Here is a 286,442-nt window from a genome sequence, read left to right on the forward strand (position 1 = left end):
GTGTTTGAGAATGATCTTGAGATTGTTGGAATCACTTTTTTCTTAAACGATGATGTTTTAATTGAAAAAAAAATGATTTTGAAAAGATATACAATTATTTCAAATTAATTTTGAAGAAATTAAGTAACATGTGATTTTTTGTTAAGTCACTCCCAAAATAGTTATTTAATTCAACTTTTGTGTAAAATATATTATTGGTAAACCATTTGTGATTTTTTTTTTTTTTATCAATTCTAAATATTAGAACACATTGAATTATTGTAACTAAACAAACAATAAAATGATATAAAAAAATTCATCAACTTTTTATAACTCATTTAAAGTTTTCGGTATATTTTATAAATAGTCCTTTTATCATCCATCAAAAAATTTTATCACTGCATGCTAACCTTAAATTAACTTTTAAAACCAAACATAGCGATAAAAATAAATTCTAAATACTTAACCATCACTCTTAACAATTCAGTAGTATGAAACATAAATTTAATTCTTTAAAAAAAATTTATAAATTCAATAACTAAACCCATGTAAGTGACTGACAAAATAGTTTTAATTATTTAAAATTAATGTTAATATTATTTGTGAGAAAGTCTAATATTTTAATTGACATTTTTTTTTATCACATTTTTCTAATAAGAGAATATATAAAATGCAAAAGGAGAGAGAGAAGTAATGAAGGAAACCATAATAATATTAATAATGTAATCACTATATAACCTCAAAGGATTATTCTCCCACCCTAAAATTTATTCTTCTTCATTATCCATATCCCTACTTCCCTTTTTGGAACAAAGATGATATGTATCTCTATCTATCCTCCTCACGCGCCTACTTTATCTTCCCTACTTCACGCCCCACCATCTCCGGTCATCCCTTCGCCGTTAATCTTCTTCTTCTTTTTTCTTTTCTTTTCTTTTAAATCTTTATCTTGTCCTGAATTTTGTTATAGTTTGATCTATAAATTTATGAAAATGTCTGCTTTAGTCTATAAACTTTGAAGAATGCTTACTTTAGTTTCTATTATGTAGGTTTTGATAACTTTTTTACACCAACATAGTGGATGGCTAATCCTCGTGTAAAACGTAAGCAAATTAAATAAGATAGAAAATCTCCAAGCAAACAAGATGAAATAGAACTAGAACTAAAACATACGTTTTTATAAGTTTATACTTTAGTTTCTACCACTCTATTTTTCTTTTTCTAAATTGAAATCTCCACTTAAAATAGAGTAAATCAAATGATTACAACTCATATAGAAAACAAATTAAGAAAAAAAAACATTGACTCCACGTATGGAAAAATTGGATTTAATTATTAAAAAAATTAAGAGGAAGAGAAAAAAAAAAGTGTCTTCACGAATCATAAAAGAAAAAATGAAAGTGTCCATATTGACGAAATTGCTTTCGACATGTCTTGATCAGAAATTGAAACCCTAGATTTTTGTAGGTGGATAAGACATCTATTCATTAGGAAATTAAACCATTCCGTTTAAAAATTAACAAAATTCTAACTTTAGAAACCAAAATGAAAATTTTTTAAAAGCTCGAGAACTAAATCAAAAAAATTTAAAAATTTAGGAACCAAAATAAGTGAACTATCAAAATTTAGGATAAAATAGAATTTAAACCAATCTCTTACCCTAAAAGTTAAAACTTGTTAGGATATCAATTTTCATTTTAAACTAAAGCGAACTGTGCTAATTCAATAAAATAATATGAAAAAGCTCAAATATAGGTTCAATTAAAATCATTGATTTGATATCTAGCTCATTTTAAGTTGAATAATTAATTAGCTAAATCTTAAATAATTTTATATATTTAAGTTATCATTTTTAAAATCTAGAAGGAATACATAATATTTAATGCTTTCATAAAAAACTTAAACTTATATATGCTATTAAAATTGTCGAGTAATAATCCTCAATCGATGCCATTGACATACATCAAATTAAATGAAAGATCAAGACATGGGATAATACAAACTATTATTGTTATGTCAATTTGATTGCACTTTTTGTGCATATCAAAAATCAAACCTACTTAGGTTGTTGCATGCAATAAGATCTATATATATATATATATATATATATATATATATATATATATATATATTAACCACTTGATCTTCATAAAACTCTATAAAATTAAGCTTTTCCAAAAGTACTACAAGAAACATTATGATTACTGAATTAATTTTCTCTCTATATTACTTAACTCTACCCTATAACTATAACAACCAACCCCCTTTGCTCCAATTATTTGCATGTAAATGTTTCTTTTTTACTGCCACCCCCAAGTAAAAAAGAAAAAACTCAAAACCCTTAAAATGGGGTTTGATGTAACTATTATGTAAGAAGAGAAGATGGGATGGAAATGGAAGGAGATGGTCCCATATATATGAAAATGCTAAGTTATTTAATTGATTTTATTTATTTTCAATGGGGTAAGCTAAGAATGAGCTTTCATATAGTGTGGTTTTGGCCATACACAACAGTAAATTCTATTATTTCTTATATTGTAATTTTTGGTAGGCTAAAGAATAACAACAATGACACAAAACCATCATGATTATGACATCTTACCCACTTCCACCCCCCAGCTCTCATTTTAGGAAAGAAGAAGAAGAAGAAGAAATTTAAATTATTTTGATCATTTACCATTTTCCACTCTTTTTAATTTTCTAAATAGGGTAATTAATGCTCAAGTTTTAATAATTTTTCATCATTTTTCTTTCTCTAGCTATGATGTGTTGTTATTTAATCTTAATGACACTTTTATCTAAAACACACCATATTCAATGTTAGAGTTTAAATTGTTTAATTAATTAAACTCGTCATCTTATGGGCTATATAGTTTTGTTTTTTTTCTTTCTTTTTTTTTGTAATAATCTTAATTAATGTTTTAGTTCATATCAATTGCATTATTAAACAAAGCTTCAAAATGGCATGACATCATTATCCCAACAAGTAGATAAGTTAAATATTGTCACTTGCATGGTCATTAATTCATTTAAAAATTAAAAGTAACAACTTTTACACACACTTCATAGAAAAAAATACTCAATATATTAGATTGAAACTTTCATTTTAAATCTTATGCATGCTTTTGGAACCCTTTATGTCAATTTGTTTTCTCTATTAGTATTTTAAACGTCAAATTATAAAAGTTGTGTCCTGACATTTAAACATCTCAAAAAATACCTATAAACTCTAGAAAATTGTTAAAAAAATATTTGTCCTTAGTTTTAGAATAGAAACCGTTAAAGTTTTGTTTTAAAATAATACATTTGAACAATCAAAAGTTTGATAAATATCCTTAAGTTTAAGAAAAAAAAAATTTAATACTCTTGATCCAAATTTTTATAACAATTTTCTTCTTAACCAAAATTTTAAGTTAAAAATATAAAATCATACTAAATTTCACAAAATTTTAAAATAAAATTTTCTCTCAAAACATATTAAAACAATAACTACTAAAATATAAAAGTATACATATTGAACTATTAACGCATGTTGTAATTTTGAAAATTCTCTTAAACTTAAAAAAGTACTCTCGTATATAAAAAAGAAAAAAAAAAGTTAAATTACATCCATTTTTTTCTCCCCTCTCTTTCTTAATACAAATAAATAAATAAATAAAACTACACACTTTAGTAAGATATATGAACTCTAATAAGAATAAAGAGAATAATAAAAACAACGAGAAATTTTAAAACTTAAGGTAGCGTCTGAGGTTTTAGAACTTTGTAAATTAGGATTTTAAGGCTTCAACACCCATACTTTAGTAAGATGAAAATTTTATTTTAGAATTTCACGAGATTTTGTGAAATTCTATGTTTTTACTTAAAATTTTGAATTTGATTTAAGATGTAAGAGAAATTTGCCGCAAAAATTGAATAAATTATTATTTTAACTATTTTAAATTTAAGATATTTATGAAACTTTTCAACAGTATAAAACTAGTTTGAAACAAAATAATTTTAACCATTTTTATCCAAAACTAATAGGTTTGAAAGTTCACAAATATTTTTATGTCATAAAATTATAATTTAGCCTTAAATTTGACTTTATTCTAATTGTTTGTTCCTATACATTCTTTTTAATAAAAAATTTGTATGTTTAAGTGACATTTTGGAATTGTTAGTGTTTGTTTTAGTTGAAAGCGATAAATTTAGAGTTCATTTTGATGGAAAAGAAAAGTGTTCAAATTTTTTATATTGATTTTGAAACTCATAATAATTGAAAATTCCTACTACTTTTTAAGCACAAAACAAATAGCTCATGAACAATTGGATGAATAATGTTGTTAATAACTTAAATTCTCACAAATTAATAATATTGTATGTTTGATAATAGAAAACTTTAGAAAAAATACAAAATAAAAAACTAAAATTAATTATATTATGGGGAGGGTGAAATTGGGGGAGGGGTCCTTGAAATAGTTCCCTTTTTCCATTTTCAAATAACTCTTAAATGCTTTTGGTATACCCAAAAGGGACATTTGGCCTTTGATATGTAGGGCAAGTCATGTGCCCACTGAGCATATACATAAATGTTTTTGAAGAAGGATGTGAGAATTTTGAACCCAACGTTTTGTTGCTTTCCCTAGCTTGGAATATTCAACCACCACTATCTTTAAAGTTTAAACCACACATCAAAAAGAAAGGAAAAAAAAATGAATTCAGTACATATCCTCCTCTTCGATTCTTTTAATAAATGAACTTTTAACCTTAACTAAAACAAGAAATTTCAATTACTTTGTTTACACTCAGACCCATTTTGATGTTTTTTCTCAAAACTCAATCACTTTGGATGTTTTAGTCTTAATATCTACCTAAACTCATATGTCATAGTAAGAAGAACAAAAAGTTCATTTTGAACAAGAAAACATCTTTTACCTTATCTACTGTTGAACTTGCAATGTAGAAATTAAAATCTCAAACGATAAATTTGAACTCTCGAACATATATATATTTGTAACAATTTCTATAATTACATAACTTTGTTAGTCCAATTTTGAATTAGGTACAAGTTTGATAACTCAATTAAAGGTATAAATGGTCGCTACAACTATAATTTATGAGTAGTATTTGCAATTTATCATCTTTTATTAATGGGGCAAGGAATAATGTATTTAGTAGCTTTAAAAAAAATCAAAATTTTTAGTAGTTAAAAATAAAAACTATATCATATTTGGTAAAAATGATATGATGATGTATAATATATTTAACCTAAAATTAGTGTATATATACCCCCTACATACACAAATGTACTATACTTGTTTGATAATATATCTTAATTTGTCAAACCAAATCTAATTCAATATTAATTGTTATATATACTGGTTTCTTTCAAAGTTTACTTTATCTAATTTAAATTTCAACTAGTCAATCTAGAAATATGAAGATTTTCCCTTTATTGAAAAGTTAAAATTCCAAGATTTCAACTTTATCCAAATGGATGTAATTAAAAGAAAAAAAAAAATTGAATTGATGTGTGTTTGAAAAATCTCGAAAAGGAAGATTTGGACATTTTTCACTTTTTAAAGAATGATTCGACGTTATCGAGATTTGAGAATCCATTGATGGCTATAAAATATTTTTTTTATTCTATATTATTCAAAGGGAAACTATTTACATTACAACGTTAATTAATCACATCATGTGTTGTTCATCATCACCACCATGCATTAATTAACCACATATTATATAAGTATTATATTTTCCACGTGTGAAATCCCATGCATGTACATATAACGGTGGACACATGCATGTCCATGTCATCATGATAATTTAAAGGAAAGAATGGGTCATTTTGGTGTTATGGCAATGGAGATTCAATCGTATCTCTTTAATTACAAAACAGAAAATATCACCATATAGTACACTTAGAAAATGAATGAAATCTATAGTACAAGAAAATAATATTTACAAAAAATATTTGACCGTTGAATTTGCTAAAAATTTTAAAATTCCAATTCTGTCCTCGATGGGCTTTTCTTCTCCCTCCCTCCCCGACAATTACCCTTCTCTTCTCCATCCCTAACTTTCCTTTCTCTGTCTCTGTTTTTCCTTTCCTTTTTTTCTTTTCTCTTTTATTCTTCCTCCATCTGATATGACCTTCTTCCAAGTCTTTTTTTTTTTCTTCTCTCTTTTGCATTTGTGTGTTTCTTTTCGATTTCTTCACAGGAGTTTCTTGTGCGTTGGGAATGTGGGGTTTATGGACCTTTTTTAACGCCATTCTCTCTTTCTGTTGTTATGTTGAGGTTTGATCGATATTAGTTAAAGAAAACGTTTTCTGACCTCAAAGAGAATATCTATAAATTCACAGTTTGATATTTTGGAATTTTAGGGTCTAGAAGCTATATATTATCATTGATGGAACATATAAGTGATGGCCATGTATTGATTATCATTGTTGGTGGCTATCATTGTTGTATATGAGAACCTATTATTGTTATTCACGAGCCTATTTCATTAATTACAGAACCGACTCTCCACGAACATCGCCACCTTGGGCTGAAAAAACTGTTTTCTTAAGAAAAACTTACGTGTTTTTTGTGTTCGATATAAATTTACTATTAGTTTTTGTGTGATATTTGGTTAAAAGTAAAAGATAAGATTTTTATTTTATTTTATTATATTTGCACTTTTAATTTATATTTTCTATTTTCTAACTAAGTTTATTTTTATTTTAAATTTTTAAAATTAAAGTTAATTAGAATTAATTCTTTTCTAAAAAGGTTTTAGATTTGATTTCTTTTAACCTAATCTGTTTTCAATCCTTTTTTTTTTTTCAATTTCAATTTGGAATTAGGAAATTTTTTAAATTAAATGAATTTTTCTTATGTTTTTAATGTTTAGTTGATTGTTTTTTTTAATCTTTTATGTGTTAATATGTTTGTGTAGAAGGTAAGCTACACTTTTAGTCCTTATAATTTGAAATTAATGTCCATTTGATCCCTAAGATTTCAAGACTGATTTTGGCTATCTTTTTATGAAGTTTTGAATTGATATTGCCCAACAAAACTTTTGCTCAATTGACACTCAAGAGTAATAATAACAATGAGATATCTAGTTCGAATTTTTATACTCCCAATATTTGTACTAAAAATGGTTTGTCAAAACTTTTTTATTTTATTTTTTAAATTTTTATTTGGTATCTTTGTTATCTTCTGAATTTTGTGTTGATCATTAATATTGACCAACAAGAAAATGATGTTCTTTCAATTTAATTATTGACACCGTTTAGAAATATATTCTAAACTTCAGCTATTAATCAATTCTAAACTTCAAAAACCAAAATTCTACGAAGCATGTTCAACACTTAAAAGTTAAAAAATAATCAAACAAGAAAAAGTAGTTGAATTTAAGAGACAAAAGTATTATCCTAATTCAAAATTCACAAAGAAAAAAAAAAGTTAAGGATTGAATAAAAGATTGCGTTTGAAAAAACCAAATATAAAAAGATTTTAAGAAAAGTATTAATTCTATATTTAAATATAAAAGTTCAAATAGAATTTTGGAAAATTATCATAAATATAAAAAAATTGAAACTATTTATAAAATATAGAAAAAAAAAACTCAAACAATCTATACAAAATTTGATGATTTTTGCTAAATTTTATAAATAGTTCAATATTTTTCTATATTTAAAGATATCCCTAAAAATTAATAAAAAAAACAAATTTGATAAAGAAAAATAAGAAATAACAGAAAAAAAAAGAAAGAAAATTCTTATGCTAGAAAAATTTTGAAACTATCTACGAAGTATATAAAAAATCTAAAATGTGTTAAAAATAATTTGATAAAATTGGCTACATTTTATATATAATTTCTTTTTTCTGTTATATTTAAAAATGTCAAAAAAACAAATAATTAAAAAAAATTACTTAAATCTGTCATTAAAACTAGAATAAAAATTAATAAAAATATTTTTATTAATTTTTACTTAAATGAAGAGACATTCTTAGAAATAACAAAATATCGTAATTAGTTTATTCATAGCAAATCCTCTTTTAAGTTTATATAATTCAATGTAGAAAATCGTAACCGCCGTAGAGAAAGCAAATAAAGGGTTCAATAAAAAGATGAGAATACGTATATGTTGAAGAGACAGTACTCAGATAAGGACAAGAAAAATTAGCCTCATCTCATCTACCTAAATTCTTTTGAAACACTCATTTTAATTCCTAATTCTTTTTCTTTTTTTTTTTTTTCAAAAGGGTACCCATCCCTTCCAATTAACCCTGAAAAAGGGAAGTCTGAAGTTTCATTATATTATTATAAGTTTAATAAATAAACAAAGCTGTACCTGTACGTGCGACATTAATAATATTATTGGAAACACACACACACACCATCCCGAAAGTTTTATGTTTTTAAGACAACTCCACATCATCATCATCATCAACAAAACCTGCTCTCACGTGTCCTATGATAAGATTCCCACCAACAGTTGAGAATTACGTATCTTGAACACTAGTTCGGACTCTATTTCTGATTTAAATTAGATTACTCTTTTCAATATCGATTAATTTTTGAATGGAACTCAATACTATCAAACGTAATATCAAAGTCTACAAAGTATGAATAGATATTCGGTTCAAACTTAATCCTTTGTCTTCCTTTCAAAGTAGTTGGTTTTTCATTTTTTTTTAACTTTTAGGTTAACTAGTTAAAAGACATGCACTTGGTTTAACCTTTTGTGGTAGAATTTGAATGTTGAGTATATATATATATATATATATATATATATATATATATATATATATATATATCATTTAGTAAACTTACCATAAAGAAAATTTAACATAGGTGAAATTTTTTTGGATATAAATTTTATGGTGAACAAAGGAGTTTAAAAAAAAAGTAGAAAAAATTGACGAAGAACTATTTACGTTCTATAGAACAATACTACTAAAAGACATAATTCATTACACTTAATTTTTTATGAAGTGTAAATATTTTGTCAAATGTTCTTTTTTTTTTTTTTACAATTTCTCGTGAAAAATCAAATACATGCCTTTTGTTAGTTGAAATTATAAATATATTTGACTTTTAATTATAAATTTGAAAATAATAAAATGATTGGAATAGAAAATAAACTTTGATGGATATAAAAAAAAATCAAAAGATGTAATAGAAAGAACAATTTTAAACTAAAATTTATAAAGAGGTAGCATAGCAAAATATTACCCACATGGTTTCTCTGAATTATTTTATTAATTTCATTCTTTTTGTGGTTTTAATTTGGAGGGGAAAAAAATAAAATGACTTAATATTAAATTAAAGAATTTTAGAATAAAAAAGTAGTAATATAAATTATCTAAATTTGTACTAGCTAAATATATGTACTTTGCTTCTTTAATATTTATTGAGGGCAATTCAAAATAGAACAATTTTGTACTTTTGTTTTTTTTTTTTTTAAAAAAAAAAGAACTACTTATTATAATTAATTTATTTTATGAATTTTTAATTTGTTTTTTTAACTTCATAGAATATATTATGTGTTACCAATAAGTAATTAATATAATAATTATATGTTTTGAAAGTTTACAAAATAAAACAAAAAGGAATGCAGAAATAAAAAAATTAATCGATAAACCATAACATAACACTGATTTTAGGTGGAAAAAACCAAATAGTTTTTTTCTTCTTCTTATATTTAACTTCGTTTTTAAATAAGTTATCCACAAACAATGGTATCTTTTACTATAAAGAAATAATAATCTATATTTGATTATAACTTTTTCATTGTTAAAAAATCTCTTTAGAAAATCTTATTTATCAAAGAAACACATGCATGCATAAAGATACACAGGAACTACCATCATTATATATTATATATGTGTTGGTGCAAAAAAAACAATATAGATAGCACACATTTTTCCATGTTTCATAAATGATACGTTCAAAGTGAAATTCGTTATGTTTTCTATATTATTGTTTGATGAAAAGATATGTGTTCTGTTGAAGAAGATATTGTTAATAATATTTATTAAATTTTATCGTTTGATTTTTAAAATAATTATATCCTTTTAAAAGTTGTGTTAGATCAAATTCGATTCAACGGGATATATATATATTTTTTGAACAGGAAACGGTGGATCAGCAGGTGCACCCGGGCATCTCCACTAGGTAGACACCCCTTTAGCACCCTCATCATTTACGCAATTCAACGGGATATATTAATTAACAAATAAAAGACAATCTAACATAAAATATCAATAAACTAAGTTTCCAAACAATAAGTCCTCTAACACTTAATATATATGTATGAGATATATAATTATCAAATGATAAATATTAGAGATCGATTATTGTTTTAACCCACGTTACAAATCAATAAAGTCCAAGTTCAACTATACAAAAACACGTTTTTCTACATAAACCAATTAGCTCGTGTGCAAATAGATCTTACTTGTATCTAAATTTTTTTCTACTTTGGCCGATTATCCCACTTAGAGCTTCTCCCAACTCCCGAGTATTATGTCCACAATTCAACCTAACGTTTATTTTAGAGAAACATTACTTTTAATAGGAAAACAAATTGGTGCGAAAAGAATCGCAACAAGGAGTTAGAGAAAAATCTTTAGATTTAAAGTGATTAGAATAAGATCCATTATATCTACAAAATAGCTTTTGATTTTTTGACACCATAAAATAGTAGTGGGTTGGTGATAGATTCTCATAGATGATTGTGGGGATTTATCTTGATCATCTTCGTGAACCATAAATTAACTTTGATCTCCAACAAAAATGAACATAAACCCAACATTGATATATAAGAATTCAATATCATAGAAAAATATCGATCCAATACGTATCGTACTAATAAATCATTTTTCTTTGCGTATATGACACTATGACTTTTATGGAAAATAAACTCTAATCGACATCCGTTGCATTCCCTGTACAACAATGTACATATTGTCTAACTTTGAGTTTAAGCATTCTAATCAGTAAAGATGTCATTCTCTCTCAATCATATACTCATGACAGAACCCTTTTTTTTTTTTTTTTAATCTTTTTAAACCAAATGTTAAACTTTGACACAACACACGATGTGTGTAATCAAACATTCAGTAGTGTGGATGTGTGTATCGATGAAGAGGGAGAAAAAAGGAAGAGGTATAGGGCGCAGGGAGACAACCATTTTACATGGCTGTGGGTACAAACCCCACACACCATTACTACTCCACTCTCAAACAACAAGCACACAATTCCTTCAAATTTTTTATCATAACAACCCTCTCTTTTCCTTTTTCTTTTTTACCCTATAAATTCCTTTCTTTTCTTTTTCTATGTATGTTATGTCCAAACTATATATATTATAATCTTTATTCCAAATTTGATTTTTAATAGAAACGTTTTCTATAAAGTTATGAATATATTAACTTTTCAAGAACAATTTAATTTGAAGCACATGGTCTAGAAACCTTAATTGTAAACTCATTATATGCTTTTTATGATCTTGAGCCTAGCGTTAGAGGTATCATATGCATATAAACTATCTAATTCTATCGAGGTTTATGCATTTCTATTATATTATATTTTCGTTAATAATAAACTAGCTCTTGATTTCTCTCTGTTCGTAGACATATATCTAACACACTGTTCGGTACGATGAACTACGTAAAATTATGTGTTTGTTGTTTATATATAGCTCATATTTTTTGCATGTTGTTTTCATTTCTAAATAACATAATTCTACGTGAAAACCCAAAAACTTGAGTGATTAGATTTAGTCACTCTGAAACTAAACCTTTCATAAAGTTTTTTTTAGACTTACCCCAAAAAGTTCACAAAAGACCATTATGCTCATCATTTACCTTAGACACAATCTACGTGAGATTATACATTTTTCATATTGTCAATATAAATTATGTTGAATTAAATATTTTTCAAAATATAGTAACGACAATATTACATTTACTTTGGTATGTTAAATAATTTTTTACTTTTGATCAATGTTGTAAAACTACGCATGATACTAAAGATATAACACTTTCTAAGATTCAAACTAATACGAATACAAATAATAATGTAGATAATAAACGAGAAAAATTAGGTTTTTGCTTCACACAAACAATGAAACATAAGAAATTGGAGGGTTTGGGATTTGAAAAATTTATGATCTCAAAGTTCAAATTCAAGAAACTTCCTCATACGTTGGGTGTGGGTTTTGCATGTGCTTATGTCCCTCTCAAACTCCCATACCAATTCTTTTCTAAAACAAAACGCTTTACCACAATATGTCAAATAATTCTTTTCCAATTTTCCTCACATTCTTTTCATATATATATATATATATATATATATTATTTTTCCTCTTCTTTGACTCTTTTTTATTATATTGTTATTATTATTTTTGTACAATGTCCTTTCTGTCTGAAACGACAAAATATCTATATGTGTGTGTATATTAATTAACTCTCTCAAGACAGTCACTTTTTTCTCTTTTATCATATAGGGTAAAATTATGTTTTATTGCTTTTACCCTACTTCTCAAATGACAAAGTCTTTGAACTTTGAATCCCACGTGTTGGTTAAAACTTTCAATCGGTAAAAAAAATGAAAACTTCAAGGGTATTGAAATATAGAATATTACAAATCCAATACAAACAAAACTTGAAAAAAAAGAGGAGAGAATTATAGTTGTAATAATTAGATGCAACTGACGAATAATATATACTTTATGAGTATATATATATAAAAAATTTCTCTCATTTAATTTTCACACCAAAACCAATCTATAAAATTTAGCATATATATATATATATATATTCAACTAAGAGGTGAAATGTTCAAATTCTACCATTGTTTAATCAAGTAGAACAAAAAATTGACCCTTTTACCAAAAAATAAAATGTTTAAACTGTCTAGGGTTTTTGGATTTCTTGAGATGGTAACGTAGGATTTGTATGCGTTAATTAAAGATATTAGAATGGGCTGTGTGTTGACCATTAAAATTGAGACTGGATTTCAAATTGGGCTGCACATCTGTTGGGCTCCGTAAATCCAATGGGCCGATGCCAAAGCCCAGATTGGTCATTGGCGTGCTGGAACTCAACCCCTCTCAAACTGCATTTTAGTATTTTGTCATTGCTTTTTAGTATAGTTTGGCTAACATACCACATGTGTTAGGTAACCAACATATTCGTAGTTTGAATTTTTCGTGCTCATTGTATCAAGAAAACCAATTGATTAGTAATTTAAGATAGTTATAACAAAAAAAAAATAATAATAATCAAGTATATAACATTATTTTTAAAAAAATTACAAATATAACAGAGTCTATTACCATTAATAATATTGTCTAATCTTAATGTACCATGAAGATCTATTAATGATATTTGAAAATGTTACCAAATATTTTTAATAAAAGTTCAATAAAAAGAATTACAAATATAACCAATTATATTAAAAAAATTTGAATTGGAATTGGTTTTTCATTTTGATCAAAACATCTTATTAAATAGGCTATTTATGTTTGATTGTTTTCCTTCCCTCTATTTTTAGAAAATTACTTTTTTTTTTTAGTCTATGTACCTTGAAAGTTGAAAGAATGTGGACTTTTTAGTTTTTCAATTTTTAAAAGGTAACCTTTTTAAGATCAACTATTTGGTCCTTTTTTTTTCCTTTTTTTAAACTTAAATATTATTCTCTTTTAACATTTTTTTTTTACTTATGGAGTGAAATTCTAAACTAAACTCTATTTTTTTTTAAATCACACTTTTAAATAGAAAAATGGTTAAAAATAGAAGACTTGATGGAATATTTAAAAAATCAAATGTAATAAATTTTATTTTTTATATACAAATCAACTGTACTACATTTTGTTTTTAGGTAATTCTTTTCTATGAAAGTAGTTTATTTTTTTTGAAAATTGTTTCCTATTTTAATAAAATATATTTACATTTATAAAAAATTAATTATAATGAATTTTGTTTTTTTTATTGATTTTGTTTTATAAAAGTATAAATAGTTTGTTAATTTTTTATATTTTTGAAAAAAATTATTGTTTTTTTTAAACACTATTAAATATTTAAATTTTGACTTTATTTTTTCTTTTTTTATCGTTTATATACTTAATTTTTACAATAAAAAATAAAAAATAAAAACTCAAATGATTAGGAAAGGGATTTAGAGTTTTCGATTATTATTAAGACTCATTAAGCGAACAAATAATTTAAGACTAAGAAAAGGATGTTCCCTTTTAAAATATTTGTATAGCGTATTATAGATATATACAATATTTGTGTAATTTTTGGTTTCTAGATTTTTCCACACAACTTGGGTTGTTGCCAAAGTTGCCAACACAACACATACGTCCTAAGCTCTCTCAACTGCGCCTCAATTCAACATCAAATATTCAAAAATATTAATCTCTTCCATATAAAAATCATCACCGCTATCAAATTAGGGCTGTCTCAAGCTCAGGCTCCCTATTTTCCTCCTCTTCTTCTTCTTCTTCTTCTTCTTCATCATTTTCATCATCTTCATCACTTCACTCTTCACTTCACTCTTCACTTACTTCTCCCTAATTCCCAAACTCTCTTTTCCCTGTCGCTGGATCGACCATTTCTTCTCAGGTATTCAACTCTTTCTATTTCTTTTCTTACTTCGCTTTCATGTATGTTTGATTCCCTGGAAAACGAATAAAGTTTGTTATTAATAGCCAATCAGTCAATAGTCTAGCTATTTCCTACGCTGCATATATATTAGTTGTCATGGTATCTGATTAAGAATCTTGGATTCAATTTCTGTGGTACAATACAATCAATAGTGTCTCATGTTTTGAGTTTATTACTGGTTGAATCCAAAGCGTTTTTTCTGGTTTGTGGGGTTCTCGATTCCCTTACTTACGCCTTTCTGTTTTTAGTTTAATGGGGATTCTCTTATCATGGAAGGTTCCTTCGTGAGAAATGGATTCTTTACCATGGCTTGGTTTGCCCCACGAGCTAAGTTTTCTAAATGTACTAACAGTGGTGTGATTCTTTTCCTTTTTTTTACGTGATTGTTGGTTGGTTGAGCAATTTTATTTGACTTAATATTTCCCGACATTATTTTTCTTGAAAAATTAATTATGTGATATCGTTGCTGATAAGTATTTTGAATATTTATCAGCTTTATCTTTTTTGTCGGTTGTCAGAAGGGTCTGAACACTCTATATATCTTGAATGCCAGACTCACTTTCTAGTTTTACGTATTTTTGGCTTGCTTTAGAATAGATAAACCAATGATTGCTTTTGCTTGTGTTTTTCTTTTTCCATCCCAGAGATAACTACATTCTGTTGCCTGGAGCCTTTTTTTTTCTTATGAAGCATTTTTTTTTTTTTTTTAATTTACGGTTTTAGTGTTTTATGGAGCAGATGGACCACGTTGACGGAGATAAATGTTAGGGATGGTAAAGTTAATTCTTAGCCAGCAATCATAGTGCCTTTCTCTAGCTTATAAAGGTTATGCCGGTTATGGAAGCCGATAAAACTGACCCCATTCGTGCTGAAGAACTCAAATCCCAAGCAAATGAAGCATTTAAAGGTAACTGTCTGTACGTGTTATGTGTTTCTTGTTATTGGTTCTTCAAGATGGATATAAAAACTAAAAAAGTGAAGGTAACTGAACTTAAATAATTTTTTGTGGTTTCCCTCTAGTGAATATGTCGAGATTCCTGCAGCAAGAACGCACGAAATGCTGCAGGCAATATAGTTCATAAGTTCTCTCTGATCAAGAGGATGTTTCTTTGGAAGTATTTTACGTAGTGCTGTTATGTTAAAGAAAAGCCTGCGACATTTACGCAGTTGGTGGTTATGTACTGAACTATTTTTTCTTGGTTTTAGCCCACAAGTATGCGCAAGCAATTGATCTTTATACACAAGCAATCGAGTTAAATGGTCAGAATGCTGTATACTGGGCAAACCGTGCGTTTGCACATACTAAATTGGAGGAATATGGTAGCGCAATCCAGGATGCATCAAAGGCCATAGAAATAGACCCTAAATATTCAAAAGTAAGGTCAACCAGTATGTTTGATACTCTTTTATATATTCTTTTCCGATCCTTTTTTATCACTTTCTGGAAATTATCTTGCATGACAGGGTTATTACCGGAGAGGTGCTGCTTTTCTTGCTATGGGGAAACTCAAAGAGGCACTTAAAGATTTTCAACAGGTATGTCGACCTTTACCATGAAATTTTGACATACATCATTACTGGAAGCTATGATTAACTCTTATTGGCCTTCAACAGATGATTGTTCATTATATTGCACTGCTATACTCATTTGTATATGTTTTACCTTTTATCAGAAGAAATTTCAGTTGAGAGTTTTACTGTTGTCTGACTTTTAAGTCATTATTTGGATAAGTTATTTGTTGATTTCTCTTTCTCAATATGGTACTAATGGCAGTTTGGATATCAAGGAAGGGAGTGTTAAACTGTTTTTGTTGCTTTTACTTTGGCATCCCTAAGGTGATCTCAATTTATATAGTATAATGAAGTTCATTTTGTTGCAATCTAGCTCAAAAAGATCTGTCCCAATGATCCTGATGCTGCTAAGAAATTGAAGGAATGTGAAAAGGCAGTCATGAAGCTTAAGTTTGAAGAAGCAATTTCTGTACCTGAATCTGAGAGGCGTTCAGTAGCAGATTCCATTGATTTCCATCTGATAGGTAATTTTTCTTACTTGAGATGCTCATGGCACCATCACACCTTGAAGCTAGTGCATGTTCAACTAGACCCCTCTCCTCTTGAGAGAATATAACCACATAGTGCTGTTGAAGACTAATAATTGAATCTCCTGTCTATTCTCTTGCATTTTATAATATTTAGTACCAATTAGGCTAGTCAAGATATTTATGCATGTGCCTGACCTTTCTTCTGTAAAAGAAAGAAAGGGAGAAAAATTTGTCTCTGAGAAGAATAGACTTGAATAAGCAAGTGAAGAATCTCCTGGATAGTTGAGATAGTTACAAACTTTTCCTTATTATTATTATTAAGCTGAAGGGGGCAGTTATGTGGCACCATGTGATGCCACATCAGATTTTCCATCACTATTTGAGGAAGAAGTTGTATGGAGGTAGTCAATGAGTCATTTTTAAAAGCTCGATGCTTATCTTTACCAATAGCTCCATCTTCTTAAGTGCCGGTTTATTGTTTTCTTTTTATCCATTTATTATTTGGTTTCGGAATAGATTGATTATGTCAAATTCCATTCAACTTAAGAGTCAACGCATTAGCCAAGAGTTGTCATATGTGATAAAGATACCTTTTTAGTCAGACACGAGGCAAGAGATCATGTGATCAAGGTCCAGTGGGGAGGTTACACATTATAGATTAAGGGATCATTGATTACAATTTTAGTTTCCTTCTTCATTTCCTTTTTCTTTGTTGATAGTTTCTGCTTACTGAGTAAAGATTACTTTATTAAATCATCAGTCCCTTGTTCTATTATCAGTGTTGTTGTTATTATTATTATTATTATTATTATTATTATTATTTGTTTTAGTTGCTTTATGAAATGGTAAAGCTTGTTTATACTTTTATTGTAGATGTTGAGCCCCAGTATACTGGTGCTAAGATAGAAGGAGACGTTGTCACACTTGATTTTGTGAAGAAGATGATTGACGATTTTAAAAATCAGAAAAGCCTGCACAAACGGTAGGTGTGAAGATTGACATTGTTAATCTCTGCTATGCCATATTAGAGATTAACTTTTGATGTTGCTATGGATTTTCTAGATATGCATTCCAAATTGTTTTGCAAGTGAGAGAAATCATGCGTGCCCTTCCATCTCTTGTTGATATTAATATTCCAGAGGGCAGACATTTAACCGTTTGTGGAGATGTGCATGGCCAGGTAAGGTTTCTTTCAGTTCAAACATGTTCTTGTGATATCATCTTAGGGTGTGTTTATGGGTGATAGTTGGGATAGTGATTTCAGAAAAAAAAATATTCATCTACAATTGATCTTGTAAAACTGATTTCTAAACAATCAAATTTTGGTTTGGTATCAAACTCTTATGTTTAGAATTGATTTTCAATTATTATGTTTGATTCTAAAAGTTAATTTACAGTTATCCAAGTAGTACTTTGTATTTCCTTTTTGAGAAATAATAATGGTGATGATCTATTTCTATTTATTTTATAGTTAAATTCTTATATGCATGGTTGACATATGTTTATATATTGATGTGGAAAGAAAATTCAAAACATATATAATTATTTGTTTTGTTAACAATTTAACAACATGCAATGCCTGTCATCTTTTGGTTCGATATTTAGAATTAAGAAAAATTTACAAATGGCTAACCAACAATGTTTTACTCAAAAACTGATGATAACCATATTTGGGAGTGATTTTTGATCAATCACTAAACAAAAATCACCTATCATCTAGTTCCTCTAAAATCAATTCGTAATGATTTTATATTTTTCTAAAATCGATTTTAGTTCATGTCAAACGCCATCATTTGAAGGAAAAGTGATTTTGGCAAGAGAAATAGTGATTTTGACCATCTCAAAATCACTGCCAAGTACACCCTTAGTGGGGGATGATGTGTGGAGTACGTCTGTTTTTTAAAAAGAAGTTAAGTGAGAAAAGGATTAGATTTTTGGCACTCTTGCTTGCCTTTTCCAGCTTAACTTCTGCATCAATTATGTTGTGTGTATTTCCAAAAAGTAATAATAATTGTTGTGGAATCTATTGTTTTTCATAATACATCTTCCTTGTGTTTTTTCATCTTGTGAAATTTGAATTTTCAACATTTAAATTTATTGCTTTCACAAAAAAAAAAAAAACATTTAAATATATTGTATTTATTGCTTATGTTCTATTTCTGATGGTAGACATACTTACATAAACACTTCTATGATCTCTGCAGTTCTATGATCTCTTAAATATCTTTGAGCTTAACGGGCTTCCATCAGACGAAAATCCATACCTCTTTAATGGAGACTTTGTGGATAGGGGTTCATTTTCTGTGGAGGTCATTCTCACCTTGTTTGCATTCAAGTGCATGTCTCCATCAGGTAAATTTCCTTTGTTACATTGTACATCTTAGATGGACGTTCTTCCAGCAAAGAAAACTTTTACAAGCCTACGACCCTGGGTCAGCTTCTAGCAAGTTTAAAACTTGTGCTTTATATGCCAGATAGCCTAAAATCTTGAATGGCTACGAACTTGAGCTATGAGCTCTGATTGCCTGTAATTTTTAAATACTTTAATGTAGTGGTAACTTTAGTTTAAACTTAATTTCAAAAAATCCAAATGGCTGGCTGAGAAATGGTAAAAACGATTTCATTTGTGAATTCTTCTCATCTTAACCAGATTGTCAACTTATTTATTTAAGATTATCTCCTCTTCTCCAGACTAGTAATTCCTAGTCTCTACCATGCTCTATACTGTTTTACTATCACAATTTTTATCTCATTTGTGGTTTTATTTACTCATCAACTTCTCTCTTGTTACCTGTGAATTTTCTTTCATATGATGACATTTTGGTTCATTTGTCGATTTTCAGCGATGCATTTGTCCAGGGGAAATCATGAGAGCAAGAGCATGAATAAGATTTATGGCTTTGAGGGTGAAGTTCGGTCTAAGTTAAACGAAACATTTGTGGAACTATTTGCAGAAGTATTTTGCTCCTTACCTCTTGCTTATGTTCTTAATGAGAAGGTTTTTGTTGCTCACGGAGGTCTTTTTAGTGTCGATGGGGTAAAACTCTCTGATATTAGAGCGATAGATCGGTTTTGCGAACCTCCTGAAGAAGGTAAAATGCACAATTTATCCTCTTTAGTTAATCTTTCACTGCCTGGTTATCTCAAATTTAATGCATACAAAACTGTACTTGAAGCTGTAGTGTCTTGGGAATGTCTTGGTGGCGTAGCCTTTCTCTTTTTGTTGTTCATTGGGTTTTTCTGTGTGTGATTTTATCTATGCATGTCATGTCTTGGACAAAAAAATTCAATCCCTGTATATTCATAAACGTGAACAATATTGAGTTCTCCCGCACCTTATCTGTAACAGGATTGATGTGCGAAATCCTGTGGAGTGATCCACAACCCAATCCTGGAAGAGGACCTAGTAAACGAGGTGTAGGTCTTGCCTTTGGTGCAGATGTCACAAAAAGATTTTTGCAGGAGAATAACTTGGGTAACTGTTTTTTCAGTCACATACCGATACCCCTACTGTTTGGTTGTTTATGATGACTGTTTGATGACATAAGGTACCACTAAATTACAGATTTAATTGTGCGATCCCATGAAGTCAAGGATGAAGGGTATGAGATCGAGCATGATGGTAAACTCATTACAGTATTTTCTGCTCCCAATTATTGTGACCAGGTACTTTCTTTTATCCATCTCTGGTGGTTTGCTATTCATAGCTTACCAATGGTTTTAGGAAAGAATAGCTTATATGTTGATTCTCCTTTCTCTTTTCAAAATCAAGTTCTTTCATGTATTTTCCTTTTAAAATTGTACCAATGATCTAACATAATGATATTTCAGATGGGAAATAAAGGAGCTTTTATTCGCTTTGAAGCACCAGATATGAAGCCCAACATTGTAACCTTCTCAGCGGTGGTGAGTGTTCATTTTTCCAATCACTATTATATGGTCTTTTAAATGGATTGCCTTTTCATCGAGGTCTTTACATTTTGTCATGCATTGATTTTGCAGCCACATCCTGATGTGAAACCAATGGCATATGCTAACAATTTCCTTCGGATGTTCCAATAGCTGCACAAAAGATATCCATGTTGAACCAGTTTCAGCTTGCTTAACATGATGAAGTTCGATTTGGCTTCATGTTTTGCCATAATGAAGCTTCCGTTGTAATTGTTTGTGGATGGTGCTTCTTTCCAACGTTTTCAAACAGTTTAGTTGGATATTGTCCGCAAGTGTTCCAAATCAAGTATTGATGCATAGTTTTCTCAGTTTACATTTGTTTGATACGCCACTCCATATTGTTTACAAAGTAGGAAAAGAAAACCTTTTTTACCATGAAGTACCCACCCTATGTTCTTCACTGTCCTTTTTTCCCTCAGTTGGAGCAACATTCACAATTCCCCAAGGGTTTGAACTTTCCTTATTGTTGGAGCAACAAAATTCTATTTGTACTTATTGTTGATATTGGCTTCCTTTTTGCGGAGCCTGAAATCATGTCAAGTAGGTTGGAAGAATTTTGTTTGGCAATGTGTTGAAAGAGTGCTATAAATTAATTGTTCACATACAAAAGATGGATCTTGAATTTGTCTCAAAGTAACCGTTGATTTGAGAAAGGAAAAGTACCATTTAGAAAAACAGATTCGAGAAGCAACAATCATGGAATGGATGAGATTGATATTAAATTTGTATCTTGTAAATAAAGCCAGGATAAAGTGAGATTTTATATGATTGATATCCAAGATGTGCTTAAAATGTTCATGCACTTTAGTAATGGATGTGCTTAGGGGGGTGTTTTTATTTTTTTTATTAAATTTAAACGTTCGTGTAATTTTGTTGTCCACTACCTGTATTAGTTACTATAATAAATCTTTTTCATCTCTAGATTCCTTCTCGGAGAAGGAAGATTGTGTTATCTATTGTGACTTGCAAAAGCCAAAAATAAAATTTGACCAACTAATTTATTCTTAATTTTTATTTTTATTAGTTTGGGAAATTTATAATTTTTATTATGAGGAAGAGCGCGTGTAAAAGGAAAGTTCAAAGAGAGGAACCAAGTAAAGGTAAAAGGAGATGAAGTAAAAAGACTATAAAACGTTTGGATAAGGGTACAAAACTTTATTCCACAAGCTGACTGCTAGTAAGTACACTTAAAGGACGTCCTCCATTACTGATCAGCATCCAAGAACAGTGCCTCAAGGTGAATGGATCAAGTAAAGCAATCACATTCATTAGTTTAGTGCAAATTACAAGAGGACCAAAATTTCCCAAATTAAAAGCAACTTTAGGAGGCAAGCATATCAAATCCTCGAGACATATTGGGGATATTTTAATAGAGAAGGTATGCCTATGGTTGTGAATGTTACTCTTAAGATCATGAGAAACAAATTGTTTATCATGGCGACTTTCAATCAGAGCAACTTTTCCAATAAATTTCACAAACTTAACACCGTAACTCCTATTACAGAAAAAGAAGCGAATACCTTGACTCATCTGTTTGATTCTTGTGGAACGAGCAGCAGCACCATGCTTGAGTATCAACTGCTCCATGAAGAAAGAAGTACATCGGCATGAGACGTTGCCTGAGTAGAACACAAGCCACCTTTCGGCCTTCGGTCAGGGTTAACCTAGACCCTTGAGCAGGACTCACACAAGTGAACCGGTGTAATATACTCAACAATGTAAGATTGTTCCAAAAATATTTCCATGACGAACTTCTTTAAACCTTCAATTTGACCTCGATCCTGTTGGAATGGGTTTGGTGCAAACAAATTCAGCAGGTACCAGCTTTAACTTATTCAGATGCTTTAACCTTTTGATACAGTGTTAATAGTTCTTTTGATTCTAATCGTGCTTTAATCCAAGTTCGAGGTGGCTGCGAGTAACTCTTACAATGTGGAAAATGCATAATAGCTATTCATAATTGTTTCTGCAAACCTTCTGTGATATCAACTTCAGAACACAAGTACTTGACACACATATTGGCAGCATTTGGTGCAATGGGAATTCCACATTTGCAACATAAGACACTGCCAATAGTCTGCTGAATCATAAACAATCCTGCTCCTCCAGCCATAGTTTATACTAAAGATGAACAAACCAACACTAGAAGTTGAATTCTAAAGCTTTCCAGAAAAAGTGAAAAAAAGAAAATCTAGGCAAAAATTTAAACTTTGGGCTGTAAGCTCGCCACAAGGAGGCAGTTTCGAATTTTTGAAATCTCAGCTCAGATAAAATAATTTTCATTGATTTAATCTGGTTTCCATTTTTCCTAATTTGTGAGGTCTATATGATTAGTTTTATGTCTTCATTAAGAAGACTAGTTGAACCTTGGTTGAAGAAGAAATCAACAAGAAAAAACTATTGGTTTTCTACCAGTGCAGATAATGAACAAACACAACCCAACGAAACAGAATGAAGAATAAAACCTTGGGAGCTGAAAAATGAGCAGCGGCAGCGACGAGTTAGGGGATGAACGAATGTGTTCTTCAGAATAAAAATCAGAGATAAGTACCTCTGATTGCTCGGAGAGAGTGTGAGAGGGAGGTGCGGATATCTCGTCGGAAGGCTGGGATTGCGGCAGCCGCCGAAACGGCCCAGGGCGGTAACGGGGTGCGGTGGCCGGTAAAGGGAGGGGTGGGTGAACGTGAAAGCTGGGGTGAAAAAAAAACGGAAAAGTGATACCAAATCACTTAATTACTTTTGGAGATAATATTACTTTTTTACCGCTGGGCCAATTCATGGTTGACCAACCTCTTCTAAATATTTATTTATTATTGGGCCTTTTGGCATATGAAATGTCATTTTTATCCTCAAAATCTGATCTCATGTGTTGCTTATGTTAATCTTGTTCTTCTCCTCCAATGACATTTTGCTTATTTTGTTGTATGGTTGAAATGAATGTGAAAAATTTCATGAAACGAGTGATCATTTAGCTAAAATGGAGCTGTATTTGACAAAAATATGAAAAAAGAAAAACAAAATTTTTTATTTGCTCAGAAGAATTGTATGGTCGTTGACATTAGCTCGAGCGATTCCTTAATATTTGTTGAACAATCCCTTAACATTTACTAGACAATCAATTAGGGTGTGTTTGGGAAAGGGAAAGAGTTATGAGGGAAAATGATTATTAATTCCAGGATTATGATAATATGTGTTTGAAGAAAGGTTATTATTGGTAGTGTTATGGTAATATGTATTTGGGGAAATGTTATTATTGGTAGTGTTATGGTAAAATGTGTTTCGAAGAAGGAATATGAAATGTATTGTTATGATAACATGTGTTTGGGAGAGGAATTATGATAGTAGTAATTTAAAAAACAATAATAGAATTTGGATTGAGTTATTTGGTAGGATAATGTAGGGTTGTAAGAAAGGAAAAGAAACGAGAACATAGGTTATTTGGGGATTAGGCACCCTTTATTGGATGATCTATTAGTAGGATTTAGGAGATCAATTATAAATAATGGACAATATTTTAACAAAACGTTGAAAAATCATTTTTTCAAAACTTAATCAAAGGTTGTTTCTCTTTTAATAAAATATAGGTGACCTTTTAATAAAAGTTGGATAATCATTAACAAAAAGAAAAAAATATACATAAGGAAATACACCCGTTATATTCATGAGATAGTCTCCTAAGATACCACTATTTCTCTCGTGGGAATAAATTACCACCACTTCTCTTATGGTAATAATGGGTAAATCATCTTATGGACACAAATGGGGGTATTTTCTTATGTATAGTTTTTTAGACGTTGCATTTCAGGACACGAGAACGATAAAAAATGTGTATAAATGGCCAACTGAAAACTTGGAAGAAGATCGAAGAAGAAAGACAACAAGAGAATAAGAGAGTAACCACTCGATGAGAAAAAGATAACGTGAAGGAGGATTCCTTCTAAAAATTAGTAGTTCATCTTATTTCAATAGTTTTTTCTTTAATTATTTAGATTACCATTTAATATTATTTGTTTGCTTTTTCTATTTTACTATTGTGAAAGTTCAGGAACTAAAAATGTTTTTTTTTTTCTAACTTGAGAACAATGCCATTACTAAATCAATTTTATTAATGCTGTTTTGATAGCAATATATCAATCTCATGGACCAAAATTTTATTAATAAAACAAACTAACATAAACTTATGACTTATAACCTATTGACCAAAAAGGTAAAAGTTCAAATCACACAGCTTACATAGAAAAAGAAAACATGCACATATACATCTATGCATCTATAATATTCATAATTATTCTCGAAATCCCTATTGATTGATGATACACCCAAATACTCGGACATCAATATTGACATTTTCATATTTAGTTTAGTTGCATAGGATAGTCGGGCACAATTCATTATAGAGGCCACCTTTACGTGAATAAACAACAAAATAAGGCAGAAATCAAACTTCCTTTTCATGCAGGGAGATTTCCACATGAAACAGTTCCCATAGGAGCAAAAAGAGGTGTCGGGATGGTGATGGATGAAGTTTAATACATGTTTGAGAATGACTTTAAAATGATTAAAATCAATTCGAGACACACCAATCATCACTCAAAATCTGATTTTATTGTACACTTCTAAATACAATTAAATTTTTAATGATTAAAAGTATTTTTTAAATAAAGTGATTTTGACCCTTCTAAATCACTTGTGCCATTACTTATCTTACTCTTCCTCACAATCCATGAAGGTCAAATCTATGATTCATAGGTTTACTCATCTCAAGCTTAGGTGTTCCTAATCCAACAAGCAATAAAAGCCTACATTTTCTAATATTAGTTTCTTACGTGTCACAAAAAGAAATACCAATGGAGTGAACTTAGATTTCTATACCCATAACTTAATAATCCAATTGCAGGGCCAGCGCTGCATAAATCGAGACTCACTAAGCCTTGAGTCGAACATCTTCTTAGAGAATCAAACCAATCAAATCAACAAGCATTAGTCTCTTCTTTCCAAGAGGGAGGCTGGGGGCAGGTAGATAACAAGGATTTTAGCAAAGTTATAGCTTCCGAAGAAAAATATTACACTAAATTATAAAAGACACCCCTACCATTACCATTTACTTCATGCAAGGACTTCCTTACTCTTGTTCTTTCAAAAGTTACGATATTACATTTATACACTTTCGTAAACATTTAAAAACTAATCTTGGGTAAATAAAAATCTTTTAGAATGTTGGATGGAAATTAAAATCTGAAACCGTGTGGTATTGATCTAGAATGACATGACGGTCCAATTTGTTGTTCTAGATCACCATCACACCATTTCAAGACTCAATTTTCATTCAAAATTATAAAAAAACTTCTACTTTGAAATGTTTATGAGAGGTTAAAAGGTAATATCACAACTTTTAACTTTTGAAAGAAAGAATTGGAAAATTTTGAGACAAAAAGCAAACACGGAAGTAATTTTTTATATAAAACAAAAATATATCAATAGAAATCTCTAGATTCAAGCAAGGATCCTGCTCTGCTATTGGACAGGAAATCATCTATTTGATATCCTCCGGTAGCTCCCTCCTTTCACCCTTCCTACCACCGGTAGGAAAGCAAGATGATACTGGACTACTCTGATAAATATTACAGGACATTTTCCCCACTATAATTTCCAAATTACGATAAGAATAACCACACATAAATTCAGAATGATACAACAAAATATTTTTTATCTCAAAAAAGTGAAGACTGTCAAGTGAAGAAGTGTTTACAAGACATGAAAGCCTTGAAAGTGACGGAGGAATCAAATAAATACATTATGGCTAGAGCTTATAATTTTTATTGAGATTACTCCTTGAGCCACCTAAGTCACCAAATAAATTTTTGACAATAGATAAGCAAACGAAAGCCACGCATTTTGAAAAACAAACTAACCTTACAATCAAAAAATAATATCCTCGTCCTTCTCAGCGGCTGCAGACAATAAATTGTGAGCTGAACTTATGGAGACACCCTTTTGCAAAGATACCTTCTCAGCAAGTTGTTCCTCAGCAAATAGCTTGGCGTTGGCTCGTTGTCTCTCAATTTCCCTTCTCTTATAACCCTGTATCTTTTTCAGTCTAAAGAAATCTTCCCTTTCCAGCTCGTCCAATTCTCCCTTAATGTAACTTATAGTATTCTCGATCCTTGGCTTCACAACATTCTCAAGAGCATTGACCCTGCGATTTGTGGTTTTAATTGCCTCATCAAGGGTCAAAAATGATGTCTGGAGTGAAGCAAGCTCAACAAGAACCTCAATTGCTTTAACATAGGCGCCCCGACACAACTGGATCTGTTGACCACCTCTGGCTAACCCTGTGAGATCATTTTTGGTCTCACCATCAGAATAATGTTCAAATTTCGGGAGTTTCACACCAGCAATATTCTCCTGTCGAGATCGAATCTTGATAGCTGCAGTTTGGACATTCTCCAGGACAATATGCTTGATGTTGTCACCAGCAACATATTTTGCTTCGGTGAGAGAAAATGCAGATGTCTTCATGACATCTCCCATTGATTCCTTGGCTGAAACAATCTTCTTAAGTATCTGACGGAACTGAACAGTCAAAGCATCACTCTTCTTCTTGAGGAGAGCATGACCTCTTGTTGCACCAACAAGACGAGCTTTCATAGCTCCAAGCATTGTAACTGTCGGAACCACATTCAAACGCTGGGTTTGGCCCGACATCTTTTTCGATATCTAATCACAGGAAGAAGGAGCAAGGTTGAATTCAGGGAAATATAACAGAATCACTCAAAATATATAGCTGCACGTAAGTAAAACTCAGGAAGCTTAATCTTATACTTCAACATATCGGTCCCAGCTCAAGAGAGAAAAAGAGAACATTATTCTGTCATGTACTTTCTACTTGAATTGCACGCAAAATCATGATTACGACTTAACTGTCACAAATTTTGGATTCCTGTTCCTAATCGAGAACTAACAACTTTGACCTTATCATTTATCGTAGTTCCAAACCACAATTGAAAAATAACATAAAAAGTAAAACAACTAAATCAAAGCAAACTATGCTTTTTCCTCTTCTCTTTCACAGTCAATCCGATAATTATCAAACGCCACAGTTGAAGCTAGTTTTGGAAGTGGATCGTTGAATCGTAAACATAAACCGAGATTCAAAAGATAAATGAAAGAAATTGAAACAAAAGCTGTTCCGGAGAGGGTGAGAGGAGAACCTGCTGTCGGAGAAGTAGGGAATGACCGGAGATTCGTCGGCAAACAAATGGAATAGATCGGAACAATGAATCGACCGAGATTCCAAAATGGACAGCGATTTTGTAGACTCTGCTCAACTCTCCAGAGGGATCCGATCCGAAGCCGAAGGAAATTTCGCCAATAATCAGACAAGCGGTTAAAAAGTTCAGAATCTATTTATTTATCCTTTTTGATATATAGCGCTTTTTTAATTTGAAAAGTCCTTTTTGCCCTTTTAAGAAAGGGCATTCTAATTTTCATACAAGTTTAAATAAATTTATATATTTTTATCGATAAGTTCCAAATTTGATTAATAAATTTGGTTCCATAATTAACCTTTGAAAATTCTTCAATTATCACAAAATTAGTATATACAACAACTCTTACATTTTAGTCGTTTTTTGCTTGCAAAATTGCTGAAACTTGGTATGAAACTAATATAACTTAAAAAGAAAAGAAAAAATGTTAAATTTAAGTTCTTTTGTTTAAGTTTTGACATAGCTATTTAATGATATTTGTGCAAACCATTCATATAAGAAATAAAATCTCTCCAAGTCTTATTAGTCCAACAATTGCGAAGACAGATAATCGAACCTACGATTTTTAAGAAGTGTCATGTGCACTTTAGCTCATAAATTTCACACTATAGTTTACATAAATAAAAGAAAGAAATTGTCAAACAGGGGTCAAAGAAAGAAAGATATGAGAGCCAAACTAATTAAGACTAAGTTTAACTCCCAATAGCAAACAAAATTTCGATATCTTTATTGTCATATAAATAATGGAAAACACAATCCATTTGTTCTTATAGATAAGAGAATACAAAAGAATGATAATTCCTCCAGCTAGTAATGCTCACCTAATAATAATCAATAATACAATAGCAACTAATTGTAGCTCCCGAACATCCAATTTTGCCTGCTTTCACTACACAACTGATTTGGAGCTAACCTACAATGTCGTCAGCTAGCAAGGGTGGAACAAATCTGCAGTCCGCAAGAGTTTGTTCGAAGATGTGTCCAACTTTAAGAAGTTTGCCCTGTAAGCATTTGGAAATTGTCAATGATTCAGAGTTCTAAAGTTCTGGTTACCCACAATCTACTCTGCACTACTGTGGCATCATCGAGCAATCATCAAGCAAACAAACATGCTACTCATCTAACGACCAAGAGGTCCATAGTTCAAACCCCTACTTTCAATTTGTACTAAAAAAAAATCAAACAAACAAACAAATATGAACTAATTTGCTCATCTTAATCTTCTTAATAATCATCGGCGTTGCAGTATCCTTTCATTTGTTTCCAATTAAGTTTTTGGGTTCCATTGCTGGTCCATTTGAATTGACTTAAGAAAAAAGTATTTTTTCCTTGTTTGTATTTACTCTTTTCCAGAAAACTGTTTATATACAATTCAAAAGCAATCGGTTGTCAAACACTCCAATGTTTTCCTTAAAAACTTATTTTTTAAATTAAACACTTAGAGAAGTATTCTAAACACACCTTACGTTAAGAATCACTTCAAAGACACATGAATTAACCAGGCAAAGGGCATGTTTGAGAGTGATTGTTTACGTCATGTTTAAAATCAATTTAGAATGTGTGTTTTATCATTCAGAATCAATTTTAATTGGATTGAGTTAATAAAAGGCATGTTTTGGAGCATTTTTAAACATGACAAAGTGATTTTAACCAAAGATGTACAGAAGAAGTACAATCAATCTCAGCATTCAGCAGTAATTAAAAGCAACATGCTGTGCAATAGGGTAAACAGTACCTCATCAAAAGCTGCACCAATCATTTGAAGGCCAACAGGAAGGTTAGAAGACCCATCTTGAACAAATCCACAAGGCAATACCAATGCAGGTAGTCCAGCTAAGTTAACATTGACCTGTTGAGGATGTAACATATAAAGGAGGAAAATAAAAGTGAACTTCTAGAATCGGTGCTTATAGCCAACCAAATCGTGGGATGATTAATTGCATTGTTTTGAAGAAAAAAGATATCAATTTCAAGATGACCCACAATAAACTTGAAATTTTCTAAAGGAAGTTGTTTACAAGAAAGTTTTTCTACAGCAGGCGCACAATGTGAAGAGTGTGGACTTGTGGATGTAGTTTCGACTTCCGATACATGATTCTCTTTTCTTAATTATAATAGTAAACCAAGAAGCGTCCTTAAAAGCTTCAAAAGGTCCAAGGCAAAGAGATCCATTATCACATTTCTTTTGTTTTAGTGACAGACGTATCAAGCAGTCTAATGGATGAGGCAATATGGACGGGGGATTTAGATGGACTCCTTGGAACAAGAATAATCTAGCATCATGTTAATCATCTCAAACATAAAAGGTTCATCAGAACAGTGAAGCTTTTGGAGCACATTTCTCGCCTCACGATTAATTTGTGAAAATCCTTAACAGTGGGTATTTATGTCGATGTTGAAAAGTTGAGAACCAAGAACAATTGAGGGGCTGTGCATAGTGCAAATGACCAATTAGTTACTGGGAGAATGTCACTGAACGTAAATCTATAAACGTTGATAGTTGATTTCTCTGTTATATAAACAAAAACTCTACTAACAGTAGAAATATTAGGACTAACCAGGTTTCTTTAATGTGGGAGCTCTAATTAAAGATTCGGATCCCTTACCACCAATAATTTCTCTATATATACAAGCCTATCCTATTATATCGGAAAGTACTCAAACAAAAGGGAGTAGAAATGCTTACAGTCATGATGTCACCTGCATACATTGCCAATGGGTCATCCACCTTTTCACCTGTTGACAAGCAATGATCAATAAGTAATGTACACCAAATTGAAAGACACAAAATTTTGGAAGGTAAGGCATACCAATTTTATAAGCGGCGGATGGTGCAGCAGGTGATATTAAGATGTCATTTTCATCTAGTGCTGCTCTGAAGCTTTTCTGAATTATTGTTCTCACCTAAAAACACCGTTGGAATCATAAAGAGCCCTTATAATTATTATTTTATTTTAATAAGAAATCACAAAAAACCGTTAAGCTTTTATCCAACTCTTTTTTATTGATATCTACAAGAGTTCAGGCTAGCTTATACGTATCTTGACTAATCTCATAGGACAGCCTACCTGATCCTACAACGTTTGGGTGTCAAGGAAGCTAGTAAGAAATTAATTCCTAAGTAGGTACTTACCATGGAGTGAATTCATAATCTCTTAATTAGTTATTAAGACTATCTCATTTTTAAATGCTAGGTCAATCCACGATGGTTAGCTTTTATCCAACATTTCAAGTAAGGTTCCATAACAAATGTTACTGACATATGAGTTTCCTGGAAACAGACGTCATGTTCAGTAATTACAGTTCTAAAACACTAATCAATGTTCACTATTTTGCTTTTTATTATTAGTATCTTATTATTCGTGAGGGGAGGGGGGGATCCAAGAATAAGCATGGCACCTGCTGAGCACGCTTGTAGTAAGCATCATAATAACCAGCTGAGAGAGCATATGTTCCCATCAAAATTCTCATTTTAACCTGCAATGAGAAAATGTAAATGTCGCTCATTTGCAGTCAATTTCCCAGAAGGAAAGAGGATAAGGTTATAATTCTAGTATACATATATCACAACTCAACCAAATAAAGGAATTTAACCTTTACAAAGTGAATAAGAAAGTAAACTGTCCAATTCCAATGCAAGACAAATTTTAACATTTTCCAACTAGTACCTCTGAACCAAATCCTGTTGCTCGGGAATTTTCATATAGACCAGTTAGCTCATCGGCAGTAGCTTGATTTCCATATCTATATGTAGGTTACAGTGGCCAAATTGAATCAGAATAAGTTATCACAATACAGTAACAAACAAAAGCACCTGAAAAATTATTTAGGTAATTAAATGGTTTCTTCAACATAAGAGGACCAAATAACAATTCAGAGGATTCAATATCATGAGCTGAGAAAGTTTGCTAAGGAAAATTCTAGAACCTGAACGTCAATAAAATTGAAGAAAGATTTAGAATTTTTTCCTTTCAAGAAAACACTAAAATATTTTTTATAAGAATGCCGACTTCAGCAAGATACCTGACACCATCATATCGTGCTAAGTTTGAAGATGATTCAGATGATGCAAGAATATAATACGCTGGCAGCCCAAGAGAAAATGATGGTAGTGATACCTACAAGAGAATAAGTTTTTCTAAGAAGGGAATTAATGGAGAAACAAGAATCAAGACAACTAGAAAGTAAAGCACAAAAAGCAATGAAAAATAAAAGAAAATATAAACCTCATTGATGGAACATCCTAGTTCTTCTAGATGTGAAGCAGCAGCACGTATAGCAGAATTTACTTGACCATCGACACCCTTATCAAGGGTTTCACGAATCAGGCCAATCCTCAATCCTTTCAAGGGTTTAGATTCGAATGAATCAACAGCAGAAATTTGTGATGTGAAATCAGAAACCTCCTGAAAGGTGCACAAAAACAAATAAGAAAATGCTAAAACAATGCATCATATATTGAAATTACTCCAGAAGATATAAAAATAATTCATCATCTGATTCTACATTTTCTACATTCAAGCAGCTTGCTTACCTGAGCACTAGAGAAAAAAATCCTCATGAACAATAAAAAACAGCGACGTGGGACTACCAAAGTTACTTAACAACCTTAAATTTCCCAAGAAACAGGCATAAACCAACTTTTCTTTCTCAAACTCAAGTGTGTAAAACGATACAAATCTTAAAGCAAAGGAGTTGAAAAAAAAAATAATGGAATAAAGCAAGAAAGTCCTTACTCGTTTACTGCTAGTGGCATCAAGGGTATCATGACCAGAAATTGCATGTAGAAGAATCCCAGCATCAGCAACTGTTGTACTCAAGCAGCCAATAACATCAAGGGAAGAAGCATAGGCCATAAGTCCAAATCTAGAGACACGACCATAGGTTGGTTTCAACCCAACAACACCACAGAAAGATGCTGGCTGCCGCACACTTCCACCTGTATCACTTCCCAATGACACCACACACTGCCTAGCAGAAACAGCTGAAGCAGATCCTCCTGATGATCCTCCCGGGACCCTACTCAAATCCCACGGATTTGCAGTCACCTATTGAATGAACAGACGCACCACCTGAGTAAACCAACCCCTGTTACCAGTGGGAAGTAACACCACACAGCCACACTTTTACCAAATAAGTACACAACATGCTCAAACCCCATTAAAGTTTCTACTGTAACCTCATTTTCATGCCAAAAAGTAATACTGAGAAAAACAAAAACCCTCACTCACACACTTCCAGCCCCTAATTTCCGAGAATCCCATATGATAATAAGCAGAGGACAGTTATATATATTAAAGAGTACGAAAACCTGGAAAGCAGAGGCTTCAGTAGAGCTACCCATGCCAAATTCATCCAAATTAGTCTTCCCAATCACAATCCCACCCAACTCCTTGATTTTCTTCACAGCAGTAGCATCAAATGGTGGGCGATATCCATCAAGAATCCGAGACCCAGCGGTGGAAGGCATACCCGCTGTACAAATATTATCCTTAACGGCCACAAGCACCCCAGCCAAAGGACCCAGTTCCTCATTTCTGAGAATTTTGTCATCAATCTCACGGGCATCAGAGCGGACAGTTTCAGAGACGTGGAGAAACGACTTGAGGTGATGCTCCAATGCACGAAGGCGATTGAGATAGGAGTCGGCGAGTTGGGTGGCAGTGATTTGGCGGGAAAGAAGTGAATGGCGGATGGAGAGAATTTGGGATTGAAGGGGTTGGGAAGAATTGGAAGTGGGAAGTTGGTCTGTAAGAGTGGAATGTGGAGTTGAAAGTGGGGTTTGTTTGGAGTGAAAGAAGGATGGTTTGGAGGGAAGATGGAGAGTGAATCGAGAGAGAGAGCAGCGAGGGGGCTGCAGTGTGGATAGCATATTCGCCGTTGAATGCAGAGCGTAGAGAAGACGGAGGAAGAAGCCTACATAATATATAATATATATGGTGCCTTAGGATAATTTTAAAATAAAATTTACCAAATATTTATTTTTATGGTCACACGAATCGCTTCACAAAGGCCCATTAAATTTACCTTCCATTATACTAAATTTAGAAACATTAGAACTACCAGATTCTAACATAACGATAGTAGATTATTATTGATATTTTTATATCAATGATAGTAATAGACTTTTATAATTAATAATCTTTTGTTAGTGGAGATTTATTAGCTTGATTCAATATTTTTCTTAGTTTATATAATTAGTAAAAGTTTATCACTAAGGATTCTATCATTAGTAGAAACGTACTGGTAATAAATTTTATCATTTATATAAGTCGAACGATATTAAGATTCACGTCTTTTTATCTAACTTCTTTCTTGTTGCTAATATTTCTATCATCGGAGGTCTTGTAAAGATAAAATTATTATGGATAAACTTTTATAACATATATGTGTATGTAAAATAAATAAATAAATAAATTATATATATATATATATATATATATAACAGATAGCTAGAAATGAAACTCTTGTTTTATGGGCATCTAAAACTCTCTAAATGCCTTCCGTCTAGGTACCTATGGTACTCGACAATCTCTAGATGTTAGGGTACCTTATAATACTACTAATCAATCATGATGATCTATATTTACACTCCATGAGGATCTAGGATGTCTGTGAAACAAAACCGTCCCTAAGAATGATTGTTGTACCATAAGGTAATTATATAATTCAATATATAACAATTTAATAGAATTATAAACATTGCAAAATACATTCGTAACTATTAGCAACATAATCTATCACTATAAAGAGCCGAATCTAAATTTTGTTGCATCCAAACAAAAAATTTATTATGCTTCACGTTCTAATAATTTAAACTTAATTATTATACAACTCATTCCACTTATACCCATTATCGAAATATTATCAAAATGTGTATCTATAAATGGAAGAATGGATCTTTTTTTTAAATAATGAACTTTAAAAAACAAATGTCAAAAATAGGATGGAAGCCAAACTATTGACAAAAATATGGTAGTTTTGTGGAAGTCGTGTACCCCGTACATGACTTTGCTTAATATTTAATACGTGGGTCCCACAGTTTTTTTAATATTATATACGTGGGTCCCGCCCTACCCCATCATCTTTCTCCACCCTCTTCTCCCCGCCGTCCTCTGCTCATCCCTCTCCATTTTCCCATAGCGGTCGACGCACGATAGGGTGGAGGACGGCGGCGATTGAGGCGAGGAGAAATCGAAAAGATAAAATGGAGGACGGCGGCGAGCGACGGGATTCATTTTTCGCCAGGAGTCAATGAATCTTCTTTTCGATTTCTCCTCGCCTCAATCGCCGCCGTCCTCCACCCTATCGTGCATCGACCGCTGTGGGAAAATGGAGAGGGATGAGAAGAAGATGGTGGAGGACAAGATGGTGGATGACGGCGAATGGAGAGGGATGAGAAGAAGATGGTGGAGGACGGCGTGGAGAAGATGATGGGGTAGGGCGGGGCCACGTATATAATATATTTAAATTTAAAAATTAAAAACCTGTGGGACCCACGTATTGAATATTAAATAAATAAAAAAGAATATATTTTCAATATCTTTAAATTTTACGAGCAAAGTCGTGTACTGCGACTTCCACGAACACTATTTTTATCAATAGTGTGGCTTCCACCCTATTTTTTATATTTATTTTTTAAAATACATTATTTAAAAAAAAGATTCTCGAAGTATCTTACATCTATTTGTGATGTATTTATATATGATATTTAAAAAAGAGAAATACGTAAACAATGCTAATTATTAAGAATAGTAAAGAACAACTTATTTATTAATTTATTAGTTTTATAAATTTTATATTTATACACATCACCAATACATCTGTAAGATTGAAATCTCAATAATTCTATTTTAATTGTTGCCTATGGTCTAGTTTTTAAATCCACTCCTCTACGTCAAACTTCTTTCAATTTAGTATATCACTATCTGTAAATACTGAAATTTAATGAGAAACTTAACAATAGATTGTCGTAGGCAAACATTATGAGAGAGAGAAAAAATGTCATTTAAGAAAAGAAAAATTAAAAATTTCTTACCAAATAGAAATTGTTGGAAGAGAAAATGAGGTAGAACATTATACAAGACAGTAAACCAATAGCCTGAACATAAATTGAGACCTAAATTTGCTGCAATAAGACCCTAAATGGGAGAGATTGAATTCCAATCACGTGTATAAAAGTTTGCTGAAAATACTACATAAACAAAATCAAACTCACTTGTGTGCTACAAGTAGAAATGCAATCAGTTCATAACAGCTGCTATAATATACAAGACATGTGCCGAAGTGCCAAAAAGCCAAGAGCAAGATTCTTTACATGTGAGAAAGTTAATGAATCAAGGTTCATAAGTACTGAGATAGATCATCCTGGCCCTCCAAGTCCCAAATAACCACTTTTCCGTCCAAACCTGTAAGGTCAGGGCAAGTAGGTTTGAGTAAAAAGCAGTCTTCTCATAAGTTGCAACTTGCAATCATTTTCCAGACATAAACATGAAGATGAATAAGAAGTTGAATAATCTCTTCCTTTTAACAAACCTGAAGTGCTGAACCGCTTTATAGTGGAGACACCTGGCTCTTTAAGAGGCACAATACAACTACAGTTAAAAAAAAAAAAAGTCATTATGATACAAAAACCCTAATGTCACATCATAATTCACAGTAAAAAGATAAAGATACCTTAATTAAATCACCATAAAAATGATAAATAGGAAAATGCTAAAACTACGTCAAATTTGTTAAATAAATTATAAATAATAATTTGATGCCTTAAATGATTCATATCAACATTATGTCATGTACATCTTAAAAGGTGAGGCCACCATTGGCACTTTTTGCTAATTCAATTTCCTCTCAGAAAAAGGCTCTTTGGATAAGCAATAGTGGAAATTGGGGCACACTTCCTCCAAATCATAGTGATTCACAAGAATTAACCAAGTAGAAGCAACAGAAAAGATGTTAAAAATCTACGTACTTTATGCAATTCTCATGGACGCATCCGCGCAATCTTGAAGATTCAACTGAATCATTGCCAACGCCTTGCCTCGGTTGACCATATAACTTTCCAAATGCTTCTGAGAACTGATAAACAAAAAAGGCATATCACAAATTCACCATGCTTATAAGACCAGCTAGCTAAATATATTAGATAGTAAAATAGTGGACAACAGCCATGGAAAACACTTAAAGGCAAATCATCGTCAAACACCTACTTAGCTTCGAACAACTGCTTATAACAAACCTAAAACTTCCACGTTCATTTCCTAGTTGTACCTGCAGCTGGAAAATTAACTTCCAGCAATCGAATTTAACATAAATTCATTTTACCAAATCATTCTTTTTTGAAGTCTTCTTTATTTTTTGAAGTCATCACCAAATCATTGTTAAAACCATTTGACTAAAGTGAGAAAAACCATTTTCAATAACGTTTCAATTCTTATCCCTCTCTTGTCCAGATTCCAAAATTTATAGTTTTTTAAATTTCTTTGCTGAGTGGCGGATCAAAATATAACTACCTAACTAAATCTCAATACAGTTTAATTCACTATTTTCATTTGATACTCTATATGAAATTCATATGACAGATTGAAATTTACAAATGTACATTATTTAAAATGACTGGAAAAACCAACATGAAATAGTCAAGATGAGTCCATTCACTCTGAGCCCCGAGTGACCCGGAAGGGGGTAGTGGGATCTGAGCATTCAGCCAGGGTGGCATAATTGAACAAGCAAAGACCCAATTAGATCAGGTCATCTGTAAGCCTAACTAAAGGATGCATAAAGTATATAATCATTAAGTGATGCATAAATTTACAAATGCATAAACTTAGCACAATATAACCCTAACTTTAAGTGATGCAATACCTGGGATCCATATTTTGAACCTGAAGCCGTTTTCCTCTCTCCAAGAAATCTTACAAAGCTCCTAGTTGTGGTGGGGTGGAGGGGAAGCAGATAAATCACTTTAAACGTTCCTCAAAATATTACAATATCTAAAGATAAGACGATTTATTTAAGGCTTAGCTAACCATATCCCTCTTTCATCAGCAGCAAAAGCCATTGGATGGCAATCAAATCCTACACCTATAACCATTCTCTCAGAAACAAATAGTATCTGAAAGAGTGTTATATTGATCCAAAAAAATTCAAGATTAGAAAGCGAAATAGTATATTGCATCTAAATAATGATAAGAAATACTCAAAGAGTAAAGAAAAATGGATGCTGACCCACATCACGAAGAGGCAAATCTCGGAATGCAACATTCTGGGCTAGAGGAGAAGGACCAACTTCATCTACGAAGTAAATCATGGAATTGTGACCTGCGACATTTAAATAAAAAGGCACATCAGTAGAAAACAAACAAATTACCATCTAAAATGGATCATATCCAATAAGGCTCCCGTTGAATCCTATAAATTGTTTTCAACGCCAAAATAAAAGGTAAGTAAAAAATTGAGAGAAGTTTCATAATTACAATTCTTAACTAACAAGTTATAGCCTATAGTAAGTTAACCAATGAACTTTTCCAGTTAAAGTTGGGGGCAGAAAAAAAATGAATTAAATGTACGAGTGAAGTTCAAACTTGTGCTATTTCACATGCTATGGTTATAACTTATAAGGCCGTTTATGAAAATAATTTGCAGAAAGGAGGTCTTTCTGACCTGCATAAGCTAAGGTATTCCCACTTGGAGACCACTTCACGCCAAATGCCCAAGAGAATGAGAGATCAAGCTGAACGATTAACTAACTCACCAAAAGAAATTATTCATAAATAATATGCACTATGCTTGTCAAAAGAGAGAGAGAAGTAGCAAACCATTTATTTTTCAACGGGAAATTTCAAAGCATTTAAATTTAAATTAAAGGATAACAATCAGAAAGCATAATGTGAAGGAAATAGTTAAACCAGGGGGTCATAAGTTCGTTTTCAATTTTGATTGATGGCAACCATAGCTCAGAAAAATACAATTATTTTTTAACAAATTAGAGAATTCTACCCTTTCAAGCACAAGAAAAATCATTCACAGCCAAATAAAAGATTAGATATCAAACCTCTCCAAATTTTGAATCCGAAAATGTGCCTGCTCTTGAATCCCTGTGAAATTTCAGTTTAGCATCAGCAACTTACAAATCAATCCTATAATTTTTCATGAGATGACTGCAGTCTAAACTATTCTCTACATACTTTGTGTCAACGCCTTTAATGAATGTGGAAAAGATTCGACATTTTCCATCCGTTGAGGTTGTTGCAAGAAGCAGCTGTGAATAAAATTTAAACAAAAAGTCATAGCAAAGAACACAACCATAATTTGGCTCAGCAAAAAGAAAATACAAGCAAGCACTAGAAATGTTTAATTGGAGATCATCTAACAAGCCTGAACATTATGTTATACCCGTATTAATTCATAATTATAGAGAATTGAAGGATAAAACTAACATTATTGGGATGCCAAGCGACATTTGTCACAGAAGAATCATGTCGTTTCCTGATAAGTTTACTGACCCACCTGTGGAAGGAAACCACAAACATGCCAATTCAAAGCTAATGCATAAGCATAATAGGTGAACCAATAAGAAAAGGGAAAAATAGATATATAGACATAAACGAATACAATCAACACAAAGAGCAGTTCACCAAATAGGCACCCCCGCCTGCCTAGGTCAAAGGAAAAAAATGATACAGTAAAAATAGAAATCATCAACTGTATCAACTGAAAACTGAATATTGCTGTCGTTCCTCCATATATGTATGCATATTGATATAGACTAATAGTTCAATCTATTAAGATTTGATCGAGCATGGAATACAGTTAAATGTTGATCGAGCATGAAACAAGCCACTGGTCACAAATATGTTGCATAAATAAAACTTTTAGCAGCAAGTTTCAGAAAGAAAATAACACCAAAATTTGAGAGAGCTAATAGCAAAGCACTTTGGTTTTTTCCTGCCATATAGAACCATCAAAAGAAAACTAAGGAATAGATCACACTCAATGATAGCTTAACCAAAATCCAAATTTTACAAGCATAGGACTAGTGATTGGAATGACACTTCTAGCTAGGTCAAAGCTCTTCAAAAAAAAAAATTAAAAAAAAAAAACTTGCATATTATAAGACCTAATAGCAATAACATCATTTTATAGTGGAGTTTCCATCTTCATGCAAAATAAAAATAAAAAATAAAAAATAAACAATTGCCACAATAGCTTAAACAAAAAGAAAGAAAGAGCCATACCAATTGTTCTCTTGTTCATAATAGCATATGCAAACAGTTTTTGCCCCACTTCCAACAGCGAACTTGTTTTCTTGGGAAAAATAAAAAATCAAGCATTTGAGTGTGAAAAAGGTGAAACTCAAATTTGATTAAAATAGTTTTTTTTTTTTTGGCATATTATGATTTATGAATGACTTATACAAAAAGTTGTGATTTATGGGTGACAATAAATTATGTAAGAACTTAAAAGTTGTTCACAAATCCTCAGTGCAAGAAAATAAGTAATAGACAAAGGACTTTCATGATCCAAGTTATTCACAAGAAATAGGTAAACTTTGAGCTTCAGTTCATGTTCATCAATGTCAGGTCTACCGATTTTGCATTCATAATTAAGAAAAATCATTTAAATTGGTAAATGTTGAATCACTAATTGTCCCAAAAATTTAAGCTAATGGGTGGAGGTAAATTTAATATTCTATTCACTCTAACATTCCCCCCTCACTTGTAGGCTTGAAATATGTAGAAGACCCAACAAGTGGAAACCAATATTAATTGAGGATGAAATAACATTGCAAGGGTTCAAATACAAGACTTCTCAGACCTCCTTTAGTATTATGTAAAATCAGTGATTGTCAAAAGCTTAAGTTGATGGGTGAAGGTAAATTTAATATATATCCACTCTCACATAAAACTTTAATGACTGAATTCAAATATTCCCAAATCCTGTGAGGAAAAAATTAACGGGGGCATTGGCCAAAAATTAGAGTTGACAATACAGATGACTAAGCTGATCACGAAATTGAAGGATGATCCCTTCTTTCTTTTATGATAGGAAATGGTGTTCAAGGACATGTAACGGTTAAGATGAATCTTACAAAATGTGAAAACTTTAGGATAACATGAACATCATAGGTGATGAGTAAGAGCAGGACAGGAAATCCTGCACTACCTTTTGGACTCCACTGAACGCAGAGTGCGGCACGGTTCAATCTAAGAATGACAAGAGTTGGTACCCATTCCGATCCTTCGAGGTTCCAAACATATCTAGGAGGAAAAAAGAATAGTAGGCCAACATAGTACAATTAAACCAGTAAAATTTTCAAAATACTATGTGATATAGACTTAATGGGGATGGGGGAAGGGATAACTGGAGGGGAGAAATGCTAAAAGAAAATAAAACTGAAGAACATACAAAAAAAAAATTAGACCAAAAAACATGAATATGAGATCAAACTTACGAATTCCGATCATGAGATGCAGTCACAATTCTGTTTGACCTAACACTCCAGTCTATTCCAGAGATAAGCTGATCATGCTGACACAGAAAAGATGCATAAATTGCTAAACATTAACAAATTAGAAAACTTTCACTACAAACGACTGAAGTGAAAACAGAAAAGCGTCGCCCGTGAACAGATATATGCAGTGACCATAGGTTCATATTTTATTTTTCTCATAAACTATATATGAACAGTAAATTTAAATGGTACCTTCTGAAGAACATGTACTCTCTCCCAGTTGTCTTGTAATGATTTATAAATGTGAACTTCATTATTGTTAGGACAAAATGCAACCACTATAAAGCATATAAAAAAAGCATTAGCACAAGCGGAGTAAGATGAAGAACCTAAACATAGATTGGATATCATCCTCTTTTGCATTATTAGACAATTAGACGATACAGAGTATTGTTTAGTTGTCGGTACAGCCTATATTGGAGAAAATTATCTTCTCCTTTTTGCACTTACAGCTTAAGTATCCTCGTGTCACAATGGAGAAATCTATTTCATCAATCAATGAAATGGTTTCTGTTTCCTATTAAACAAAACGAGGAGGTTTGGCCAAACTTAGCAGCCGATCTGTTGATAACCAGATCTGATGAAGCTAATGAACACCATAATCTACCTCAAAAGACATATTGGTTATTGTATTTTAAACTGGGTGGAGGTTGAGGCCAAGTAACCTAACCCAGTGTTCTTCCCGTCATTTTTCAATAAAGCAAGCTAAATCTAGATCGATGAAAATGAATTGATATCATTACAATCTCCTTGATTGCTCAGAAAACATAACAGAAAGATATAAGGGCAAATGAAATACAGAAAAGTCGACATTTCCATTCACTTTCTTTCGACAAAACAGAAAGATGAAATTACAGAAGCAAGTAAAAGTAAAAGGGTTGATTACTAGAGTGGTCGGGGCTCCAAGCATGGCAAGTGATGCACTGAGCGAACTGATGAACTGCAATTGCTGTCATTATTTCCCAGCTCCCGTAGAGTATCGGAAATGCTAAGGAATTAAACGACGGCTCGAAATTCAAGGTTCTCGGTGGTTATGTATTGCAATTGCTATGGGTTTTGAAGGTGAAAGTGGAAAAAGTGATTGAGAATTACAATCGAGACAGAGATCTCAAAAACACGAATGCGATCCAAATGGGAAGGCGACCATGGCGAAAACTAGCAGGCGTGTGTGTTAAGAAATATTCTCTCTGCACCCACATAAATTTGTTAAGTTAAAACTTCTTTTTAAAATTATTATTAATTTTACAAAATATTCTTTTATATGAAATTATTGCACTCTCAAGACTCAAGCTAAGAAAAAAAAAACATATATCTATGTAATAATAAAACATATTATTGGGTAGATGTTCATTATATGTTTAGCATAATGTCACATGTCACTACTTCCACATTCCATCTACATGACATTTCATGGGTTTTATAAGGTAAAAATTAATTTTAGAAAATTACTTATTTCTTTGTTTATTTTAGCTTATTTATGTATTTTATTTTACTTACTTTAATATTATATTTATATATATATGTGTGTGTCTCTTTTGTCTTATTTTTATGATAAATTCACAATTTTAATCATAAGGACTCATTCTCCACTTTTTAAAGCTAACATGCAGTTAATAGGATATTCCATGGATGCTTTAGGAATCGATTCATAAACTCATATGTTAATTGTATAAACAATTCTTTGGCGGTGCACGAGTTTACTAATCATGTTCGAAGACATTGGCTTACATCAATTTAGCTTAATGATCATCTACATGAATGAATTCCTTTCTAAATATCGATAGATGTTTTTATTTATGTTGTTCCTATGTTGCGTTCTTGTTGGTCTAAAATAAAATATTAATTGTTGAATATAAGATTTTGGTCAATTAATCATAACGTTGAAGATGTGCTATCTAGCTCCGCCTAATTTGAAAATTTTAGGTTCTTATTTGACTATTCTATAGATATTTGAACAACTCGATGTAGTATTTAATGTTAACTCAATTCAACTTAAGAAGATTTTGTTTATATATATAATTGACATACGCATACATAATATATACATACATTCCAATGGTAGCAAGAGTGTCTGAATTAAAGTATTATTGTAGCTTTTGTCACCCATGTAAAATGGAACTAGACTCTTTTAACATGTTGATGTGATAAGAATAGAAGTTAATCGGTTAATTCCCATTTCATCTAAGTTTTTTCCTCTTGTATCAAACACATTATCATTCTATTAAAAGATCTACGATCTTAATTATGAGAAGATTGTTTCTTAAGATTACTTTAGACTACATGCATGTTATCATTTAAGTTAGATAACAATCTAAACATTAACATAGTTTAAGTGCTCAGATAATTAAGGTATATACAATCATGGTTAAATATTGAATTCCCCTCACCTTCCCCTGCACCTTTGGTGTAGAACTCGAATGAAATCATTCTCCAAAAAATGATTTCAATAACAGTTAACACCTCTACTTATACTATTGTAAGAAAAAAGAAAAGGGCAACAATGATGATATTATAGTTTATAAACAAGCCCTCTATTTTAAGATTTTATTCTCCATGAAAGTAGAAATTTACATCATGGAAATTCATAACCTTAAACAAGAGCCACGCGAAGCTGTGGTCTGTGGGCTTAAAAAGGAATGCCGTAAGACTTTGCCTTACACATTCAGCAGCCCAGATATAGAGACCATATTTTTTACGTTGATTTTGGCAAAACTTAGTATTGTGGGGTTGTACAAATTTATAATTATATACTTACATTCATTTACTAATTTTCTATTCCAGTCCTTTTAACAGAATGGGATCTTACTAGATTGTAATTCTCCTCTGCCTCCAGATCCACAATCGAACTCAATGAATCACTAGGGAAATCGTCCAATGATAAACTGTGTGTAGGGCTCAATTGTTGCCAAAAGTGATTTCTGAGAGCTTTCAATTTGGAATTGATGGCTGAAAACCCAGGATCAGAAAGAAGTGCTTGAACTGGAGTTCGTCCTTCGAGCATGCTGACCACTTGAGACATTAGAGGCCGAAGAGTTGGGGATGCGTTGGTGCAGAGGAGAGCCACATTCAGCATCACCATTGCTTCTTCTGATGAATAATCTGACCCCAAGGCTGGATCCACCAACTCCAATAGACTTCCTTTTTCTTGCAGAACAGATGCCTGGAAGATGGCTTAAACATTAGGATAGACTCATCTCCATACATTCACAAAGTGAAAAAAACATTGAAAATTATCTTGTCGCATTGAAAATTGTGATAGGGATGCACAAAAGTGAGTATAGTTTAGGAATACATTTGCTGTGTTTTATGGGATTGGAGACTGGCGAATGGAGACTCTTGATTTGGAGGCAACTATTTATTTGTGAAATAGAAAACTACAAGGCACCATAGTCAGTTGATTATAAAAAGCATTTAAAATTTATGTGAAATAAAACATTAAAAACAAAATATTAAGGCAAGAAACGACTCAGCATGATCAGGTGACCATTGAAAACTAATATTTTTAGAACCATACACCATGCACCATGCAGTTGAGGCCTCATATTTGTTATATTTTCTAAATGAAAACTTCAAAACAAGGGAAGCAAGAAAGAGGCTAAATGAAATTGGAAAGAATTGTAAGGTAGTTGATTTTACCCAATCAAGAAGGTAAACAAAATCCTCTTTGGGTCTGTAGTTGGTATTGCTTTTGCCACTGACAATTTCCAAGGCAACAACTCCAAAACTATAAACATCAGCTTTGCTGGTCAAGCATCCACGCATTGCATATTCAGGTGCCATATAACCACTGCAAAACAATGGTCCCAGAGACCTATATACTCAGCACCCAAAATTGAACTACAATGTCTACAAATCAAATCTCCTAATAAAGAGTGGCCAAAAATTTATAGTGATTAGGTGTAAAATGAAGTAACAAAACCTTTTTTAAAAAACAAACAGTAGAGAGAGAGAAAGAGCAAATGAAAAATTTTAGTCTTAGTTATGCTTCAGTTGTAAAAAAAATAATCTACCGTTGGTTCCATACTCAAGTTTGCAGCCATGATTTAGACCATAGTAGAATTTCACACAAGACTTACATGGTTCCGGCAACTCTAGTACTGATGTGGGTATTGTCATCTTCATGAAGCTTAGCCAAGCCAAAATCAGAAATTTTAGCATTGAAATCCTTATCAAGCAACACATTACTTGTCTTGATATCCCGATGTACGATTTTTAGTCTTGACTCCTCGTGCAGATAGGCCAAACCTCTAGCTATTCCCAGACAAATTTTCTGCCTGGTGGGCCAGTCCAACTTCAATTTAAAACCTGGGTCATTTCCTGTATACACACAATCAAAAAGATGATAAGTTTTTTCTTTTTGATACTGATCAAACTTTCTTTGAATTAACAGACTTAAAAATGGCAGAGTGCAAATTCTACTCACTGAAAAGGGCACGTGATAAGCAATTATTTTCCATGTATTCATAAATCAACATTAGTTGGTTCCCATCAACACAACATCCATAAAGCTTCACAAGATTTGGATGTTGCAGTGCAGATATCATGCCTATTTCATTAACAAATTCTCGATTTCCTTGCTTTGATTTTGACGACAGCTGCTTGACTGCAATTATAGTACCATCTGACAAGAGGCCCTGAATCAAAATGAAGAGTCCCAAAATCCCCATTAAATTTTGTATTCCAACCCTGACTTCCTCCAGCAGTTAATGCCATAGTTTTATTGCAAAATCAGTGTATGTTTGACAGACCTAAAGGGACAAACGTCCGTACCCTGGTCTTGAAAATTTATGAAAATTAGAAGTGAAACATCATATACTTCCGGGAAGTGTAACAAACAAAGTTAAGGAGCTTTAGAGACCATGAAAAGGTAAAGGACTGTCACCTTAAGTAGTACCTTTCAATATGATATGATTTTTTTTGTCAATAAGGACTATCATTAAAAACATATGATTTAGACAATCGAGATCTATAAGCAAAGCCTCCATTTACCTTGTAAACCGCACCAAAACCACCTTCCCCAACTTTGTTTGCAGCATCAAAATTTTTAGTGGCTGCTTTAATCTGTCTTATTGTAAATAATCCTGTTTGCAGATCTATACCTCTAAGTTCTGCATGAAACAAACTTAAGGTGTCTGAGAAAAGTGGCAATGCACAGAAGTTAAACAAGAAAACCATGTCTAAAAGGAAATTTCATTGAAATATAACACATAAAATCATATGCAAAAGCCAAACTTGAGGATGTATTTACGTGATGATATGAACTCTATGGGATGAATGAGTCAAAAGTTAAAAGACATAGAAGTTGGCATTTTGTCTATTTATTCAAATAGTCACATAACTCAGAATTAAACAGCAAACTAGTAAAGAGATAGGTATCTTTGAAGGAGAAAAATTAAAAAATTCAACAATTCAAAAGTTTTTAGCATCACAAGATCAGTTCTAGAAATGACATGACTAACTACAAAGCACAAAATGTTCCGAAGAAGTAGATAAAAGAGATGAAATTACAGAGCATAGACTATTTCAGTAACTTAGATCATGTTCTCTCTCTCTCTTGTGTAGAAAACTAAGAGAATTCTAGTAAAAATAATGTTTTCTTTTTCTTGTATAAATAAGGAAAAGAAACAACAAATAGTCAGGCAACATATATCTTTAGTTCTGATGAGAGCCAGGAACAATTTAAGTTCATATCGAATGAAAACTATATGCTGCTTCAGTTTTCCATTGAAGCAATAAATACGGTCAGTTTAATGAAGATTTTACCTTTATATACGGATGCCTTGCCTCCCAGCCACCCTATTCTCCTCATAATACATAACACCAGAAGAAGGAGAACAAAAGCTGCTGCTGTTGTCCCAATAATTATGATGGTGTAATGCTTCTTCCCATGGTTTTTAGGAGGTGTAAAATCTGTGAAGAGAAAAATTTTCCTGATTCAGAATAAAAGATATGTTTAAACATAACCTTATACTCTACAGTTTCTGCATGCTGAGTATTGAAATATAAGAAGAACTAGATGATAAAGCATATAGATCACTCCAGCCTTCCCAGATTCCAGACTAACCTTGAAACCTCCCTCTTAAGGTTTTTGTAACCATCTCAATTTATTTGCCTACTTATTATGATTAAAAATTCTGTATTAATCAAGAAAAGTACTAATATCTGGGGTCCATGCAGAAGAACAAGAGTGCAACCTGAATAGGCTATAGAAAATAAGATATTATCGCCAAGGGTGATAGAAGGCAATAGAGAACAACCAACTGAATTTCCCTACCGCGTATATGAATCAAGGCAATCCCTATGGAAGTATTATAATCTCTATCAAAATAGAACTGAAGAAGTTGCAATCCTATAAGTTATGTCTACTTTTTAAGCACCCACTGTCACTGCTATCAATCATGGCTCAAGGTTTGTGTGTATTGATGCCACTCAATGTACGAAAATGACAAACTTAATTGTTAGAAGAAAAAGGAAAAGTAGAAGGGTGTCTATAATTTTTCCATTCACCTAGAAATAAAAGGGAACAGTTAATGATTCCAATTTTTGTTTCATGACTTGGGAAAACTTACTGGGATCTACAGAAATAGCTGATATCAGAGGACCATAGTTTCCTCTAAGTGGAATTCCTGTTGTTCCTCTTCCAGCCCAGTAGAAATGGATCTTCAATGTATGACTTGTGACAGCTACAGTAAATGTTTTTATAATGGGCTTACCTGTACCCCCTGCTTCATGTTCAATATCAAAATCTTTCAGGACTAGCTTTTCCTGCAATCGAGCAAACAAAGTAGTTTTCAATATCCAACACTACGATGAACTGACATTCTCATTCAGTCATAAATTTTCATTCACCAATACCTGAATATACACATCAAAAACTCGCCTTCCCAGGCTGTTGAACGAACTGTCATTTATAAATACAATCTCTGCAAAGTGAAGTTTAACAGTATAATTCTCATTTATGAGACATAGCCCATAGTATGTAAGAGATTGAGGAGAGTTTCTCGCTTTTGTATACAGTTCAGAATCACTCGCAGAGACATTAGAAAGAGCAGATGTATTCGTCACGATGTAGTTATCAGCATCAACATCATTGTCCATAAAGCTTCCGGTGCTGCTAAAAGCCCAATTCTGACCAGTATAAAACATTGAAGCACCTTCTCTATCTGCTTCATACCTTTCACCCCTTATAAATGTTTCTTTACCGCCACAGTTAATGTGCAAGGAGTAGTGATCTGATAAAGTTTTGACAACTTAAAACAGTGAGAAATCATTGAATTCATGTTACTGTAATAAAAGAACGGGTTTCTTCAAAACTACCAATAAAACATAGGCTTTGAGTTTTTTTATGTCAGATTTTATACAATCACTCATTGATATTTTTCGACAGGTTGTATTCTTCAAGCAAAAAGCTTTGATGAGTTGCCAAATTCGAGGCCAGAGTTTTAGACTCACGCTGTTCCCTTGATGCAGAACATGGAAAGTTCCTTTTTAGGCAGGGATGGATTCTAGTTCTGTGAGCATTCAAGAAAACTGAGCATATCATTTCAAAAATAAAAAGAATGGTAAATTTTCTTCCTCGTACAGAATCCTTACAATTTTTCTGCAGACGGTGAGTATGTCTCAACTAAATTTCTGTGAAAATAAGAATTTTTTTTCTTTTAGTTACTATGCAAGATAGTCCTCTGTACATAGACAGTTAATGATAACTTCATAATACTCACACACTACCACGAGGACACTCAGCTGGGCTCGAGTTTTCCCAGGTGAAATTGTTGTTAGAGAGATCTCTGCATAAGAAAGATAAGAAAACGAAAGCAGTTAGCTAAGGCTTAGGTACATCAAATGCTTTCACAGCGGACATTTAAGTGAGGATTAAGTACGAAAAACTATTGTAAAGGAAAAGGCATACACATTCTTGTTGCTCCCTAAAATCCAACCAGGAATAATTCCATTGAGCTTGTTTCCTGTCAACAATCTTGAGAAAGACTATATATATTATAACTACAATAATACACAAGGGGGAAAAAAGAAACTCATACTGAAGAAAGATAATTTTTCAAAAAAAAAGCGTCGTATAATTATATTATTGTTATTGTTATTATTTGGGGTGGGGTGGGTGGGGGGGCAATTGGGAAGGATAAGTCCACTTACATGTAATCTATTTTATCCAGTCGTTCAAAAGATGCAGGAACTTCGCCAGTCAAGTCATTGTAGCTGAGGTCTCTACATATGAATAAAGCAGGGTTTCATTCAACTTCTTAAAACTAAGAATTAAACCAGCAGAGAAATGGAAATATTACTGAGCAGTTGGCGAAACGAAAATAGAAACTTAACATCTTACAGAGTTTTTAATCATCATCAAAGCAAATCTATCCTTACTACTTACAAGTTTTTTAATTTTTTCATGTCCCCAATGTATTTCGGGATTTCTCCAAAAATGAAGCACTTCCTCAGGATCCTGCAACCCAGCATCGAAGTCAAGTCCCTGAACAACTAAGTTGGAGAGTGGTAGAAGAACAAAAGCAGAATATTCAACTAACAGCGTCTTCATGGATTTTATATTGCTCAACGGTGGAAAAGGAGACCTTCCACCTTTTAAGTCAGATATTCTCCTGAAATTTCAATCAATTTAGAAATTACTAGTGGAACTCAACATGCTAAACGAATTACATTGTCAAAAGTGCATACAGATCAGTTAAACTTGTCATTGTGGAGATACTTAAGGGTATGGGACCTTCGAGGGAGCAGCCTTGTATATGCCTGCAAGGTGAAATAGATTTTCCTAATCACCAATTATAAATAATAAATATCAGATGAAGCAGTCAAAAACTTAAAAGCCACATTCATGGAGCTTACAGTTTTTCAATCTGTGCCCAATTACTAATGAACTCAGGTATCTTTCCAGAGAAGTTGTTGTCACTTATTCTCCTTAATGATATGAGAAAAACAACGATTAGTCGAAAAATGGGATGTAATAAAACTTGAAGCAACTTGGATGACTTGACTGATCGAGAATGCCAAAACTGCTGAAGCAGTTGAGTACTTCTGGAGATGCTTAAATATATTGTCTATGTTGCATTAAAGAAGCTGAAGATCTCATGCGAAGGATGATCAAGCTAATGCCAGAAAAAATTTTAAGCTTAAAGAGTGTAGTACAAATTCAATTAATCCTGAAATGGATAGCTCGTGATGAAGTTGCAATTGCAACATTAATCTAAAATGGATCGTGGATTTGTTATCCGGAGAGTAAATCCATTTTTTCAGAAGACAAATAATAGAAGATGGTTGCTTACATATCAGTTAAGTTCGACAATTTTGCTAGCCCTTTAGGCAATTCTCCGGTGAGGCCATTTGATGACAGAACTCTGAAGAGAGAACATCACAACGTTATGTGTGAGTTAAACATTTTGATGAATGTGCGACTTAGCAGTCAGTATGTTTGTCCAACAGACTTACAATTTTTCCAAATTAACTAGTTTACCAATCTCTGGTGGAATTCGGCCAGAAAATTGATTTCCTTCAATGCTCCTGTAACATTTTAGAACAAGAAAGTACCATGAATGTGTTGTCAGAGTTCCTCAGCGTCAACAGTTAATGACCTTTGCCATTATTGGTTTGATGACACAAGTTATATGTATTTATATCATGCCAACTGAACCAGAGACAACTAAAACTAATATCATATACGCTTACAGAAGATTCTAAAAGTTAAAAATTTGACATACAAGTTTCTGAGAGTGGTGATATTAGTAAGAACTTTCGGGAATGGCCCGGACAATTTATTTCCCATGAAAGAGCTGCATGTTCAATCAAAGAAAGCATAAAATCAAACCGCAGATTAGGTCTAGAGAATCTTCAAAAACTGACAGGAAGAAGTAACTGAAGATGCTTACAGTTCTACCAATCGCATGGTAGCCCATTGTGAAGGAACAGAACCAGTGAGGCAGTTTCGACTGAGATCTCTGACAAAAGAGAACCAAACAAGGAATTACGAGGCTTTCAACACAAGTTTAACAGATTATCAGGTCCTATATAATGTATCAGGATACTGGTTTCACACTTTTACTTACAGCTGTTTGAGGAACCGAAGCTTGGAAAACTCTGGTGGCACAATGCCTGATAGATTCTGGGACTTCAAAGCTCTGAGGAAGCGATAAAACCAAATTAGATCACAAATTTACAAACTAGGCCAAGGAAGTGATTGAAAAGTCTACAGCCAGCAACAACAGAACGACAATGCAATCACGATGCATATTTAATTATCAAATAGACGAGTAAGAGGAGAAAAAGTAAACTACAGGTGCAAGGTGAAAATGCAGACATTAACATTCAGCAAGGAAATTTCAATGTCAAGAAAGGTAGTGGAATTTATTTCACTGGAAAGACTCTGAAAGAGAATTGATAATCAGAAGCTACAACAGGAAACCTACAGTATCTACACCGAAATCCAACCACACGATACAAGAAGATGAAGAGACGGAGTGATTACAGCATAACAGAATAATGATTCAACGTTCACTTAAAATCAGTTCAAACGTCAAGAGCCGAAAACGCGATACACTAATCGCAAAACTTATTTGTTAATAATGTAGCCCAAAACTGGATGAACGTGAACACCGAATTTGGTCTTAATAAACATAAAGGATGAACTCAATCTCACGGGAAGCAGAATTTGAGATGTCAATAAGAGAGGATCTAAATGGAACTCCGACGGTGTCACTATCAACAGAGGCATCCGAGAAGCTCCGCCATTGCAATGCTCCATTTGGAGCGTGGATAAATCTCGTAAACAATTGACCTGTGTAAATCCATAAAAACTCCATTGATCCACATTCTAAAATTGGTTTCTTCTCGCTCTCGCGCGCGCTAATGCACACTTCTCAATCATTAGGCCAAGCGGCTCAAATGTCGGGTCACTTCTTTCGTATCGCTGTCATGCAGCAACCAAACTTTTCCCGGGAAATTTAGTCGGGCCATTAACCTTCGTAACTGGAAACTTTGAAAAATAACACATTTGTTGTTTTATATTTCAAAAATAGCACAACTTTCAAAAAATCGTAAGTTTATTTTTCTCGAGTTTTTTACTAACTTTAAAAATTTAATTGAAAGACATAATTGATTGGACCAACTTTAGCTTGGGATCATTGGCATAACTGCTTATGTTTTTTCAATTCAGTACACCCGGGTCCACAATGGCTCGGGAACAATTAACCTAAATACTTTTGTTTTCAACTCGAAAACCCTCGTGATAAATTTAGTCCTAAGAGTGTTCAAAAATTTCAAATAAAATAGTATTATCTCGATGATGCACTTGATCCTAAGAAAAACAATATTAAGAATTTTTTTTAAAATTATGTTAATTTTAAAATATAAAATAAAAAAGATGTTAGTTTTATCGACTTCCCTTCTATAATTCCAAAATACATGCAGGTCTAGTTGAATTCACCATAGAGTATTATATTTATGCAACTTTTGAACCATAAAACACTATTCATAAGAGTTTTAACCAATGATAGACTTTAGGATAAATTTTAATTTAGTCCTATTGTTGTTTTGAAATGGACAGCTGATAATTAATCAAACACGGCAAAATAAAAACTATGGCCCTACTTCTCAATTTATAATTAAAATGATAATCTTTTTCTACAAAAAGGAAGGTACAACTTTTTTTTTATTTGTTTTGTAGATAGGCAAAAGTATTTTTATTGAGAGCAACAAAAATATATTTATGTATATAAGAGAAGTATGGGTTGGTTACATTATATAAATATGCATTATGTTTGTTTTAAAAAATGTACCACTATAGTAAAAAGGAAAGATGATTATGTTATATATATATATATAATATGAAACTTAATCTAAACAAAAAAATCACCGACTACTCACGTGCCTAAACTATATTAAATTATTGCATAACAAAACAGCGTCAGTGGACAGTGGTAGGTCGTAGGTCAATGCACCAATTTAATTAAGCTAAGAAATTAAACTTTAAAGAATAGTTAGAGAGTGAAGAAGAAGAAGAAGAAGAAGAAGAAGAAGAAGAAGATTAGAGATGGAGATGGAGATGGTACGACATACATGGCGACGATGTGGCAAGTGGAGTTACGGTTGAAAGAGCAATCACAAGTGACGGAGCTTTCGAAGCCTTTTCTTCCATTAACAACGAGCCATTTTCCTTCTCCACTGCAAGGATCTATGTTAAAATTCCAATCCTTTTTCCCTAATTTCTTCTCGATCTCTTTCAACGCTTTCACTGCAACCAACCAACACTTTTCAATCATCAATTAATTATTCACACACCCACATATTTTTCAGTTCCAAACCCAATAATATATATCCTTTTCCGTACCTTCTTCTCGATGAAGCTTGGCTGCGGCTGCTAATCCGAAGGCAGCAAGAAGAATTGCATAGAAGAAATGAAGTTTGGCTCTGATTCGATTTTGAGATTTGACGGCCATTGAAGCAGCTGTGAATTGCAGTACGTCTCTTCAAGTATATAGAGAGAGAGAGAAAAGGCTAAGAGAGTAGTGCTGTGGGATAAGATATATATATACAGAGAAGAAAAACAGAGTACTGCTTTGTGGGACCTTGAAGGTGATTCTATATTATATTATCTCTGATTGTATTAAATAATGACAAAACATAGGAAAGTGGGAACTCTTGGATCGTAACACATAAGAAGTCAATTAAAAAACATGATTCAAAAGAAATAATCATTACAACCCACTTCCGAAAAGAAGCTAAGCTGAGGAATGAGTAAAGTTAGCACTAATTTGTTTAATTTGTTTGTATGCAACAAGTGCATATGGGACGATGGGGATGAATTAGATAAATGTCATATCTAAATATTAATTCAAATACATACGAGCTTCAGTCACTTTTTGCCTGATTTGAAATGAGTTAAAAAAAAATGTACAAAAAAAAATTATATTTAAATATTTTTTATTAAAAAAATTGTTGAAAGATAAATACATGTGTTTTGGTAACTTTTTTTCAAAAATAATTTTAGGTAAAAACTTGTTTGATTTATAATAGAGTAAAATATATATATAGAGAGAGAGAGAATTTGTCCGTGGAGATTTTGACAGAAGTTCGAAAAGGATCATCGAGGATGGTGGTTTGAGGCGGTTGGGGACAGTCACTGTAAAATGATAAAGGTTGACGACAGTGGTCATTGGAAGTCAAACGCAATCACAAAAAAAATAGGTCGTTAGCAGTTGGCCGATAACAGATATAGAAAAATGATTGACAAAAATTGATCGATAACGATTCCCATAAAACAATTAACAAAAATAAGCTAACAACGGTCACATAAAAAATGACCAACAAAAGTTGATAGGCAACGGCCACGAAAAAATGGTGAAAGAAAGTTGGTCGATAACAATCGAAAGAGATGGTTTTCAAACTACGGCGGATCTAGCATAGGCCCAAGGGGCTCGAGCCCCCCTCAACTTTATTGTTATTATATAATATATATATATATATATAAAGAAAGCTTCTTAATTTCAATATTTACTATTAGCTTAGTGGTTACTGTAGTTGTCAACCCCTTCCACCCAAGTTCAAATCTTACTTTCAAATGTTGGTTGGTGAGAATATTTGAAGCTATGTTGGCCGGATTGTTTCATACCAAAATAAATAAACAAAATTTATTTTTCTATAAACAGATTTTAGGTATTTATTCTAAATCACATTATTTTATAAATTCATTTTTTCAAAATTCATTTTAAGTAGTCATCAAATACATAATATATTTTTCAAAACAACTTATTTTTAAATTTAGACACTTAAAAATACAATTAAAACCTATCGAAATTCGTGTTTTTGAGTAAATGGTGAAAATTATAAAGGTATAGTATGAGTTACTTACAACCTTAAATATTGGAGGGAATTAAAACACAAGTGATAAAAATAAATAAATAAATAATAGGACGGAAGATTTCCACTTTCATATTGTGTGATTATGAAGAGCTTGTGGGAGCTTTAGGCACATTGACGGAGACACAATCCACCACCTGTCTTTTTATATTTGTATATTAATGTAATACTCAAATGCCTTAGTCCTACCCACTGACGATGCCAACCTATTTGTGGGAACCAATTATTGAATCTCTCACACCCATACAAAAAAAACACTACCTTAGTTTATACATTATACCTACTTCTACTATCCATTCATTTCTGTTTCTTAATTTTTTTTTCTTTTTTAATTTGTTCATTTTGATAGTCAAATTTTTAAAAATATTTATTTTTATTTTAAAAATAAATCAATTAGGAAGGGAGGGAGTAGAACGACATGTCGGACCCAGTGGAAGTGGGCATTATGTGGGGTAATGATTATGAAAGCGGCTGCTCAATCCCATTCTTCACAGTACGTAAAACCGCGTTATGGGATAGCTAGCAGTCGTATCACAAACACACACTGCTACTACTACTTTTATTCCATGCAAACCATACCCTATTCTTTTTGTTTTTATTTTCTCTATTATTATTATTATTATATCATAAATTTCAAACTTCTTTTCTTATAATATAATATAATAAAATAACAATTCAACTTTCTAAACTTTAATTAATTTAAGAATTAGACAGGGACTCTTCTAACGTTATCAAATGTGAACACGTTAGGGTTTTTCTTCCTGTCAACTTTCTTTCTCTAAAATTACGATGTTTACATTTCAGAATCATCCCGACTAAAAGTTATATATATATAGCATATGAAGTCCGAGGTGGAGCTACACTTACCCTACGCTTGAAATTGACATAAGTTGCGTTTGAATTATCGTTATAATCTATAAATATATATAGATGCAATATCAATTAAAACAAAGAGTTAATAATTATATAAACTTACTCCCTCGGTTCAAAAAAAAGTCAGAAGAACTAATAATTGTATTAATTAAATTTGAAAGTTCTTCATATGTGAATATTGTCTTTGAAAATCATCTAAACTCCGATTCTTACCTAAACGTTAAAATTCTTTATTTGTAAAATGAACAAATTAACGGATAAATTTGATGAAAATTGTACTTAAAAGTCTCGGTTTTAATAATTATGAGAAATTTCTATTAGTTTAGGGAGTAAAATTGATCTTATACGATAGACTTTTACGTACCACATAAAAATAATATTAAATTATATAAATTAATATTGTTTGAATTGATATATAGATTTTTTTGTTTTTTGTTTTTCCAATGATAATGACATGGAAATAAATGGCTGTCATTGAATGATAACAATAATAGGAAGGGATGGAGTGGGAGAAGAGGGGTTGAGAAAGATAATGTATAGTCAGTCAGACATAAACGCAAAGATATTTCAAGAATCAAAGTGTTGCAAATTTTCATGCATATTTAATTTTATATAATACATTTTGCATGTAATTGCTGTCTAGCTGGCATTTTTTGTCCACACATATAATTTGGGGAATACTAAAAGTATATCTATATATAGTCAATGCCTTTTACTGCTCATTTATATATATATATATATATATATATATATTCTTCAGATTCGGCTACTCCTAAATGTTGACTTTGACTCTTTCATCCTTCAATCTCAGCCCTTCCCGGTCAAACCAAATCAGCTACGCGCTTTATTTATTGATCCCATCCAATTACAAAACCCTACTTTTTTGTTAGACTTTTCTTAGCCTATAATTATTAGCATGACATCTCCCTCTCTAATTTAATTTATTTTTGGAAAAAAAAAATATTTGAGATTATTTTAAGCTTTCTTCAAAATTTAAGATAGATACGTAAGAATAACTTACTCTTTTCATTACTTGTGAAGTAGGGACAGGTTTGTTAAGAAACTAACGAAGCAGAGCATATGTCTCCCTCACATTATGATTTTTGTATTGTAATGTTAATTTTGGAAGTGTCGGATTATAATATATATACTAAATAATCCTTTATTTTAAATAAAACATGTTTGTTGTGTAGTGGTTGTGATCAATATGTCGTGGGTTTAAATCTATAAAAATTATGGATTCACCACTGGTGTAGGAGTTTAATAAATTTACTTAAATTTTATAAAATTAAGCTTTTTTTTTTTTTTAGATTCATGAATGATTTACTTTGGAGGAAAAGAAATTTCATAATTAAATGTGTGAATATAATACTAATTAATTAATATATAGACCCTTGGAGCTTGTTGATTCTCCTACCCTCCTATTATATTAGAAAAACCAATTAATTGCATATATCAAATTTTAAGCTAAGATTTCAATTTTATGCGATAAAGAATCTCATATAAATAAATCACGAATCTAAATCTAAAGGTATACTATAAAAACACGTATTTATTAAGCTTAGTTGAATTTAAAACAATAAACCTAATCAACAATTCCTTTTTTTTTTTTTTCTTTTCCAATATTATTTTATTTGATGTAATCAAAGATTATTAAATTTGTACATATTAATATAGGTAAAAAAAAATTAATTTTCATTGATAATGTTGGAATAAATGGTTATGGTTCATGTTTTTTCATGAATTGATGTATCATGAATGGATGCATCACTTCATAAAAACTAATAACTATTTGTGTTTTTCACGAATGCATGATGCATCACTTCATGAAAAGTATTATAGAAAAAGGTCAAGAACAAGTCTATAAATACTGTCTTTTTCTATTTGGATTGAATATCATTTTTGTCTTCTTCCAAAAAGATTTTCTCTCCATTTTCCACAATCTTCATGTTCGATAGGTCAACAAAGTTTTGTTCGCTGATCTTTTTGACGAGGTGTTACTCTTAGAAGAAAGATGATCTGTTATATCCTAAGAGACAATTACTCTCAAAGCTCAAGTATTAGGGTGAGTAAATTTGTCAACGTGAATTCGTTGGATTCAAATTTATATACATATATATTTTCCTGTTTTGTTGTGTTGATAATTTTCATAACAGATAATTCCCAAGTCAACATGCATAAAAGCGAGAAGTGCAATAAAATTTGTATAAAACGAAGAAATAAGCAAAGACTATATATATCACGGTATGTGTTTCGAGCATAATAATAATAATAATATTGTAGTTAATAAAGTTTGTTTAAAATTCTTTATTTATTAACTTCTTATGAAATATTCATGACACTATCTAAAATTGAGACACCAACATTTTACTCTACCATATTCTTTTTTATTTATTTGAAATTTAGCAAAATCCATCTACGTAAATGTGAGTATACATGTCGTTTTCGAAGAAAAAGAAAAAGAAAAAAGAGATTATTATTATTATTAAAGGTGATGGTCGTTGTCGTTATTAGGAAGGCCGAGAGCAGCGTAGAAGAGATGGTTCCAAGTATCAGGAACTCCGGCGAGACACCAGTGGCTACAGTCCATGCCTCGGTGGCCACCGAAGCCGTACACGGAGGGGTGGCCGTCTATTCTCAGCTGTGATAGAGTGGTGATGTTCAGCAAATAAACTGGATTCAACATCCCTTCTAGAACTCTCTCCACCGTCTGCTCCGCCGGATGTGGGCCCCCTGGATACTCCGGTCCACCCAACATCCACGTTTTCCCGCCGCAGTCCCCTCCGGCCTCCCCCCACAATTTCCCACTGTTTCAATTACCAATACACAATTTATCATTTTTTTTTCGATATTCTAAATAAATTAAAACACTTCCTCTCATTTTACTTAACCATATCATTTTTTATTTATTTAAAAGCTATATATATTTTTTCTTTTTTCTTTTTTCTTTTTTCTTTTTTCTTTTTTTAAAAAACAAAATTTTATTTTTCTTACTGTTAACAAAATCTCTCATAGTAAAAATCTTCTATTTTTTTTTTCTTATATTTATAAGAATTTCTATTTTGAAAAAATAAATTAACATAATCATAGACAAAAGAAAATAATAAATAAGTAAAGGAAATAATCTAAACTAAATAAAAATGGGAAAATTTATATATATAGATCACAGAGGTTTTATGTGCATAAATGAGAATCAATCAATATATAATTGTAATAATTTCTTTTAAAAAGATTACCTTTTTTGGTCTCTAATTTAGATAATATATATTTTAGGCCATAAATTTGTAATAATAGTAACAGGAGAGCTTTTAAAAATAAGTTTAAAAATTTATAAAATTATTCTATATGGTATTTAAAATTACAAAAAAAAAGTTTTACCATTAAAAATCATTTTTTAAATTTAAAACGTTGCGTGATTAATAACAAAAATATAAAGTTATTTGAGGAACTAATTTTAAAAAATAAAAAATGTCCAATTTTAAAATAGGGAGATCTAAGACTAAAAAGATTAAATTTCAAAACATTTATTAAAAAAAAAAAAAAAAAGATAATTTTCTCTATAACGAAAGAAGATGAATGGATAACGTACTCAGAATGGTCGGGGGAAACGCCTTGGAAGAAGACTTTGGTCTTGGAAGGATCCACATTTTGGTCCACCCATTTAGCCCAAGTTCTTAGCCCTTTCTCAAATGCCAACAATCGGTTCATATCCTTATACGTCTCTTCTCCCTCTTCAACCAAATCCCATCTACATAAAAAATCATCAATTTTGTCATTAGTTCTTAACATTGGTTGATTTTCTTACAACTTCATTATCATTGTTTTCCTTTTCCATAACTAAACAATATTCAAACTTTTAATCAAATTAGAAGCTTATTATTTGATTGTATTAGTTGATCATATATATATATATATATATATACGGTTGCTTTCTTCCAGTGTGCAGCCACCAATGCCAAGAATTGAATATCAAGACGTCAATTCCTTTCCACGCTCTTGCTGACTCTATAGAATCAAGTTTCAACACTCTCCCCAGTTCGGTGCTTATAATATCCACCAAAAATGCATTCCTCGAAAACATTATTTCCAAGCTGTATTCCTACACACATTCATTCAAACAATTTCAGTTCATTTTTCATCTTATATCAATTTCAATTACCAATTTACTCTCTCTGTTTCATCCGTCTTTCATTCAAACTTTTGATTTTGTCTCAATAAAATTCTAAACTTTTAATTTTGTGTTTAATAAATTATTTAAAGTTTTTTTTTAAAAAAATTAAATTGATGGACAAAAATAAATTTAAGAGATTATATGTTTGATTATATCGGTTTCTTCGTTTTAAAAGGACTTTAAAAATATTTTTAATCATGAAAAATCAACTTTAATAGGATGAAAATTGTATTCAAAAGTCTATAATTAAATATTATATCGGTTTTGAACGATTAAAAATATATGCTTTAGAGGTTGAACATGAAAAAAATACACTTTTAATTATTCCAAAGTCACTTAAAAACATAACCTTAATATTATATTTGTTAGATCCACCAAATCTATCAATTTTTACCTACTACGTGACATAAAATTAAAAGTTCATAGATTAGAAAACTTACTAGAAAAATAAATTTGGACAAGCCTCCAATTCTAGTAATGGTATAATTGGCTTGTGGAACAAATTTGTGAAGCATACAAGCAAGGGATTGCCACTGATTCAAACTCAAAGAGTCTCCCACGAACATTATGCTTTTTCCTCTAAATTGCCTCAAGAACTCTTCCCCATTAAATCTGAATTAATCCAAATTTATTTCACAATGAATACATGTATTTAATAACATAGAGAGTTCATTATGTAATTTCTTTTCCATTTTATCTAGAATTAATCGTACTTCTCTCGTATGTTTAGGTTGTATCCTCTTTCTTAATACTCCAAAACAAACAAAATCCTTTAAAACAAAATCAAGTAGTTGAGTTTTCGATTTTACCGTTTAAATTTCCTTATAAAAAAAAAAATTGTTCTAATCGAGGGCACGTGTTCTATGTTATGTCGGTATTGAAAGTTTAAAGTTATAGTATACCTAGTTTTGAGTTTAATAGGTAGAAGGTGGAAAGGGAAAAGGCAACTACTAATCTTTTGGTAGAAGATAGATAGATACAAACATAAATATCATATAGGAAGAGAGAAAAAGAAAAATAGGGGACCTAAAAATTGAAAATGTAGGGCAACCCAAAAGAGGGGTTGGACAAGGAATATAAAGGGAAAAGCATTTAGCCCCACAAGTGGAATTGGGAAAAGTGGTTTTCTTTTTGGATATATAGAAGATTCCAACTTCATATATATATATATATATTGGTTATTCTTATGAATAATAATTAGTTAATGTGTCAAATTAAATACTAAATTTTGGATTTTGCGTCCATTTTTCTCTTTCTTTCTCTACCTAAACAACTTGTTGTTAACACATTCGAAATATTTATACCTTTCAATAAAAAATTTATAAAAAAAAAATGCAAATAATGTATCAACAAATTATTATAAAGTTGATTTTTTAAAAAAAAAATAGTTAAATTTGAATAATAACAATAAGTTTTTGGTTATATAATATATAATGAATATAATTTTAAAAATTTATATAAAAAAATACTAATAAATTATAATTTTAAACGAATAGTGATAAGAATATTATAAAAAACAACCAAATATTAAAACTATTTATAAAATATAATACACGAATATAAATTTTAATTTAGTGTCGATTCCTTTTAAAACGAGAAAAAAGAAAAATAAATTCCATTACAACCAAAATGATATTTGCTAATTATGATCGAAAAATAAATGATCTTAGACATTGTTTATCTTAAAAAAATGCATTCAGACATGAATTTACAAACACACACAATTATATATATATATATATATATATATATATATATATATATATATATATATATATATAAAACAGTGATTCAAATTTCAACTTGAAAAATGTTATTCCTCTCAAGATTGTCAACAATTTTCATTTCTTGTTAATAAGTATATGTAAAAGCGAAAGAAAGAAAGAAAAAGAATTGGGGAGTAGGGATCTGATCACCTGGGCAAGTCGCAGCCGGAGGGCTGCCACCGGTATCGGAGATAGAGTTTATCGGGGCGGCCATTTCCAACGCAATCAAATTGTTTCTCAATAAAAGGACAAGTCGACACGTCGTAAAGAGGGTACGACGTATCGGCCAACCATCTGCCTTGAAAAAGATCGCATCCACCAATCACCGGCTTTCCTTCAACTTCTTGATAAAGAAGAAAAGGCAGTAGAAGAAGGAACAGAGCAACACAATCTTTTGCAGAACCACTCATTTTAATTTCTAGTGAAGAAGAAGAAGAAGAAGAAGAAGAATCATAATTTTCTTTTTTTTAAAAAAATGTGGGGATTAGTTGTCTCTTTCATTCATATTCATATATAGATGCAAATGGACTGTCTTATTAATTATTATTGGATCTTATGGTAAATGAGATTTTGTAACTTTAACATGTATTATCCTGATTATTGATTATGGTACGTAATAATGTTACATTATATGGATTAATCAATGGTCAGTTACGATTTTTCTTGTTTTATTTTAGGATTTTTTTTTTTTTTAAATATTGGAGTTGAATGTCAGTTACAATTTCTATATTCTATTTCCTTTAAAGGTCTTAAAGAAAATCAGGTCAATTTAAGAAAGGGATCTGAATTCCCAATTCAAGAAATGTGATGATAATAAAAGTGCAATAAACTTTGTTTGAGCCGACACACAATATATATTCTCCACTAAGAAAGCCAAACCAAATGTTTATATGATGTATCTCCTCCCTCATATATTATAATTATATCGTTTTTACTTTTAGGGCAATCCAACTCATTTATTAGCTAGTGTTTATACGAAAAAACTAGTATATTAGAAAATGATTTTGTTTTTGAATTGTATGACAATTGGTGCATCCAAATGTTGTTCATATACTAATGAATCCAGTACTAGACTAAAAATTGAAGATTTTGGCACACATTCGTCCAAGTAAGAAGCAATCGCAAGACATCTCGTATCGTCACAAAAAAGCATGCCCAGACTACGCCCACAACGAGGTGCAAGCATTATCCAAGCAAGCGCAAGTACGTCAACTCGACATCCCACCTCACTTTTTGCCCAATGGTCGGACGTAGCATTCCGACGAAACCCGTCCACCAAGCATAAAACAATTGCAAGACATCTCGTATCCTCACAGACAAGCACGTCCAGAGACTACGCCCACAACAAGGTGCAAGCATTATCCAAGCAAGCCCATCCGAGCATCAACTCAACATCCCGCTCTCACTCCCTGCCCGACGTACAAGCCCGTCGTTCTGGCCAAACCTCTCCACCAAGCACGAAGCAATCGCAAGACAAGCACGCCCAAACCAAGTGCTTCTCCAATGATTTGTTGATATTTTAGAGTTTAACAATTGTGAGTGGCGAATGATCATGTCTTATTCATTAATTAAGATGCTCGCTATGTTTAATTGAGAGGTTGATATCGAAGTTGATTATAACTTAGATTGGCATGTTCATAGATGCTAAAGTTTTTGTTGTGTATATATATATATATATATATATATATATATACATACTTTTCAGTGATCTAACATTTGTGGTGTTTTTTGAAGCGACCGACAAGCTCAAGTAGTATAGGGACAAAAGAAAATTAATCAATAATAAAGTTGTGTTGGTATAACCCTCATAACGGATACTTCAAATGGATCTCTCCACTTATTAGAATGAAAAGTTTGATAAGTGTTGCCTTTGTTAAAACTCATGAGAGTGATACCATAATAGCCTATATATATTCCACCCCTCCCTACGAGTTAGATTTACATCTGTTATTATTTATTTTTTTCTTCTCAACTTTATTATTGGAAATAAAAGTACTTTTATTTGATAATGTGATTTTAAATGTTACGTTTTAGTTTGTAAGGTTTGAAAATTTATTATAATTAGTTCTATGTATGTATATATATATATATATATTTGTAAGTAAAAAGTACTTATAAGTAAACTAAAATTAGCTTGAAGTGTTAGTTGATTAATGAAAAGATTATAGAATTAAAATTTTTATTATATTGTATTCTTTTTATTAGATGATATTTTCATTAGGATAGGAGGAAGTGATAGTTTAGTTCTATGTATCTAACGTAATTAATTAGACATATATACGTGTAAAGATAAGTTGAATTTGTTTAGTAACTTTGGACAACATGATTGAGTTAGACCGATAATGAATTCATATCGATTGGATGAGAAAGATATTCAAAGGGAGACAATTAGACATTTTTCAAAGTTATATTGTTGAATGAATTAGGGAATTTATGAGTGAAGATTTATTAATTTTCATGCATATAGTAATTCCTTGCTAATTGACTCGTTAAAATTTAAAAGATCACCAAACATCCAAACTTTGTAACATGTGATATATATGAAATTAAATTGACGATCATAGCACAGTGCTCTGAGTTGTTTCCAATTTCTCCAGTTTCATTATATAATTCTTTAAGGTAGATATCTTCATTAGTATTAAAAAAAACATATGAAATGCGTTCTTAATATCTAATTTATGTACAAATATCTATTTAAGAACACCTTGGATTTGGTATTAATATACATTTACAATCTAATTAATGAAAAAAATCGTAAGAAAGTTTCATTGGGATTATATTAGAGAGAACTCCATTAAGATGCTAATGATTAACAAATTAAAGAATTATGATGTGAGTAATGTTCTTACAGTATCTTTTAAATCTGTTCCTAAAAAGTTGTTTATTTTACATATGTTTAATATGTAAGATGATACAAGGCAAGAATGATACTAGAAGGATATTGGGGGTATATTAGTAGTTTACTACAATTTGCTAGGAAGGTTTGATCGTAAATATAGCAAGTAGTGAACGAGGAAAGGAGGATATTTTGGTGAGTGAATTAGGACTCGGGAGTGATGTTAAGAAATTGAGAAGGTTGAAGTTCCTCAAATTATTTGGTTTATCTTGTAGTTTCGTTGTCGCACATATTCAATATATTTGGGTTCTATCAATTTCCCCGGAAGCACACGAGAAAGGAAAGGAGAAAATTGGAACTAAAATATGATACAACATAAGCCAACTTCAGCTACAGGTCGAATACAAAAACCATCATAACAATAGCCAAACGGAATTTCCAATAACAACATTGCACAACCAGACATGTCACAGAAGATATAGATATACATAGATATATATTTAGACAGCAATCCACATTGATTCATATGAACATTGTAGATGTATTGAATAAACTGTCTTTGGATATTTCACCTATGGGATGTATGGATACGAAGATACTGGAGGGTTTAGGGTGGGAGCAATTTGGAGCATACCATATATCTTCACATATGTTTGCCTGTGAGAAAAACAACTCAGAGTTTTGGTAGAGTAATCCGCAGTAATCCATCCCTGCATTCACACGAAAAGAAGACATCAACACCGAGTTATTAACAAGCAAGTGAGTGAACTATAAAAAACCAACTGTATGAAAGTGAGCCGTTTGCCTATGTGTATAATACAAGTGCACAAGCAAAGGGTAACAGAAACAGCATATTGCAGGGACTAGAATTAGCCTCGTGAAAGATATTCAGGCGTAACGTTACGAAGGACTGGCAGCTTGCTACTTACCAGAACTCAGCTAATACTCCATCTTTGTTGATATTGATTGGAAGTGGCCACACAACCTGGTAAGGTCCTTGTAAGATCTCTTTCTTGTGATATGAAGAGATAGAGTCGCTTGAGTATCCTACCACTTCACAGTACTGATTTGAGCGTTTGCCGATTATAGTCAACCTGCCAGAGAACAACTTTCCACCGTCAGATCAATGACTTTATACAGTCGAATTTAAGTTTACTTGAGTTGTTGGATTCTGTCGTAATTTATCGTGATATCAAATAGAAAACCTTGCTTGTAATCATCTCGGTATTAAAATGACCCACAAGTTTGAGGATGATAAGCCCATTCTGTCCCAAATCCACTCCATTTACATTCCTATATTTCATATTATAAGTTCATTTATAGACCTCATGGTAACTAACATTCAGACTTCAATGAAGCGAAGACTATTGAGAACATAATGAAAAGATTGCAATCCACCTTAATTCCAGTGATGATCTAATTCATAGGAATTAAGATATCAAATGCTTGTCAGCGCAACTTTAAAATTGGAATCAAGAAAGACATGGGAGGTGGGTATGCAGTTGAGTTTGGAAAATTTGGAAGATTAACTATTAAATTTCTACAATATTTGAATATCACATTCTCAACTACAAATTTCAAAGAATTTTACAAAATCACTGTCTTACTTTTGGTCATCGACCTCAACTCTAATGTCATTGATCTTGACTCCCGGGATTTCCACGGTCAGTACATAACCTCGTGCAGATTCTGCCACATCCATCCTCGGAAACAATCCACCGATTCCTGTGTTACGATAAGAAAAATAGAAGTAAATATTTAAGCCCTTTTCAATTCACGCTAAAAGAGGAAGAAAAAGGAGTACAATCTCTGCTTCAGTATCATGTGGCCAAGAGCCTGAGGTACATTTAGAGTTATCTATTCATCAATATAGCTCAATAACCAACCATTTGATCCAGAGGACGGTTGTTTTGTCTCCGAAATGAAATTGTGATTTTGCTCATTGATTCCCAAACATGCCCTTGCAAAAAGTGGAGGTTCAGATGCAATCAAATTGAAATTCTGACTTGGAATCCTTTCTTCCTTTACAGGTCTTGAATACAATGGTCTCTCAGAGGCATCCGGATACGCCTGAGAATTAGAACGTCGATTACCCTGAAAGATCATTTTCAAATAAGGTCAGAGAAAGAGAACAAAGTCATATCTCCAGAAAAAGAAACTTAAAAATTGTAAAAGAAATGTGAAGTGTTGAATCACTATCACAGTGAATTCAAATTCATCAATCAATCACCTCTGTAGTTGAAGCTTGCCTCATATAAGCACCACAAGCTTCAGATCCTTGTCTTGCAAAGTACGTCTTATTATCGCACCTTCGAATGACAGAACTTCCATAGCTACAACAATTCTAATCACCCCAAGAAAAAGAAGGAAAAAAAAAGAACACAAAACACAAAACATGTTAAGCAATCAAACAACCCCAAATCCATAAACAGACAAAATGGGTACCCAAAAACATCGATCAAACGTGTATCAGGAAATTTCAGTAATAATATCATACGATCTACGGTTTACACCCAGAAAAGAAAAGGGTTCGATAAACAGAGGAGTACCGCAGGGAGAAGGTGGCCATGTGCGGGGGAAATATCGCGGGCGGGAGTGAGGTGAGCGGCAAGGACGTCGAGTCTACGTTTTCCGGCGTGGTCATCCATGAGAATATCACCGAAAAGCCTGAGATTAAATGAAACTGTAGCGGTTTATAGAGGAAGGTGTCAAAGGGCTTTGTAGCGAAGAAGTGATGATCAGTGGTTGGCGCGAGGAGGTGGAGAAGACAAAAGGTGAGAGAGATGAGATTTTTTCAATGGTTAAAATGTCGGTTTTGACCTTAGTTATTTCGTTGAGATAATTGTATTTGTATCTTTGTGTACTCAAAATTGAATTTGTGCCAATTTTTTTTTTAAATAAATCATATGACAAGAAATGAAAAGAAAAAAACACTATTTAATTTCAGATACTTTTATAAATGTTAAAATTTAGTCTTTTCCATTTGCAAAGGCAACGAAAGTGGGGGCCGTTTGGGATAAGGTAAAAAAGTGTACGTTTAAAGAGGAAGTGTTGCCACGTGAGTGAGCAGACAAAATATCAGCCGTAGATATTAATATCCAATCACCGTATTTTGTCTGATCTTCCCATTAAAAGCACCCAAATTTGTTAATTATCATTACAATATATTTTCCCTTTTCTTTTTTCTTTTTATATATATAATATGGGATAGTTGCAAATGTAGCAATTATATTCAAAATAATTAAGTATATAGTAACATTTTAAAAAATTTACAAATATAACAAAATTTGTCAAAATCTATCAATTATAGAGTCTAATAGACCATGTAGCAAATGTTGGTCTATCACTGATAAAGTCCTATATTTGTAATTTTTTTAAATATTGCTATATACTTAATAATTATTTTAAAAATTATTACATATTCTAATTACCATATATATATATATATATATTCGAGGACTTTTTTTTTAATATAGAACAATAAAATAAAAACATTTATATTTTATAGAATAATTTTGAAAACCAAGAAGATCCATTAGAAAAATCCAAGTCCATAACGTGGATTACTCAAAATACCATCGCCATACCATTTTTATAAAATTTCAGGCCACGATTAATTTACACGATAAAACTCATACTTGTACATGCAAGTATTCTTCTTCAACATCAGAGCACTGGAATAGACAAACAAACAGTTGTTTATTTCTATCTATCTAGGATATACAAACACAAACCATATATCTGTCTATTTGGGATAGACAAAAATAACGGTCTGTTTTTGTTTATCTATTATATACATAGATAGATCAATATCTCTACCTGTTTGGAATAGATAGAAATAGTGTTTTATAATTGTCTATCGAGATGGTGGTCTATTTCTTACTTTTCATTATATGCTTTCAGACGAAAGAAGTTGAAGTTGAAGATGTTGAAAATAGAGATATTAATGGAAAAGGGATACAGTGAAGAAGAATAATCTACAATTATGATGATCATCAATTCAAAAATAAATAAATAAAATAAAAATTATAGAAGTAGATGAAGAAGAAAAATAAAGAAGAATAATTGAGAGAAAATTGTAGAAAAGACACATTATGATATTTTTCTTTCGTAGCATAAAACTATTATTCAGAGAATAGTTTAAAAGAAAGACTTCAATTGATTTAGAAACTAAAAATGGTCACAAATAAATTCACTATTCTCTATTCACTTTCACTATTTGATAATACTTGTACACAATATATATATATATATATATATATATATATATATATATATATATATAAATGCCTTCAAGCCACTAACTCTCATTTTTTTTGTTTTAGTTTATTTTAATTTATAATATGTATAAACTTTTTAGTGACCTCGAACATTATTATCGATACTAATATTATTGTTGTTTAAAAGCTTAGTTTTTCACTTGCATCTCTTCGAAAATGAATTTGATATTGACACAAATACTATTTTAAGGTACTTATTCATAAAATTTTTTTTTATCAAAAACGATAATAGTTTGATTGTCATATAATTGATGTGTTAGCAAACAAAAGATAATCAAATTGTATCCAATTATCCACTTATGTTCGATGTTTGGTTAAAAAAAATGTTGATATTAAATTAATTATGCAATATAAAATTTTATCTCATAAAATTAATCATGCTTCGAATATTCCACCCAAATCATATGAAATTAATTTATTCTAAAATAAAAAATACATGTGCATTGCACTATATTCAACAAACTTTTTATATTCAAATCATTACTCTATTACTAAGGTTGATGGTGGTTTAATTTTTTTTAGATAGAAAAAAGAAAAATATAATTTAAAAGATATACAAACATATTGTTTTCATTATGCTCACATATGTAACTAAACAAATAACAAGAAAGAACAATAGTTATAGATAAATATAAAATAAGATAATATTTACAAAGGAATAGAGAAAGATATTTGTATATATGATATTTATAACACGTGTCTAACATGTGAGAAGTAATAAATCTTGTCTTCTTGCACTTTTTTTTTTCACCTAATTTATAACGCAGTTTTCTAAATTCACGTTTTTATTTTTCTCCTTGCACTTTTTTCTCCACTTGACAATGGTTTGTCACTCCATATATTTATATGGGGCTTTTGCAAAAATAGAAAAAAAAAAATTTGTGAAAATAGAGTCAGTCTTACTACATTTTATAAATTGTAAAACTAACAAATTTAAAAGCGGATAACTCTCTGATAATCGTCTGATAGCTATCATATTTGTCATATTCGCAATATGCAAAAAAAATGTGCTATGGTTTGGTTTTTTTTAAATTTTTTTGTCATATCATACAATTTCTCTATTCATATTGAATAAAAATTGGTAGAAAGTGCAAGATAGATAATTTTAAAAGACTTTCCTGGATTTATTATCATATACCTATAACCTCTTTTCCTACCACAAAGTCAATTAGGATAATTAATATTTTTCAATCAAATATTGAAACCGTTAGAAAAATAGAAAAGAAAAGTTAAAATTCACCTACTACTCATAGATTGAAGTTGAATAACAAAATTATCATCAAATGAATAAAAAAACACTCATATATATATATATATATATATATATATATATAAAGTAAAATATACTAAAAAAAGAATTATCCACATAGAAGCTTTTATATATATGTTTACATGGGAGTTTTTATGTGTACTATATGTATATATATATAATCAAAAGTGTAATAATTTTAAGGTTAATATATAATTAAACGTACAACAACACTTTTAATACAAATTGCAAATACAACAAAGTTCATTAGTGATGCACTTTTATTAGCAATATGGTGTATCACTAATCGACTACTAGTAAAGAAATAATCATCTATCACGAATAGATGATATTTTTCCACATGTGCCATCTTAAAGATGTCACGAAATTATATATACTTTAGGAAAATAAATATGACGATAACGTAAGCCTTTCTAAAAAAATACATAGAGACTTATCCCATTCTTTAATTAGCCTAATTATAGACTTTAATTATATCTACGGACGAAACAATGGTCTGCAGTGTCGGACCCACCCGGGCGAACCCCTTATGGTTGGGTTCATGGTTCTGTTAAACCCTTTGCCACTCGGCTACGCTACCGCCTACCGAACCACGAACCACCAATCGGCCCCACCCGTACGGGTGGACAATAAAGGCAAATAAAGTAGAGTAAGTAGCCTAGATTTTATATTATTAATTTGTTTTACCTTTTTAGAAATGGCCTTTGACATCGTTCGCCATTCACCACCCACATCTAACATTGAAAACAGACGTTCTGATTTGAGATTTCAACCCCTCCAATCGCCATTTTCAAGACCTTTAGATCTGATCTATCCTCATTCATATTCTTCGAATTCCACCTGCCTATTCTTGCTCATTTCTTCCATTCTTTCCTCAGATTCTTCTTCTCAGGTCAGCTGTTTCGGTATGTTGAGAATTGCAGATTCTTGTCGTATTTTTGAAATGATTTTACGCTTGCTTGTTTATGCACGATTATAATGCTTGTTCTAGTTAACTGATTTTGATTTTTTTTTTTTTTTGTTTTTTTATTGTTTATTTGCGTATTCTTGTTACTTTGATTGAGCTCGAGCTCATCCTCATCGATGCTTTATCTTGTTGATTACTGTTTGTTTCTTTAATTAGTTGCGTGTATTTTTAATCAATTCAAAGTAGCGAATCTCTGGGATAGTTTTTTTGAACTATCCACTTGTTTACCTTCATGTGTGCACATGTTTGCTTTTATGGACGCGCAGTGTTCACGCGCCTCGTTCATGATATCTCTTAAACGACGCACTTGTTGTGAGTCGTGATAACCGCTGATGCTAAAGCTTGATATTTAAGCCTGACTCACTGCCTTAGTTTAGTTCATGCTGCTTCTCTGAAGAATTATTGGAGGCAAAAAGGAAGTTATAGAGAATCATAGGATCTGTGCTGGATTGAAGGAAGTGATGGAGCCCATGACTTATTATTGTTTGTTGGCTAATACACTTTAATAATTTGTAGAAGAAAAGTTCGTAAATCATGAGTTTGTATTTTTCTTTTTCAAATTTGTTATGATTGGGTAGTTTCATGGAAGTTGGGTTCTGTGTGTATATGTATTTAAATTTTGTTTGGGTTAAGAAAGAATTGTATTGAAAGATACCAAGGCATGGCAAGGAGATCAAGGATAGGTTCTTTAATTCTGGGGGAAGTGTTGCCTCAAATCTCTGAAAGAGGGCCTGTCTTGGCATTATCATTATGAAATGAAGTCTGCGCGTGTCTGTATGACTGGTCATTTTATATGTTCTGTACTCTGTATACTGTACAAGTCTTGTTCGACTCATTCTATCTTTATTTTTATTTCAATTCTTTGTTGAATTTCACACGAAGTTTGCAACTTGCTATAGCCTGTCGCAATGCATAAAGTTCCTGCTTTCTGTTTACTCATTTGCATCTGTCAGTGATTGTGATGGAGAGCATAAATGGTTCTATCATAGTAGAGAAAAGGAGATGACTGGGAATTCTTTGGGTACAGAAAATCATAAACACGCGAGGGTTGATTCTATTAAGACTGGAAGTCAAGAAGTCGGTGATTTACATAGAGAGCCATTTTTTCCCTAGATGGTGTGACATAGAGGTACTGTTTCAGTGGATACTCCATTAATCTATGCAGATTCAAGTGCTCAACACACTGGTTTCAAATTGTCTTCACTTAAACTGGGTCAGATATTATAAACTGGCATTTTGAGGAGGAAATAAACCACTATATAAAGTGACAGCAGACAAGTATGCAGTCTAATGATGGGGAGACTGACACCCATTTTCCCATTCACGTTGATCGAATTGGAAGTGAGAAATACGAACCTTTAAGTATTGAGAATAAACTTGGGAGGAATTTTAATGGCGATGACTGTGAACCCTTTCACAGTGTTAATTATAATTCACTGCAGCTAGATGCAAAGAATCCTCTATCCACTGCCAATGTGCTGAAGACATTATTCTTTGTTCTTGTCTGGTATACTTTCAGCCTTCTTTTGACCTTGTAAGTTATCTATTCAAATAATCAACAATTAATGTTGTAATATTCATTTAGAATGATCAATTAACGGAATTTCTCCTGGTTTGAGCAGATATAACAAATCTTTATTAGGAGATCATTTGGGTAGGTTTCCGGCTCCATTGCTCATGAATACTGTTCATTTTACCATGCAAGCTGTTCTATCCAATTTGATCACATGGATTTGGTCTAGTCGATTCCAATCTTGTGTTACTATGACATGGAGGGATTACTTCACGAAAGGTAATCTTGAAACCAATGACTTTTGTTTAGCTTTTTAATGATGCTGGTATACATTCTCCAGTTGACCTTTTCATCCTACCAAGTTAATGTATAATGTGATAAGGTTGCTAGCTGTAATAAGTAGTAATACATCAAGGCATTTTCTGGTCTTGCAAGTAACAACTCAAAAAATTAACTGAATGAATTCATGGATGAGTTCTCTATGATTTACTTGTAAGAATGAATGTGACATTTTGTTTCTTTGGTTAATTGTTAATCCAGTTATGTTTTAATTTCTTGGGACAAGTCTTCTTTAACCTAAAAAGTTCACAAATATTTTAGTGTGTATTTTTCTGTTTTTTGTCATTGCAGTAGTTGATAAGAATCATGACTTTGAAAATGATTAAATTTGCGTGCTTTATTCCGTGAAATTTTGTGGATGGTGTTTTTTTTCTATTTACTAGATGTTTGTTTACATTTGTTCGAGCCCTTAAGGACGTTTGCTTTTATATTGTGTGTAAATTAACTTTTCTATCAACTAATGCCACAGATGGACTTTGCCTTTCACAGTTGTCCCAACGGCTCTTGGAACAGCCTTGGATGTTAATCTAAGCAATGCTTCCCTTGTCTCAATATCAGTCACATTTGCTACCATGGTTCGATACCTTTTCTTCATGCTTATTTGTTAGTCAAGAAAATGTATAAGCTGTAAAGATATTCTACTTTATACTTCATAACACTAATTCCGTCTCTTTTTGATTGACAGTGTAAATCCGGTTCTCCTATATTTCTTCTCCTGTTTGCTTTTGCATTCAGGTGAGCTGTTCAACTAAATTGTTGTAATGTGGTTTCTTATGTGTGCCTTTATATAGATAACTATATCTAATTGCATCCAATTTTATAGTACCTCATACGTTTGGGAAGCTTACAGTGCTTCGTCTTTCTGATGCTGTCTGATATATGAGAATAATGTTAAGTAACGGAATATGATCCCGGCTTTATTTTTCAACCTTCCTGAAGATTCTTTAGCTGTGTGTTATTGAGTACGAGTTATTCTGAATATCGAGAACGAACTTTCTTAATTATTTACTCTTTTGAGTTTAGGATTCCTTTTTTTTTTCAAGTAAAATATATTTGAAGAAAAAAATATTCAAGAAAAAGGAGTAAAGCTTTAGGGATGAGGGATTCACAGGAATCAAGTGAAAGACCTCCAAGCTAAATACATGAGAAAAGAGATCTTGCTTGTGATTGATTATTTTTAAGATTGTTTTCTTTCATTTTATAATTTGATTTAATTGAGTATGACTTGATGAAAAGTATCCTATATTTGGTACTTAATCAGAGGGACTCAATATAATGCTTGAACGCGGCTTGTTGATATCAAGTATTAAAATTCAAAATATTCCATCTTCTCTTTTGCTTCCTATGTAATTGGATTTCTTACAGAAGATATAATTTTGGGCTTTTCAAAGATAATGTTATTGTAGATTAGTTGTGATGTAAGAAGAAGAGAGGTTAATTGGGTAATAAGGTAATATTCTAGGTTAATTCCCTTTTTACCCCGTTTGTAATAAACTTATAAATAGGAGGCTTTGTCTCTTGTATTAAACACATTATCATTCTAATAAAAGATCCACAATCTTGATTCTTGGAGGATTGCTCATTGAGGCTATTTAGGTTGTGCTAATGAGTAGATATTAGTTATTTAGCTAGTTAGTTACTTTTATTTATTTTTAAAGTTGTATCTCTTAGATATCCATAGGAACCTCAATTTTTTAATGGAAAGAAAACTGGTTCATTTGTCAAGATACCCATTCTTCGTTACTGGTCCTACATATAGCTAAAAATGAATAATTGAAAGAAAAAAAAGACCTGTCAGGAGCCGGCAATAATAGTCCTTTGAATTTTTTTTTTGTCTTACTAAATTACTTATCTTTATACATATTGGGGACCGTCAATTCCTGTCAAAAAACTATTTCATTTTATGTGTATTTCGTTTAAAGTTGTTTTGGGGATTTATAATTTTTTTTGTTATACTGCTAAGTTATTTATCCTGATAAATTTTTATGAACAACCAACGACTATTGTAATGTGGTCAATAATAAACTTTCATTTTCAATTACTTGCTATGTTGCGTTACCATTCTTCCTTTTGCAGCTATTACAATTTCGTATTGATAGGCTAGTTTAAGACACACCATAATTTGATACAGGTTTTTGCAGATTTTGTGGTCTATGAACATTTCCTGTTACACATATTATGAATTTTACTTTCTACGCAATGTACTTCATATCATAATATTTTTTTTTTATTTACTCATGTTGATTGAAATGTCTTGTTTCAGGTTGGAAGCTCCTAGCTATAGACTTGCTGGCATCATCTTGATTATATCTGTTGGAATCTTATTAACAGGTATCAAGCATCTTTATTCTATTCTTAGCTGATAATGCATGAATTTTAGAATTTAAATTGTGTAATTCTTGATTATACTCAAATAAAAATGACCACCGATTGTCAAATCAATAGAACTGAGCTGTCAGTTGTATAGTTTCAAGTTTGATCTTGCGCTCTTATTTTTCACCTACCTTACTTAGGAAGGACGGAGTTTGTTTGTTATATTTTCTATAATGTGCATATTTGAGCCGCATTATGGTTATTTCACACCTTAGTAACTCTCCCAATATGCTATATGATCACCCATTCAGGGCTAAGCTACTAAAGCTCATCTTTGGTCTGTTTTGTGGAAGAATTGGGATGAAAGAAACATAATCTACCACGGCATAGAACTTTATGCTGGAGAGGTTGGCTATTTTCAATGTTTTTATGTGTGTGTGTGTGTGAAGCCCCATAGTCTTCAAGTCTCATCTCAACCCTTTTAACCACTACAAGCCAGCCATGGCAGTTAGGAATAGTTTTTTGGAACTCACAGTGGGTTCACCCTTTACCTACATCACATACTCAAGGAAGATTGAAGTTGGAAGTGAAAGAGTAAGGAGCAAGTGAATGGTTGCATGTTGGCTCCTTTGTTTGTGTCCATAGCAACTTGAAGCATTTCATTACCTCTTAAGTTCTTACATTGTTTGATGCAATAATTCATTAAGGAAAATCTAGGCTAAATTCTTGATTAAAAATGTATTTATGCCACAACTTTTTATCTGGCTTTGTTTACGCAGTTGCAAAGGAGACAGAGTTTGAATTCTGGGGTTTTATTTTTGTTATGCTTGCTTCTGTTATGTCTGGCTTCAGGTGGTCCATGACGCAAATTCTTCTGCAGGTATGAATTTTATTTTTTTCATTCTTTTTCTATGTATACTAGTGTTTTATGCCATCAGAAATCATTTTGTTTTCCAAGCAACTATTTTGTCCGTTTCTTGCCTTTTATTTGTTGGCTTGGATCCTGACACTTTTCCCCATATGATGTTTTGTGCCCTACTGGATATGAAGCGAGAAGCATATGGTAAGTGTTTCGCATGCTGTTTAGTTTTTTATTATTGCATTTCCTTTGGTTATGTATCGGTGGTTTTCTGCTAGGCTTCAAGGACAATTATGAATTTGTTCTTGCAATCTTGAGTTTTCTCCTAAAACTTTCGGTCTCTGTAGATTATATGTTATTTTCTTTCATCAAGTGAAATAGTTTTCATATCAGGCCCAGTGAATTGCCATTTGAGTCGATCCATTGTCTTTCTACAAGACCATTTTATATTGATGTTAAGTCCTTTTGGCTACTCTTTGACGATGTTTCATTCAGATTTCAATTGTTTTCATACCAAACTGGTGCAAATGCTATCTATGTGGTTCCCTTCATTTCAGGTTTGAAAAATCCTTTTACCCTGATGAGCTACGTGACACCAGTGATGGCTGTTGTGACTTTGATGCTATCCCTTGGTTTAGATCCGTGGAAAGAATTTACCAGTAATGGGTATTTCAATAGTATCTGGCATGTTACTCGGAGTAGCTTGCTGATGCTTTTTGGTGGAGCACTTGCCTTCTGTATGGTAGGAACCTATCTGAATTTTTTCTTTTCAGTATGATAAGCACAATTTTGCTGGATGAGGATCGATTTCTATCAACTTCACAGTAGGTGTAATTGGTAGAACATTTATTTACTGGGAATTTCGTTATATAGTTCTGTCTCCCCTTCTGTCCTAACATTTTGGGGATCAAATCTATTGTTTGCACTATATGAAAATTTATGTCATACTTTTGCAGGTATTAACAGAATATATCCTTGTCTCCGTAACTAGTGCTGTCACAGTTACGGTTGCTGGTGTTGTAAAGGAGGCTGTAACTATACTGGTATGAGATTTTCTGACCATAGTTATTATGCTTTCTAATCAAGATGTACTGAGTCCTTCAATTTCGCTTCATTGTGGTCTAGTATCTCATCTCAAAGAATTGAATTTGCTACCACTTCGAGATTTTCTGACCATAGTTATTATGCTTTATAATCAAGATGTACCGAGTCCTTCAATTTTGCTTCATTGTGGTCTAGTATCTCATCTCAAAGTATTGAATTTGCTACCACTTCTCTTGAAGCATATCTTTCTGAGTTGTCATGACTTCCTACAAGTAGTTTTGAGCTTGCTCATCAAGAACCCTTTTGTGCGAGATAATGTGCTGCATAACATAGTATTTATCTAGCCATTTAACTTTTAACTTCAGATGTAAATTTGGCGCTGCCTTATAGGCTTATAGGATAAGTTTGTTGAAAACATACATCTATGCTCATTACAATCACTTAAATGTATTTGAAAAGTTGGCTAGCCTTTCTTTTCTCCTTCAATCTCTGTCATTGCTGGCTCTAAGATTGCTTGTTTCACTATTATTAAAAGGAAAAAAAAGTAGCTGTTTCATTGCAATAGTGGTGATTTTAATGAAGTTTACACTAGGTTATGGTTTCGCCAGCATCCCACTGCAAGGAAATGAGCTCGTTACATTATTGTCCTTCATTATACTATTGCAACGACATTCAAGGGTGGCATGAGGTGGAAGACATCTTGTCTTCCCTCTTTCTCTCTCTTATTTCTTTTCCTTTAATAAAAGCATTTGTTATCCAGAAAAAAGGTTCTTAACGTGCATGGTAGTGTGGGATACAAAATTTTAACTATAGGAGCATTATTTTATCCAACATTATTGGGGTTATTGATCCCTGCCGCGCCAACTGCGTCTTCTAATTTAATATTACATTGTTGCATTTTCAGGTTGCAGTCTTTTACTTCCACGATAGCTTTACCTGGCTAAAAGGTTTTGGTCTCATCATAATTATGGTTGGGGTCAGTTTGTTCAATTGGTACAAGTAAGTTGTCATTTTTATAGACGTGACAAGTCTTAAAATTTTTCTCATTCTAAAATTATACATAGCGCTTAATTCTTTTTCAAAACAAGAAGAAAAACATATGTATGAATATATAGTGTTTAATTAACAACATGCCTGACAACTTGTCAAATTTTGTTAATGAATTGCATCTAAGCAAGTAAAAAAAACCTGGTTGTGGGTGCCTTTTGTGTCAAGTTAACATGTTTCAACTCCAATTGCTCATCAGATACAAAAAGCTACAGAAGAAATCTAGTGAAGATAAACTGGTAGACTCACAGTCAACAAATGTTGCTAGCAAATATGTAATTCTTGAGGAGACTGACGAGGAAGACAGCCAACGTTGATTGCCAAATTAGATTGTTTGAATCCTAATCAATTCCAGTAAGCTCTCTTTAACTTGTTTTGCCAACTGGTCCTGTCGTATGAGTTATCTGATTTATATAACGGTTTCAGCTGAAATACTTCTCCACTTAGTCCCACAATTGATTTAAAACAATAAAACATTAAATAACACCATTGAATTACTGTTTGTCATGAGATCTGCTTAAATTTGATGATGTCCGAAGGAAATTACATGTTCAATTACCATTTAGTTTAGGGTTAATCTAATTGTTAATCTAACTGTTAATCTAATTGTTAAACCTTATTATTATAATCACCATCCAGGACATTGTTAATCTAATTGTCTCTCTGGTTGGTTGTTCTTACAGGGCCATGGTAATTTTGAACAGATTCAAGTATGTATCATGACAGCATCTTTCACTTTGGATTTAGCCAAAAAAAGAAAAAAATTGTAATCAATTTTGTAGTGAATGCAGACAAATCTATTGGTCCTATTATTTTTGCGGTCTCAAACAACTACTGCCTTTTGAGTGGACCCTCTACTCAAGCTTTGTATTCTAAAGTATGTATGTTATTCTATTTTTACAACATTCATGATTTGGATCTCAACCTCTTGGAGATGTCTCAAAGCCGTTTACTGCTGTTATTATTATTATGATTAAAAATGTCTAATAATTCTTCAAATATAAACCATAATATTCCATCCTGTTCTTGAAACCACCAACGTAAGGGATAGGCCAACCGCAAAGTCTCTCCAAATCCTTCACCGATTTGTGGCTGTCCTCAATATCAACGCTCCGCTCCAACTCCTCCAAAGCTCTTCGAGCCGCTTTTCTTATTTCTTCAGTTGAACTCGGAATTGGAGTCGGAGAGAACGCCCTTTGGACAACTATTCTTAGTTCTTCATTAGAATTCTTTGTTGGAGTAGTCGTAGGTTCTTTCTTCCTCCACAAAGCCTCTCGAGTGGCTTCTCTCCGTTCATCCATCATAGTCGTCGGAGTCGAAGCTAGAGTTGGAGGTTGTTTCTTCTCCACATTGCACATAATCCTTTCCCTTTCAGAAAGTTGCTGCTGTGCTTTCAAGATGGTACTCGCGAATCTTCTCTTCAGCATACTCGCTCGATTATTATGGTTATCGTTATATCTGATCGCTGTTAATGGAGTAGTTCCCATCGTCGGCGTTGGTTTTGCTTTCTTCGGCTTCACTATCGTCGTTACCTTCGCCTTCAATGGTTTGATGGAAGTCGAAGAACCACACACCATTCTTGGTCGCTCAAACAACTAATAATTCTTACAAAATTGAAGAATGTCAACCAATTCTGTGATGAAGAACTTGTACCTATATAACGAGGAGTAATTTCTCGGATTTCCTAAAGAAATTATGAAAATCTTGAACTTTAGTTCCGTTAGAAGATCGGATTTTGTTGTTTGGAGTGTGCTCCGTGGTAAGTGCATAGAAGCGGTAATTATTTTCGGAAAAAAAAATTTCACTTCTATCCAATGATATATCAACACGTTTATATTTGTACATAAGGAAATTTCTCAAACTAGTGTGTACATGATCATGCTGCTTTGACTTTTTCCTTTTATAAAACGTATTAAATATAAAAAATTATTTTTTAATTGCATTGTGTTCAATCCGATTTACTAAATTCACGCTTTTTTTTAATTTTTTTGTTGTAAAATACTTTTTCTTTTTTACAATTAATTAATTTAAGAAAAAAACTGATTAAGAAAAAGACTGATTACAATTTGTTTTTAATATTGATCTTAATTTAATATTGGTTACAATTTGTTTTTACGCTTTAAATTTTTTTTCAAGCTCAAAACAAAATGTCTAACTTGAAACTTTTCTAACTTACTTTTGTATACATTTTAGTACTAATAGGAGAGAGGAGGGAAACTAAACTACGAAAGAGCATGATAGATTGAAAAATTAAGTTGGCTGATCAAATTGAAGTTGATTGTCTGAGAATGAGAAGGGTTGGTCGGTGTTGGTTTGGAAACGTTCCAAATTAGAAAATTTCAAAAGTATACCTCTTAGTATTAAACCAATCGACCGACAAAAAAGCGACTGATCGACCAACATTTACTTATTGATGGTCGAGGCTGATCTGAACATTTACTAAACTGACCATATTCGGCTTGGTGACAATTTGGTTGAAAAACCGACTTCGACCGACCAACAATCACCCCTAATAGAAATCTTGGTTGGTAGCATGCACATCACGTGGACTACATTTTTTTTCTTGCCAAAATAGTAAAGATTACAGTATACTTAAGTAATTTATATTTTAAATAAGAAAATTAAATGTTTGATAAAGATGATACCTTTAGATTATTGGTAATGAGTTTTGAATGAGAAATTTTGGACTAATCACAAATATAGCAAAGTCTATAAGTGATAGACTTCGCTGAAGAGTCTATTAGTGATAGACTAATATTTTCATTATGGTCTATTAGTAATAAACTTCTATTATTGATATATATTGCTATATTTGTACAATGTTTTTATATATGCTAATATTTTTAATCTAATTGCTATATTTGTAGCTATTTCATAAATAGAGGAATTCCTCCCTTCCATTGTGAAGGTAAAAAAAATTTATACTTCAAAGGCCTAGAGAGAATTCTTCACAATTAGAATAGTCCTTTTAACTCCTAATTCTGACCACACTTGAAGCTCAAGTCATTTAGAGATACAAACATTCTTCCATGACTCTGACTTGAAGAATATCAAACATCCGCTTCCATACATCAGATGTACACATTTAATCGAGAGAAAATAAAAAATCAATGTATTAGAGAACCACATTACATCAAATCAACATAAACACATTATCAACACAAGTTCAACTTCGCAAAACACGTTTCTCTGGAAACTTTGTGCCAAACAAATTTACATGCTTAGTGGGACATCCTACCTTTCATCTCTCTCTCTCTTCATCTAAATCAACAAATCAACAAAGTACACTAAAGAAAGTCACATCCAAAGCCATTGCCGCGAGTGACTACTACATGGGACCTTTCAGGCTATCGCTAACATTCATTCAGAGGTGATCATGTAGGAACAAGAATAAGGTTCTATCCTCATGAAGAAGAGTTGGGAACAACTGACGGAATCTCCTAAAAGCGAGAACATCATTAGAGAAAATTCTTTGTTTGACAACTCTACTCCTGCTTTTGATTTATCGGAGAAAGAATCATACCATGAAGTAGCATCGTCTGTAATGATGACAGATGTAGTAGTTGTGATAGACATGACAGAGATGGAGAGGAAAATAAATCTCGGTGAGTAATATGGAGAGATGTACTTAGAAGACCCAAAACAATTGATAAGTTAGAAAAGTAATTTTCTAAACTAAATCTCGGTATCGATCTCGTTCGAGATGGACTAAAAAAGAGTATTTGAACGACTTTGTAAAAAGCGTGCTAGTTTTTTATGCTCAAACCTAATCTAAGTTATTTTTGACAATTTCCCTTCTATATGATTGTCATACTTTTATATTTGATTGTATGATATTAAAGTATGTTGTGATTTCTTTCCAATTCCTATTTGATTTTTCAAGTTATCTTCGCTAGATATTAGGTACGATTTAGGGTTTACTTTGTGATTTTTGTTTCATTGTCACATGATTGTTCTATGATTATAATGTGATTTTCATTAGATACTTTGTAATTTTTATTTATTGGCATATGATTGATATCTTGTTTTATGATTTTTATTAAAAATTTTAAGTTATGTGAAAAAGAATATAAAGTAATTATATGAAAATGAGAAGTGAATAAAGACAGACTAACTAATTGACAAATAAAAAGCTTTTATATGGTAATAGATGAAAATTGAAGGACTAAAAATTGACCTCTCTTAAACTAAAAATTAGGCATGATGAATCTTTTTTTTATTTTATTTTTTTTTTATTTTTTTTTTATTTTTAATTTTCTAGTTAGTAAACATACATAAAGCTTTAACAAACTCAAACTTCTAAGTCAACGTTGAGAATGATGATTTGACATTCAGTGTTGGCAAAAGAAAATTGAAATCACATGAAGTTAAAGGAAACAAATAAATATACGATTGTTCACACGAGATTTTCGGAGAAATTTGATTTGTGGAGTTGAACTTGTGTTGATGTTGTATTTATGTTGATTTGATGGGATGTGGTTCGATCTCTAGAATTTGATCCTCTGATTCTCTCTCTGGATGCTTACGTTTGATTTGAGGAAGCGAAACACGTGATGTTCTTGAAGTTGAAGTCTTAGAAGAAAGTTTGTATGTTCAAAGGAGCTTCAATCTTTGAAGATGTTGATGTTCTTGAAATTGGAGTAAGATTGAAGATGTCCTTGAAATTGGAGTCTTGGAAGAAAGTTTCAAACTTCAACCTTCTGGAGTCAAAAATTTCCACCCACAAATGAAGAGAACTCCTCTATTTATAGAGTTTACTGATGGGCTTTTATGGACTTGAGTCTGTTTTGGTACATGGACCATACGCATGGGCTCAATCACATGGATTTGGTTCATATTTTATTTTAGGCTAAATTAAGCTTATTTTTGGGTTCAATTGAATTTCAGCCTAACTAAATAATATTTAATTGAACCAAAATAATTAATTTGATCCAATTGACATAATAAAGAACTGACATCATTAGAATCGTCCAATTTGTCTTTAAATTTAATTTGGGACACATGTCAATTTTTAGTTAATCCCAAATACAATTGTTTTTATTTTAGTAAATGACGTGTCAATTTGTGATTGGTTCCAAAATTTCTTATTCAACAACCATCTATATCAAATAACAATAGACAACTAAACAACCACAAGATAACAGATAAATACGGCAGCAATTAGATAACAATCAATATCAAATAGCAATTTAACGTGTCAAAGAATTGAAGCTAATCAAATGAGAATTAGAAGACAATCAAACAACGTTAAAAATTACTATATGACAAAGACAAAAGTAATCCGATGACAATTATAAAATAATCAAATGTCTATCTCACTAGAATAACTAGAATTGAAAAAAAAAATGTAATCAAACTACAACCAAATGGTAACCAAATGATTATCTTATAAGACTAATTAAAATTAAACAAAAAATAAAAATAAAAGAGAATGAGACGGAATCATATAACAATCAAATTTCATGTGCAAGTCCACAAATGAATAAGGGTATTTAAAACTTTTCAATTTCAATATTGTCAATCTTATAATTTCCCCTATTGAAAATGTACATATAGCTCATTCTTTTAGCACGTGTGAATTGTGATTCATTATAGGTCCCCAAAATTTAGTGCCCAATTTTAATTTCTATTGTTTGTTTAAAAAAAGGAATAATTTAGAAAAACTAAATTTAGGGGCCCTTTGCTTTGCTTACGTGAATATGGAACAACACCAACAATTTCGCTTTCATCTAATTCTTTCCTTTTTCATTTCTTGGTTCTCCAATTTCTCCTTTTTGTCTATTCTCAAACCTAAATTTATGGAGTTTAACACCCAAACTTTCAATCTTCAATCTCCCATCTTTCGTTCTCACGTGAGTTAGTAATAAAATCATCTAAATCTAAACGACAACAAAGGTTCTTCCTACTTAGATATAAAGAGATAAATTTAGAATTTAAATTGATATAATTATAAAAAAATTTTAAGAATAAAAAATTGACAAGCTATTTACGGTTCATATGACAAATTTTTTTATATACAAAGATTGAAATTAATCCAAAATTGAATGTTTACGGTATTAACTAAAAATTGATAGCGTAAGATATTTTTGGGGAACCAAATATAGAAGGGGTCACGTTTATCGATTAAAGCTGCGATGGGTTAGCTTAGTACACGAAAAACACATGTGTTGCCGCTGCACAACAAAGCAGCCGGACTCTTCTTCACCTTTGACGGTTAAATAGTTTCCTCTGTCGTCACATATTTGGTAGGCTCTCTCTCTTTCCGGCATGGATGCTTTGAGCGGAGGCAATGGCGGACTCTGGGGCTGGAACTTCCTCCTTCCTCATTCCAAATCTTCTCGTAACAACAAGAGAAGATCATTCGAGCCCAAATCCTCTAATTCCTTGGAAGCGACTGGTGGATCTGGTTTTCGTTTTCCTATAAAGCAGTACGTGACTGCAGGCTGTCTCACTCTCTCCGGCGACACTATTGCTCAGTTCTTTAGCCGATATCGTAAGGGAATCGCTTTGAATTCCACTTCTCTCTCTGATTCTGCCTCTGCCGACAAGGTTAGCTTCCCTCTCTTTGATTCTTCACTTTAATTGATTGTTTTCTTGTAATTTTGAATTTTGAAAATTGTTCTGTATTCGGTAACTTAGGGCATGCTTGTTTCTTTGTTCGTAATTTGTATTGTGCATGTTTGTGGCTGCTCAAGTTTTCTGGGCCATCACTGTCGATTTTACCTGTTTGAACTTGAACGGGCCAATTTTCTTGGACTGAACTGTGGAATTGTAACTGTTGCTATTAAATATATTTGTTTTTCATTCTGTCTACAGTAGATTTTCTTTTTGTTGTGATGCATTTCTGATGTGGTCTTTAACCGTTTTTTTTTTCTTGGATAAAAATTCTTTTTCCAGATGAACATATTTTTAGAACATGATTGGATTCGGTCTTTGCGGATGGCTTCTTATGGATTTCTACTCTATGGTCCTGGATCCTTTGCATGGTACAACTATCTTGATCATGTTTTGCCTAAGAAATCGGTGGAGAATCTTATTCTTAAGGTACAGATGATTGTGAGTTTGGTGTTAGTAATTCTTATCTTAGCGGCTGAAGTTGAGCATGAAGCATATACAAGTTCTATGAAATATTTTCATAATCGTTTTTTCTTCAGGTTATCTTGAACCAAATTGTTCTTGGTCCAGCAGTTATTGGTGTTGTATTTGCATGGAACAGTCTCTGGCTAGGAAAACTCTCCCAGCTTCCTGAAATGTACCGAAAAGATGCTCTTCCTACATTGTCTTATGGTAAAGAAAAACGTCTCTGATTAGGGCCTTTTGTTGCCTAAGAACACAAGTGTAATGTAATCACTTTTATCTCTTTTGCAGGGGTTAGGTTCTGGATTCCTGTCAGCATATTGAATTTTTGGTAATTGTTCTTATTTAGTTACCCCCATGTGGGTTCCCTTCCAATTACTCAATCTACTTTTTCATTATAAAAAATGGCTAACCTTAAAAAAATGGTCGTTTGTTCTTGTATTCTTTCTCATCTTTTGATAGATTTTTTGGATGTTGTTTTGTCTACTGCTTTTTCCGGAACATGGCCTTTACTCAATTACATTGTCCAGAATTTTGTTAATCTAGTTAACCTATAGCAAATGAGTCAAAACAGTAACACGATATCATCTTTTAAAAATCTGTACATATAATAAGACATCACTGATCTACAATGTTTCAAATCTTTGAACCACAAAATTATTCATCTGATCTCTTTCTGATGGGCCCGATGAACCTGGTACATGTTTTTTTCTCACAAAGAGTAAAAACTTGAGGATTTGAGAGTGAGCCGTTCTCTGTTTATAACTCTTGCAACTGCATATTCGTGTTTTGAATTAGGGAGGACATGATCCTGAATTTGACCAAACCATTTGTGACATCTTACAGGGTCGTACCACTCCAAGGTCGGGTGGCATTCATGTCTGTGGCCTCTATATTTTGGAACTTCTATTTGTCTTCAACCATGAGCAAGTGACTCGATCTAGGAAAATTCTTAAGCTCCATGTGCAAGAGCAAGACTGCACTTAGGAGATTTTACAATAAGTTATGCGTTATGCCATTTATTATCTGTAGTTCTATTTATGAACTCAATTCCCAGTTAGCTGTGGTAGATCAGAAACACATTAAATAGCAAATGGAAAATGCTATCATTTCCAACTGCTTTTGCATTTAATGGATTGTGCTTCAGATCTACTAAACAGAATTTTGTTTCCTAAATGTAGACAATAATTGCTTTGCTCTTCCCGAAGAGCATTGCAAATATATCTCCTCTCACCCTTTTTTACCTTCTTCCACCCCCATTGTACCTATCCTCATTCTCTGTAGTGATTGGATATTATTCTGATGTAATATTTTGGCTGTGAAGTTCTCTGTTAGTACTTCAATTGAATGGCATTTTATATCTATCAGCTTCAACGCTAAGGTTTTCTTTTTGTTTTAGAACTAACATCTGACATCCTACTAAAAGTTTTTGATGATTAATTAGAACGGTAATTAGATTCAAAATATTAGCATATATAACAAAATTGGTAAGAAACTACAAATATAACAAAGTCGGTCGAAGTCTATACTATTACTATAGTTTATATTGGTTTATCGTGACCTATTATTATAAAGTATATTGGTCTATCAATGATAGATTATACTAATCTACAAAGTGATAGAAGCTTATCATTGATAGATTTGGATATATTTATCATTTTTTTAAAATATTATTATGTACTTAAATTATTATCTCTAAAATTACTATCCATTGTTCCACATAATGTAAGTTAAGGTGAATCCAATCTATACTATTAAAAAGAAGAATCTTTTCGTATGCACTAAAATGACCAACTTGTAGCAAAATGAAAAAGGAAAAAAAATTCCATTTTGTACTTACTGCTCCAAAATACAATAAAATAACTTTTGTACGATTATACATGCTTACTTTTTTTAATAATTATTTTAAATAATGAAGCTATTGAAAATATTTACAAATATATAAAAATGTTACCATGATAATTTCGAATGGACTAAGTATCGATTTATGATAGATGATAGGAGACTATAAGAGTCTATAAATGTCTAATAGACAATGATATTTTGTAATATAATATTTTAATTCATTTTGCTATATTTAAAATAATAGAAATAGTCCAAAAAAACCTATATTTGTAAAATGTTAATTTGCTGATGCTATGACCACATGAAGTTACAACATTGTCCATTTTTTTCTCCTATTTTCCCTTGCTTCTTTCTCTATTTTTTTCCTCATTTGTGTTTTCTTCTGCTTGGTCGTCGTCTTCTCCTTCTCCGATCTTCTTCTTTTTCTCTGGTGCGAGCAACTTCGTTGGACCAACTACAATGAACTTTGAGCAAGAGAGACCGAGACTAAGAGTAAGAGAGAGTGAAGGATGATCGAGACTAATTGAAAAAAAGCTAGAGCAATCGAGATCGAGTGGGCATGGTGATTTGTGAATGAGAAAAAGAAGAGAAAGAGCAAAAGAGACGAGCATGTGAGCGACACCAAGATTATTTTCTGCATGTGTATTTTTACAACAGCAAAGGGTCATTCACATTTGTTTAGAAAATCGGGTCGTTTGACATAACCTAATAGACTCTTGAAACAATCCTATTTTTCTTTTAATTTTATTTAAAATTAAATCTAAAAAAATGATTTTATAATACAGAACTATTGAAAATATTTACCAGATATATAAAAATTTCATATCATCAACTAATCTCCCTAAATTACATTTGTAAAGAGTCATTCTGCAGCCAAAGGCCTTCTACACAAATCATTTCCATATTATGCTGATCTGTCCTATGTTTTTGGCAAAGATCGGGCAACGGGAGCACGTTCAGAGATCTTTGCTGATGTAGGATCTAATGTGCCGAACATGTTTAATGACAGTGTTTCCCTTGGTGATTCACATGATGAAGACATCCCGATGATGTATAGCCAAGGAGTGCATATGTCACCAGATGAGATGTTTGGAATACGTGCAAGTCAAGCAAGTGAGAGAAGAAATTGTTCAAGTGGAAGTAAGAGGAAACGAGGTAGCGAACGTTATGAAACGGTAGAGGTGATCAGGAGTGTAATGGAATTTGGAAATTAGCAATTAAAGGCAATTGCAGATTGGCAAAAGAGAAACGTGCAATGGAGGTCGAAATGTGTGCTGAAGTGCAAGATATCCCTGAACTACGAAGCCAAGATAGGGCAAAGCTTATGCAAATCCTATTGCGTAGTGTGGAGGCCATTGAGGGATTCTTGTCGATTCCAACAGAACTTAAATTGGAGTATTGCAATATTCTCTTGCAAAATAATGTTTGACCAAATTAACTATTTTATGACTTTGTATTTTATGAACTCACAATCTTGGTATGTATTGATCTAAGTTTTAATTACAAATGTTATGGAACTTTATATATTTATATTTCACTAACAACATATTGTAGAGGAATTTAATTTTGTAGGATTAATCTCTTTTGAAATTTGTTGACGATTTGTAGGGATGTATCTGCAACATAATTTCAAACAATCACCTAAACAAATGAAAAAAAATACATTATGAAGATTATAGATAAATTTATTAAACGAACTACATAATTAACAAGATTGAATAAAATAATTTTGGAAAAAAATGTGTATTGCAAAAAAGAGTAGTGAAAAAACACTTTTGATATTTCCCTGATTATAATAATCTACATTCAAACACAGATTTAAATAACATACACTATAATAATCTGTACTCAAACACAGATTATAATAATCCACGTACTATAATAACTCAGTCCATGCCCCAAATAGACCCTTAATCTCTACAAAATTTGGATTGATTTGGCTATTTTTGAGAATTTTAACAAAATCACAAGGTTTTATTTATTTATTTATTTATTATTTGTTTATTTTTTAACCCATCTTCCCAAGTATGTGCAGTCACATATCCACATCTTCTACTCTTTGTGTTTTCCTTTCCTCTCGGAGACCAAGTAAACCTCCCCTAAACCCCATTTCTTCTTCCTCCAATTCCTTTCACATTCTTATGTTATTAATTCCCTTCTAACCCATTCCAAGATGCAAATTTCTATCCCCATTTCGCCTCTCAGACCTCCTCAAGTTTTCCCATTTCATCAACCTGTTTTACACACACCCAAACCTCAGGGAGTTGCTCTCCATAGTCATCTGAATCCTGTAAATTCCTTCAGAGATTCCGGTCTTTTATCTACAATCGGCGTCGAAGAAGAGTACCGGAGAGCACGGTCACAGGTTAATCGAAAAGGGGTCGATTTAGAAGGGTATTCCGTCGAGGGAATCTCAGTTGGTGGGCAAGAAACTTGTGTTATCATTCCGGAATTCAAGTGTGCATTTGATATTGGGAGGTGCCCATCTCGAGCAATTCAGCAAAACTTTGTATTTATCACTCACGCCCACCTTGATCACATTGTAAGCTTCCTTAGTGAACTAGTGAACCTTATCCCGCTTCTATTATCTTTGATGTAACTTCACTAAAGGTTTTCTTAAGTTACTACTCACTATGCAGTATGCACTAATTTCTACACAGTTAAGAATGTGCTATTTGCAATCTCTTACATTAAGCTTAGTTGAAATCTCTTACACTAATTTCTTAACTTAATATTCACTATGGGAACTAAGAATCAGATGTCTTCAAGAATTATGAACTCGTTCTTTATCCAATAACCAAAACTATCTTTACTGATGCTTTTTCGGGGGTTTTTTTTTTTTTTTTTCTTTTTCAAATTAATTAATTTATTTTTAATTTAAATTTTATGAAAACAACAACTTTCATTTAGAAATAATGAAAGAATACAAGGGCATACTAAAAAATAAAAAAACCAGCCCCACAAAACCACCCCATTAAAAGACAGACCTACTAACTAACATTGGTTTCTGGTTAAAGTTCTTAAATTCATTGGATTACTGAATTAGCTCATCGACCCATTTTACATACAATTTATGTTAATGATTGTGACTAATCAGCTTCAATTTATGTTAGTGATGGTGATTTTCAACTTGTTCTGGTTCAGGGTGGGCTACCAATGTATGTAGCTAGTCGTGGTTTATATAGTTTAAGTCCTCCTACAGTATTTTTGCCTGCTTGTATTAAAGAAGATGTGGAAAAACTACTTGAGATTCACAGGACCATGGGCCAGGTGGAGTTGGACGTTGATTTGGTTGCACTAGATGTGGGTAGGTTTCTTATTTTAGCTTAGTTGTTCCTTATTTTGACTGAAGTGTGCATTTTATGACGTGAAAGTGATGATGCGTAATTGAATCCAGGAGAAACATATGAAATGCGTAATAATCTTGTCTGCAGAGCATTTGAAACTCAGCATGTGATACCAAGCCAGGTATGACCTCCCTATCTCTCTTTCTTACTAGAGGAGAAAGAGTTTCTTTGAAATATTCGACATTCAAGGATGTTCTATTTTCATATTATGCCATATTATCCGTTTTATACATGTAGATGGGGGACCTTAGAGATTCTAGAGAAACTCAGGAATTGAGGTCTATTCAATTTCTCATTTCAGGGAAGGAAAATAGATTATAGGGTTCTTGTAGTGAACGGGTTCTTCATGTATGGGAAGTAATTATTAAATGGCGAAATAGTTTGAGGAATCATATTTCTTATAGCTGATTGTGATTGCCATCTTTAGAAAAAATACTTGGGTTGCAAATCCTATTGCATGAATATTTTTGGCATTAAAATTGTAGTGAGGACCGTGTTTGCATTACCATATTCATTTGACCCAAGAGGTTGCTGTCTTTTGGTTGAGGTCAATATGTGAGTAGTGATCGATGACCAACTTTTAGGATCGTACATTTTGTCTGGTTACAACAATTAGCTGGGTTCTGGTTTGACAATGACGTTTAATTTTTCGATGTTCAAATATCTCTCACGTAATTGTGACTAGTTAATTTTATGCAGGGTTATGTCATTTATTCAGTTAGAAAGAAATTGAAGAAGCAATACATGCATCTAAAGGGGAAACAGATCGAGAAGCTAAAGAAATCTGGAGTTGAGGCATGTATTGCACCAACAGTTATACCTATTTAGTCTTTCTATATTTGGCACTGGTTTGATTTTGAAAATTTTGTTTTAGATTACAGACACCATATTGTCTCCGGAGGTGGCCTTCACAGGTGATACAACATCAGATTTTATGCTTGATCCCCGTAATGCTGATGCATTGAGGGCAAAAGTTCTTATAACTGAGGTACAGACTGTGGACTCGGGTTCAGCTTGTTTGCAATCTCTAAATTATCTTCAGTCCTCCATAGTAATTTCCGATAAGAAAATGACTTGTTCAAGCAATTGCTATGCGTGTGAAATGTTTGCTCTGCTTTTGCCATTTTTTTTTTCAAGATATATTTGGGGATTCCCATCATGATCTGACTATTTGTTACAACAACATGATAGTAACCCTATAGTAAGGAGATTGTGATTGTATTAAAAACTCGAAGAAAACAAGAAAATTTTTACAAGATTATCTGAAGTAATTTAAGGAACCTTAACCTAGATGCACACCGTTCTCAAAGCAAACCGAAGCCCAAAATAATCATTACCCAACTTCCCTAGCGACCTTCTTTTTCTATGTGGAACCAGTGCCCTATGTACAGATACCATCCCTCAATGATGATAGCACCTTTTGCTGCTATAAGTCTTACTGTTACTTACCTGAAAATGTACTTTGTTCTCAAGGATGGTTTAAGCCATGGGCTAAATAATTCTTTTCTTTTTCCTTTTTCCTCATCTTCTGCCACAAAGGAGGGATATCTCAACAGCCTGCCTTTTTCAATGCCCACGGTCACTTGGGAACCCTTCTCTTTGCCGTACTATTTCACGCTTAGACTGCCCAAGTGTGCTAATCAACCCCTCTGCTGCTGATAATAAGCCTCATTTCACCTCATTTCAATGCCCACGGTCACTTGGGAACCCTTCTCTTTGCCGTACTATTTCACGCTTAGACTGCCCAAGTGTGCTAATCAACCCCTCTGCTGCTGATAATAAGCCTCATTTCACCTCAAAAAAATCTTGGAAACATGCACAGAATTTGTGACTCCTGGCTTGGCTCTCAAAAGTTTTGCGACAACTTTGCTGTTGGGTTCCTCTCTCCAACCTTGCTTTTGCCAAATTACCTACCAACTGTTGGCATCCATGTTGTGTGTCTCAACTGTTTCCATCCACTTTGACCCTCATCCTTCAATTGATTTCATTACAAAGTAGTTAGTTGGCTATCTGGCTTGCAAGACTAGTCCTCAAACATTTTTGTTTGTTAGATATGGATAGGAAAAACCCCTCCATCTGTTTGACTTACTCTAGGAGCAAATTACATGGTCTAAGCAATTGACTAGCTATGTGTTATGAGTTTGTCATGAGTTAAAACTAAAGGATGTCATGGCCATGTGTGTGAAATGGAATGCTTTTTTGTAATCATTAGTATTAAAGATAGAAAGGGCAGGAGGGAAAATTAGCTAGTTGCTCAGTTTGGTACTGAGTGTTATGGGCCTTCAAAAGTATATGAACTATTCTCTTCCTCAATCAATTTAATAGGCATATCGCAAAGATATCTATATCATTGTTCTACCTTTTCGAAGTATCACATTGAATTCCTTTTCATAGCTCATAGTTGGAAAGGAATTAGATGTTTTTTTTATTGATTATCCAATATTTTGAAATTTGAATAACTTAAAATTTGAACCGTATCATGCTTCAGTATACTCCCCCATGGCCAGAAATGTTTTTTCTGTAACCAGTTTGGCAGAAAAGATTGCAAATTGTATTGGGAAGTTTCATAACAAGAATACTTCAAATTGCACAGTCAATGATTCCCAGCAAACTTAACGACCCGCCCACCCAGTAAAAGGAAAAAAACAATGACTATAAGTCCTATCACAATTATTAATTGGCTTCAAATGGTCACGAAGGATAATTCACGTCTAAAAAGAAAAAGAAGGCAAGACACTGACATAGGTTTTATCTTCTTTATCTTATTATTATTTTTATTATTTTAAAAAAACCTTCCTGATATTTATCCTCTTTAAACAGGCAACTTTTCTGGATGAAGCTGTTAGCATAGAACATGCACGGCAACATGGTCATACTCACATATTTGAGGTATTTTAAGCATTGCTTTTATGTGATGAATTGTCCCTTTTTGTTGGTTACACTATTGACCATTTATTGTCATTTATAAAATATGTTTTCGTTTTATGATGAGGAAAATAAATCCTTCCCAACTTTTGTTCTAATTTTCCATTCAATGGATCATCTTAGTTTTGTTCAAGTATGTTCGTCCTATGGTTGAATCATCTATCATGGATACAATAATTGACTTTGATGTTGCAAAATTGCAGATCATTGAAAATGCACAGTGGATTCGAAATAAGGCTATTCTTCTAACTCATTTTTCATCTCGATACCATATAGAGGTGAAACTTATTTTAATGAAGTTTATTTTGTGTTGCATTCTCATGAATCATGATGATAAGTCTCTAACGTGCATTAGTTCACTTCACGACTGTGGACTTCGTACTGGATTTATTGTATGCACTCGCTATCAGGCATGCCCACGCTCAATCTTATATGCTTGTTTGATTGATTAGCTGGATAGTCAGTTTCCTCTCTCAAAATAAAACACAATTGAAATCTACCATTTTAGCTTTCAAGAGGTCATAGTTGGAACCTAAAAAGAACATTCATATACACGCATGTGAGATGGTGACATGCTTTTTTCTAGAAAAGTAGGACACCACATTTGGGGACACGTTGATTTTTTTTAAATATATATGTATGTGTATAGTTTGACATATTATCAGATTCTAATACTTTTTAAAAGTATTCAAGATTATCCGACATTGCTTTTAATCTTTGAGCTGAGTCCTAATAGTATTATTGTCATATGTCAGCAAATCACAGACGAGTAAATGTTTTTTGCATTGCAGGACATCCGTAAAGCAGTATCAAAGCTGCAGGCGAACGTGACGGCAAAAGTGGTTCCTCTCACTGAAGGATTCAAGTCAATGTATTAGTATAGGATATGGATCGATGGTTACAAAGTGTAATTATTTAGCATCAAAACAGAGAAACAGGAACATAGGTAATTATTTCTCTGTAAATTTATTGTTGGTTTCTTTAGCATTAGGCCCTTAGCAACAACTTTACTTTTCCTTATTAATAGCCAAAGTGACACATGTCTAAAGTTATAATGCATATAGAGATGGAAGCTGGAATCATAAAAGTCCAAAATTCGGGTTTAAGTTATTCATGTTGGTCAGTTTGGTTGCATATGAGGTGAGGTGCAAAATTTTATTGACTGATTGGATCTGAGTAGACCTGTCCATTTCTGTCAGTTCATTTTTGGTCGATTTTGTTGGTTACGATCAATCAGTTCATATAGAGGTGGAAGCCTGAACCAAAAAAGTCCACAATTCGGCTCAGGTGGTTTAAGCTTATACACGATGGTTAGTTTGGTTTCATATAAGGTAAGTTACAAAATTTTACTTGACTGAAATAGGATCTGAATAGACTTTTTCCATTTCCGTCAGTTCAGTTTTGGTTGGTTTTGTGGTTATGATCAGTTTTTTTCATGCAACAGTGACCTCGGCGTCAGTTTTTTCTTAAACAATAGGCTGAGTTTAGCCAGAAACTGAACCAAAAGACCAACTTACGATCTTGATAGTTCGTAATAGAATAGTCATCATTACTTTCTTCCCCTGGACCTTTGTGTTCTGTGTCTAGTTGAACTTTTACTATCACCAGAATGAATTATCCAGTTAGGAGGTGAAAACCCGAAATGGGATCAAATGGACGAAAGAGACAATTTAAGGACTAAAACAAAGACCAGACAAGGCAGCTGAAGTTCCTGCCTTAGTAGTACACTGATGGAGTTAGCCCGGACCTCTCTTCCTTTACTTTTCCATATAACCTTAAAGCACCTCCAAACCACAACACATGCATATTAATGTACCTACAAGACAAGACAGCCAAGTACACACCGTCCCACTCTCTATAGTCCATCCTCATCTAAATTAAGATATCTTTCTTTGCTGTCGGGTCCTCAAGTGAAAGGAATAAATTGCTTGGGACAATCGTGCATGAACCTTTCACTTTGTTCTCGACGTGGTTTGCTATCGCCCGTTGTACCAGAGATGAAGGAGAGTTTCGTTTTTGGCCTTTGTGGTCTTAACATTTTAGCTAGCATCCATCATTCTAGTTGAGAGACATCACTGTCACAAGAATGAGTTTACTTTCTTCGTTTTTACGAGGTTGTATTGTTTCTATCAATACCATTTGATTTGCACCGATGATTTTAATATGCAACATTCTACATATGTCGAGATTCATGAATTAGCATTGATATAACAGCAAAAAGTCAAATTTATAACGCATGGTAATATCCCACTCGTAAAGCTAGCCAGGTTGAGCACAAGAAAAATGTTAAGGCAATAGCTTTGGCTTTATTTACAGTTTGATTGATGCAAACGCTTCCTGAACCTCAACCACAACTTTTCTTTTGATGGAGATCACTTCTCCTTTTATCAGCATTATGTTGTAAAAGAAGACTGTAAAACTATTCCATGACTGTTTTTTAAGTAGTAAAAACAAAAACACCCGAGTGAAAGCATATTCTATAATCACCTATAATTAATATATTTTAAATGTTATTTTCACATCGTAATCAGTTAACCATTAATAAAATCTTTTAAAACGATCTTAGAACATGATAAAAAGTGATATTAATCAGATAAAACTAAAGAATCCCTCGATTTTACATAAATGAAACAGTGAAGGTATGGAAGAACAATCAGCCAATGCGTATAAATTACGTTTGAGGAAAAAGTGAACAGAAGAATTCTTTGCCATTGGATATGTGTGGGTCCCAGAGACGTGGGACGACATGATTGGTTCTTTATTGCTCATAAGTTGGATAAACCTCTCAGCTATGCTAACAAAAATATGATTTCTTTTTAGTTTTCTTTCCTTTTTTTTTTCTTTTCCTTTTTGGATGGATGTAATCTTTAATATTTGGCAAAATATTTCTTTTGTCCATCATGATATGGCAAATTACATTTTAGTCCCTAGAATTTAGAAACAATATATACCCATCTTTCAATTTTTTAAATTAACTTGTTTTGTTCTGTCATGTCTAACTAAATCAAAATAGAACTATAAAAGTATCCATTTTGAAATTTTAGACAATAAACTTTGAATTTATAATGACAAGTGATGCATTTACTTTTCTAGAGTAATAGTTGGCAATAATAGATATTTGTAGCATGAAATAGCTTTTCCTTTAGTATCAATATGAAATAAATTGGTGTATGATAGATCTTCACTTGAATATAATAACTAGATTGGCACATCCCTAAAAGTTACAAATTAATTTATTATTTTGTAAAGATTATATATCCTTTCAATTTATAGTATTTGTTAGATACGAGTGAACGCAATAAAGATACATTTTAGTATTATTTTCTTCTTTTAATATCTATGAATGTTCCTTATATGCAGCTAGACTAATTTTACATGTAAGAAACTCATGACATATTAAGTCTTATTTTGTAACTAGTAACATAGATTGAACTTAAAATCATTAAATTTTTTGACAATGTACGACCTTATCTACCGCTAGTTAATTCAACCGACAACGGTTAGATGAGTTACATCATGAAAATTCTAGAATCCGAACCATAACAGTTGATATCGGAATCTATTGAAGTTTTTTTTTGGAAGTAATAATCAGATTTCTAAAAGGGGTTAAGTTTATATTTGGAAATCAATGTTAAGAATTATTAATTTTAGATCAGAACAAGATTAGGGAAAATCAATTGTTATTAGAGTTACGAATCTTATGAAGCAGTGAAAAACTAGAAGAAGAAGAAAAGAAAAGTTAGTTTTTTTTTTTTTTTTTTTTTTTGCTTTCTTATGGAGTAAATCACATGTCCAACCCAACGCATCTGGGGAATCTTGAAGAAACCCTGCGTTATGTGATGTCATCTGTCTGTATCTTGCGATTTCATATATATAATAGCTGTTGATCCATTTGCGTTTTTGTTGTCAGAAGCAGAGCTCAGGCACCCAATTTCAAATACTCTACCTCACGCAATCTAATTCAAAGAAGCTTCGTGGTAACGCCCTTCTGCATCTGCTCCCTGCAGAAGCGCTTTTGTTTGTTTTTCCTTTTCTTCTTCTAACAACCCATCTTTTTGAATCCCCTTAATTTTGTCTCTATCTTGATGGGAATTGATATGGATTTTGGGTTTATTCCCTCCTTGTTTAGTCCGATTCTGATTGTATTCTAATTTGGGGGCTTTCTGTTTCACCGTCCGTAGTGTTTCTTGTTTTGGTGATTTAGAAGGTTTTTCTCATCTGGGTCAGAGCTAATTCGTGGTTTTAGGCTATGAGGAAGAGGGAAAGAGAGAACCCTTGTGGGGTTTGTGGCCATTATCACAAATATGAAGAAGGGGAAGTTTGTGGGATTTGTGGTCATCGTGTTCCTGCTACATCGGAGAAAACTTCTTTGCAAGTTAGTGCTTTTCCTTCCGAGATCTTGCCGGAGTTTCTTTATTTGGGAAGCTATGATAACGCTTCACGCTCAGAACTTTTGAAGACTCAAGGAATCTCCCGCGTTCTTAACGTACGTTTTCATTTCTATCATTCTCTTTGTCATTAGATTCTATTCTCTCCCTTTTTTAATCAATTACATACATTTAATTTGCTACTAGTGCTTGCCTTTTTATTTTTCTCCCCTAGGTAATGGATTTAAGCCTTTTTAGATTGTTCTGTTATCTGAATGTTTTGTATCTATTCCATTTCAACTCTGATATGTCTTTTATTAAGAGAACTCTGTGTGGTTTGAGAGTAATTTGGGAGTGACAATCGATTGATTAGATTGCTTGTTATGGTTCTTGCCCATTTGGATCTTAATGGGGCAGTTGACCATTGAGTTTAAAAATTTGGTAGTCCTGCTGTCTGTGTAGTGGGTTATGTTTCTCTGTTTCAGCTTCATGGTTTGGTTATCTTGTTTCTTGTTTCGTTTGGAATGAAACAGTTCCTGTCAAAAATTGCTTGATGCGTACCTTTTTTGGATTGGGGTCGTGATCGTTTGCATTGGATAAACAACAGTGCCATGACTTACTTTTATGTACATGCCAATATGTTGAAATATAGTGTTGCTCACCTTTAGAAACCTGTGAGTCAAATGGAGGGGTTGAGTTATTTTTCTAATCTATTATGTATAATCTATATTGAATGCAATGATATCAAGTTGTTAGCTTTCGTAGATATAAAAATAAGTTTTATTGGGTTGATGGTTATACTAAAAAGCAGTTTCATTGTAGAATACATATCATGGTTATCTCTCTCGGATGTTGTAGAAGTCATGCATCATCACTTGCCTCTAAAATGTCTTGGGTGATCTGAAAATAAATGACTGACATTTGGTTTTCTCCACACTATTTTTGCAGACTGTGCCTGCTTGCCAAAATCTCTACAAGAACTCCTTCACATATCACTGTCTCCAATATGATAAGACTTTACCTTTTGATGACGCGGTTGAATTTCTAGGTGGCCTTTCTTTATATTCTCCCAAATGAACTATATTTGCTAATTCATTTATTAAGTTAGTCCATGTGTTGCAACATTCTTCATTCAAATGTGACTTTAATAAGCAATGCAGATTAGTCTTTCCCTGGGTTGTTACTTCAATGCAATATAAGATTACACTGAACAAATGACTTTTGGTTAAGAACGTGTCATTAGCTTTCTATCATTCACTTATTCCAAAAGTCTAACTTTCCTGATATTGCTTGTGATTTTCAGAGCAATGTGAAAGAGACAAGGCTCGGGTTCTGGTGCACTGCATGTCAGGAAAAAATAGGTTTGAATTAGTTGTATTTGACTATTTGTTATCCTTTCCCATATGCTTAAATAAAGCTGGAACTGTGCAATTATGTATTCCCAGTCGACTTGGGATCAAAAAAAAAAAATGGTCATATGACAGAAGTTTAGATTTGTTTAACCATCCTCTCTAATAGGTTACACTTATTTATTGCAGGTCTCCAGCTATTGTTATAGCATTCTTGATGAAATGTAAAGGTTGGAGACTTGCTCAGGGTTATCAATGGGTGAAAGAACGGAGGCCGTCTGTTGAGTTAACTGAATGTAAGTATATCACACATTATCCTGAATTTTCTGTCTTCTTTTCAAATACGAAAATTTTCTGCCATTCAATTCTCCCTAAATTTGTGAATAATTCAGTCTAATGCCCGTTCCTTGGTTTACAAGGTGCCATAAGACATGTCTTTACCCCCCTACTACTAAGTTGCTAACCATGAAGGTGCTCATATGTTAATCTGTTTTTTACCAAATGGATTGGAAGAAACGAATTGTAATCCATTTCTTCAGTTCTGTTCCTCACATAGGCTTCAACTACATCTGCTTGCTCTCTAATGGAGTACTATGAACTATCCATGTTCTGATTGTTTCCCTTTTCCTTCAGTTTTGTTCAATCGTTTTTTTTCTTTTTCTTTCGTTTTCAATGTTTTCTATTCTTTTTTGGGAACGTTTCCGCAAATAATCTAGACTAACATTTTTGGTCTGTGAAAATAGCTATTTATCAACAGCTGCAAGCGTATGAGCAGAAGGTTTTTGGATTACCAGAAAACTCCCTCCCAACCCTGCAAATCTTCCCTCCTGTTGGTCCGCCTTCGTTTGGCTTTGGCTTCCCAAAGACTGGCGACCCAGTTCCTATAACTCCATTCAACACCATTGGTGCAACATCAATCTTCTCCCGCCCGACCATAGATGTACCTTCCCACGAGTTTACATTTGGTGCTGGCCAAACTCAAAACAGTTTCTCTTCAAATCCCTTTGGCGCCAATCCACGAAACTCAACCAGCAGCAACATCCAAATGGACAGTGCATAAAACTCTCAAGTCAGTCATCTTAATAGTTTTTGCAAGATCCCATCCATAGTTCTTTTTTTTTTCTTCACTTGCAAACAAGTTTGTCAGTTGTGATGAGTCTTCCTGAATTTGAGGGGTGAAAAAAAGTGGCAAACTTTGGGTTTGTATGATGAATGGGTGTGGTTTTCTTTTTCTTCTTCTTTTTTTTTTTTTTATATAACATTACTCTTTGGGTTTGTTGTACCTCAAATGCAGTGAGATATTGTTGACTCATCACTAATCTTATACAATGTCATAAATATCAGCAGATATCTCTACTCTTTCTTTCTCTCTCCAAGTCTTTTAGCCTTTTAGTTTAGATGAATGTTATGTGGTTGTCTTTTGTGGTATGATGGGTTTGTTTTAGAATTTGCTTTATCAGAATGTCCAAACAATACTTTCTTTTTTGCAACTTGAAGTTCTGTTCTGTTCTCTGTTATGCTTTCTCAGAATGCTCAGCCTATTACTATTACTACTGCTTCTTCTTTCACTTCCCCTTCACGTGTCCTCTAAAGCTTTTCCCACGCTTTCTTCAATTTTGTTGTCATCTTTGGACTCTTCTTTTTCTGTCCTTTTACTTTTGGTTTCTGTTTCTTTTTGCCTATTTATGTTTATTTTACTTTTCGTACTTTTAACCTCGTTTATTTTCATTATTATTCATTTTTAAGGGACCTAAACGAACAAAACCGGATAGTATAAAGACTAAAATAAACCATATACAACAAATTTAATTTCTAATACCATTGTATAACTAAAGTTTCCACTTTTATCTGAGGTTTCAAAAGTCTGTTGCAGGAGAGAATCTTTTCTGTCTTTTTTAGTATGGTGAAATGATTCAGTCGTATTTTTTTCTTTTCATGAAGTTAAGATGTACTTCATATGGTAATTTCATTTTTCATTTTCAAAGATTTCGTTAAAAAAATAAATTATCATCTATTCGTTTAAAAGCTATGTAAGTAGTTAAAGTAAAATCTTATTTACGTTATTTTAGTGTGTTTGGTAGTGATTTTGACAAAATATGGTATTTGACAACCTAAAGAAAGTGATTTTAGAAAAATAAGAAATGTATCACCTCTCTCGTATTGATTAATTGGGAATCACACCTAGTTTTTCAAAAACTCAATATATCCTTTTTAGTAATTTGATAGTTTTAAAATCACTTTTATATCAAACATAATTATTGAAAATCAATTTTAAAAGTTTGTTACCAAGCATTAATTTGTTTGTTTAGAAATCAATTTTAAAAAATCGATCTTTTCTATTTTTTTGTTTTCTAAAATCATTTCTCAAACTACCACTCTCTAACTCAATGTCTATTTTGGTTTATATATTATTTTTATGGAGTTTGGTCCATTTTCCTTTTTATACTTTCAAAATTTTCTTTGTATTCTTCATTCAATTTTTGTTCATCTTACAATACATACATACATACATATATATATATATATATATATATATTTCAAACGAACAAAAAGGGAAAGAAACAATTTTGTGGCTTTAGAGCATAAAGAAGAAAAAAATAGAAATAGAAAACATTAACGTAAGTTGGGATAATATTATTGTGATATTGAGCACTAATATTGAGTAGAAGATTAAAATATGAAATGACGTTAAATTCACTTTCCATATGGAAAATCTTGAAAATGACTACATCAATAATGTAGTTGTCAATTCCTATAATCTTTGTAACAAATTTTCATGTTGACTTTATTGATGGATCAATTGAACCATCATTATTATGCAACAAATAAATCACACTATATCTTATCATTATTAAATCAAATTAAATTAAACCACTATCAATCTTATTTTCTTGGTCTCTCAATATTTTGGAAGATAACAAATCAAAAATATTCATATTTAGGTAAATTAGTCGCTTCATATTGGATTAAACATGTCATTTTTTTTATGTTTAATCCCTCAAAGACAACGATCGATATTTTAACCATATACTTGTTTAAAATTTACCATTTCTATTTGCATTAAGATGTGATTTTTACATTATTTTACAAATTAATTATTATATTGATGTTGAGGAAAATGTTAAAAAGAAAGATTAAATAACAAAAAGAACTAAACCAATTAAAACATCTAAAAACATCTATTATTTATATTATATTATATTTAGATAGATATCATTATTTGAAAGACTATATATATATATATATTATCATTTCAAAAGAAGAAAAGAAAAAACAAAAACAAAGACTATATATTAATGATCATGTAAATAATTAATCACAAGGAACCCCAAACAATTCGATCATATTAAAGTTCCAAACTTTCTACCAATCAAAAGAGAAGAAAAAGAAAACCATACATAGGATTGATTTTAAAAACAAAATGTCATGAAATAATTAATAAAGATTAAAAAAAAAATGTAGAGAGAGAGAGAGAGAGAGAGAGAGAGAGGTAATTAATTAAAAATGGAACCAAAATCATCAATGCCCCAAGACGATTACATTATTGGAAAGCTGTTGATCAGGTGAAATGGTACCAAGTTCTAAACCGTCGGCCTGATCTTCGGCGTCCGGTGAAACCGACACCGAAAGTTTTCCCACTACTTTATACCTGTCGTCAAATTCGTCATCGTCGTCGTCGTCATTCTCGTTGTAGTTAACGGAGCTGATACGGCCGAGGTGCTGGCAGTGGTCCCCTCTGTCGGAGTATCCACCTGGGCAGAACGGCTCCACCGCGTGCCCCACCGCGTGGATCCCGAAGTGGTCGGAATCGGCGTCGGCGACTTTGGAAACCAAGATGGCGATGACGCAAACAAATGAAAGCACTTTAGAAATTCCCATTTTGGTCAAACCAATCAATATGATCACTATATGTTTTTCTTTTGTCTTTTTTTTTTGTTTTACTTTATTTTAGAAAGAAAAAAAAAAGGGTTAATATTGTTCTTATATAATTGTTTTTAAGATGGGGATTTCAAATGGGAGATGTCAATTGAATTGGAAATTTATAACCATATTCTTTTTTCTTCTTAATTCTAATTTATGTGTTTATTTACTATTATGGGTGACTTATTTATTTTATGAGAGGAAGAGCTATTCTTTAGGCTTCAAAATCGAGTTTTTTTAACTCATTTTAAGATAGATTTTGTTTCCTACCATTAATATCATGCCTATAATTTGAAGTTTTCTTAAGTTTGAGAATAACACATTCTAAAAATATCTCAATTTTATGCAACTAAAATAAAAATCATAATTCTAAGTTAAAAATCACATAAAAAAATTTTAGATTTCAAAATCAGAATATTCTTTTAAAACATACCAAAACGATAAATAGTCAAATATAAAAAAGCGTTTTGCTATTAACATTGATTGATCCACTGCTGTAGATTTTTTCTTTTTTTTTTTTTAAATACTTAAATCTTAAAATCATTTGGGGATTTATTTATTGTTTTTCTTCCTAGGTTCATATACTTCACTTAAAAGTATACACTTTTATTCATTTATTTATTTTAGACAAATAAGTGTCAAATACTTAACCAAAAAGAAAAAAAAAAGAAAGGGAAGGTTGGGTGGAAAAAGATGGAAAATAGAGTAGCAATATGGTATTAACCATTTCTATTTATTTATTGTTTAAATTTTAGGGTATTTTGAAAGTTCTGAAAGTTTGGGTGTATTTTTAAATAAAAATTTAACGTTCTCCGTCCAAAACTAATGATATTTTTTAACTCATTTTGAAAGTTTAAGAACATTTTTTTATATCAAGATGTAAAGTTTATGGACATTTTTTTTTATAATCCAACAAGAGAGAGAGAAACAATTGGTATTAAAATTTGGATAAGTTTGAGGACTAAATTTTTAATTTTGAAAGTTTAAGGGTATAATTGCAACTACCATCATACTTTAGAGGTGGTTTTTCCGATTTGTCCAAAATATAAAAGTATTCTTCTAAAAAGCATAAAGTTGTTTATCATTTTAATTTTTTTTTTAAATTTTCTGATAATTTTACAAAAGTGTCCATAAACATCGACATTTTACCATGATAACTTCAATATATAACATTTTCTTAAAACTGAGATATTGACATTTTCGTAGACACCGGACATTTTAGAATCCGACTTGAAATTATACAAATTATTTCGCTAAAACCAAAATGATGGAAGAAAAACTTGGAGTAGTCAAGGAGACACAGCTCAAGAGGAGCACCTATGGAAAGAGTTAAAAGAGCTTAATGGGATCCATGAGATAAGCTCAAAAGGAGTAAGCTCACAAAAGTTCAAGAGAGAATTCAAGAAAAGCTAAGAGGATCCCAAAAAAGAGCTTAAGAGTATCTTAGAGAAGCCTATAGGAGAGAGCCTCCCTAGGAGGAGCTCACATAGAAAGAGGATGATTCACTAGAGAGGGCCCAAGTCTTCTACGAGGAGCTCCTAGGAGAAGAACCCATAAAAGAGAGCCTAAGCTTTCTAATTAAGAGTGTAAACGGGTTGGATTGGGTTGGGTTGAGAAACATTCCATAACTCGAATTAAGGTTGGTTGGGTTGTATTCCATAACCCAATCCATATTTTCAGGTTATTCTTACACCTCTACTTTTAATAGAAGCTCATAGGAGGATGACTGACATAGGAGAGAGCCTATCCTCTCCTAAAAGAAGCTTATTGAAGGAGAGTGGTCCACAAGGGGAGAGCGTAACCACCTAAGAGGAACTCGTTGGAGAAAGAGAACCCATAAAGAAAAGCATAACCTCCTAAAAGGAGCTCATAAGAGGTGGAGAATTACCCATAATAGACAATACCCTTAGAGCAAATGCTTAGAGAGCTTAGAGACACACATTAGAAGATCTCTAAGTGATTGAATATGGAATCGTTCATATTCTGAATGGTTGAGGGCCATAAATGAAGCGTTCAGGGCATTTACAGATTTGTGTAACCACCCATTAATTATCAACTTAACAATTCTAGAAGATTAAAAGAGGCAATTGTGAGCAAGAGTGTTAGTTAAAAAATACCATTCTATATAAGCGCCCAAAGTCATTGGTGGTAGGTATGCTTGAATATTCTACTATTTTATTTATTGTCTAGTTGCTTCGAAACACAATACTGACTTGAGTGTCAAAGTATTTGTGGCTACACACCACACCCATGCAAATTGTATGGTTGATCCATTTTTTTGGAATCAACAAACAAAGTAAACAATAAATTAAATTAATTGTTAAAAAAACTCAATCCAAAGTGAAATATTTCTGTTTGTATTAAATACTAATCTTAAAACGTATGATTATGATTTTAATATAAATTGAGTTTATACATACTAATTGTAAAATTGATTTCATCGATAAATTTTAATAGTAATTGCTGATGTCAAATTTTGACTAAATCAAATTTGTATTTTAGGAAAAGAGAGCTCACCTAACCAGCAAGGAAAAACTTAGACACTGATGTGGTGTAAGCCACGACCACTCCGATGCTTAAGTCAAAAGATTAAATGTAGAAGAAAGTATTTGATACTAGATGAAGAACTTACCTCTTTTTCGCACCCTCCTTTGCTGCTAATCTTGTTTATAGCTTTCATCTTGTTTCCTAATCCTTGTTGATTTACGAGTTACGTTCTTGATTGGGCTACATATTTCTTCCAAGACGAAGCTAATCAACCCAATACTCTTACTAGGTAATCCCTTCTTGCCTCGCCTATACCGAGCTCTCGGCTTCTTCGAGCCTTGAATTAGATTCAATCTCGGACCCAACTTCATCCCGTTCATTTAATCTTTTGTTATCTATTATGACTCTTTTAATCCTGATTCCTTGAATATCCAACCTCATCGCTAATAACGTAACACTCCTTTTTCAATCGTAATAATAACCAACCACATTGGTCTTGGATTAATTAATCAATAAATAAAAGTTAAACTCAATTAACCAAAAAAAAAAAAAAAAAGAAAAAATCGTACTGAAAATCAATGGGATAAACCTAATTATGCTGCAAATTTATTTGGTGACGCTACCAAGTAATAAATACCAAACCAAACATTATTTTCATTACCCAACTAAACATAAATATTTACAATTATTGTTTTTCATCATTAATCAAATTCCTAAAGTATGTAGTCCTAGCCTACTTGCTGGCTCATCTTCATTAATTCTGACCCATAACATTATAATATTGCTCTTATTTTATGTGAGTATATTATATGCATATCTTAAATTATACAATTGTATGTATGTATATATATATATATACACACACAGTAATTTGTGTGTAAAAGATGCTTCTTTTAGTTTTATACTTTTATGAATATAATAATTTGATTTTTTAACATTAATTTAGTTTGTAATAATTTAATTCCATTACTAATTTCAATCTCATTTCCTAGAACTTATAAATTATTACAAACTAAATATTAAATTTAAGGACTAAAAAATATTTTTTTATCCAAATAAATAACATTCTATAATTATTTTGTTTTGAAAATACAAATATTAATTTTAACGCAACATATGCGATATGTGGTGTTTAATTAACTATATCTAAGTTTATAAGTAAACATTATTGAAGATTTGCAACGTTATTTTTCTCGTATAATAAATAATGATACAAAATCTCATAGATCAAATGGTATATTTTTCATTCCTTTTCATAAAGATTGTTTTTTCCTTAATGATATCTACTCCAATTCCAACTTCTTCACCAAATATAAGGACCAAACACTTTTTATGTGTATTGATATCTTTGGATATATGTCTTTCTTAAATGTGATCTTTAGGGACCCTTCGGATATTGGGAGTAGTTTTTTTTTTTTAATAAGAACGTTTCAATATAATTATTGACTTTGTTTGATAATAATAATAATAATAATAATAATAATAATAATAATAATAATAATAATAATAATAAATGATGATGATGCTATTTATGATGCAGTATTTTTCCTAAGGCCAATTAAATTGTATGTGTGCTAATTAAACTAAGATTGTTTGTTAGACCAAAAACTTGGATTATGTGAAAATTAAAACATTGTTCAAGCAATTTAAGTTGAGGTTCTCCATAAAATAATTAACTAAAATATGTAACACCATTTCTCCAAAAAGTGACACCACAACATAAACCTACCAATTTAAAAATTAAACTCTTTTGGGTTTTTTTAGTTCAATAATATATCCATCTCTAAATGATTATTGAATATGAATTCAGAGTATTTCTTTCTGTCATTTAATAATGAAAGTGTGTCTCCCATATTGTGGTGGTCTATACTGGCATGGCCCAAATAATTTTTTATCATCTAATTGTTGCATAATTGGTAAGATGAAATAACTACACCTGTGGTTTGAATACCTTTTCTTTTAAGTGCTTCCAAAGAGATTTTTTCATAGATAAAAATCAAACCCTCTTTTGATGCGTTCCCCACCTTACTGATGTATCTTTGTATACATTATAACTTCTCCAAATAGATATACAAGTGTTTGGGTATTAAGAGAGTTAACATCTATACTTAAACCATTCTTAACTATTCTGATTCTTAGTAGAGTTTTTATATTAATTTTGGACGCCATCCACCTGGGTGGCAGTCATAACTGAAAACCCACCAAAATTAACTATATGTAATATATTATTGTTGGCATTTTGCATGTAGATTTTGTTGGACCAACGACCCTCTCCATCAAAATCCTCATTAAATTTCCCACCAAACCACAACCTCTCCCTCTTTTCTCTAAATTTATATCAAAATTTAACCCTCGAATTCATCACCTTCTATCACTCTCCATATATATTATAAATATCTTCCATTTTCTTTCCCAAAGAACACTTTTTTTTCCCTCATAATATACTTAATATGTCTCGTTTATTATTATTGTTGTTGTTGTTGTTGTTTACAATTTTCACATTGACATCCGCTAAAATTCCAGCTGTTATTGTGTTTGGAGATTCATCTGTGGATTCAGGAAACAACAATGTGATTAAAACATTGTTGAAAAGTAATTTTAGGCCTTATGGACGTGACTTTCTCACCGGACAACCCACCGGAAGATTCTCTAACGGCAAAGTACCGCCGGATTTTATTTCTGAAGCTTTTGGTTTGAAACCAACCGTTCCTGCTTACTTAGATCCAGCTTTTACTATTGCTGATTTCGCCACCGGAGTTTGCTTCGCCTCAGCTGGTACTGGCTTCGATAACTCCACCTCCGACGTCCTAGTAAGTTTTTTCTACCAACAATATGATAAAATTCCACTTCTTGTCCTTTTCTATATTAAAATTCATTGTTATCTTTCTTTTAATTTTTCAGAATGTGATACCACTGTGGAAAGAAGTGGAGCTTTTCAAAGAGTATCAAAGAAAACTAAGAGGATATCTTGGGAATGAGAAGGCAAATGAAGTAATAAAGGAAGCATTATATTTAGTAAGTTTAGGAACAAATGATTTCTTAGAGAATTACTACACATTTCCTCATAGAAGACTTCAATTTAGCATCCAACAATTTGAAGATTTCCTATTGGATTTGGCAAGAAATTTCATCAAACAACTTTACCATGATGGAGCCAGAAAATTTTCTTTCACAGGACTTCCTCCAATGGGTTGTTTGCCACTTGAAAGAGCAACAAATGTTATGTCCAACTTTGATTGTGTTGATAAATACAATCTTGTGGCTTTGGAATTCAACAACAAATTGGAAGCTTTTGTTTCAGATTTGAATACTCAACTCCCTGGCCTCACCATGATTTTTTCAAATCCTTATCCCATCTTTTATCAAATCATCACCAACCCATACTTATTTGGTAACAAATCTCATAACCCTCTTTTTTTCTTTTTTTAAATCTATTATTATTATATTTATCATATAAATTTTCTGCTCATACCCGAATTCATAATGATCTAGATTTGGCCCTAGAAAACTTTGATATTAATTTCTGTCATAGACAAGACATGGACATGTTGCCATTTTAGAGTATAGGGTTGTTATTGTAGGTCGAATTATGAATATATCATGCTTTGTCCGCTTCTTAATAATATGTGTACTAGTACTATTGTTTCAAGTCAAACAAGCTAGTAATTTAAAACTTTTTACGTGTTTCTTGATTAAGGATTTGCAACTAGACTTTTGAACTTCTAAAAATTTCATAACTACGGTTATGTGAAGAAGTTAGTTTGGTATAATTAGAAGAATAGAAAGCAGAACTTATATAACAGGAAAAAAGTTAGGTGATACTCATTCAATCACTTCAACTGATCTGGCAGCCAAATTTAGTGATTCATTTATGCTTCTTCGCTTGTGGCATTTGGTAGGCACAATCTTTAAGACACAGCCAAACCCTTCTTTCTTTTCTTTCTCTCTTTAACCATTTATGTCAAATTTAATTTATAATATTGCATACCCTAGCTAGGCTGCTAGCTAAGGGCACTACTGCACTGATCAGTTTCTAATATATATTAATTTGTTTGAAATTATGTGGGTTTAATTAGGGTATGAAGAGGCTGGAAAGGCATGCTGTGGAACAGGTACATTTGAGATGAGCTATTTGTGCAATGATCAAGAGAATTCATTTACATGTCCAGATGCAAATAAGTATGTGTTTTGGGATGCCTTTCATCCTACTCAAAAAACCAACCAAATTATTGTCAACCATTTGCTTCCATCTCTTCTTTCCACTTTTAATTAATTCATATCATTCTCTCTTCTTTTTCAATGATTCATTTATAAAAATTAACAATATTAATTCTATTTTTCAATTATTAATTCCAAAATATATATATATATATATATATATATATATATATATATATATATATATATATATATATATATATATATATATATATATATATATTTTATTTCTCATTCTTTTCATTTTCATTATCATCTACCCTATCTATTATCTATCTCTTTCATTCTTCTCATTCCTTCATTAATATTTTGTTTTCATTTAATTCCTCTTGTTTTTATATGATTGTGAAATGTTTGATACCTAAAACACCTTACTCAACTAACATCAATACGTTGAGGATCGAAAAATTCGTGATTGAAATTCTTTATCTATTTGTATTAGGAAATAACTTTAAAAAAAAGTGTAAAATGTTCTATTTCGTTGCTTATAAATTCATTTGATTACCATAACAAATATTTAGGTTTAATCTATAGATAATTCTTAATTTTAGTATATGAATAAGCAACCATTACCATTTCATCTTATATGTGGTTTATTTTTATTGATATGTAGTGCTATATACCAATTTGAAAAGGCAATTATTTAGGATTTATTTTTACATTCGCCAATGGCACAATTCATGAATTTAGTTAATAATAATCGAACACTGTTTACAAGAGTGCAAATTCATAAATGTTGGAGATCAACAATGTTTGTACTTTTTGAACCCTCGGAGGGAACACTAAGACTTGCTCTCGTTTTTAATTAACTTTCCACCATAAACAAGTAAACAACTAAAAATATAAAAATTCGAGGCTCTATTTGGTAATCGGGTTGTCTTTTTTGATTTTGGTTTTTTTAGTTTTTAAAAATCGATTTGTGCTTAAGTGACTTTAGCTTAACGGTAATATATTGGCATGACTTTACATACTCATGATTGTTGTACTAAATAAAATACGTACTACACCCATTTGCATATCTAAACCTTCTTGCTTTAATATATGCTTTCTATCATAATGTCTTCAAAGACGCAACCAAGTTTTGAGAACTAAAGTCTCATATGGTAATGTATTATTCGATTTTTTGTTTTTAGTTTTTGAAAATTAAATCTATAAAACAACATTTTCACTTCTAGATTTGCTTCTTTATCTATTTTTTACGAGATATCAAGTCAAATTTTATAAACTATAAAAGATTATATTGTTTTTAACTTTTTTAATTTGTTTTGTTTTATATTTGGTCAATAATTCAATTATCGTACTTAAAAATGAAATATAATTACTAAATAGAGGATAAAAAATAATTTAAAAAAAGATAGTTAAGAGTATAACTTTTTTTACTTTTAAAAGAATAAGCTAAGTAAACCATAGAGAAGTAGGAAAAAAAACTTTCATTTTAAGAAATCAAAGGCTTATGGACGTATAACCCAAATTAGGGTTGTAAAAAATAAAGGAATAGAAAGAGGGTTAGGCTAAGTCCAAAATTCAAGGTCCAACCACACTCCCAAAGACTTCATGTTTATTTGTGATTAATAGAATGAAACCAATGAAACATAATATATAAAGTAATTTAGATAAATGTAATAAAACCTCAAAATATTTACGGTTTGTATAACAAATTAAGAAAAGCCTATGAAGCGCGATTATTTTTTCATAAATTCATATATGTCCTTGCAATTTTATCGTCTTTGCGACTTATTAATCCCACGGGCCATCTCTGTACAATTAAGGCCTAAAATCGAATAACTAAAGATAGAAGTCTTTCATCTCGAAACATCTCGGAGCAATATATACCCGAGATCGAATAAAATAAAGGCATAATTCTTTCATCCTGGTCCACCAAACATCTACCTTTCTCCAATTACGATACTAGCACTATAGCCATTAATCTTAATGCTTTCTAATGTTATTTGGGCTTACCTCCAGCCTTTATCGGTATTTTGTATCTCTTGCTTTTCGTTGTACTTTTTCTATATATTAATGAAGCGGCGGTGATGAGGGTGCTAAGGGGGTGTCCACCTAGTGGAGATGTTCGGATGCACCTACTGACCCAAATTATCCTTTAAAAAAAATTCTTTCATCCTAGGCCATCTAGGTGCCACTAAGGTTCGAGATCGTGTATCATGATCTACACGATCATTTAAACTTGAAAGTCATCGTTTAAAATAAAGTACAAGATCGTGTAAATCTACACTTTTGTCCTTCATCTCAGGTCATCTCGATTCGTTGTATGCCTGAGATCGAATGAATTAAAAGCAGATTCTTTCATCCTAGGGCATGGTATGTCCGAGATCGTGTATCGCGCGCGTATGGTCGATTTATTGCGTGTTGACTTGGGTAATTTTGGTATTTTACATTGTGGGTCTGTGAACTTTTTTCGTTTTCAAAATTATTCGATATGGTGTAAATATTTTACCGATTTGTTATATATTTGAAAATAAACCCCAAATATATATATATAATACATTGAGAGTGTGAGATTAAAAATTAATTACTATAATTTTGAAAATCAGAGATTCCTTCTATTTCAATTTTATATGGTTACAAATATGTTCAATTAATATATATATATTTATAAAACAATAAGAAGTCGTCGATTAAATATTTTCTTGAATGTTAGATCATCTTTAATTTTTATTTCAAGCATGCTTTATAATGTTATAAATTTTACTATTTTGAGATTCATTCCAACTTCAACCCATTAAATTAAGCCTTTGAAAGTATATAATAAAATAAATAAAACAAAATTCAAAGCATAGAAAACTAAAATGAACTTTAGTCGATGGAAAAATGAAATATAGCAAAAAGATGGAGAAAATTCAACATCTAAATCGCACACGAGACAAAGTCCTACCCATACAACTTTGTCGAATATAAAGAAAAATGATTACGATCTAGTTCATGATCTATTAGATGTAAGAAGACGCTCAATTCAAATTCTCATATTCTAGACCGACTAAAAAATTAGGGCTATACATTTTTCCGAAAGCAAGTCCACATTGTCTGCTAGATTTTCGAACTGTGGCTCCAATTTAGGGGAAGAATATCATCAAGCAAATAGCAACACCTTGAAATAGTGTAAAAATGAAAATTCAAAAAAAGAAGAAAAACTAAAATAATTGATTTTTTTTTTCTTCTTTTGATGTATATGTAAATAGAAAAGGTTTTAAAGTTTGAGAGTAAGTATATAAAAATTGATGTATTGTTATAAATAAATAAAGGAATCACGGAGGCCCATCTCCACCTCCTTTTCTGTTCAATCCGACACTCATGTTATTGTCGTTATCATGGGCGGTTCCAACTACCATTCATTAATAAATTTAAACTCTCTCCACATAATTTTCTTCATTTGTTCATTACGACGTGTCGTTTATGAGCTTGAGGTAGTTGGGAAGGAAAGTGAAAGTGATATGCTATGGTTATTACTTACATTTTCCTAACTTCATTAATCATCCCCTCCCTTTGTTTTTGGCTCTCCTTTTTCTGGAAAATCCATTTAATGCCTTTCTTCATACCTTTCTTCATTTCAAACCATTTAAAACATATCATTCAAAAAAAAAAAATTAGGTAAGGATATGCTTTAAATTAATATGTTATATGAATACCTTTCAAAAGTCAATCTTCACATTACTTAGAATGTAATAGTATTGTATATAGTTAAAAGAAAAATAAAGCACGAAAACGTTTCGTCTATATTTTTTTGAAATTGACATCGTCTTATTTCTTAAAGGTTTCATAAATTAAAAAGAAACGATTTTAATCTAGTTGTTGTTGTATATATATGAATTGCTCGAACAACCCTAATTTATAAACTGAACATGTTTTGATTATATGTTTCTTGAATAATAATTACGTGTAGCGAACCTAGGACCTAGTTGGGTTTGTCGTACAATTATTTAATGGTCAACTTTTAATGGTAACATTGTGGATTGGCTGTGACTTAGAGGTCCTGGTTACCGTTCAAATCTCTCTCCCTTTAAGTTATAAAACACTTTTCAAAAAAAAAATTCTTTTAGTTTGGCGGTATCTTAGTGTTGTTGGTTATCACGTCAATGTAACACACGGATGAATCTCCAGTTCTCTTTTAACATAAGTTTAGCTCAATTGACACATGTTTGTATCCGAAAGAAAACAAGAGGTCACAGGTTCAAATCAGAGCTTAGCTCATCTGTTTGCTTTCGAGGATAAGACGTGTCTCCGCTACTTAAAAAGAAATTATATTTTTGGTAAGGTTAGAAACTTTAGGAGATTAATATTGTAGTATATACGTATGTATGAATATGATTCCATTTAATGTTTGTTAGCAACAATTAAAATCCACCCAACAACTTTGCCACACTTAATAGTTTCAGTTGAAGCTCTCACATTTATTTCCCTCCTCCAATCCCAACAACCATATTTAATTATTTAGTGATCCTTTGCTCCCCCTCTTCTCTTTCAGTTTGATCACCAACACTACTTTGTTTTTTGATTCACCCAAAATCAAAGTTAATTATGGCCGCATACAATGTGTTCTTATGCTTTCTGACCATTATTGTTCCCTTCCACCTTTCGTCGTCTCCGAAAACGATAACCGAAGCAAAGGTTCCAGCAGTCATAGTCTTCGGTGATTCGTCAGTCGATGCTGGAAATAACAACTTCATTCCCACCATTGCAAGAAGCAACTTCTTTCCATATGGTCGGGATTTCGCTGGCGGAAAGGCGACTGGGAGATTTTCTAATGGAAGAATTCCGACAGATTTCATTTCTGAGGCATTTGGGTTGAAGCCAACTATTCCGGCTTACTTGGATCCTGCATATAACATCTCCGATTTGGCCACTGGACTCACTTTTGCTTCTGCTGGAACTGGCTATGACAATGCCACTTCCAACGTTTTGGTAATTTTCCTAACATTACATTTTACTTGCATACTCTTGTCAAAAGCATTTTCAAAAACCCAAAGTCTAATTTTGAAACCTAAAATTAGATAAAATAAATTTATGAAATGGAACTTAATTGCAGTCAGTGATACCATTGTGGAAGCAACTTGAATACTATAAGGAATATCAAGCAAAGTTGACAGCATATCAAGGCTCATCCACAGCAAATGAAACCATAAAAGAAGCTTTATATGTTATGAGCTTAGGAACCAATGACTTTTTGGAGAATTACTACACAATGCCTGGCCGTTCATCACAATACAGCATCCAACAATACCAAGACTTTCTTGTCGGGATTGCGAGCGGGTTTATCGAGAAGCTCTATAGCCTCGGCGCTAGGAAAATATCCCTGGGTGGGCTACCTCCGATGGGGTGCTTGCCGTTGGAAAGAACAAGAAACGTTTTTGGAGGCTATGACTGTTTGGAGAGTTACAACAATGTTGCTGTGGATTTCAACAACAAACTCAAGGCTTTGACAGTGAAACTTAACAAGGACCTTCCCGGCATCCAGTTGGTGTTTTCCAATCCCTATGACGTTCTCATGAGCATGATCAAAAAGCCTTCTCTCTACGGTAATTATAAATTAACGTCATCATGTAGCTATAGGTTATGGATTAATTGATTGATTAATTAGACAAATTTCATTGACAGGGTTTGATGTGACATCAACGGCATGTTGTGCTACTGGGATGTTTGAAATGGGGTATGCTTGCAATCGGGAAAGCATGTTTACTTGCACAGATGCAAACAAGTACATTTTTTGGGACTCATTTCATCCAACTCAGAAAACCAACCAACTCGTCTCTAGTTATGTGGTCAAAAATGTACTCTCACAGTTCCTTTGATTAATCTAAAATTTTGGATGTTTCGAAAACTTGTATTAGAAAAAAAAAAGAACTAAAAAAATGTTTCTGAAACTTGTTTACATAATAGGATGGTTTTTGTTCAGAAGAAAAGGTAGAAGAATGTCTTTTCAAGAGTCATATTTGGTCGAATACGACTTTTGGAGAGAGATTTCAATATCTTTGGACAAAATAAATTCTATTATTGTTCAAATAAGTTTCAAAACACTTCATAAATTTCGAAACCTACAGTACTGTTTTATGAAAAAATATGATCAGTACCCTTCTGGTATAGTAGTATAGACTTTTGCTTCCAGCTTAAATATATGTATGTATCAAATAGTATAAACTTGTACTATGTATTATATATTAATATATATATATAAGTTAAATATATATATACACATTATAAGCCTTGCTCTAGTTTAAACTAGCCTATAGATGCTACCACACAGCCCCAGGAGCTTTGATTGGATTTGTTTATCATTCACCTAAGAATTTTGGTTAGTAGTTAAATCCCCAAGCTCTGTTATATGTAATATAGGATACGTGTTTTGCTATACATGACAGTGGTAATATGCACTAAAAGATTAGTAAAAAGAAACAGAAAGAAACTTCATTTGTGATTTCTAGTTGTAAGGACAAATATATTGAAGGTGAATGTGTACTAAGCAAGTATGTTTAATTAAAATAGAGAAGGGTGGGGAAGTGTAGCCAACTATGGTTTAATTGATGATCAAACATCAAAACGTATACAAATAGAAGTTAACTATATGGTTTAAATGATTTACTGATTTAGGTTTATTGAGTCTATTATTTGAAATAATTTGTAAGCATTTAAAAATTCATTCTCAATATATAGATATAATACTCTCTCTGTATCAAATAGTTTCAAGTTTTAAAAGTCCCCAGATTTACATGTCGTTAAACTTACAGAAAACAAAAGGCATAATAACAACGTTAAAAATATAATACTCTCTCTATATCAAATAGTTTCAAGTTTTAAAAGACCCCAGATTTACATGTCGTTAAACTTACGGAAAACAAAAGGCATAATAACAACGTTAAAAATTAGGGTCGGCTAATTGGTTTAACTTGTTGAGATTCGAATCATTGACAACCACTTAAAATAGTTTTTGAAAAAGTAAGTTTGTAAAATAAATTGGTTTGAGAGTATTCTAAAACAAGTTTTAGAAAAATGAGTGACTTTTTGAGTGTTTAAACGATTAATCTCTCACTAACACGTATATTATACGTAAAATTACCAAAATACCTTCATTAGTTCTATTTCACTTATATGGTGGTTATCATTGGCTACCATTGGCCGCCCATAGCTGATCACCTCGATAACTTACTATGGTGAAACTTTTTGCATCCATCTCTAGTGACATCCACCAATGACGACCAACTCCAACACAACCGTTACCTATGGTCACATTCCATGATATCAACCTCGATGGTGACACACCACTAACTTTGGCGACCAATTTTGATGATCCATCCAACAACCAACTCTATCAACGACCGCCTTTGACAGCCAACTATGGAGACCAACTACGTCAATTATTTCTGATGGTCAACTCTTGACAACTAAGAGCATGTTTGGAAGTAATAGTTTGAGTATCAATTATAGAAAAAGAGATTTATATATAATTGATTTTTAAACCATCACCCTGTAGTTGGTATAAAACCCTCAAAAGTGATTTTTCATATATTTAGAATTAATTTTCAATCATTATGTTTTGGTTCCAAGGTTACTCAATAATTAGTAATTGTATTTTTTATTTGAAACATAATCATTTAGCTAATAATTGTGGTAAAGATCTATTTCTTTTTTTTGGTTAAATTCTTACATGCAGAGTTGATAAATGTTTATATATATATAGATATTGAAAGAAAATTCAAAACATAAATAATTGTTTGTTTTATTGACAAATTAATGACATAACTGTTATGATCTTTTGTTCAATATTTAAAATTAAAATAAAATAAAAAAATGACTAATTAACCCACAATATTTGAAAAAAAATGAGTTAGAAAATAATTTTGAAAGTCATGCCTAACAAAAATTACTTATCACCTCGTTTCTTTAAAATCTATTTGAAATTGTTTGGAAGTGATTTTGACACGATCAAAGTAACTTTTTCTCCTATCAAAATCACTTTTACTTCGAATAAATTTTATAAAAATATAAAATAATTTCAAATTGATTTAGAAGAAATTAGGTTATAGATGGTTTTCGTCATGTGATCACTTCCAAAATGGTTATCTAATTTATATTTTGTGTAAAATATTATTGTTTGGCTATTCGTGATTTTTTTTTTTAATTCTAAATATTGGAACAAAATATGGTAGCCATTAAATTATTGATAAAACAAACAATGATATATGGTGTGAAGTTTTCTTTCAATATCTATATGATATTGAAATAAATGGTTATTGTTTGTGTTTCTTTATGAATGAATGCATCACTTCATAAAAACTAATAACTATTTGTGTTTCTTCATGAATTGATGAATTATGAGTGGATGCATCACTTCATGAAAATAAAAAATGCATGACTACATTGGATTGTCATCTGATCGTTATTTGATTACCATCTAATTGTTAATTGTGATATCGAGTGATATTCGATTGTTGTTTGATTAGAATGCTATTTGATACTTATTATTTTATCGATCATAATCTAATTGTCATCTAATTTCTTTCTTTTTCTTTTTCTTTTTAATAGATTATCTGATAGTATTACTGTAAGATTTCCTTCCTCATGTAATTTAGTTTGTGATATTGTTATTTGATTGCTTCGTAACTGTCATTTGATTTTTTTTCTACTATTTTTATTATTTATTATTAATTTTTTTGGGTTAATCAGTAATATGCAAAAGGAAAACATTTTTTCATATCTTTGGTTAGTCAACAGGAAAACATTAAATAGAATAACATATATTATTTCATTTAAACAGACCTTTTTAAGCTTGTTTGGATTGGTTTTCTAAGATGTTTATAAGAAGGAAAAAAAAAAAGTTGCACTTGAAAAGTCGATCGATCAGAATGTGCCTTCAATTGAATGCAATTTAATTACTCTTCTATTTTTCCAGATATTTCTCCATCTTGGATTATAACTCAAATGAAAGCATTCAGTATAATAACAGAGGAGGCCTCATCATACATGCCATGTAAAAAAGGGAACCTTTCTTCTTTGTCGATTGTCCTATCCCCTAGTCACCTCCAAAGGTCTCGGCTGTGGCCGTAGATTGAAGCCTATTGCCTATTTAACTCTATCATCTATCATTTATTCATGTGTTGGAAGCATTAACAAATCCACTCTAGATCTCACAAACTTTTAAGAGAAGAAATTTGTTGTTTTAAAAAATTCAAGAACACACAAGAGAAAAGTATTGTCCTCTCGAAACTCGCTTTCTTGCTAAACTTTATTATGGTTCTAATGATTTGATTCTTCTCTTACCAAACAAATAACAAAACGAACTCTTTATATAACATTCAAGAGACATTTCTTAAAAGACACAAAATAAATGAAGTAGGTACATACATATCATTCATATACTTGAACAATTACATGTATCTTAAAATTAAAAATGTATATAAGAATGTGTTATCCATAGCTTATTAATTTCTAATATAGAATATGCGAGTATTCGTTATAGTTTTTAATAATAGTAATTTGAAATGGACAGAAACATTGTTAATATATCACAAATTAAACAGACATGTATAATGAAATAACTTCTGATAAACTGTAGCCAAACACAAGTCTTTTATTTAAAGAAATTGTTTTAAATTGAAAATAACTTTGTTGAAAAACACTTTTCTCCCCAGTCAAAAGAAACCCATAGTATCAATTTAAAGATATCTAACATGTTTTTGGACTTTCCTTTTATGTTGCATTGGTTCTTAAAGTTAAAAAGATATCAAATTTCTACCCTCACCTTGAATACCCTGGAAAGAGTATAACCTATTAAATAATCATTTCATTTCTTTTTTCCATATCCCCTTGTCTCTTCACAATTTCGTAAACATGTCTTCATCTTGCTTGAATACATCATTCACTTTTAAGCATTATTGTTATTTCAAAACTAAAAATAGAAGTTGGAGGATTTGAAGCTCCAACCTCAAAGAAACTTTAAATTCAAAAGTCTTCAAGCAACTAAACCCCATCGAAACCAAAGACATTTAAATAACAAAAACCCATTGAAACCAAAGACATTTAAATAATATACCATCCCTAAATTATCAACCTACTTTCTTTCTTTAATGATGATAATTGTTCGTTTGTATAGAATATTGATATTTTATTGATATTCCATTGATTAATAATCAAATATTACATAATTAATTTGTCACACCAAACTCATTTATGATATTACTAGGCTCATTGATGATCACTTATAAGTTGTAAGAAAGGAAACTTAACTCAACATTAATTTGTATAATTTTCCTAGCTAGATGTTGAAAGTTTGATCTATTTCTTACCATTGAATTTGAAAATATATATACACACACACACACAAAGCAACACCTACCAAATTAGAGTAAAAGGGTAAATCATATTATCTTAGGCTAAAAGAAATAATGATATTAATACAAAAACAATAACTTATTCCCATGGATACTTCATTTATAAAGAAAGGTAACATTATTCAACTTAAATTTCAAATACTAAAAAAAAGTAATCAAAATAATATTATAGAAGAGAAATATTTAAGAGTTCACCAACCCCCTTCAACAAAACTGACCACAAAATAAATATTTTACAAAAATTTCAATGGATCAATAGTAACCATTCTAAAAATACTTTACACCAAAATTGTTTCAACTTTCAAGTCAATATAAACTTATGTGCGTTAATTATTAATCCATCTAACATCCAAAGCATCTTTAATGAAATGAAAAATTAAGATAAAATTAACGAACTTAATAAGCAATTAAGAGAACAAAAAATAATCTAATTAAAAGAAAAAAACAGTCAACATGGAATAATTTTCCAACCCAAATTCAAAAGGAACCAAAAAAAAATGATAGCTAAAGCAACATATTCCTCTCCTTTTTGGGCGGCTTTAGCTCTCACCACACTTTCGTGGGGATTTGAGCAAACCCCATCTGTAGAACAGATTGAATTGGGCTCAAAAATCTACTACGCCTGTTTGCTTCTAAATTCTAATTTACTTTTTAAAGAAATCTGAAAATTATATTTATGAGTCATATTTGAATTCAGTCGTCTCATCAATATGATAGTCATGCTAATTAATATGACATTTGATTTATGGTAAAGATTTCAATATGAAATGATGAATACAAAAGCCTATAACATGTGCAAAAAATTGAGGAAGAAAAAGGTAGACTAAGAATATAGTAATTATGTGTACCAGACGCAATTATAACCCATTGAAGAAAAAGGGGAGAAAGAAATGAGAGAATCCAAAGGGGGTTTGATTTGAGAGGAGCTTTAATTCTGTGGAATTCCCAAATAGAGATGAATTTTGAATCCTGATGCTTATGATATTTCCTATGAGTTGATTGAAAACAAGGTGAGGTGAAATGGATTTCAGAACATGATGAATTATTGATGTGGTTAACGAGATGATCAGATCAAAATGTAGAACTGCTTAGCAATATTCATGGATTTCTTTCATTTTGTTTAAGGACATGGAGACACAAAGATTTAGAGAACTTGTGTTGGTAAAATCCAGGTGCTAATCTACATCATGAACTAAGAAATTAAGGACTGGAGAAGAAAATTTTTCTCATTCAACAAGCAGCAGCTGAGAGACAAAGTTATCATTTAAGTTCTACCCAACCGATAGGAATGTTAAATAGATAATGAAGAGAGAGTAAACCGTTTGGTATTGGTGATTGAGAAGTAGGATAATATATCAAAAACACAGAGCAGTGGCATGAAGATCATCACCGGATAAATCGACGTCATGTGGCGGCGGCAGTGGAGGAGGTAGATTCAGATCGAACGGCAACACTCTACGAATTGACGACGACTGAGCATATTCCTCACTGTCATCAACGACCGATGACGATGAATCACAGTCGCTATGGCAATCGTCGGGAGCAACCTGCGGCTGGGACTTCCGACGGAGCTTTGGAACCGACGGAACCGGAATCGAAAGCCGTGGCCCGCTAAATGACTCCACGGTGGAGCTCAGACTACTCGACGTAGGTCTATTAACTGGAATAATGTTACTAATCTCACAGAATCCACCGGAATCATGAAACTGCTGCGAGAACGGAATTTGTTGATGAACAGAGATAGTAGATGGATGCAAAGGGAAGTTCGTTTTCGCCTTGGGTCCTCGGAGAGAGAGAGCAGCTTCATCGTAAGCTCTGGCAGCATCCTCCGCCGTATCGAAGGTACCTAGCCAAACTCGAGTTTTCTTCCAAGGATCTCTAATCTCGGCGGCGTATCGGCCCCATGGACGCTTCCGAACGCCTCTGAATCGGACTTCTTTAACAGGTTCTTGGACTGATTCTGGCGCCGTCAATGGATCCGTGGCTCTACCTCGCCGCATGGATGAATAATAAGAAAGAATACGGAGTGTTTAGGTAAAAAGGAAATGAATTAAATCAAGAGGTTTTTCGGAGATGGTAGACAAAAATGCAAGGGAGTTTTTGCAGATTCCTGAATGTTTAAGCTACCACCTCCTATTGGAAGAAGGTTAACGCCAGTGCCCGTGCCGGAGCTCCATTTCTTTCTTTGCTCTTAACGGCTTTCCGATTCCTCTTTTTTCTTCCTCCTCCTCCTCCTCCTCCTCCTCCTCCTCCTCCTCTCTGCTTTGCGAGATTGGCGTTTTCTTGCTTTTGTTTATTACTATTATTATTATTATTATTATTATTATTATTATTATTATTATTATTATGGATAAGAGCAACACCGAAGTAATTCCGGAAAGTACCAGAATGCCCTCCATCCTTCCTCGTCTTTTTAGCTATTGAGATTTGATTTTAAATACTACCAAAATATGTACTTGGGGAATAAAATGAAATGAGATTAACCTTAACTAAGCGGCAAAATATTAAATTTGGTTCAAAATCAAGATTTTGATATTATGTATTATGCGAAGCCGAAGGCCCCTGGAATGAACTAATTTCTTATCCATCTCCTTATTCTCAAGGCAAATGTACTTGTTGTAGAGCAAAGAAGTTGAAATTTATTTTTAAACGGAAGTCTTTCTTATGGTAGAACAAATCATCTATTCTAATTCATTGACAACTGTTGTTGATAGAATCAAAATCAAAGATTAATCGGTGCACAAAATGGGTCTTCGAATCGGAGACTAGAAGGGTATACTTCACCAAATAATTTTTTTTTTATTATTATACATACATATTCATTTATCTATTTATATACAAATCAGTAGCTTTGCTTAAAAGCTACTATTTTGCTATTTTTTTTTTTTAAATCAAGTTTTTTATAATTAAATTAACTTAAACTTTTTATTTAATTTAAAATAAATAAATGTTAAAAAATTATTATTAATCTAAATGTCAAAATTGATTTATAAATAGAAAATAGCTAGAAGCCGATAATTTTTCTCGGAGACAAAAATAAAAATTCTCCACAGGGACAGAGATGAGAAATGCCCTCGAACATAGCTCAGTTATTTTAACTACTCAACTACTAGTTGTAAAAAAATTTATGGTTATTGTGAAATTAGGGTCTATTGTTCTTCGATGATTTTAACCTTGTTGAAAATCAATATAGTCGAACTATTAAAGAGTTCACATCCGATAATGCTCTAGAGTTAGCATTCACTAATTGTTTTTCAGCAAAGAAAGTTTTGCATCAGTTTCTCACATAGAGAGGCTTGAACAAAACTCAGTTGTGGAGATGAAGCATTAACACTTGTTAAATGTTACTTCGCTCTTTTGTTTCATCGAACGTTACTAGTAGGTTTTTTTTTTTTTTTTAAGTGCAGTTTGATTGTTTCTTTCTTGATTATAGAGATGTTTCTTCTCCTATTTTGTCTTAGTAAACCTCATTTTATTATTTGAATAGTAAAAATGTTGATTATGAATCTCTTAAAACCTTTTGTTGCTATGCTTTGCATCTTCTCTAGCCGCACATGGGTCAAAGTTTCATCTAAGACCTATTATTTTCGTGTTTTTGGGATATATCATAGGAGTGAAAAGATACCGATAGTGTGCCATTGAAAACAAAAGTTCTTTGTTTTTCGAGATGTTTTTACGAAAAAGACATTTTCATTTCATCTAATTAGTTCAGAAGATGAAGTTGTTGATTCATTTCCAACCATTATCTTTTAATTTTTCAGGTGTGTCATGTGACAAAACCATGTCCATATATCTTTGTCTGCAACAAATAATACTTGAATGTTTATATTCAAGAGTCTATACATCCGTGAGAATGAAACATATCCAGTTAATCAAACTCAACATGAACCACCTCCTGAAAGACCTACTCGAGTTTGTACACAACAATCCTATTTGCTTGATTATTATTGCAACTTATTGCTTAAAAAACAACCATCAAAGATTGATGCCAAGTTTTTCCACATATCTCTTTGTCCTGTGATAGGTTATCGCCTTCATTTCTTTGGAATTCCGTGTTTAACGTTTATGCCTCTTATGAGTTGATATTTCATCATCAAGAAGCCCCTCTCGAACAAGAAAGAAGAGCCTCATGCCATGGAAAGTAATAAACGATACATACAAAGAGACTTGACTATATTGATACAATTATATGTATGTATGTATAGTGAAAGAAAGCATGAGCTAGAGTTGGTGAATAATGAAACATAAAAATGGATTTAGTGGCGTAAATTAAATTCATTTGTTAGAAACTTCAAATTGAATTAAAAACCATCAAATTAAGATGATGTTTCATTAACAAATTTAACAAAATTTCACATGTATCAATATTAAATTTATAAATTTTTCAATTTGAATGAGTTGTATTTGGTTTTAGTTAAATAACAACTAAATGGAGTTGAATTTGATCGTATGTTCTAATTTTTATATTTATTTGAATCTATTTCATATCTTTGAGAGTTACTAAGATGCTAGCCTATAAATAGCAATTTTGTTATTGAGTTGAGTCGAAGCAAGTACTATTCAAGAGTTATGTCATATTCGAATAGTTCATTTCTTCAAGACAATGCTTATCATAACCGTGCCTCTCAACTACGATTTTAGTATACAAAGTTTTTTAGGTTATTTCAAGTCTTTGATTGTTTTCATATTGAAGTCTTATTACATCATCTAGCTTAAGTATATCTATTTCCAATCGAGCTGTAATTGGTTTGCTAGTGTATTGATCAATCCATATTATATTCAAAGTTTTTCTCAATAGAAACTTTCTCACACGTTCAAAACTTGTAACTATCAGGGATCGTCCTTTGATTCAACTTGGTATTAATCAATAATGTCTTCTTACATGGTAATCTAGTTGAAAAAGTTTATACGGTCCTACCTTTGGATTATAATTAAACGGAATGCTTTTTAGTTTTCAAACAAACACATACAAGTGAAATTTAAGTAAGGAAATCGAATATTTAGCCACAAAAGTTGATAATACAATAACCTATATTATATTAGTTGTGCCGTACTCATTTTAGCAAGTTGTACAAGTAATTAAGAACTTTGAATAATTAATAATGATTGAAGAGCAATTAATATATTGTAAGGTTTGATAATTATGTTGGATGGCTTTCAAATGTTCTTGATATAATATATATGTTCATTATGTATGTCGTTACAATTAACATGTCAAATTAGTAAATGGTTTGATTGATCTTCTTATTTATATTTGAATTTGACGACATAGTATATTCACCTCAACTATCAATCTCTATTTACTATCTATTAACAAATATTTATTTAATTTCTATGTTATAATAAATTGGGTTTGATTCATCCTATTAATATTTAATAATTTATTGAATAAAACAATTTTGAAAGTTGATACAATGATAAAATAGATTGTTAATTATAATATTTATTATTCTTCAATACAATTATTTTAGGAACTAATTAATATGTGTGTGTATATATATATATATATATATATATATATATATATATACTCTCTTCTTTTTTTTATAATGGTGGGGTTGGCTATATATCAATGTTTTTTCCTTTAATGATGAGATTAGTTGTATAATGCGATTATTGTTATAGTTTTATCAAGTCAATATCATTCATTCCCTTTGGCTCATTGGTTGTGAACTTTATGAATATCTTTTTTTTTTTCTTTTTTTTTTTTTTAAATAAAACTTAAAAGGAGTTTTTGTCGATTTAGAGAGAATCTTTACATGCCTCTTTTACCTCTACATTTTTATAAATTCTTGTTTTACGTACAATTTATGTGAATATGTCAATCTGGAAGACACTGCAAATGAATTTTTTCAATTTTTAGTTTACAAAACATATTTATAGAAAAAGATAAAGTTTTGAGGGGATTTAGTGCATTTGATGTTAATGGAACGTGATTTTTTGAGATCCGATGAAATTGATTACCACCAAATGCATGCATGTGTTTGGAGTGGAAGTACTGTACATTAATGCTTCCGATGTATATGTAAGATGAATGCGTAAAAAAAATACTTGTATTTTGTTATTAAAAAATATATTTTAATGATATATATTGAACATTTAGAGAAAATATTAAAAAAAAAATTAAATGATTTAATGATTTGAAATATTAATTAATATGGCGAAGCGGTGCATCATTTTGAGTTTAAAAACATTATAATAAAAATTATTGCATTATATATATTATAATAGAGGACTATTAACATATTAATTCAATAGTTTAATTATTAAAACAATTGTTTATCTCTTTCTCTAAGCCATAGAGAGGATTATTTTTGTTTTCGTTTTCCATTGTTCCTCTCTTTCCATAAGCTAGATAGAAGATTTTTCTTTTTATCTTCGTTTTTTAAAAGAGACAATAATATGAAAGTATTGAAATAAAATTACTATTTTATCTTACTTTTAAAAGTTGATGGTAACCAGGAGTGTAAACGAGTTGGGTTGGGAGACATTCTCAACCCAACCTATATTTTCGGGTTGGTTGGATTGTCAACTCGAACAACACGAAAATTAAGTTTTCAACCCAATCCAACCCATATAGTACGGATTGGATTGGGTTGTCGGGTTATATTATTATTATTATTATTATTATTATTATTATTATTTCCTTTCTAAATTTTAATGTTTGTAAATGGAAATCATCAAATATTTTCACATTAAGTTAAGCAATAAAAAAAATTCTTGGAACTCATAAGATTGTTTAACTTTTATTATATATATATATATATATTTATTTATTTATATTTATATTTATTTTATATTAATTTGGGTTTAGTTGGATTGGGTTATCTCGAATTTTTCAACTCTCCAATCCGAGAACCAACCCAACTCACATTTTCAACAAACCCAATTCTTATAATATGGGTTGGGTAGTCTGAATTGTCGGTACCCCTAATGGTAACCAAAATGGTACAAACTAATTTTATTTATTGTCAAGTCAAAAATCATGAATAAAAAATCAATTAATATTACAAGATTTTACGTGGATTGTACATGTTTCTCGATTGGTCATAATAAAGAGTCAAATATTACATTTTATTTATTATCCAACATTCAAATTAGTGATTTTAAGATATTACGAACAGTTGGGGTGATTTTGGATAAAAAAAAAAAAAAAACAAGATTAGAAATGAAAAGGGTTGGAGATTTGTGTTGGAATGAAATTATGTACATTGAAAACAATTTAAGAAGAAGTGTATTATTTAGAGATTGTGCAATAAATAAAATGACATTTAACCAAAGTAATTAATCTACAAATACAACTCATTGTTAACTTATACAATTCTCTAACGCTTTACAAAGCACAATAAAGAAAGGGTTCATCTTTTGGCGGCAAAAAAGAAAAAAAGGAATAAAATGATTTAACTTAATTTGGTCAAATATAGCTTTTTATTATTATTATTATTGTTGTTGTTGTTATTGTTGTTAGTCAGCTGAGGTCACCACCAATAGCCATTCGACACGTTACCAGTGGCCCAAACCAAGCCTTTTCTCTGCCCCCCTTGCCCCCTTCCTACCTTTCTTTTCTTTTTCTTCTTCTTCTTCTTCTTCTTCTTCTTCTTCTTCTTCTTCTTCTTCTTCTTCTTCTTCTTCTTCTTCTTCTTTTTCTAGTTTGAAGTTTGGAAAAACTACAAATTTAGGCAATAACCTTAAATTATGTAAATAGGTAAATTGGATCTTTTATTCAATAATACTATTTAAATATTTATCCTAAAAAATAGGATTCATGTAAAATTATTCTAAAAAAATAGATGCCATATACCTAAATTGTTTTGCCATATATAATTTTATATAATTATCATATTTTATTTTTCATTACTTCAAACAATTTACTATATATAAATTATATTTTCTTTTCATAAATAATAATGTAAAGTATGATTTTTTTTCCAAATTTACTGCCAAAGCTTAATTTTTTGGTACTAATAATGTCAAATAATGAGCTAAATCAATTATTTCAATTTTTTTATTATTTTTATATATTTTTACATATAAACTCGGGGTAATTTAAATTTACATTCCTAAAAGAATATATTTCAATCTAATTTAAACTTTAAATTGTAGGATAACGATTGGATTGTAAACTTACAATTTTTTTTTATTTCATTTCTAATTTATAAACTTCAAATTTTTTTTTCCTTGTGTGATGATATGTTTTTAAAAAATATAATATTGTTTTAGGTTATCAAATCTTGAATTTCACTTGACAAAAACTTTATAAGTTTTCTATTTAATGAGTGTATTTTGAACTATTTATAAAAATTCGAGATTAAAATTGTATGTTTTGAAACAAGTTATAAATTTTAAAAAAATAATAATAAAGTTTTGACTTTTTTTAAAAAAATAATGGTTAAATTAATGCATCTACCTTTCACTATTAAAAGAAAAATAATAAATGTGGTGGAAGAAAATCATGTATTTTGTATACAACTTTAACCAGGCTTCAATCACGTGTGTTGTGACTAATTAAAGAAAGTCATATATCGGGTACATGACTTTCCTCCGCAATATTTTTACCTTAATTTTTTTTACAATGCTTTAACCTATTTTTGTTATTAATTTGAAAAAAAAAACAAACACACACAATAGTTTGAAGAAAAAAATATACATTATTCTTGAAATTATTCTGGTAAATGAGGGTAGGTCATTTTATTTTATTCCAATACTTTTAATAAATGTTAAAGTTATTTATTATTAGTGTTGTTGTTATTGTTATTATTATTATTATTATTACCAAATTATGGTTTTTGTAAAAATTAATTGAATAGAAGTAATTACTTAACATTATTACTTGCAAAATAATTTTTAAAAAAATCAAAATTTTACTTCGTTATATGAACTAATTTTGAGATTTATGGAATGAAAACTACCATTTAAGTGATAAAAAAAAAAAAAGACTAAAATGAATAAGTTCTGTATCATTGTTCCCGTGACTGAGAAAAAAATTACTAGAAGCATTTCGAGCACGGTATTAGTTATTACGGTCCTATGTAAATGGGTTAGAATGATCTGTCTTTTAGTATATATTATTTTAGTTCCGGTTAAAACAGTATGTGTTTAAGATGTAAACTTCTTAAGGGCATTTGCAGCAAGTACTATCATAAGACTATAACAATCACATTTTGCAAGTAAATTGTTCGGATAACGCATTTGAGGTTTTACAGTAAAAATCTAGCTCGATTTTGGAAAAACTATTCAATTTTTTTTCTCAATCAACCTTGGATGAGATAGATATCGAGATTTTGCTTTATGAATTTGTTTTTGGATAACTTCGATTGTTTTGAGTCTTCTAACTTTTTTTTTTTTATGTAATTTTTATGCCAAATCTTATATACACACAATTTCTTCATATTTGATTAAATATTATAACAAATCTTCACATAATATTTCAAATATTTAGCAAATTTAGGTTTTTAAATAATTATATGAATTTCCAAATTTAACTCTAACAAATTTCCCATTTTGCAACAGTAAATACTATTTTGTAATCTCTAATTTGCTACGGTGAACACCAACTTCAAGTCTCCCATCTGTTACAGTAATTACTATATGTTGTTTACTATTTTACGTTTTGTTCAGTGTTTGCTATTTTATTCTCGAGCTACAATAGTTTACACCTCACATATATGTTATTATAACCTAACTAAAATAATCTACACCTTAAATACAAACTATTGTAATTCAACTCTAATAACCTATGATTATAATAACCAATTCCCTGTTCCAAACATCGTAGCAAAGAGTAAAAAAATTATGAATGTAAAAGAGTAAATACTATCGCAAATGGGAATTCTGAAATATTGTTCACTATAGTTAACGGAAAATTATAAGATAGTATTTATTGTAGCAATAAGTGGTTTATCATAGTTTAATTTTACGATAATTCTTGCTTCCAATGCTCCCTAAGAATTAGTAGAACATTCAAGTCGGTAAATTAGTTATGATAGTAAGAGATTATTATAGTTCGTGAGTTATAACTGTTTGTGCTAAGAGTACACACTATTTTCTTATGGATATGAAACAATAAACACATACGACAATAGATTTTCACATAGTATTCTTATGGTTAATCATGAATTATAACAGTTATAACACAAATAGTTGGAAGGCTAAACATCGAGTGAGTTATAAATTTTACTTGCAACTTATTCCGTTACACATATTATTGAACATATAAACTAGTTTTAAAAGTATTGAAAAATGTTAATTTTTTTTCTTTTTGCAAAAGTAGTACGTGTCTTACTCATTTCAGCAAAAACATTTATACATAATCGTATCTCTGGCAAATTTTAATGTTAAATACATTTTTAAAAAATTGAATGAAAGTAACTTTTGTTGGATAAGAAAATTTAGATTAATCACGAATTTCTACGTCATTTTACCATATTAATTGACATGTAACTCAATTTGAAATTGAAGACGTAACTTGATAAATTTTGATGACAACACATATTTTTATTATGATTGAAGAAAAAAAAAATAATCTTGTACTCTATATGCTAAAAACGATTTAAATTCACATGATTGAGCCCTGATGCATATCCATGGGTCTGATCCATGTCAGTGGATTTGATCCATAGACCAATCACACCCAAACTCTTATAAAATCTACCAAATAACTCTATAAATATACGAGGTCTCTTCTTTTACTCAAAAAAAAAAAATCTAGATACATTTCTTCAAATACCCGAGACCACCTTTTGAAGGACATCAACGGCACGAAGTATTAATTTTCTCTGCAAATTTCGTATCTAAGAGTTTTAAAACAAAATATTGGGCAGTATTAAAGTTTAATAACCAAATGAATAGTAACAATAATAATGTTCACCTCTTGGCTTTTATTTATTTGTTTTGATATCACAATTCACAAACACAAATGAACCTCCGCATGTGACATTGCACGTGATCTGTTCACCGATCACCACTCACATTCTCATTCACAAATTCTCTGACACGTGTTAAATTATAGTTCTTAATTATAATCCTATCTTCTTCGATCACCCATTGTCCAAAAACAAAAAACGATATTTTTTGGACTACATTGGTTGACCAAAAATCTTAAGTTGATGAATGAAAATAAATTTAATTATATATATTATAATAATACTTTGATATCATATATCTTAAATTATCAATTGATCCAACAACTCGAGTTAATGGATTAAAGTAAATTTTAATTAATATTTTATCACCAAACGTATATCAACATCCAGATTCTAGTTTATGAGTATATTGATATCCAATGTCATAAAATTTATATATAAAGTTTCTTTAGATCAGTAACTAAGTTGCTTGTGTTCTTGAATTGAAATATGAATATTGGTGTTAATATTCATGCTCGTGTTGAATGTCTATAAGATATGTTGAGATCCACAAATATTTAAACACACTAAAAAGTGTTTTAAAAAAATCAATAGCTTCAAATAATAATTAATTTAATATGTATTACTAGTGTCATCTACTTTGAATGTTTATAAAAAGATTAAGAAAAATTTGAATTTTACTGGTAAATTCATACGATATGTATATTCTAACGATGAACGGAAGAAAATTATCTCCCAAAATAAAATAAATATATACAAAAGTAACGTAAATGTGAATTTAAAAATTGCATCAAAAAAATAAAAGAAAAAAGAAAGAATAATACCTCATGTATGGTTGAGATATTGTAAGTTTAGATCGTCGATTTTGTTGCAAATCTTTTCTAAATATTTGTTAGATAACAAATGATGGGAAATAAAATTAGGGTTTAGTTAGATTTTTTTCTCTCTTTCTGAAAAATTATTTCCTTTTATGACATTGTTGAACCTTGAGAATAAAATTGACATTAGGAGTCATTGAAAAAAAAAAAATTATTGAAATTTGGAAAGAAACGAAATTTACTCAAAAATTTGATATTTGGAGAAATAAAATTATTGATATTTAGAATAAAATCTATTTTGTGAAACTAATAATTGCAAAATGCAAAACTTAAACCCATGACTTGATAGTTATGAAGTGAAAGCACACAACCACTATGCTATAGCCATATAAATCCACCGACCCCTTAATAAATTTGTTCCTAGACGGAGGTTTAGAATTAACGGACATATCAACATGTAAATGAATATTTTCGTTATTCATATTTTAATATTATATATAAATAATGATTTTTTAAAATAAAATAAGTGTTGGTTTTGTAGGCACAATAATTGTCACCCAATATTTTAATTTTCATTGAAGAATAATAGTTTCATCCTCAAAAATCTCACTCACTTTGATTCCCATAAATTAAGTAATAGGAGCGTAGAGAGGCAAAGGGAAGATAAAATTTTCATTTATTTTTACTATATACTAATGAAGATCATACCATATCTAGTCTAGGTATGGGGTTTATATTTTTTTATAGATATACATATGTGCCATCACCTATATGTACCATCCATTTCCCATAAGTAAAGATATATTTGCATTGATCTTATTGTAAATTTAAATTTTGATGCATGTTTTAGAGTATGTTTCCTTTGAATGAGATGAATTGGTATTGATTTTGAATGGTGGAGTTACAATTTTAGTCGTTGAACTATTTATTTCCGACGCATGTGTGATTTTTCAAGGATTGGAATATTTTTCCGTTTGAACTACATGTGTTGCACGTGTCTCACAATCACTTGAATACGTCTATAATCTAAATCTAAGTCAATTTCTTTGTACAAATTAATTAATTAAATATAAATATAAAGAGAAAAAGGAAGGTATAATTTTTTTTTGTTTTGTTTTTAGTGATTTGTTAATAGTTGGTCAATTTATTCTATTTGAAAAAAAAAACCATGATAAAGTTAAAATTTAAAAATAAATAAATAATCTAATGCCGTAAACTTTTGGACAAATATAAATTTATATCCATAAACTTCTTAGAGTTTTATCGAATTAAACACTAAACTAATAACGATATTGATTTAAATTATAAACTAATGGTTGTGTCAATTTAAACCTTAAATTTTTATTATTGTATGAAGTTAAACCTTGAACTTGTATACATCTATCTATTAAATCTTAGAATTTTCATAAATGTGTCTAATTAAAACACAATGAACGGTTTAAATTAATACATTTATATAAGTTTAGAGTCTAAATTCATACACTTGGTTTTGATTCTTAGTTGATACCATTATTAGTCTGAGGTTTAAGTCGATACAAATGTTACACTTAAACTAATACAAAGATTGGATATATATTTAAAAATTTTCTTTTTTTTAATAACAATAAAAAAAATCGATTAAAAAAGTAAAATAAAAAACCTAATTGAAACACATCTTTAAATTTTGATACAAAAGTAAAAAATTTGTTAAAAAAATCTAAATTTTAAAATATGTTTTTTCGTTTTGTCTTTTCAAAATATAATAAAGAATTACAAATATATTTAAACACATGACAAATCATAAAAAAAAAAAATCCAAAAATGATTTACAAAGGATTTTGTAAATATTTTGACAAATTTCCTAAAATATATATATATATAAAAAACCAAATTCAATTTTAAATCAATAAAATCTAATAAATTATATAAAAAAAGGTAAAATTGTTAAAAATATTTACAAAATATAGTAAAATATCATATTATATCAACGATAGATTCAGACACAAAAATCTATGAATATCTATTAAATTTTGATTCGCTACGCTATATTTGAAAATGTCCACAAAATCTATGTAAATGATATCATAACACAAAATTTACACATGAAATCTATTTTCCAATGATACCAAAATATATAATTTTTATTTAGTCATGAATTTTAAATTTGAACATGAGTGATATGATATATATTGAATCATCAGTTTAACTTATTGATCTTAACCTAGTATTTGAGTTACTACTCTATTTGGACCAACCATTAACTTAGTATGTTTGGAATAAAGTTAATAAAAACTAAGTGTCTGTTTGGTAAAATGTTTAATGTTTTCAGATTCACTTAAACTCATCAAACGTGCCTTTAGCACAATCTAGATTATGTTTTTAAAAACTATTTTTTTTTTCCTTTTGAATGTTTATTTATGTTATAATTATTAACAAAATATAGCATAATTTATGAAACTTTTTATAAGCCACTTAAGTTTTTTTTGCTATACATAATGATTATCTTTTAAAAAACTAATTTTAAAATTAGGGTATGTTTGAAATACATCTTCAAATATTTAATTTAAAAAATAGGTTGTTTTTTTGACAGAATTATAATATTTGACGACCACTCACAAAGTGTATATTAATAAAAGAAAAATAAATAAAAATAGTTTAATGATTAAAATGGAAAAATTCTATAATTAAGGTTTGACGTTTGACGATATTTCAAAATTTCATATTTATTATTTTGTGTTTATATTAATTAATTTTTTCATAATTTAAAATAAAAAAAGTCATGAGATCTGAAAACTAAACTAAAATAAATAATAAAACAAAATTAGAATCTCCAGAAACGAATAGATAAAAATCAAATCTAAATAATTTACTTTTGAAATAGATCAAATTCGACCAATCAAAATTAAAGACAAGTACAAAATAAAGATAAAAAGGAAAGAAATAATTTTTTTCTCATAAACTTTTTTAATACTATATTTTATTTTTTTGAAAATTTTGCGAATTTGATGGAATAACTTTTCAAAATTTACTCAAATACATTTTCCCGACGGCAACTAGAATCGTACATGTACACCGAAGGACTACACTAGAGCCGCAAATCACCACCGTTGAATCCCAAAAATCAAATCCGTTTATTCAGATACACGGCGTGATGTGTATAGAAATTTTCACGTACGGATATAAACGATCTTCCTGACCGTACCGTATTATTGCTTCCCCGTCGCTCAAACCAAACAAAATAAAAATGAAATAAAATAAAAGGCTCCAAAAATTTTCCTTCCAAAATGAACGAAGGCTATTTTCTTTTCCCTCTCGCGCGCTTCGTCTTCCTCTGAAGCCATTACAGCCACTTCAGAATACCCAAACGCACACTCTTACTCTTTTTCTTCCCCAAATTCTATTCTTCCACTCAAAAACCCTAAACGGAGTTCCGATTTCTTCAGGTTTTTCTCTTCTTCATCTCTTTTCTCTAATCTTTGCTTCATCCCTCTTCTCTGTTACTGCTATGCCATTCTTCTCTTACGTTTTTTTTTGTTTGACTTTGTTTTGACGCCTTTTCTTTTTTCGCTGCTCTTTGTATTTACTTGTATCGATCGAATTGAGAATTTTCAGTGGTTTTTCCTCTTTGTATTGTGCTGCATTGTTTCCGAATGCGATGGATGTTTTCTTCCTTTTCATGCAATATATACTACTGCGATTTCTATTTTGTTCGAGTTACGGTGCATTGTTTTTATTTCTTAGATTCTTCTTGTCTATTATGTTTAGCGGCCTGAATTCTGTTGTTTGTTAACTGGACTCCTGAGCTGTTGGATCATGTGCACGATATTCCTTGCTGGTTGGATGTTTTGGTTTATTGTATGATTCTTTTGATTCTATATCAACCGACGGAGCTTGGTTATCGGCGATGAAAACTTCTCTTTCATTCGAACACTCTTAAATTTTGCTTGAGTTCTGATGCTTTAGTCTACATTGTCTTTGTTTTTAGCTTCTGTTTTGTTATCGACACATTGAGATGTTATAGCATTGTCAAGTTCTTAAGATGTTCTCAATTTGTGTGTTTGGTGAAGCATATTATGTTCTTTATAAGTTGTTAATTTGTGTTCGTTCACTGCTCCAGGTTTTCCTTTTGGTTTAAAAGATGGTTAACATTACCAATACCGAAGGGAAAACAAGCGAAACCTCTCCTTTGGGGCTAGCGCCATCAATACCTCCTGATATGAAGCCAGAAAAAGCAATGCCTCTGTATAAGATCATGAGTAGACGTGGTGTAGGAAGTAAAGGGAGACGCCTTCCTTTGCTCACTAACCACTTCAGAGTATCTCTTAATGCTCCAGATTTAGTTTTCTATCAATACGCCGTATGGATTTTTCTTCTAATTATCTCTTTCTAGCTGTCTTTCATTTATTGCTGCAATTCCTCCCCTTGCGCTTAATATTTATATTTATTGTTGCTTTTGGCTTGCAGGTTTCAATATGCTATGAAGATAGCAGGCCCGTTGAAGGGAAGGAAATTGGGCGGAAATTGATGGATAAACTTTATCAAACTTACTCTGCTGAACTTGCTTATAAAAGGTTTGCATACGATGGAGAAAAATGTCTTTACACCATTGGTCCCCTGCCACAAAGGAAGCTTGAGTTCTCTGTGGTGCTAGAGGGATTCTGTGCAAAAATGTACGTCCATATATCATTTCATATTCCTCAAATAATTATATTTCTCTTGTTTATAGCTTACAGTTACTTCTGATTCAGAGAAACAGGTAGCTCTGGGGAAAGTGGGAGCCCGAATGGGACTGGAAAGAGGTTTAAGCGTAGTTCTCAGTCAAAGACTTTTAAGATTGAGCTAAGCTTTGCTACTAAAATTCCAATGAAATCCATTTTTACTGCCCTCAAGGGATCAGAGGAAGATAATGGCAGCACTCAGGATGCATTAAGAGTGCTTGACATTATCCTGAGGCAGCAAGCAGCTAACCGGTAATTGGGTCCTATTGAGTCCTAAGCAAACTCTCTCTCTCTCTCTTTCACACTCACTGACGCACACACAGACGTATATAGGGGATGCCTTTTGGTAATGTTTGTCATCTAATATCTTCACGATGTCTTGTTGATAATGTAGGGGATGCCTTTTGGTAAGGCAGTCATTCTTTCATGATGACTCAAGGAACTTTGCTGATGTAGGAGGAGGGGTAACAGGAGTACGGGGATTCCATTCTAGCTTTAGGTTGGCACAGGATGGATTATCATTGAATATGGGTAATGCTTTTATTCATTATTATTCTTTTTCTTTTGTAAGTCTTGTAATTGATAAGTTTTTGTATGTCATATGCCATTCATCATCAATATGATATCCTCTGTATCATTTTGCAGATGTTTCTACCACAATGATCCTGAAGCCTGGGCCAGTGATTGATTTCCTAATAGCCAATCAGAATGTACGGGAACCACGCTATATTGATTGGGGGAAGGTAGAGGACTGACCAGTACATTATTCAGTTCTCAATTTTAGTGCTGCACTTCTTTCTCTGTAACATCTCTTTCATTCTTGTTTTTGCTAATGTTCAGGCAAAAAAAATGTTGAAGAATTTGAGAGTCAGGGCAAGACATCGGAACATGGAATTTAAAATCATTGGTTTAAGTGAAAAGCCTTGTAACCAACAATTGTAGGTCATTGTTGCACAAAACTAATTGAAATCAAATTTCTGCTACCTTTTTTTTTTTGAAAGATTCTAAACTTCCATTTTGCTTTTGTCCTAGTTTTTCCATGAAACTGAAGAATAATGGCAGCACTGATGGGCAGATGGTTGATATTACTGTTTATGAATACTTTGTCAGACACTGTGGCATTGAACTGACTTATTCTGCTTATTTGCCATGTCTAGATGTTGGGAAACCTAAACGACCAACTTATATTCCTTTGGAGGTTTGAAGAAATTTTTGTGCTTAAAAGTAATATTGATTTTTCATGATGATATTATTTTAGAAACGTTTAACATTATTTCTTCTTTTGGGGGGATTTTAGTTGTGCTCACTTGTTTCACTTCAACGCTACACAAAAGCTTTGTCTTCAATGCAAAGAGCATCTTTGGTAGAAAAATCAAGGCAGAAGCCTCAAGAAAAAATAAAAATTGTTACTGATGTAAGTTTTTCTCAAAATCTGAAGTCATACCATTTTTATTCTTGATACGCACTTATTTACAGAGATTTATCTGGCAGGCTTTGAAAAATTATCGATATGATGAGGATCCAGTGCTAGCTCAATGTGGAGTAAATATTGATAGACAACTGACACAGGTTGAGGGTCGTGTACTTGAATCTCCAAAGGTATCTTTCCTAAGCTTTAGTGGATGAGAGAGATTTTTAGTGTTGCAACAATCTTTTGTTCTGCCTTAATAAACAATTTTGATTTTCAGTTAAAGGTTGGTAAAAGTGATGATTGTATTCCACGTAATGGACGGTGGAACTTTAATAACAAGGTATGCCCGAAACTATTTGCAGTTCTAGGGAGCGAAATGTGATATTAATATATTATTAGAATTTATGCATGCCTTTTTCTAATCAATGGATATTTTTTAGTCTTTGTATTTGGTTTTGATGGAAGATAATTTCTTCCTTTTGCAGACACTTCTGAATCCCACTCGCATTAACCGTTGGATTGTTGTCAATTTCTCAGCACGTTGTGATATTAGCTACATATCACGTGAACTTATAAATTGTGGAAGAAATAAAGGGATTGTAAGTTTAATAGACCATGCATTATGTTGCATCATTTTCTTTCTATCTCTTGTACATTCATATGCCGCATGCTTTGATGAAATAATTCTTTCTACTGTAATGTCTGTCTTACTGAACTCTTGTACATATATTTGCAGCATATTGAAAGACCAATTACCTTGATTGAGGAAGATCAGCATTCTAGAAGGGCCAGCCCTGTTGACAGGGTTGAAAATATGTTTGAACAGATGATGGCAAAAATGTCAGATGCACCAACGTTTATTCTCTGTGTCCTCCCAGAAAAGAAAAATTCAAATATTTACGGTCTGAATTTTTTTTCCTCCTTGTGTACTATTTTCTTTAGATCCTGATCATTCATGCAATTGTTGTCTGTTAGACTTTTCATTGGAAAAGGAACCTAGAAGAAGCGTCCATATGACTTTGGCACTGTTAACTTGCATTTTTGCCCTCATTTCATTCTTTTGATTGGGCTGTTTACTCTTAAGCAATTCATTCTTTCTTTCCGTTTGTGTGGTGAAAGGCCCTTGGAAGAAGAAGTGTTTGTGCGACTTTGGGATTTTCACGCAGTGCATTTCCCCCACTAAAATTAATGATCAGTACATTACTAATGTACTTCTTAAGATCAACTCCAAGGTAAAACTTTGAGCAGCTCTACCTAGTAAATCATTTTTATGGTAGTTTCCTTTTTCTAATTCATTTTTCTTTCCTTTTAGCTGGGAGGTATAAACTCATTGTTGGCCATCGAGCATGCATCTTGTGTTCCATTGATAAAAGATACTCCAACGCTGATCTTGGGAATGGATGTGTCTCATGGGTCTCCTGGACGATCAGACGTTCCATCCATTGCTGCAGTAACTATAATATTTGTTACTTGTTATCTGATATTATCTTATTTGGCAAGCCAGTTAATAGTTGGTCTTACTTATGGATCTCAGGTTGTTGGATCCAGATCCTGGCCTTTGATATCAAGGTATAGAGCAGCTGTACGGACCCAGTCGCCTAAGTTGGAAATGATTGATGCTCTATTTAAGCCTCTGGAGGGTGGCAAGGACGATGGTATCATTAGGTATTTTTCATTGGCAACTATTTTTCACCTGGAAGACCTTTTTTTTTTTCAATAAAAGAAATGTTGATATTTACACATCTAGACAATATAATAAAATTTTCACTCATAATTCTCTGAATGATCTCCTGATTTTGTTTGGTTAAACTTATCTTACCGTCAAGTCGTTAGTTTGTGCAATATCCATCATACATGTTTGAGGAATAGTGGTAAATGTTTTACTAATTAAATGCTCGTCTTTTGTGGTGCAGGGAATTGCTTTTAGATTTCTATAGCACCAGCAAGGGCCGCAAACCAACTCAGATTATTGTCTTTAGGTAGGACCATGGTGGTTAAGTAGTTTGTTTATAATCATGTCCTTATTCTTCCTTTCTTTTGACTCCTTCCCTTACTCTAGATTTTATTTTTTTTCTCTCAGAGATGGAGTCAGTGAATCTCAATTTAATCAAGTTTTGAACATTGAGTTGGATCAAATAGTCAAGGTACTTTATGCCTACAAGTAGGCTTCTAAGAAGGTCGACGACATTTTAGTCGCTATTCAGCAAAATGACATGGCAAACTTTTATCTTAACCATGGGCAAACTTTTGTCCTGGAATCAATCAGTCGTCAATGCAATACCAGATACTGAAATGTTCATTTTACTGCAGGCTTACCAACATCTTGGAGAAGTTAACATTCCAAAGTTCACGGTTATTGTAGCACAAAAAAATCACCATACAAGATTTTTTCTACCTGGTGCCTCTGAAAATGTTCCACCTGGTCAGTTTCTAAAATTGGTTTCAAAATTGTTCACTAATATTCCCCTTATTCCAGTTGTGTGTTGATACTCTTCTCTTTGTAGGAACGGTTGTTGACACAAGAGTTGTACATCCAAAAAATTATGACTTCTACATGTGTGCTCATGCGGGAATGATTGTAAGTTCCTTTAGTAATATGTAACTCTATTTTTTTAAAAGGAAGAAAATTCTAATATGTCGGCATCGAAATATTACGACACCTCTACTCATTTTATGGATTTTTTTTTTTTTTAATGAATGAAGGCATTCAGTAAATAGCTAAGGTTTAGTTTTGCTATTCCATTTTATTATCTCTTATTTTGATTCTTGTATGAATAACAGGGCACGTCAAGGCCAGCACACTACCATGTCCTGCTCGATGAAATAGGTTTTTCTCCTGATGATCTTCAAAATCTTATTCATTCACTTTCTTACGTGTAAGTATACAATTTTTTTTTCTAAATTTACCAGCTCCTTATAAAATTCTTCCAATTAGCCATCACAATCGTTATTAATACATTTTATGATCTTGATATGTTCAGGTATCAAAGGAGCACAACCGCACTTTCAATTGGTAATTTAGTCATATGCCCGATTTATTCTCTAGAAAAATTCTCAACACAATCTAATCTTTAATCCATTTTACTGATCCAACTATTATCTCATTCCCGTTGCACATTTCAGCTGCACCAATATGTTATGCGCATCTTGCTGCGTCACAGATGAGCCAGTTTATTAAGTTTGAGGAATTGTCTGAAACCTCCTCCGAACGAGGAGGCGTTACTTCATCGGGAAGTCTATCGATTCCAGAACTTCCACGGCTGCACGACGATGTTAATGGTTCCATGTTTTTCTGCTGAGGCAATATCTATTCTTACCTCAGGTATATATATGACTTTAATTTTGAATAGTTTAGGATATTTTGTGTAGATACAGCGGGAAGATAGGAGCAAAATATAATAGCAAACCCAACTTAGAAAGTGGTAGAGTAGGACAATGAGATAAGAGAATATAGTAATTAGTAGAGAAAAGTACATAGCAATCAACCTTCCAGACTTGAAATAGTGCCAAGTTCCTTTTGATTATAATTTATGTTTTTAGTATTATTCCCGGGAGTCCCATTTTGAATTTAACCCACTGTTCTACTGAAAATGATTAGTTTACAAATATAATCATTCCTATTTTTTTTTTTTTTTCTTGTTATCATTCCTATTCTTTCATCTTAAGCAGTTTTCTGCTAGCATCCATGAACTTATCCTTTCACAGCCCTTTAGATTATAATTCAATAAAATTTCTATTGGCCTTTTGGTTTTAGCCAAACAATATCCTGTTGGTAAGTGTAAATTTGTTAGTTTCTATACGTTCTCTACCAACACAATTTCTCTATCATCCCTCGTTCATCCATCTGCAAGTTGCATCAAATTGTATGTTTTTATGTAGGAGGTTGGTGGTGGGCCGTGATGAAGTATATAGAACGATGCCTTAGCTAGGTTATAATCAAGTTTTCAAATATAGCAAAATAAACTAATATATTTTTAAATATATCAAAATTAGCCAACTTATTTGTAAATATAATATAATTTTATTTTCTATTGACCGATGAACTGTGATAGATCTACATTTACATCTATTAGAAGTGATGATATTTAACCAACATCTATAATGGTTTATCGATAATAAAAAGTTAAATTTTGCTTATGTTTATAAATATTTTTCTACAGGGTTTTCTATTTTAAGAAAAAAATGCGATGGTTTCTGTCCATTTATAGATGGTTAAATTATAAATTTAATTTCTGAATTTCAAAATCTAAACCCTTTTTATGTTGATTCTAGAGATTAATATCCTCTCTCTTGACAGAGGCAGTTTACTTTCATACTTTCATAATTTAAATCAAGATAGTTTGCATCTATTTGATTCTTAAATTATTATAAAATTACAAATTTAATTTTGAATCATAAAATTTGTAGATCTATTGGACAAAAGCAAGCATTATAAATTATATTATAGACTAATAATCTTGCTTTAGAAAATTTTGACTATGTTAGTAACTTTGACAATTAAAAAGTTGAAAGTTGAGATATGTTATATAATTTTAAAAGTTCACAACCAAATAGATACAAACATTAAAGTTAATAAGGTAAATTTGTAATTCCAATTGGATATATTTATGGTTAGTCTCAGAAGCAGCTTTAATCATACCTTGACTTTGATTCTAATGGCTACTCTAACCATTATAATTAATTTGGGTTTAGAAGAAGTGATTTGAAATTTCAACAAAAGTAGCTTAAAATTTCTGAAAACAAATGCATTAGAGTTTACTATTTTCCATCTTTGTGTACAAAATAATCATATTTTGCTTGCGTTCCCTTCACAGAATTCCGAATTGCTGACCAATTGCAATTTCAAAAGGCAATAGAAGTCAAATTTTGTTGGTTTAAACAGTTCTAATTTGATTTGTCAATTGTAAAACACACACACAAAAAAAAAAAAAAAAAACGTGATATCCATTTTTTTTAATTTTAAAATAGAAGCAATTTACTCCTAGACAGGGTACACCATTTATTCAACTTAATTATGGTATGAAGTTTATGGATTAGCAACCTTAATTTTTTAATTAATTTAAACTAATTCCCAATTCTAACTTCAAACTTACCGGCAAGGCTTTATTTATTTATTTATTTATTTATTTATTTTTATTGGGATAAAAAAGTCTTTATTCTGCCAAAACCAAAACGTAAAGAACTCTCTAATCTCAGTGTAACACTTGTTGAATTCTACCAAGTCTCACAAGGAATCGTATACTACAATGTCAAATTATAATATAACAATCTTTCCTCTACAACATTTGACTTTCCCCATTTTCAAAACACACCCCCAATGTCGATATTTTCATATATATATATATATATGTTATGGATTTGATTAATCTATTATTTCTCTAACTTTGGGATGTTTAAGTAAAGACTATTTGCTTAATAATTTATACGTCGAATCACTGAAACAAAACAATTTCTAATCTTAGATATTAGATTAAGTGGAACTTTATCATAGTGCATGTTTTTGTTCAACTTGCTTTTATTACGTAATCAAAATGGTGTAAAAACAATCGATTTATATTCTTAAACTTTAAGATTTGTATTAACTAATAATTCTTGTAATTTAAATCCTAAATTTTGTAGGTTTATCAATTTAAACCTTATAGTTTTGTCAATTTAAACTTAAACTTTCATAAATGCATCAATTTAAACTTCGAACTTTAGACATGTATAAAGATAAACTCTATTCATTCATAAGTGTGTCCAAATAAAGCATAGTGAAAGATTAATTTAATTGATACATTTATATAAGTTCATGGTCTAAATTGATATATTTGTAAAAGTGTAAGGTTTAATTTGATATAAAGCCTAAATTGATATAACTATTCAAAGTTTAAGTTTTAAATCGACAAATTTATACAAACTTCAAAGTTTTCCTAAAAAGAAAGAATCTATTAATTTTTCTTTTAAATTTTCCTACGAATCAAAATTCAATTGGACAGCTTAAGTATTTTTTTAGAGGAGTTTATAGTTAAGTTCTTATTTAACACACTTCAACATTCAACTTTTACCATTATTTCGTCAACGTAGTGATACACACTTTTTAATTGTCTTCTAAAATTTAAAAATTTCATATCTTCATACATCAAATCAAATGTTTATAAATACCATATTCTTCTTTTATTTATTTATTTTAATTTTTTTGAAAACATACATAAAAAAAAAAACTTTTTACAAAATCATTGAAGAAATAGTTACGTATATAGTAAATTTTTATTTTCTATCCGTGATAAAGAAGTGACAAGATAAGATCCGATCTATTTATAAACATACTAATGAGTCGTGTATATATTATGGTGACATTCGTTGAGATTTGGAAATTATGAATAAATTTATTAAGATTTAGATTCAACAAAGCAAAATATATATTTTCTAAACCTAAAAACCAAATTTTCTCTTTTTAAAAGAAAAATTTTAAATTTGTTATAAAGTCAAATAGTTGTTAGCCTTTCCATTTCCAAGCAAACAATTTTGACAATCACTTATCTTTCCATCTAACATTGACCATTGTTTTCCTTCCAAATTCGTTAACTATTTGGTTAAATTTTTTTTTTTGATAAAACTAAAAAAACAAGATGAAATACATAAAATTAATTTTTAAAATAAAAAAATAATAAAAAAAACCAAATAATTACTAAACAAAACTTTAGATATAAATTATCGACTAACATACACCATCTTAATTATAAATGGTTTAAACATTACCATTATAACATTTCCATAATCTTGTTGAATCGTATTTTAGATGATTAAGAACATGATGGAATTCATATACATTGCTTGAATTTGACCAGGCAAAGTACTTTGTGTGCTACCACGTTTAATTACAACACAATAATAAACTTTATGAAGGCGACATGTCGACTTACATGGCTCGGATAAGACAAAATGATCAGAACGTCCTCCATAACTATTGGCCATAAGTCCCTAGCTAGGGACCAACATCTTATATTTACATGTTTCACACGTCGAAAAAGTAAACCTAAACAATGTAAATAATTTAGGTCTATATAGTTGCCAATAGAATCAATCGGTAGGTAGGGATCTTGCGTGATCTATATTTTGATACTAAGTTAACGTTGTTTTTAGGTCTTAGTTTAGTTTATGAAATTTAAGAAAATTAGCGTTGAAATTTTAATGTCTTTAAAACTTCTTTTTTTCTTTTTTCCTTTTTGGTTGAAAAATTTGGTCATTGCTATTATTATTGATATGTTATCCATTTGCTTAATTAAAAGAATTAAATAGAAACTAGGGATCAAAATAATTAAACATTAATTTTTGAAATGTTAAAGAATAGAAATGTAACTCCTTAAGTCTAAGATTGAGAATCTAGATTCGACAATTGATGGGCTTGACATTACGCCATTTTGTTAGCTCAAGGATGTTGTTTTAATTTAAAAAAATTTGCAAAAGGGTTTAAGGATCCCTAAATCAAACTAAACAAAAGAAATTTTTAACTCAAAATTTAAATCAAGAAGTTAGTAAAAACGTAGGAAAGAGTATATTTGGGGTCAAACTCAGGACAATCTAATTAGTTCAATAAACTTATTAGCCTTGATTAATGAATAAAAATCAAATCTAAATTTACAGTAAACTCAAAGAAAGCATTTTCATCTTAGCGGCTTCCATGGATTCTTTAGAGTTTGCATTAAGCTTTTAGGTTTCAAAATATTGTGACATTCGAAAGGGAGGAAAGTCTCTATCTTGAAAATGATTAATTTATTGAATTCTAATTGAAAATTCAAGAAAATATCAAAACGAAAAGATGCTTGAGATCAAATCAAGAATTGCTAATCAATCTTTCTTAAAAAATCATGCTTAGCACTGTTAAAGAAAAAACTAAATTCAAGCCACTACCACAAAAATACAATGTCAAGTAACTGTATTCTTTGACGTTTTCAAAAGTACCAAGTATTACCTTAAATACATCAGTTGTATATTTTCTTAAATATTTTATGCGTCAAGTAAGATAGTATATTCTATATTAACCACAAAGTGAAATCTATTTAATTCTTCATCTTTTAAATATATGTTTATGGTGCCCTTTACCTACTTAACTTCTTTTCTTATTATTATTTCGTAGAGCAATTTTTTGATATACCCTTTCTGATCCTTAAGACTTGATCTCCCTTGCTGTCGAGACAGACTGATATTTCCATTCTTATTAAGCTGCCTAAGTCCAAACGTTTTTCATTTAGTCGAGCTACTTGCTTCGATCCTCTCTAAATCAGGAAAGAAGGTTTCCGATTAAGCGTCCTAACCCAAGTCAACTAGGTCTCGTGACTCATCTTTACTAAGTACCAGAAAGGAAGGGTGTGTGGTTAGCAAGGTCGGATCTCAAAAGGCTCTTAGATATTATGATTTTTATTTTATTAAAAAAATAAAAATAACTTGTCACTCGTAGAATTATAATCGAACAATTTGGTATCGATAGAATACACAATGATTGATACAACCCAATAAAATCGTGTAATTAATCGTATCTTTCTACTTTTTTTTTTTTTTAAGTAAATGATACACATCATACCAAGTGGGAAACCCCTTTTTCCAGATTTAGGACCTAACTTCTTATCATTTATTTTAATTCACTTCTAAACATTGATTTGCAAACACAATTTATAGATTTTGGACAATCCAAATTTACTAAAAATATATAATAATAAAGAAAAGTATACCTAAGTTGGCCCCAAACACCCCCACCCCCACCAACACATACACATTTATAAAAATATAATAATAAAAATTCAAACCAAACATATTCTCTCTTTCCACAAATCAAAGCATTGGATCCCTTTTTAAATTAAAAAAAAAAATGGGTGCATGCAATAATAATTATCTTATAATGATATAAAATAATAAACCAATGTGTTTTGTTTAATATAAAGTACATCCCAAGACCCAAAGTGACAAATTAGAATCATAGAGCATTTAATAATCTAAAAGCCCCAATCGTTTATGCACAAAACAAAGGACGGACGAGGCGCCAAGTCCTCGCATGCACTCTCTCATATTATTAAATAGCATTCACCCACTCTTTTTGTTTCTTCTTCCCTCCCCCTAAAGCATATTCCTAAGAATGTTCCATTTTTCTTTTTCTTTTTCTTTTCCCTCCCCACTATTATTATCATTCCCCCAAACCTCCCTTTCCCTTTTTATATTTGGCTTCATTCGTTGTCCTCGTCTTCTTCTTCTTCTTCTTCTTCCTTTTCACGATCGAGGACCAAATTTCAATGTTTTCTGTTGATGATACTTAAATGAACCGTTGAAATATTCTCGACTTTCGTAAACTGTTTGCCCTACTTAAGTCTTATTTGACACATGTAGAGAGTTGAAGAAATGTAAACTCGATGGGATGATGATGATGTGTGGTAGACATCATATGAGATATATTTTTTTTTATCGATGGAATAATTTGTACGCTTACACACCTTTATTGTTATCTTAGCTTTAGTCAAACACTAATAAGTTTTCTATTGAAGAATTGATATCCGGCACTTGATTTTTCGTACGTGAGATGTATACCTCTTTGTTTTTTTAATCATGCATTTTTGCGTTTATGATTCGAAAAGAAATAATGTTCCGACTAAATGAAGTTTGAAGCTTAATCAAAGTAATGTGTTTTATTTTAACTTATCATCAACAATTATCATCAACGAATTCATTATCTATAAACAAAACTAAAAGTAAGGTACATTCGTAAATTTAATATTTGTTCCTTTTTTTTCTCTTAAAATCAGTCTCTAAGATTTTTATTTTATATCTAATAAATTTGGAAAGTTAAAAATATTTAATTTTGTATCCCTTAGTTAGTTTTAGTGTTGGAGTTCTCGTGGAAAATGCATTCATTTGGTTTATAAGTTTTCAAATTTTACGTTTTTAAGTTTTCGGACTTTTAGGGTGCATTTAGTTCATTAGTTTTCAAAATGTTAAATTTTAGTCCTCAATACTTAAAAATATGCTTAATAAATCATAAAACAAATAATATAATTACAAACACTTCTCTATTCAGATGTTTTTATAAAAAATATACCATTTAAAAAATTATTACTCTAAATCAAAATGTTGCGCAACTATTTAAAATAATAAAAGAATCACTTCAAAAAAACTTTTAAAATTTCTTATAAACTCGATGTTCGAATATAAATATTTTAAAAATTTAAAAACGAAACATAATTAAAAGAAATAATTTTTCTTTATTACTTTAATTTTTTTTGGTTGAATATACTAATGATTTATTACACTCAAAATTGAAGTTGGTGAAAAACTAAATTTATATCTAATTGGATAATTTGGTCAACTAGCTAATAACTTTATATACTAAAGTCGAAGATTCAAATTTTGACCCATATCATATTATAATGGTACCATTATTATTATTATTATTATTATTAATAATAATTTTCTTTTTGAAAAAAAAAATATTGTGAATTGTTTTTTAGATAAAGAAATAATAATTAAGAAAGCAAAAAGTACTAAAAAAAATAAAAATAGAAAAAAGGGGGGTTTTTTTTGGAGTATAAAAAGAGAGGTTAAGAAATGGCAATTCCCAATATAACCAACTTGGCTTGGTCCACTCTTTCCCTCTTTTTATTTCTTCTTTTAACTGTCCAAATAGTTTCCCTATAAAGTTTCATCGGAATCGGAATCGGTACCGGAACATTCCTCCGCCGCCCCCTGAATATCTCCTCTGATCCCGATCCTCATTTTTCCACTTCACTTCATCCTTCTCAATTCCCTTCTTCTTCTTCTTCTTCTTCTTCTTCTTCTTCTTCTTCTTCTTCTACTTCTTCTTCTTTCACTTCCTCATGACAATCGACCATATTCACTCCCAACCCTCCGATCAAACACGCAGTTCCACCAGTAACGATGATGATTCCGACCATCTCCATCCTACTCTTCCCTCTCCAGTTGTTGCCAATGGCACGGACTACAATAATGCCGGAGATGACCTCTTCGTTCCTCCCTTGAACTTTGCTGTCGTTGACACCGGCATTTTTCGCTCTGGTTTCCCCGACTCTTCCAACTTCTCTTTCTTGCAGACATTAGGCCTTCGGTCTATTATGTAACACTTTTTCCTACTGATTCGTTGCTCTGTTCGTCCGTTCTTGATTTTATGTTTTGAGTGATTATCGATGATTGAGTATTGAACTGATTGTATTTGTATATTTTTCTTAATGGATATTGTAGATGTCTTTGTCCCGAGCCATATCCTGAGGCTAGCATGGATTTCCTCAACTCCAATGGGATCCGATTGTTTCAATTTGGGATTGAAGGTTCTAAGGTTTGTTCTTACTTCATCGAAATTATATTATCATTACTAAGAGATATATATATATATATATATAGTTTATGTGAATTTCTCTATGACTTTGATTTCTTAATGAGGGCTAATGCTGACGTGCTAAAGTTAATTTCTGTCCTCCCGACGGCTTTTCTGTTTGAATTTGTTGTTTTCTGATGTTTCATTGAATTTGATTTTTGACCTTTTATGTCTAATGTCAATTCCCAATTCTCAGGGGAAGCTTCTTTTAAAGTGAGTTTTGTGATGATGGTTTGTATGCATATGATCGTCTTAATTAACTAAAGAGATTATAATTACTACTCTTGGATTTAAAGTTGTTTCTAATAACAACGTATGGGTTTGGTTTTGGTAAATTTGTTATATAAGGAAAACAATTTAGATGGTGAGCCAATCGAAAGGACTTTTAAGAGAGTATATTTAACAACTTAATTAGTTTAATTGACTGTTTTTGAGTGCTTCTATATGCTTTTATGAAAAAACTGTTTTGGCGATTTAGCTAACAAAATTTAGCTTGTGTAAATTGTCTAGGCTGGTTCAGACAAGGTTGATGCATATGTAAACTTGATTCTCGAGTGTATGAGGAATTTGGATATGAGCGCTGATCAAATGTACTATTTGGTATGAAGTTTGATCTAACTAATGTTATTCTGAAATTTATCAACGTTTAGAATTCAAATTTGTCAATAATTAAATTTACACTTTTGATCACAACATTCTTCTGTGGTCTTCTCTTTAACTCAGTTAATCAATGACCTGATCAAAACAAATAAAGACAGACACGCACACACAAAAAGGACAAAATAAAAACAGAGTGAGAGGAGAAAGCTAGTTGTATGAGTATCACAATTTATCATTGCCTTGGCCTACTATACATATACCAGTCCTGCGGTGGTTATAAGCACATATTTTGTGTGGGGGCTGCGTGAGGGCTGCGCGAGGGAAGGGGAGTTTAGACTTCCTTTTTAAGTTTGCCATTGCTTATAAAGCTCCCATGTTTCTTTGTTTGAGAATTATGATGAAATTTGCGTTGCTTTGTTTTAGTATTATGCCAATGCTAATTTTTAATAGTTGGAGCCTGGAAGTAATTATGATCATTAAGCAAAGTTTGAATGTTTAACACAAGAATCAACTGCCTCTGGTTGGTTTACTATATTAGCTGATGACTATACGATATATAGTATTAGACGTCAATTATATTGTAGCTGATAGTCAAAGTTTGAATATTTGACGTCAAACACTAGAATACCATTGATGATGTATAGTTTTCTAAATGAAGGCTGATCACACTTCGGTTCTGTTGAAATGAAATGCAGGAGCCTTTTGTGAACATTCCAGACTACACGATTCGTGAAGTACTTAAAGTCATTCTTGGTACCCTACCATACTTCACATTTTAAATCTTCAATATGAGAGGCTGAATTAGTAGATCTCTCTAAATGTTATATAGTTTGGAATTTGAGTTAGATCACTCGAGCATCATTTTTTTCACCATGCAGATGTGAGGAATCGACCAGTTTTAATCCATTGCAAGCGAGGGAAGGTATGTACTATTAAAAAAGCATCAATACACAAAATATAGAAGTAAATTTACCGTAATTAATCTCGTTCATACTTCTTAGATTGAGTAATGATTTAATATGGTATCAAAATAGGAAGAAATGTATTTTAATATTATCCATCAGCTTTGTACTATTAAAAGAACTGATAGAAAGTAAATTTACCGAAACCCATGGATCAGTTCTCATACTGTGGATTATTGAGTAGCAATATAACATGAGGTCAATAACTTGTTTCTCACTCTTCAGCACCGAACTGGATGTGTTGTGGGATGCTTTAGAAAGGTGCAGAAATGGTGCCTATCGTCAGTGTTTGATGAGTATCAGCGGTTTGCCGCTGCCAAGGCAAGAGTTTCAGATCAGAGATTCATCGAACTATTCGACATTTCTGGGTTGAAGCTTTTGCCATCATCATTTTCATGTTCCGAAAGGTAATTCGTCGTATGCCTGTTTTGGTATCGAGGATTTTCAGTGGTCTAATTAATTACACACTTAGTCATTAATTGATCTTTAGGCCTCAGTACTTTTCTCATTCAAGTCATTAACTCCCCCCTTTGTATTTTGTATATTTTACTATTCTCAAACTATATAATTTATGGTTATAAATCCATCAGGGGTTCATTAGGATTAACCCCAAGTCCTCAATGTAATACAATTTCCAAAGAAACATGAAACTTAATTATGATCAGAATCGAAAAGAGAGAAGATTCGGTATATCCTTTTTTTAGCTTTGTTTTTGGGTTCCTTTCTCTGTAAAAGAAAGTTAATCGTCAGGTAGCAATTTGTGCCTTGTGGGATTGAATAATTTGTAAATTGCAATTTAGGATGTTTTTCTATATATTACATATCATCGACTTCCATTTCATCCCAATATGTCAAATTTAATTTTGTTAAAACTAATCTTGCGATGTTAAAAATTATCCTAAAATACCATTTTGATCGATAACTCAATTTAATATTTTATTTTATATACTTTTAAATACAACTTTCATATATTATCAAAATTAGTTTAGAAGGATTAAGAAGTATGTTATTGGTTTAGAAAATAACAAAAATGACTTTTAGAAAGTCTAAAAATTTACAAACCGTTCAAATGTAACGATATATGGTGACACCAAAATACATAATCTAATAAAGAGTTGAAAACTTGGAGTATTGCTATCAAATCTGAACATATATAGTAGGAATATTTGATGTGTACCTTTTTTAAGGTCATGATTCTATCATTTAAAAAGAAAAATGGAAACCAAGATTTGAATTTACTATATAAAGACGAAAATTTGTTGATCATTACTAGAATTTACTCCATTTCCGTTAATAAGGAAAAAGGCCAACTAAATTTGTTGCTTAAGCAATACTATAATCCAACTTGTGGATATTATTTCATCATATACTTTACAACTAAAAAAGATTTCTTTTTTAAACTTTGTTAAACTAGAAACTCCATTGGACTTTTAAGCTGAAAGTGAATTTAAATTATAAAGAAAATTGAGAACAAGACTCCTTAATCCTTATACTAGCTTTTAGCCTATTAAGTTGCTACAATTACCAAACATATATATATATATGTATATTTATATATTTGGTTTTGACTTTTCAACTAAATTTAATAACAATAATGATGACCCACTTAAAAAGGGCAAACACAAAGACAAGCCCTCTAATATTCCTTATTACTATTAATGAAAAAGTGGGTGTTTTAATTATGCTGTTGCCATTGGACCCAAATTAGCATTGGCTTTCATGGCTTCAAATCTTGGCTCCTTCGCCTGAAACTTCACTCCTAGATACAGCTTCATGTAATCTTCAAACACAAACTTGGGGTACACTTCCTTCTTCTCCTCATCCTGATCTTTCTCCACTAGCGCCGGCGCCGGGTAGATCACCGCGTCGCTCCCCGGATTGTAGAATGAAGCTATCGACATTCGCCCAGTTCCACTCGTTTGAGTTAACACTCTATGCATCACACTTTTGTATCTTCCATTTGTGATCACCTGCCAAGTTTTACGTTAAAGAAAAAACTTAGGTATATATTGTCTTTATGCAACCCAGAAAGTAGATCATTTAATCATTGTCCTTTTTTTCTACTTTGCTTTATAAGTATTAGTATATAATATTACCTCAAGTTGGTCCCCGAGGTTGACGACAATGGCGTGGCGCATTGGGGGCACGTCGATCCAGTTGCCATCTTTCAGGAGTTGCAGGCCACTTACCTTGTCATCTTGGAAGAGGAGGATGATGCCACCGGCGTCGGTGTGGGCTCGAAGACCCTTGATGAGGTCCGGCTTGGGACACGGCGGATAATTGCTCACCTTTGTTCCAAATGTAGGACCTTTTGAACCATAGAAAGCCTTTTTGAGATAACCCTTCTCCAACCCAAGATTCTCACATAGCAGGTCCAACAACTCCTCAGCAAGATTCTCCAATTTCTTCGCAAATTCCTTCATAATTTTCCTGCCAATTAAAAATTGTTGAGAATGCGAATAATGGCCTAAAAGATTAATATTATATATACACACGTGTATACATTTTAAATTAATTTGAAGTATATAATATCATACTTATACTCCTCGTCGAGATCAGACATCTGGGAGATGTTTGATTCAGGAAGATGGCGTAAGAAAAAGGTGCTTTCCCAATCCATATCATTAACTTCAGCTTGTGCAGCCTCTAAGCCTTTGCTAAGCACAGTCTCCTTAAACCTCTCTTCCATACATTTCTTGTAATGATCTCTTGTCATCTTCTCCACCATGTCTAAAAACTCATGTGGGATCCCATGGTTCACCAACTGCATATTAAAATCAAATTAAGACATCACCTCAAAGAAAGAGAGAGAGGAGAGAGAGAGAGAGAGATCAGAGAGACAGGATAATTAATCTATGAAAAATCACCTCAAAGAAACCCCAATTTTGGCAGGCATCTTCAATTTGCTCCAATATCTTAGCTCTACCATCATCATTGATGTTTTCCAAGTTGATGATAGGAAAGACAGCCATTTCTTTTTGTAGATACAAGATTTGGTTTGTGCAAATAAAGAAAAAAGAACTCTTTGGTATCAAGGTTTTGTTTTTGGTTGGTGGGTGTGTTGGATCAAGTTATAATGAAGGGGTATTTATAGTGAAATTTATTTAGGATTGGAAAGTGGGAAGAAATTGATTAAAAAAAGAAGAAGAAGAAGAAGAAGAAGAAGAAGAAGAAGAAGAAGAAGAAGAAGAAGAAGAAGATAAAATTATTAAAAATGTGATGATAAAAAGAATGGGCCCATGAAATTTCATGCATGTATGTGGGAAAGAGAGGAGGTGGCTTTGGCTTTGGCTTTGGCTAATTGGCTTTATTCAACACTGAATTTCCTCTTTGGTGAGTTTGGGACCCAATTTGATTTAACTTTATTATTTTTATGTCTGCCAATGCCATATACCCTAATTCCCCCTTGGTCTCTTTGTTTCAATAGAAAAGGAAAGAAAATAGTACCTATATGTGTATTTTAAATTTAGTTACATGATTTCCACACTTTTCTCTTAATTTCTGAATCTCATAGTTCTTGCATGAATTTGGTATGTTTCCTTTGGACTCACCCACCTCCTTACCTTCTTTACTTTTTTCCATTTTTCGTCTTCTTTCAATACGAGTATCTTACGTGTCAAATAAACGAAAACGAACTTAGACGACTTACTCACGTTTTCGTAGATTATTTTCGTAACGTGCTCTCAAGCTCAAGTTTTGGAATCTAGATTAACATGTGGTAACGTCATTCTTACTTGTGTCTTGAACTACGCTTATTTACTACAAAAATTAGGACAACCATGGGTTCTTCATGTTTTTTCTTGTTCACGGATGCATTATCTATGAAATTTTTTAAGAGATCTAAATTAACCTTGAAGTTCTTAAGATAATTATCATCGAAAAGAAACGTTTTGTACGTTGTTGATCATACTTTTATATATCTTTAGGATCAAGCTCTTATTTGTATGCGATCTTGGTTTAATCACATATTTCGTCGTTTCTTACATACATCGTTAAACAAAAAATAAACTGTCAACGAATAAAAGAATAATTTAATAAATCTCAAATATTCCAAAACATATCCTAGGTTAGAACTTGAAAGGTGATGGAATACATCATACCTATTTTCCATTGTGATTGTCGCATACATTTCGATTGTTTTAGTGTGAATTTGAACTTAAATCTCAGATACAAATTTGATAAGTACAAATTGATTAAGAATGATGGTCGTCTACGACACTTTATTTAACTTTATCGAAAATGGATACAACATTAGAATTAAAATCATTCTCCTATATTAATTACAATTCTTTCTAGGAATTTTACCAATTTCTCTTAAAGTTATCCTTTTTCTTCTACTTTTTGTGTGGGTCTCACATCAATTCTCACTTAGATTGTGTATTAATGCTAAAGATGAACACAAACATTATTATATCAAATACATTTTGTATAATTATTCCTTCTCACTCAACTTAATTATAAAAACATCTTCTCTCCTAACTTATTTTCTTTCCCGTGATCATTTAGAAGTCTCAAACCTCATACATTCCTAATTTAATTTGACACCAAAATGGTAAAAAAATGTCTAGACATGTTTTCAAATATGATAATGTTGATACTTCTAGATAATATATATATATATATATTAGTTATATTATATTTACATTATATTATATTTACATTATATTATATTATATTAGTTATATTATATTTACATTGGTTATATTTTTCTCTACTTATCTTTTACGCTTCATGAATTTTTTTTATTGATATCAAACTCATACAAATGTGAAAATGTTGACATGCGACATGATCATCTCCTACCACTCAACATAATATGAAACATTTTTTTTTCACTTTAAAAACGTCTAAAATGGCATATAATTTTTCAATCACCAACTCAATCTACGTCTTAATATTGCATCAGCTGGAATAGCTCAGTTGGTTAGAGCGTGTGGCTGTTAACCACAAGGTCGGAGGTTCAAGCCCTCCTTCTAGCGTTTTCTCTTTTACAATTCAATATCATCACAATCTTAAGCCTTGTCCCGATCATCAAATTTATCTCATTTTGATGGATTCGTTCTCATCTCAAACTTAAAAATAGTGTATAAGTCGGTGTTAAATAACTTAATTCAAGACTTTACAACTCAACTCAATGATTATTAAACTCTATCGAAATTCAAACAAAACAAAAGGGATTGATTTTTTTTTTTTTTTTTGGTACTCATAGTTATATAAATAAAGGGTAAAAAAAAAAAAGAAGAAAAAGAAAAAAGAGGCATAATTATTAATAGTTTGATATGTATGGGATTGCCATGCAATTGTGTTTTGTATGGTGTGGGCAGAAGCTTAAGGGCATTCCCATAAGGTATCTATCTATCTATCAATCTTTGGTGCGGTTCTTGTCATCACGCAATCGCAATATTATGCCACACTCTCATTTATATTGCTAAGACCCTACACTTAACCCCTTCTTGTTGCTGAGACCATTTAACACTTTTCCATACACAAAAAAGACATTATGATCTTTTTCTTTCTATTTTGTCTATTCACTTTTCCTTTTATTTCAAGATTTTTTGTGCCACTTATCTTTTAAACCATTCATCCTCTTCTTTTTCTAATCACTAACTTTCGTCCCTATACTCTATTAAATTTTCAAATTAGATATATGATTTAATACGTGATCTTAAATAACTTTTAAGGGTAGATTACAAATTTGTTTTATATGTTGTACAAAAATTTCATAAATAACTTCTATAGTAGAGATTATTTAAGAAGATTTTATCAAAACCGTAGAATTATATAGAAGCTATCACTATAGAAATTAATTTTTAACTTTATCCAAGCTTTATGGGCGAAATATGCGATCTAACCAACTTTCTTAATTATGTATAAACATAAACACACAATTAGAAACTTATAAGCATCCAATATTAAATATAATAGTGTATTCGACTTTTTATTCGGTACATTCGGATGTGTGTTAGGAACGAATTATAAATAAACTAAGAATTGAATGTTCCATATATTAGATAGTTTTAAAAAGACATTGGACACAAACGTAAGGAGTGAGAGATTCATCCTAATAAAATAGGAAAAGTTATTTGAATTAATTATATATTATTAAGTTTTTATTTTTCTTTTATCTTAAATTAAAAATTATCATTTACTTGTATTCATTTTGGTTAATTCCAATAAACTAAAAACAAACTAGCTTTGATATTGATAGTGACAAATACCAATTATATATGGTATTGGTCAAACTAAGAATTTCTCAAAATCTCAATTAACAATAAAGCAGTAGGTTGATGAGCATGTCATAAATGTGTTTTTTTAGTATATATATATATATATATATATATATAATTTGGAAGGATGAAACGTATCTATTTTATTAATTTCAAATATTATCCACATTGATCTCGCCTTTGACATTATTCAACATATATATGAGAAGAGGAATTTGGTTTTTTCTTAGAGCATTCTATCATTTAGAATTTAATTGGGATTTTAATTAATCAAATTGGATATATTGATTAAACAAGTATACTATATATAATATATATACATACATACATACAAAATCCAATCTTTTACTAAAATTTCTTGGCTATATATATATATATATTTATATGGCTGCTAAAAGGATGGCTCTTAGGATATGTATACAAAATCATGGCGACTATATATTAATTTAACCTACAAAATCTGATTATACATTTTTAACCTAATGTTCATCATCAAATATGTTTATATGCAAGAGGGTACCTACCACCTTTATCTTTTTGTTATGATTTTTTTTTTATAATACATACATACATACGTGTTAACTAGGAAATCATTCGAACTCTCTTGAGTTTTTATTTGGTCATTGAGTGTTCAAGATGAACATTTTCGTATCGTTGAATTTGAGTTTTTTTTTATTTGATTACTTGTGGTTTCAAAATTAACATATTTTTTTGCCCTTGACTTTGATTTAAGGTACTTGTTTTAGAAAAAATTACGTATAAATCAATTTCAAATTTTAAGGGCGAATTAGAAATTAGGTTAAGTTTGATTTTTGAAGAATATATTTATTTTCTTTTAAAATTTCATGGACCAAATAAAAACTAAATTTAGATCTCAAAGATTTTAAAAAGATTTGTTGTTGAAATTTATAAACCAGTGAGTTATCATAAGTATATTTTATCATAAAAAACTGGATAATTGTAAATATAGTCATTAGATTCAAAATATTTTTAAAAAATTGCAGTGTCAAAGTCTATCAATAATAGACCCGTAGTCGATAGATTATGTTGAAAATATTGATCTTTTAGTGATATATTTTGTAATATATTAAAATGTTGTTGTATACTCAATTATTATTCCAAAATTTTTGCTATATATTATAATTATTCAAGAAAAAAAAAGTGATCAACCAAAGTAGGAAAAAAAAAGGGGTTAGTGAATATCTTTAGGTGAAGGCCTTTAATGTATGTGATATATATGGTGGGGATGGGAATATCTTTATTTGTTACTTCGAACCTATATATATATATATATATATATATATATATATATATATATATATATATATATATATATATATATATATATATATATATATATCACCCACTTAAAAGGACACAAGTTGGAGGTAATGTCTACTCAATATGAAATGGAAAGCAAACAATCTCATAATTTGGACACACAAAGAGTAAGTTTTAGGTTTTAACTTTTTATTTTCTTCCCAAGCTCTCAAGAATTTGGAAAAAGAAATTATTGTGAATCTTCTAGAACTAGAAATTATATGAAGTTGGCTTAGATCACTACAAAATTACAAAGAAGAAAATGTTTTTGGTGTACTGTTTTCAAACATATATATATATTCAAAGCGATGGATCATTTGCGTGAAATTAACGTTTTTGGATAAATAAATGATGTTAAACCGATAAATAATTATTAATGTTGACTTAATTAAAATTAAGGAGTAGGAGATTGATTAATGGGTTTGAAATTATTTCAATTTATTGTATATAAATATGAGTAAAAGTAGGAAATTTCACTAAAAACACACCTAAAGTGAATGTCCCTAAAAGTATAGGACTAGATGCATATAGAGAATGAGTGTTGATAATGATATATTAACTTTTGATTAAAACGTTTCAATATGTCTAAATACATAGCTTTAATTTATATATATATATATATATATATATATATATATATATATATATATATATATATATATATATTGAGATTTGAGATCAATTTATTAAAGTTGCAATATTTGAAATATAATGTCCCCATAACAAGGCAAAATCATATATATATATATATATATATATAGATTGTCCAAGCGACAAAATTATGTCTATATCTACATCTCATCCTCCACTTTGAGATAATAGAACATTTTAAATCATAATATAGCTATTATCCTTTTTAATCTCTTTAATTATGTATCATCATTCAACCTTAAATATTGGATTATATTTAAAAACTTTTAACCAAGAGAGATGTAAATTATCACTTAGATAAAAGCTAATTAACACGATCAACACGTACTACTAGTTTTAATAATTGACGAGAAATAATCAAAATCAACTATATTCTTAGCCTTCTTTTGAAAATCTCTTTTTTGGTGGAACAATTGGAATATATATTGTGTCCATGCAAAAATTTTCATATGAGAAGTATTTGGCTTCATGGTTAGTGCTAATTGTAATAATGAGAAAGTACGTATACATGATAAAAACGAGAAAGAACCCACATTCAAATGGAAAAGATGGAAACAAAAATGTTCTCGAGACCTTATATATATATATATATATATATATATAATATTTTATTATATTAGTTAAAAAATAAAATAAAATTCTTAATTGAAAACCCTAACTTGTAACTTTTGCTCGAAAGAATAATATAGATGGTAGTTAATCCTTATTAATTAAAAAAAATAAATCGATAATTATATATAATCAAGATTATATATATATATATATATATATATAAATAGGTAGAGCTATATATATGTATATTGAGATGTTGGTTGGATATATAAGTGTGGAGCATAGAAACTAAGTAATGGAAATGAAGTCAAATGGGAACAATTGTGGTGTCTATGATCGATGAAACTATAGCTAAGCACATTGAGGAAGGGACGATAATGGTTATTGTTAGGAGATCGAGCAAAAGATTTGAGGATGCAGATGATCAGTGCATGCAATCTTCTTCTTCTTCTTCTTCATGGAGCAATACACTATAAAATGCTTAAGGCTAGAGGCATGCATTTGTTGTCTATGGTAAGTTAGCTTCTTGCAATCACCAACCAAGAGATGATCTAAGCAATAGTAAATGTCTTTGTTTATGAAGATATGGACATAATGTCTATGACCCACCCACCCATAAATAAAGATGTCTCGAGAAATTTTTAGTACAATAAATGAGGTATGACAAACCTTAACTCATTTAAGGATACTCGTTTTATAGTTTTAATCAAATTTAAGCACTTGGAGCTTGTTGGACAAACCCTAAATCTAAAAGTTCACTTCTATATTTGAAGGCTTAGCTTTGTTTAAAGATAGTATAAAGACTATGTCTCTTTTTTTCTTTTTCTTTTTTTTTTCTTCTTTTTTTGATTAATTTTGATGATGGCATGAATTAAGAATTAAGTCACAAATTTCGTTCTCTAATTTTCGATTATAATTCTCTCTATACAATTATTAGGGAACTTATTTAGTGAACTGCATATACTGAAATTGACTTGTTAAAAGATTTTTAAGCAATCGAAGTTGGCTTATTTAGTATTTGTTTCTTAAAATATTTTAGAAAATAAATGTAAATATAGCCATTAGATTTAAAATAATAGCATATATAGTAACATTTTAAAAAATTACATATATAATAAAATATATCAAAATCTATCACAAATATATTATAAAATTTATCACCGATAGATTTTGCTATATTTGTAATTTTTTAAAAATGTTTTCATACACTTAATTATTATTTTAAAATTGATACATAGTGTAATTCCCTTATTTTTAATAGGTCTGTTTAGGAGGTGTCCGGGATGTAAACTATTAAGTTATAATAATGATTTCTACCCTAATAGTATAATTTAGTAGGCCAAATTACAAAAATGACTTAAATGCATAATATTTGTTTCAGGAATATCCTAATATATTATAATAGGGATAGTTGCAAATGTAGCAATTATATTTAAAATAATTAAGTATATAGTAGTAATTTAAAAAAATTGCAAATATAGCAAAATCTGTCAAAATCGAAATGATACAAGTCTATCATTGATAGACTATATAGCAAATGTTGGTCTATCACCGATAAACTTTGTTATATTTTCAATTTTTTTAAAATATTACTACATACTTAATAATTTACGTACAATCCAAGCCCAAAAGCCCATAATAACCTCCTTGATTTCTAGCATGGAAAAAGCATAAACATTGAAATCATGTGCCAGTGTTTTCCCAAAAATTTCCTATTTCAAAATCCATTACAAAAGGGAATTTTTATTTTCATTAAATTTAGTTCTTATTTATTCTCTTATTGTCTTACAAATTTTTCTCTTCTTTTTCAAAAAATTTGAATTTTGACTTGGAGTTCAAAATCTCTAAATTTAGTGGATGGCATTTAATACATAATTGTAGTACTAATTTTTCTTTTTTAAATATAATCAAGTATAAGAATTATGAATTTAAGATTGTTATATAATATATCCTATATTATAATTTTAGTCTCATTTCGATCTGACCGAGACATACATTTCACTTACCTTATCATAGTAGATGTATTTTGTCATAAGAATAAAATAATACTCGTTAATAAACCAAATATTAATTACAAGATATACGGTATAATTGCCGATTGAAAATTTTTTAATATTTAATTGATTTTTTTATAAAATTAAAGGGTAAGAATTTTGTAACATTCATAAGAGAGAAAGAGTATTAAAATTAAATTTGTCCAGAAATTACGTGATGCAAAACATATTATAATTTTAGGATACTTACATTTCCAAACTAAGAAAGAAAAGCTTAAAATGCTATCTTTGGATGATATAATCTAATTAACACGTCCACCCAAAAATATACCAAACCAACAAATAAAACAAAAAGGGAAAAAGAAAAAAAAGAAAAAGAAAAAACAAATCACATTGAGATAATAATTTACGAAAACAAAAATAATTTTTAAAAATTTTAAAAAATGTCAAGAATCTCAATGATCGAACGGCTGCAGATGGGACACGTGCCTCTGTTAAGCCATAATTCCCTAGAACATACCCTACAGAAGGTGTGTCCACAGGGAATAAAAGCCGCGCCTTTACTCCTTTCCATGCACACGCAGCACATCCAATCACCGTTATTCTCACCTTCCTTTCGTTTTGTTTTCCAATCCCCACCGTCCATTTCTTCAAACAATCTCATCAGTGATTTCACATCACTAGCGCCCGTGGGGCCTCCTTCGTCACTCCTCAAATTTCTCTCCGCCGCCAGAGCCATCGCCAAGTTCATACCGGAAGCTGCTGAGCTCCGACCCCCATCTTCTCTTTGACTGCGGCTGCTTCCATGGAGGCTTAAGCTAAACCCTTCAATCATTGTCAAAGTTGACGATGTTGGACTCCATGAACCTCTACAGCACCCCATCCCCTTCAATCCTAGCCGTTGCTTTAAATTGGCCCATCTCCGCCCTCGATTAGCCCGCTCCATTTCCTCTTCAAATTCCTTCTAGATGCCAATCTGACACAACAAACCCCGAAAAGGAAGTATGGTGTGAAATGAAACAGAGAAGATTACAAACCAGAGATACCCAGAAAGAAGAATACTTCAAACAATGTCTTTTCAGAACAAAGAACGAGCAAAATCAAGAAAAGAAAAGTTGGTTTTTAATGAAAGAGAGAATGATCCTACTAACCAGTTTTGGGTTTTCTGTAGATCTTCAGGGATAGAACGTCATTAACTGAGCTGAAAGAAGTCCGCCATGGTCAAGTGGAGGTGAAGAAGAGAGAGACTGGGAAGTAGAACGAAGGGCCATGCCATGTCTGCCATTCATTCCAATTCCATATCTGAACTGAAGAAGTTGGGTCTAAGGAAAGCTTGTGTAGTTGAATTGAATGGGGTGATTGATCAAAGTCTTTGTGGTTAGCATTGGAGTGGAGGGGAGCGCGCCGCAGCAGGCAATGAAGAGAGAGTAAAGCAATAAACGTGCAGGCATCGATCTCGATCTATATGGAAAAGGGGACCCGCCTTGTTTGATTGCTCTGTTGACAATTGACATTTCTCTCTCTAACTCTTAACTCTACCTCTACCACTAACAAAGACTTCAGGTGGGTTGGAGAGTACCTAATTCAAATTAGTGCCCCTATTTGAGCGGGAAAAGGTAGACCTATGCGTCATTCAAGCTAACCGTGTCTGGCGAGAATACACCATTTTACCTTCTAAACCTGTATTAAATAAAAATATTTTATGTATGACCTTAATGCATATAATAATTAGTCCAAATCGAACCGTGTGTTGGAAGAGGTTCTTTCGCTCCATTTCCTTTGAACTAAAATAAAGGAAAGCCCACCATCTGAACTAACTGCATGATGTGAAGTATCTCAAACCTGCAGAAAATTATTGTTAATACAGAATAATCTTTAGGGTAGGTGACACATGAACACATGATAGTGTTGGGTGGTTATCATCATCTCTCCCATTTCTAAGCTTAAATCCTTTCAAACACAAATCTACTGAATCTTGAAGTGACACCTTCTAGACATTACAAGGGGTGTTATTTGAACATCAAAATCATGTAAATCATGTATTCAAATGAACATGATAGCTCATATGAATTTGAAATGGTCAAAATAAAATCCTTGAAATCTACGGCTGTGCTACTTTTCTACTTTAAGGAACTCTTCTTATCTCAGGAAAGACGAATAAAGGCCAAGTAAACTTGGAAGAGGGAGGCCACTTCATTCTTAATTGAGGCCAGTGTGCAGGCTAGTTACCATAACTATAATCATGGCAATTTTCTGCTCCTTTGCGGCGAGAGTTAATTTAATTGAAAATAAGAAAAAAGCCAATAAATCCGGCACGTCTCCTTCCTACTTAATTTGAGGGGGCTGGTTTGAGACCCACCTTTTGTCCAAAAAGTAGAAATTGGGCACAATGAAATTAAGGTGAACAGTGACTCCGAAAAAGCTGCTTCTTTACACTCCTTTCAAATAATTTCATTTCTATGGAAAAGAAAATGAATATTCAAAAAATCCCATATTGATCTTTACCCTCCTTCTCAAGAAAAGGCAACTTTTCTCTTATTATTCCCCCATTATGAATCCAACTACAAATATATCTATCTATGATTCTAAAAGTTTTTGAATACACAAAATTTCAATGAAAACCTTCCACTTTGAAAATTGAATAAATATTCCACAATGTTAGTATCACAGCTGCGGCCGGAAGCTCTGTTCCTGCAATTGAACCAGTTTTCAACAGTAATTAGACTCACATTACAAGTGAAGCTGATGACACAGGTAGAATAATTGGCAATGAAGGAACAAGGGTCACTAAGTTCCGTTATCTATATATATCCCAAATTAATCAAGGATAATAATTTCTAATGTAAAAAAAAATTTGGTTTTGAAAAGAGGGAAGACAATCTAATCAAAGAATGATCACATGCCATATGAGAAATCAAGGAAAGGTAGCTCTAACCTTATATTGAAATTATTGAGTCAGTCCCTAAATCTACCCGTACCTGTATGCCGATAAAAAAAAACTGAATTAATAAGAAAATAGTCTGCTCGGATAGTAAAGTTTGAGTGTAATATCTAATACGTTAGGGTAAAGCACTCCAAATTATTAGAAGCCCCATTTTCACAAGAGAACAAGTGAAAAAACGAGGTGCTTCTAGAAGTTCACGAGACTGTTCCCATATTCACAAAATCTTTTAGTAAGAAACTGAGCTTTCCCATATGCATACTATTCAAATTCCATCAACATGAATAAGAAATGAAGGCAAAGAAATGTGTTAAACTGAATGTATGATCATAGGTGGGTGAAACTCCATAATCAATGTGTCAATATGTATATCAGCTCCAGCTGTAGGTGATACTGTGTCGATGAATGCTATCTCCAAACCCCAAAAAGCAAAAAAAGAATGGTTTCAAGAAACTATGCCACAACAATAATTCATTTAAGCAATGAGCAACTTACATTTTTGCATTTCAAACTGAAAGATGTCATATCCTGCTCTCTTCTGAATATGCCATCGTTAAAGAAAATCTGAAAGAAATTGACCTCCATGTTTGATCAAAGGCAAAACATACAAACTCAGATATTATATGCCAAAAAAGGCGTAGTTGTTTCCCTTGAACTTGTTTTAGAATTAGGGCAAAGTTAAGACAGAAATGTTTGTGGTTGGGTTGAAACCTTGGTGACATTTAGCGAAGTTAATAAAAAATCTTACAAGTTTCGTCATGCTAAATATTTAGGATCATGTTGTTACCCTATTTAATCAGGTACTAGTAAGTTGTCCGAAGATTCTCAGTTATAAATGAAATAAAGAAAGAAAAAGGGGAAAACTTGCACGGAATTGGTAATAGACTCAAAATTCAGTTCAAGGAAAAGGTTCAAATTGAGATCTCTTCTTCTCGTTTCTTATTTTGTCATGTTGCTTCTTTGATTTATCTTCCCTTGACAAGTGGATCCTTCGCTCTGAACAAATGAATGATATGGAGTGAGAAGTGAATTCCATTCCCGCAGAAGTATCATCCCCGTTTTGGGGTATAATCGTAGTAGTGGAAGGAAACTTTAGTCGATTGATAATAAGTCGAGGTTGTGTCCAGAATTGTGGGGAAAAATCAACAAATTGAAGCATGCATATGCGTGAAATGATAGAAATTCTTTTATTGAATTTTTATTTTGGAGCCCATTTATCAAAGGCCCAATCATCTTATTAATTAACCAAGAAGGAAATGTTTTTATTGGTTAATTTTGTAGGCTTCATTTAAGAAAGAAATTTTGGGTGGCGGACTTCATCTATTAAAGGAAGAGAGATTTAGAAGAAGTCTAGTGAGCCTCAAATTGCTGGTGAATAAGAAAGCCGAGAGCAAGCTTTTCTTTTTTTCTTCAGTATTAAGTGAGTGATAGTGAGCCTATTTGAGTAAAGTACAATGTGTATTTTTATTCGTTTTTTCTTAATATTTATTCCAAGCTATTGGCTTGTGGTACCGGATACAAATACTTCGTGTTGGGCTATTAGGGAAGAGAGATTTGTAGCATTTGTTTGAAGGTTCTTCGGAATCTCCATCATAGTAAAACTTGTAGTTGCAATAGATTGGACATGGTTCCAAGTTTGGAACGAACCAGTATACTTTTTAGTGTTGTTTTTTTCTTTCTCTTTGCTTTATTGTTTACAATTTTATGATCAATTGCTTATTCGACTCTAACTTGTGAAGTGGAAATTTGAGAGCATGGGAGTATTTGAACCCCTAACCTTTTGTTGAGGACAGATGCCTTGAAACAGTTGACCTATACTAAAAGTTTCCTTGATAGCATACTTTTCTCTAGGATGGGTTATGACATTGTGTAATAAGACTGGATCTAAAATTCAAGCTTTCCCTTGGACGTTTTCTTTAAGAAGTTCAAACACTACTGAATTCTTGCAAAGAAGATATTCATTATCTCATTCTTGGTTTTCCTTCAGTTTTCTATTTTTATTCTACTGCAATGTAGCTGTGATTCAATTATTTATTCAATCCACGTTAGACATCTAGCTAGAATTCAATGTTGTACAAATTTTCTTGGTACCCAAATGTTGTAGAGTTGTCTCGTCAAACTAGTCAAGACGCATACAAACTGGCTCAAATAGTCACAAATATCAAAAAGATAATTATTCTTTTTTATTATAGTACTGCAAGCCTCACTCCGCACCTCTAAAAATTCTCCCATTCCTTGCAACAAACCCCAAAAAATAACAAAAATATCCCGACGGCCAAAGAGCATACCTTCCTCACGTAAAGGGAGATTTGAGTCTCCTACATAATAGCACTGCCACCTTTGTTCTGAAACTGACTAATCACGAAAGGGGCCCAACAACGCTCCCAAACAACCAGAGAAAACTGACAATCTTTCCCGAAACAAACCTTGGTACCATCCCCAAAAGACCATTTAAGAAACTACAAGGGCATAAAATTCAACATAATTTCCTCACATAGACATTCAGAGGAGCCCCAAGGGTTTGGACAATATCTGTTCACTCTAACTTATGCCACAAGGCATAGGTTCCAAACAGAACAAGATCTTGTTTCTACGTCTCAAGTTCCCAATGCTAAACCACCGAGCTTCGGTGGTTTCGAGACCACCTCCCAATTAATCAGATACAAACCTCCCCCTTGACCTCCTTTTCCCATAAGAAATTCTTCATAATTTCTTTCATTGCTATTGTTCACTGCTAAAGGAATTCTAAATGAAAGAAAGAAAGTATACGTAGGGATACCACTCAACGTTGATTGGATAAGAGTAAACCTTCCCCCCATCCAGAAGGAAAGCCCTTTTCCAGCAAAATAACTGTTTTTGAACATTTTCCAACATTGGACTCCAAAAGGATCCACTCCTAGGGCTACCCCCAATGAAAGCGAAGATAGGTTGGTGGGAAGGTTTAAATGACAAGTTAAGTTGCATGTTCATTAACTTTCCATGAATGTAATTTTCCTGCTAAAGTTATTTTCTTTTCTTTTACTTCAGTTCATTTTCCTACTTATAGTTGATTTTGTCAACGGTGTCAAAGAAAAATGAAGCTTAAGAAAGATGATAGTGGGGCAAGGATAGGAGTTCAACTCAATGACTATTTTGCTAACTATGGTAATTTTTTTTACTACTATTTTATTTTCGAAGTATTAAACTAAAAGAAGTAGTAAATTTAAAATGCTCACCTAATAATGAGGTCTATTTATATCCCACTTGTAGCATGAGATGGCGGTAGCTACGGCCTCGTATAATTCTCTGCCACAGATACTGAAGATAATGTTTGGAACTAAGTTGAAGTTGCTGTTGGACAAGCCTGAAGAATAAGAGAAGATTTCAATTTAAATTCATATTGTTGATTCTCCCTTCAGAATGATAGACAAGAAGGTCCACTTACCATCGCACTAGACATCTTTGAATTCCTATAGATATTGGCCGCATGAAGGATGGATCACGTTGAGTATAAAGCAAACCGACCTTCAAGAGGCAAGACAGATCACGTGGGGGGAAATAGGTGTGTTGATTCAAGTTTCATGATTGGAACTAGATAACAGTAGTAGAATAACATTGATAATTAACTATCCTATCCTTTTTTATGATTGGAAACAACTAAATCTTATCCTATTCCTATGCAGTTTGGTTTTATCAATATATCACCATGGTAAAGCCTACTCGGAGTAATTTCCGTTCACTCACTACTTCTTTAAGAACCATTGTTAGCCCAAACATCCCCATTGAATTATGATGTTGGAGAACTCACACAAAAAGAAGAAAATTTTTAGTAGATCAAGAAAAGTTTAATTTTCTTAACCCAAGTAGATGGAGTAAACTAAACTAACATATATTAGGTTTCTAATTTAAAAAGGATTAAAAGTAACAAACATTTAAGTGAAACATAATTTCCCAAATTAAATAAATACATACTGTACAATGCGAAAATTAGAACTTGACTGCTTTGTTGAAAAAGTAAACAGAAAATTTATGTGAACCATACCAATTATCAATAAGGAAGCCCACAATTAAGAAAACATCATTAGTGGAAGAAGGCTAACCTCAGTCAAGGCAACAACAGATGGATCATCAAAGATTTCAAGGCTACAGTCAGCAAGATAGTTAACCTAACGACAACAGTGCAAAATTTGAATGAGGAATAAATACTAAAATAATAGTTTTAGTACAGAGGACATTCAAGTTTTAATTAATTTATATTCGCTGTTATCTTCTATCCTATTCACCATCCCTCCTTTTTTTTATTATTGTTATTATTTTCACTGCATTAAGAATTTATCTTTTAAAATAAACAAATTTGAAATCTCATTTAAGTCTTTTTTATTGAGAAGTAAGGAGTAATAAAATTTAGAAAGTTGTGAATTTCAGATGCCTACAGTGTAAGAAGTTGATAAGTTATAAAATTGAGTGGAGGGACCCACAAACTCTTTGGGCCAAAGAAGTAGTGGAGTTCACAACTTCCTATTTCCTTACTACTTTCCTCGTCCTACTTTCAAATTCCTTGGGCCAAACACACCTTGAAATTGTTTGATCTAAACATTTCAAAGGTGAACAGAAACGATAGGTTAAATTTTCACAGTGGTTAGATAAAATGGCGAAAAAGAACGAATAAAGTAACTCTACACCTGTTAAGATGCAAAAACCTCTTCTCTGATACATACATGCAAAATGATTCAAGAGCTATGCAGCACGATAGGAAGCATTTACAACTAGCAATTTCTGCGCCAAAACACAGATAATTACCCCAAATTCCGCATCCACAAGAGAATGTACAAAATCCATCAGCTGAATCTTTGCCCAGACCAAGCTCAAGTGTGGATCGGCACTCTGAGGAGGATGCCTCCAAGGTGCACCAAAGCGTAATCTATCTTTTGAAACCAGTCCATTTCGCACATCACCAGCATGTGCTTGCAGGAGTGCTAGCGCTCTATCCATGGCAGGATTTACCACTGTCACCTTAAAATAAAGAAACATAAGTAGGTCGCCAAATTAAGTTTTGTGCAATTAAAAGAAATAAGTAATATAAAATAGTGAGCATGCGTCATTATGGAAATAGACTCTGAAGAAGAACATGAAAATAAAACATAGGCATAGACTAATTAAGCTGGTTAATAGGTCCATCCAATGCACCGAAAAACACCTCCAAACTATCGTGCAGGATAATTATAACGGGGACACTAATGCCTTCTTTTTCTGGCTTAATCAAACCCCAATACTTCAATTCCCAGAAAAAGAAGTGAAAATTGTGCACAATAACAAGCTATTGAAAGAACTTTAACTTAATTGAAACATCTTCCAGCCTTACAAAGCATTAGATATCTAATCAATATCTAACAATATACAAACAGTGGAGAAGATAATGAGAAATAGCAAGTCAACAAGTTAGTTGACTGATCGATGGTTAAAGAATAGTAGGTAAATCTGCCTTCACATACTTACTTGCAAGTATGCCAAGTATGCATCTATGATATCCTCGATTGTGCCAAAATTATGATCCCTTTCCCTTTAGTCAAACATAAAATTTAGTCATAATCAAATTCCATATGGAATCACTTTCAATTTTATCTGAAATCAAACACTCCATACAAACAGAGAACTGAATCAATTTTAAACAGTTCCAGCGGATTCTATGGTAAGGATGTCTTCAAATAATGAATTTCTAAATAAACAATGAAATATTTTTTAAAAAAAGAAAAATATACTTTCATAGAGCAAATGAAAGAACTTCTGCACATCCAATTAACTTTCTGATACAAGGATGCATTCACACAAATGAAAACAATGTTTCCAATTGGTAGGCAACAAACTTAATAGCAGTCATCAACAGTGCGTCCTATGCATAGCAATTGTGAAAGCCAAATATTTCATACTTCAGACCACTCAAATAAAGTTTGCTGCACCATCTAAGAGGCCAAGAATTGATAAAGTTTCTAGGTATTGCAGTACTGAGAATAAAAATAAAACATCTCATTCTTACATTTTGTTAAAGTGATTGCCTTGTTTCAGAGCATAAAGCTCGAATAGGTGTCGAGGGTTCGAGCCAAGGACCTCAGCAATCAGCTTCCACTACAATTTAGAGAGAACTAATGTAGTCAAGAAATGATCGTGATTCGAGGTGGAGCAGAAGTGCAGTAAAGGTATTCTAATGTGAAAATTTTGCAAGAGAAGAGAAAAGGAACGGTAAATCCCAAGAGCAGACAAGCTTTATAACATTATTTTGGCATACATTGACACATTTATTCTTCTTCCGCTGCTATATTAAATTTAAACTTTTGCATCTCAATTACAGCTCTTAAGAATAGAGTTCTTTAGGATATGCAGCAGTTACTTACCTCTGCATTGCTGAAATAATCAGGAACCATATGCAGTTTGGCCTCTTGAGGAGTCCATCCAAAAGTCTGCAGCTCAAACGAACTTGACGGGGTGAGATATAGAACGATTATTCTCAAGTAATGGAACTCTAAGCATTTGGATGCTTATTTAATCAAAGAAGAAGAAGAGACTAATAAAATGTAACGCAGATGTTCCTTCTTCTTCTTCTTCTTCTTCTTCTTCTTTATGTCAGCATCCATTCATAAGTTTCCATTTCCTTGATATGTTCAAGACTATTAACCTTAAATGCTTAAGTTGTAGATTGAGGTTGCTCAATCTCCTTATACAAATTCATAACACTCCTATATCCATCTATGATCAATTTCCATTTTAACTTTTTCAAAATAATAGAAAAGAAAAAGAGAAGAGGAAACAATTTTTTTATTGAAATGATGAAAAGGGAATAATGCTCAGGATAAAGATATAAAAAATTTTAATTATCAAGGCCCCGCAATTGCTAATGTTAAACTGAACTAGAAGTGCATGTGCAATTTTAATATTAGGATCTCAGTATCAGATTAAATTACCGCTAATCACAACATTACTGAACTGCACAGGCACCAACTGCCTAAACCATTAGGCAAGGGCTCACTTATGCATTTGTTAGGAAAACATACACACACACACTGGACAAGATGGCAAAGGCTAAAAGTCTAGGATGAAGTGGATATCTACTGTTTTGAACATATCTTAGAGTAGAGATACCAAAATGGTATTTCAACCATCATTATATAATATCCGTGATAGGAGTCTAGGAAAAATGACATAGAGTTATGAAACAAAGATAAATTAGTGCAACCTTCGTACGCTACCTCACGTGAGATAAAAATATCTGGAAATCCAAAATCCATGTAAGCACGGTATGAATAGTAGCTGTCAAGAAGGAAAAGAAGGAAGTGGTGAAAAAAAGTAGATCTATGTAGGGCATATGATTCAAAGATATATAAACCTAAAACAAACCTAAAGTAGATCTATGAACATGAAGTGTGATTCAAACATATATAAACCTAAAATATAGATAAATATTTTCATACAATCAATAAAATCGTTTCGTTTTTAGAAGAAGCATCTGATTGAATAAAAGAAATAAAGGACAACCCCAAGCACCTATAGGTGCAAAAGAGATTTACTATTGGAAACTAAATAGTAAAGAGTGAAAAGCTTAAAATGGGTGTCTTGTTTTGCTTCCGAAATAGCTTAGTAAATGTAACCAGATCCATGAAACTATCAAAATAAGAAAAAGAATCTCAAAAGAGACGTTTCTTGCACTCGCCCCATAAAATCCAAAGAAAGAAATATTGCTAACTATGAAAGCTAAATTCAATTAAACATATCAGATGACCAGAAACAAATACCACAAAGTAGATTATGAGGCTGGAGAATCAGTCTCATATTAAATATTTTAAATAGACATTATTTGATTAGCATTCTCCCAGATATAGTATAATATATATCATATGATAGGGCATCCAACGTTTAAATTCTCTAAAGTTTTGACAATTGAAGCAGTATATCTAAGAGAATTCAAGGGTATGCCGATTAACCTTACCTGTCAGACGTTACAAGTATGACAGGAAGGCACCTTTCATTTGCTCCGAGAGCAATTATTCTCCACACTAGGCTGTCATGATACATCGATCCACAGACTGATGAATCATCATCCGATAAAATTGCATTTCGTAACACATCTACATTGTTTATAATTAATTTTGGCTGCCAAGAACATACCAAAAGAAAAGAGTTACAGTCCGATTCCATACATATTTCATCACGCTTAACAAAATCATCATTATGAAATTGTAAAGTAATACCCATCTCTAGGCCTTGAAGACAAAATTGAAACGTGGGGTTCATTTCCTTTTGAAGATTCCGACTTTAAAAAGAAATGTCTCTTAATTTAATCAACAAAACGCCTTGGGATTTTAGCCTATAATTCATCTTCCTCCCTGAAATGGGGGAGTGGGGAAGGATCCTTTCTCTTTATCAAGACACTAATATTGATTAAACTACATCAGCACTCCAACTGTTTTCAACACGTTTACCTGAAAATGATTGATTTCAGCAGCTTGTGACAGCAATTCTATCAACAAACAAGGCCAGTCAGTACAGGAATGTGCCAAGGACGTTGAAAAACCGCCTGTTCGATTCAAATCAGCAATGGCATTAGCTCGCCAACCTTGCTGAATTCTGATCAACTCCTTAGCCAATCTCAGCGCCACAAAAGCTTCTCTAAAATAAGAAGCTTCTTCAATTGGTAAACTCCTCCCTTCCTCACCCAATCCTAGAACCCCATCAAGCTCAGCGGCATTACATCGAGCAGATAGTGCAAGAACTGCTTGATCCCACAAAGCCGAGCTGGACGCTCTCCGCGAGACCACTCTTTTCGAATCATTATCCACCTGAAGTACACGGCGAAGGGCCGTATCCAGGCCGTGCCACTTGTTCATGGTGGTGAATATTTGATGGGATGTTATACTACCTAGTTTAACCCCCTTTTCAGCCATGGATTCGAGGCAACTTTCAAGTTTAATTCTGCAGTTGGACAGATATGGTGGCGAACAATTGGACCAGGATGCCCATGGAAAGGACTGGCCGTAAATTGGGTGATGGTCTTGGATAGTTTCAGCAAAGTCCACATATCCAGATAAGTGGGGGCCTTTGTTCCAATCGGCGAGGAGGCCTGAGAAACATGAGGAATCAAGAGATAAGCAATTCGGTCATAAATTGGGAGAAAGGAAAAGACATTAGAAGAGCTTACGTTCGAGAATGAGAGTGGTTTTGCCGACGCCTCTGGGGCCATGAAGAATCAAAGGTTGAGGGACTCGGTGATGCTGTGAATGATTGTTGAGGACGGTTTCGAGCAATGGCCTTGGAATTATTCTCCATGGTTTATGCACCATTTTTTGGTGGGTGAAGCTTTCTTCAGCTCGTCGTTGGCTTATTGATGATTGATTTTCTGAATGCAGAGTGAAATCTGATGGAAGCAACAAGAAGAAGGGTTTAGCGGAGAAGGATAAACCCTTCTTTTCCTTTCTTTTCTTTTTTCTTTGAAGTTATAGAAATTGAATTTGTACTTTATCTTAACCATATGGATTAATTTTGTTATTTAACCAAAGTATTATGAACTCGTTTGTAAGAAGTTCACATGATATGTTATTGTAAACTTTTCCATGGATGACCCAATCTACTTCCACCACACATGATATATGTCATCTTTGCTACTTCGATCATCTCAAACCACTAATTGACCATTCATCGCTTATTTCAATGAATCTTTATGTTTGTGCTTTTAGCCACTTGCTGAGAGTGCAAGAATATGAGAACGGAATGTGATTATTTGATGTGTTTATAGTAATTGAAGAGGAGAAAATGAAACACAAGTGTTAGGATCTGAGTGAAAAGTGCGAGCAAAGAAGATTGAGAAAGTAGCTCAACAATCAACCTATTTTTAACTTAAATCATTACTATTCAACAATACAACTTATGCATATGATTTGCAATGTGAAAGATTTAAGTTTTTTTAGAAAAAGAAACAACATCAACTTTTTATTTGGATCTTATTTATTTTCAATGTGATGCTTGAGATAAAAGACCTAGAGAATAAATTATTAGTAAGATTTATCGGTTGTTTATCGATTTATTTTATGCCTAATAATTAAAAGATATAGAAGCTAAGTTATTATTCCCATTTTTTTTTTCCAAGTACTTGAAGACCAAAATAGAAAAGTCTAGGACCAAAATTTACGTGAAAATCATCTCCAAAACTGAAATGGATAATGGACCATCCGGCCCATTAGGCCCAAATCAGAAGGCCCAGTTGGAGCTCCACCATCTTCTCCGCGTGACCAACGCAGTTTTCTCTTTTCAACTGCCACAGACTTTCTCTCTCTACTTCGTAGCTTTCTTTCTCTTTCCCTCTCTCATCATCGTTGATTGTGTTCTTGATTCCGCCAACAGCCCCTTTTCTGTATCGTTTTTGTGTCAGACCCACTTCGATTTTCCCTCTCTTCCCATCTTTTTTTTCCCCTTTCTTTTCCTTTCCCACCAAGCAATCCTTCATGTTCTCTGTTTCTCAACCCTGTTTCAGAGCTTTCTAGGGTTCTATCCCGATCAGAATCTTACCCGTAAATGCCTCCGACCACAGTTGGACCACCCATTACGCCGCCGCCGTCCACCTCTTCTTCCCAAGCCCTTCTCGACCTCATCATTCAGATTGTTTCGTTACTACTACTTTCTTCCCTCAATGTCCGGTCCTTCGTTGGGCGGTGGCAGGTCCTCCATTCGAAGCTCGCTATTCTTCACTCTGCTCTAATCGAAATCTTGGATTCCTCTCACTGGTCGGAGAACCCACTTGTTCATACCATTCTCCCGTCTCTACTTTCTACCCTTCAGCGGCTTAAGTCTTTGTCCGACCAATGCTCCGACCCTGCCTTCTCTGGCGGAAAGCTTCATATGCAGAGTGATTTGGATATGGCGTCTGCTTCTCTCTCTAGTCAACTCAACGACCTCGATTTGTTGCTTAGATCTGGGGTTCTTTATCAATCAAACGCGTTAGTTCTCTCTCAGCCGGTTCCGGGTTCGAATAAGGATGATACCGAGTTTTTCATTAGGGATCTGTTTACGCGATTGCAAATCGGAGGGATGGAGTTCAAGAAGAAGGCTTTGGAGTCTCTTGTTCAGCTTCTGAACCAGGATGAGAAGTCCGCTGGGTTGGTTGCCAAAGAGGGAAATGTTGGGTATTTAGTACATTTGCTTGATTTCAACGCTCAACCTTCTGTGCGAGAGCTTGCTGCTTCAGCGATTTCAGTTCTCTCTACGGCCAGCGATGAATCGAGAAAAAGAGTGTTTGAAGAAGGAGGATTAGGCCCATTGCTGAGGATTCTTGAAACAGGATCGATGCATCTGAAGGAAAAGGCCGCCGCCGCAGTCGAAGCCATCACCATCGACTCTGAAAACGCTTGGGCTGTTTCCGCTTACGGAGGTATATCGGTATTAATCGATGCCTGCCGCTCAGGTACCCCTTCTCTGCAAGCTTCGGCGGTCGGTGCGATTAGGAATGTCACGGCGGTGGAAGATATCAAAGCCTCTCTCGTCGAGGAAGGAGTGATTCCAGTCTTGTTACAGTTGCTAGTTTCGAGCACAACGGCGTCGCAGGAGAAGGCAGCAATGTCCACGGCAGTATTAGCCTCCTCCGGTGAGTATTTCCGATCACTGATAATTCAAGAACGAGGTTTACAAAGATTATTGCACTTGATCCACGATTCAGCGAGTCCAGATACGATCGAAAGCGCGTTGCGAGCCCTAAGTTCCCTCGCGGTTTCCGATTCCGTCGCTCGTATTCTATCATCTTCTACATTATTTGTAATGAAACTCGGCGAATTAGTGAAACACGGAAACCTAGTACTGCAGCAAATCGCAGCCTCTCTTGTTTCCAATTTATCAATTAGCGATGGGAACAAGAGAGCCATTGGGAGTTGTATGGGTTCCTTAGTGAAGTTAATGGAAATGCCGAAGCCAGCCGGAGTTCAGGAGGTGGCAGTGCGAGCCCTAGCATCTCTATTGACCGTTCGATCAAATCGAAAAGAATTAATGAAGGACGAGAAGAGCGTAATGAGATTAATGCAAATGCTCGATCCAAAAAACGAGGTCGTCGGCAAGTCTTTCCCCATAGCCATTGTTACAGCTGTTCTCGCCGGTGGAAGCAAAGGTTGCCGGAAGAGACTGTTGGAGGCCGGGGCCTACCAGCATCTGCAGAATCTGGCCGATATGAACGTTGCCGGAGCTAAAAAGGCCCTACAGCGGCTGAACGGCAACCGGCTGAGGAGCATCTTCAACAGGACATGGAGGGAATAAACGGAAAAGAAACTAACCCCCGCCGTGAAAGGTAAGAATCATTCAAGGGTAAATTCGGAAACTTGCTATATTATGAGGTGTTGACCGTACAGTTTAAACCTTTCTCTGAGATTTGACCGGGTAGGATCATTAGGTGGAAAGTCAATGATACCCCTCGTCATGTGACCGGTCAGTGGCAGTCACCGGTTATGGAAACAAAACACGACACCGTATTAGTATCTCCCATCACACACCCGTAGGGGACCAGTGGGCTAAACCTGACACATAATTTAGTCGTAGGAATTATGACAGTACTTAAATTCATAGATAGTCCTTTTTTTTCTTTTTAATTTTTTACTTTTTGGGAGTAATTAAATATCCAATTCTATTATTTTAATTCATAAACCGTATTTTTCAGGGCATCTAAAGGAGTTCGTTTGGATTTTTCTAACTGCTGAAGACAGAGAGAAAAAAAAAAAAAGGTTACAACAACAATACATGACCAACCCATTCGTATGCTCAACAACTATTTTCTCCTATTAGTATATTATCTTTTTTTAATATATATATAATATATATATTTTTACCTTTTTTCTCGGGGGGTAAGGTTTAGAAGGGAAAAAAAGTAAGGAAAAAAATGGAAGAAAGAAGCATGGATGCAGGTTTTAGGGAGTATCCTGGTATGCTTTTTTTTTTTTTCTCTTATAATATCAATTTAATTTCACTGATTAAGATGTAAGTGAGGTGTCTTATGGCCATTATTGTCATTTTGTTTGTTTGTGTAAATTTCAAGTGAGTTTCTTCATTTTCATTATTTATTCAAAAAAGAAAAGGAAGAAAATTATGTAACGAAGAAGTTTATGAAAAAGAGTGGAAGGTGGTTTTTTTTTTTTTTTTGTGTATACTTTTTTGACCAACAAATGTGTCAGGTTATTATTATGATGATGATGATAATGCTCTGTGAATCTGTATCCTTTTGTTGCGTTGTGTTTGCCTCAATGGCTTGTTTTCTGTCTGATTCTGTTTGTTTCTGTTTCATCATCCGTTTTACTATGCCCTCTAGTTGGCTGCATGGCCAGTCAAAATTTGGTGTATGTACTGTTTGATTAGAAATTTTATTTTGGAGTGGGTAATAATGATGGAGGGAGAGGGATAAAAGCATTTGAGAAAGGGAGGAGGAAGGAAGGGCATTTTCCATCAGGTATGGATGAGTGGGGTCTTGTTGTTTCTTCTTATGCTTGTTTATTGTTAACTTGATAACTTGAAAGAACAATCTGAACCCCACTAGTTAGTTATAGACTTAATAGGTAGGGATTTTTCTTTTTCTTTTTTTCATTTAATAGTGTCAAGGAAATCTTGTATAATGATACGGAAGCTTGGGGTTCACTCAGGAGATGGCAATCCCATGTGAGTGAGGTTGGCAATTATGGGGGGTTTAGGGGTGGGGAAGAAGTTGAGGCATGAGAAATGAAAATCCATGTGATTTCTGATTCAGAGGGAGAAATTATTATGATTAAGGGTTGTAAAAAGAGGATGAGGGGAAAGAAGAGAACAAAGGAGAGGTAAGCACGGCGGAGATGTAGGGGAAAAAAACAGGAAAGGGTGAGGGTCCCAAAGCTAAATTGTTGAACTTTGCAGAGGTGGTATAGTGACTTGTCAAATAAAGTGCTTTGGTAGACAAATATATAATCCTAATATATATTTATATACATCCTTCAACTTTGTGAAAATTACTCTTGTTCTTTAAAAAGTGGGTATGATACTTTAAGCTTTCTTAAGGGGTTATATATATGTAGTTGAAATTCCATAGAATTTTGGATGTAAATGGAGGTAGGTGCTGCGGGAAACTTAGACCGTGTATTTTTGAGGTCTAAGCTAATGTGTAAATAAGACCAAATGTTTTAATACTATTTTTAAGATTTAAATACCCCTTTTGTTTTCCAAGTTTTGACTTTTGTTTATTTCGGTTTATATACTTTAAAAATTTTTAATTTGTTTTTATTCTTTCAATTTTGGTTTATTTTTACCCATGTGAAAGAGGTTCATTTTCCTTCTTGAACTTAAAAAAAATGACCATTATGATCTCTTAAAGTTGAAATAAAATGAAAACAAAGCAGAAAAATGACTACAGTTTGAAAAAATACAGAGATCAAAGTGTACAAAAATTGAAAAAACAGCGACCTAAACAAACATTATGATATTACATAAACAAAAGCCAAAAAGCCGATAATCGAAGTAACCTACTTTTTAATTAGTGTTTTTTTGAGACGATGGCATGTTTTAGGGGTATACGTATAACCTTGGTAAATTAGGCTGAAAAAAACCAAATAAATGTGGGATGTGGTATGTGGGTCATTATTCACATCTCTATTCACATGGCTTCTGCTTGCCAGTTCCCTTTTATGCTTCTTTTTCTTTGTTCTGATAATCTCTATGGTCTGTGTTTATTGGGCATATCTGTTTTATTTGTTATTTGTTATTTGGAGTGGGAAAAAAGAGGAGGAAAGGAAGTGAGTTTTGGTATTGTGGGATTTCCTGTGATGTGTATGAATAATGTAAATAAAGTAAAGCCTACCCATAAGCTTAGCTGTAAAGCTTCACTCTCTTCCCTTTTTTAGTCTCTCTCTCCCAAGGCGTAGCAGTGAATGCAGTATCTTGGTTTCGACCTACTTTACAGCTTAGAAATTGTGTTCTAACATCTCTGTTTCCATCACTGATATCAAGTCTTGGTCAAACTTTTTATTGTGTGAGATTAGTAGAGATATACATAGATTAATCCAAACACTCACTAATATTGAAAAAAATAACACAAAAGTTAATAATGTTTGAATTTCAGTTATTGAATTTCGAGTTTGATTTTAATTAATATTATAATTTTATTATTGAATTTGATTTGATTTTATACCCTAAGTCTCAAAAGCATATGTTATTGTTGATCTGATCATGACAACATTTGGTTGAAAGTAATTTAGACGGAATTAGCTGATGTAACCTCATAATACATATGTACCAAACAGTACTTAGTTTGAAGATAAACTTCTTGAGAGGTAATTCCAATGTCTACAAAACCCTTCTTCAATAATTTATTTTTTTCCATTATGCAGCTAACCCTATTATAAGAAACACATATACGAATACAAGATATTAACCCAACACGACACTGGGAATTCAAAGTCATTTATTCACCCACTTAAAAAAGTAGTCTCATAGATTTTACTCCCAAATATTACTACTTTTGTTATATATGTTTTGACTTAGTATAAGTAAGAAGTATCTGGTGTAGTCCACCAATGTTAAACTTTGTTGAACTAGTGTCTAACGTACCAATTGCATCGACAAGTGTCAAACATGCTAACCAAAGTAAAATGTATATGTTTTTAAACTCTATTCTTTAATGCTCCTTTTTTTTTTTACTGGATACGAGAGTGGAGTAATTAAAACTACAAATGGTAAGTTGAATATGCAATCCCTTGCCTAAATAATAATAAAACTTAGGATCCAATTCAGAGTATCAACATGATCCACACCCACTTCTTTCATGCAAAGGTAGAGGATTTAGCAAAATTTGGGCTGATATTTACTGATATTTTAACATTCTCATCTTTTTCATTACCATACACTACGTAAGTTAAAATTTTAATATCATCTCGAGGAGGAAAATCTTAAGAAAATGAAAAGAAGGAAAGAAAGAAAACTGTTGTTCTTTCTGTTTGTATAAATAATTATTTGTCTCTATATTTTCCATTAGCCAAAGTAGATTTATTATATGAATTGAATATGATTCTGCGAGGCTCTATTTACAAATAAATATAACCTGTTTAAATTTACATCCCAATTCCCCAATATTCTTCTTCTCCAAAATTCACAATGTATGCTTCGCTATGATTTTGTTTTGCTGCTCCTTCCATAATTTCTGCTGTTGCAACAAACTTTCTTCATCAAAACTCTGATCATTTCCATTCAAAGGCCCTGCAAATGGATCGTTTCCAAACCCCAATTCATCAAATCCACGATTTTCATTCTGTGAGCTCAATGTTGCCGTTTCTGCTCTGAAAGTTGGAGCTACGCTATTCTCAGCTCGGAATGTTGGACCCATTTCCTTCTCTGCTTTGAATGTTGGTGGAGCTGTGAATAAATCGTCTGAATCTTGAAGGAATGGGTTCTTGTAATGGTGCTGCGGTGAAAAGGGTTTTGCAAACAGGTCGTCGCCGATGGAAGGGGAGAAGAAATCCGGCCATTCTTTCGGCGAGGCCGTCGCGGATTCCGCCAGAACGAGCTCCCAATCACCGAATCTCATACTCGGAGCAACCCCAAATTGGGATTCTTCTTCAAATGGCATTCCGTTCTCTTCAAAGAATGCGAAATTCGGAGACAGATTCGATTCATTTGCGAAATCTCCCAACCGGGATTGCTTCTCCGATTGATAATCGGAATACCCTTCACCGTCTTGCTCGACGGAATTCGCAGGGCTTGTCCAGCTTCCGGTAGCGCTCATAATATCCCCCACAGAGTTGAAATCCGATCCCCTCTCGGAATTCTTATCCGAAGATTCCGATTGTTCGAGATCGTCAGTGAGTTTCGTCATCGGTACGGAGAGAATCGCCTGTGGCGGTGATCGGTTGCCATGACAGGGGAACGAAGCTTGATCTTTCAAAAATTCCTGCAATGTCTCAATCAATTCATCGGAAGGCTGTTGAACACTCGGATATTCAGAAGTTCTTCCAACCCCAATACTCTTACACAAATCATAAAACGAACCCAGTTCCTCAAATTGCTTGGCCGCTTTAACACAAGCTTGAAACGCATTAACACACGACTGATACTGCAAATGGAAGAAGCTATCTAAAAGAAGCGCAAGCCCATCGGAGATATCTCTGTATAAATCAAAGCTCTCTTGAACAACAGCGTGAAGAGAATGTTGAACTAATCGATTCCCCTTGGCGGGTCCGGTGGGTCTAGTAGCAATTGCTCTGTCCAACAATTTCTGCCAATAAGTAATTCGATCAATCAACATCGCGGGTTTCATATCACGAATAGGCTCGTTAATCCGTCGGGTAGTCGCATGGTAACTCTCTGTTTTACGTTGAGTGAATCGTTTCTGAAGTTTCCCAGTTAAGAAACAATCTAAACGTTCATCAAGATAGAGAGCAAAAGTTCGAACAAACGCAGTATAGTCCCAAGGGCTTGAATTGGAATCATCTCTGAAATTGGAGAGGTTGAGGATTTTAGCGCCGCGTTTCATAGCGTGAAGGACTTCTCTAGGGAAATAAGGATCACCGTCTTGGAAGATCTTGAGGACGAGATTGAGTGATTTCAAAGCGACGGTCCAATTACGGGTCTTGGTAATGCGTTTGGCAATGGAGTGAGCGCAGGCGGCCGCGTGGGATTTGTTGGCGGAGATTAGAGTAAGGATTTCGTTGACGTAGCGGTGGTCGAGAGGGACGTCGTCGTGAGTGGTGGCTTTGAGGACGGCGACTTCTAAGGAGGTGGCATTGGGGCCGCCGGCGGAGGAAGAGACTTTGGCTAAACCAATGCTGGTTTGGTCTTTCACGGCGTAGAGTGCCTTCCGGAGTTTGCTGGGCATGGCGGATAACGGCGGGAATCGGAAATTTCACGACAAAACTAAGAAATTATTTGAATCTACTCGAGATTTTGTATGGTTGAATAGAATATGTGATTCTATGTAAGATAAATTGTGTAGAAAATTTTGAATCTACATCTAATAGGTATTTGGGGTAGCGAAAATTGTGGCGATCTCGATGAATAATAGAACTATGGAGCATTTTGTGGAGGCGAGGGAATTTCGGAATTTGGAGGTTTGATTGAGTTGGATTATGAAGAAACTCAATGGAATAGGTTGGATTGAACTAATGGCTGCCATTTGCCTAATCACCCAAAAATCAAGTTTAAATCTCTTTATCTAAACCTTTCAATTATGTCTCTAAACCTTTCAATTACATTTTTATTTTAGTAAGATCCTTTTATATTAACGATGTTACTTCGATAGGTGTAATTCTAGATCTAATTTAATGAGATTATTAGAGGTTCACACCTACTAATTCGATTTTTAAATTTTACGAACGAGTAATGCATTTGTTTTTATTTTTGCCTCTTAAAAATTATTAAAGACATGTTTGAAATACATTTTCAAATATTTAAATTAAAAAAAAAAAAGAAAAAGATAGGATGTTTGGACAATAATTAAAAATATATTAGGAAATGTATTTTCAAAATAGAGAGTTTATTTTTAATGCAATTTCTTTTTATTAATGCTTTTGCAGGCAGATTAATGCTGATGGAGAAAATCTTTTCTTATTATGGACATTAATTAGTTTGTTTGTTCTCTTAATATCAAAGAGTTTAAATTAAGATCATAAGTTTAATTTGAAAACTTAAAATGAAAAGAGAGAGAGAGAGAGAGAGAGAGAGAGAGAAACACTACTCTCTCTTGTTCTAAAACAATCACCAACACACTTTCTTTTTTATTATGATGTACTACCTGAAATTCAATGTGTAATGTTAGCATTTAATGTGCATTACTGAATAATCTCTTCTTCTTCTTTTTTTTCTCATTTTTCAACCTAAGTTCAATTTTAATCAAATTAGTCGACATTTCTAAGTTTTGATGTAATATCAAGACGTTATTATTGATAGACTTTTACGATTTTCAATCATAGATGGTTGAAAATATAACAATTAAAATTAAAATATTAGAATATATAACAATATTTGAAAAATTTTGTAAATATATTAGAATCTAGTTGCGATCGGCTTCTATTGTTGATAAACCCTCGTATCGTTGGTGTTCACTGATATAAAGTATATGAGTGATAGATGAAAAAGAACAAAAATGTATTATTATGTATAATATTACTGCCAATTACAATAACATTTCAATAATAAAGGGTTAATGGTAAACCTTTTATGTATATTAAAAATAAAATTGAATAATCAAATTGAATCTTTTTTGGAGCATTAACCATAATTTATATTTAGCATTTAGATTTTTCTTCCAAGCTTTTATTTCAAATAAGAATGTGGATTTTTTTTCTCTATGACTTGAACGTGGGAATCGTTTGTTTGCACGAGGTTTTCAGAGAAAAGTGTTTCATGGAGTTGAATTTGTGTTTATGTTGATATGATAAGATGTAGTTCAATTTTTTATACTTGATCTTAAGCTTAATTTTTTTGGAGTGGAGCACGTAATTGTTGGAAGAATTATTTAGGCTCTATGTAGGAGTCTAACAACTCATTGGGTTCGTGATTTATTTTTCGTTTTTATGTTATAAATAACCAAAAAAAAAAAACAAGAACAACAATAAAAACGTATTTGGTATAAGACGATTTTCAAAAACATCCCTTGAAATACCCATTTTCAAGAATAATAAATTGTCGTTTTCTTTGTTTTTTCCATAAATCATAAACACTAGATACATAGTTAGTAGGAGAGAGACATGAATGAACCGATATCATATTTGAATGAGAGAGATTCTGAGATCATGAAAAAAGTAAAATTAAGAAAGACATAAAAGAATTATAAGTTACTACCTATACCAACAAGGTGACATTTCTTTTCGGTGGTTCGACCATAGGAACTACACAATTAAACATGCTTAACTTGGAGCAATTCTATGTTGTTGTGTTGGTTTGTGGGGACAACTTTCACTCTGATGAGCCTTTAAGACATGAATGAACCAATATCATTTTTTAACTTAAAAGAATTAAAAGTTACTATCTATTTCCACAAGTTGATTTTTTTCAAATTCATAACCGAACACAAGTTTTAAATGGGAACAACTAAATGAATTTGAGTCTTAGTTAGCATTTGGGTTACTTAGGCTTTTTTTTTTCCCTCTAGGGAACTCTAATCCAAATCTTAATATTTTATTGGAGCAAATTAATTTTTTCAATCCAACATTCATTCGTAAACACATGACATCATTTAGACTTACCAATTTATATCTTGACACGTGTCAATTTTTTTTATAGTTAAATGAAAAGTAATTGATGTAACAATTTATGATAGATCATTCTTTCATTGAACAACAACGTTCTCTCATCTCCAAAACTTAATCAACATGAATATAACACAACAGGTATACAGTTTTTCTAAAAGAATCCATTTCAATTTCACCCTTTTACAAGTGAAAGGTGAAATCCTAAAAAAAGAGGGAAATAGTATATTCTAAAAGAGAGGGAAAAATAGTGTAGGTATCATTTTATTCTTTAATATGCTCTTTTTGTCATAGGAAAAAGAAAAGAGATGTCAAAAATGGGAGTAGAGGGGGAGAATGTCTTCTCAAGGCACAATACTACATTTTCTTTTAACCATAACGTTTCTCCAAATGTTTATTTTGTGTTCCGTTTTCTTCATACCACTTCAATTTCATTTCATTACACTCCCTTCTCCTTGGTTATCTAATAGTGGTCTGCAAATGATGTAAGGTACTTTCAACCGATTAAGGTTAACTTGGTTATTGTAATAGTGGTCAACTCAATCTCCTATGTTCATTTTTCTTTAGTCAACAAGCAATAAAATGGACAGAAAGACAATTTAGAAACATTTTCCAAACTCGAGGAACTAAAGTGTTCATTTTAAAACTTCAAAGATCAAATAAACAATAACATTAAACTTTAGATATAATAAAATTTATCCCAAACCTAACATTTTCAATTAGTTCATTTTTTTTATTAAAATAAAAACTAATGATCAATTCTTTTAATTAGTGAAATCAGACTCATTCACCTCCAAAATTCAACCCATCCATCCAAGAACTGACCCTCCATTTTCCCCCCAATGGCACATACAAAATCATGCCTAAATATATTAACTAGAAATTAATAATGATGTAATAATTTTCCAAATATATTAAGGAAATAATAATTATTTTTCTTTGGAAGGATAAAATCTAAAACTTTATAATATTAAAATTGAAAAAATTGAAAAGATAATAACACAAAAGTATATATGATCACATGAAGAAGCTAAGGAGGCAACAAGAATCTTTGTGCTTTCTCCATTACTCACTCTTCTCCATCACTATCACCCATACCCTTCTTCCCTTCTCCTTTATTTCATTACTAATCTTTTCCCCTTTACCAATTTTTACACCCCATTTATCATTATTACAAACGTCTTTTAGAACGTTATCACACTTTTGTAATACACCTTTCACGATATTTCGTAGCTGTATCATCAACATGAAATTTCACAGTCAAATTCTTTATATTTATGCTCTCGTTATTAAAAAATATATCATCTTATGTCAACTTTTTACAACATGGAGTTGAAATTAAACCTCAAACCTATGTAATAGAAAATATAGAAACAATTATTTATAAGTTCGCCATTGAAAGTTTGAAAAATAGCTTTGTATATGTAATGAAAATTACTAAAATGTCATTGGTAAAGAAGCAGAAGAAAAGGATGGATGGGGATATTGTTGGAGCAGAAGCAGGACAGGAATTTTGTTGATACCATCAATAAAACTCAGTCTTTCATTGGATATATTATATTCCTATTTTTAGGGATATAGTATCATGTGATCATTGATGTTTGCAGCTTCAATATCCTTAATCATATGGCCCATAATTTTGGGGTACAATATTTGCAACTTTACTCATTTTCACATCACCATCTTCAAATAATGATTTTTGTACATTTTCAATCCCTTTCTTTATGTTTCAATGATCCACTTTTGACCGATTTATGAGGTTCATAATTGTTTTAATTTTGGATATATATATTGTGTAGCTTTTGCTATAGTTTTTACGCCTTGCTTTGTGTTATTCGTTGAGCCATCATAGTTTAATAATTTTTTGTTGTTTTCCTCGATAAATAAAATATAAATTAAAATTTTAAGTGTGATAGCTCCATCTTTAGAGTATTACTTATAGTTCATGTTGAAAATCTTACCTGCAAGTTAAGTCGAAACTCATGTCTTAATCTTATAAAATATTTGAAATAGGTATTTAGTCCAAAAATTGATGATTTAGTGCTATGTCGATTGTTAATACTCATTTGTTTATATCGATTGTTTGTTGCTTTAGTGTCGCTTGCCGCTGCTGATTTTTGTCATCCGTCACCAACCTTCAAGCTATTGAGATTTATTGAAAAGTTCTTCGGTTTTAATTGGTAAGTTTTCTTGTAGGTTATATGAAACTTTTTAATTTAATATCCATTAGTTATTGGTTTTCTCCTCATTTTAATGCCCCACAATTTTTTGATTGAACGGTATATCGAATTGAACTCTAAATAAATATATCGTGATCTATATTCCCTAATATCCCTAGTTACTAGTTAGGCTCATTTAAATGTGATTATACTTAACAATTGATTATTTGATGTATATAAAAACATCAAGTATATGTTTACAAGACACTGTATTAACGTTAAATAATCTAATTTATGTAGTAGTGTTTGTTTGATATGTTTTGGTGATATTATATTTTGAACTAATGTATGAATTAATGTAGAATATGTGCTAAATATATGTCATTAATTGTTCCATCAGTAGAATCAATGAGTGCTTTAACTTTTTTGATCTATGAATGTTGTAAGAGGATGCTTAGATTTATTTGAATGTTGTGATAATCATTGACAATGATGCTTTGAGTTGAACTCGAAAATGAATATTGTATCTTTAACAAGTCTTGTATGAACCCATTGAAATTGAAGTGGTGAGTCTACCAAGCAAGTGGTTGACATTTAATTAGTGAGAAAACTAATTGTTATAATGTAGTTATTTAGAACAATACCTTGTTGTAATTAATATCTTTGTAAAAGTTTTACCAAGTTTTGATTATATTATTTTGCATGTATTTTGAATTTGTCCTTTTGGAGAGGTTCCATAGTTTTATTGTACTTTGTTTCTTTCATAAAAACGTTACTGACTTTATTCTTATATATAAAATTTCTTACTTACATTATTTGTACCAATACCAACTTTGTGTTAAAATAGGATTAGTTGATGATAAAAACCATGTATGTAATGACAATGTTCAAAAAACTTTACGGCGTTCATATATCCTTAAGAAGAAAATAATATCACTATATATTTTTTTATAATTGTCATCAATAATCATAACGATACAAAACATAGACTATTTTGAATCAACTGATGACAATGATATTAATCTTGACAACATCAATTTATCATTGTGAATAATTATTAATTACCAACAATTATTTATCGTCACTAATCATTAATTAACCATGATATTTTTCACTCAATGACGTTCATATTCTTTGATTTACAAAGGATATAGATGGGGTTTGAATCCCAATTTTATGACAGTGAAGGTAAAAATCTCACTCTTCACCAGATAAAAGGATTCCCTTTTTATAATGAATGAGATTTAAGAGCAGTGTTAAATGATCATAGGTGGCCCTCACAGCACATGGCACAACAATGTATGCAACAAATAAACAATATCATTCAATGGTGTAGTCAAATTTTAAAAGACCATTGTCCTTTCAGATGAAAATACTTAATTAATATTATGAACATATAAGTATATATATATATATATATATTAGAAACATATAGGTATATATATAACTATTTATACATTAATGGCCACAGGGAACATGCCATAGATTCTCAAGTACATTGAATACAGTGACATAATTTACACAAATTGCTTCAACCCACTTTCTTGAGTCATGTGTTTGTCTCCCCCATTTACCAATATCATTATTAAAAGAAAGTTATATAACTTTTTGTAGTTAGAACTGTATTTGTAAATTTAATTAATATCATTTAAGAGGCCAATTTCAGTGTTAGGGATAAATTTTAACTGATACATAAGTTCGACAGATTCGATCGAAAGTTTCAACTGCTGCCATAAGAAGATTCTCTTAGTTTGTTCCTCACAACTGCTACATTTTGCAATAGAAAAAGGAACCACCTAAAAGAATACCCATTTTCAGAACTTGCTCAAAGGAGTGAGAATAACCTAAAAAAAAAAGATGAAGAAAAAGAAAACCAACAAAAGCTCAGATTCTCTTTGAGTTTTTTTGTCTTGTTATTGAGGAAAAAAGAAATAGGAGAGAAATATTCATCTTTTTCTTTGTGTTTGGTTTAAAAGGAATCATAAACTTCAATTCCATGTCTTTTGTTTCCTCCTCCTCTTTTATCCTCCATAAAAGAACAGAAAAGAAAACAGCTTCTTCCTTTACTTCGCCTTTAGTCACAGCAAATGGATAAAAGATTATATTAAAATTTTAATTTAAGTTCTATAGTTTAAAAAAAAAAATACAATTTAGTCACTTGTCACTCCTACCATTTAAATGGTAAATATTATTTTACATAAGACCTTTTCATTCATGGAATTTAAGTTAGGGTTGATTTAACATTTTCAACAACCTCGTATATCGAACAAATTAACTTTTTTATGGAAGCATTGTTCGCAAGATCCAACGAAATATATATATTTTGTAGAAATAAATCAAACTGGAACAAGTTTACGAAATAGTGAAATGCTTTATCAAAGAAAATGCTAGTGAAAAAAGTTCATTTAAGCAATTTGAAGAAGATGCGTATTTATAAACTATTTGTGGGCATTCAAATATTCGTGTCTCATCCTTCTTCAAGTTGGTAATTTTCTACAGGATATGTTCATTTATGAAACAATACAAACTTACGTAAATGGTTTTGATACCATTTATTCCAATAATCCCCCTAAATAGTAAATTAATAATTTTAGTTGCATCGAGATGTATAAGTAGAAACGCTTTGAACTTTTTCTAGTTAACATCAGTCAAGTTTGCTTAGCTAATCAATTGGACTTGGTGCTTAGAGTAAATTAAGCATGTTCTCATTATTGTGTTCATTTTGGTCTTGAACACTACCTGCTCTCATATACATTTTAAAGAATTTGCCTTAAATTCTCGTAGAAGCAACCTCTTCACACTCACACTGCTGATTCCTATAAAAAGAATAGTTCTTTTTACAAATAGTTATTAAACCACTTATAGAAACTATTATAAGTGTAGTGTTTACTCTAAAATCACATTTGCACTATCTCATCATCCTTAGAATGGATAAGAAATCAAAATTTTAACAATACAATGCTCATTAAGTTATCCATAGGTCAGTTTGTTCGTTGAATTTAGATATTTGGATCTCCAGTTAACTAGGTTGGGTTGTCTCTCTCATTAAAATTTAAAATTAAAGGTCGCAAAAAGTGGTAGGTATAGTGAGAAACAAGAAATTATAAATTATAAAAAGTTACCTAACCCTCCCGTGTAAGAAACTTACATGATATTAAAACCAATATTTTTTAGCAGTGAAATTCACCCTTTTTTTTTTTGGGCAAAACAAAGAGTGGAATTCACCAATTCTCACTTCCCAATTGCTATTTCACACCTAGATAAAACACGACCTTGAAAGTTCATATTAAGGATGTTAAAAGATTGAGAAAGATGATTTTGATTTGGAAATGGATAGATTTAGGAGATGTTTCGTACAATAAGTTGACTATTATAATTTTAAGTTATAATAATTGGGTTATATTAATCTCTATTTGAAGTATAAATTATTTTGGTTTAAAAAGAAAATAAAAAATATTATATCAAATAATAAAAAGTAATAAATGTCCAATAACTAAAAATGTAATAGTTAGAAAATATCGTAGTCTTGAAACGATGTTGACCATAGTTAATTAAAGACTTTAATAATAATGAAGATAGTAAACAATGATTATTATAATATTAGCATAGTTTGTATTAAGAGGTGTGACAGTGGGCCTCGTGGGGCAACAATATGTACAGCAAATAAATAATAAAATTCAATGGTAGCAAAGTTCTAAAAGACCATTGTCCTTTCATTTGAAAATATTTTATTGTATTACATTACAAACATATAAGTGTGTGTGTAAATATATATTTATAGATCAATGGCCACAGCCAAAGGGAACATGCCATAGATACTTTAGTACATGGAATACAATGACATAATTTACACAAATTATCTCAACCCACTTGCTCGAGCAAAGCAGTGTGTTTGTTGCTCCCATTCATCAATATCATTATTAAAATTTAAATATCTATATATATATATATATCATAATTAAAGCAAAGATAGAGTTATTACAACTTTGTATTAAAATATAGAATTACTAGCAATTAATTAGATAAATGACAAAAGTAGATGAAGTCTAACAATTAGGAAAACCATGTTAATTACAAATCAGAAAACGCTTCGAAAATAAAACCCCAAAATCCAACCACCACCATCATTCTAAGCAATTGGATTACAAAAAGAATTAATTATCCTCTAAAAACAAAGTTGAAAAAAGTAACCCCTTTTCTCACTTCAACCTTCAACTGCTCCCTCCCATTAAGATTCCCATTCCTCTTCTTCAATACCCTGTTGGGAACTCACAACTGCCATACTCTGCAATACATACAAGAAAACACCCATTTTCAGAAACTTGCTCAAAGGAAATGAGAATTAACCAAAACAGCAAAACAAAAACCAAGAAAAGTTTGAGAATCACTTGAGTTTTTGTCTTCTCTCATTGAGTAAAAGAGGGGGGGAAAAAAAAAGAAAAAAGAAGCATTCATCCGTTGTAAAAGATTCATCTTTTTCTGCTTGTTTTGGTTTCAGAAGAATCAAAACTTCAATTCCAAGCCTTTTGTTTCAACTTGTCCTTTGTTTATCCTCAAATCACATGGGGAAAAATCTATGTTCTTCCTTTTCTTTACCTTTTTACCGCAGAGTAAATGGATGGAGGATTAAACGAAAAGAAAAAGAGCATGAAAGCAAGATGAGATTCCGTAGTTCAAAGGTGGCCGGCATGTGGGCAGTGAAATTTGACTTATTACTGAGCTGGCGTGCAGCTCCATTATTAAGCCTCGTGGTCCGGGCCGGAACATTTTAGCAGAGAACACGAGTCGGAGGCGCGAGTGGGGGAGTTGGATCCCAACCTCTCTAACGTGCGCCATTTATAGAAATGAAAATAAAGAAAGAAAGAGAAGAAATTTAAGAGAGGACTTACTGGGTGGTTGAGTGACTACGTAAGCCGCCCCTCCAAAGTAGCACGTGCCAACCTTACGGTTGTTCTTTTGGTAATAACTATTAAAAGCATACGAAGCGTGCGCCTCTAGCGTATTCGGATTGTAGCACGTGGCACCCACTTGGATCGGACGGCAATCCGCCCCTCCTTCACCACAAGCATAGTCTAGACCTGCCTGCAGCTTCTCTCTTCCCGCTTCACCACTTGCAACACACCACGTGTTCCCCGTTTGACTCTTTGAGACACCACCATCGCCGCCGCTCACCGGTGCTCCCGTCGGCGCGGATATCGGCTTCCGCGATGGCTTGTCCTTATACTCTTTCAATCCTTCAGCAGTAAACGGGATGTCGTAAACTTTCTCTTCGTTTGGGTAAAATAAGCCGTAGTTTCTTTCCGATGTGGGACCGTTCTTTTTGTTCTCGTTGAAAAGAGCAAATAAATAGACGGTCAGATCTGCTTTTGGTCTCAACGGAGTTCCGCCACCGCTCAGTATACGATGGACTAGGTTTCCGTTGTACGCGGCCGCGTTTTCAACACTGGCTCCGATCTCATTTTCGTCTCCTTTCGATGGCCACCCTGTTTCGCTAACCACCATATTAATGTCGTCGTATTTCAGAGCCGACATTGCGGCAAACACGGCGTCGATTTGCGCGTCGAATAAACTGAAGTAACGGTAACCACTGCCGGTATCCACGACGCCGGGATTATCCCGGAAAAGAGCGTAGTCTAAAGAAATCACATCGGTGTTGGACTCGTAAGCGAAAAATGGGTAGGCGTTAACCATTAAATAAGACCCAGTTCGCCGGAGGAAATCCAACATGGGACGGAAAACAGTTTCGACAAGCTCCGGCCGGAATGAACCAGCTGAGGCAGGGTAAGAGTTTTGTAAAGCGCTCAAAGCTATAGGAGAAGAGACCATAATTTTGGAATCAAGGTTGTATTTGACAAGAGCTTGATGAATGTTCTTCATCGCCGGAACAAGATACGACGTGGTGTTATGTGGGTCGACAAATACTTCATTCCCGACGGCAATGGCTTCGATTTCAGTGGAAGGGTAATAAGCGGCTACATTCTTTTGGACCCAATTGTAAGCGAAGGAGAGACGTTGGGAAGCGGCGAAGAGAAGTTCGTTAGGCAAATCAACGGTGACTTTAATCCCAGAGCCGGAAAGAGCTCTGAGAACCGCGGGATCGGTGTCGTAAACTTTGACCCTTTGAAGACCATTGGATTTGAGAAGCTTGACTACTTGAACGGCGGAAGGAAGGTCGTTGGCGATTCTGCCATAGTTAACTCCAATTGAACCGCTCTCTGGAACAAAACAGAAGACAAAAATGAAAAACACATATCATTGAAGAAGAAAAAGAGAGCGAAGAATGTAATAGAGAAACAGTAAAAGGGAAAGGGATGAATCTACCTGCAAATGGGGAGAGGAAAAGGAGGAAGAGGGAGAAAAACCAGAGAGATTTGAGTTGCTCCATTAATTAGGAAGCAGAGTTGTGAGAGGAAATGAGATATAAAAACAAAATCTCTGGTTACGGGTTTTAAGCACGAATATGGGGATGAGAAAGAGAAAGAGTGAGTGGAGGGTCGAGTTCTGCGGGGGTGGGAGGAGGAGAGAAAAATGGGTGCGTCTTTTATTAATGGGATGAGAGAAGATCATGGATGGGCCCAACGTGGGGAAATGATATTGAATGTAGCTTTTGGTATGTGAAAATTACTTTCTACTAATGGCTATGAATTATGATGCAATAAAAACAAAAACATATAACACATCAATTAAATTGGAGGAGATGGGTTTAGCAAATAAGAGATGAATTATAATTTCAACCGTTGAAAATAGTAGGATCCTATTGTTGACAAAGTATGAGAGCATAGCACTTGAACTTTTAAGTTTAGGGTTCGAGTAGGGGGGATTTGACAACTTCCACTTATAATGTAGGTTTGGTGAAGCTTGAGTTTAGAAATTTTATTTGAAACAGTTGTTTTTAAAGTGTCATTCACACATATTGATTTATCCAACAATGGGATATAGATTTATACTTCAAAAATAGGAAATTACACAATCACATATGTTATAGTTTAACTAATATAAAATTCATAAAGTTTTAATAAATAAGTAATAATAATAATAATAACAACAAAATTCATTTTTTTTTTTATTTTGCTACCTAAACTTTGTATCATGTTCTATTTTTGTATTTAAACTTAAAAAACGTATGATTTAGTCCTTAAACTTTTAAAAAGAATATACTTTAGTCCATGTTGTTAGTATTTTGTTAACTATTTAAGAAAATGATTAGTTTATTTTTAGTTGACTAGGTTGCTAAATAAGATAATCACTCTTAAAAATTTAGGGTTTTAATTTTGAATTAGAGGTTAAATGTTAAATTGATGTTTTATTGAACAACTCAAAAAAAGTCACTTTATCTTTAAAATTTTGATCATCACCATTTTTGCGTATTGGCATTTTTAATTCACTTTCTCAACTCGTGCTAGATTTGATTTCATCCACACACAAATATCTAGTGCCTCGAGTTTGAAATATTTTTTGATTCATTCATATATTTCTTCTCTTTCTCTCAAATCTTTTTCTTTTAGGGGTAACACAATTGTGATTATACAATGGAAATATTTATATGTAACTCGCTTCAAGATTATGGTTTGATTAAAAAAAATAGTAAACGATGGGTGAGCCAAAAAGGAGACACGAAAGATTTTAGTTTTGGAAACAATAAATGAAATTTAGTTTTTGAGTTTATTTAATAAATACGTTGACTACATGTTAGAATCATCCAAATATAAAAATCACATCATCATTTTGTTCAAAAGTTAACGAAATTCCAGCGATACAGACCAAAGTAATACTTTTTTAAAGTTCAATAACTAAACCGAACATTTTTTAAAGTTGAAAACTCATTTTAGAAACTAAAATATAATTTAAAAAAATAATAATGATTTAAAGAATACATATAAAAGGAAAAAAAAAAAAAAAAGACAAATTCCGTTGGCATTAGTTCGAAGTGAAATCATAATGTTGTGGTTTGTAGTAAGGGTGTGGCCAAATTATAAAAAAGAGATTAGAAGAAAGTAAAACAACGTTCTAAAACATTGACCATACATCTGAACCGTGGAATCTTGACAGAATCGTAAAAATGGAGGGTCAAGATCGTAAACCCACGACCCTAAACCCTTTTTGACAACTAAAATAGGCCCACAAAACTCGACCGTTTTCCTCAATATCTGACGTTTATATATATAATAGTAATACAGTACAGCAACCATGACTGCATCGTTATGTCCAAATCCAAGCCTTACACGTGGCACTTTGCTGACATCATGCCTGCCCAGCCCCACTCCACTCACTCTATCCTTACCGTAAATTATATGATTCATTCTTTTATTTTTCCCCTAAATGTTTTATGCTTAGTAGGGCATACCATAGCATATGTGACAATGAGATTAAATTCTTAAATAATTAAGTTACCTTTTTTTTTTTTCTTTTTTCTTTTTTTTTTTAAATCCAGTTGGCTATTATTGGGATTCATTTACTTTTTCATAATTATCTTAGCCACTGCACTATTCACCACATTATTCACAATAAATACACGCATACTAATTTTACTCGTTGGAAATAAGAAAACGTAACTAATAGTAAAATGGGTTCGAGTTAAATTAAATCAAATATAAGAGTGCATTATCAAAAAATCAAATAAGTCCTGGGTTAATCTAACCTACGAGGAATCACCCTCCACTTTGGCTTGAGACGAAGATCAAGATGATGCATTTGATTCCATGGTGTTGAATTCACACTATAGTCGTAGCTTATTTTTATTATACATTATTTAAAATCAATTTTTGGTTCAAAATCACATTTGGTTCATGTTCTTCCTTTAGAGTAACAATTTGATTAATGTACTTTAAAAATTATTATGATTTAGTTTTTACCATTAAGTTGTTGATTTAACATGAATTTGAAATAACCATCTTATAGAAACTCATTTAATTTATTTCTCTCGGCATCTTTCTTATGATCTAATTATATTTTTCAAAGTAGATTTGTTTTCGAGAGACATCAAAGATTGGAGAAATTTAACTTGGTTCCTAACTCAAAATGATTGTCATTAGATTTTTACCTTGTGAATGTAGAACTCATTTGAGAGTTTTTGAGATTTAAGGTCCGTTTGGATTGACTTAAAAAATGTTTTTCTAGAAACTCATTTTTATTTAAACTTTTTTCTTGAAAAATGTAATCCAAACATGGAGTGAGTGTATCTTATCATTTATATAAATTAGATTGAAAGTTAAATTGAAATATAAACTTAAAATTGAAATATATCATTACATGTTTAGTTGGAAGTAATAAAAATGGAAGTACAAAATGCACCGATCAAATCAAAACTATTTCTTCTCCCAAAAAGAAAAAGTAGAAAAATACCATTTTGTTTTCTAAGTGTTTATACCAAACTAAAATGATGTGTTTCACTGATTAAACAATGTTTAAGAAACCCCTAATCCGTTGATTTAGTTCAAATATCTATGAGATAAACATTGTGAAAGATGTGTTCCTCCCCGTCCACCATATGCCATTTCTTTTTCATGTTTTTGCCTTCATCAATTCTCAATCATCCAATTCTCTTCAAAACCCATTGCAAAATCCCTCCCTTTTCACCTCCGAATTCCGTTTCAACAAGCTTCAGGCTAAATTTGTAAGTTCGGTCGTCGTTTTCCACCTCAACTCCGACGTCTCTGCCACCGAGGACGCCGCATTCCGTTCCTGGATTTATCTCCTGTATTCAGAACGAGAGAAAGGTCTAAGAAAGAAGCGAGTTTTTTGTTCAGAAGCTCACGCTGGTATTTGGGTCTTTTGTTTAGTATAAAGTTATAAACCCCGTCTAGAGTAGATGGAGATGAAGGAGACAAAACAAGAGAGAGAAAAAGGAAGAGGAAGAAAGAGTAGAGGAAGGGAGGAACGTTAAAAGAAATATATTTTCATCTGTAGACCCAAAAAGCAAGTTGGAAACCCGAAAACCCCCAGAAATGAACAAAGGAAAACAAGACTGGTGACGTACAGCCAACAGACGTTTCTACTCAGCCCAACGCTTGAAATGAAAGGAAAGAAAAAAACAGAATAGGCTTTGTTCATACTCTCTCTTGAGTTCTGATTCAGAAATTTGAGCTTTAAAAAATGTCCACATCGATGAACAACGGCAGCGATGAAGAAACAACCCGAAAAAACGAACCAAAACCCGAGTCGGAGTACGTCAACCTCAAAGTGAATGGCCAGGTTCTGATTCCATCTTCCATTTTGCAGTTTTTTTTTTATTCCTTGAAACCAAACTGGAAATGTAATGTTTGACTGGGCTTGTGTTGTGCTTGACTTCATTGTTAGGATGGGAGCGAAGTGTATTTCAGGATTTCTAAGAAATCCGAACTCAGCAAACTCATGTATTCTTACTGTAAAAGACAAGAGTTAGAGTTCAGTACCATTGTTTTTCTCGTGGACGGCCATCCCATTGCTGGAACCCAAACCGCGGAAGAGGTTTTTCCAAGCTTTTTCTAAAAGGGTTTTTTTTTTTTTGTTAATTTAAATTTATTTTGATTTCAGTTTTTGTGTGGTCATGTTGGTTGATTTGGGTGTGATTCTCAGCTGGGGTTGGAAGATGGAGATGAAATTGATGCCATGAAACACCACTACGGCGGCGGCGGCGGAGCAATCTGAGTTTTTCATTTCTGTGGAAAAATGGTGATCAAGCGATCTCTGTCTTTTGGTTAAAACGGTGACGTTTGGTCTTAGTGTTAAATCTCATGTTTGTTTTATGTTTGCATTTTGTTTATATATATATATATAGCAAAATCTATCCAATTTTTTTTAGTTCATTTAAGTTCTTGCTAATTTCATTTTCTTTCTGTGCTATCCATCAAAATTTCTCAAAAAGAATATATATATCAAGTGCCCCTTATCTACATTTGGATGGATAGTATTGAAACTTTATCGAAAGTGACCTAGATGATGCCTATTTCCGACTAGTCCAAAGTTTTTCGTGAAATCATTCTTAAAAACATCATGCTATACAATATGCATGGTATACAAATTCATATAATAAGACATAAGTCATCAACTTTATTCCATGTAGACAATAAACAAATTAAGGTAAAAAAACATCGCTAATAACAAACTCCTATTAAACAATGAAATCATAAAATTGACCAACACTCGTATAAGCAACGTGCCCATGAAAAATTTTATTAGTAAGTTTTCAATCGATGGATACTTGACATAGAGTTTGTTCCTATGTGTTCTATCAAAATTTAACCATTCTAACTCTTTCTTCTACAACTAGAAGATTTACATCTACGTGCTTTAATTGTGTATTGCTTCTATTGTTATTGGAATACAGCATTGTTGATTTATTCTCACAAAATAATTTTAGTGATCTTTCCCAGCTACGAGTAGTAACCTAGTCATAGAATTTTGCAACCATGTTCCATGATCGAATGACTCGTAACATGTCATAAACTTTGCATCTATGAGAGAAGAAGTCACAAGTGTTCGTAACACTTTTTCAAAATACAATTCCCTCAACCAACATGAAGATATAACTATAGCAAAGTCTATTGACATTCCTAAATTTATAATTAAAATCATAATATCAAATAACTTCCAAAACTTTTGATCTTCCATTAGTGAGCATGATATTTTGTTCTTTGTAAATACCTTATAAATTGTTTGATTGCTTTTCAACGATCGATCCCTGAGTTTTTCTAATATCCACCTAACACTCTAGCTATGAACATAGGTTTCTTTCTATCTTTCAAGTACTATGCTTCTATTTATACGTTATAAATGTACTTTTTCGTTTGTTTGTGCTTTTTTTTGTTTGGCTTAGAATATTTAAATATCAATAAATACTATACAAATTATGGTGGCCTTCTAAAAATAATGCACCAACATCAACATTACGTGCCATACTTCTTTTAAGTGACAATAACATCGATCTAATTGATGTGAGTTAGTAAATGAGGGTTGGGATAGAAGTAGAGATGTCGACAATCCTCTACATTTTCCTTTTCTCTTCTTCATAAAAAATCTATTTCCCTTTCTAATTTCATTCAATGGGTTCTTTTCCTTTTTTTTTTTTTTTTTTAAATTCTATGATAATGGTTATTTATTAAGACAATTTTCTTTCTTTCTCTTTTCTAAAAAAAATTGATTTTTAGTTGTGAAAATGAAATCCAAGTGGCAATTTAATAAAAAAAAATATTAACTCTAATTCTTTTTCTTTTGGATTATACCGTACAAATATTGAGAAGAGAAGATACAAAACATAGATCTCATGGTTATCCGTATGTCAATTAGGCTGAATCCTTATTAGCTTAATTTTCAATTTTAAAATAATAATAATAATTATTATAATAAAAAAGAAATATAAAAAATTTGTTAATGATACTATTGATTGAGAAATTATAAATTATAAATTGATTCGAATGGTTATCGACACAAATTACAAATTATAAATTGACATGTGTTATCAAATTAAAATTGAAGTCATGAAAGTTGGCCAATCAAATGATCCACTTATCTAAGCATTGATCTGCCGGAAATATCTGCTCGTCCAATTAAATTATACCATACGAGAATTGAGCTTGAAGCTTATTCATATTGGATTTATTAAAATAAATAGTATCAAACTTTAATAAAAATATATTAAAAAGACAAATTTAAATACAAAGCGTAAAAGTTCGGTCCAAATATTAATGGGCTATTTGATTGGGCCGTAATAAAATAAACAATTTTCAGGTCCAGACCCAAATGGAAACCGTAGCCCATGTTAGATCTACATCTGAAATTAGGGTTACAAAGTCGCCGCCCCCAAACCCTCGGCCTAACTCCCCTCCATAAATATTCACCAATCTCCGTCGCTTTTCTCATCTCATTGTTGTGTTCACTTTTCCCATCGCTTCCAATCTTTCAGTGCGATTTTTAGTCTTAGGGTTTTTGCTTTCTGTATTCTTGTTTTCCAATGACGAAACACTCCCACAATTGATAGGAAGTGCCGTATGACACTCCAAAAAGCAGCGAGAAGCCATCGAATTAGAATGTTGTTCCCATCCGCCAGTCAATTCCGCTGCCGATTCGTTTCTACCCTGGAGCGATTTGGTTTAGGGGGATTTTTCTGGTCGGGAATCCTCATCTGGTTCCATGATTTCTCACTGTGTGGTTGATTTGAAACGGGTCTCTGAGGATTTTATGATGTTTTTTTCTTTTTTAACCTTCGGTTCGATGCCACGTCGTCGATAGCTCAAGGGCGGTGACCGACGATGCTATGATTGAACCAAGAACAAGCTTTTTCACATCTTGATAGGAATCTGTTTATCTTTTTTCAGTAGATTTACAGAGCCGTTTTGTGTGATTACATTTTCATCTGATCTGATCTTAATTGAACTTTTTGGTTTTTAAACTTTTATGATTTCTCGTTTTGAGGGTTTAAGCCGATGAGGATTTGTTCTATTTTAGTTGGAATTACCGGCTGAATTTTCCTTTTGATGTCAAACAGACTGGCTATCTGAGGCTTTGATTCTATACTCTTTCCTTCTTTTTCTCTCTCTCTCTCTCTCTTTTTTTTTTTTTTTTAAATTTCAAATGTATTTTTTAAATACTTAATTTGAGTTCTATTTCACTCAAAAATTGAACCAAGATGTAATATTTTCAATGTTTAAAATAATTTTTAATTTGCCACCCAAAATAGAAACACTTTAATTATGAATTTTTTAAAATGTTTATAAGACAATTTTGAATAATTAATATATTAAATATTTAAATTTTAATTTTGAATTTTTCTTTAAAATGTATTTTTCGATGTGGACCCACAGTTTTTTTTCTCTTATTGTTTAAAATATATACTAATATTTAATATAGTGTGGATTTCGTATCTTTTAATATATTTAATATTTAATATATTATGGACTCTACGTCTCAAAAAGATAATTAATATTTATATATTTATTAATTAATATATATATATTTTAATAATTAATATAGGTTAAATATTCAAATTTTTGAATTTCAATTTAATAAATATATTTTTTCATTAAAATATTTCGAAATTCTGATTCTTTTTAAATATCAATCTTTATAAATTTTTATATATTTTCGATCTTTAAATATATTTTTTAAAATTAAAATTTGGAAGTTTAAATATTTAATAATATATTTTGTTAATATATATTTTTATAAAAAAAAATTGAAAGGTTATTTGAAATGAGAAAATTTATTTTTAAAAATTGAAAATTGAGAATTGAAAAAGTATTTAATAAAAAAAATATATTTTAAAATTAAAATGTGAATGTTTGAATACTTAATATATATTAATTATTTTATATATATATATATATATTAATTATCTAAAATTGAGTGGGTAGGGTTCATAATATATTAAATATTGAACTTATATATATACATAATATATTAAAAAGGTGAGTTTATACTATAAAATATTAATATATATTTTAAAAATATAGTTTGGACCACAATTTCTGAGAATATTTTCGAAGAATACATTATTAAAAATAAATGTTCTTTAATTTTCAAAAATATTTTATTATATATTCTTTCAAATTTTAATTTTTAATATTTTTTTTGAAAATTGGTATTTGAAATTTGAAAATATATTAAATAAAAAAATTATTTTTAAAAATTAAAATTTGAACAAATATTTATAAGGAAATTACATTTTTTGAAATTGAAAATTATATATATATATATGTTAATTATTAAATATATATTATTAAAGTGAAAAAAAAAATTGAGATGTAGGTTGGTTACACGACTTCGTCCAAATTGATGGTTTTTGTTTGTTTTTTTTCTAATGACAATATTTTTAAAATATACATTATTAAAAAAAATTCTAGAAACACTAATAAATGACCATGCGAAAGTGGTTATAATTAACTAAATAACTTTAATGCATAAAAATAAGTAATTAAAGGTTTGACAATTCTTAGGTTTTTATGTATGTATGTCGTTTTGCTCATCTCCAAAATGTCGTTGGAACAATTGCATGGGGACACAGTTATGGTGGTGAACACAGAACTTTGAATGTGGACTTTAACATCGTCAAGGACTAAGTTAGGAACTCCAATTAAAACTAGTTTGCAAATACTGCAGTTACGAACCTCTTATGTTTTAATTTAACTCATAATATTAGATACCAAATTAGAATGATTTTTTTAAAAGACTAAAGAATAACAATGGTTCTTATAGTCTCAAAATGTATTATATTGTTCGCGTGGATAGTTCAATTTATTTAAACCTAAAATCTGTAAATCAATAAAAATATAAAATGTAAATGAACAGTAGTGTTTTAAGTTTATCAAAACTATTCCACTTTATTGTTTTCATATTCTTTGTTATTAAAAAAAATGAATCTACTTACAGAACAAAAAACTCAAATTAAGTAGGAATAAATGGATGGATTTTGAAAATGTCACATTTAAGTACAGATTTAAAATGAAGAATTGGATTAATTATCAAATGATTTTTAGGTTCGACGGTTAAACTTATAAAAACTAATTCTGTTTTTTATTTTTAGACTTTTTTTATATAAAAGAAAAATGAAAATACGCTTAGTAAGAATTGTGGGAGAATAAACATAAATTAAATAAAATATAATTTTTTAAATTACTCAATACTCTGCCATGGGCATTTGCCATTGAAGTATGCTAAATATAACTAAAAAGTTCCAGTTTAACCTTGGAACATTAAACTTTTTTTCAAACCAACATTGGAACATCCATGGATATAAATTGTGTATGTGCTGCTTAAATGAACGAATCTAAATACATACAAATTTTTTTTAGAGATTTAGAGATTATTCTAAATTAGCAAAATAATCATAGTGGAGGAATGAAAAACTACGAAGCAGAGTTGAAAGGAGGGAAACTTTCATGCGTCTTTACCAGGATTTGTTTGCAAAGTTTCAATCTATGAAAATTTAACTGCAAAAACTTACCAGGATTGTGTGGAAAAAAAACTTCAAAATCTTAACTGTCAAAGGGTTAAAATGAAACATTTTAAAGTTTATTAGTTAGGTATATCGATTTCGGGAGAATGCACAATTTTCAATCAAAACCAACCCAAATTAGGGTTGTTTTTAAAATTGAACCAAAAGATTGTCATGAACATTACACAAGAAAAAAAATGGCAAGACATTTGTAGTTCCTTATGGAATAGACAAATGAAGATGACATTTTACTCCATTTCTCTGTCCGGACCGACATAAAAAGTCCAGCAAAGAGAGAGGAAGATAAGGAGAGTTCCAACTATTCGTCCAAAAGGAACCAGTCCTAATATTCCAATATGCCATAATTGCACAAATGAAGCCTGTAATAATGTAAAAGGTTATAGAATTTAGAATAATCATTCAGAATAAGCCATAAAGCAAAGGGAACTACAAAAATACATACCTCCATGAACCGAAGGTTACATACTTTACTGGTTTTCTCAAGTTGAAGTCCCCGAGCCCAACAAACCTTCAGTTGAAAATACAATCCATAGAAAGCTCAATGATTAACTTGTTCATTAAATGATCGTATGTTTTGTTATCAATCGACTACAGAGAGTAATTACCTCAGCCAAGAAGGCAAGGAGACCAAGCACTAGCATCAGTAAAAATGAATATAGACTTGGCAGCACCAAATCCTGCATCAACATCGATGGGATTTTATAAGCATCTTAGATATATTGTCCACTATTTTAGGAAATGTTTGGGGCACTACGTGGATTACAAAGCCTAGAGTTAAGAAGTTTGTTTAGGGTGCAGTGCTCTTGAACTCCATAAATGTTCAACTGACTGACCTCAAAGATCACAGTACATATTCCAGTGACAGGACCAGCCAACAGACCGAAAGAGAAAACCGTAACCCTGCAAGGTAACAAACAGAATTTTGTCAAGGCCACCAGAAGTGAGTACTTACGACAGTAAGACACGATTAGGATCCAAACCTAACAAGAGATACTCAAGAACAATAAAATATGGAAATATATTGCAAAGTTATAATATCACAAGAATAAGTAACACCTAGCCTTTCGAGAGGCTTAGACTCTCCCAAGTTCCCACTCAAGGAAATCCCACTACAAAATTCTTCATACCTTGCACTCAACTCGAACCCTCTATTTATAACTAAAACTCTAACCACCCTAGGATCTAATTACTGATATGCCCCCAACTAATAACCATACTAATAATCTCCAAATCCTAATATTTCTATTTCCCTAACTAGGGGGCTTACAGCCACCTTTTCTTGTCAATCTAGACATGGTCAAAACTATGATAAATTCACCATAGAAAACCTCCAAACATCATAGCCCCCATCAGAGAACCTACCTCCCCAAGTTAAAGTCACACGCGCTTTTGTTTCCATTGTTTTTATAACACTGTTGAGTCGTGACTCACGGCTTTATTTGAATAGGATTTGTTCTATAGGTTGTACAACTGTGTCCTTGGCTCAATATATCAATATCGAGTTCCACCCTAGCCCCACTGCTTTAGTTTAGTAGGCTGTATTTCACTATGGTTTCAAAAATCTTTTAAGTTTGTCCATTTTTATTTTTCCTAGTAGGATGAACTAATCTCTAATCCAATCTTGTGGGATACTAAAAACATTTAGCAGCCTCTTGGGTGAATGTTCGGTATATTAAACTTGTTTTAGGCGCAGGTTTAGTAAACTGGGGTTTTGGAAAATGGTGAGAGCTTAAACAGTGGAGTACTGTCAAGTGTCAAGTATGGAGTTTCCCAAAGCCAAACCAAGGGTTGTTAAATCTGATTTCTTTAAGCTAGGCAGTGCTGATTCCAATTAAAAAGATCCCCAAGTTGATACAAATTTCCATATTTTGAAAAAGAACCCACGTAAATAACATGAATAGCTAAGATCCTAATCATCCAGGTACAGGGTTTCTTAGGCCTGAAATTTGAATATAAAATACATGGAAAAAAAGAATGACAAGGTTATTAAGAAAGTAAAACTGCACGTATACTGAATGCCTCTTCTTTTATACCACATGTGAGCAAAAGAAAAGTAGATAAATAAGCTTACACTGGTTGATCAGATGCTTTTGCACTAGCTCTTATAAGGCAATAGCTAACTGCGCCAGCTATTGACGCTACAAAACCAAGTAATACTGCGTAGGCATGGTGACTTCCCAAGGAGGGGGTTGTGCTTCCTTTCCCGGCTTTAGTTAACCCTTCAAATAATTTAATGCAACAATTGTAGAGTAAGAGAAACTGCAACTCGTTCCATTACATCAAGGCTCAAGCTTAAGGCTACTGCAAGTTTTGATGAATATTTACCTGCCTTATGGAAAAGATTTCAGATGGGAAAAAATGCATCATAGATTGCATGTTAATATGAAACGGAGGAGATTCATTATGGAGGAAATATATAAGAACATAACTAATGTTATTTAATTGCTTAAACGAACATTCAAAATGTATCCATGTGCAACATAATGTTGGGAAAATAAGAAGCAAAAATGTGTGTATTTGTGCGTGTGTTTTTTTTTTTTTTTTTTTTGGGGGGGGGGGGGGGGGGGGGGGGGTTAGCAACATGGGAAAAATTGAGGGTAAGTTAACTCACTTCGGTACCTTGACTAGTGAATAAATCTTGGAAAATTAGTAGAACGCCCAAAAAACTGCAAGCAAGACCTGAAATGAGAAGGTAATCAGAAAGTAATCAGTTCCTGCCTTCACAAAATGCATATCAGGATTTTCAAAATTTTAAACTAAAAGGAAGAAACCAAATAGATTAGCTAGTGTCAACAAAATCAAGAAAATACATATGGTATATAATTGATAGATCCAATCATGAACATGCAGACCACCATAGGTTTGTAGAGAGAGAGACTGTCATGTTAGTATTTTTCTACATAATTGAGCTGTTGAAGACTCCAATTGTTTTATTTATGTTCACCGCTTGATGGTAAGGTTCCATCTTAGAACCAATTAGTAATGGGAGGAGTAACTTATCTATCTTATAAGAAGTGCAAGGTGGAGGTCCCTTGATTTTTCCAACGTGGAAGTTTAAACACCTACTCAAAGTTTAGCACCAACGACAACACAGATTTAATTAAGTTATGAAGTTTTTGGTTTGAAGGATTAAACCCACAATCAATAAAGATATTCAAACTCATGAAGGGAGAAAGAACCAAAATTGGGTTTCATTTTCACGCCAATCTTTATTCGGTTGCTTTGATCAGATAGTTCAAACATAAAGATACGTTAGAATCCTACTTAATGTGTTAAATCTTTGCACATAATGATGCATTCTATAGAGGATAAAAGGTGAAGGTCCATCAAATCCATACCGCCAAAATCAGAAAATTTCAACTTTTCATGCAGAATAAATCTTGCTGCAACTGAAGCCAGTATTGGAGTGGTAAAGCTCAATACAATTGCCTGAGAAATATGCAGCCTTCGAATGCTGAATAAAAGAACAAACCAAAGAACTTTGATATTCAATAAAGCTCAAAAATAAAAGGCAGGATTAACAAATCAACGTTGAATGGTGCCTGATGAAACTGGAGACATATTTAATGAATAAATTATCTAAATAACTCTCAATTGGAAAGGTATTTGGTAATGGTAATTATATAAGAAGATTCACTTAAACCATGTCCCAAAGAAGGCCATACAGTATGAGATTTCAGATAACGATAAAACAAAGAGTATTGGTATGTGGAATATATGCCATAGAATGTAGAGTGAAGCTAGTATGAGATGGTATTTTACTTTTGATAGGAAACAATACACTGTATGAACCATCAAAGAGATACAAAAGATAGGCGGTAAGACATCAGCCATAGACACGGAGAATAATGAGGCTTCCTAACTGACATCTATAATAAGAGTGGACTAACTAAAAAGATCATGTCAAAAGAAGTCCAACTTGAGACTACAATCTGAACCAGTCGATAAAAATCCTCCCAAAATTCAATATTAAGATTTAATAATAAAAAGATCCATTGCTGGTTTTCTAAACACAGAGACACCAAATTCTACTATTCAAAACAAATTTTCAAACAGCCATTGCACCTTATTTGCAAGACTAACGTCATATACCTGTAAATAAAACTCATCATTGAGAGAAGTCCTGTTAGGGCACGAGAAACCAAGAGTTTCCTAACATGTGGCTGTCCAAATATTGGTTGTTCGCTCCTCCTCAACCACAAATATGAAAGTATTGTAATAATTACACATCTTGTAAAAGCCATTTCAATAATTGGTATAGACTGAGCTGCAGGTACAAGTAGAGATTTGAATAAGAATAACAATACAAAACTTTGGTTGAGATAAAAAAAACCCTGTTAACTTCTAAGAAATATATGGATAGAGGTGTACACCTATCAAGAAAGATAAAATAATGGCCCAACGAAAACCTAAAGGAAGAGGAAATGGCAATTCGCTCACTATGTAAGACACACATCTTCTTGTAATATAGAAATATAAGAGAAAAGTTTTTACCAACCCGAAAAAACACCCATCAGAACTTCCATGCCGAAGTAGAAGATGGAGGATAGAGAAGCACACAGTAGTCCAGAGTATCTTGATCCACTCCAAATCCAAATAATTGATTGAGATAGAGAAGATACATCACTATCATGGATTTTATTCACCTGCTCCTGAAAATATATATACAACAAAAATTGGCAAAAGATTTCAAAATTTTAAACAGCTTGCATTATTTCATTTCTGCCCAGAAATGCAACCAGTAAATGACATAAAACCATGGAAAAAGGGCCAAGTCGACCTGAGGGCCATCTTGGTGCAAAGACTTTGATAAACGATGACTAGTTCCAATTCAGACCAAGTCCCCACTGAAACAAGGTGCTACATAAGCTCTCACAGACTTTTAATGGATCATGTATCCAACAAGAATGTTGAGAACTCTATCCCAAAGTGAAACAATTAAAAAAAATAGCAGCTAAGCTTTGATACCTATATTAAATCTCCTTGCCTAGCAGAGTAACCCAACACTAATCCAAAATCTCTAACGTGATATCCTAGATAATCCAAGGAACAAAGAAGATAAACTAAATTTGATGTAATATCTTTCAGGTTTAAGTCCCTCGGGTGCTTTTGCTTTTAGCTTCACTTTTTTGTTTACCGTTTTAGTTAGTTACTCTTTTTTATAGCAAGTTAATTTTGTAGGTTTCTTTGAGTTACTTAGTTATTTTAGTTATGCCTTTAAATCTCTCAAAGTCTGGTTTGTAGCCTTTACATAGAGATCCCTAGGTTATAAGAGACATTAGTTCTAGAATAATAAAAGAGTTCTTCAAGGATTCTCCAAGATTGTGTTAAAGTAATTAGTTTTACACTAATGGAAATGAGAGCACTTGATGAAGGGGCTGATGGCTAGAAAAAAACAGCCACTCACTTTTAGCAGAGACAAAATTCTCACCGGGCAAGCACCACCTCCATCCCTTACCTCGACGTCTAGATAACTTGCTACAGTAGAGGAATCGGCCAAATTTGGAAAGTGTTCTAGATGTGGGCAGCTGGAACATTTATCAAATGTACATCCTCAAAGGAGAACCTTCAGAATAAGGGAAGTAGACCCTGAAAAGGACCAAGAAGATCAAGAAGACGAAGAAGTCTCTTTTATGGCATCTGATGGTGGAGACCAATTAATATTTGTACTTCAAGGAAAACTTCTCACTCCAACAAGTGAATCTCACCCTTAAAGACACATCTTGTTAAAAACAAAATGTACTACTAATGGAAAGGTTTGTAACATCACAGCAGACAGTGGAAAAAGTGAGAACATAATTTCCAGAAAAGTTGCTCAGCTATTGGGTTGGGAGGGCCAAGCTGCTTAAGTACCACATTTGTCATCCCATTCTAACCAATGTGGGACAAAGGCAGCCCATACTATCTTGGTTTCGAACAATACCCCATCCCCAGAAACTCTGTCGTCAGCTACTCCAACAGTACTTCACTCAAAAACTCTCGGTCAAAACCCCCTGCGGTCCCTCTCCAGAATGTGCACAACCGACTTTGACACCATTGTTAGATACTTAAGCACCTTGGAGAACCACACCCTAAAAGCCAGCTACCACATTGGTCATCCCATTATGACCGATGTTAGGACATAGGCAGCCCATATTACCTTGGTTCCGAACAATTCTCCAGCCTTTGAAACTCCGTTGTCGGCTACTCCGACAGTACTTCACTTGAAAACAACCAGTCAGAACCCTCCATCAATTTCTCTCCAAAACATCAACAACCAGCTCTTACCATTGTTAGATACTTAACCACCTTGGAGAATCACACCACAAAAGCCAGCTATTGGGGTGGGAGAGCCAAGATATTTAAGTACCACATTAGTCATCTCATTCTAACCAATGTGGGGACAAAGACAGCCCATACTACCTTGGTTCCGAACATACTGTTACTATTCCATTATCTACTGGAAATAATTACGAAGATCAAATGATTTGTGACAATGTTGATATGGATGTGTCATATTTTACTTGGAAGACCATGCCTATATGACGTGCAAACAATGCATAATGGAAGGGAAAATACTCATGAGTTCTTGTGGATGGGAAAGAAAATAATATTGTTACCTCTGAATCCAGAAAATTCCCAGAAACATAGTCTCAAATGGAGGTTAAAAAAACTTGGTTTACCGTCGTGAATGGTAACAATTTTTAATCACAGATAACCAAGAGCTTCGGGCTATCCTACAAATGGAAGGTCAGGAAGGTTTTGAAGATCCACCCACTAGTTCAGGATGTTTTGAACTCTTTTCCTCAAACAACGAAAGATCCAAATAACCTCCCTCTTCTAAGGAAAATTCAACTCTGAATAGACTTGGTTCCAAACTCAACATTACCAAACTTACCTCATTATTGAATGAGAAGTAAAGATTACGAAATTTTGCAAACACAAGTAGAGGAGTTGCTAGATAAAGGATGTATACAACCAAGTATAAGTTCTTGAGCTGTTCCAGCACTCTTAACTCCCAAAAAAAGGACCTATTCAAAATGTTTTATGTTTAAGGTTTAAGTACCCCGGGTGCTCTGTTTTATAGCTTCTCTGTTTTGACTTTCATTTACTGTTATAGTTAGTTACTCTGTTTTTTATAGCAAGGCAATTTCGTAAGCTTCTTTTAATTACATTGTTATTTTAGTTATACTTTTAGATCTCTCAGAGGCTGGTTTGTAGCTTTTAAATAGGGATCCAGGTAGTAAAGAGGCACTAGTTCTAGGAATAATAAAAGAGCTCCTCAAGAACTGCGTTCAAAAAAATAGTTTTACACTAAAAACAATACACAATAAGCAGAAAATAAGATAAAAGCAAGAAAAATCATAATAACACAAATAAAAGGAGATGCTGAATTTCCACATCTCGGCAACCAAAATCGGAAACAACGGAGGGAACTGTTGATCAAAATTGTTGAAGAAGAAGTAAGTAGTGTGAAATGTTACCATAGGTTTTCTCCGAGGATAAGAGATGGTGAAGATGTTGATCTTTGGCTTTTCAATTTGGGTCAACAGAGGAGCAATCTCTTCCGAAATCGGAACGTCGTCGACAATGGAGGGAGGTTCCTCCCGGACGATAAGCTCCACCAAATGATCTGCTCCACTGTTCACATCGGAATCCATTATTGGGATTTCCGGAGGTGAAGAAATGAAGAAATTTGGCGATGCAGAGTTGGAGAACGACGGGGTAAACAGCGAAGGCGTTCCTAAACTCAACATTTTTCGACTTCTCTCCTTTTTCTTCTTTGGTAATTGCAAAACACTCCTTGTGGTTTAGTATAATTACAGTTTACACCCTTAAAAAGTAAGGTTGGATTGTATTTTACTATATAAACTGTGTGGGTTTTAATCATACATCTAACTTTTAAAATATATTTGTTCTCATTTAAGAAAAAATGAAATTTATTCCAAAAAAAAAAATAAAAGAAAAATACCCCTTAGATCATTTGTTTTCATTCAAATCAAGTAATTTTTGGCAAGATAGCTCTTGTTTTGTCTAACTTGTCATTGTGTAACGTCCCAAATGCAGGATTCGAAATTTGGCTCCCTGACATTCTCCTGCATCTTGGTAACATCATCCTTAACCAACACGAATCCTTTTAGCATGCATTTCACCCAACATAGAATTATTGTTCAAAGCTAAACACATTTAACTTTGGAGTTTCGCATATGATCGAGCCACCGAAAATGAAGGTGTTCCTTATTGGTATAAATAATAACTTTTAATTCTTTTAAGTTTTTTCTAACTTTACTTTCGAGTCTTAAAGATCCCTTTTCATTCATGTTACCCTCCTAAACTTAAGACACTACAGTCCATGTCGTTTTCTTTTCCTTGGTGTGGGATGATATATCGCTTTTGGCTTCATGTTGCGGTGTCGTATGGTTATTGGGTCGGTCTGTTTGTTGATAATTTTTCTTCTAGTCTTAAGAAGTTAAGTTTTATTGTGTTAATCTTGGACTCTTTCTCCTCTGCTCTTTACGAAGAGACTTGTGATCGTGGTTAGTTTTTGTTGATGACTTGGCTCTTGAAAAAATATATTATTATATCAATCAACACCTTAGTTCATATTTTAATAAGGGCGTTGTAAAAATAGCAAGAAAAAATATGATGATAGAACTCGTGTCACTACATTTTATAAATTGCAAAAGTAATAAATTTAAAAGTAGATAAATATGCTCTTTGATATCTCTTTGATAACTGTTTGAAATATTTTATTTTTACGCAAAAAAGATGTGTTATGGGCTAGTTTTAAAGAAAAAAATTGTCATTTTAATACAATTTTATTTTTAACTATTATTAAAAGGAAAATTAACAATAGTCAATTCAATCTTATATGTATAAAAAAAAATCTTCTAAATAGGCTAGTATATATAAAGCAACCCATGAGTTTTGTTTATTTTCAAGTTTGGGCTTGAATTTGTGGATAATTGTTGTTAATTTAGATTGGGCCTACTTAACTGGATTCCTCATATTTTTGGATTTAATAAATATAAAGTTTCATAGAATTAGTATATTATAAAATTAATATTTCATTAATGTTATTAAGATTTAATTAAATTTTAGCAATTACCTTTTTTAAAAAAAAAATTATATTTCTCTCATCCTTTAATTTTATAGCAATTTTAAACAAAGGAAAATATTTTATTTACCAATTATGATCTATTATATAATGATTTTAGTATCTTTTTCTTTTAATATCAACACTTGCATTATCTCTCATATTTTGTTGTTTCTTTATTAACATATATTTTGAATTCTTACATTTTTCTTGTCATTTATTAATTTTGTAGAATATTTCAAATTAATGGTTTTTTTTCTAGGATTTTTTTCGATATATGTACCTAACCGAAGCACCTTTTTATTGAGATCAAGTATACATACGTATACCATGATTTATTTTTTTAGTTTGTCTATAGATATATTTAGAAAAATATAATGTACATTGCATATATCGTTTAAAATACTTTGTCGTTTATGCATTTATCAAATATATCTAAGTTTATATTTTAGAAATTTATACCTTAAAAATTACTTGTTAATTTGTGTTTTTGTCTGTGGTTTTTCCAAAAATAGAAAAATTAACAAATTATTTACATTTTATAAAACAAACTCACTAAAAGATAAAATTCATTACACTCGTTTTTTATGAAGTGTAAATTATATTTTGTCAAATGTTATATTTTTAGCAATTCTCCTTTCGTTTTATGAGTGGGACATTTTTCAGAAGTTCAAAAAAAATTATAATGATGTATTAAATAAAAATTTTAAATAACTTAAATCAGATTAATATATTTTAAAAAATCCAGTATCTAAATTATTTTTTAAAAGAAATTTTTGTCAAAAATAGAATATTTGATAAAATATTTACCATTCATAGAAAAATAAGTGTAATGAATTTTGTCTTTTGAGTAGTTTTATTTAATAAAGTGTAAATGGTTTGTCAATTTTTTTTTAAAAAAAACATCCTATTTGAATAATATCTAATCTTACATCTATTATCAATAAACAAAAAACCTCACTCTATGAAATATTACACATCACATGATATATCATAAGAAGATGATGTAGGACGTTTATTTTAAAATAAAGTGAGTTCCTACAACAAAATTGTCTTATTAGGGAACGATTAAATAATTTGAATGCGAGATAATGATAAAAGTCTCTAAACCAAGTTTCATACCAACAACATTAAATATAAAAATTAAATGATGAAAGACAATCAGATTATATATGTAATTTCAAACTATATCTTTAATCAACTTCATGAAGATTTAATTGCTTTCGACACTTCATGTGTGTCTCATTAATTAAAAAACAAAGCAAAAAAGAAAAAGTCTTTGTCATGATATCATTTGAGGATCTCCAACAATAAAATCAAGAGGCAATTAATTAGTCTAAGCATGTGTCAGTTACACAAACTTTTTTGACTAATATCTCCAAACACTAATATATATATATATATACACACACACTTTTTAGAAAAGACATTGAGAAAAAGGACATTAAAATGGGATTAATTACATATAATATTGTCAAATATATTTTTTTTTTTATTTCGACTTAAAAATTAAGTTGGACAAAACCCCTTTTATAAGACTAAAAAAATGTTAGGTATTCGGATTAATGGGTTAAGGTTTTAAAAGATTTAATTTCCATTTTTTTAATGATTAATCACTCAAACTAAAGAAACGATTGTTTTAGAATCTTCTCCGATTTATAGTTGGAATAGAAAATCACAACTTTTACTTTGTTTTTCGTGTGATATTTGAATTTCAACATTTTTACACTTTCATCAACGAGCTTTATGATTAGTAATTCAAAGATGACTAAACTTCGATGAAAAAGTATATCATTAAACTTAACTAGGGGTTTAGAGTTTAGTTAGTAGATAGTTGAATTTGCCATAATTCAAAATTACTATAAGTGTGACATGTCTATCAAACTCAAGAGACTATATGGTCGAGAAAACAATATTAGCTAATTAAATATTGAAATATAAAAAGGTATTAATAAATAATTGCTCAAAATTGGAAGAATAAATGAAGTGAGTGATCAAATAATGAAAAGAGCATAAGAATGTAAAGTTAGAAAGAAAAGGAAACATAACCCTACAAAAGAAGTAAAAGAAAATGAGTGATGAGTAAAGCAAACAAAGTTTGCATAAATTATTAAGCAAACTGGCATATCCCAAAAGAAACATAAATACAAATTGCAAAAGATGGGTGTAGTTTTGAAAAGATGTTGAATGGAATTTATTAAATTAATTTAAGAAAAAGGAAACGAGGGGGAAAATTGCATTAAATTATATTAAAAGCAGAGATTTAATTTACTTATTAATTATTATTGTTATTATTGACGTTTAAACCTACGGGGTGTCGGCTGGAGAGGTGGTGGGGACGACAGGTCGGACCCAGAAAGATTGGGCGTTTTAACATTGAGGGGTCCGCTACCGTGAATACAGCAGCTGAACCGGGGACCGCCGGTGGCCGATCTTCCCACCACCGACAATCCTTCGATATTTGCAATTTATTTTCGTTGCTTTCTTTTTTTTTTCTTTTTTCTTTTTTCTTTTTTTCCCTTTTTCCATTTACTTATTATTATTATTATTTTTACGTTGTTTGATTTAGTCTGATGTATTTTAGAATTATTTATTTTAGTTGATTTTGGTGGATGTAACTATAAACTTGGTTTTTATATTAGTTTATTCTGGTACAAAAATTTTTAAAAGTGATAATTTTAATATTTTAAAAAAGAAAATGATTGATCCAGCTTGATAGACAAATTTTGCCTAGAAAAAATGCACCTAATTTTTATGTGATTGAATTTGTAATTTAAGATAAAGAGGACCGGTAATAAAAAAAAAAAAAAAAGATGGTTCTGGTGTTTAAGTTGGTAAGATAATTATAAAATAGAGATAAGTTAAAAGTTTAGTTCGTCCGTATAGAGTCATAGAGGGTGTACTAATTAGGGAATTTTAGTTAGGATTTATGTTTGTCCAACTAGGATTAGGATATGAGTTTTATAATTCTAGATAAAATAGGTCCCTCAAGTTAAATGGGTCAGAGCGTCCTAAATGGTGAAGGTCGACCTTGACCTCATTCTTGGTTGAGGTTGGTTTGGACTTTTGACCTATTACCATCACAAATAGGTCATGGTATGTTCTGATCATCGAATAGAGAAAGTCATCATCTACCTTATTATTGGCCGAGATCGAGGCCAATCTGACTATTTTAGCTCAAAGTTTCGTTATCCTTTTTTTAGTATTTTTCATCTACTGTTTCACTTATCTAATGTTATATTGGACAATTTGCGTACAGATCTTCTTTGAGTCGAAGTCGATTGACCCAACATTCTTATTAGGTGCACTAGGGTTTCATCATCTAGGCTATGTTGGTGTTAGGTCGATCAAGTCCAGTTTGTTCATGGGCTCGTTTCTTCCGTCTTCTACCACTTTTCTTTGACTCATTTAACATAGATTTTGGAATCCACTCTCAACAAATCAAAATGATCACTTCTAATTAGTAATACTCGAAAGCAAATGGGTCATGAACTCATATGAACTAAATTAAAATGAATCATGATTAAAGCAATATTTAAAATTTCATTGGGTAAACATTTAAAATTTTGTTTTTGAAAATCTAACTAATAAACGCCACTTGTAACTATTAGCTTATTATTACTATTTTTGTGGTTTTCATTTCAAAGTACTTCCAAAATCCAAGTTTTGTTTTTTTTTAAAAAATAAAATAATATAATAATAAAGATGAAAACATCGATCCATAAATTGCAAGACAATAAAAGAATTTTTAAAACCAAAACTCTTATGAGGTAGTTTTTAGTTTTTTGAAACTTAGGACTATTTTCATTTGAATTCTATATTATGGTTTTCACTATATAAATATTTGAATTCTCAATTAAATTCTAAAAAAAAATAAGCTAGTTTTAAATTTCCAAACTTCATCTTCATTGTGTGCAATGAATTAAGATTAAAAAAAAACAAAAAGAAAACAAAAGTGACAAAAAAATTGGTATAAATAATGACCAAAAATCTTTTTATTTCTATATTAAATATAGTACTCGATCCAAACAAGAAGTAAACTATTATAGTCCATTCCTTCCCACCTCGACTCTTACCATAAACAATCCCTTAACATTTTGCCCCTTTCAAATAAATAATTAATTGTGTGTAGTAGGATTCGAGTCCATCACTATTCAAATCTTTGACTTGTCTTTTATTGAATTTTAACTTAGAAAGTATAAATAACCCGATGAATTTTCATTTTCATATTCAACTGTTTGGCTTCACTATAATTGTCCTAAATGCCTTATTTATTAGAAATGTAATAATATATTGCAGTGTATATATCTTTAACCTACATGTATTTTAATAACTTCTTATTGAACTTGTAACATATACATCTACTGAATTTCATATTGTAACATATATCATAATATGACTTATAAGTAGTAACGTCTGGTGTCTTTGTATGTCACAAAATATCACTGCTTATCTACGCTAGACTATTGTCTCTATTGCGTCACAGATAAATTATGATATTTTATAATATTTTAAGTTTTTTTTTTATTAATTTTGCTATATTTAAAAACAACCAAATAAATTGTATTAAAATAAAAGAAATTTGTTAGTATAATACACAAAATTTTTCCAAAATAAAAACAAACATGGTTGATGCAAGTAGAATTATTATTATTTGCAGAAAAATATCATAAAATTTTTTCATAACAAATAAGATTATCTAATATTTCCTTATAAAGTAAAGCAAATATAAAATTGGAGGAAAGATATAGGAAAATGGTTAAAATAGCAAAATGGACAAAATGTTTAGATTTCATACAAAAAGTTGTGATTTTTTTTAAGTATAAATAGTTTGTCTTTTTATTAATATTTTTGAAAAACGTCCAAGAATATATACTTAATTACCTTCTTTTGTCCAAATTTCTATTTAGTTTTTAGATTTTAAAATGTTATACATCATATTAAGCTTTGAGATTGATTTCAATTTAGTTCTTATGTATCAAAATGTTACATAGTTATATAGTTGACACCTAAATTTTTTTCAATTTGATTCTCATACTTATTTATGTTATGTTAATAAATTTAAAATAATAAATAATTATAGTTAATTAAATTTCACTATTTTTCTTTCTTTTTAAAATTAAATTTAAAATTTTGCTCTATAATTACTTTAAATTAATCAATAAAACTTAATGTAAAATCTTGAAATTTAGATGCCAAGTTAAAAAAAAACTCAAATCTTAAAAGTCAAATCATAAGATTTTGATAAGTAGGAATTAAATTGAAAGAAAAAATTAAACCTTAAAGAACCATAGAGGTAACATCTTGAAATGTAGACAGTAAATAAAAATTAAACCCAAAACAATATTTTCCCCTAAAAATGTCATTGGAAACAATAATATTAGTTGGGTTTATTCTCCCTTTTTTTATTAGCCCTTAATTCTAAGGAAAATTATTATGAATAACATAAAAAATTAAATTATTTACAAAATATAGCAAAAATTTCAAATGAACTACAGAGAGTTTGATGAATTTCGTTATGTTTTATAAATAGTTTCAATATTTTCTATGCTAAAAGTGCACACCTTATTCTTATTCTTATTTATGTTGTAGTTTTCTTTTAATTTATTGTTTATTTTAAGTTAAAAAAAATATTATTTTCGACCTTTTACTTTTAAAATTGTTTAATTTTAGTTTCGATATTTTAATGGTTCAACTTTAGTCTAACATAGTGCATGTTTTTTTAAAATGGTTGTTACCTATAACAATTTAGCTATAAACATATTTTATTTCCTTAAATATTATTGTTATTATTATTTAATAAACTTAATCAAATTTAACTTTGAAGGTATAATTTTAAGATCAAATAAAAACATAGACTAAAATCAAACCATTAGAAAAAATACAATAACCAAGATCATGAGAGAAGTAGGTTCAAATCTCTTTCTTACCCATTGCACCGAATAAAATTAAAAATTAGGTTATAAAATTACGATTTATATTTGATAGATGAACAATCAAATATAAATATGTAGACGAATTTTTAGGTTGATTGGATGAAAAGAAAATCATAAGTTTATAAAGCGTAAATAGTGTCATTCACAAAGTTTTGGAAGATAAGAAGTCATCGATTCTTTCTTTTTCTTATCTCGAGTTATTCTATCTCATGAGACTTTGAGTGTAGTTTTTTTGTTTTTGTTTGTTATTGTTACTGTTGTAAAGAGGAATAATATAAAACAAATAATGTATTATATATAATGATAATGATATAATTAAGAAAAAAATTAAGGAGTGGTTTGCGTGATAGTTTCCACTAATCAGGGGGTTTATGAAAATGATGGTTGCATGATGTGCTCATTAGTCATTTGATTGCCGTAATCAACAACGGTCATTGCCTAACTTGCCGTTCTTCCCTTTCAACTCGTGGGCCATCAACCTTCTTTTTGTTTCTTCCTATTTTCCCATCTTTTCTTTTTATTACGTTTAAACTCATTTCTTTCTTTTGCTTCCAAAATTATTTAAATTTCAATTTTATAAAATACGACAAAAATCAATTATCATTTTTTATCATGTGCAATAATCATTCAACTTTAAAATCATAATTTTATTCCATCCTTGTTTTTTCTCCTCCCATCAAATCAGTTCAACACATACATATATTACATGGCAACATTGAGGGCTAAGTTATAACTCAATGGTGACCTAACTTTTTCTAAAACACTAAAACATGACATAAACTCACCCTCAAAAAGTAGTCAATTTTAAGTATAGTTAAATGAATTACACAACGTTTATACCCTATGTTAACCGGTCAATTTGTACAATATCTTTTTAGTTGGGTTTCTTTTCGCTTCTAAAATGTCATCTTTCTCTATGCTTGTAATATGTTGTTTTAGTACAATAATTAAGGAAAAGTCATGTCAATTATTGTTGAGTTAAGCTTGCTTTGACATGCTTTTGTAACAACTTGTTGTTGTGTTAATAAATTAGAGATAAGTTAATAATATGTCAGAATTTTGTTCAATTAACCTAAACCAATCGATACAATTTGGGTTGGGTTATTAACATACTATAGGTTGGATTGAGTTCAAAGAAATAAAAATTTTATGAAACTATATTGCTTTATAAATTTTGTGAATAAGTAACATGGACAACTCAAACCAAATTAACTCAAATTTTTTATGATTGATTTCATTGTTTAATAACGGTCGGTTGCTTCAATTGACCAAAGCTTACAATCTAAATAATTAAATTGAGTCTAGAAAGAAACGACTTGTATGTGTTGATAGAGTAATGCAAATGTAATTTAGTCATTGTAGAAATAGTTGTCCTAACGAGCAACAAGTAAATATGTTTTACTTTATGACCATTGTTGTTATGATAGAGAATCTGAAAATAGAAATTTGAAAACAATAGATTCAGTAAAAGTATAGTTGTATTTTATGTTCTCAAATATGTGTTTAGTGATAGATCCAAAAAGTAGATTCCAGTTTTTATTTGTAAATGTTTGAATGTGTTCCATACTATATATTTATAAATCATAAAACTAGTCTTACTTATCCATTAAGATTTAGTTGACAATAAGCTATTATTAATTTATTTATAAATATAATTTACGTTGAAAAAATTGGTTAAGTTGCAATTTTAGTCCAAAATCTTATAAGAAAATTAGAGTTTAGCATATAATTTGATAATAAAACCTCATATAGTCCTTATCATTTGAGAACCTTCACAGACAATCTCACTATTTTTTATGATTTATCAAACCAAAAGGACTAAATTGAAGTTATAAAACCATAAAAACTAAATTTTATCATTTTAAAATCATAGAGACTAAATTGTCATTTAATATAAAAAAATTATATATTTATCATTTTGTATTATATAATTTATAATACATCATATAATATATATTATATTAGTAAAATGAATCCAATATTTAAAAAAAAATTGAGTTTATAACCAAACGTATTATTTTTTAGAATATTTTTATATGTATTTAATATAATTCTATTTTTTAAAAGCTTAAATTCATCTTTTAGATACGATAAAAATATAAAAAAAATTATTTATTTATTTATTTTTTAAAATTTGTTTAGATCACAAATTCAAAACAATTTTCAAAAATAAAATCTAAAGGGTCAGTCTACAGAGCTTAGAGTATTGGCTATACTATACCATTATTTGATACTTATAAAAGTAACTGGACAAAAACAAAAGAAAAAAAAATGTCGTGATTTGTGTACATTAGATATGAAGTTTTGAAAGAGGTCAAAGTGACTTTTTCCTTCAAACCATGGCTAAGTAACAAGTCAAAGTTACGAAATTACGAAGCTATTCAATTTTTCAAACAGCAATTTGTAGGAAATTACTTCATTCTTCACGCTTAGTTTTAAAAACATTATATGACACTTATAATTGAAACAACAATTTAGTATTATAATTAAGATTATGTTTAAAAATTATTTACGCATTAATTTTTACAAGTGTATAGAATTCTTCAACAGTTGGATTAAAAATACGAACTTATACAAATTTCTAATTTGGGTTAATTTCAAACTATACAGTAATGGTTACTTTTTAAGAAATTTAACCAATGACGTGGCATTGCTAAAATTCAAATGAAAAAAGAAAAAAGAAAAGGAAAAAAAAGGAGAATTTTGAAAACCTCACGCGAGATTCACATGCGAATGTCATGACCAAACCCAATTACTTCATCAAGCCATCAGGTTTAACTTTAAAGCGTGAGAAAGCGAGGCAGAGAGAGAGAGAGAGAGAGAGAGAGAGAGAGAGAGAGAGAGAGAGACTCACCTTTTTCTCTCTCCCATTTCGCTCCCAAAAGCAAATTTCAACGGCAAAGACACAACCCAACTCTACTCCGCTAATGGAGGACAATCCGGCTCCGACCACATCAACCACCCAATGCCGCCGCCTCGAGGCTCCTCCTAAACCTCCAACACCTTCCGCTAAACGCCGCTTCTTGATCTTCCTCTCCTTCTCTCTTCTATGGTCCTTCGCCGACGGAGCTTTCGACTACGCCGATGCTCTCTCCAAGAGTCTCCTCTACTTCGAGTCTCAGCGATCCGGGAGGTTGCCGTACAACCAGCGCGTCAACTGGCGTGACCATTCCGGTCTTACCGACGGTCTTGAACAAGGAGTTAGTTCCTAGAAATTTGCAATGGATGCTCTGTTTTCGCTTTCTGTTACTTTGGCTTTTTGGTTATCGATCGGATTTTTTGCTTTCTTCTCGATGTTACAGGTCGATTTAGTTGGAGGATACTACGACGCAGGTGATCATGTGAAGTTCGGTCTCCCAATGGCCTTCACGATAACGATGCTATCGTGGAGTGTGATTGAGTACCGACGAGAAATTGAAGCTGCTGGAGAATTAGAGCACGCTCTCGAGGCCATAAAATGGGGAACGGATTACTTCATTAAAGCACACACTAGTCCCAATGTGCTATGGGCGGAGGTGAATCTCATATTCTCGTTATCAATTTATCACAATTTCGCTTTCAACACCATCAATCGAATCACATTGCTTCATAAACAGGTGGGAGATGGTGATACGGATCATTACTGCTGGCAGAGACCGGAGGATATGACGACATCACGGCAAGCGTACAAAATCGACGAGAAGAAGCCGGGGTCAGATCTGGCTGGAGAGACGGCGGCAGCGATGGCAGCAGCGTCGATTGTTTTCAGAAAAACGAACTCACATTACTCGCACTTGCTGCTCCATCATGCGCAACAGGTAAACAGAAATTAGTTGAGAGAGATGAAGTTTTTAATTAATTAATTGAAAAAACAAACTGATTGATTGTGATTTTGTTTGAATATTGGTGTGAAGTTGTTTGAATTTGGGGATAAATTCAGAGGGAAATATGATGCAAGTGTGGGGACAGTGAAGAGCTACTATGCGTCGGTGAGTGGGTATAAAGATGAACTGCTGTGGGCTGCGCTGTGGCTATTTGAGGCCACCGACAATCAACAATATTTGGAGTACGTCGTTAACAAGGCTCATTGCTTCGGTGGCATTGGCTGGGCCATTTCTGAGTTCAGCTGGGATGTTAAGTATGCTGGCGTCCAACTCATGGCCTCTAAGGTAACTAAATTTCACTTTTTATGACTAATGATATTTAGCATTGTTAATTGGTTTTGAAATAAAATTATTTGAACACAATTAACTTTAGACAAAGAAAGTGGTCAGAAGTTTGAGCCTCCCCAGTAAGAAGACCCATTAATATCTATACCTTTTATTATGTGGTGTGTTTTCATTGGTAGTTTTTATTGCCATCTTGCTAGTGGACCCAATCAACAGTGACGTGTGTTGCAACATATTTCTCATTCCTTTTGTAACAGAGTTGAGGAATTTTCAAGAGTATGTGGTCATAAAAGTTTTCTAGGATTCAAAATTTTGTTGTTAACTCTCTTCTATACCTCTTTAACTCGATTAAGATTAGTCCAGCACTAAAGTTTCGAAATCCCACCTATAATTTAATCTAAAAGTAGTACTTGGGATTGATGGAGATTAAGTGTTTGATTAAGGTGTGTTAAAAATGGAGTGATAAATGGCATAAGGGGAAAGGGAGGGGGAAATCTGTCTCAGTGTCACTGTTTAATAAGCTTTTTAGCTTTTATTCACGTCAGGGATGGAGTGGCCCTTAATTAAAGGACCCATTTGGGACAGCAAGGGTAAAGTTTTAGACTTGGAGTCATGTTGGATGGAGCACAAAGCCACGTGCATTCGATACCACACCAATTAATTCTCCTTCTTCCTACTCAAGCCACGCCACGTGTCCTTTTTAATTTCCAAATCCCCCCTCCATCGCCCTAGGATCACACAACCAAACCGATACATTCAATCCTCTCCTCTTATTTTGTCCATGTTTTTTAATCTCTTTAGTGTTCCCACCATTTAAACTTTTTCTAATTTAATCATTCATGTATTTTTAATTCAAATGGATGATCAAGCTATTGTCTGTTTTAAAATAATTGTGTTGTTACCCATCGAATTGTATTTGAAATAACTTTCATTTTGATATATAATATATATAGCTTTAATAATATGTTAGTGAACAAATGTAAATTTAGCTTAAGAATTAGTTGAAATTTATATTAATCTCTTAGAATGTTGAGGTAATATTAAAAACCATTTCTAGTTTATTGGGCTCAATTATTCATTTAAATCTATAAGGGAGTGAATATAAGATAAAATGAGGGTAAGAATAAGAGTAACAAGACTAAATGGAAAAAGAAAAACATACCAAAACATAGTAAAATTACAAAAGTTAGTTTTGAACTCTGAATTATGTGTGAATTAATTTGATTCATAAACTTTAAAAACAATTTAATAAATTTTGATATATTAAAGAATTTTAAAATTTTGTTGACGAATCAAATAAAAACTTGAATGATGTTCTTCTATGTTGGAGAGGGAATTGAAATTATGAACTTCAAAGTTAATATATTATAGATTTTATGTGAATGGAGTTGAGTTTATTTTATTACGAAGAAGAAGGGTAAATCAGAAATTTTCACTCTTTGGTGTATTGTGTTTTGTAGGTGCTAATGCAGGGGAGGCATCAAAATAAGAACGAGCAAACAAAAATCTTGAAGCAATACCAATCCAAAGCAGAGTATTACCTTTGCACCATTCTCAACAAGAACAACGCCAGCAACGTCGACCGAACTCCGGCCGGCCTTTTATTCATCCGCCAATGGAACAACATGCAATATGTCTCTACAGCTTCATTTCTTCTCACCGTCTACTCCGACTACCTCCGCCGTTCCAACCTCCGTCTCAACTGCCCCATGGGCTCCGTGGATCCCCATGACCTTTTCATTTTCGCAAAACAACAAATAGATTACATTCTAGGCTCCAACCCCATGAACATGAGCTATTTCGTGGGATTTGGCTCCAAGTTTCCGACTAGAGTTCACCACAGAGGAGCCTCGATTGTGTCGTACAGAGAAAACAAGGCCTTCATTGGCTGCACACAAGGCTACGACAATTGGTATGGCAAAGGGGATTCAAATCCGAACGTGGTCGTTGGGGCGTTGGTCGGCGGCCCTGATTGCCAAGACAATTTTGCCGATGAGAGAGGGAATTACATGCAAACTGAGGCTTGCACGTACAATACGGCGCCGTTGGTAGGCATTTTTGCCAAATTGTCGCAATTTGAAGGTTCGGATCCAGGTCGAACCCGAGACGACCAGCTCCTACACGCTTCATATTGAGACACAAAACAGGTAAAATTTAAATATTTAATATAAATTTATAAATATATATTTATAAATATGTTTGGGTGAGGGAAAAAAATGAGATTTAAAATTTTCTTATGAAATTTGAAAAGAAAAAGAAAAATGTTGATTTGGGAGGCTGAATTTAAGGAGTTGTAGCCCCAGCTTTTTCTTTTTGTGTAGCTTCATTTAATCTTTGTATGTATAATTATATATATATATATACCAATTACTAAAAAGGTAATTAAAGTTCCACATCTCGTGGCTTTCTTGTTGCCTTTAGTTCCCATCTTTTTTCTTCTTCTTATCTGTATTCTAATAAATACAATTCATTTCTTTTATTCATTTCTTTTTTATATTGAAAAATAAATAGATTGTTTCTACTCCACACGCTGTGCCTATATTGCATACTAAATGAAATTTAGAAAAAAAAGCATTAGTTACTATTCAATTTTGTAAAAATAGATCCCTCCTAGCTACAATAACACACAAAACTCTCTCTTATTGATGAACATGAAACCTAACCATCTTTTATCTCTTTTACCTATTCGTTATTAGACATATTCAGATTAAATGTAGTTTAGGGTTTGTTTTAATTTACTTATTTGATTTAAATTACTTTTGATTACCAAAGTCTTTATTCTCTCTATTTTTTTCTCAAATTTTGCATCTCAACCTTATGATGAGATCATGAAAGCAAACTATACAAAGTCTAAAAGAGACTCGTCCGATAAAAATAAGAGATAAACATGTTCACTTCATGCTAAATGAATTTATATCCAAACAATTAGGCACCGTTTGGAAGAAGAAAAGAAAAGGGAAAGGAAAAGGAAAGTCCTTTCAATATTTGGGAAAAGGAATGAGGGGAATGAAAATAATATAGTTAATCCTCTCTTATTTATTCTTATTCCTCTCTTTCTTCTCAAAAGGTGTTATATTATTATTATTATTTTAAATTAAAAAATTTATTATAATTATAATTGTTATTATTAATATTTTTATTATTTTAATACTATTGTACTTACAACATCAATTTAAAGAAAATATATGTAATTTCTTATACCTAATGCATGAATTAATTTTTTTTGACATGGAAAGCTTACGTACAAAAGGTTCAAAATTAAATCGTATTTACAAAAGCTAGTGAAATATGTTTCCAGTAAAAATTTCAAATGTAGGTAAATAAAATATGAATATTTGTGTATTTGATTTACAATACAAATTTAAACAATATAAATTTGTACGAATTAAAAAAAATAATAATAGACTTTTTTAAATTAATTGTCGACAATACATAACTTCCCGACATTGCACTTACAACATCAATTTTAAAAAAATATATATGTAATTTCTTTCACATTTAGTGCATCAATTAATTTTTTGGCACGAAAACTTGCGTACAAAATGTTTAAAATGAACATTGTATTTACGAACACTAATGAACTCTAACAATATAAGAGTTTCACAGTCAAACTAAGAACATATCCAAGCCATTAACAATAAAACTACTAGTTTTATAAATTATCAAAAGGCAGAGCACTTTGGTTACACTCTCAACTAAAATGAGACAAACTAATTAAGGATCCAATCCATCAACTAACCCTCCAAAACTAAGCAAACCCACAAATGAATCACTTGAATTATGAATCTAAGTAAGAAATTAATAAGAATCATAAGAAGAAACAAAATGGTAATTCCAATATTATAGGTATAAACTAATGCAGTATAAAGTAAAAAATGAGAACATAATGTTCTTTTTTTAGAGTTAGCAGTAATGGAACTGATATTGACAACTCTAATATGATATATGATTGAGATTTGAAAGCAGATTAGTTCATAAAAAAAGGAAAAGAAAAGCATCACATTGTAAACATGTGAAGTTCAAACTTTAATGAAAATCATTTTATGCATCAAGAATCCTAAACCTAACCTTTTAAAAAATAAAAGATAAAAATTCTAAGTTACACTTTACATATGCGTAAAGGGATTTTGGCAATTTTCATTGTCGGTACAATTACATCGATAGATACAGGGTAAACCTTGTTGTTTTCAGCCACTACTTGCAAATATGCCTACATTGAACGTATTGTGGCTGTTTGAATTTTTGTGTTTGTTCTATTTATTATGATTGTTACACTTACTTTTCTTGTAAGTGTTATCTCATTATTCACTTGTTGTGGTTATAGCTGTTGGACTTGTTTTTTTTCTTATTCCCTCTACCTTCTCCTCCACTTTGTTGTGGCTGTTGAACTTGTTCTTCTTCTTCCACTACCTCCTCCTCATTAACCCCATCATCGTCTTCTTCCTTTATCTCATTCTCCTCCTTATCAGCATCATCCTCCTCTTCTTCCTCTGCCTCTTCTTCCTCTGCCTCTTCTTCTTCCTCTACCTCATCCTTCTCTATGAATCAATTCAAAATATATAAATTGACAAAAAATAGAATTTATCAATTAACTATAAAAAGGTCAATCCAACATATAACAGAATCAAATTGCATTTTTCACATGTGCTTTATAAATAATATTCTTTTTAATGAAATAACAACACTATTTTCATATATATATATATATATATATATATATATATATATATATAATCTTTATTACTGTCAATTTAAATGTGCTTAAATAATTTTTATATTTTTTTAATTAAACTATAAACATTATTTGTTGGTGTAACTCATCAAAACTAAATAAAAAAAATCATGAGTTGACTTAAATAAAAAGAGAAAAAGACGAAGAGACTTGAGACTGAGCTGGAGAATAAGAGGGAGACGAACGACATAGAGGTTGCGAGCCGAAAAAATGAGACAAATGGTGGAGACCATGTTGAAAGAGAGGCACCCAAAAGTAGAGCTGAATGAATTTGAAGATGACTTTGACTTTTTCTTTTAGTTTATGTTATAGGTTACAAATAAATATACACAATATATACATAAGATGTACATAATATATATACGTACTATATACATAAGATGTACATAATATATATATAATGTATACATAAGTTGTACATAATATATATACAAAATATATACATAAACTGTACATAATATATATACACAATATATAAAATGTATATAATATCTACACATAATATTCTAGATTTAGCAGTAATAGAATTGATATTGGCAGCTTCAATTTGGTATATGATCGAGAATTGAATGCATACTAGTTGAACAAAATAAAAGAAAATAACTATTTTGTAAATAAGAAAAATCTAAATGTCAACAAAAATTATTTCATACAATATAATACCTACAAACCTAATCATTTAAATATTAATAAAAAATCTCAGCATACATTTTATATATGCGTAAAGGGATTTTGACATCTTCATTATCGGTACAATTACAGTAAATGACACATGACATACCTACTCGTTTACAACCACAAATATGGTGACTGTTTGTAATGCTTACAGATTTGAAAATTTATTTTGTAACTATTGTGGTAGTTGGAATTGTTTTGCTTTTTAGTTTTGTTATTTTTTTTCTACTTTCTATTTCACTTGATTTGACTTTTAGATTTGTGATTGTTAAATTTGTCTTTTCTTCTTCTTTTTCTATATTTTCCCCCCACTTGTCGTAGCTGTGGCTTTTAGACTTGTAGCTGTTGAACTTACTATTTTTTTTCTATCTTCTCATTCACTTGTTGTGGTTGTAGCTCTTGGACTTGTATTTTTTTTATTCTTCTATCTCTTCCTTTACTTGTTGGGGTTGTTGAATTTTCTCTTCTCCTCTTCCTTGACATTCTATCCATCAGCCTCATCCTCCTACTTATCTTTCTATCCTCTTTCTCGTATTTTTTTTACTTTTCTGTCACATTCTCTGTCTTTGCCTCCTCTTCTTCATTCTCTGCCTCCCCTTCATCTTCCCTTTCTACTTTTGCTTCTTCCCGCTCCCTCTCTATCTATTCTTCATATTTTTTATTTATTTTTAATTTTTTCCTTTTCAAAAGTGATTCTTAGTATATTTTTTTTTGTTTTGAATAAAAACACAATATACATAATACTTTCATTTACGTCTATTATATAAAAGTTCATCAACCTAACATACAAGATATCATAAAAAACACACATAAAAACTTAAACATGACAAGTAAAACTTCAACAAAAACCATTCCATGTATCATGATTTTTATAAATCCAATCTTTTACATAATAATAATTTAAAAAAATCACAATTTACACTTTACATATGCATAAAGGGATTTTGACAATTTTCAATGTCGCTACAATTACATTAAGGGATACATGACAAACCTCATCGTTTACGCCCAAAAAGGTGGTGGCTACATGTAGTCTTTACACACTTGCAAATATGACTATTTTGGACTTGTTGTGCATGTTAGAATTATTGTATTTGTTTGACTTGTTGTGGCTATTTGACTAGTTGTAGTTGTTGAACTTCTTATGCTTGTTAGACGTGCTGTACTCGTGGCTATTGGATTTCCTCATTTTTTATTTATTTATTTTCAACTTTGTCATTCACGAAAGCCATTCTTAGCAGATTTATTTTTGTTTTGAATAAAAACAAAATATACACTCTACTTTCATTTATTTTCATCAATTATATAGAAGTATTGAAAATGTGGGCTTGAACCAAATAGCAAAGCAACAAATCTTTGTCGTACATTGATAAATCTTAAAGTGGGAAGAGGACATATAAACTCAAATCTTGAAACGGGACTACAAACTTTGTAAGTGGTAATAGTATAACATTGTCTCATATGCGCGTCGCCGCCGTCCGTTCGTCAGATGGGCAGGCTGGCTCGGGATTGGGCAACCGCGCTTGTGCGAAAAATAGGAATATAATTTTATTTCTATTTTTCTTTTACTTTTTGCGTTGGCAGCTATGACACGTGTAATTTATTTACACAGTCAAGGCGTTTGACTTCCTTGTTCAAACGTGGCGCACGATTCATCGTGCAACGTGTTTGTCCGACGTTCACTCTCTGTCATATTTTTATGATCTTCGTTTTCGTCCTCTCCTTACCGATAATCGTTTCCCTCCATGCACTTCCTTAATCGCCCCTCTATAAATTGGAGAGAACTCATTCCATCATTCACACAAAAAAACATATTCACTTCAACCTCCTCTCTTCCTCTCGTTTTCATACTCTGCGTTCTGAGCATTTACATAAGTCCTTTGTTTCTATTCCCTGTGCTTATGAGTGCACGTTAGTACTAGAAAGCCGTGTTAACCCTGGGGAGCAACCGACATAACGATTAGCACCACGGTCAACTGAACTTGCTTTTAAGGCAGTGGTTCGTTACGACACAACAATTAATTTGATCGACCTTATTTTCTAACAATCTGAAAGTAAACATGTCGATCAAGACCTTCAACAAAATTCTACCTGACTTGTCTAAACTCGAGCCACTTGATGGAACGAACTACCGCCGTTGATCCCAACTTTGAACAACTAGAAGTTGATTATGTCCTCACTACAGATCTGCCATCTTTTGATCCCCCAGCTACCACTTCAACATCTTCTGATCTAGAATCATCTACGGGACCTCCTGCTACTGTCGCTGTCGCTGATTAAGTAAAGAAAGACCAAGTGATCGATCTTGAAAAATATGCAAAGGATAACAAGACCGTTCGTAGACGTCTGTTAAACCATATGTCAGATTTGATGTTCGATCTGTTCGTAGTCCAAAAATCTGCCAAGGACATCTGGAGCACCCTAGAATCACGGTATGAAGGAGATTGGAAAATGGCTGCAATTCCAGATGACTGACGACAAGCCAGTCGTGGAACAAATACATGAGTACGAGAACCTGGTGGTGAACGTCCAATCTGAAGGCATGAAGATGTGCGAAATACTTCAAGCAAACGTCATGCTGGAAAAATTTCCTCCATCATGGAATGACTATCGTAATCACCTCAAGCACAAGAAGAAGGATCTGAAGCTTCAGGAACTCATCAGTCACATGCGCATGGAAGAAGCCAATAGACTGAAAGATAAGTTAGCCTCCAAAAATTTAAATTTAGTCAATGCTAACCTAGTCGAATTGTTTATTGTAAACATAGACAAAACCAAGCAGGAAAAAGGGCATAAGGGGAAAAACTCAGAGAAAAGACAGTTCAAGGCTCATGAGGGACAAATTAAGAAGAAAAAGCTAGTTTGTTACGTGTGTGGAAAGGAATGACACAAATCATACCAATGTAACCAAAGGAAATGGAGACCAAGTCAAAAACCAACACCTCAAGCCAATCTAGCCGAACAAGACAGTGAGATCATAACAGCCATAGTAGAGGCCAATCTCATAGAAAAATAAGACAGATTGAATTCTCGACACTGGAGCCTCGAGACACTTCTACACCAATCGAGAATTTCTCCATGACTACAAAGACAATGTCGATGGAGAATGCGTGTTCGTGGGAAACTCAGCCACTGCAGGAGTAATCGGGAAAGGGAAGGTTATTTTAAAGTTAACTTCTGGCAAAACTTTACCTCTAAGTAATATTCTATATGTTCCTTCCCTACGTAGGAACCTGGTGTCTGGGAGTCTGTTGAACCGGGTCGGGCTTAAAATTGTACTGGAAGGTGACAAAGTTGTCCTCACAAAAAACGAAGATTTTGTCGGTAAGGGGTATCTGTCTAATGGTGTGTTTGTGCTAGACACAATTTCCATGAATGCAAATGCTTCTAGTTCTGCCTACGTGATTGAATCTGTTAACTTATGGCATGGTAGAATAGGACATGTGAACTTTGCATCAATTAGAAAACTTAAAGACTTTAAACTTATTAATACTTCTGAGTCGCATGAAACTGGTAAATGCCCCATTTGTGTAGAAAGTAAATTCCATAAGAAATCTTTCAAACCAGTTGAATCTAGAACTACTGTTAGAATTAATTCACTCGGATCTAGCCGATTTTAGAACCACTACTAGTAGAGGTGGTAAAAACTACTATGTATCTTTTGTTGATGATTACTCTAGATTTACTAAGATATATTTGATAAAAACAAAAAATGAAGCTGGTAGTATGTTTTTAGAATTTAAGGCAGAATCTGAAAATTAGTTAGAAAAAAGATAAAAAGATTAAGATCAGATAGAGGTGGTGAGTATTCTGATAAAACTTTTAAAGACTTTTGTGAGTCAAATGGTATTATCCATGAATTTACTGCTCCTTACTCACCACAATAAAATGGCATAGCAGAATGAAAAAATAGAACTCTTAAAGAAATGATGAATGCCATGTTATTAAGCTTCGGTCTATCTGATAATATGTGGGGAGAAGCCGTGTTGTTTGCATGTTTTGTTCTTAACAGGATTCCCCACAAAAGGCAAAACTCCCTACGAACTCTGGAAAGGTTTGTCTTGTTTACACAGTCAAGGCGTCCGACTTCCTTGTTCAAACGTGGCACACGTTCGTCGTGCAACGTGTTTGTCCGACGTTCACTCTTTGTCATTCCCCTCCACACACTACCTTAATCGCCCCTCTAAAAATTGGAGAGAACTCATTCCATCATTCACACACAAAAAAAACATATTCACTTCAACCTCCTCTTCTCTTCCTCTCGTTTTTATACTGTGCATTCTGAGCATTTACATAAGCCATTTGTTTCTATTCTATGTGCTTACGAGTGCACGTTAGTACTGGGAAGCTGTGTTAACCTTGGAGAGCAACCGACATCACGATTAGCACCACGGTCAACCGAACTTGCTTTCAGGGCAGTGGTTCGTCACGACACGACAATTAATTTGATCAACCTTATTTTCTAACAATTTTCTAACAAGAAGTTCGCCAACCCGACACACAACAACCGAACACACACATAAAAACATAAACATGATAAGTCCAAACTTCAACAAAAATTGTTTCATGCATCATAATTTCTACAAATCCAACCCCTTACATAATAATAAAAAAAATCTCACGCTACACTTTACATATGTGTAAATGGATTTTGACAATTTTTATTACCGGTACAATTACATTGGGTGATACATGGTAGACCTCATCGTTTACAGCCACAAAGGTGGTGGTTACATGTAATTTTAACACATTTACAAATATGCCTATGTTGAACTTGTTATGGCTATTGATTATATGTTAATAGATATATAGTGTATTAACATTAAAAAAAGAATACTCTAGTAGATATTTGAAACAATATACCAAATTATACGGGAACACATAAGTTGGGTTAGGCCAGGTTGGGTCAAAGTTATAAACCAATCCAAAGTATTCGAGTTGGAAAAAAATCAACCCTACCGATTCACTAATGCAAGGGTCAACCCAACTCAATCTGACCCAAAAATTCAAATTAGTCCGTGTTGGGTTGGCGGGTTGGTCTTGTTTTTATTTTTTTTTAATCTCATTACTTGTTAGTGGAAAAATAATGATTTTTCTTGACATTTTTATATTTTAAGTGATTTATGCAGTACCTAAAATCTAAATATTTAAAGATGCTTAAATAATTTTTAATTTTTTTCTAAACAAGCCTTAATTGGTGTAACTTATCAAAATTAAATCAAAATAAAAAAATAATGAGTTGATTTCAATGAAAACCAAGGAAGAATATTCAATATCAAACCTTAGATATGTTTAGAGAGGGGCAAAACGAAACTGCGAGACTGAGGCAGAGACTGAAAGGGAGTTAAAGCGCGGAGAGGCTGTAAGGCGGAGAGCTTGTTGAAAGAGAGGTGCGTGTAAGTGGAGTAAAACGAAAAGGAAAACGACTTGGGCTTTTCTTTTAGTTTAGGTTTTAGGTTATAAATAAATAAATAAATATTCATCTATCTATCTTTCTTTCTCTATATATATTATATAGGCATGTATACATAATATATAAAAATATATATACATAATATCTATATATTATGTATAAACAAGTTGGGTTGGGTCAACCAGACCCCTTATCAGTGTAACCAAGCTTGGCCATAAATTTTATTCTTCCATTTTTTTGACCCAATCCAATCAAACCCTGACGATTTGAGTTGGGTGCAGGTTGGTCGGATTACCAATTTTTTTTAACACCCTTACCTAATTATGTGATCGATTTAATTTTCTTGAGAAATTTGTTGTGTTATTTACATAGTCTAGTGCCCAAATATCTACACTATTTATATCTTTCCGAATCAAAATACCTAAAAAAGAAAGATATCTTTATATTACATATATGTTAGATTTTTAATTGAAATTCAAAAAAATAAAAAAATACATAAAATATCTATAAGCTTTATAATATAGAAAATTTCACCATAGAATACTTTATTTTTTTCCTAATACAATTAGCGTATGAAATTCAAACATCATAGATTACTTACATATTCATATTTAAATTAAACTATACTTTAGTAACTTAGTTAAGCAAAATCGACGTTACACGAAGTAAAATGAGATGAGCTAAGTGAACTCACCAAGTCATTCTTCGTATTATTGACCAACACATCTCATTTAACAGAAACTTATTAATAACCAATTCTTATGTCTCAAAGTTTCCATTTAACTCTTCCCATCAACACAAGTCTCAGCCAAAATCCACTCCCACTTCTCACCATCTCATTTGCCAACTCCTTTGCCACTGACACCGCCCCACCACTAATCTCCAGTGATGTCTCCACAGTGGTATTCTTTTCGCTAATCATCGGAGACAACATTATCTGTGATTTTATCTGCTGATCCTTACACAACACCATCTCAATCAATTGGTTATAGTATATGGAAGAGTGCTTGTTAGGGTTCCTTATAACAATCAATGGTCAAGGCCATTGTTGTCACAAGCAGTTGCGATGTTGGAAACATGGTCAAGTTGTATATCACACTCCCGACAACTGCAAACTCGAGGTTCTTGGGGTGGTAGGCAAGCCAGAGAGCCAAAGCCACGACCACGACCACCACAAATAAAATCGTAACATACCTACATATGGAGTCATATTGTATAAATGTGCAGTTTACTTTGTTCGTCTTATTACTAACATTATGTTATTGATCTCGTTCTTTCTCACTTACTGCCATTTTTCTTCTTCTTTTTTTCCCTTAATTCTACGTATGGAGTGAAAGGATTCAAATTGAATCCTTTTTTAAAGAGAGCAAAAAGGTGACTTAGTTATATTTGAGAATAATCGATGATCAGTACGTTTGGATAAAATGGAGAATTGAAAGTTATAATTGCTTTTGACATTGTTAAATATCTTCATATTGATTCACTGATACCATTTTATTTGATATGGTTACTTTATTACATTCTTTACTTAGTCTAAATGCTTTAATAAATCACATGATCATTTTTCATATTATAGTCAGACTTGATTATGATTTTTTATTTTTTTTGATAAAAGACTTGATTAGATTTGCTAGTTTATGCTATATATATCCATATTTAAAATAGATTATTTCCTAATCTACCAACTTTTTCTTCCTTCTAATAATAATAAAAGAACTCCCACGAATTTATTTAAGTTGATAAATAAGAGTTCTTTTCCAAATGTTATTACTAAATACCAAATTTGTTGTCGGGAGTGTAAAAGTATATAACATTTTGTTTACTTATTTAACATGAGCTTTGTGTTATATTTTTTAAATTTAAAGATAGTGATAAAATGGTTAATATATTTGTAGTGTATAGTACTTTTGTAGTTGTATTGAATAGTAGTGGTGAAAAAGGAGATTATAGGATAAGAGTGATAGTTACAAATATAATCATAAATTCAAAATATTTCTATATATTTAATTATTATTCCTAAAATTATTACATAAGCCAATAAAGTTATCTACAAATTCATTCATGGGCTATTAGGTAAAAGTCCATACAAAAACTTGGCCCACCGATGCAATAGAAAAAAAAATCTCATATTCAAACAATAATATTCAATTTATTCATATTGTTTTCTTTTCAAAGGCATTTAATTGCTATAGACCTCACACTATAAAATCAAGACACGATCAAAAACAAAAAACCAAATTAATGAGAAAAAAAATAAAAAAAACACACACACACACACAAACCCTTAGAAAAATGTCTAAAAATGTAGTTAATCATTATGCATTTGATCAATAACAGGCTAGCTATCAACATGTAATCTCAGTAAGGCTTTCACATCCTGCAACGTGATTGTGTGCTCTTCGGTTGGCACATGACATGTATGTGTCTCCAACCTCAATCTCTCAACAAGTGTAGTGATAAGATGTTAATCTAACTAGATGAATCCCAATTTAACGATTATATAAAATTATAAGCAAAAAGTGGTGGAAGTATGCTAAGGTGAAGTGTCAGAGTACAATACTCTAGTGTCATAGTACGATATATACAACCGTGACATGTATAGTTCATCTCGGATGTAGTTGACCTTTTTATACATTTGTTGATTGTCGAATGTTTTGATCATAAAATATCAGAATCGATTGGTCTTGGGTTTAATGTCGTGATCTATATATATATATATATATATATATATATATATATATATATATATATATATATATAATAAAACATAATAAAAGATATTAAATACAAGATAAAATGAATACTAAGTACACTAAAAAATATTGTTTACAATTTTTTTTTCTTTTTGTTACCAAAAGAATAATATGAGAATATTATCTGAACCTCTTTCTTATTTTTTTTTTCCTACTTTTTTTGTTGTTATTAATTTTTTTAACACGATTTAGTTGTTCGTAATTTTTTCAAAAACAACCACAAAATCTAGAAATAAAATATCCTAAACATCATGCGACAAATAAGATAAATGGTCTAAATAGAAGATTTGTTGGAAGAAGAAGGGTGGAATTTTAAAGAGCGAGTGAAAGGCAACGAAGAGGGAATTTGGAGAGTGAGTGACAACAACGATTGAAATTGAGAAGGGAAGACGGTTAAGGAAGGAGAGATTCTGAAGAAAATATGAAAGATTCGACCCTCTTCTACTTTAAATGACAAAGGATTATATTTTTTCACATTTACTTACTCCTTCTCTTCCAGTTCCCAACGGTCACTTCCTCTCTTTCCTTCTTAAACCCCATTTCTCTCTCTCTCTCTCTCTCTCTAAAACCCCCCATTCTCCAACACTATCTCTCTAAAAATGCCGATCAATTTCTCCCTCTTTCTCCTCATTCTTCTCATTCCCTGCACCGCCGCAGATCCCTGGCGGCGCCCGTCCATAAGAGATCAGAGCGGCGCCGCCACAGAGCTCTGGTGCGTGGCCAAGAACAACGCAGACGACGCCTCTCTCCAATCAGCCCTCGACTGGGCCTGCGGCGCCGGCGGCGCCGACTGTTCCCCAATCCAGCCCGGCGGCTCCTGCTACGACGCCACCGACGTCCAGAACATGGCCTCCTTTGCCTTTAACGATTACTTCCGGAAACACGGCATGACCGACGACAGTTGCTTCTTCCAAAACTCCGCCGCTATAACCTCCTTAAACCCTAGTATGTTTCTTTTTTCACTCCGATCTCTCAAATTCCTTCCTGCTCGAAATCTGTTTTTCAAATCCAAAAATCCTTTCAGATCTGATTTCGATCTTTCTTGTTTTTCAGGCTTCGGAAATTGCAGATTCCCATCAAGGTAAAGATCTGTACATCAAACAAATGAATGTTGGAAATTGGAACCTTTTTTCAAAAATTTATTGTGAAATTTAATGGGATCGATTGATTTTATCTCATTTTATGGCGCAGTGTGTTGAGAAATGGGAATTTTTCAAGCCAAACGACATCGGTAGGGTTGGGGCCGAGTGAAGACATGAGCGGGTCGGCTCGTAATTTGGGTCGGGCGTGGGTTTGGCCCATGGTAATCGGGTATTTGCTTTTGAGAATTATGTAAGATTAAAATTTTTGCCCACCTAGTGTTTGTGTATTGATTAATTGATCATCTCCGATTTGTGGGTGCGATGTGTATTAGAATTTTAGAATTTACAATTTTGTGTGTTTCTTTTTTATTAATTTAGAAGTCAATCCGATTTCAAATTTAATCCCAACGAAAAGTCTAAATTAATTAGCTATTTTACTTGATGTTTTTCGAAGGAGGGTAGCAATTGATATATTCACATCGATCTTAAGCACATAAATTATGAGTTTGTGTAATTTAATTTTATTTAAATATTAGTCCTTACAAGCTTTTTTGAAAATAAAAAGAAGAGGTTCGGTCGTCCCATGTTACTCATTTATTTTTAAAATTTATGTTTTTTTTTTTTTTTTAAAAATACAATTTCTTTACAATAGTCTTCATGTTACATCCCCGATAGGGGGGTAACATTTAAACTTTTAACCAAAATTGTAAACAAAGAACAAGTTTTTAAAATAAATTGTTTTCAATTTAAAAGCACATGGAATTAATGTTAAAGATGTCTCTGCTATGGTAGAATTATTATGATGGCATGAGCCATAAAAATTGAAAGTGAAATCAATAAGATACGTATCTAGAATAATTTATTTGATATATGGTAAGATTATTTATTATTTTAGTATGATAGCAAAAAAAAAAAAAAAAAAAAAAAAGGAAAAAAAAAAGGGAGTTAGTTTGAAAATGAAATTGAACTGACTTGGCCGAAGAGTTTGAGAATCAAAGTTCACATGGGAAGGAAAGAAAATGCTTTATATAAATATTAAAATTCTAGTCTAACCAAACCCACAAGTTTTTCTAACCTCCTATTTCTTCATCAACCTAACCTGTTTCAAAACTTCATATATATATATATATATATATTGGATCATCTAAGATAGTAATTGATATTTTTATTCGATGAACTACGTTATAATTAATCATGGTTTATCTTTCTACTTTAAACCATCAACCATCACATTCTTATGTTGCGATTGATATATGTTCTATAGGTAAAGTAAATATAGTTTGTTTATATGTATTCTAAAGATTAAATATTCAGTAATAATTGAATGTGCTCATCTTTATGCATCAAACACAAAAGATAAAAATAAAAATTAAGAAAAAAAAAAGTCTAAGTGATATTTTCACGTTGCACAATTGGATCTAAATACTAAAAAAAATCTAAATTTACCATTCGATCAATAATAACCATGAAGCTTTTTGCTTTTAAAAATTATGAATAATTAGAGTGATTTGCATTTTTGAATAGATGAGATAATTATTAAATAAAGTCCAAAAACAAAATAAATTTAGAAAAATGTAAATCTTTTTTAGTTTTCAAAATTTTATTTAGTTCTAAAAACACTCCTAAAATAGAGGATGAATAAAATCGAGATTTTTGTAAGTTTAATTCTTCTATATTTTTATTGTTTGAAAATTGAAATGATGAAGGAGAAAAATGATGAAAGAAAAAGAAGAAAAAAATTAAAAATAGATTTTACATTGATTGATATTTACTGGGATTCCAAGTCAGGAACGGCGTCGTTTCTATGTTGGAATACACAAGGTTGAATCCTTAGCGAAGACCTTTCTCTACTTAGAATCCGTCTGAACGAACTCAATCGGGAGGATGACCCACCACCACTCTCCCCCACCTCTGCCGCCGGACCTTCCCGAGGTTCCGGCAACATCATCGGCGCCGCCTCCGTCCGACAAATCGGACATGTGGAATGAGACCCAAACCATTTATCAATACACTCCACATGAAACACATGTTTACAATTGGGCAAAATTCTCGCCGTCTCGCCGTCCACGATAGCGCTCAAGCACACGGCACACTCCACGGCGCCGCCGGAGGGCTCTGGATTTTCCGATTGATGCTTGAAAACGACAACCGGCATCGACGCCATGACTAAGGGGTCGAGTCCGGAGCGAGACGGTGGCAGGTGAGGGTCGCTGGAGTCGACGAGAGCGAGGATTCCGAGACGACGTAGGACGGCCTGCCGCCGTGCGTGGCGGCGGAGGGCATAACGGGCGTAAATGTGAAGGGCAATGACGAGAAGGACGACGAGAGAGAGGGAAATGATGGCGGTGAGCATGATTTTGTTGTTTAAATCATATGGGTTACGGTGAGGATGTGAGGGGCCGAAGTATATGTCGCCGTCGTCGAAAGACGGATTGGCGGAGGAGGACATGGCCTCTTGTTTTAGTGAGATGGAGAAAGAAGAGAGATAGAGGGAAGATGAATTTCTTTGTGGGATTTAATGGTAATATAGTGAGATTTTTTTAACAAAAATTGGCAAAAGAAAATACATATGAAATTGGGGTTTTGAATTTTGATGATTGTTGTGTGAAAGAGAAGATTATTAAAAAGGCTATGAAATTTCTTGGGGAAGAAATAAGAAAAGAGCCAAAGATGGATGAAGATTTGTGTTTTATTTCATTCTTATTTTTCAATTAAGTTGACTGTTGAATGTTGACTTCTTCTCTTCCCAATTTTTTCTCTTACGTTTTCTCTTTTAATTATTATTATTATTATTATATATAATTAATTAATGGGTCAAATTAACCATTTGATTTTCCTACCTTTTTTTAATGTCATGATTTGTTTATGATTTGAGTTTAGTTTGCAGATAAGAAGTTAATGCAATGAGTTGAAATTTTAGGCCAAATAAGAGATGCAATCCTTTTAAAAACAAAGTTGTCATAGTGAAATTTATTACGTCGCTCGATTCCAATTATAAGATTAATAATCATAACAACATTAAAAAAATTTATAAATATAACAAAATCCAATTGTAATAAAGTCTATCATTCACATACTTTTATTAACACAATATGGTATATTGTTAATATTTACTACGAGTTGAATCCAAATTTTATTATATTTTCTATGTCTAATCACGTTAGTGTAATTCTTTTTATTCCAAATGTACCCTTAAAGTAGCACTTCTTCTTTCTTCCCCTTCTCCTTTCTGCAACAATCAGTTGAAACTCATCTTCTCTAATATTGTAGTCTGTGTTTCCTTTGAAATTAGTTTTGTGTTTCATTTGAAATTAGTAATTTTGTGTTTCATTTGAAATTCTCCTTTGTATGGGTCTTTGTTTCTTACAAGTCATGAAGTCAATATATCCCATTGGGTAGAATGTGGATTTCAATAGGAAGTATGAGATTGTTATGTAAAATTGCAGTAACTTGAAGGGTATGAGATAGAAGAAAACTCCAAACATATCGTATTTTTCACTTTCATTAACATCTTATTTCTGTATAAATTCTATTGGATTTCTGTATGATTGTTTCGTAATGACTATCTTTTGTATTATTTACTTATATATATATATTTGTAGCATTTTGTAGCATATCTATATGATTGTCTTGTAAATGAGATGATTGATAATGCTATATGTAGGTTACAAAATTGTTAGTGTTTTGGTTGAGAAAGTGTTGCTTTTTTAGTCTTTTGATAACTTGATACAGAAGAAACTTCAATTTTATTCATCCACTGAACTTTCAATTTCATTGAATTTAGGTAGTATTGGGGTTCAACATGTTATCAAGATTCTTGAAGATAAAAATGTATGTTCACTACAAAAAATCGGCGTTTTCCCAACGCACAAAATGATGTCGGAAGAAATAACGTTGGGACAGACACCTTTCCTTGACGCCACTTTTCACATGTCGGGAAAAGGCGAATATATTATTTTATTATTACTTTTTTCCGACGCTGTGAGAGGGTCGTTGAGAAACAAGAACCCATTTTCGACGTCTGGGTGTAGGCCATCGGGAATAGTTAACAATTAAATAAAATATATAACTTCTCCTAACGCCCCATGCACGACATCGAAAATGGACACCCATGTTCCCAACGAAACTCATCATGCATCGAGAATGGTTAAAACCATTTTCGACGTTAGTTATTGGCCATCGAAAATCCTGACGAATTACTAATAATGTCGAAAATAGGGGGATCTTCCAACGTTTTCGTGTTACGTTGGGAGTTCCCATATAAAAAAGATGTTTAAGTTCTATAAAACACAGAACCAAAATGAAAGAAGGGAAAGGGAGATTGTTCAACGAAACGAAGAGAGGAGAAAGAGAGATCGTTGTCGTTGCCGTCGTGAGCTTGCCGTTGCGCCTCTCTCGCCGTCTGTCGTTGCTCATCTCAGGTAAGTTTAAAACCCTAAACCCTTAAATGTTAGTTTAAATAGTTTAGTTTTTTGTTTTTTGAAATTAATTTTAGGATTTTAATGATGAATTAGTTAGTTTAAATTTTGAACGTGTGTTGAAAATGTGGGGAGGGGGGTGGCCAGGGTTATTTTGTGAGTTGAATTTGAAGAGGGGGAGAGGAGTTTAATTGAATATTTCAAGGGGGTGGGTCGAAAATTAAAGGGGAGGAGAGGTTGAGGATGAAATTTGGGGGGGGGGGGGGTGAATTAAAATTTTGAAGGGGGTGGGGATGGTTTGAATTGAAAATTTGAGGGGTTAGCGTTGAAAATTTGAGGGGGGGGGGGGGCGAGGGTTATTATTGTTTTAAAAATTATGTAATTTGTGTTAAGATTCGTTTTGGTTATACTATTGTTATGGTAGCCTTTAGTTTAATTTTAGTTTATTTTTTAGTAGTTTTGAATAATTTTGTTGTTGATTTGAGATGACTATGCTGTAGTTATGATAGCCTTTTTTGTTTTGAATTTGTTTGATTTTTTAGGGTTTGAAGGGGTGGTAGTAAGATAGCTTGTAAGGTAGTGTTGTTAGAAGAGGTGTTGATGCGAAGATTGAAGTTTTTTGTGGTTAATTAGATTGTGTGACTATCCAGTAGTTATAGTAGTTTTTGTAGTTTGAAGTTAGTTTTAGTGAAAATTTTAGGAGAGTGTATATTCAGGCGAATAAGTTTAGGATTGAGAGGAGAGGAATATGCTTATAATCAAACATATTTATATTTTAGGGACTTAAACGATAGACAAGTGTTGAATGAAACTTAGGAATAAGTTTTTTCTTGAGTATAGTAAGGGAGTGACCCGATTTTTAGAAGTTTCCAAGTTTCACATTGATGCCTGCAGATGAATAAGGTGTCCATGAAAGATATGTATGAACTCAAGTTGGACTCACTAGAAAGTGTGGAATGACAGCTAACTATTGGAATATCCCTTACTACTCAGAATGAGTGTATCATAGAGAGTCAGTTAGCTTTAGAGGTACAGAAAACTTTGATGAAGGAACTAGTAGTCGGTAGTTTGATGAAGAAGATGATATGTTTGGTATGCTGATTGATTTACAAGCCCCGATTGTTGCAGAATCAAATGCTGGAGCTCCAGTCCCAGCCTAAGAGTACTCAACCACTCTCTAGGGACGAAATATGCGAGACGGTGTTAGGTAGATGACCGGTCTACTTAAAAGTCTTGGTTGGGGACCCAAGCCCAAGGCCTGCAAGATGGTCGATGCGAGCAGTTCCATGACCTCATGTTCAAAGTCTACGGTAGATTTTCAATTATGGGATGTGCTAGATCAAGCTATGCAATGGATTGAAGAACAGACAAGAAATCATGATGGGTTAACTTCAGAAGTGGAACGAATGCTAAAGCTCATAGAAGACATGAGTCGGGCACAGCAAAGACCACTACATGATCCCTAGCTTTGCGGTATGTATATATGTTTTCATTATTCTTAAGTTCTTGAAATGACAGTATTCAGTGATGATATGCATATATATGTACTAAACTTAGCCACTTTTGTATCATTGTAGAAACCACGGCGTAGAATGGCATACGAGGCTCGTTAGGAGATGTACGACTTTCTTTGCACTTTTTTTTTAACGAGGAATATTTTTTATTTGTATTATAAACTTTATTACATTTTTTGAATTTCTTTGTATTATTAACATTTAATTTTTTTTTGTTGAATTTGTGTTTGTATTTCGTAATTTACTCATTTATTTTGAATTTTATTTAATTGAATTGAAAACGAATACGAATATTTCAGGAAATAAATCTTATAGGAAAATATTTCAGAAAAAATAAAAAATTACATATTTAAAATATTTCCCAATGCTGTACATATGTCGGGAATATGGTGTGAACGTCATGTCGGGGATGGTTATTATCGATGCCTGGATGACGTTGGATATACAAATGTCGGAAATAGTTATTCCCAACACATAGCTAACGTTGAAACTGTGGACGTCGGGGATGCCTTGTTGTCGATACATCGAAGACGTCGATAACGATAACGTTGGAAGAAGTGTATTCCCGACACCTTGTTGGTGACACGTCGGGAATCGATCTCTTGACGTGTTTCTTTCGACGATCTTTTCGACGTCTATTTCTGCATCAAAAATTCAGTCCCGACGTTATTAACACTTATGCCAAAGTTTTTATGTGTCAAGAGTCGTCCTACTTCTTGTATTGATTGGTTCTTTTTACTGTGATTAAGGACCAATTTACGAAATATTCTTTAGTTGTTCATGTTGTGAACATACTTTTAGATGTTTAAGTTGTTTCTTCTGCATAATTAAGGCTGATTTTGAAGGTCAATCAAAAGTTTAGAGATTTTCATGTTGACAATATGTCTTTTGCATTGTCTTAATTTTAAGAAAAAGGACTTGTTTGCTATTAAGGAAATTTTGTTCAAGTCATTTGAGTTCATAGTTGTAAAAAACAAATTTGAGTTTAGAACTTTAAATTAGGGGTGTACATAAGCGGGTTGGTGGAAATTTACGGACCAATCCAAAGTATCCGGGTTGGCAAAAAATCAACCATATTGATTCACTAAGTGAAAAATCCAAGTTGGATCGGGTTGGTCTAGTTTTTTTTTTTTCATCTCATTACTCCTCTAAGTGAAAAAATAATGATTTTTCTTGACAATCTTCTATTCCAAAGGGTTTGTGCGCTACCAATGAACTAGTTATTTCTTTTTTATCAATCTTTGACCTCCCTTCCCAATCTTTCAATATGCTGCACTTGATGAGAACGACATCTATATTGAAAATAAAAAAATTGTTATAAGAGCCAATATGCAACAGATTCAGATTGGATTTTTCACATCAAAACCTTAGATATGTTTAGAGAGGAGCAAACGGCAAAGAGACTGCGAGGCTGAGGTGGAGACTGAGAGGGAGGCGAACGACGGAGAGCCTGACTGAAGGAGAGGCTACGAGGCAGAGAGAGGAGACGAATGGGGGAGAGCTTATTGAAGGAGAGTCGTAGGCGAAGTGGAGCATAATGAAGAGAAAAACGGCTTGCGCTTTTCTTTTCGTTTAGGTTTTAGGTTATATGTACACACATATATCAGTGTTTAACACGTACGATGTCCGTGATATTTCAAACATTTTTTTCTATATCATGATCTGTCACATTCATTTTTAAATTATTATTTTTTTCTCTTTTAGTTTTTGTTTGAAAATTTAGGCAAAGATAATAAAAGAAGTAAAAAAATTGCTAAAACAATAGAATGGATATAAGAAAGGTAGATTAAGTATTAAAGATTTATTTCTATATCATTGAATATAGAAAAAAATACAAAGAAGAAAAAAAAACATAACATCAAATAAAGAAAAAGAAACGAAACATAGTTGTTGATATATATAGTAATTAATTATAGGAACGAGAATTTTAATTAGTTTTTTCAAACTTTTCATATTATAAACTATAATTTTTTATTACGAATTAATAAACATTGAAATAAAAAAATTAATCTAAAAGAAAAAAAAAAGGAGAAATGTGAAAATGTTAAGATTTTTGTATTTAATTAAAAGCTAATATTTGAGTTCCATAAAACATATATTTTAGAAAAGAGAGGTGGTAATTAATACAAAATTTCTTAAATTATAACAAATATTATCTTTTAAAAGTAGGTTACTTTGATTTTAAAATATACCATAAAATAAAGCACTACTTCACTTTATTTATTATTATTCAAGAAGTAGAGTATATCAATTAAAAGAAAATGAAAAACATAAAACTATATCAATTAAAAGAAAATGAAAAACATAAAAACTTATTTACAATTATAAAGTAATATATTAAGCCTATAGCATAATGTGAAAATATTGAAAATATCATAACAAAGAAACATCCATATTGATGATCTCAAACATCCAAAAATAATCTTTTAACCAAATTCATTTCGCAAACATTTGTTAGCATGAGTGTGAAGAGCTACATAATTATTAGGAACTCTTGGAATGCAACAAAAATCTTTAATAATTGTTTGTCTTTGTCTGTCAATCATACAAAAAAAGAATTTGCTAGAGGAAACAATGTAGATGAAGGAACAAAAAAGTCCTTATCTGTCTTTCTTTAAATAAAAAAATAAATAAATTTTGAGAGTAATTGAGTTGCGTGAAAAAAAACAAAGAGATACAAGTTTTAGAAATGCAGTGAAAAATATTCCTTTTATGGTAATGAAATGATATTGCAAAACTAATAAAATTCTAAAAGTTTTGAAACCCAACCTAATTATAATTAAAGATAAAGTCATAAATTCTAGGGTGGTTTTCTTTTTATAAATAAATAGATAAAAGACATTTCATATTCTACTTTCCTCATGTTTGATTAGATTTAATAATAATTAATAATTAGAAATAATTTTTATTAATAAAACTCAAAATGATCTTTTAGCCAAATTTAATGATAATTAATAAATGATTAAACAAAGAAAAAACTTAAAAAGAATTGCAAGAAAGAGGGGTGTGAAGTAGCTTTTAATTAGCAATATTATATTTGATTTAAAAATGATAAAATTATCCATCAAATTAATAATAGAAATGGTTATAAATAAAGTGTAAAATAGTTCGAAAAAAAATTCAATATATAGAAGTATAAATAGATATATATACATAATATATAAACGGGTTGGAATGGGTCAACCTGGCCCCTTATCAGTCCAACCCGATCTAAAATTTTATTTTTTCATTTTTTTAACCTAACATAAAATCTAATCCAACCCAACCTTTACGGTTTGAGTTCGTTAAATCTGGTTGGTAGAGTTACCATTTTTTCGAACACCCTTACTTTAAATTCAAATAAAAAACTATTAACTTAGAATGTCAATGGATCATCAAAGTATTATGACAATAAATTGTGGATGATTCGAAAGTATATTAGTAAACATAATTGCTCTACGATGGTTCGTGCTTTTTACAGGTATCTTCACAATTTACCGATGATTATATGGTTAGATTTAGTTATAACTACAATATTTCAATACCAAAGGATATTATACATCATATGCGAATGAGTTATAGAATAAGCTTTAGATATTATGAAACTCGGATAGGGAAAAAAATATTATGAAGTTGAAATAAGACTAGTTCTTTTAAGTAAAAATCATATATTTTAGTAGTGGAGACACATGCTTACGTACACTTTTGGCCTTGTGGCCTAAAGGTGAGGTTCAATTCCTAACTTTGATAATTTTATTTATTTAATTATTTTTTTATATTTTCTTCTTTTATTAAATTTTCATATTTACATGCATTTAATATTTCTTAATTTACATTTTCTTTCTTTATTAATTTTTTATTTTAAACGTTTAATTTTTTTTTTCCTTTTTTTATTAATCTTTCATATAATACGTTTAATATTTTTAAAAGTATTTTTTCTATTTTTTTTCTTCTCTTAATTATTCATAATTATATTTTATTTTAATTTTGTATTTTGAATTTTCAATGGTTTAGATCAATACATTGTTTATTTTCTAAATTTTAGATCTAATTTTAAATTTTCGTTTCTATTTAGTTGAATTGATTTTAATTTTATATTTATTAATTCTTTGTATTTATATGCAGTTAATTTAATTTTGAATTTTAATAAGTTCAATATTTAAATTTATATATTATTTTTATCTTTCTAATTTAAATTATGAATATATTTGATTAAATATTTTCTAAACTTTAAATTTTGCAATATATATATCTATTAAATATTTTCTAAACTTTAAATTTTGCAATATATATATTTATACGTTGTTTTCAAATTTAAATTTATTATTTTTATTATCATGGAAAATCGTTAGGATTTATACTATATATATATATATATATTTAGTACTAAGATACTCATTTAGGTTACCTTTGATATTTTACGACCACGGGATTTTCATAATAGTATAATTGAGTTGAATTTGTATTAACAGTATATAGAGAAATGAATTGAATGAGAAATTATATTTCTAATAAAGTTTTAAGTGAGTAATAAAAATGATTGAATTATAGTTATTAATTTTGAATGGAATTTTATGTGTATTTGATAATGTTAATATTTTATAATTGTTTTTTTTCCTTCATATTTTAGTGAATTCTAATTTTATTTTATTTTCTACCTAATTAAATCATATTTAAACTAAAAAAACAAGCGAAAATATTAGAAAAATAACACAAGAACGATAAACAAAAATTATTATCAAACAAATTTATGTTATATGGACGACGCACTAACTTATCCAATAGAAAATATTTTTGTCCAATATATTACTTCCATCAAAAGATTTAATTCGTTACTAAGAGTACTTGTACGTGACTATTGATTTTATTTTCATTGTACTCGTGTGATCTAGTGATTTTAAATCAGTTGTTTTACTTTCTTTAAAAATTATCGCAAACACTAAATCTTTATTATTATTATTTTTTGTTGAAAACATCATTTTCTTAGTCTTTTTAGATTTTTTTTTTTTTTTTGAGGATGTATATTATATATTTAGAAAATTTAGGGAATTTTGTTAATAATATTAATTATTAGATATCTTGTTTATTAGATTTGTTTAAAACATAATAATGGTAAGGATTGAACAAGAAGGATATATCTGTGTATGTTTAGATGCTAAAAAAAAGTAAAAGATTTATTTGTTTGACTATTTTGCCATTTTTTAAAGGTACTATTTAATTTTGGTCATTTATCTTTTTTTGTTATCATTTTTCTTCCCCTTCCCATTTGGCTTCTAAAAATACAAAATTCAAAAGTCCAAACACATTTTACTTCAAATGTTCCTGTTATACCTACCTACCTTAATCAACACTTAAAATCAACAATTAATAAATAAATAAAAAGTATAGAAAGTCAAAAGTGAATAATTAATTTCAATTGTCCATTTTTGTTTATTTTTAAAAGATTAAGGGATTGTTTGGTCCTCACACGATAAAGAAGTAGACTGAGCTATTTTAGCCCCTTCAATATTTAGCCCAAGGGTTGTTATAACTCGAGGATTAGGACTAGGATTATTATACTCATTCATCTATTTCTTTTATGTCACTATTCCTCACTCCATTTTATTCTATGACACTATTTATTTTTCATTTTTTCACTATTCCTCACTCTTTCAAGGGTTATAATATTTTTCACAAATTTTAATTATGCCACAAAAAAATTCATCTAATGAATTTTGTTAGGAAAATAAAATTATAAAAAAATTACTTTACAAAAAGAACTTAGGAATATGACTTGTTAGGAAAAATAAATTAAGAAAAATATATTTGCAAAAATAACGTAGTAAAAATTAATTTGGAAAAATATCTTATAAAATTTTTCTTGGAAAAATTTAGAAAATTTGTGTTAAACGGTTAATGTCTAAGCATAATAAGAAAAATCAATTGTTGTTAAACAATTTATTTTAAGTTTTCAAAAAGGAAAAAATCAAACCAGAAAATCAAAATCAAGCAATGTTTGCTATAAAAATAAATAAACACAATAAAAATAAATATTGGTAATTAAGTGGGGTAAAATGAAACTATACTTGTATTTCAATTGAACCAATTTTTTTGAGCTTTTATTTCTAAATAAATCAAAGGATTAATTATTAGAAAAAATACGATTCTACTTTTTTCATTAAAAATCTATTTTATGAAAAGGTTTAGCATAAAACAAAATTTGAATAACCAAATTTGTATCATAAATTTGAAGAAGAAAAAATATGCAACATAATGCATTTTTTTAAGAAGACAATTTATGTTATAAAAAGAATGATAAAAGAGAAAAAATAAAAAAATTTCTATCATAAAAAAGAATAAATTTGTATCATACTTAGGAAAAATAAAGAATCAATGATAGTATGACAAATGCATTTAAAGAAACGGTATTTAATAGTTAAAATCATGTAAAAACATATATAGTTTTTTAATTTTTTTTTTACAAAATTAACAAACTTATAACTTCCTTAAAAAATCATTTTTGAAAAAAAAACACAAAATAATGAAAAACACTAGTAATTAAATAATGAAAATGAAGAATTAGTAAAATTATTTTTATTACATGTAATTAATGACTTCTAAAAAAAGTAATTGGAAAAATGAATATCATAATTAACAAGATTTAATAAAACCAGTTGAAAAAAAATGTATACTTCATGTACCATATATATGTATGGCAAAAAAAAAAGTAGCGAAAAACAAAGTTTGAAACTAAATTTATTAAATGAACATTTTAATTAACAAGATTTAATAAAATCAATTGAATAAAAAAGTTTATTTCATGAAATACATTTTTAATGTCAGACTATTATAAGTCACTCATTGCCCCAAATATTTTTTTTTTCCCATAAAGAAAAATATTTATAATCAATTGAATAAAACATTATAATAGTCTACGTTTGTGGTTCAGACTACTATAGTCTATGTTATTATAAGCTGTGTGTTTTGGGTGAGGACTATTATAATCTCTAGATAGTTATGATATCATACTATTATAATACCAGACTATTATAAGTCACTTATCGCCCCAAACGCCTCCTAAGATTTTGAAACTTAGGCATTATTCATATGTTTAAAGTCGTCAACATGAGTTCCAACCTAAATATATTGCTTTATTGCTGTTATTTTTAGTATATGATTCTATGTTCTATAATCAACTTACTTTCTTATATTTTAATTTAAAATATATTAAAAGTACTGGTTTTTACTTAAGGAAACATCATTTTTTACTACTAAATTTTTAAGAATTTGATAATTAGTTTTTCTTAGTAAAAATTGGGATGACAGATTTGAACTTGAGACATTTTATTCTAAATTATATACAAATGTTAGATGAACTAAGATTTTGTTACAAATAAAAAGATATTGTTGTCAAAGTGATTAGAAATATAAGAGACTAGTACAAATATAACAATGAGATTCAAATTATTAGCATATATAACGACATTTTTTTAAAAAAATTGCAAAAATAATAAAATATGTTAAAAGTCTATGACTGATAGATCATATTGCAAACATTGGTCTAACATTGATAGACTATAAGAATGTATTTGTGATAGAAGTTTATCACTGATATTCATTACATATTTGCAAACTTTTAAAATATTGCTATATACGTGTTTATTATCCCTAAAATTGTTACCTATAGTTATTCACAATATAAATTCATCCAAAGAGCCTTTGAATTAAGATTCCTTCTAAATTCATAGGTTCTCTCTTCTAATATATGTAACACAAGTCTTGTACTCAAGAAAACGAGTATGCTTACATAAATTAAGAAGCTAAGCTAATATTAAATTAATTGCCAACAACTTTGGTTACAATTATTATTATTATTATTTAGTATTATTATATTGATGTCAAATTAAAAAAAAAAAAAAGAAAGAAAAAAAAGAAAGAAAGAAAGAAAAGAAAAGGAAAGGAAAGAGATGATGAAGTGAAAAAGACAGATAACAACTAAGATTGGATTAAAACCAAAAATGATGTAATTTCGTATGTTCAACCTAATGAAGAAAAGCACGAACCCACTTTATGTGTGTTTTTGTGTTTCATTTTATTCCAAATGCTCTACTACTACTACTACTACTATTATTATTATCATGTAATATATCCTGTAAAATTATTTCTAAATATAACAAAATAAAATAAAATTTTGTAATATTTTTAATGCTCTATTATTTTTATTATCATTATTGAAAACATATTGTTAGTAACATTAGGAATCCGTTTCCCTTAGAAAAATAATAATGAAAAGAAAAAAAAAGAAACAAAACATGAATTAGGAGTCCGTTTGTTCCACTTTCATGTTCTCTACTTTACAACATTCCATCGATTATCAGATTCAATTCTGTTGGGTTACAGTTTGTGGACATCAATCTGCCACCAACACACTTGATTTCCTTTCCCTTTTTGTTCAGTTTCATCACATGCAATTTAGAAAGAGTAAAGTAGGTTTACTCTTCTTTCTTTCTTTCTAACCAAATACATACAGAGCTCTAAAGATGATGATGTAGAGATGAAGAAGAAGAATGTATGCAGAGGATTTTTAAGTTAGCTAGTTCGGTTTTAATAAACCTATATGGTGGGAGTAAAGATTTTATTCAAGAATGAATTTTATTGAAGTGATTCACAAGTTGTTTCCTCTTAAACTCTCTTATTTGTTACAGCTAAAAAGTGCAGCTAATTTGTCTTTTAAAATTGGTTGGGAAAAACTGATTTAGGTTTAAACTCTTCTAATTTCCACCTTGAAGGAACAAATTTTGCTACCGAGTTGCTTCAGCCATCACTCTTTTTACAAATTCATTGAAGACATTGGAGGAATTTCATCTGAATGACCGGCTAAGTAAGCATGTCAGCTGCATTTTCATTTGTATGAATTTTTAGCACTTCAGTTTCTTCTTTTTCTATTCGTTCTCAGATAAAATGAAACTTTGCTTAGTCTAGATAGGTGAATGGTACTTTATGATTACCACGATACACCTTTACTGATTTTTAACCATAAAGCTAAGCTTTTCCTTTTCTATATAGCTTAGAAATAAATAGTTATTATTTGTGTTTTTTTTATAAATGGATGCATCTTGAGTGAATGCATCACCCCATGAAAAATATTATAGAAAAGGTATACAACTTTTCGAGTAGTCATAAGTAAGTCTATAAATACGGTCTTCTTTTATTTAGTTGGAGAAGAGATCAATTTCCATAATCTTTTATCTTCTTCTAAAAGATTTTTTCTCCATTATCTACAATCTTATCGTTCGGTAGATCCACAAAGTTCGTTCGTTGATTTTCTAAACATAGTGCTATAAAAAGACGATCTGTTCCTTTGAAAGACAATTACTCTCAAAACTCAAGTACTAAAATGAGTAAATCAGTCTTAAAGAGACAACGTGAATTTGTTGGGCTTATAATACATATATGTTTTCCTGATTTATAAAATGTGTTCGATTCCACAATCAGAGACACCGAAGCCTTTGCCCTTCCTCTCTATCTAACCTCTTTCCATCCCTTAGATATCTAGCCTCTGCCATTCCTTCCATCCCTTAGAGTCTGCTGGATATCTAGCCTCTGTCATTCCTTCCATCTCTTAGAGTCTAATCGTAGAGTCTGCCATTCCTTCCATCCCTTAGAGTCTAATCGTAGAGTCTAATCGAATTGATCCGGTCATCCATTAGAGTCTAATCGAATGGATCCGATCATCCATTAGAGTCTAATCGTAGAGTCTGTCATTCCTTCCATCCCTTAGAGTCATCCATTAGAGTCTAATTGTAGAGTCTGTCATTCCTTCCATCCCTTAGAGAGTCTAATCGATCGATCATGTACCATATTTTGGTAAGAAATTTTGGTTAGGTTTTCTCCGACAAATTTTAAATCAAACAAACCGGATTGTGATTGAAAAGATGAAAGTCGGAGGATTGTGGAGATAAATGTTTGGGCATATTTAGAAAGAAAATAATGAAATGACCAAAAATTCTTTTTTACATGACTGTAAGTCTAACCCATTTTCTTCAAGTTCACATCCATTTTAAGTTCACATGTAAACTTCTCAAAATAAAAAGTTCGATCTTTTTTACAACTTACTTTAGTATGAATCTAAAATATATCGTAAATGGGGATATTTAATGACAATTAAATTTTCGCAAATTAATCACATAAAGCTCTATATCATCCGACATGAGCTCAAAGGCGGGTTCTATGTAATGCAATCCCCATTAAGATTCAATCTTCTATATTACTTTCGAATTTAAAAGAATAGAAACCTACAAAGATAAATTATTTGTATTTTGATTTGAAGAATGAAAACTTCTGAAGTGCAAAGAATTGGACTAAAATTGTAGGGCTTTACCCCGAAGGGAACCCTTCCAGAAATTCTCGAAGGCCTGGGCTTGAACCCAGGCCTAAGAGGGGGTTTGGAAATAGTTTTCAACCAGCAATAGACGCGCCTCGGTTAGTACCTCACTAGCTGCGTCATTGCCCCAAGCGCAAAGATGGTTTTTCCATTCTTTCCACTTCCCTTTTTAAACACATCCTCCGCCGTCCACTTCCAAATCTTTCCGATGTGGGACAAAATAAATTTCCAAATCAAAGCATATGACTTTAATGAAGTAAACTTCTTTATTATGTTCATTCACATTTACTACTTTTAAATATCGCAACTAAAATTTGTCCAAACTTCACCAAAGTTCTCATACTAATGCCGAGGAAATTTTGAAATTAAAAGTTTTACAACTATGTTATTTCATTTTACAAACAATTATTTAAACAAAAAAAATCTTTATTAAATTCCATATTTCAACAAAGTTCAAATTATGTATTACATTGTCCATAATTTTTTTGAAGCTTATCAATGAAAATTGGTAAACGTGGTGGCAGAGCTCATAGGAAACAAAGATTCAAGTGGTGAAACGAAGTTTCCGACAAAAGATTGTAACTGCAACTCAGAACCAAATTTAAAGGACTCCGTTTCTCCTGTTTTGAGATTTGTGTCTGTGAACCCATTGACAATGTCACAATGGGAAAATAAGGGGTAAGTTTTTTAAGCTTATCAATGGCAAATTAGCCTTCTTAATTAGTCAATCTATGGCTTTATTGGGCTATTTGTAACCCAATCGATCTTGCACATCATAGAATCGGATGGCAGTGTGAGCTAACAATTTGACATCGTGGTCGAGAGGGCCTTTGGCAGTGAAGACCTTACTGCAATGGTATTTTCTGGCAGTGGAATAGAGGATATGGCTGTCTTGAACTAAAACAATCTCGTCGCAGGTGTTGGTCTTCATTTTCTAACAGAAAATCGGGGGATTTTGAATTAAGGGTGTGTTGTGAAATTTGATTCTTTCTTAGAGATTAAATTGAAGTGTATTCATTTTTTGAGGTTCTAATGTATATAGAAATAAAAAATGAGAATAAAATTAGAATTTGTTAGCTCGAGAATACGAACAAATTTGCGTTAATGAATTATGATGTTTTGATTGAGGGCATGCTTAGTATGTTTAGTTCGTCGTTGACGTTGTTGCTAAGATCTTAGGTAGTTAAACACATGGTGGTAATTTTATGGCTTCTCTTTTATAACTTTAAATTATAACGTGTAAGTTATTCCATTTAACTTATTGAATATGTTACTGATGCTATTAATTTGACCATTTTATAGTTTTTTTAGGATGTAAGATTGCAACATGATGGGATGATCCTTGTTCTTCTTTTTTAGTCCCTCCGCGGTTGAGTCAGACTTTGTAGAGTTCTGCAAGCGAAATCGTAGCCAAATGAACTTGTTTCATACCGGGGATGGGGTGAATAGGTTTATAAAATATTGAGAAAAATATCATTTTGCTCTTTTAGTATTGATGAATATGTGAATTTAGTTCACAAATATTCAAATTAGTTATCCTAGTTATCTTGGTTTCTTAGTTTTTAAGAATAAGTTTAAAAAGTTCTCTCCATTAAAAAGAAAATATTAAATTAATATAAAAAGTTACAAATATCGATGTGGTGAGATGACATGAAAAATACTTTTTTGGTATTTGTATCTTTTCTCTCTCCTCTCCCTCGTTCTTCTTCATCCTTTTTCTCTCCCTTTCTCCTCCATCTTCATTACATTACAAAGGTATATTCTATCATAATTCCATCGAAGGAGGAGATGAATATGCAGTAATTATGTGAAACATGCATTGATGTTCATGGTCATATGACTTCATGTGGTCTTATTCTTAACTCTTGATTCTAATTGATATTAGAATCAAGTGGGAACAATTAACTATACGAATAAATAAGTGGTTGCGGAACCCATAAAATCAAATGAGGAAGTTGTTTAATTTAGACATAAACAAACTCTTCATTTATGAATTGACCTTAGCACGCATGCATCATAGAAATATGACATATGTGGCTAACTCACTGAATAGTGGAGATGACGTAGGGTCATAGATATAAATATGAACCTACTTTGTCTTTAGGAATTAATTCACACTCATCTAATCTTTCTCCACATGCATCTTATGAGTTTATTCATCTTTTTTCTCCGTGTTAACACTTAATTTCCATGCCCACTAAGTTAGGAAGCATATTTTTTCATAGTTCAACAGACAATCACATCTCACGTATTTGACAAACATTCAATTGCACCCAAAACAATAATCTTCAATCATTTTTATCATACGTTGTTTATTCCCGATGTTTGACCACAAATCATTTTTTAGAAGCCTTTGATTAACTTACACTTGAGTTAGGTATAGGAAAACTTGTGACAAAGCATTACCAACATATCCAAAGATGCATAACACATAGTCTCATATTCACATACCTCATCATTCACTCATGCACATAACATCACCCATCACATATATCACACCACACTATTTTAATTTAAATCTCAATAACTTGAATGATCAATTTTGGGCTCAGACAAGCACTCTAATGACAACTCCAATAACCAATTTCAAGCTTTGATGATCACTTCAAATGACAACTTCAATGACCACCTTTCTACAACCAACTATGATGAGCCATTATTGGTGTCAGCGTCCAATTTTCAATGACCAACTTGAAGGGATGAAAACCCTTTACAGCGGAAAATATACAGAAACTCAATTTTAATTAGAACCTTAAAAATACCAATACATTGGCAAAAAAATATTGGTTAAACATGCTTTAAAAAAATTACAGAGAAGAAAACTTACGCTCGTTGACGACTCTGAATCTGCCAATCACCAAATTTTGGGGCACCACCACTTGAAAACCTTCCTATTCTCTGATTGAGATGGTTTGTGGGAACCAAAATTGGAATAAGGGAATGGAGAGAATTTTTTTTTAGAGAGAATGGATAGACTTCTTCACAGAACTCTCTCCCGTTCAAAAAATTTTGTTACGCAAAAAATTCCCACTTCTTCAGTCGGAAGAAGAGGGAAGTTAGAGAGAATAATTGGGAACGTGGGAAAACCACCCACGTTCCTTATTAATTTAATAAATTAATATAAATTTAATTAATTAATTAATTAATTATATTAATTAAATAAATAATTAAATAATTAAATCATATTTAATTAATATTTCATTTAAATCATATTTAAATGAATATCTCTCACATAACCTATAGTTTTAATTTAATTAATTTAATTAAATTTAATTTAATTAAATCAAATTAAACAAAACTATTAATTAATTCTCCAATTAATTAATTTCTAAATTAAATATCTTATATTTAATTTAATCCATAATTTGAATCATATTCAAATATAAATTTCTCTCATAACTTATAGTTTTAATATGTATCATATACACATTAAATTTTAACTTATAGTTTTAATATGAATCTAATTCACATTAAACTAATATTTGAACTTATTCAAATATTTTATTCTCTCATAATTTAATTTTGAATCATATCCAAAGTTAAATTTATATAATAAAGTCTAATTAAAATATAAACTTTATATTATAATGTATCAATATACATTATATTAATTCCCAAAGTAAATTTGAACATTTCAAATTACAACCAATATAAATAAATCTCATTACTCTTTATGAGCTAGGAAGGGGACCTAATGGACCTACAGATCAGAAGCTACAACGATATGAGATTAATTGGCAAAACTCATTAACCACATTAATCAATATTCGTTAACCGTGTGTACACTCCACTAAAGACTCACAGCTGAACTCTTCTCACTGTAGATATATTTATGTGTCCACGGATATAGACCAATACCAGTAAGTTAGTCCTTCACAAGTGTTCGTAACTCTAACTGGGTCAAATTACCGTTTTACCCCCGGGTTACCTCTAGTTCTTAAATACCAGTGCTTATCTAATGAACAACCTGTTTATGGTCCAACCACTAAACAGAAACCCCTCTCGTGCCATTGAGAGGGTAGGGCCCTTTGTTCAAGTCTCGGAGACACCATTTAAGGGAACACTTATCTACTTACCCTAAAGGTGGGAAAGAGTGAATTCCATCTTGTGTGATTATGTTCCCAGCTCTCCACTCGGTATTGTCCCCAAAATGATAAGAATATTGAGTCGGCAATCTGGCCACTCTCACTCGTATAAATCAAAGGACAATCCCTCGCAAACAGGAGTTCATAATACACTCAGGATTAAGACTAAGTTACCTAGGTCATCCTAGGAAAATAGCAATCCAACTAGTTAACGGAGTTACATCTAGTGATTACTATTTCGTGGTCCAGTCTTATGCAAACTCATTGCATAGGATACCCTCACTCCCATGTCACATACATGAACGCATTTGATCAATGTGTCTGTATCAAATACAAAGTGAGTCGTATCCATAGTGTTAACAGGATAAGGTACCCAACCTTAACCCTATACTATAGACTCTTTAAGCCGATCTTGAACATTAATCCCTGTATGTCTCTACATACTGTTCAGGACTCATCAAACAGCTTAGGATGTTAGTTTATTGGATTTGGGTTATTAAGACAAAACTAATAAAATAATCAATAACACTTATTGAAATTAAATAATAAAATACTTTATTAATGACGGTCAATTGATTATATTTACTATCTACGAGTTTTAGGACATAAAACCCAACACAACTCTGACAACCAATTTCAATATCTATATTTTGTGCACGTTCAACTCATACATTCTATGGTTCTTAAAATGGTAGAGTTGTCGATTATATAAATAATTGAATTTTGTGTGTAAAATGAATTCATATTTGAAATTAATGTTAAGAAATGATGAGAAATATAGATGTTTTTGATAATTCTTCAAAATCGGAGGTATTGAAACAAGAATTATTAAAAATAATAATAATAATATAGAAAAAAAATACAAAACAACAAAAATAGTCCTTTTATTTTATTTTAAATAATGTATATTTTAAAAGTAATGTCAAAAATAGGGTAGAAAGGACAAAAATAGGATAATTTGGGCGAAGTCGTGTAACGGACTTTGCTCGGAAGTCTTGGACAGGCTTCAATGCGTGGATCCCACAATTTCTTTTTTTTTAAAGATATTTAATACATATATTATATATATATATATATATATATATATATTAAATATTCAAATATCTAAATTCCAATTTCAAAAAATTTCTTTCTTATTAAATATTTTTCCAAATTCCAAATTCCAATTTTCAAAAATACATTTTCTTATTAAACATATTTCCAAATTTCAAATTCCAATCTCCAATTTTTTTTAAATACATATATATTAACAAAATATGTTATTAAATATTTAAATCTTCAAATTCCAATTTTCAAAAATATATTTGCTTATTAAATATATTTACAAATTTCAATTTTCCATTTAAAAAAATATTTTTCCAAATTTCAAATTTCAATCTTTAAAAATAATTTTCCAAATTCCAAATTCTAATCTCCAATTCTTTTAAAAGAGATATATATTAACAAAATAGGTTATTAAAAAATATATTAAAAAAAATATGGCAAGAATAATTCTAAAATTAGATGTTATATTTTTTAATAACATATTTAATAAGATATCTAATTTGAAAAGATACTTTTAAAAATAGAAAATTAGAATTTGCAAATATATTTAACAAGGAGATATAATTTGAAAATTGAAATTTAAATATTTAAATATTTAATAACATATTTTGTTAGCATATATATATATTGAAAAAAAATTAGAGATTGAAATTTGAAATTTAAAAATATATTTAATAAGGAAACGTAATTTTGAAAATTGAAAATTAGATTTGAAAAAATATTTAATTTAAAAATTGAAATTTAGAAATTTAAATATTTAACATATATATATAAATATTATATATATATATATTAAATAAAGTGGGGAGTCCATTGAACTCGTTTACAGGTACGATACTTTGCCCAAAACACATTATTTAAATAAAAAAGATTCACAAAAATAAGAAGAAAAAAGAAAAAAGAAAATGATAGAGAGGAAATTCATGGAGAAAAAATTGTGATCAAAAGTTCTAATTGATTTGAATGCTGAGTTGGCGCTTTGCAATTGGTCCATAGAGGCGAAAGCAAAGATGTTTAGATTCCAACATAATTTCACTTCGCTCCCAAAACCCAAAAATCGCGCCTTTCAAAAACAAAAAATCTCCCTCTTCTTCTCCGACCAAAATTTTCATTTTCATTTTCACCTTCAAATTCCAAATTCCTTCAAATCCAAAACCCCCAATCTTCAAAGCAAAAATGTTTCCCTTTTCAATTCCCACCAGAATCTCTTCCATTTTTCATCCTCACTATAAACACCCATTTTCCCCTTTCCTCTCCCAACCCGGCTTCACTTCTCATTCTCATTCCTTCTTCCCCGTCTTCCATGGAGTTTGCCGCCGTCCGTTTCCATTCCGATAAGGAAAACCTCCCCCCGTTTACCCATAAGTTACACCCTTCAATTCCAAAGAAACCCATCATACGAAGGAGATTAAATCGGAAGCCGCTTCAAGATATAACCAATTCATTTGAAAATACTATTCGATTCGGTTCGATTCAAGATGGATTTATCGCCTCGGTTGAATCGGTTTGTTTGCAGTCAAATTCCAGGAAGAGGAAAGCTGTGGATGAAGTTTTTTCTGGAACTGCCAAATCGCTCAGAATGGGATTCAGATAACCGTTCTTAATTTCCATTTCTTTTATAGAAATTAGATTGTAGATTTACAGCAATTGATCTTATTTTAACATCTTTTGGGTTCTTGGAAATAGAGCAATTCTTGATACATGATTCTGGGTCATTGCTAGATTTAAGTTGTTGGGCAATGAGTAATGGTTTCTGTGGTTAAATCTCTAAACCAAAACAGAGTTTATATAAGACTGTGATTCTTTCTTGACATGAGAGTTTGAAATTTTGGGCCTGTCTTATTAGTAGATTGAAACTCATTTAATGTGGAGAATGCAACCAATATCATATCTTACTTAGGTAAGGAGAAAGATTATGGATACATAATTAAATCACTAACATTTATATATTGGTACTAAGCTTTTCTATAGTCAAAATTGAAACTTTGAGAATGAAGGATTAAAGTGGATAATGTACAAGAACATAGAATTAACTATGTTACGGTTGCTTCTTGCTAACATCGGTGATTTATTAATGACCAATACATTATTATGATTTTAACTCTAGAGTTAAAGACAATTTCATTATATGAACTCTTTAATATTAGGTATGACTCGATTTTTCCTTTCTAATAATGAAGCTACTCTCAATTTTTTGTTTGTAACATTAGTAACAAACTATTTAACGAATAGTGTAAAAATCTTAGTGTTAATTCTATGTTACTTTATGATTATTTTTGTTTATTTTCATGGTCAAATTTCTTAACATTAGTGTTTAAGTTTAAAATGGCATTTGGACATTGGGGGTGCTTAAATATATATTGGTAGCATGCTAAACTCAACCAACTAGTGAACTTGATTAGAACAATTTGGATTGATTTAGGTTTGATTGAATCTACTTGGGTTAATCAATAGGCTTAAATCAACCTTCTTTCACTTCTATTTTAATTCAAATTATTTGTGGTCCAAATCAAAATGGTATGAATTAGGCTCGTTTGAAATGTTTGAGTTGTTAAACTTTCTATCAATACTCTTGATTAATCATGCATTTTGGAAACTAGTAACAATGGTTGACACGATGAAGTTGTACTAATTTGACTAACTTTTATGATTTGGTTTGGATTTGAATTTCTTATTTAAAAGAGTGCTTTTGACTATAAAATTTACAAATTTAAGTATTGAGTTAGGTACAAAGTTAAATTTTATAAAGTTTTAACCAAACTATCTCATGAATGCTTCTATAATTCTTCTTAGCTCTACACAACTTTAAACATGTTATGTCATATTTTAGCTTGATCATGTTCTTCGAGTGAAATCATGTTGATGATTTTGGGAATAGAATTCATTGATTTTTTCAATCTATTACATGATTTGGATGATTTACATTATTGTGGAAATGATTGGGTATGTTTGGGGTGGGGTTTTAGGAAGAAAAGGATTAGGAAATTGGGCCAAACCGTGTTTGGCCCAAGGATTATGATAAAGGGGGATTAGGGTTATCCTAATCCCTAAATAACCCTATCATATCCTATTTTTACTTTTTTACAACTCTACATTACCCTACCCAAACAATCCAATCAAAAATTTATTATTGTTTTTTAAATTACTACAATCATAACTCTTCTCCCAAACACATATTACCATAACACTATTATCATAATCCCTCCTCCAAACACATACCATCATAACACTATCTTTCTTATTTTCTCTCCCAAACACATATTACCACAACACTACCATTAATAATCTATTTCTCAAACACATATTATCATAACACTAGGATTATCATAATCCTAGGATTATTATAATTCTTTTCCTCCATAACTCTTTCCTTCCCCCAAACACACCCTAAATGATTTATAGAAATTAATTTGTTACTTTAGAGATTGATTTTGTTATAAATTTGAAGGAACGTGAACTAGATTCATCAAAGTTCACAGATCAAAAGATTGTGTTCTAATCTAATTATTGAAGGACACAATCTTCTTCCTTTGGCAAATAATTGGGCTCACTTAATTTTTTTTTCTTCACTTTGCAACACACGTATGTATATGTATAATTCTGCCACCCTATCAACCTATAAGCCCATTGAAGAAGAAGAATTTCCTGCCTTCATTCCTTATTTATTACGCATCACCTCTTAATTTACCAATCAAGAGACAATTTTTCCACCTCCATAATTTACCAATCAAAGAAAGGCTTATGGGTTTAAGAAATAAAGAATGAAGCTTTGGAGTTTTGGGCTCCATATCCTAACATTTCCTAGCTCTCAAAATCGTTTTCCCAATCCTACATTTCACCCTCAAAATGGCTCCTCCTGCTCAACCTTTCTTCTAATAACCAACCATATCCTCCGCACCAACCCCCAACCTATCCTTGTTTTCTTCCTAGACCTGCGCATGCTGACTTCCCTCCTATCTTTCAAACCCTTCTTCAGTCACTCAACATCAAGCTGACTGATTCTGATTATCTTCTCTAGAAGACTCAACTGTTTAATGTTGCAATCGTCAATGGGCTTAAAGGTTCTTTGAATGGTTAAGTTCTTTGTCCTCAGTTTCTTGATGTGAATCAGACTCAAGTCGGTGCTGATTACCCTTACGGGAAACGATTAAGTAGGATATTAATGCGCTGGATTTACTCATATTTATTTGAAGAAAAAATGGGTGAAATTGTCTCTACAAATTGCTCATAAAATCTGGGAGCCCCTTAGTCGTATGTATAGCTCCAAAACTACTGCTGGGATTAGGTGTTTTAAAGCTAAATTGTTTGAGATAAGAAAAGATAACCAACCTTTTTAACAGTATTTGTCTCAGATTATGGAAATACATTTCCAATTTCCAATAGAGATTATTGACATAATTAGAGTATTTTTAGGAAATATTATTCTTAGGAAATATTATATTATTCTTGTATATTCTTTCCTTTAGTGTGTTTTAATATGATTATATATAGGGTTGTAATCTGTCATTATTATCAATGAATCATCAATGAAATACTGATATTCCATACAATCTAACATGGTATCAGAGCTTTAGGTTTTAGTCGATCTCTATTTTCGTGTTCGATCTCTACCTCCGTCTATCGTCAATGACTAGCCATAGACGGAGGTAGACCCAGCAGCCCCAAATGTAAATCTCCCACTTTCACCCTTTGTTTTTACTTTAAAAAAAAAAAAAAAAAATCCGCCCCCACAATTCCCTAAAAATCCATCCGCCGCTAGTCGCTTGCGACCCACGTCCGTCGCCACCCCCCAACTTCAGCCGCCGCTGCCGCTGCCTTCAGATATGCCATTCCTCGCCCATTCCTCGCCCGTTCCTTTGCAACCCACGTCAGCTGCACGAAGCTCCGCCGTCGCCGCCCTTCAAATCCGCTCCGCCCCACCTCCGTTCAGATTTCCGATCCAAGCCGTCAACTCCAAGTCATCGTGGAACAGCCGGAATATCCTCACCACCCTCTTTCCTCTTTAGGATCAAATCCCATTACTTGTTTATGCTTCATGTTTGCATTTAGGGTTTGGCTACTCTCCACTGACGTTCCCCCCTCAACATTATAACACTCCGTCTCTATCTCGATCCTTTTCTTCGCTATCTCGATCTATATATATATATATATATATATATATATTTATTTATTTATTTATTTATTCTGTTTTCAAATCAGTAATTATTTCTCCGACCCAGAAGTTCGGTATGTTCTTCGTAGGTTCTGTTATAGATTGAGGATCTATGTCTCCATCCCATAAGTTCTTCTTTTTGTTCTTCGTGGGATCTATCTCCATCCCAGAAGTTCTTCGTTTTGTTCTTTGTAGGATCTGTCTCCAACCTAGAAGTTCCTTGTGTTTTTCTTCTTCGTGGGTTCTTGATATCCTAGATTTATTGATTTGTTTAGTAAGTTTTTCTAACAAACTCAAGTTTGTGATAACCTTGAGTTTGAGGGAGGACATTGACATAATTAGAGTATTTTTAGGAAATATTATTCTTAGGAAATATTATATTATTCTTGTATATTCTTTCCTTTAGTGTGTTTTAATATGGTTATATATAGGGTTGTAATCTGTCATTATTATCAATGAATCATCAATGAATCATCAATGAAATACTGATATTCCATACAATCTAACAGAGATCATTTGGGTCTCATTTTGGAAGGTCTAGGTGTTGAGTACAATTCTTTTGTCACCTCCATACAGAACCGTGTTGATATTCCTTCCCTTAAGGATGTACGCAGTCTTCTTTTAGCCTTCGAGGCACAGCTGGAATAAAAAACTTATGTTGAACAGTTAAATTTGGTCCAGCTTCACCTTATTACTCTTTCCCTTCTGCAAAAACTAACAAGAAGTCTCAACCTATTCTTCCCTAATTTCCCCAACCTTACGTCACACCTTCTCCCAGGATAGCCTCACCCTACCCAGAAGAGGGACGCGAAGATAGTGAATGTCACCTTTGTGTGTCAGCCACCATCGATCCACCTGTAACCCGCTACACCTGATAAATAACCAACACATGCAAACAAACTATGTATCCATCTATATACACAACAGTCTCAGTGGCTAACAGAATTATATAAATCTTGTATCAACAAACAGTTTTACACTACTGTTAATCATACATAATAAGTACATAACCACACATCCACAAGAAAAAGATTCTCCAAACACTCCACACTATACATGCACATGCTGGACCTAAAATTTATGTACGAACAAGACTACGAAACTTTACTAGTGGATGTCACCTGGAGCTGCGGCGGATAGGCCAGTGAAGCTAGGTCCTGAAAACTCTCTCGCTACTTGAAAAGAAAAAGAAAACATTTGGAAAGACTAAGCCAAAACGCCCAGAGAGTGACGACTTCATGAAAACAAATAAAAGCAGTCAATTACAAAACTAGACTTGGACCCTTGTTCCTCCATCCAATGAGTATAAGGTTATAGGTTGTGAATGAGTTAATTATAAGCTCAAATTAAAACCTTTCAGAAGAAATCGAAAGGTATAAGGCTCGTCCGATAGCTTGTGGTTTTGATCAAGCACATATGGGATAGGCTATTTTGAAACAAATAGTTGGACGTTCACAATGCGTTCTTAAACGAGGACTTGAATGAGTATGTATATATGGATCAACCTTCCAGTTTTGTTGATAAAAGAAAAACCCACCTTATGTGTGTGAACTTCTAAAGGCATTGTATGGTCTGAAACAGAGTCAGCGTGCATGGTTTCTAAAGCTTAGTATGTTGTTGATCGATTGAGGTTTTACCATTGCAAAGTCTGATACATCATTGTTTACTTATTGTCATTCCTTTGTTTTTATCATCACTTTGGTTTATGTCTATGGCATTATTGATGTGTTCAAGTACTGAGTTTATAAAGAAATTTACTACTGCTCTACCATGCTAATTTTTTCTTAAAAGACCCTACAAGATCTTTCCTTTTTCTTAGGGATTGAGGTTACTCATAATGGTGAAACTTTGCTTCTTTCACAAGCTAAGTATGCTACTGACCTTTTCCAACGTGCAACTTTGGTAGATTGCAAACAGGTTGCTACCCCCATGGTTACTGGTGCTTTTTTATCAGCTCTTGATGGTGTTCCCTTAGCTGATCCCTACCATGTATCAAAACATTATTGGTGTGTTGCAATATTGCACGCTTACTCGACCTGATTTAAGTTTTGATGTCAACAAAGTATGCCAGTTTTTATATGGCGCTTCAACTTTCTCTCATTGACAAGCTGTCAAACGCATTTTGCACAACGTTAAAGTTACTAGCGCTCTTGGTATTTCGTTCGTTTGTTCTTATACGTTATCTAATTTGACTTGTTACACTGATGTTGATTGGAGAATTATTTTGACGATTGTCGTAGTACAGGTGGTTATTACGTGTTCTTTGGTGGTAATTTGGTGTCATGGTCCTCTTCGAAGCAAAAAGCTGTTTTCAGATCGAGTGCTGAGTCAAAGTATCGTGATATATGCATGACAAATGCAAGATCTGAATTGATTTGGATTAAGTTCTTTACTTTTGGAACTTCAGGTTTATCCATCCTTTGTTCCTCTACTGCTTTGAGATAGTGTTAGTGCAACCTTTTCAGCGGTGAATCCGGTTCTTCACTCCAAACAAAGCATATTGAAAATGATCAACATTTTATAAGAGAATGGTTGCTCGTCGACAGCTTCTTGTATGTTTTGTACCTTCTGAGGATCAGCTAGCTGACAGTTTAACTAAGTTAATGTCTTCTCGACCTTTCTGCAATTTAAGAACCAAACTTTTCGTATTATTTATTATGTATTTCCACTATCATAGTTGACTGTTTCTTCTCCAGTACGTTGAGTTACACATACAAAGGCCTTAATCCTTATATTCTGTCACTGTTCATCATCTTCATCAAGAGCACAATATATACAATTTCTACTATTGCTCCTTTCTCTTCTTCTCTAAACATTTTATAGAACAATTACCTAATAAGAGATCAAGTCAACTTTAAAATAATAAAACAATGTTTTATCCACTCAACTATTTTCAAAAATCCCCCTAACATCCTCCTGTTGTGATTTTTAATTTTAGCCGTAGGTTGACATAAAAAATCATACTTTTAACATTTTTATACGCTTCAAAACTCATTCCAAATTCTATTCTCATAAAAAAGATTTTTTGAGTTATACTCGAATTTGCAATAACAAGTCCTGCATCAATTTGATTGCTTCATAGTTTCAATAAAATACAAATTGAATAAAAAAAAAGAAGGTAGTGTGGTTTGATGAGTATTTTATAAGAGGTTTTTTTTTTTTTTTTTTTTCTTTTTGAAATAATTTTATAAGAGAGCTTAGTTAGCCATTACTCACGTTTGTGATTAATGTAATGGAATAAAGTTTTTTTTTTCTTCGGAAAGATTATTGTAATAATGGAATAAAGTAAAAAGCATATAGGTGATGACCAACCTTTTTGCATTTTCTAGTCACCGCTTATCTTTTATGTATATGCTTATTATTTTATAATATAAGAGGGGTATGTATGGAATACTGATGTGACTTACTGACAATTGGGTCGTTGGATATATAAGAAAAACTATATATTATAAATTAACTATATTAATATATATCAAATTAGAATTAGAAGGGTGGCAGATTGGATGACGGCTTCATTTACATATCGGTACGAATTCGAATTCTGTCTTCACCTCTTTACGTTTGTTTTAACATACTATACCATTTAAAATCACATCCAAAAGTAAAACAGATCAGTAGACATTAGACAACTCCTTCGCAATTATCTTCTCTACAAAGATCATTGAACTCGATCCTCCCAGCCACACGTTAATTAGAGTCATATTGCATGACCATGCATGTACCTAAAACTAATGGGTTCTATACTGATATAGACCAGCTGAGTTTGGGTTCACGAGGTGTGTTAGCAGACATAGCGCCGGCAAAAACTGAAGTAAAAGAAAAGTTGTTTATAATTAAATATGTTGTACGTTATGGTAATATATATTATAAGGGTTTGGTGCATGTGTGTGATAAGTGGAGTCTGATAAAAGAAAAGAACCCCAAACATATTATTATATGTATTTTTCTTTGGATTGTGACCTTTCAGTTGCTCATAGGCAACACCCTTCAGAGGTCATTTTTTCTCCATTGGCCGTTTTCTTGGATCACTCTTTTTCCTACGTCACCTCGTTGAGAGTTTTACTATGCTACGATAATACATATTTCTTCTATTTAACATTTTACGCTTGCATCGTTAAAATTATGTATGGTGTATTATTTGTATGAGTTTTACATATTTTTTTAAATTTCTTTTTTATAGCAAATAGCGTAAGTTTGATCTATTTATCATTTACATGTCATAAATATAATTCTTCTTACATAATAAACAATAAGTTGAGTTATAGTACTTATCTCTTAATTGTGTTGCAACTGTTTTTAGCCATCTAGACCTCTAGCCTAGCCGCAAACACCAAAAAGGCTTAGCAACCACGATTATCATCTTCTTTTAACTCTCACACATCTTCTAATACATAAGGAATAATATTTAGGTGTGAGAGATTATTCACATTGTTGTTGTTGTTGATATTAGATTATTTTGGAGAACAGTGGCCGTTGACAATTTTTTTAAGAATGGCGTCACCCATAATACAAAAGAAATAAAAAAGAAAGCAGAAGGGTCGGGAATTTTGTGTGTATATAAAGGAAGAGAAGGGGGTTCCAATTTATTAAAAAGAAAAGGATTCCTTTTTCTTTTGGAGATTCTAAGAATTTTTTCCCCTCTATTTTCGTGGAAGATAAGGAATTATGGAAATTGGAATTACTAGAAAGTTGTTGTGGGGATGGTTTTGTATTATGTTAGTTTTAACGTCTTTTGTAGTTGTATCGGAATCTCGAATTTTAGTAGATAGAAAACAGAATCTTACGACGTTTCATCAACAGTTGATTCGAGTAAATGGTGGCACTACTTCGACCAAAGTCATTGGAGGAAAGCATTATATGTCGTCAAAGAGATATATTCCCGGAGGACCCGACCCAAGACACCATTGAGATTCATATGAGTAAAAATAAACCATCGTGTTTCCTAGCTCTAAATGTGTCTCGTGCTTTTTTTCCTCACTCTTTTTTCATTTTCATATAAAGAGATGACCGAGACCGATTATTATTACGGTTGTTTTTAGTTAATTTGGTTGCTTTTGCTTGTGTGTACCTTTTAAATTTAATGAGAAATAGAGCAATCTCTCATATGTCAGTATAAACTATATAGTTGTGGTCTAAGGAATGTTTTGTAGATGATTTAATCATGACTCCCTCGAGCTCCAAACAACATCATGTAATCATTTGTGAAGTAATTAAAATCGATCTATTATCTCAAATTGAGTATGTAACCTTTTTTTCAAAGAAAAAAAAAGCATAATTAACGTAATCTTTTAACAAAAGTTCAAACTCCCACCAAAAATCTTTGCTAAAACTGTTAAAAGACAAATAATAATTTTGTGTTATGGTAGAGAAATAATTTGAAGAGATTGTAATGGTACATTGTTAGAGAATAATACTTAGTTAGTTAATATGGTATGGTAAGTGAGGACGATGAATTATGTTCTACAAATATATATAAAAAATAATTAACCATTTAAATTTATTGATAATTTTATTCGATTATGTTAATATACTTTGTATGATCTTTTTTTATTAAAGTGTGATCTTTCTACTCACAATGAGAGTTCATTTCCTTTCTTGAATCATTTATCTAAGGAGAGTTATGATCGAAGACCTTTTAGGATTGTCACATTTGTTGATTGAGTAAGGCGTTTTTTTTATACTACACAATTGAATTGTTCATTAGTGTGTTCTTGCATTTTGCTCACTATATTCTATTGTACAAGTTCTTCATTCGTTGAGTGCAATACGTAATGATGAAAATTATCACAAATTTTGGAGGAGGCTAAGTTCATTCTTGTCTAGAATGGATTCTCAGGTTTAAAGGGAGTCTAGGACTCAACTATCAAGAAAGAGTTTTCTATCTTCGGGAGATTCCTAAGATTCACAAGTGAAAGGAATTTTTTGATGCAAAGAAAAGATAACAATGTTGAAAGAAGTTTCAACACATTGTCGATCGAAGTGTACACTAATATTACCAAGGAGCCTAAGCACGTGAAAAATGAAAATATATTCATTGTTTTGATCGATTATGAGCTGTTAGAACACTCTAATTCAATATTATTTAATCTTCACTGTTTGCATGTTTAATTATATAGATATTGGATTTTTGAAGAGATTAGTGGACTTTCTGGAAACTTTTTCTGTCCCTTTTGATTCATAAATTTCTATGTACTTTTCCCTTTTATGCCTCACTGAAACCGTTGAATTCTTCCAACGTATTTTCGGATCAAATCTGTTTGTATTTAATTTCTTGTTCTTTTGGTGCTTTGTGTTTTATATTTTGTAGTTGAGAAACGAATTCATAAGCCTGTAACAATTCTTTTTTACTTCTATAACCATGATTACATTATCTACATAACACATGTTATAGTTTGTTTTAGATTACAAGTTGAATTACAAAAAAAATTAATTTTAAGGATGAATAGATCAAAATGGATTGAACTTATAAATAAGTTGTTGGTCAAGTATAGGGAAGAAGTATTCCAGTTTTTAGATGTAAAAGTTCCGTGTTAATGATTCCAAATGAACAAGATATCCATGTAGAAGTGGTATGAACTCAATGTGCAGTTATGGTAGCCAAATAACCGGATAATTTTCGTGTATTTGTGGAGATATATGAAATTTGAATGTTGTGTGGGAGTGGGTTGAGAATAATTAAAACTTGTAGTGTTTATGTGTGTTTGTCGGGTTTGCTTAATAATGTTCTAAATTTTAGGTTATTAAGATCAAGAATAAAAAAAATAAAAGAATAAAATTGGATAACAAAAGTACTATCTATCGAATGGTGGTTGATAATCCATTGGTGGTTCAACTATCTCCTGACAACTAGTATGTCGTTGGCAGTTTCATTTCAAAAATTGTACTGCTGAACAAAACCCTCGACGACCTTAGACATCGTCGGGAGATAAGTGAACTGTTGATGAGTATCAACAATTGTCGCGGGTTTCTATCTTCCAACGGCATATATATTAAGCATATGGGGCATTTTTCCATAACTCCCGACAGTAGAGCTTTAGTACTATCGAGAGACGCACACCCGATAGGTATTTCTCGACCAACCTCCTGACAATAGTTTTGACATCAAGAGTTGATTTACCGACGTATTTTTGACCATTTCCATACGAATTTGAGCGTAGTGTTTTCTTGTAGTTTTAGCATATATATAGCACAATTTTAAACGAATTTAGAGATAAAGCAAAATTTAGATCTAGTTCTTGAAGTCTTTAGGTGATCCTTGATAGACTATATCTCTAATATAGTTTTATCACTAATAAAAGTCTATCAACAAAATTTAATTGTTACTTTATTATTAACACTTCTATTCTTTCTAACATCGCACCTTTTAACTTCTCCTTAAAAACATTTCAAAACTATGGGTAACTTTATCGAATTTTAAATATTCATTAGAAGTTTTAAAATATTTTTGAATTGTTTAAAAAAGATATAAAAGAATAGAATTTTTTTTCTTTGTAAAAGGGTAGTGTGGATTATGTAACTAACCACTGTGAGATGGACTTATATAAAACCACTTTTCATCCTTCTGAAATTATATATATTCAAACTTAATTACCTTAAATATGAGATGATAGATGATGACAAAATGAAGGTAATAAAGCATATCTTTATGTCACATCATTAACACACAAACAAAATGTACCATGAAGAACACCTCTTTTTCTATAGATACAAAATTACCTACATCATCATGTGTTACCTCCAATTACCTTTGGATACATTAAACTAATTTTGGTTCTTTGTAATATATATACTATTTTTATTATAAGATTAATGTTTTGTTGTGTCCATTTAGTGACTCTTGGAATAAATTAGAAAAGATGAGAGGGGCAATATTTGAAAGTGTGGCCATTCGTTTGAAGGAATCTGAATTTTGGAGGTGACATTATTGTTATTAATATTAATATAGAATTGGGAAACATTAAAAGATACAAAAACATTATTATATAAATATGTAAGCTGCTCCCATGTGCATATCCGATTCATTTTGTCCCCTTAAAAAGACAGTGTTTATAACATATATTATACCACACACCCAATTTTGTCGTCTCCTATATCACTATCTTCTTTTCTTATTCCTTAAATCTTTATATCTCTCATTTACTACATTTCACTACCCTTTTTTTCTTTCTTTTAAGAATACTACATTTGTGTAATAGTGTCTGCTTCAACTTTCAACTCATGTGGTTTGTTTTAAGTTTTGATTTTTGTAACAAAAAATGAAAGAAGAAAGAAAGACTTTGGTATCATTGCTATCTTTACTGCTGAGAAATGTATAACAATATTATCGGTTATCGAAACTAAGTATATATAGATAAATGAAAGTGAACATATTCGATTGACAGATGATACTTTTCAGAAAAACTAAAAGATTAGAAGTATTGAGAGCTTATGGTCGAATGGACAATAACACATGATTGTGAAAATTATTATAAAAAAGTTCTATCATTGTGATCTTCTATCAAATGGTATGGTAATATAGTAGTTTTTCAAGTATCAAATAAAGAAGTCCCAGGAGTAGGCTTTAGTTATTTTATTTTAAAAACAATCAAGGAGATATCACAATCTCTTTAAAAGATATATGTGAGCTACTACACCATCTGATTGGGAAATGGTTTTGAGATCAAATTTCATGTTTGCTAATATGATATTAAAGCTCTTAAATCTCAAACAGATCTTTGATTGAAAAAGAAGTTTTCAGCTCAAAGAACGATGAATACAAAAAGAAATCATCTTGAAGGAGCATATATAAAAAAGATCTTAAAATGAAAAGATGGGACGATGGAACAATCTTATGTTTATCTAATATAACATCAGATCCCACGAATCTCAAATAGATCTTTCATTGAAAAAAAAAAGTTTCTTGCTTTAAAAGAATGGTGAATCTAAAAGGACCCACCATAGGAGAGAGCTACATGCAAAGAAGATCTTACAGTAAAAATAAAATATATAGAAAGACCTCCCATCTTTTTAAATATCATATTCTCAATTAGACATTTGGAAGAAACATAACTCATGTGTATCTAATAAAAACTCAAATAAGGTAAACTTATCAATTACAAATTTGTTCAAATCATACCAAATAATTCATAAGACAGGTGATAGAAAACCATGAATTTCTCTTCGATATAATCTCTTTAATTTATGCTTTTTAGGATATACTAAATAACTCCTAACTAGGTAGGCTCTAAAATCCAAAGCTCTTGTCATATGCCATGTTCCTCCAAATATATTAAGATGCAAAAAAGAAAAAAACAAAAACCCTAATGACAAAATTTCTGACTCACCCTATTACATTACTCCTCCACTACCCAATATCTCAATTATCCCAAAAATGGGAAAAAAAAGAAAATCAAAACTTTCACAAATCCCCTTCAATTATCCTATAAATACCACCCAAAAATCCCACCTTTTCCCCAATCATCAATACTCAACTTTGCATGCAAATCTTCTCATATCACCATTTCTTTCTTTCAATGGCACTTCGTTCCAACAGAATACTTGCTCCATTGATGGCTGTTCTTTTCATGGTGATGCTTGTCACGGCGGCAGCCGACCGCCATGCAACGGCGCTGCCGTGGACGGTGGAGGAGGCTACTGAAAGAATCAGCAGCAGCAGAAATATGATAATGCGCAAGTTTGGTTATAGCAAAAGGCAAATGGAACATTTAAGAAGACTTTCTTCTTCCTCTACTGCAAGATATATTCCTGGAGGACCTGATTCTCAACATCATTCCCAACCACCTCGTTTGCCTTAGAACAATTCTTACTTTATATATATATATATAAATGTTCTGTTTTGTTCTGTTTTTGTTCTGCTTTTTGTGTCTGTTCTTTTGGTTATTGAAAATATATTGAGGAAGTTAAAGTTTTAAAGAAGAGTGAAGATAGTGATCTCTTAATGTGTTTTTCTTTCATGTTATTGTATTATCCCTCCTTGTTGTAATGACAAGTTTTTCAGTTTGTTTACTCACAAATATATATATATATATATATATATATATATATATATATATATATATATATATATATATATTATATGTTTTATTTTTGGCTTTCTGTGAACTACCATAATGTCGTTGTTACTTCACTATACTAAATTTTGTTTTTGATGATGGTGTTGTACTACTATTGTAAATGTATGACTATGATTTCAACATTGGCATCTCTATATTTGGGTTGACATAGTTTAAAACGGATATAAGTTCACCGTCATTTTACATTTATATGACTTATCAACAATGATGATTCAATACAATCGTTGAAACTATCATCGTTATACATTTGTAGTGAAAAAGATTCGGAATGATGGAAGTTATAAAACGATATGGTTGAGTTACTATTACATATTCTCAACGTGGTTTGACAAAGTGCTTCACTAAATTGAGTATAGTTCAACAAAATAAGATTGATATTGTAACGTCAAATATGTAATATGCTTACAAAGAACATTAGATTGAAGAAAGAATATGAACTATGGATTGGGTTTAATGACACGAAATATACATTTTTATATATATTAAGGATATGTATATATTTAATTGTTACTTGGTTCAAAATGTTGGCAATTTGGGTAAAATATAAGTCGAACTATATTGTCAACGAAAGCCTAGCTTAACTAATACCTATATGTATATGAGAACAAAAGATCCCAGATTCGTTTCAAATCCCGTTCCACCACAATTTGTACTAAAGAAGAAAGTGAAACTGTATTAGAGACACTGTATTAGAGACACTATCCATGTGGCTCCAGCAAATTTGAAGTTGTTAATCAACTACCAAGATTTGATTTAAGGGCATTCTACATAAATCGCCTAAACCTACTATTTGTTTACAAATACATCATAATTATATATATTCATCAAATTTATCATATCATTTTACAAACAATAGTAATTAATAATTTAATTAATATTATTATTTGATTATTAAATAATTAATAGTTTTTAAGAATTTGAATTACGTTGATTAATTTTACGAATGAAGTACAAAATATTATTCCCATATAAAATATTATTTCCATATACATTTTCATGCAAAACCAAACACATGCATCCTTAATTCTCAGACATTCTTAATTCTTAGAAATCTTATTCTCATCCCAATTCTTTCACTCCATAGTATATGCATGGGTCTTAGTTTATATCGTAAATGTGCATTTTAAAGAAAGAAAAGTTTATACATTTGTATATATATGACTTGTGTGGAATATATATCTCAATTTCAAAATATGTCAACGTATTTATAATATATATCTCAATAATAAATAAATAAAATATGGTATCGAGCACACATTCAACCTTAAATATGTACTTTTCTAATTATAATTACATTTAGAATGAACATTTATATCGTAAATATTTGAAAAAAATACCTTGTATATATATGTTAGAAATTAAATTACAACAAAAATGAAAGAAGATATGAAGATTGTAGATCGAATGTCACTATGGAGTTAAAAGGAAGTGCAATATATGGAGAAAATAGTCCTCCTTCTAATCCTCTATGAAATATATAATATTAGATTTAATGTTTAAGAGTAATTGCTATGGACAGCAAATACCACGGAATAAAATCAAGTGAATTACAACTCCAATAATTAAGTGAAGTTAAATAAGGCTAAATCCATAATAAATATAAAGAAAATCGTAAAAGATAAAATATTTGATAAAATATTTCCGCTTCATAGAAAAATCAAGTGTAATGAATTTTGTGTTTAATTGGTTTTGTTCTATAGAGTGTAGATAGTTTGTCAACCTTTTCAAAAAATCCTTATAGGTCGAAAATAATATTTGAAAAACAATAACTCAATTTCAAATTTACTCGATAAGGAAATAAAATGTAATCTAAAAATTATTAAATAAATTTAAAAGAAAAAGACATGGTTTCAATAGTTGAATGATAAATTTTGACCCGACGGTTTAGAGCTCCATTCTTTACATTTTTTTCATATTATTTCTTGAACTATAAACCCTTCCTCAAATGGATCCACTATTGATTCTATCCATCGAGAGACCTTGCGACCTCTTTAGGCAATCATGTTGTCCGGTTTGAAGTTTTTCACTATAGTTGTGAGTGTCTTGAGACTTTAATTAACAATATAAACTCTTCTTTTAAAAATCTCCTTGTTGTGTGTGTTTGTTGAGCATTTGTCCTTGTTTCCTTTGATTTCTCTTTTCCTTTTGTTTTGTTTGTGTGATCTTAACCTTACCCTTAGACTCTGAGATCAACTTTCATTTCTTGCAATTCAATGCCTTTGAAAATTAAAATAACAAAACACTTACTATTTGAAAGAGTAACTTAAAAATAATTATAAGGACAAATTATGTCATAGTTTAACCATGTTACAAATTCTTCAAACTTTTTTATTTTTTGATTTTTTAACAATTATATTGGGATGCGCACACAAAAATGAGTATATTTTGGAATACACCTTAGAAAATTTATAATACTGACTACTAAGGAGTCTGTTTGGGGTGTTGAATTCATATAACATGTCCAGAGAAATTATACATGTCTAAAAATTCATATGTCATATGTTTATGGTACAATGAGAGAGTTGGTAAGTTCATATAACATAGATATTTGATATTGTTTTTTTTTTTCTAACTCTTCAAGATATGTTTTTATGATTAACTAATTTTGTTTTGAAACTTTAATTATGTGAGAATAAAATATCGATTGCATTTTTTTAAAGTTTCTTTCCACAACAATTAATCAATTACATTTTTACGAGGAATTTAGATAAATAAAATGGGAAACATAAATCAAAACTTTTTATTTTAAATTTTTCTTTCATGAATTATAATAAAGTTATGTTTGAGGTGAAAATTATTATAATCCGTGTTATTATAAATTGTGTTTGAGATTGAGACTATCATAATCTTGGTTTCTCACTACTTTTTTTTTTTTTTTTTTTCTACATGTATACTATACATGAAATACACATTCTTCTTCAATTGATATTTTATTAAATCTTGGCAATCATGATGAATATTTATTAAATTTAGCTTCAAACTTGAGTTTTCTACTCTTTTTTACCATGCATAAATATATGGTACATGAAATACATATTTTTCTTCAATTGAGATTTTATTAAATCTCGTTAATTAGGATGTTCCATTTCTTCAATTATATTTTTCGTAAGTCATTACATATCATAAAAATAATTTTAGGAGAAAGTTTAATTACTAATTCCTCATTTTCACTATTTAATTACTAGTATTTTTTTCATTATTTTGTGTTTTCTTTTTCGATAATGATTTTTAAAGAAAGTTATAAATTTGTTAATTTTCTAATTTTTTTTTAAAAAATTCTAAGTTTTTTTTCTGCAAACTATCATTATTTTCTAAAGGCATTTGTTATACTACCATTTGTTCTTTATTTTTCCTCAGTATTATACAAATTTGTTTTCTTTATGATAAAAATTTATTCTTTTTTTTCCCTCTTTTATCATACTATCAATTTTTTATAACACAAATTGTCTTCTTAAAAAATATGCATTATGATGCATATTTTCTTCTTCAAATTTATGATACAAATTTGGTTCTTCCAAGTTTGTTTTATGTTAAATATTTTCTAAAATAGATTTTCAATGAAAAAGTAGAATTGAATTTTTCTAAAAAAAATTATTCTTTTAATTTATTTAGAAATGAAAGCTCAAAAAAATAAATTTTGATTCAATGGAAATACAAGTATAGTTTCATTTTACCCACTGTGCATCTGATTACCAATATTTTTTTTATTATGTTTATTTATTTGTGTAGTAACCATTGTCAAAAATTGTTGATTGTCCAATTTGTTTTTTAAAAAAAAAACTTGAAAATTGATAAAATTATGAATTGCCATTTTTTTCTAAGTTTAACACAATTGATTTTTCATACTATGTTTGAGCATTAACTGTTTAACACAATATTCCTATTTTCCTAAATTTTTTTGCAAAGAAAATTTTCCTAAGATATTTTTCCTAATTTATTTTTCCTAAGTAAATTTTACTACATTATTTTTGCAAATGTATTTTTTTACAATTTATTTTTCCTAACAAACCATATTCCTAAAGTAGATTTTTCGTAATTTATTTTTTCTAACTAATTTTTCCTACGTTATTTTTACAAATGTATTTTTCGTAATTTATTTTTCCTAACAAGCCATATAGGAAAGTTATTTTTGCAAAATAAATTTTTTCTAATTTATTTTGAAATAAAGGAATTAGGAATAGAATAGTCCTAATCCTAATCGTAATCCTAGGGTTATAATAACTCTTCGTTATAATTACTCTTGGGCCAAACATAGAGTGGATTAAAATAGCCCACCTTACTCATTTATAGTCCGAGAGCCAAACAACCCCTAAGGGGCTATTTGACCCAAAGGGTTATCACTATTGTGTTGGGTTATGGTAAGCTAACCATTGTTTGGGAGAAAATTTAGGGGCGACAAGAAGAATAACAAAATTTAAAGTTTATTTTGGATAAATGACAAATTTATTTTTAAATTATCAAAATAGCAAAACAGTTAATTTCCACGTAATAAATAGGATAACTATGCCTTAAATGCCCCTACATACTTTACAATATAGACTCCTAAATACAATAGTAAGAAAAACCACAAATACTCTGTAATTAATACATACTATGCACTCCCTTTAATTTTCTAATTTTTCCTCCCAAAAAAATAAACCATCTTCTGTAAAGCTTTCCGGCGTATTTGTTCTTCCGTTTTTTAAAGGCTTTTCGGCGCATTTCCACCGTCGCTTTTCTAACGTAGCTTTCTCTTCCATTTTTCCACCATCGCTTTCTCTTTCGACACTTTTCCACCATCGATTTCTCTTCCGTCGCTTTTCCACCGTTTGCACGCCCTTCCTTTTTTAATCGGTTTACATCACCCAAAGTATCGGTGAGTTGTTTTGTTTCACACTTCTGTTCCTTCTTCAACCTTTGGTTTTTTCCTCTGTTTTCTGCATGTATCGGTAAAAAATACCGAGTTCTCAAAATTTTCTACAAAATTTTCTTTAAATTTTCTCCGGTTCTAACATTCTTCAAATTTTCAAATGGCTTTCCACCCGCATTTGTTTTCCACCCGCACCTTCGCTTTCCACCTTCTTCTTTTAGTACAAATTTTCGTTTCCCTTAATTTCGGTTGATTGTCTTCCGGTGATTCTTCTATTTTTGTTTCCCTTAATTCCGGTTGGTTGGCAAAATTAAAGATAGATCATATTTTATTTGGCATGATTTTAGGGAGGGTTGGGATTTGATTCTAAACTTAAGTATTTCCATTATATTTGTCATAATTAAATCACATTTTATTTGGCATGATTTTAGGGAGGATTGAGATTTGATTCTAAACTTAGTATTTCCATTATATTTGCCATAATTTTAGGGAATGGTTGGAATTTGAATTTGAATTTTACTTGAAATTTGAAATTTGAATCTTTTAAATGATTTTTCGTTACTTTTTTAATATTTTTGTTAATAGTTAATTATTGCATCATCTTTATCATTACTTTAAGAAGTATTTATTGCATTAAAATTATAGGACGTTAATAGTTAAAGTTTGAATATATAATTATTGAAGGTAAAAATCGAAATAATTAGGGGATATTGAAACCAATTGAATATGTTCAAGGATCTTTGAAAGAATATAATAATTTTTTGATTTAGTTAATAATTATCATAAGTGGGTGTGTTCACAAATACACTGTAATCGAATATGTGATATTTTATTTGATTTTTCTATCTCCTTAAATATACTGTATTTGAATCTGGACAGTTCTCATCCGTTGAGTTTTATTTGATCATTGTCGGGGAATTTCGATATAAGTAACATAATCCAAGACACATCCTTATCATCAACAATCCGAATGAGTTTCGAATTGTTGCAATCTTTTCAGTAAACGGTTAATCTAGAGACAGAAACTTCTGAATTTGGAAAAAGTCTACGTTGGATACAATTTGCAAATTCTTGAAACGAGGATGAAACTGGAACATATACATCAAGGAGGCGATAGTCAATATACCGGCATGACTCAATCCATCTACCATCGAATACGGTCTTCACTCATTGTAAAGCCATGGAAAAAATTCAAAGGGAACACGTTTATCTAATAAAGTATTCACTACTAGATTGTATATAGGAGGGATGAATATTAAATTAAATTATTGTTTTATATATTATACGGGTACCTGTTTCATTTGTAGGGATCACGTTTTAATTTGATGTAATGGTCGGATATTACGAAAATATGGTAGACAAGGCAAAGAAATAAAATGTATATAGCATAATCTTATGAATATAATGTTGGGAAGGCAATATTAGTTATTTTTCTAAAGTAGTTTAGAATATAAAGATGTTAAAATTTCAAAAATAATATGCTTTGCTCCGTTCTTCGTTGAAATTTATGTTTTAATGGCCATGAACGTTTCGGTGAAATTTTAAAAAGATTGTCTTTCGGTGAATCTTGTGTTTTGGTTTCGATTAATTCCGGTTTGTTGGCAACATTAAAGATAGATAACAATTTTAGGGATATTCCCAATTTTAGGGATAATTCCGGTTTGTGTTTTGGCATGATTTTAAGGATAGTTGGGATTTGAATCTAAACTTATGTATTTTCATTATATTTGCCATAATTTTAGGGAATGGTTGGAATTTAAATTTGAATTTTAGAGATTTGAATTTTGAATGTTTTAAATGCTTTTCCGTTAGGTTTTTTTTTTAATGTTTTTGTATATGGTTAATTATTGCATCATGTTTATCATTATTTTAGGAAGGAATAATTCATTGCATTAAAATTTTAGAACCTATTCATTGCGTTAATAGCTATTGAAGGAAAAAATCGATAGCTAAAGTTTGAATATATAATTATTGAAGGGAAAAATGGGAATAATTAGGGGATATTGAAATCAATTGAATATGGTTAGGGATTTTTGAAATAATATAATAATTATTTGATTTGGTTAATAATTATCATAAGTGGGTGTGTTTACAGATACACTGTAATCGGCTATGTGATGTTTTGTTTTATTTTCCGGGTTCCTTAAATATACTGTATTTGATTATGGACAGTTCTCATCTGTTGAGGGGCATTTTCGGTCGAAAAAAGTTGAAAATTATTTCAGCCAGTTAGTTTTGCCATAAATAAAAATAAAATAACAGTTTGATATTTTGACAATTTCCATTCTTATGTTTGCCATTTCCACGGATTTTCCGAAAATTTATCATAACTCTTGTTTTAGGGTTATCATAACCCGTCTTCTCTCTCTTCTTTTTCTTAAACCCTTCAACTCCTCCATAGTTTTACTATTTCATTTATTTTTAAAATTTTACTCTTTTATTTATCAAATATCATTTGTTTTTAATTAATTTAATGATATTAAAAAATATTGTTTTTAATTTATTTTATCTACAAAATTAATTGAAATTAATTTTAATTAAATATTAACTGAGATTAGTCCTCATATTTATTTTTTTTTAATTTTGTTATTTCATGTCTTTTATTTGTTTTTCACCTTTTCAAATATTTTATTTTAAAACTAATCTATTTACATCTAAACTATTTCTGATAAACTTAAGTTAAATGAGTTTTTAAAAAAATGAATTTTATTAAATTTATAAAAAATCAAAACAAAATAAAATCAAATGATTTAATATTAAATTAAATAACTTTTGAATCCTTAAATAACCTAAAAAAAATGTATAACAAATATTTTAAAAATTATTTAAGCTTTAAATGTATAAGACTTTTCTTTAAAAAAATTCAATTTAATAGTGAGATTTGATTTACGATTTATTTCAATTAAATTTTGAATCTAAATTTTTTACCAAATTATGCTCATACTTTTTCAAAATGTAGTCTTTTCTCTTTCTTCTTTCTTATTTTTATACCTTCATTAATTTATTATAATTTTTATTTTAAAAGAAAAAATAGTAATTTATTCAACCGTACAATTATTTAAAAAAAGTTAAAAATTCCATATCGTATTTAAAGAAATTAAAACAAATTGTTTTACGAAAACTTGGATAATTTTTTAAATTAAATATACGAAATTCGTGCGCTGAATTTAGAATATGAATTAAAAATTTTATTCTCACGAAAGATTACTTAAAATTTTTTTGACAAATTATTTTATGAAAACTAGGAAGATTTCGTAAATTAAATATACAAAATTTGTGTATTGAAGTTAGAATATGAATTTTAAAAAAATTAATAATTTATTTGCTCATAACAAATACGTAAAAAAGTTGAAAATGACATCGTTTTAAAAATTTAATAATTTATTCGCAAGTAAAGATCACGTAGAAAATGTTGAAAATGGACGCCACATTTAAAGAAATTACTGAAAATTGTATTACAAATATAATAATTTGGTAAATTAAATATACGAAACTGGTATATTAAATTTAGAATACGAATTTTTAAAAAATGTATAAAAAAAGAAATTTCATAACACTATCGACCTAACCATTCCCTAAACATATCTTATCATAACACTATCTACGTAATCATTCCTTCAAACACGTACTATCATAACATTAGGTTTATCATGAGATTAACCCTCCATAACCCAACCTTTCTTCCAAAAAGATCTTTAACTATCTTAGTTAAAAATAACTTCATAAACATGAGTCAACTCCATATTAATATTAAAAAACCCACCTTATCATTTGTAAAAACATATTGACATAATAAATGAAGGAGCATAGACAACTTTTCATACTCTCTCCTAATATATAAAATTTTCTATCATGAAGATTTGATTTTCTTTTTTAAATATATCCAAGTATTGCACAATCTTAAACTAAAACCATAATCCGTCGCCACCACAATTATAAAAACATCTTTTTGTAAACTTGAATATTAAAATACCATATGGTTATTATTAATAGAAAACTCATCAACTATTCTTAAAAATAAAGAAAATCAAACCTTTTTTTTTTTTTTTTTGTTTAGTATAAATAAGAAAATATCTTTGACTTTTTGGATATATATATGCATCGATGCAATTAATGTTAAAGAAAGGAAAAGGTGTTGGGAAGCCGCGTTTAGCTTATAAAAGCACCATTCTTTTTAGTGCTTCACAGTCGGAATTGAATGTTTACTTTCAACCACTAATTACTTATATTAATCTTAAATCATCATTAAATTATGCTAACTTTGTTCCAACTAAATAATAATAATAAATAATCGATAAAGAACATTAAAAGAAAAATATGCACTGCTTTATATATATATATATATATATATATATATATATATATATATATATATATATATATATATACATATATACATTCACAGTCAATTTGAACATAATCTAGTGAAACAAGAAATGAATGTAGGTCGTTTTCAAAAGTTGATAGTTCGGTTTCATTTAATCGATTGAACTTAAAAAAAATTACATTTTTTTTAGTTTAGATGGAAAATGTTTTACCTCTCTCTATGTTTGTGTAGAAATATTATTCATAAACAATTAATTATTCCACTAATTTGAGCTTAGTTATCTTTTAGGATTTTAAAAAACATTTTAGACATAATTTTACAAGACAATAATAATCATCTTTGATAAAAAAAAAAAAAAAAGAACAATAAATCAGAACCAACTTAGTTTTACAAAATAAAATTGTGATCATAATCCAAAACCATATCAACTAAACACTAATTGATCCAATATATTAATAAGATATATATGGAATCACCACCCAATGAAACAAATAATAATAATAATAATAATAATAATAATAATAATAATAATAATAATAATAATAATAATAATAATAATAATAATAATAATAATAATAATAATAATAATAATAATAATAATAATAATAATAATAATAATAATAATAACAATTCTCCATTAAATCTTATTGTTATTTTTTAAAGTCACATTTAAAAAAAAAAAGTAGCTAAGCTGACTATAGCTTAACTAAGTGACAAGTTATATAATAATTTAATTCACATTACATAATTTCATAATTTAATACAATTTGGATTTGAGTGGTCCAATATATTATCCTTTTTGACTAGACTCCCAGCTTCCATTTTAAGATAATTGGTCATGCATTCCCACCTTAAATAGTAACTTGACAATAAAATAAAAAAGGATTCATCCTTTATAATTTAAGTTACCCAATTAATTAAGATCATTAACTTTGAATTCCCCTTGACCATGAATAAATTAACTTCGTCTTATAATGAATGAAAAAGGAAATAATTAAAAAAAGTGTATGATATAGAAAGCAAAAGGTTTTAATCTTTTTGGTTAGCTTCCAAATTAAACAAAAGGGGATGATCTTGTCCCATTTGCAATTTTCTTTCTATGGTGATGTCTTTTCAATGGATTTTCATTTGGGATTTGATCCATTTTGACATTATTTTCCCAATTTTTTAAAAAATAAACTATGGTGGTTCATACGTGTCTTAATCAATTTAAGTTATATTCAGGTTAAGGATATGTTTTCTATTTGTTGATTTTTGAAAATAATAGAGAGATCATTGAATAATGAATGATGAATGTATTAATAAAAAAAAATTAAATAGATATATAGTTATATTTAAGGGTTTTCTAAAAAAAAAAAAAATTTACTAACTATTTGTACTTCATACAACAAAACTATTGAAATACACGACTTTATTAAATTCTATGATCGTCCTTTAAAATAATTTAATAATTATCCGTTTTTATAATTTTTTATTTTTTTTTAAAAATGAAAATCACTTAGACACTTTTTATTTTTAATTTTTAACCTGCGAATGGCGGCGAGTGAAATAATAAGATAACGAAAAGATATAAATTTTAATGAAGAAGCTAGTGTGGTTGGTCGATGTTCTTTTATGACTTTATTTAGTATAGTATATTAGATTCATCCATATTGATCTTAAAAGAAAAATAGATACAAACAAAAAAGAAAAAAAAGGATTACTTAACCATATGATTTTGGCATTTTGTTCTTTTAAGTGATAAAATATCCAAAATATTAGCCTTGACCTAATAAAGGAGGCTAATTATTTATTTTTGGTGTACGGAATAATATTAATATATATATATATATATATAATTTTAACTATTGAAAAATGTCGTTTGACCTAATTTTAAAAAAAAAGTTGCATAACCTTTTGATTGTATCATAGTATTTCTCCCTTCTTGCATTTAACTAATGTTGGCTAATTTGAGTATAACTCAAATGACATTAACATGTACTATCAACTTCAAGATCAGAAATTCGCCCCCACCTAGCTACCATATTAGAAAAAGAAAATATAGTGTAAGAGTGCTCTTACATGGTAGGTTTCTTCTCTCTGCTCATTCTCTTGTCATCGCTCTCTTCCTTCCTAAACATGTACCTATATCATCATCGAGGCTAGAAATTCAACCCTCCACCTAACATATTGTAAAAAGAAAAAAAAAATTCTAGTATAATAGTGCTTTCACCTGTTAGGGTTATTTCTCCTTAGTTATGTCGTGCTTGAAACTCCTCATTACTCTTTCATTGCATTTGTGCTTGCTAGAGTTGTTCGAGTGATTTGACACCCAGATAATCTAGACTACCCAATCCAAAAACGATAGAGGTTGATCAGTTGTGTTAGTTTTGTTTGTCCCAGATAACCTAGACTACCCAACCCAAACTATAAGGATTGGTCGGTTGTGTTAGTTTCGTCTTTTTTTTTTTTTTTTTTTAGGTTTGATTAAATTTTTTCTATTTTTGTCAAATTGGGTTGGTTCTCTTTAACAAGTGAAAATCAATTTTAATTGAAGAGGAAATAACATTTTAGAGACTTGAACTCATATCCTTCCTAAAGCAAATCTTGATTCAAAAACTTTAAACTAGTGGGTGAAAGTAAGTTTAATTATATATCATATGAATGTGCAGTTTTTGAAGAAATATTGCATTTGTCTTATTCTTCAGGAGACCCAATAATGAGTAATTATACGAGAGAAACTCCAACCATGAAAATTAATTTAAAAAGGAAAGGACATCTAATTATATTTTAGTTCTACTGTGTTTTTGTTGACCTTCTCAAATATGAAATGTCCATTTATGTCTATATATTTTTGTTATGTCACGATGGACAAAATTCTTTGTTGCTATTTTGAATGAACTTCTTCCAAAAGCTTTTGAATTCATATCCCTTCACAAATTCCCATTGCTAGAGCTCGATATTCAGCCTTCTCATTACTTCTGGGTACAATTGACTAGCTACTTTTTGCTTCTCCAAGTGACTAAATTGCCCCATACATAATTACAATATCCAAATTTAGATATCTTTAATCATTTGGCTCTTCGGCCCAACTAGCATCATTATAAAGTTTTTATCATTTTGTTTGATGACTTTTTAGACAATCTCCCATGATCTAGAGTATTAAACACAGTTAGTTTGTCATATAATCGGTTAATTATTAGCCTTTCTCATTTGTATATAAATAACTTGAGTACGTTATCAATAAAATTGAGAAAGTCAATTATATTTTTCCAGCCTCTTAATATAGAATACCTATTAAGTATCTTAAAATTTTTGTTAAGAGTCCTCCGATGATGTTCATTTGGATTTTTCATGTATGTGTCGACTAAAAATACTCACAAAATATGATATGTCTATCTGGTATGTGATAAATAATAAAATAACTTTACCACAAGTCTTTGATACATGCGCTTATCAACTGGGCCAATCGATCGTTTCCCTTTGGTCTTGACCCAGGATTTGGATCCATAGGTGTTTAAGAATGATTACTCCCCATACTTCCGGTCTCCTTCAGCAAGTCTAGAATATATTTTCGTTGAGAGTGACAATGCCATTTTTATATCTCACCACCTCCATTCCTAAAAATACATCTCAAACTTCTCCAAGCCTTTAATTTCAAACTTAGTTGAAAGCATCTTTTTCAAATTAAGGATCTCCCGAAAATTATTTCCAGGTGTGATGATGTCATCT

The 286,442-nt window shown here is 31.4% G+C and overlaps 27 protein-coding genes, 5 non-coding genes and 1 pseudogene across 51 annotated transcripts; 17 read left to right on the top strand and 16 right to left on the bottom strand.

Moving 5' to 3' along the window:
* The first annotated feature begins 14,292 nt into the window (after positions 1-14,292).
* LOC103491375 (serine/threonine-protein phosphatase 5) lies at positions 14,293-21,238 on the top strand. Of its 6 annotated transcripts, none has more exons than XM_008451286.3 (14): positions 14,373-14,594; positions 14,885-14,990; positions 15,375-15,543; positions 15,843-16,012; positions 16,101-16,172; positions 16,522-16,672; positions 17,552-17,660; positions 17,741-17,858; positions 18,883-19,030; positions 19,522-19,770; positions 20,028-20,153; positions 20,244-20,344; positions 20,510-20,584; positions 20,681-21,238. In XM_008451286.3, exons 3-14 carry the CDS (start codon positions 15,465-15,467, stop codon positions 20,738-20,740), a joined length of 1,458 nt encoding a protein of 485 aa, XP_008449508.1. In that variant the 5' UTR covers positions 14,373-14,594; positions 14,885-14,990; positions 15,375-15,464; the 3' UTR covers positions 20,741-21,238. The 6 variants fall into 6 exon arrangements, with proteins under 6 accessions (XP_008449507.1, XP_050941107.1, XP_008449508.1 ...); XM_008451287.3 differs by having other exon boundaries at positions 14,885-14,978; XM_008451288.3 differs by having other exon boundaries at positions 14,913-14,990.
* A 565-nt stretch (positions 21,239-21,803) lies between these two features.
* Positions 21,804-23,450, bottom strand: LOC103491374 (uncharacterized; annotated as a pseudogene).
* Positions 23,451-26,316: 2,866 nt separating this feature from the next.
* LOC103491373 (V-type proton ATPase subunit D) lies at positions 26,317-28,023 on the bottom strand. Its single transcript, XM_008451284.3, has 2 exons — positions 27,841-28,023; positions 26,317-27,346 (listed from the first exon to the last, which is right to left on the bottom strand). Exon 2 carries the CDS (start codon positions 27,332-27,334, stop codon positions 26,549-26,551), a length of 786 nt encoding a protein of 261 aa, XP_008449506.2. The 5' UTR covers positions 27,335-27,346; positions 27,841-28,023; the 3' UTR covers positions 26,317-26,548.
* Positions 28,024-28,600: 577 nt separating this feature from the next.
* LOC103491372 (glutamyl-tRNA(Gln) amidotransferase subunit A, chloroplastic/mitochondrial) lies at positions 28,601-33,810 on the bottom strand. Its single transcript, XM_008451283.3, has 10 exons — positions 33,209-33,810; positions 32,634-32,945; positions 32,124-32,303; positions 31,921-32,015; positions 31,566-31,641; positions 31,297-31,374; positions 30,708-30,801; positions 30,584-30,633; positions 29,633-29,746; positions 28,601-28,898 (listed from the first exon to the last, which is right to left on the bottom strand). The coding sequence occupies exons 1-10, from the start codon at positions 33,767-33,769 to the stop codon at positions 28,806-28,808; spliced, it is 1,653 nt and encodes a 550-aa protein (XP_008449505.2). The 5' UTR covers positions 33,770-33,810; the 3' UTR covers positions 28,601-28,805.
* Positions 33,811-36,045: 2,235 nt separating this feature from the next.
* LOC103491371 (actin-related protein 2/3 complex subunit 1A-like) lies at positions 36,046-42,619 on the bottom strand. Its single transcript, XM_008451282.3, has 15 exons — positions 42,297-42,619; positions 41,603-41,688; positions 41,351-41,427; positions 41,062-41,156; positions 40,134-40,203; positions 39,336-39,405; positions 39,084-39,157; positions 38,951-38,993; positions 38,560-38,641; positions 38,129-38,217; positions 37,926-38,011; positions 37,762-37,822; positions 36,869-36,975; positions 36,433-36,491; positions 36,046-36,305 (listed from the first exon to the last, which is right to left on the bottom strand). The coding sequence occupies exons 1-15, from the start codon at positions 42,364-42,366 to the stop codon at positions 36,241-36,243; spliced, it is 1,134 nt and encodes a 377-aa protein (XP_008449504.1). The 5' UTR covers positions 42,367-42,619; the 3' UTR covers positions 36,046-36,240.
* A 1,300-nt stretch (positions 42,620-43,919) lies between these two features.
* LOC103491370 (probable LRR receptor-like serine/threonine-protein kinase At1g07650) lies at positions 43,920-53,930 on the bottom strand. Of its 3 annotated transcripts, XM_008451281.3 has the most exons (24): positions 53,760-53,930; positions 53,489-53,663; positions 51,481-51,552; positions 51,304-51,372; positions 51,136-51,207; positions 50,867-50,938; positions 50,704-50,775; positions 50,267-50,338; positions 50,099-50,170; positions 49,951-50,022; positions 49,797-49,868; positions 49,562-49,633; positions 49,320-49,385; positions 49,132-49,197; positions 49,004-49,042; positions 48,863-48,921; positions 48,266-48,642; positions 47,980-48,175; positions 47,174-47,320; positions 46,400-46,518; positions 45,834-46,044; positions 45,487-45,727; positions 45,047-45,197; positions 43,920-44,570 (listed from the first exon to the last, which is right to left on the bottom strand). In XM_008451281.3, the coding sequence occupies exons 1-24, from the start codon at positions 53,866-53,868 to the stop codon at positions 44,175-44,177; spliced, it is 3,069 nt and encodes a 1,022-aa protein (XP_008449503.2). In that variant the 5' UTR covers positions 53,869-53,930; the 3' UTR covers positions 43,920-44,174. The 3 variants fall into 3 exon arrangements, with proteins under 3 accessions (XP_008449503.2, XP_050941109.1, XP_016900691.2); XM_051085152.1 differs by lacking the exon at positions 49,951-50,022 and having other exon boundaries at positions 50,081-50,170; XM_017045202.2 differs by lacking the exons at positions 53,489-53,663; positions 53,760-53,930 and adding an exon at positions 52,071-52,363.
* A 4,490-nt stretch (positions 53,931-58,420) lies between these two features.
* Positions 58,421-62,577, bottom strand: LOC103491369 (protein trichome birefringence-like 43). The gene is made up of 5 exons (XM_008451279.3): positions 62,249-62,577; positions 60,773-60,944; positions 60,085-60,260; positions 59,751-59,909; positions 58,421-58,968 (listed from the first exon to the last, which is right to left on the bottom strand). Exons 1-5 carry the CDS (start codon positions 62,506-62,508, stop codon positions 58,647-58,649), a joined length of 1,089 nt encoding a protein of 362 aa, XP_008449501.2. The 5' UTR covers positions 62,509-62,577; the 3' UTR covers positions 58,421-58,646.
* Positions 62,578-65,274: 2,697 nt separating this feature from the next.
* Positions 65,275-67,739, bottom strand: LOC103491368 (uncharacterized). Its single transcript, XM_008451278.3, has 6 exons — positions 67,484-67,739; positions 67,165-67,278; positions 66,821-67,028; positions 66,542-66,659; positions 65,864-66,028; positions 65,275-65,644 (listed from the first exon to the last, which is right to left on the bottom strand). Exons 1-6 carry the CDS (start codon positions 67,580-67,582, stop codon positions 65,608-65,610), a joined length of 741 nt encoding a protein of 246 aa, XP_008449500.2. The 5' UTR covers positions 67,583-67,739; the 3' UTR covers positions 65,275-65,607.
* Positions 67,740-71,166: 3,427 nt separating this feature from the next.
* LOC103491366 (probable sugar phosphate/phosphate translocator At1g06470) lies at positions 71,167-79,490 on the top strand. Of its 7 annotated transcripts, none has more exons than XM_008451272.3 (13): positions 71,167-71,389; positions 72,405-72,985; positions 73,074-73,243; positions 73,793-73,878; positions 73,989-74,038; positions 75,567-75,634; positions 76,396-76,496; positions 76,667-76,679; positions 77,033-77,217; positions 77,432-77,518; positions 78,424-78,518; positions 78,766-78,920; positions 79,250-79,490. In XM_008451272.3, exons 2-12 carry the CDS (start codon positions 72,732-72,734, stop codon positions 78,881-78,883), a joined length of 1,227 nt encoding a protein of 408 aa, XP_008449494.2. In that variant the 5' UTR covers positions 71,167-71,389; positions 72,405-72,731; the 3' UTR covers positions 78,884-78,920; positions 79,250-79,490. The 7 variants fall into 7 exon arrangements, with proteins under 7 accessions (XP_008449494.2, XP_008449493.2, XP_008449496.2 ...); XM_008451271.3 differs by having other exon boundaries at positions 72,479-72,985; XM_008451274.3 differs by having other exon boundaries at positions 71,167-71,376.
* Positions 79,491-84,639: 5,149 nt separating this feature from the next.
* LOC103491365 (protein sym-1) lies at positions 84,640-87,017 on the top strand. Of its 2 annotated transcripts, none has more exons than XM_008451270.3 (5): positions 84,640-85,115; positions 85,464-85,610; positions 85,721-85,853; positions 85,935-85,974; positions 86,490-87,017. In XM_008451270.3, the coding sequence occupies exons 1-5, from the start codon at positions 84,834-84,836 to the stop codon at positions 86,575-86,577; spliced, it is 690 nt and encodes a 229-aa protein (XP_008449492.1). In that variant the 5' UTR covers positions 84,640-84,833; the 3' UTR covers positions 86,578-87,017. The 2 variants fall into 2 exon arrangements, with proteins under 2 accessions (XP_008449492.1, XP_050941112.1); XM_051085155.1 differs by having other exon boundaries at positions 84,660-85,115; positions 85,935-86,002; positions 86,490-86,625.
* Positions 87,018-89,514: 2,497 nt separating this feature from the next.
* On the top strand, positions 89,515-94,870 carry LOC103491364 (tRNase Z TRZ2, chloroplastic). 2 transcript variants are annotated; one of them, XM_008451269.3, is made up of 8 exons: positions 89,515-90,030; positions 90,633-90,795; positions 90,886-90,956; positions 91,535-91,630; positions 91,710-91,823; positions 93,656-93,724; positions 93,964-94,038; positions 94,552-94,870. In XM_008451269.3, exons 1-8 carry the CDS (start codon positions 89,662-89,664, stop codon positions 94,636-94,638), a joined length of 1,044 nt encoding a protein of 347 aa, XP_008449491.1. In that variant the 5' UTR covers positions 89,515-89,661; the 3' UTR covers positions 94,639-94,870. The 2 variants fall into 2 exon arrangements, with proteins under 2 accessions (XP_008449491.1, XP_050941113.1); XM_051085156.1 differs by having other exon boundaries at positions 93,964-94,744.
* A 2,612-nt stretch (positions 94,871-97,482) lies between these two features.
* Positions 97,483-100,845, top strand: LOC103491664 (protein-tyrosine-phosphatase IBR5). Of its 2 annotated transcripts, XM_051085157.1 has the most exons (6): positions 97,563-97,737; positions 98,007-98,246; positions 99,076-99,175; positions 99,431-99,488; positions 99,666-99,772; positions 100,220-100,845. In XM_051085157.1, exons 2-6 carry the CDS (start codon positions 98,010-98,012, stop codon positions 100,534-100,536), a joined length of 819 nt encoding a protein of 272 aa, XP_050941114.1. In that variant the 5' UTR covers positions 97,563-97,737; positions 98,007-98,009; the 3' UTR covers positions 100,537-100,845. The 2 variants fall into 2 exon arrangements, with proteins under 2 accessions (XP_050941115.1, XP_050941114.1); XM_051085158.1 differs by having other exon boundaries at positions 97,483-98,246.
* Positions 100,846-108,288: 7,443 nt separating this feature from the next.
* On the top strand, positions 108,289-110,227 carry LOC103491363 (GDSL esterase/lipase At2g42990-like). Its single transcript, XM_008451268.3, has 3 exons — positions 108,289-108,694; positions 108,786-109,275; positions 109,961-110,227. The coding sequence occupies exons 1-3, from the start codon at positions 108,335-108,337 to the stop codon at positions 110,155-110,157; spliced, it is 1,047 nt and encodes a 348-aa protein (XP_008449490.2). The 5' UTR covers positions 108,289-108,334; the 3' UTR covers positions 110,158-110,227.
* Positions 110,228-114,387: 4,160 nt separating this feature from the next.
* LOC103491362 (GDSL esterase/lipase At2g04570) lies at positions 114,388-116,301 on the top strand. The gene is made up of 3 exons (XM_008451266.3): positions 114,388-115,019; positions 115,144-115,633; positions 115,713-116,301. The coding sequence occupies exons 1-3, from the start codon at positions 114,636-114,638 to the stop codon at positions 115,904-115,906; spliced, it is 1,068 nt and encodes a 355-aa protein (XP_008449488.2). The 5' UTR covers positions 114,388-114,635; the 3' UTR covers positions 115,907-116,301.
* Positions 116,302-121,639: 5,338 nt separating this feature from the next.
* On the bottom strand, positions 121,640-122,795 carry LOC103491361 (ethylene-responsive transcription factor 3-like). Its single transcript, XM_008451265.3, has one exon. It carries the CDS (start codon positions 122,437-122,439, stop codon positions 121,795-121,797), a length of 645 nt encoding a protein of 214 aa, XP_008449487.1. The 5' UTR covers positions 122,440-122,795; the 3' UTR covers positions 121,640-121,794.
* Positions 122,796-135,391: 12,596 nt separating this feature from the next.
* On the top strand, positions 135,392-141,855 carry LOC103491360 (protein argonaute 16). The gene is made up of 23 exons (XM_008451264.3): positions 135,392-135,541; positions 136,216-136,455; positions 136,563-136,768; positions 136,847-137,068; positions 137,211-137,347; positions 137,462-137,559; positions 137,657-137,754; positions 137,849-138,014; positions 138,114-138,230; positions 138,308-138,415; positions 138,505-138,567; positions 138,713-138,826; positions 138,964-139,129; positions 139,347-139,459; positions 139,540-139,677; positions 139,762-139,892; positions 140,141-140,206; positions 140,308-140,371; positions 140,538-140,649; positions 140,732-140,805; positions 141,009-141,103; positions 141,209-141,240; positions 141,351-141,855. Exons 2-23 carry the CDS (start codon positions 136,237-136,239, stop codon positions 141,524-141,526), a joined length of 2,715 nt encoding a protein of 904 aa, XP_008449486.2. The 5' UTR covers positions 135,392-135,541; positions 136,216-136,236; the 3' UTR covers positions 141,527-141,855.
* A 6,950-nt stretch (positions 141,856-148,805) lies between these two features.
* Positions 148,806-151,835, top strand: LOC103491358 (probable tyrosine-protein phosphatase DSP4). 2 transcript variants are annotated; one of them, XM_008451262.3, is made up of 6 exons: positions 148,806-149,325; positions 149,451-149,544; positions 150,094-150,183; positions 150,879-150,936; positions 151,062-151,105; positions 151,371-151,835. In XM_008451262.3, the coding sequence occupies exons 1-6, from the start codon at positions 149,069-149,071 to the stop codon at positions 151,554-151,556; spliced, it is 729 nt and encodes a 242-aa protein (XP_008449484.2). In that variant the 5' UTR covers positions 148,806-149,068; the 3' UTR covers positions 151,557-151,835. The 2 variants fall into 2 exon arrangements, with proteins under 2 accessions (XP_008449484.2, XP_008449485.2); XM_008451263.3 differs by lacking the exon at positions 150,094-150,183.
* Positions 151,836-152,774: 939 nt separating this feature from the next.
* Positions 152,775-154,145, bottom strand: LOC103491357 (1-aminocyclopropane-1-carboxylate oxidase 1). The gene is made up of 4 exons (NM_001297463.1): positions 154,013-154,145; positions 153,683-153,909; positions 153,242-153,575; positions 152,775-153,115 (listed from the first exon to the last, which is right to left on the bottom strand). Exons 1-4 carry the CDS (start codon positions 154,115-154,117, stop codon positions 152,825-152,827), a joined length of 957 nt encoding a protein of 318 aa, NP_001284392.1. The 5' UTR covers positions 154,118-154,145; the 3' UTR covers positions 152,775-152,824.
* Positions 154,146-156,050: 1,905 nt separating this feature from the next.
* Positions 156,051-156,124, top strand: TRNAN-GUU (transfer RNA asparagine (anticodon GUU)). The gene has a single exon. It is a non-coding gene; the product is annotated as a tRNA-Asn (tRNA).
* Positions 156,125-162,087: 5,963 nt separating this feature from the next.
* LOC103491354 (uncharacterized) lies at positions 162,088-174,313 on the bottom strand. 3 transcript variants are annotated; one of them, XM_051085159.1, is made up of 15 exons: positions 173,997-174,310; positions 173,281-173,918; positions 172,788-172,951; positions 172,051-172,111; positions 171,199-171,264; positions 170,844-170,932; positions 170,306-170,369; positions 169,610-169,822; positions 168,910-168,975; positions 168,255-168,334; positions 168,046-168,173; positions 165,326-165,394; positions 164,825-164,867; positions 163,041-164,580; positions 162,088-162,865 (listed from the first exon to the last, which is right to left on the bottom strand). In XM_051085159.1, exons 1-11 carry the CDS (start codon positions 174,136-174,138, stop codon positions 168,059-168,061), a joined length of 1,698 nt encoding a protein of 565 aa, XP_050941116.1. In that variant the 5' UTR covers positions 174,139-174,310; the 3' UTR covers positions 162,088-162,865; positions 163,041-164,580; positions 164,825-164,867; positions 165,326-165,394; positions 168,046-168,058. The 3 variants fall into 3 exon arrangements, with proteins under 3 accessions (XP_050941116.1, XP_050941117.1, XP_050941118.1); XM_051085160.1 differs by lacking the exon at positions 164,825-164,867; XM_051085161.1 differs by lacking the exons at positions 162,088-162,865; positions 163,041-164,580; positions 164,825-164,867; ... (1 more) ...; positions 168,046-168,173; positions 168,255-168,334 and having other exon boundaries at positions 168,918-168,975; positions 169,528-169,822; positions 173,997-174,313.
* On the bottom strand, positions 162,326-162,835 carry LOC127149384 (uncharacterized). Its single transcript, XM_051084598.1, has one exon. It carries the CDS (start codon positions 162,833-162,835, stop codon positions 162,326-162,328), a length of 510 nt encoding a protein of 169 aa, XP_050940555.1.
* Positions 174,314-175,112: 799 nt separating the features above from the next.
* LOC103491353 (uncharacterized) lies at positions 175,113-177,962 on the top strand. Its single transcript, XM_008451258.3, has 2 exons — positions 175,113-177,122; positions 177,489-177,962. Exon 1 carries the CDS (start codon positions 175,367-175,369, stop codon positions 177,089-177,091), a length of 1,725 nt encoding a protein of 574 aa, XP_008449480.1. The 5' UTR covers positions 175,113-175,366; the 3' UTR covers positions 177,092-177,122; positions 177,489-177,962.
* A 2,827-nt stretch (positions 177,963-180,789) lies between these two features.
* Positions 180,790-183,063, bottom strand: LOC103491352 (clathrin coat assembly protein AP180). Its single transcript, XM_008451257.3, has one exon. It carries the CDS (start codon positions 182,652-182,654, stop codon positions 180,933-180,935), a length of 1,722 nt encoding a protein of 573 aa, XP_008449479.2. The 5' UTR covers positions 182,655-183,063; the 3' UTR covers positions 180,790-180,932.
* An 8,144-nt stretch (positions 183,064-191,207) lies between these two features.
* Positions 191,208-193,769, bottom strand: LOC103491351 (glucan endo-1,3-beta-glucosidase 12). The gene is made up of 3 exons (XM_008451256.3): positions 193,506-193,769; positions 192,074-193,399; positions 191,208-191,469 (listed from the first exon to the last, which is right to left on the bottom strand). The coding sequence occupies exons 1-3, from the start codon at positions 193,567-193,569 to the stop codon at positions 191,435-191,437; spliced, it is 1,425 nt and encodes a 474-aa protein (XP_008449478.2). The 5' UTR covers positions 193,570-193,769; the 3' UTR covers positions 191,208-191,434.
* Positions 193,770-196,466: 2,697 nt separating this feature from the next.
* On the top strand, positions 196,467-197,965 carry LOC103491350 (small ubiquitin-related modifier 1-like). The gene is made up of 3 exons (XM_051085162.1): positions 196,467-197,375; positions 197,481-197,630; positions 197,739-197,965. Exons 1-3 carry the CDS (start codon positions 197,277-197,279, stop codon positions 197,808-197,810), a joined length of 321 nt encoding a protein of 106 aa, XP_050941119.1. The 5' UTR covers positions 196,467-197,276; the 3' UTR covers positions 197,811-197,965.
* Positions 197,966-200,107: 2,142 nt separating this feature from the next.
* On the top strand, positions 200,108-200,175 carry LOC127149656 (small nucleolar RNA U49). The gene has a single exon (XR_007821357.1). It is a non-coding gene; the product is annotated as a small nucleolar RNA U49 (small nucleolar RNA).
* A 191-nt stretch (positions 200,176-200,366) lies between these two features.
* Positions 200,367-200,510, top strand: LOC127149655 (small nucleolar RNA snoR2/U65). The gene has a single exon (XR_007821356.1). It is a non-coding gene; the product is annotated as a small nucleolar RNA snoR2/U65 (small nucleolar RNA).
* Positions 200,511-200,578: 68 nt separating this feature from the next.
* On the top strand, positions 200,579-200,667 carry LOC127149645 (small nucleolar RNA snoR77Y). The gene has a single exon (XR_007821346.1). It is a non-coding gene; the product is annotated as a small nucleolar RNA snoR77Y (small nucleolar RNA).
* Positions 200,668-203,206: 2,539 nt separating this feature from the next.
* Positions 203,207-210,883, bottom strand: LOC103491349 (uncharacterized). The gene is made up of 10 exons (XM_008451254.2): positions 210,576-210,883; positions 207,611-207,764; positions 207,205-207,379; positions 206,451-206,566; positions 205,732-205,791; positions 205,184-205,331; positions 203,946-204,012; positions 203,718-203,789; positions 203,555-203,620; positions 203,207-203,471 (listed from the first exon to the last, which is right to left on the bottom strand). Exons 1-10 carry the CDS (start codon positions 210,846-210,848, stop codon positions 203,340-203,342), a joined length of 1,263 nt encoding a protein of 420 aa, XP_008449476.2. The 5' UTR covers positions 210,849-210,883; the 3' UTR covers positions 203,207-203,339.
* A 9,995-nt stretch (positions 210,884-220,878) lies between these two features.
* LOC103491348 (endoglucanase 11) lies at positions 220,879-224,692 on the top strand. Its single transcript, XM_017045218.2, has 5 exons — positions 220,879-221,324; positions 221,427-221,639; positions 221,721-221,921; positions 222,018-222,272; positions 223,733-224,692. The coding sequence occupies exons 1-5, from the start codon at positions 221,052-221,054 to the stop codon at positions 224,405-224,407; spliced, it is 1,617 nt and encodes a 538-aa protein (XP_016900707.2). The 5' UTR covers positions 220,879-221,051; the 3' UTR covers positions 224,408-224,692.
* An 11,427-nt stretch (positions 224,693-236,119) lies between these two features.
* LOC103491346 (PLASMODESMATA CALLOSE-BINDING PROTEIN 5) lies at positions 236,120-237,332 on the top strand. Its single transcript, XM_008451249.3, has 3 exons — positions 236,120-236,790; positions 236,899-236,926; positions 237,037-237,332. Exons 1-3 carry the CDS (start codon positions 236,445-236,447, stop codon positions 237,179-237,181), a joined length of 519 nt encoding a protein of 172 aa, XP_008449471.2. The 5' UTR covers positions 236,120-236,444; the 3' UTR covers positions 237,182-237,332.
* A 1,245-nt stretch (positions 237,333-238,577) lies between these two features.
* On the bottom strand, positions 238,578-239,574 carry LOC103491347 (RING-H2 finger protein ATL40-like). Its single transcript, XM_017045219.2, has one exon. The coding sequence runs from the start codon at positions 239,374-239,376 to the stop codon at positions 238,696-238,698; it is 681 nt and encodes a 226-aa protein (XP_016900708.1). The 5' UTR covers positions 239,377-239,574; the 3' UTR covers positions 238,578-238,695.
* Positions 239,575-253,190: 13,616 nt separating this feature from the next.
* On the bottom strand, positions 253,191-253,342 carry LOC127149632 (U4 spliceosomal RNA). Its single transcript, XR_007821335.1, has one exon. It is a non-coding gene; the product is annotated as a U4 spliceosomal RNA (small nuclear RNA).
* Between the last annotated feature and the right edge of the window lie 33,100 nt (positions 253,343-286,442).

Source organism: Cucumis melo, chromosome 5, assembly GCF_025177605.1.
Source record: "Cucumis melo cultivar AY chromosome 5, USDA_Cmelo_AY_1.0, whole genome shotgun sequence".
Lineage (NCBI taxonomy): Eukaryota > Viridiplantae > Streptophyta > Magnoliopsida > Cucurbitales > Cucurbitaceae > Cucumis > Cucumis melo.

What these genes read in the sequence shown, in the direction of transcription:
- LOC103491375 (XM_051085150.1), top strand. Translation starts at nt 15,465, where the DNA reads ATGCCGGTTATGGAAGCCGATAAAACTGACCCCATTCGTGCTGAAGAA. An exon ending in GTGGAGATGTGCATGGCCAG is followed by an intron (nt 17,859 to 18,882) that starts GTAAGGTTTCTT and finishes TGATCTCTGCAG; the next exon opens with TTCTATGATCTCTTAAATAT. An exon ending in TTGCGAACCTCCTGAAGAAG is followed by an intron (nt 19,771 to 20,027) that starts GTAAAATGCACA and finishes TATCTGTAACAG; the next exon opens with GATTGATGTGCGAAATCCTG.
- LOC103491373 (XM_008451284.3), bottom strand. Translation starts at nt 27,334, where the DNA reads ATGTCGGGCCAAACCCAGCGTTTGAATGTGGTTCCGACAGTTACAATG.
- LOC103491372 (XM_008451283.3), bottom strand. Translation starts at nt 33,769, where the DNA reads ATGCTATCCACACTGCAGCCCCCTCGCTGCTCTCTCTCTCGATTCACT. An exon ending in GCACGATATGATGGTGTCAG is followed by an intron (nt 31,642 to 31,920) that starts GTATCTTGCTGA and finishes ACCTACATATAG; the next exon opens with ATATGGAAATCAAGCTACTG. An exon ending in ACTACAAGCGTGCTCAGCAG is followed by an intron (nt 30,802 to 31,296) that starts GTGCCATGCTTA and finishes CGGTGTTTTTAG; the next exon opens with GTGAGAACAATAATTCAGAA.
- LOC103491371 (XM_008451282.3), bottom strand. Translation starts at nt 42,366, where the DNA reads ATGACAGCAATTGCAGTTCATCAGTTCGCTCAGTGCATCACTTGCCAT. An exon ending in ATTAAAGGCGTTGACACAAA is followed by an intron (nt 38,994 to 39,083) that starts GTATGTAGAGAA and finishes GAAATTTCACAG; the next exon opens with GGATTCAAGAGCAGGCACAT. An exon ending in CGGATTCAAAATTTGGAGAG is followed by an intron (nt 38,642 to 38,950) that starts GTTTGATATCTA and finishes TTGGTGAGTTAG; the next exon opens with TTAATCGTTCAGCTTGATCT.
- LOC103491370 (XM_008451281.3), bottom strand. Translation starts at nt 53,868, where the DNA reads ATGGCCGTCAAATCTCAAAATCGAATCAGAGCCAAACTTCATTTCTTC. An exon ending in ATGACAAGTTTAACTGATCT is followed by an intron (nt 50,023 to 50,098) that starts GTATGCACTTTT and finishes TTGAAATTTCAG; the next exon opens with GAGAATATCTGACTTAAAAG. An exon ending in TTTTTGATGTGTATATTCAG is followed by an intron (nt 48,176 to 48,265) that starts GTATTGGTGAAT and finishes GCTCGATTGCAG; the next exon opens with GAAAAGCTAGTCCTGAAAGA.
- LOC103491369 (XM_008451279.3), bottom strand. Translation starts at nt 62,508, where the DNA reads ATGAGTGGTTCTGCAAAAGATTGTGTTGCTCTGTTCCTTCTTCTACTG. An exon ending in TGTCCAAATTTATTTTTCTA is followed by an intron (nt 60,261 to 60,772) that starts GTAAGTTTTCTA and finishes GAATGTGTGTAG; the next exon opens with GAATACAGCTTGGAAATAAT. An exon ending in CACACTGGAAGAAAGCAACC is followed by an intron (nt 59,910 to 60,084) that starts GTATATATATAT and finishes TTTTTTATGTAG; the next exon opens with ATGGGATTTGGTTGAAGAGG.
- LOC103491368 (XM_008451278.3), bottom strand. Translation starts at nt 67,582, where the DNA reads ATGGATGACCACGCCGGAAAACGTAGACTCGACGTCCTTGCCGCTCAC. An exon ending in ATGGCCACCTTCTCCCTGCG is followed by an intron (nt 67,279 to 67,483) that starts GTACTCCTCTGT and finishes TGGGGTGATTAG; the next exon opens with AATTGTTGTAGCTATGGAAG. An exon ending in GGCAAGCTTCAACTACAGAG is followed by an intron (nt 67,029 to 67,164) that starts GTGATTGATTGA and finishes ATGATCTTTCAG; the next exon opens with GGTAATCGACGTTCTAATTC.
- LOC103491366 (XM_008451272.3), top strand. Translation starts at nt 72,732, where the DNA reads ATGCAGTCTAATGATGGGGAGACTGACACCCATTTTCCCATTCACGTT. An exon ending in CTGTTTGCTTTTGCATTCAG is followed by an intron (nt 74,039 to 75,566) that starts GTGAGCTGTTCA and finishes GTCTTGTTTCAG; the next exon opens with GTTGGAAGCTCCTAGCTATA. An exon ending in AGTTTGTTCAATTGGTACAA is followed by an intron (nt 78,519 to 78,765) that starts GTAAGTTGTCAT and finishes ATTGCTCATCAG; the next exon opens with ATACAAAAAGCTACAGAAGA.
- LOC103491365 (XM_008451270.3), top strand. Translation starts at nt 84,834, where the DNA reads ATGGATGCTTTGAGCGGAGGCAATGGCGGACTCTGGGGCTGGAACTTC. An exon ending in ATTCTGCCTCTGCCGACAAG is followed by an intron (nt 85,116 to 85,463) that starts GTTAGCTTCCCT and finishes TTCTTTTTCCAG; the next exon opens with ATGAACATATTTTTAGAACA. An exon ending in TCTTCCTACATTGTCTTATG is followed by an intron (nt 85,854 to 85,934) that starts GTAAAGAAAAAC and finishes TCTCTTTTGCAG; the next exon opens with GGGTTAGGTTCTGGATTCCT.
- LOC103491364 (XM_051085156.1), top strand. Translation starts at nt 89,662, where the DNA reads ATGCAAATTTCTATCCCCATTTCGCCTCTCAGACCTCCTCAAGTTTTC. An exon ending in ACGCCCACCTTGATCACATT is followed by an intron (nt 90,031 to 90,632) that starts GTAAGCTTCCTT and finishes GTTCTGGTTCAG; the next exon opens with GGTGGGCTACCAATGTATGT. An exon ending in AGCATGTGATACCAAGCCAG is followed by an intron (nt 90,957 to 91,534) that starts GTATGACCTCCC and finishes AATTTTATGCAG; the next exon opens with GGTTATGTCATTTATTCAGT.
- LOC103491664 (XM_051085158.1), top strand. Translation starts at nt 98,010, where the DNA reads ATGAGGAAGAGGGAAAGAGAGAACCCTTGTGGGGTTTGTGGCCATTAT. An exon ending in GAATCTCCCGCGTTCTTAAC is followed by an intron (nt 98,247 to 99,075) that starts GTACGTTTTCAT and finishes CTATTTTTGCAG; the next exon opens with ACTGTGCCTGCTTGCCAAAA. An exon ending in TGCATGTCAGGAAAAAATAG is followed by an intron (nt 99,489 to 99,665) that starts GTTTGAATTAGT and finishes TATTTATTGCAG; the next exon opens with GTCTCCAGCTATTGTTATAG.
- LOC103491363 (XM_008451268.3), top strand. Translation starts at nt 108,335, where the DNA reads ATGTCTCGTTTATTATTATTGTTGTTGTTGTTGTTGTTTACAATTTTC. An exon ending in ACTCCACCTCCGACGTCCTA is followed by an intron (nt 108,695 to 108,785) that starts GTAAGTTTTTTC and finishes TTAATTTTTCAG; the next exon opens with AATGTGATACCACTGTGGAA. An exon ending in CACCAACCCATACTTATTTG is followed by an intron (nt 109,276 to 109,960) that starts GTAACAAATCTC and finishes GGGTTTAATTAG; the next exon opens with GGTATGAAGAGGCTGGAAAG.
- LOC103491362 (XM_008451266.3), top strand. Translation starts at nt 114,636, where the DNA reads ATGGCCGCATACAATGTGTTCTTATGCTTTCTGACCATTATTGTTCCC. An exon ending in ATGCCACTTCCAACGTTTTG is followed by an intron (nt 115,020 to 115,143) that starts GTAATTTTCCTA and finishes ACTTAATTGCAG; the next exon opens with TCAGTGATACCATTGTGGAA. An exon ending in CAAAAAGCCTTCTCTCTACG is followed by an intron (nt 115,634 to 115,712) that starts GTAATTATAAAT and finishes TTTCATTGACAG; the next exon opens with GGTTTGATGTGACATCAACG.
- LOC103491361 (XM_008451265.3), bottom strand. Translation starts at nt 122,439, where the DNA reads ATGCGGCGAGGTAGAGCCACGGATCCATTGACGGCGCCAGAATCAGTC.
- LOC103491360 (XM_008451264.3), top strand. Translation starts at nt 136,237, where the DNA reads ATGGTTAACATTACCAATACCGAAGGGAAAACAAGCGAAACCTCTCCT. An exon ending in GGTGGAACTTTAATAACAAG is followed by an intron (nt 138,568 to 138,712) that starts GTATGCCCGAAA and finishes TTCCTTTTGCAG; the next exon opens with ACACTTCTGAATCCCACTCG. An exon ending in TTCTTAAGATCAACTCCAAG is followed by an intron (nt 139,460 to 139,539) that starts GTAAAACTTTGA and finishes CTTTCCTTTTAG; the next exon opens with CTGGGAGGTATAAACTCATT.
- LOC103491358 (XM_008451262.3), top strand. Translation starts at nt 149,069, where the DNA reads ATGACAATCGACCATATTCACTCCCAACCCTCCGATCAAACACGCAGT. An exon ending in TTGGGATTGAAGGTTCTAAG is followed by an intron (nt 149,545 to 150,093) that starts GTTTGTTCTTAC and finishes TAAATTGTCTAG; the next exon opens with GCTGGTTCAGACAAGGTTGA. An exon ending in CTGATCAAATGTACTATTTG is followed by an intron (nt 150,184 to 150,878) that starts GTATGAAGTTTG and finishes AATGAAATGCAG; the next exon opens with GAGCCTTTTGTGAACATTCC.
- LOC103491357 (NM_001297463.1), bottom strand. Translation starts at nt 154,117, where the DNA reads ATGGCTGTCTTTCCTATCATCAACTTGGAAAACATCAATGATGATGGT. An exon ending in GATCTCGACGAGGAGTATAA is followed by an intron (nt 153,576 to 153,682) that starts GTATGATATTAT and finishes TTTAATTGGCAG; the next exon opens with GAAAATTATGAAGGAATTTG. An exon ending in ACCTCGGGGACCAACTTGAG is followed by an intron (nt 153,116 to 153,241) that starts GTAATATTATAT and finishes AAAACTTGGCAG; the next exon opens with GTGATCACAAATGGAAGATA.
- LOC127149384 (XM_051084598.1), bottom strand. Translation starts at nt 162,835, where the DNA reads ATGGAGCGGGCTAATCGAGGGCGGAGATGGGCCAATTTAAAGCAACGG.
- LOC103491354 (XM_051085160.1), bottom strand. Translation starts at nt 174,138, where the DNA reads ATGGTGCATAAACCATGGAGAATAATTCCAAGGCCATTGCTCGAAACC. An exon ending in AACCACTCTCATTCTCGAAC is followed by an intron (nt 173,919 to 173,996) that starts GTAAGCTCTTCT and finishes CATGTTTCTCAG; the next exon opens with GCCTCCTCGCCGATTGGAAC. An exon ending in CAAAGATGTCTAGTGCGATG is followed by an intron (nt 168,174 to 168,254) that starts GTAAGTGGACCT and finishes CTTATTCTTCAG; the next exon opens with GCTTGTCCAACAGCAACTTC.
- LOC103491353 (XM_008451258.3), top strand. Translation starts at nt 175,367, where the DNA reads ATGCCTCCGACCACAGTTGGACCACCCATTACGCCGCCGCCGTCCACC.
- LOC103491352 (XM_008451257.3), bottom strand. Translation starts at nt 182,654, where the DNA reads ATGCCCAGCAAACTCCGGAAGGCACTCTACGCCGTGAAAGACCAAACC.
- LOC103491351 (XM_008451256.3), bottom strand. Translation starts at nt 193,569, where the DNA reads ATGGAGCAACTCAAATCTCTCTGGTTTTTCTCCCTCTTCCTCCTTTTC. An exon ending in TTTCCTCTCCCCATTTGCAG is followed by an intron (nt 193,400 to 193,505) that starts GTAGATTCATCC and finishes GTTTTGTTCCAG; the next exon opens with AGAGCGGTTCAATTGGAGTT. An exon ending in CGTAGTCACTCAACCACCCA is followed by an intron (nt 191,470 to 192,073) that starts GTAAGTCCTCTC and finishes TATGTATTGCAG; the next exon opens with AGTATGGCAGTTGTGAGTTC.
- LOC103491350 (XM_051085162.1), top strand. Translation starts at nt 197,277, where the DNA reads ATGTCCACATCGATGAACAACGGCAGCGATGAAGAAACAACCCGAAAA. An exon ending in ACCTCAAAGTGAATGGCCAG is followed by an intron (nt 197,376 to 197,480) that starts GTTCTGATTCCA and finishes CTTCATTGTTAG; the next exon opens with GATGGGAGCGAAGTGTATTT. An exon ending in GAACCCAAACCGCGGAAGAG is followed by an intron (nt 197,631 to 197,738) that starts GTTTTTCCAAGC and finishes TGTGATTCTCAG; the next exon opens with CTGGGGTTGGAAGATGGAGA.
- LOC103491349 (XM_008451254.2), bottom strand. Translation starts at nt 210,848, where the DNA reads ATGTTGAGTTTAGGAACGCCTTCGCTGTTTACCCCGTCGTTCTCCAAC. An exon ending in TCCTTGCCTTCTTGGCTGAG is followed by an intron (nt 203,621 to 203,717) that starts GTAATTACTCTC and finishes TTTCAACTGAAG; the next exon opens with GTTTGTTGGGCTCGGGGACT. An exon ending in GTAACCTTCGGTTCATGGAG is followed by an intron (nt 203,472 to 203,554) that starts GTATGTATTTTT and finishes ACATTATTACAG; the next exon opens with GCTTCATTTGTGCAATTATG.
- LOC103491348 (XM_017045218.2), top strand. Translation starts at nt 221,052, where the DNA reads ATGGAGGACAATCCGGCTCCGACCACATCAACCACCCAATGCCGCCGC. An exon ending in CCAATGTGCTATGGGCGGAG is followed by an intron (nt 221,640 to 221,720) that starts GTGAATCTCATA and finishes CTTCATAAACAG; the next exon opens with GTGGGAGATGGTGATACGGA. An exon ending in TGCTCCATCATGCGCAACAG is followed by an intron (nt 221,922 to 222,017) that starts GTAAACAGAAAT and finishes ATTGGTGTGAAG; the next exon opens with TTGTTTGAATTTGGGGATAA.
- LOC103491346 (XM_008451249.3), top strand. Translation starts at nt 236,445, where the DNA reads ATGCCGATCAATTTCTCCCTCTTTCTCCTCATTCTTCTCATTCCCTGC. An exon ending in TATAACCTCCTTAAACCCTA is followed by an intron (nt 236,791 to 236,898) that starts GTATGTTTCTTT and finishes CTTGTTTTTCAG; the next exon opens with GCTTCGGAAATTGCAGATTC. An exon ending in AATTGCAGATTCCCATCAAG is followed by an intron (nt 236,927 to 237,036) that starts GTAAAGATCTGT and finishes TTTATGGCGCAG; the next exon opens with TGTGTTGAGAAATGGGAATT.
- LOC103491347 (XM_017045219.2), bottom strand. Translation starts at nt 239,376, where the DNA reads ATGTCCTCCTCCGCCAATCCGTCTTTCGACGACGGCGACATATACTTC.